Source organism: Trachypithecus francoisi, unplaced genomic scaffold (assembly GCF_009764315.1).
Source record: "Trachypithecus francoisi isolate TF-2019V2 unplaced genomic scaffold, Tfra_2.0 Lachesis_group6, whole genome shotgun sequence".
Taxonomy (NCBI): Eukaryota; Metazoa; Chordata; class Mammalia; order Primates; family Cercopithecidae; genus Trachypithecus; species Trachypithecus francoisi.
Genome location: NW_022681471.1, coordinates 114,240,920 through 114,529,277, shown reverse-complemented (window position 1 = coordinate 114,529,277; position 288,358 = coordinate 114,240,920).

The window sequence follows — 288,358 nt, the reverse complement described above, 5'->3', positions numbered from 1 at the left end:
GAAATATATGTGAGACTGAGCTTCTTCACAGTTTCAAGGTTCCAATGATAAGAGTGAAAGATGCACTAACCTCCAGAGAAATTTCCACCACATTCTTTTGGTCAAAGCAAGTCACAAGGCCATCCCAGCTTCAGGGGTGGGAAAATAGATGGTACCTCTTCATGAACGGAGATCAATGTCATATTACAAAGGAGCATGGACCCAGAGAGGTGTGATTCATTGGGAATCATTAGTATTACTCTCTATCACATTTATCTAAGTTGATTTTATTTTGATTATGAATGAGGTTACTTTTTGGCCATTTGCATTTTTTCTTTTTGTCTTTTGACTATTTTTCTATGATGTCTTAAGATTATCTTACCAATTTTTAATAACTCATTGTATATTATGGATATGAACTTTAGTCTATCATATTATTACAAATATTTTTCTCAGTCATTTTGTTGATTTACTTTATAAAAAGAATATAAATGTATTATTACCACTGAACTGTACCCTTAAAAATGATAAAGATGGTACATTTTATATGTATATTTTACCTAAACAAAAATTAAATTAAAAAATTGCTTTTAAACTTCAGAACCTTTCTTCAATCAAAAATCAGTTGCTTATAAATACAAGACTAGCTTTTATATGGCTTGACTATTTGTGTTTAATTTTTTAATCTATTAAAAACTTATTTTGGCATATAATATAGTGATAATTTAATGTGATTTTCTTCATAGATGTTCATTCCTATTCTACACTCCTTAAGAAAAAAATCCATCATTTCTCAACTGTCTTCTGTGCCTATTCAATCATTTGGTAAATATTTATGCATTCCAGAATTTGTTCCTGTATTATTTTTTCAATTTTACTGCTCTCTTTATAAGAATCTTTTATCAATGTCTCATTGTTTCAATTGAGGTTTATAAATAATTTTAATATCTGGCAGAACAAGCACTCTCATTTTTCTTCAGTGGTTTTCTTGGTTTGTTTTCTGCCTGTTTATTCTTTTAGATGAACTTCAGAGACATATTATTCAATTAAAATCAATCCCCATGAGATTATGATTGGGATTGTATTACTCCTTATTTGGGAAAAATGGATATATTTACAAGATTAAGTCTGCCCAACCAGGAGCATGGTATTCAAATCCTCTTTTAATTCTCTTAATACAGAAATCTGTATCTATACTATGTGTATATATATATATATTTTCACACACACACACACATATATACACACACACACATATTTATGTATGTATCCCAAACATTTCTTATTATAAGCTATTTCTAGGCTATATTTTTAAGGTGTGCTATTGTATCTTCATTATATTTCTAGCTGCTTATTACCTAAACTATCAATTTCTTGATAATTACACTGCACTCACCAACTTTTTTGAATGTGTTTATTAATTCTAATAGTTTTCTTATTGATTTTCTTTCCTTAACTGTGTGCATCTTAATGTCTGCAAGTAATACAAATTATTTCCTTTGCCTGCCAATAGTCATACTTCTTGTTTTGGTTTAATGTCTTATTTATTGGCCAGAAATTCCAGAACAATGTTAAAAAGAACTTGTCTGTTTTTTAAGCAAGAGCAAAGAAATTTTGTAACCAGAAACTCATCCCAATGTTTCAAATTTCATGCTGGAATATGTAATATGTTCTGTTTTGCCTATCTCAATGCCTATCCTGTTGCTTATGTCAGTTTACTAAAGTTTTATTATTCCTCTGAGTATATGGCAAATAATATTAATAAATTCTCTGTGAAAAAGCCCTACAGTTGCATGAGAAGAATAATTAAATATTTCCATAATTTCCCCTTCTTTCTTTTTCCTTTTGCTTTTCCTGTTAATCAAAGCCTCTCATATTTGTGATTTTCCTCGAGTCATTTCCAAATTTTCCATGTATCTGTTTAACTATGGAATATGGAAATAGGCTAATCACTTGGGAAGAGGTTGAATCCTGTGACTAATTGGAAGGATTAGTCCACAGTTCTTACTAGTTACTTACGTGTTTTGTCTGATTTTTAGTGTGCCTTTTGTTATGGAAATTAGGTCCCTATTAGATATAAAATCACATCTCCTGATTCAACTGAGATTTACTTCCCAGTGGTGACCAGGCACATTACCAAAAGCCCTCCCTGGAGCTACCGTCTCCCTTCTACCCCACTTATCTGTTACTCCTCACGGCAAAACTTCCTGAAAGGTTAGTTTATACTCATTGTCTCTGTGTCCTCAGTTCATATTATCTCTTTAACCCATTCCACCATGCCACTGAAACTACTCTTATGGATCCCATAGCCTACATTGCTGAACCCAGTTGTCAGTTCTCAGCTCTCATCTTACCCAGGGTTTCAGCAGCATTTGCAAGTGTGGTCATTTTTACCTTCTCAATTGTTTCAAGGGTCCACACACTCTTGTGAGTTTTGTCCTGTCTCTTGGGCTGCTCCCTCTTAGTCTCATTTGTGGGTTCTCTTCAATTTCTTGACTTTTAAAAAAGTCATGGTAAATAAACATAACACAAAATTTGCCATTTTAACAATTTTTCCCTTTTTATTTTATTTTGTCATTTATATTTTTCCATAAGTTATTGGGGGTACAGGTGCTATTTGGTTACGTGAGTAAGTTCTTTAGTGGTGATTTGTGAGATTTTGGTGCACCCATCACCAGAGCAGTACACAGTGCAGCATTTTTGTAGTCTTTTATCCCTCTCTCCCCTCCCACTCTTCCCCCAAGTCCCCAGAGACCATTGTATCCTTCTTATGCATTTAAGTCCTCATAGCTTAGCCCCCGCATATTAGTGAGAACATATGATGTTTGGTTTTCCATTCCTGAGCTATTTCACTTAGAATGATAGTCTCCAATCTCATCCAGGTCACTGCAGATGTTGTTAATTCATTCTTATGGCTGTGTAGTATTCCAGTGTGTGTGTGTGTGTGTGTGTGTGTGTGTATGTGTGTGTGTGTTATATCACAGTTTCTTTATCCACTTGTTGATTGATGGGCATTTGGGTTGGTTCCATGATTTTGCAATTGTGAATTGTGCTGCTATAAATGTGTGTGTGCAAGTACCTTTTTTGAATAATGACTTCTTTTCCTCTGGGTAGATACCCAGTAATGTGATTGCTGGATCAAATAGTAGTTCTACTGTTAGTTCTTTAAGGAATCTCTGCACTGTTTTCCATAGCAGCTGTACTAGTTTACATTTCCACCAGAGTGTAGAAGTATTCCCTGTTTGTCGCATCCACGCCAACATCTATTTTTTTTTTGTTGTTTTTGTTTTTTTTTGATTTTTTGATTATGGCCATTCTCGAAGGAGTAAGGTGGTATCATATTGTGGTTTTGATTTGCATTTCCCTGATCATTAGTGATGTTGAACATTTTTTCAAATGTTTATTGGCCATTTGTATATCTTCTTTTGAGAATTGTCTATTCATGTCCTTATTCCACTTTTTGATGGGATTATTTGCTTTTTGCTTACTGATTTGTTTGAGTTCATTGTAGATTCTGAATATTAGTCCTTTGTCAGATATATAGATTGTGAAGATTTTCTCCCACTCTGAGGGCTGTCTGTTTTTGCTGACTCTTCCTATTGCCATGCAAAAGCTCTTTAGTTTAATTAGGTCCCAGCTATTTATTTTGCTTTTATTGCATTTGCTTTTGGGTTCTTGGTCATGAAATCCTTGCCTAAGCCAGTGTCTAGAAGGGTTTTTCCAATGTTATCTTCTAGAGTTTTTATAGTTTCAGGTCTTAGGTTTAAGTCCTTAATCCATGTTGAGTTAATTTTTGTATAATGTGAGAGATGAGGATCCAGTTTCATTCTCCTACATGTCGCTAGCCAATTATCCCAGTACCATTTGTTGAAAAGGGTGTCTTTCCCCACTTTATGTTTTTGTTTGTTTTGTCAAAGATCAGTTGGCTGTAAGTGTTTGGGTTTATCTCTGGGTTCTCTATTCTGTTCCAATGGTCTATGTACCTATTTTTATACCAATGCCATGCTGTTTTGGTGACTATGGCCTTATAGTATAGTTTGAAATCAGGTAGTATGATGCATCCAGATTTCTTTTTGTTTAGTCTTGCTTTGGCTATGCGGGTTCTTTTTTGGTTCCCTGTTAATTTTAGAATTGTTTTTTTCTTTTTCTAATTCTGTGAAGAATGATGGTGGTATTTTGATGTTGATTGCATTGAATTTGTAGATTGCTTTTGGCAGTATGGTCATTTTCACAATATTGATTCCACCCATCCATGAGCATGGGATGTGTTTCCATTTGTTTGTGTTATCTATGATTTCTTCAGCAGTGTTTTGTGGTTTTCCTTGTAGAGGTCTTTCACATCCTTGTTTAGGTATATTCCTAAGTATTTTGTGTTTCTTTTTTGCAGCTATTGTAAATGTGGTTGAGTCATTGATTTGATTCTCCACTTGGTTGCTGTTGGTGTATAGAAGAGCTACTGATTTTTATACATTAATATTATATCCAGAAACTTTGCTGAATTCTTTTTATCAATTCTAGGAGCTTTCTGGAGGAGTCATTAGGGTTTTCAAGGTAAATGATCATATTGTCAGCAAAGAGTGACAGTTTGACTTCCTCATTACCGATTTGGATGCTCTTTATTTCTATCTCTTGTCTGATTACTCTGGCTAGGACTTCCAGTACTATGTTGAAGAGGAGTGGTGAGGGTGGACATACTTGTCTTTTTCCATTTCTGAGAGTGAATGTTTTCAACTTTTCCTCATTCAGTATTGTGTTGGCTGTGGTTTGTCATAGATGACTTTTATTACATTAAGGTATGTGCCTTGTATGCCGATTTTGCTGAGAGTTTTAATCATAACCGATGCTGAGTTTTGTCGAATGCTTTTTCTGCACCTATTGAGATGATCATGTGATTTTTGTTTTTAATTCTGTTTACGTGGTGTGTCACATTAATTGACTTGTGTATGTTAAACCATCCCTGCATCCCTGGTATGAAACCCACTTGATTATGGTGGTTTATCTTTTTGATATGTTGTTGGATTTGGTTAGCTAGTATTTTGTTAAGGATTTTAGCGTGTATGTTCATAAAAAATATTGGTCTGTAGTTTTCTTTTTTGGTAGTGTCCTTTGCTGGTTTTGGTATTAGGGTGATGCTGACTTCATAGAATGAATTAGGGAGGGTTCCTTCTTTATCTTGTGGAATAGTGTCAAAAGGACCAAAAGGGTCAAAATTGGTACCAATTCTTCTTTGAATGTCTGGTAGAATTCTGCTTTGAGTATGTCTGGTCCTGGACTTTTTTGTTGTTGTTGTTGTTGGTAATCTTTTAATTACCATTGCAATCTTGCTGGTTGTTATTGGTCTGTTCATGGTATCTAATTCTTCTGATTTAACTAAGAGGGTTGTATTTTTCCAAGAATTTATCCATCTTTTCTAGGTTTTCTAGTTTATGCGCATAAAGGTGTCATAGTAGCCTTGAATGATCTTTCGTATTTCAGTGGTGTCAGTTGTAATATCTCCTGTTTCATTTCTTAGTGAGGTTTTTTGGATTTTCTCTCTTCTTTTCTTGGTTAATCTTGCTAATGGTTTATCAGTTTTATTTATCTTTTCAAACAACCAGCTTTTTGTTTCATTTATCTTTCGTATTTTTTTCAATTTCCTTTAGTTCTGCTCTGATCTTGGTTATTCCTTTCTTCTGTTGGGTTTGGGTTTTGTTTGTTCTTGTTTGTCTAGTTTCTTGAGGTGTGACCTTAGAATGTCAGTTTGTGCTCTTTCAATCTTTTCAATGTAGGCAATTAGTTAGGGCTATGGACTTTCCTCTTAGCACTGCCTTTGCTGTATCCCACAGGTTAGGCAGGTTGTGTCATTATTGTCATTCAGTTTGAAGATGGAATTTTTAAATTTCCATCTTGATTTCGTTTTTGGCCCAATGCTCATTTAGGAGCAGGTTATTTAATTTCCATGTATTTGCATGGTTTTGAAAGTTCCTTTTGGAGTTGATTTCCAGTTTTATTTCACTGTAGTTTGAGAGAATGCTTGATATAATTTCAATTTTATTAAATTTATTGAGGCTTGTTTTATGGCCTGTCATATGATCTATCTTGGAGAAAGTTCCATGCACTGTTGAAAAGAATGTGTATTCCACGGCTGTTGGATGAAATGTTCTGTATATATCTGTTAAGTCCGTTTGTTCCATGATATGGTTAAATCCATTGTTTCTTTGTTGACTATCTGTCTTGACGATCTGTCTAGTGCTGTCAGTGGAATATTGAAATTCCACTATTATTGTGTTGCTGTCTATCTTATGTCTTAGGTACAGTGTTAGGTGCATACATGTTTAGGATTGTGCTATTTTCCTGTTGGACAAGGCCTTTTACCATTATATATGTCCTTCTTTGTCTCTTTTAACTACTGTTGCTTTATAGTTTATTTTTGCTGATATATAATAGCTACCCTTGCTCACTTTTGGTGTCCATTTGCATGAAATGCCTTTTTCTACCCACTTTTCTTTAAGTTTATGTGAGTCCTTATGTGTTAGGTGAGTCTCCTGAAGGCAGCAGATAGTTGGTGGGTGAGTTCTTATCCATTCTGCTGTTCTGTATCTTTTAAGTCCAGCATTTAGGCCATTTACATTCAATGTTAGTATTGAAATGTGAGGTACCATTGCATTCATCGTGCTCTTTGTTGCTTGTGTACTTTGGTTGTTTTTTGTTTTTGCTTTTTAACTCGCATTTTTGTTTTATAGGTCCTGTGTGATTTATGCTTTAAACAGGTTCTTTCTTGATGTGTTTCCAGGATTTGTTTCAAGATTTAGAGCTCCTTTTGGCAGTTCTTGTAGTGGTGGCTTGGTAATGGCGAATTCTCTCAGCATTTGTTTGTCTGAAAAAGACCATATCTTTCCTTCATATATGATGCTTAGTTTCACTGGATACAAAATTCTTGGCTGATAATTGTTTTGTTTGAGGAGGCTGAAGATAGGGCCTCAATCCCTTCTAGCTTGTAGATTTACTGCTGAGAAATCTGCTGTTAATCTGATAGGTTTTCCTTATAGGTTACCTGGTGCTTCTGTCTCACAGCTCTTAAGATTCTTTCCTTCATCTTAGCTTTGGATAACCTGATGACAATATGCCTAGGTGCAGATATTTTTGTGATGCATTTCCTAGGTGTCCTTTGTGCTTCTTTTATCTGGATGTGTAGGTCTCTAGTAAGGCTGGGGAAGTTTTCCTTGATTACTCCCACAAATATGTTTTCCAAGGTTTTAGAATTCTATTCTTCCTCAGGAACACTATTATTCTTAGGTTTGGCCATTTAAGACTTCTTGGAGGCTTTGTTCATATTTTCTTAGTTTTTTCTTTGTCTTTGTTGGATTGGGTTAATTCAAAGACCTTGCCTTCGAGCTCTGAATTTCTTTCTTCTACTTGTTCAGTTCCATTGCTGACACTTTCCAGAGCATTTCACATTTCTAAAAGTGTGTCCACAATTTCCTGAATTTTTTATTACTTTCTTTTTTTCTCTAAGCTATCTATTTCCTTGAATATTTCTCCCTTCACTTCTTGTATCATTTTTTGGATTTCCTTGCACTGGGCTTCACCTTTCTCTGGTCCCTCCCTGATTAGTTTAATAACTAATTTCCTGAATTATTTTTCAAGTAGATCAGGGATTTCTTCTTGGTTTGGATTGATTGCTGATGAACTAGTATGAGTTTTGGGGGGTGTTGAAGGACCTTGTTTTGTTATATTACCAGGGTTGATTTTCTTGTTCCTTTTCATTTGTGTAGCCTCTGTCAGAGGGAAGGTCTGGGGCTGAAGGCTGTTGTTCAGATTCTTTTGTCCCACAGTGTGTTCCCTTGATGTAGTACTCTCCCACTTTTCCTCTGGATGTGGCTTCCTGTAAGCCGAACTGCAGTGATTTTTGTCTCTCTTCTGGTTCTAGCCACCTAGCAAGTCTACTCAGATCTGGGCTGGTACTAGGGGTTGTCTGCACAGAGTCCTGTGATGGAACCATCTATGCGTCTCTCAGCAACTGTTCCAGAGGAGGTGGCGGGAGGGGGTGGGCCATGGACTCTGTGAGGGTTCTTAGCTTTGGTGGTTTAATGCTCTATTTTCGTGTTGGTTGCCTCCTGCCAGGAGGCGGCGCTTTTCAGAAAGCATCAGTTGTAGTAGTATGGAGAGGGACTGGCAGTGAGTGGGGCCCTAGAACTCCCAAGATTATGTGCCTTTTGTCTTCAGCTACCAGGGTGGGTAGGGAAAGACCATCAGGTGGGGGCACGGCTAGGCATGTCTGAGCTCAGACTCTCCTTAGGCAGGTCTTGCTGCGGCTGCTGTGGGGGATGAGGTTGAGATTCCCAGGTCACTGGAGTTGTGTACCTAGGAGGATTATGGCTGCCTCTGCTGAGTTACGCAGGTTGTCAGGGAAGTGGGGTAAAGCGGGCAGTCACAGGCTTCATCCAGCTCCCACACGAACCGAAGGGCTGGTCTCACTCCCTCTGTGGCTGCCCCCCCACCCCCCCAACTCCAATAGCCCTGAGTCTGTTTCCAGATGGAGGGCGAGATGGGTTTGAAAACTTGCCCCAGGCTACCCGTCTCCCAGCTGCGAAAGAAAAGGGCTTGGTTCTTCCCTCACCATACTGTATTTCCACCCTCCCCTAAGTTCTGGCCGAGAGGCTTCTCACCCTGTTCAAATTGTTACAAAGTTCAGCTAGAGATTTCCTTCTCCCTGTGGAGTTTAACCACCTGCTCCTCTGGCTGCCCTCCTGATGGATCCCTGTGGTATCAGGCAGGAATGGTTTGCTAGGGGACCCAGCGAGCTCCCAGGGCCTTTCTGCTTTCTCTACCCCTGTATTTCATTGATCCCTCTAAACTGACGCAGCCCCAGGTGAAGTCGGAAACTTTTCCCACAAACAGACCTTCAGTTTCTCCAGTGGGCACATGTGTTTGGGAGAGAAGTCTCCCTTTCCCACTTCTGGAGTTGGGGCACTCACAGTATTTGGGGTGTCTCCCAGGTCCTGCAGGAGCCATCTGCTTCCTTCAGAGGGTCTATGCGTCCTCTTAGGATTGCTGGTTTGTTCTTGCAATTGATCTGGAGCTAAAATTCACAATGTGAGCCTCCGCCCACTGCTCTGTCTGGAGCTGCAGTTTAGTCATGCCTCCCATCCACCATGATGATCCAATTAAAGATTTTTCATTTCTTGGCTTCAGTGGTGTACTGAGTCTTAGCTATGAATTGTCCAATACCAGCAGGTCACAGAGCGATGGAGGCTGAGGCTGTGGCAGAATCACCAAGGCCTCCTGAAGCAGAGGTCCTGGTGCAGTGAAACCCTAACCCTGACCTCTGACTGGAGAAAGAGACTAAGACTGTGCCAGATCCTGGAAGCTACCCTTCCTCATTTTTAACCGTTTTTAAGCATACAATTTAATGGCATTAAGTATGTTCACAATATTGTGCAGCCATCACTATTATCCATTTCTAGAACAATTTCATCATCCCAAGCTGAAACTCTGTACCCATTAAACACTGATTTCCCATTTCCACCTTCTTCTAGACCCTGGTAACCACCCTTGTACCTTCTGTCCCTGTGAATTTGCCTATTCTATGTACCTCAGATAAACAAAATCATACAATATTTTCTTTTTGTGTCTAGCTTAATTCATTTAGCATAATGTTTCGAAGGTGTATCTATGTGTGGCATGCATCAGAATTTCTTTTTATGGTTGAATAATATTCCATTTATAAATGTATATGTATATATATCAACATCAGTGTATATGTATATATATCACATTTTGTTTATCCATTCATCTGTTGTTGGACATTTGGTTTGCACCTGCCTTTTGGCTATTGTGAATAATGCTGCCATGAATGTTGGCATATGAGTATCTGTTTGAGTCCTTTCTTTCACTTTGTTTGGGTGTATTCCTAGGGGTTGAATTGCTGGATAGTAGAGTAACCTTATGTTTAACTTTTTGAGGAACCACCAAACTGTTTTTCAAAATGGCTGCACTATTTTACCACCAGCAATGCACGAGGGTTCCAATTTCTCCATATCCTCACCAACATTTGTTATTTTCCTTTTTTAATATAGCCATTCTAATGACTATAAAAAGGTAGTCATTGTAGTTTTAATTTGTATTTCCCTACTGACTAATGATATTGAGCATCTTTTCATTGCCATTAGCCATTTGTATAGCTTCCTTAAAGAAATGTCTAAGTCCTTTGCCCGTTTTTGAATTGGGTTGTTTGTCTTTTGATGGTTGAGTTGTCATTTGGTTGCTGAATCCCTTACATGATTTGAAAACATTTTCTTCCATTTTGTAGGTTATCTTTTCACTCTCATGACAGTGTGCTTTGATGTAGAAAAGTTTTTATTTTTATGAAGCTCGGTTTATCTGTTTTTTTTTTTTTTTCTTTTGGTTGTGGTTGTTGTTGGTGCTTCTGGTATTATATCCAAGAAATCATTGTCAAATCCAACATTACGAGTATTTTCTCCTATGTTTTCTTCTAAGAATTTTGTGATTTTATCTTTTAAATTTAGTTCTTTGATCCATTTTAATTTAATTTTTGTATATGGTGTAACTAGTGGTCCAACTTTGTTCTTTTACACATGAATATCCAGTTTTCCCAGTATTTTTCTGACTTTTGAATATATTGGAGTATGTCTCAGCACATTCTTTCGTCCACTTCTCTATACCTAGATGACCTCTCTTGGTGATCTTATCCAGCCTCATGGCTCTAAAAACATCTATATGCTGGTAATTCCTGGATGATATCTCCAGCTGCAATATCTCCCCTTAAACTCAAGATTCATACATTCAATTCTATATCAATTCTCCCCTAGAACTTTAGACTCAAAAACTGAATTTTACACTACCAGTTTGGGTATTAAAATTCTTTACATTTCCAAAAATTAACTTAGGACCCTCTTCCTCATGCCAAACCTACACCTCCCCCAGTCTTTCTTATATAAAATGGTACCACCAGTCCCCTAGTTGCTTATGCCAAAAACTAACGTGCCACTCTACTCCCCTCTTTCTCTCACACCCCACATGTAATTCATCAGCAACTTCTCTGAGCTCTACTTTCCAAATATACTCTAAATTCAACTACTTCTCACTCCTCTGCTGCTATCTTTCTTGTTCAAGCCCCCATCCTCAATTTCCAGGATTCTGCAGGAGTCTCATACTGGTTTCTACCTTCACTCCTATAATCCTATAGTTTCTTTTCTATACATCAGCCAGAATAACTCTTTAAAACTGAAAATCACATCACATTATTATCTTGCTCAAAACTCTCCAATGGCTTGCCATAATAGTCAGAATAGAAAACAAATTCTTAGTGTGGCCCAAGAGTGTCAGTTCCAGTTACTATTACTGTGTAATAAATCACTCCAAAACTTAGTGGCTTAAACAACAGTTTTTAGAAACTCAGGCAGATATTGGCTAGTTAGTTCTCCTGTTCATGATGGAGTCAGTTGAGGTTACTCAGGGGGACTCAGCTGGCTGATCTGGAATGGAGGGTCTAAGATAATTTTTTTTTTTTTGAGATGGAGTCTCGCTTTGTCGCCCAGGCTGGAGGGTAATGGTGCGATCTTGGCTCACTCCAACCTCTGCCTGCCGAGTTCAAGCAATTCTCCTACCTCAGCCTCCTGAGTAGCTGGGACTACAGGCACATGCCACCATGCCTGGCTAATTTCTATATTTTTTAGTAGAGAAAGGATTTCACCATGTTGACCCGGTTGGTCTCGATCTCCTGACCTCAAGTGATCCCCACCTTGGCCTCCCAAAGTGCTGGGATTGCAGGCATGAGCCACCACGCCTGGCCAGGTCCAAGATAATTCTATTCACATCTGGCTCCTTGGCAGGGTGGCTGGAAGATTGGGTTCAGCTGAGACACTTGACTGGAGCACCTACATGTGACCTCTTCAACATGACAGTCTTAAGATAGTTAAACTTATATGGTATCTGGCTTCCCTCAGAGTGAACACCCAGGAAATCAGGAGGAAACTTCATGGGCTTTTTATGACCTTGCCTCAGAAGGCATCTAGTGTCACTTCCACAGTACTTTATTTATCGAGGCAGTCAAAAGCCTGCCAGATCTAAGGGGAGGGAACTTAGTCCTCACTTCTCAATGGCAGGAGTGTCAAAGAATTTGTGGCTATTAAAAAAAAAAAAAAAAAAAAAAAAACAAACCTGCCATAGCCCTGCATGCTATAACTCCTATGATGTCCCTGCCCTTCTCTCCAGTTTCTCTCCACCTTGTTCATTCTACTGGACTCACACTGGAACACTCCAAGCTCTCTCATGCCTCAGAGCCTTTGCTCTTGCTGCTCTCTGTGCTGGGAATGATTTTCCTTCAGATCTGTGCGTACTATGCCTTTTTCACTTCTTTCAGGTCTCTGCTCCAATATTCCTTTCTTACAGAGCCTTCCTGGACTACCCTGCCTGAAATAGCACCCTCCTCTCAATGACTTTATCTCCTTACCCTCCATCATTTTCTTTACAGACATATGCAGCCCTGTATCATATTTACTTATTTTTTTAGTTGTCTATTAGTGTCTCATTCACCAGCATGTGGACTCTATGAGGACAAAGACTTGGACTGATGTGCTCACTTGTACACCTTGAACAGAGACTGACATACATAGTTACTCCATCATATTTGCTAAATGAATGATTGAATTCTTGTGCATGTTTTCCATTCTATCTTATAATCCTTTTTTTTTCATTTCACTCTGAGGAAAAAATGCATTTTCCATTCCTTTCTCTCTGGGGGATGTTTTCTGCCACTTGTGGCTCTTTATTAGCTGTTTGTTGGGGATTTGATTTTGAAAAACATTTGATGCACCCATTTAACTTTTGGACAAATACTAGATTTGAGCAGCAGACTTTATTTCTATGGTCTTTTAAATTAGTTTTTTAGCTTGTGCTTCTTTATTAAGCCCAGGCTAGATAATAGCTTCATGTTTTCTATGTGTCAAACTAAAAATCAGGAGGTGATTAAAAATTTTTCATTAGACATATATTTACAAAAATAAAACCTTACAAGAATTGATTACATAAGACTGTGTTACTTAAGTGGCCTGGTGTAGCATGTGCTTTCTGTTACCTGAAGAATCTTAGGAAAGAATGTGTATATTTATATCCTACTTCTTTTCAGAAGAGGACTTAAGGCAGAGTGTATATACAATAGAAGAAAATTAGTAAATTGTGACAAGGCAAAAATAAGTTTTTAAGAAGTGAAGATTTCCTCCCATAGAAATATGCCAGCTTTTACATTAAAATGTGAAAAATGGCAAGCTTCCAATAGGATTTTTTTTTTCAATTGCAAAAGTGCCATTTGAGTGTTTTAATCACAGGAAAAGGACAATGGTGAAAATGAATTTATCTGTGCTCTTCCATATTAGGCCATGATTAGAGTAGACTAACTAAAAAAATATGTGAGAAATACTGGGCCTTTCAATAGAATTTTGGGTATTTTTATTTGCTTATTCTTGGTGGATCAATTGATAACATTTTTATTAGCCTTTTGAGAATTAGCATTCTGAATATTTTGAGTGCTATCTCTGGATCCAATATTATTTTATTGTCCTGCACTAGCATTTGCATTTCTGTTGTATGAGTCTTTATTGTTTCCTTTGTGCATCATTTTTTTTTGCTATTGCTCTATTTGTGGATTGAGGTATCATAGAAGTCAAAAGAAAATTCAACAAACAAACCATAGCATCAAGAGTGTTTGCAATGCATTCAGTTCAACCACCATTTGTTGGATACTTACTGTATGAGTTTTGAACTCAAGTATATCTACAGACCAAGCAGATAAATTAGTGAAGCAGGGCAGGCATACAGAAAATCAACTGCCAGAAAAGCAGTCAAGCTTTCTTTGTTTCTATTGAAATATGGTGTAAACAGGTAACATAATAAACACAGTTATGTGAATGGGGATTATATTTTACCATGTACATGAGGAAATGTAAATTGAAAATAGACATAGTTAATAAATTATTAATCATTTTCTTTCATGTTTCTTTTTAATTTGGAATTAGAAAATGGGTGCCTTAACTTCTGCAAAGACATTAAGTGTCAGTTTTTATATTTCGCATTGTGAGGTACAGGGTACCTTAATTCAGCGTTAAATCCTCTAATTGGTTTTCACATTTAATTTAATTTGTTTTGATTTCAGGTTCATAACAGAATGAAGCTCTTCAAACTTGATACTTCCCTTTGAAGAGATTGTTGCACAGTGTTTTTATAAATAGATGATGTTATTTCACTTTTAGTATTATAATGCACTCCAGTTCAATAACTTCTATTGGATCTCTCAATTCACAGTATCATAGTATTTGAGGAAGATTAACTGAAAAAGTCTGGCTTATTTTCATAAAATTTCAGATTAAGAAAACATATTGGAATTTGGGATTCAATTTCACACTTTCGGGAATATAACTCCAGCTATGACTTCCATTTCTTTTTTTTTTTTTTTCTTTTTTTCTTTTATTTATTTATTTATTATACTTTAAGTTCTAGGGTACATGTGCATAACGTTTATATCATGTATAACTCCCCAATGCAATCCCTCCCTCCTCCCCCCTCCCCATGATAGGCCCCAGTGTGTGATGTTCCCCTTCCCGAGTCCAAGTGATCTCATTGTTCAGTTCCCACCTATGAGTGAGAACATGCGGTGTTTGGTTTCTCTTCTTGTGATAGTTTGCTAAGAATGATGGTTTCCAGCTGCATCCATGTCCCTACAAAGGACGCAAACTCATCCTTTTTCATGGCTGCATAGTATTCCATGGTGTATATGTGCCACATTTTCTTAATCCAGTCTGTCACAGATGGACATTTGGGTTGATTCCAAGTCTTTGCTATTGTGAATAGTGCTGCAATAAACATACGTGTGCATGTGTCTTTGTAGTAGAGTAATTTATAATCCTTTGGGTATATACCCAGTAGTGGGATGGCTGGGTCATATGGTACATCTAGTTCTAGATCCTTGAGGAATTGCCATACTGATTTCCATAATGGTTGAACTAGTTTACAATCCCACCAACAGTGTAAAAGTGTTCCTATTTCTCCACATCCTCTCCACACCTGTTGTTTCCTGACTTCTTAATGATTGCCATTCTAACTGGTGTGAGATGGTATCTCATTGTGGTTTTGATTTGCATTTCTCTGATGGCGAGTGATGATGAGCATTTTTTCATGTGTCTGTTGGCTGTATGGATGTCTTCTTTTGACAAATGTCTGTTCATATCCTTTCCCCACTTTTTGATGGTGTTGTTTGTTTTTTTCTTGTATATTTGTTTGAGTTCTTTGTAGATTCTGGATATTAGCCCTTTGTCAGATGAGTAGGTTGCAAAAATTTTCTCCCATTCTGTAGGTTGCCTGTTCACTCTGATGGTAGTTTCTTTTGCTGTGCAAAAGCTCTTTAGTTTAATGAGATCCCATTTGTCAATTTTTGCTTTTGCTGCCGTTGCTTTTGGTGTTTTAGACATGAAGTCCTTGCCCATGCCTATGTCCTGAATGGTACTACCTAGATTTTCTTCTAGGGTTTTTATGGTATTAGGTCTAACATTTAAGTCTCTAATCCATCTTGAATTAATTTTCGTATAAGGGGTAAGGAAAGGATCCAGTTTCAGCTTTCTACTTATGGCTAGCCAATTTTCCCAGCACCATTTATTAAATAGGGAATCCTTTCCCCATTTCTTGTTGCTCTCAGGTTTGTCAAAGATCAGATGGCTGTAGATGTGTGGTATTATTTCTGAGGATTCTGTTCTGTTCCATTGGTCTATATCTCTGTTTTGGTACCAGTACCATGCTGTTTTGGTTACTGTAGCCTTGTAGTATAGTTTGAAGTCAGGTAGCGTGACGCCTCCAGCTTTGTCCTTTTGACTTAGGATTGTCTTGGCAATGCGGGCTCTTTTTTGGTTCCATATGAACTTTAAAGCAGTTTTTTCCAATTCTGTGAAGAAAGTCATTGGTAGCTTGATGGGGATGGCATTGAATCTATAAATCACCTTGGCAGTATGGCCATTTTCACGATATTGATTCTTCCTATCCATGAGCATGGTATGTTCTTCCATTTGTTTGTGTCCTCTTTGATTTCACTGAGCAGTGGTTTGTAGTTCTCCTTGAAGAGGTCCTTTACATCCCTTGTAAGCTGGATTCCTAGGTATTTGATTCTCTTTGAAGCAATTGTGAATGGAAGTTCATTCATGATTTGGCTCTCTGTCTGTTCCTGGTGTATAAGAATGCTTGTGATTTTTGCACATTAATTTTGTATCCTGAGACTTTGCTGAAGTTGCTTATCAGCTTAAGGAGATTTTGGGCTGAGACGATGGGGTTTTCTAAATATACATCATGTCATCTGCAAACAGGGACAATTTGACTTCTTCTTTTCCTAACTGGATACCCTTGATTTCTTTCTCTTGCCTGATTGCCCTAGCCAGAACTGCCAACACTATGTTGAATAGGAGTGGTGAGAGAGGGCATCCCTGTCTTGTGCCAGTTTTCAAAGGGAATTTTTCCAGTTTTTGCCCATTCAGTATGATATTAGCTGTGGGTTTGTCATAAATAGCTCTTATTATTTTGAGGTACGTTCCATCAATACCGAATTTATTGAGCGTTTTTAGCATAAAGGGCTGTTGAATTTTGTCAAAAGCCTTTTCTGCATCTATTGAGATAATCATGTGGTTCTTGTCTTTGGTTCTGTTTATATGCTGGATTACGTTTATTGATTTGCGAATGTTGAACCAGCCTTGCATCCCAGGGATGAAGCCACTTGATCATGGTGGATAAGCTTTTTGATGTGCTGCTGAATCCGGTTTGCCAGTATTTTATTGAGAATTTTTGCATCGATGTTCATCAGGGATATTGGTCTAAAATTCTCTTTTTTTGTTGTGTCTCTGCCAGGCTTTGGTATCAGGATGATGTTGGCCTCATAAAATGAGTTAGGGAGGATTCCTCTTTTTCTATTGATTGGAATAGTTTCAGAAGGACTGGTACCAGCTCCTCCTTGTACCTCTGGTAGAATTCAGCTGTGAATCCATCTGGTCCTGGACTTTTTTTGGTGGGTAGGCTATTAATTGTTGCCTCAATTCAGAGCCTGCTATTGGTCTATTCAGGGATTCAACTTCTTCCTGGTTTAGTCTTGGAAGAGTGTAAGTGTCCAGGAAATTATCCATTTCTTCTAGATTTTCTAGTTGACTTGCGTAGAGGCATTTATAGTATTCTCTGATGGTTGTTTGTATTTCTGTGGGGTCGGTGGTGATATCCCCTTTATCATTTTTTATTGCGTCTATTTGATTCCTCTCTCTTTTCTTCTTTATTAGTCTAGCTAGCGGTCTGTCAATTTTGTTGATCTTTTCAAAAAACCAACTCCTGGATTCATTGATTTTTTGGAGGGTTTTTTGTGTCTCTATCTCCTTCAGTTCTGCTCTGATCTTAGTTATTTCTTGCCTTCTGCTCGCTTTTGAATGTGTTTGCTCTTGCCTCTCTAGTTCTTTTAATTGTGATGTTAGAGTGTCAATTCTAGATCTTTCCTGCTTTCTCTTGTGACCATTTAGTGCTATAAATTTCCCTCTACACACTGCTTCAAATGTGTCCCAGAGATTCTGGTATGTTGTATCTTTGTTCTCATTGGTTTCAAAGAACATCTTAATTTCTGCCTTCATTTCGTTATGTACCCAGTAGTCATTCAGGAGCAGGTTGTTCAGTTTCCATGTAGTTGAGCGGTTTTGATTGAGTTTCTTAGTCCTGAGTTCTAGTTTGATTGCACTGTGGTCTGAGAGAGAGTTTGTTATAATTTCTGTTCTTGTACATTTGTTGAGGAGTGCTTTACTTCCAATTATGTAGTCAATTTTGGAATAAGTGCGATGTGCTGAGAAGAATGTATATTCTGTTGATTTGGGGTGGAGAGTTCTATAGATGTCTATTAGGTCCGCTTGGTGCAGAGCTGAGTTCAATTCCTGGATATCCTTGTTAACTTTCTGTCTTGTTGATCTGTCTAATGTTGACAGTGGAGTGTTGAAGTCTCCCATTATTATTGTATGGGAGTCTAGGTCTCTTTGTAGGTCTCTAAGGACTTGCTTTATGAATCTGGGTGCTCCTGTATTGGTGCATATATATTTAGGAGAGTTAGCTCTTCCTGTTGAATTGATCCCTTTACCATTATGTAATGGCCTTCTTTGTCTCTTTTGATCTTTGATGGTTTAAAGTCTGTTTTATCAGAGACTAGGATTGCAACCCCTGCTTTTTTTGTTCTCCATTTGCTTGGTAGATCTTCCTCCATCCCTTTATTTTGAGCCTCTGTATGTCTCTGCATGTGAGATGGGTCTCCTGAATACAGCAGACTGATGGGTCTTGACTCTTTATCCAGTTTGCCAGTCTGTGTCTTTTAATTGGAGCATTTAGTCCATTTACATTTAAGGTTAATATTGTTATGTGTGAACTTGATCCTGTCATTATGATATTAACTGGTTATTTTGCTCGTTAGTTGATACAGTTTCTTCCTAGCCTCGATGGTCTTTACATTTTGGCATGTTTTTGCAATGGCTGGTACCGGTTGTTCCTTTCCATGTTTAGGGCTTCCTTCAGGTCTCTTGTAAGGCAGGCCTGGTGGTGACAAAATCTCTAAGCATTTGCTTATCTGTAAAGTATTTTATTTCTCCTTCACTGATGAAACTTAGTTTGGCTGGATATGAAATTCTGGGTTGAAAATTCTTTTCTTTAAGAACGTTGAATATTGGCCCCCACTCTCTTCTGGCTTGTAGAGTTTCTGCCGAGAGATCTGCTGTTAGTCTGATGGGCTTCCCTTTGTGGGTAACCCGACCTTTCTCTCTGGCTGCCCTTAAGATTTTTTCCTTCATTTCACTTTGGTGAATCTGGCAATTATGTGTCTTGGAGTTGCTCTTCTGGAGGAGTATCTTTGTGGCATTCTCTGTATTTCCTGAATTTGAATGTTGGCCTGCCCTACTAGGTTGGGGAAGTTCTCCTGGATGATATCCTGAAGAGTGTTTTCCAACTTGGTTCCATTTTCCCCCTCACTTTCAGGCACCCCAATCAGACGTAGATTTGGTCTTTTTACATAATCCCATACTTCTTGCAGGCTTTGTTCATTTCTTTTTCTTCTTTTTTCTTTTGGTTTCTCTTCTCGCTTCATTTCATTCATTTGATCCTCAATCGCTGATACTCTTTCTTCCAGTTGATCGAGTCGGTTACTGAAGCTTGTGCATTTGTCACGTATTTCTTGTGTCATGGTTTTCATCTCTGTCATTTCGTTTATGATCTTCTCTGCATTAATTAGTCTAGCTGTCAATTCTTCCACTCTTTTTTCAAGATTTTTAGTTTCTTTGCGCTGGGTACGTAATTCCTCCTTTAGCTCTGAGAGGTTTGATGGACTGAAGCCTTCTTCTCTCATCTGGTCAAAGTCATTCTCTGACCAGCTTTGATCCATTGCTGGCGATGGGCTGCGCTCCTTTGCAGGGGGAGATGCGCTCTTATTTTTTGAATTTCCAGCTTTTCTGCCCTGCTTCTTCCCCATCTTTGTGGTTTTATCTGCCTCTGGTCTTTGATGATGGTGACATACTGATGGGGTTTTGGTATAGGTGTCCTTCCTGTTTGATAGTTTTCCGTCTGACAGTCAGAAGGACTGTCTGTTGGTCTGTTGGAGATTCCTTGAGGTCCACTCCAGACCCTGTTTGCCTGGGTATCAGCAGCAGAGGTTGCCAAAGATAGAATATTGCTGAACAGTGAGTGTACCTGTCTGATTCTTCCTTTGGAAGTTTCCTCTCAGGGGTGACTCCACCCTGTGAGGTGTGGGGTGTCAGACTGCCCCTAGTGGGGGATGTCTCCCAACTAGGCTACTCAGGGGTCAGGACCCACCTGAGCAGGCAGTCTGTCCGTTCTCAGATCTCAACCTCCGCGTTAGGAGATCCACGGCTCTCCCCAAAGCTGTCAGACAGAGTCCTTCGCGTCTGCACCGGCCCCCGCTGCTTTCCCTATTGGACTGCAGCTGTGCGCTGTCCGCAGAGGTAGAGTCTACAGAGACAGGCAGGCTTCCTTGAGCTGCTGTGAGCTCCACCCAGTTCGAGCTTCCCAGCGGCTTTGTTTACCTACTTAAGCCTCAGCAATGGCGGGCGCCCCTCCCCCAGCCTCGCTGCTGCCTTGCAGATCGATCGCGGCAGACTGCTGTGTTAGCAGTGAGGGAGGCTCCGTGGGCGTGGGACCCTCCCGGCCAGGTGTGGGATATATTCTCCTGGTGTGCCTGTTTCCTTAAAGCGCAGTATTGGGGTGGGAGTTACCCGATTTTCCAGGTGTTGTGTGTCTCAGTTCCCCTGGCTAGGAAAACGGATTTCCTTCCCCCTTGCGCTTCCAGGTGAGGCGATGCCTCACCCTGCTTCAGCTCACGCTGGTCAGGCTGCAGCAGCTGACCAGCACCGATTGTCCGGCACTCCCTAGAGAGATGACCCCAGTACCTCAGTTGAAAATGCAGAAATCACCGGTCTTCTGTGTCGCTCACGCTGGGAGTTGGAGACTGGAGCTGTTCCTATTCGGCCATCTTGCTCCGCCCCCCTCCATTTCTTTTAATAAAGGAAAGTAGATGAGATTATTCTCTGACAAATGAAATTCCCAGAGATTCATTTTTGTGTAATTAATGAATAAAACTAATTCCTCTGTTTGCTAATGCCCTTGATGAGAGATATTCAAAATATTTAGAAGGTAATAATATCAAGTGTTCCATCCAATTTTTGCTGCTAAATGGAGATGGGCATTTTTCCATGGGTAACATGAATTAGCATCTATCATGAATTAAAAAGAATTCAATATCCATTTGTCATTTTAAAAAAACAGACTTTCAGTAAACCAGGAAACTGTACTGTAGCAATACAGATCTCCTTGTCCCTGCAGTTCCTTAACATCATTTACACAATGCTGGTAACATTGTTACATACTAACACTGCATCATCCATCCTGCTGCTCTGGCTCTTTATGATGTTGTAATTGTGCTTTGTTCATGATGATCAGAAATGCAAGTCCTACTTAGAGTATGTGGGAAAATCTGAATAAGCCATTTTCTGATCATGTTAAATTTACTACCCATAATTTTATAGTGCAAAGGTAGAACAGCACATCAAACAACTATGTCTTTTCTTGAACTCTTTAGGCCATCATTGCTGCATCCCTAGAATGTGATATCTTTCAATGTTGACTAAGCCCATGCTGTGCACACTCTGATACCAGCAGGGAGGAGAGTGAAAGGTAGATGAAGGGCTCATGGGCTGAGCCAGAAGAGCAGTCCAATTTACACAAGGAATGACTGCCTCTCATTCCACATAACTTTAGATTGACCTGGAAGAGCACAGTGTCACCACATGAATCAAAGGCAAGAGCGGACCTGGATGGTGTTGTGGAGTAATGGTTTCAAAAGCCCTCAAGGACACAGGCAAGGCTTCTCTTTGAGTACCATTGACACATAGGTCTTTGGAGGCTTCGACAGGGGATCACACTGGATACCAGCAGAGTGACACACAGAGTAACAAATACCTGCTGCCAGTCCTGCCACCCTGAGGTGCTGTAGACTGGAAGTGGCACAGTCCAGTGGTGGACCATTGGTAGCTCAGAGCTACTTGTCCTGTGTCTGATATGAGTGAGAGCCACCCTAAACCGGCAAGTTAGCACCAATCTTGTGCAATGTAATGAGAGAAATACCATGAAGGCTCTTGGGAGAAAAATGCTTGCCAGACCGTCTTCCTAGAACTGGGACCTTAAGACCAGTCTATAGATATGATTCCTGGAGCTCTTCAGGGCATCTGGGTGCCCCTGTGCAAGGGGTGCATAGGTGAGGTAGCAGCTTAAAGAGCACCTGGAAGGGAGAAATGGCAACTGGTGACCAGGTCACACATACAAGTTCCAGCCTGGGCAAAGTAAGTGCACAAAGTAAGTGAGTACTGATGCCTGAGGGGAAATTAGAAAATTTCCAGGAAGGTAGCCCTGAGGACAGGTCCTCTTATATTGAATACATATGCTTTATAAAGTTCGTAAATGTAAGGCCAGGAGTGGTGGCTCATGCCTGTAATCCTAGCATTTTGGGAGGGCGAGGCAGGTGCATCATCTGAGGTCAGAAGTTCAAGACCAGCCTGGCCAACATGGTGAAACCCTGTCTCTACTACAAATATAAAAATTAGCCAGGCGTGGTGGCTGGCGCCTGTAATCCCAGCTACTTGGGAGGCTAAGGCAGGAGAATCACTTGAACCAGGGAGGTGGAGGTTGCAGGGAACCGAGATCACGGCACTGCACTCTAGCCTGGGCAACAGAGCAACACTTCATCTCAAATAAATAAATAAATAAATAAATAGTTCCTAAATGCAAATGGTTGGTGTCAGGCAATTAAATTAATATGTAGCTGTATTTCATAGCAGCATTGTTGATTTTATTCATATTCAAAATAAATTCTATTGCAATTGCACTCCTTTTCCAGTTCTCTAAATATTTTCTCACACAGCAAGTTGGTCAAGAGCATAAGTCCTAAAAGTAGAAGGCTGGGAACCAAATCTCAGCTCTCCTACTTATTGGTTCTGTGACTTTGGGCAAGTTACTTAACCTCTCTGTGTTCCAGCTTCTTCATCTATACAAAAGGGAAAATAATAGTACCTACCTCACAGAATGGTACTGAGGATTAAATGTGTGAATACATGTAAGTACCTAGAACCCTGTCAGCTGCATGATAAGGACTCTTTAAGTGTGTGCTGTTATTATTGTATGCCAGCAGTTCTCAACAGAAGTAAGTTTGTCCTTCAGGGACATTTGGCAACATCTGGAGATAGTTTGGTTGTTCCAACATGTGGTGGAGGAGGGTATGGGGAATGCTACTGGCATCTAGTGGGTAGAGGCTGGAATGCTGCTAAACATTATATAATACACAGGAAAGCCTCCACAACAAAAACATTATTCGGCCGTGAATGTCAGCAGTGCCAAGGTTGAGAAATCCTTATTATATACTATTGACAGTTCTTATTGTGGTCTGTTTCACGATGGTGTCTTCAGGTGTATACTTTTGACATAGGTATACTTTCTTTGCAAAATAAGCAAGTTACAGTTTCTACAGGAAATATACACTTTCCCATTTACTTTGAAGTAGATTATTATAGATGTAGGGGGTACAAGAAATATTTCCTGATCCTCTTTACTCTATTACAAGTGCAACTGTAATAATTGAGAGCCAACAATTGGCTTCAGTGACAGGGAGAAAAGAGAGAGTAATGGGGTGATAGGGAGGTAGCAAACTGGCTTTAGGTCCTTGAAACCATCAAATCTAGAAAGAGACTGCTTACTTTCTTTCCTGTCCCCTCTTTCTTATGTGTCAGAGGGCACAGCATCAGTTATTGTTTGAATGGGGGAAGTAGCAGAGGAAAGGGTAAACTAGTAGACAAAAATCCTGGCAGTTGTTATTTCAAATATAGTAACTATTTCATGCAATTGTAAAAAAAAATCATGAGAATGAATTGCAACAGCCACCAAAAATTGTATGTGAATCAAAAGTTACGCAAATTTCTGGTGGGAACCGTGCTCTTGAATGAAGCTTCCTTATAGGGTTGTGGGTTCTCTATGTCTTCAATACTCAAAATGGGGTCCACAGACCAGTAACATCACCCAGAGTTTGTTAGAAAGGTGGAATCTCAGGCCCCAACCTCTTCCTGATGAATCAGAATCTGCATTTTCACAAAATTTCTAGGTGGTTTACATGCACGTTAAAATTTGAGAAACAATAGAATGCGCTCTCTGTCCCTAGCACTCATGGTGTGCAGCTTAGCTTTTAATTCAGAAATAGGCCTATTAATAGGCTGAAGGTGACAGGCGAAAACATTTTTAATCAATGAGAAAGCTATTTCTCCCTTCCATTAAGTAATTTACATGCCATTGAATTTATTTATAGATTCTCAATGATCTGATTTTATAAGATATGATCTTTTCATTATACAGATGTTATGGTTAATGATTTGTTTTATATATACAATTTAAAAGTTAAGAACGAAGAGTATCAAAGCTTTGAAAGGTGTGTTCTGCTATCTTTGTAATTTGCAAACGGAAGAACCACACTTGCTATCCAGCAATGGCATTCTATATTTTTGATCTCTATAGTGTATATTTATTTGCATAAGTCTAAATATGGTAACTGTCATCTCCCACACACTTAGCTGACTGTCACAGGCTGAGACCAAAAAGGCAATTACAGTAAAATTGAGTGGTGTTAGAAGTAAAGGACACATTACTTCAATTAAGTGCACCTCCATATTAAATACATTGGACTGGTAGGCCAGGACACTGAAAACTGTGTTTCTAGCAGAAACCCAAGTGGGAACAGAGAAAGATGTGTGAGGGAGGCATCACCCACACAGTGTCTCAGGGGCATTTGAGCAATCCTGGGGTGCCTGTGTCTGGCCTCACCCTCAATTTTTATCCTATCTGCATCCCAGAGAAAGAAGTATCTTATTCTCTGTTAAAGGAGCCAAAGGGTGGGTGAACAACTGATGTAGAGCTTTACCAGCTGCATATTCACAATTCTTGCTTTCTCCTGTAAAGTTCCTGTGAACCCTCCTGAGTCTTTTCTCATGCTACCTACTAAAACTCCAGTTGATCCCAGAGAGCTTGATACAATTGGAAAACTTAAGGCAGACATAGAACTGTGGCTTTCTCTGGAAAACAAAAACATTCCCATGCCCTTCCATATTGGGTGATTTCCAAGTACTATAATCTGTATGCCTTCGAAATGGTCGAGTGTTTTGGGCCGCAAGCCACCAGTAGGAATACATTTCAATTTTATCTGCTGCTGGTGAAGGATAATGAGCATTTTCTTATGAAATTTTGGGCCTTCTTTCTCCCCAGCAGCTTATGCACTTCTATTGTGCCAGATTCCATATACTGTCATTATCATTATTAGACACAACAACATCGAAAACATCATCAAAATAAATCTTATCTCAAATTGCCTTCCTTAAGTGAGCTGAGGAGATTCTGGCACCTATAAACACAGAAATGTACACTGCAATGGGCTGTATGTTGTATCAGACCAAAAATGAAATGAGGGACATATCAAGCTTCAAGGTTTATCAGAAGCTTCTTGATAATTCTGCCACTGTTTCAATTTAAGTAGTTTCTTATGAAACATTGGGTCTCATTAGGCTTTCAGCTCTTGAACCCCAAGATGCATTGTATTTAGTTAACTCTTCCTGGCATAAAACTTCTAAGAAGCTCTAAGCACTAGTGATCAAATAAAATACTCTCAAAGGCAATCTCATAAATCCCTTGATATACATATATAAAAATACAATATATATACATATATTATATATACATATATGTATACAAATATTTAAATGTCATTTACTTTTCAATATGCAAGCTCAGGTGTAGTTGCAGAGATAGAGACGTCTATAGATATCCGACTTACAGCCAATATGAAATCTGGCGTAGACAGAAATTAATCTTATTGTTGTTCAGTGGTTGTAAGCAAGATGCATGCTCACTCTTAGACTGGATTGATGGCATCAGTAAAACTTGTGGAAACACTTCTGAAATGACAGAAATTTGGGCTGAATATGCTGAAGTTGGGGTATGTCAATATTCATGGAAATTTCATCATCTCTTTGTAATGAGTTCTTTTCTGGTTTGTCCATTTGACATTGTCACAGACTGAACTGTTATTTGAATATGAGGTTTTTAGCAAAAATGAGCAATACTGAGCAATAATAAGCAATATAATAAAAATAAAAACAATAGTGGTTATTTCTATTGGCTTTTGAACCTATTTCACAGGACACAAGAGATGAGAAAACTCCCTTTTCAATCAGAGTATCTAAAGTAGAAACTTCAGAGGAGAGTGTGAAAAGTTCCCCTCCCCAAAACAATTCTTATGTCTGAACATATTAATCAATAGGAGATTAAAGGGAACAGAGTGAAGGAAAAGCAGGGGGGATGATGGTGACCTTTGGTGGGGGTAGTGACAGGAAAGAGCAAGACAGCAGCTTTTGAGATACTAGCAATGTTTTCTTTCTTGATCTGTGTGCTGGTAATGTGGGCATGTTCAGTTTACGAAAATTTATTATCCTGTGCACTTATTATCACTACACATTTCTCCATGTATGTTTCAACAAAAAGCTAAAACAAAAAAATGAACAAACAAAAAAAAACCCAAACATGTAGTTTGTGAAAGTGGTCCAGGTAGAATCAGGTATCCAGAAGACATGGTGAGGGTCAGAGTGGGGTGATGTTACTTGAAACAGAGACAGGACACATTAAAAGGACCTGGCCCAACCAGTAGCCAGAGCGTCTGGAGGAAAGTTCAAGAGGGCTGGATGGAAGATGGTGATGGCAGCTAACGGTAAGAAGAAGGATAGTGACTCAGGATGTTAGAATCCAAAGGGAATTGAAACAGAAAGCTGACACAGGAGCTAAGTGTGTATAGATCACAGAATATTGCTAAAAGGAGTTCAGCAGGAATTAGCATAGATCTGGGCAGCAGAGGAAGTGGGGGTGGACTCTCCTCCCCAGTGCATAAAGTGGCAGAGATCCTAGACAGGTTCTTGGATGAAACCCAATACTCATTTAGAAAGTGGAATTATCAATTACACAGAAAACATTGGTTCCCTAGAGAGTACATCCTCTGAGGTTCAGTCTTCCAAATGAGGAAGAGTCCCTTTTGAGTACTGTTTGATTCACCATCCCAGTCAAGGATTAGATTTTGTGGCCATACATAGCAAGCCAGATGGTTGAATGGATCTATGAATTGTTCATTCAACACATAGTTGTTGAGCACCTACTATGTGCCAGAAGCTGTTCTAGGTGTTGGAGAGGCAATGAATAAGCAGAGAAAATCCCTGCCCCTTGAAGCTTGCACCATATTGCTTATGTTTAATATACCAGACCTGAAGGCCTTATGCAGAGTTTTATAAGCAAAGAAAAAAATCTGTTGAGAATCATCAAAAATCATAATGGTTAAAATATACATAAGTGTGTCCAATAGGTAACCTAGGCACATAGACACATAAAAAAGATATTACACATAGGCATGTTCTTTATTAACTCCAAGCCCGAGGAAGGTACATTTAATGGGGTGAAAACACCCTGGGGTTAAGGTTTAAGACTTCTCCCTCTTTCTTGCCAGGTGAATGTGAGCAATTTGCTTTACTTTCTCAAGGTCCCAATTTTCTCATTTATGAAATGAGAATAATTTGAGTACTTATATGCTAAGGTTGTGATAAGGATTAGCATGTTTATCTTAGTTTCTAACTTACAATAATTCTCTCTCTAATTATTAATAAAAAACAATGCGTTCTGAATGCCTAAATATTTCCAAGTCTTCTAGCTTTCTTGAGTCCCTCTTTTATTTGTAAGCCATGTGAACTTTATGAAGCCCTCATATCTATATTGTAGGATGGCCAGGGTCTGTCACAATATTTATAAGGATTGATGAGGTGGGGAGACTTCGTTTCCTGGGAATCTCTTTTTCTGAATTCCTACTCCATCTAAATTCTCGATCCCCACTCACGAGGCCATGATCTGGCCTCCTGCCACTTGGCCCCTGCACGGGTACTTCCATTTCACCTTCCTTCTCTCCATGTGTAACTAACACAGGGCTGGCTGTTCGGTGTAATACACTTTGATGGAAGGTTTGGAGACAACCAAGGGAGCCCATGGCATTGCCCAGAACAGGAGCACCCTCTTCATGGAGATTTACTTACTGACCATCTTTCCTTCCCCAAGATTCGACTTCATCCCTCATTTCTCTTTCTCTTCATATACAATTTTTTCAGGAAATCCTGTTGGCTCTACTTTCAAAATATGCAAAGGAGAAACCTTTAAAAAAACTTATTTTTCAAGTGCCTATGACAATGTCTGGCATAGAGTAGGTGCTCATGCATTATGTGTTGAGTGAATGAATGAAAATATGCTTACAGCAGTGCCTGGCATGTAGAAATATTATGAACATTTAAACTTATTAATATGATTGTTTATGATCTGTAGTCTAGCCTTTCAAGTGCTTATTGTGAGAAGTAAGTTTTCTCTGTAGAAAACTGACTGTCATCAACCTCACATTTCAAGTCAATTAATTAACACTGGGTATAGTAGCCATATCTTGCTTCCCAAGGATTGATTTTTCTTGAGTATTTGATAAAGTCAGTTTCCTAGGTTTGTAAAGCTGCACAGGAGACAGTGAGCCCTTAATGACCACCATACGGGCAGGTATGTTGTGAGGATCAGCTTGAAACCAGATGAACAGCCTCTCTGTCTTAACCACAAGTGTCATATCCCTATATTTAAATAGCATCGGGTTGATTGAGGAAAGGGAACCATCTGAACTGTTAGGTGTTTGCAATGAAAAATAAAATTGCAACAGCCAAGAAACCATTACCACAAGTTCTGCACGTGTTAGACATTTCAGGCTTTACTAAGTATTAATACATTGCAAGAGGTATCAAGAATATCAGAAATGTACACATTTGAATTTTAGTTCAGTGAGATGCTTTTCTTATTGCTGCCTCAATAAAAGCACAGTTTTTAGACACATATTAATATATCTGTTCTGCTCAAAATCTTTTTTATGATTCTTCATAAAATACATGAAACACACTCCGTTAGTCTAACATTCCAGGAACCCCATATCCATTATAGGGATGGAAAATACTGGGCCAAAAGACTCCAGCTGTGTTTTCATTTCTTCCATGCCCACAGTGAGTAGGTGGTGGCCTTCTTTCCTGTTGAGTCTGAATTTGGTCTCAGCATTCTTCTCCACACAGCATTCTAAGTAGTTGTTACTGATTAATCTTCTGCCTTCCTACAGTCTACTCTCAATATGGTAGGCAGAAGGAGCCATTAATGTGTAAGGCAAATCACTGTCCTCCTTGGTTCAATGTCCCCACCCCAATCCTTTACCTCAAATGACCTGGTTTTCCCACTTTCTGATTTTATTTATCTCTTAGTACTCTGATTCACTATGTCAGCTGTGCTGGCGTTCATGTTCCTTGAACACACTGGGAATCCTTTGGCCTTACAGCCTTTGCACTGGCTATCTTTTACCAGAACATTCTCCGTAAATATAGCTTTATAGGTAACTCCCTTATCTTAAGATTTTGCTCAAATCTTACCTTAATGAGGCTTACCATGACCGCCAATTGCAACCCTCCTGTGATAGCAGAATAATGTCCCCCCAGGGGATTATCCCCCTGGATTATACCCCACAGGGGAAATTACACTGGATTATCTGGGTAGGTCGGGTGTAATCACAAGTGTTCTTATAAGAGGAGGACAGGAAGGACAGAGCCAGAGAAGATGTGACATGGAAACAGATCAAAGAGCAGAGAGATTGGAGGATGCTACCTTGCTGCTAGTGTTGAATAAAGAGGAAAAGGTCATGAGCCAAGGAGTGTAGGTGTCCTCTAGAAACTGAAAGAGGCAAGGAAATGAATCTGCCCTAAAGCTTCCAGAAGAAATGCCTGTCCTGTACAAATCTTTATTTCAGCACTTCTGACTTCCTAACTATAGGACAGTTTGTGTTGTTTTAAGCCACTATTTGTAGTAGTTTGTTATAGTAGAAAGAAGAACTACATCCTCCCTCCTAGATTTTTCTTTTTTCATTTCACTTACCAGCCTCTATTGTACCAGTTAACATGTTTATCATGTCGATTTTTTATTGTTTCTCTGCTGCCTTGCCCTCTGCCCACCACTATAATGTAAGCCCCATGAGGACAAACATTTTCATATATTTTGTTCATTGCTGAAAACCTGCACTTAGAATCAGTGCTCAATAGACATTTGTTGAATTAACTAACTGGTTAGTCAATTCTGAATCTATTTTGACACTCTAAAATTACTTTCCACCATGTTAAAAATCAATCTTTTTATTTGGCACCTGGTTCTTTTTCTCTCTCCCTCTGTCACTGTCTGTGTCTCCATCTCCTTCTCTCTCTCTGTTTCTATCTGTCTGTCTCTCTGTCTGTCTCATATACACACACTCTCTTTCCCTGTCAGGGTGGGTCCAGCTCAGGTTATAGGTCGTCCATGAAGCCCTCTCTTGACTCAATAGTCCACATTTAAATTTTCCCTTTCTGAACTCCTAGAACGTCTCTTTCTATTATCCTCCAGTTTTGCACTTATATTCTCTTACTTTTTGTATCAGCTAGGTTTCTGTCAGGAAACAGAAACCATATAGTAATTAGAACAGAGAGAGTTTAGTATAAAGAATCATTAACTAATAACAAGGGATTAGCTACTATGAGGTCAAGGATAATTCTAAAGAATACAGAGATAGCAGATATAGGGAGCAGCCACTACCTCTAGGGTTGAAGTGGAGTACCTAGGGAGGAACACATTTGGAAGAGCTTCCCTCAGCCCCCACCAAGGCTGAGATTCAGAACTCAGCTGAGGCTGTGTGGCTGTGACCCACTGATTAGCAGTGAACTTCACTGAGGTGCTGCAGACAGGGACTGGCAAGCAAAACACTGCTGGCGGAGGTGCCTACTAAACTCACCAGGGAGCTATCCATGGAGATGCTGATGAGACTCACCAAGAAGTTGCCCAGGAATGCTACTAAGACTCTGGGAAGCAGTCCTCAAGGTTGGTAGTGGAACTTGCTGGGAAGCTGCCTGTGAGAATGCTGCTGAAAGCGGCTGAGAAGCTACCTGTAGGGGTGCTGCTGAAACTCACTGAGGGGTGAGTACCTCTGAATGATCTGCATGGCCCTGGCCACCTGTGCTGCAGAGGCAGGCAGAAAACCAGAAAAGCACATTAGGAATAGAAGTCTCTTTGCCCTGCCATACACTTCCAGTGCCTAGCACTGAACCAGCTTGCAAAGGAGAAATATTTACAGGGTCCAGCTCTAGTATCACAAAGCAGGGTAAAGAAGGGTGGATTTGCCACCAAGAAGCAATACATTGATAATTGGCACACCTTTGTATTTGTAATTTGCCTTGAGTGTTTGCAGTTTTGTAAGCCCCTTGAGGGCAAGGACAATGTCACGCTTCTTCCTCTCCTCCGCCTCCCCCTCCCCACCTTCACCATGGTTTATATAGCATTTTTAACATGAAGTTGACCACATGTAGTGAGTACTTGGTCAACTGTAAATAAGATTTCCCTGAGGTCTTATTTGCTCAATAACCTGGGAAGCCAATGACACCATCCTCTCCCTTTGTGTTACCTACTCTGAAATCTAATGACAGAGAAGTTCAACCATGAGTGAACAACAGCTGCCACCAACCTAGCAATTTCCAAGTGCAAACAAGACTGTGATTTTCTCCTCAGTGATTATGCCATCTTGGATGTCATTCTCAAAAAAACTGAAGCCAAGCTGGGACCAATTGTGATTTTGTTTATTAAACTCTCACTTGGTGTGAAACAGCCCTGTCAGCTGCTGGTTCTCTTAAAGTTAGCTGTCATTCAGGCTTCTAAGGCCAACCAATCAAGAAAGTACATTCCAATGTGTCCCACCTTCTCTTTTTCTCATAAAGACTTAGAAGCTTCACAGATCAGTCCTTTCACAATCAGAATGACTCAAGCTGCACACACCTGCTTTGTGGCCAAAAGGAAAAGAGTATAGTCTAAAAGTTGTATTCATTTTAATATATATATTTCTTGGCTTCCGTATTAGTCAGTTTTGTGTTGCTATAAAAGAATACCTGAGACTAGGTAATTTATAAAGAAAAGAGGTTTACTTGGCTCACAGTTCGGCAGGCTGTACACAAAGCATAGTGCTGGATGATGAGGGCCTCCGGAAGCTTAGAGTCACAGCAGAAGGTGAAGGGGAGACAGCATGTCACATGGTGAGAGAGAGAGAGCAAGAGAGATGCTAGGCTCTTTTAAACAACCAGCTCTTGCATGAACTCATAGGGTGAGAACTCACTCATTATCTCAAGGACAGCACCATGACGTCCATGAGGGATCTGCTCCCATGACCCTAACACCTCCCACTAAGCCCTCCTCCAACACTGGGGATCACCTTTCAACATGAGATTTGGAGGGGACAAAACACCCAAACCGTATTAGCTTCTAAAGGCCTTCAAAAATCTTATTTTTTGTGAATCTAAGAATCTCTCACTCCAGGGCCTCTGTTAAGAAGCCCAGCCTAAAGATAAGGTTGCCTAGCTCTAATGTTAACACTAACTCTACCCTTCTTTACTCCTCCCTGGCCTGTAGTTCATATGTGATGGTACTCTTTCCTCACACTGAATATAATGAGTTTGCCTCAAATTTTAGCCCAACATCAGTAATTGTGGCCCATATAGTTTCTTGAGAGCGAAAACAGTTGAGTCCTTGAGTTAGATAAATTTGTACAAACTCAGGGTCTGTTATTTGTTATTTGTGTGACCTTGGATATGTTACTTATCCTCTTTAAATTTGGATTCCTCCTTGGTAAATCAGGGCTAGATGATGAAAATAAGTAAGTTATCTTCTTTTAAAAATCATTTTTTTCTCCTTAGTAAATAAATAGGGGCTAATGATGGTACTTATGTCACAGAGTGGTTATGAGGATAATGTTTGTATGACCCATAGGGAAGTGAGTGTTCATTGAGTGTCAAATGTGATTATATCACAAACCTGAAAATGTCAATCTTTCTAGTCCAAGCCACAATTATCTCTTCCCTGAACTGTTGCAGTGGCTTCCTAACTGGTGTTCCTGCTTACAGTCTTGCCTAGAGTCTATTCACCCCACAGAAGCCTGAAGAATCTTTCTAAAATCAGGTCTTGTCACTCCTTAACTCAAAGTCCTATATTGGCTTCCCATCATACTTTGAACCAAATCCCAAGTCCTTACCAGGATCTAAAAGACCCTATGTGATTTGGCTTCAGCTAATGTCTCTGATCTCCTCTCTTATTGCTATCTTCCATCCCTCACTTTCATCTGGTTACAATTTTCTTGCTGTTTTTTGACCACGTAGGAATGTTCCAGCTGAGAGACTTTTTATATGCTGATTTATCTCATCTGAATGCTCCTTAACCCAGAAATTCACATTGCACATGGCTTATTCCTGCATTTTATTCAGGTCTCCTCTCAAATGTCTTCTCATCAGAGAGGCCTTCATTGGTCACTATGTGCAAATTGGGTCCTACCTCCTATCCGTTGGTCTCTAGTCTCTCACCTTCCCTTATTTTATTAATGACACTTATTGGTACCTAACATTGTCTTATATACTTACTTATTTATGAGCTTTGGTTTTCTTAAAATGTAAGTATCATGAAAGCAATACTATTGCTTTCTTCACCACGGTCCAGTGCTTGGTGTATGTTAGGTGCACAATAAATGCTTGTTGAATTAATGAGTATTGCTGCTATTATTATCCATGACTTTGACTCTTGTGAAACTTTGAATCTTTTGTGATGCTCTTGTTGGAGTGCTAATACCTCTAACAGTGGCTGACTCAGCTTTTTCTTGGTGATTAGTATAAATCTTAGCTGAGATTTTCAGAAATGAGATTCCTGGCTTGACTACAAGTCTCTGGGAAAACATAAAGTGAAGAAAGAGTAAGGAAGGGAAAGAGAAGCTCCTCAATAGGAGATATGGGAATATCTCAAAGAAAAATCTTCACCCAATTTATTATTTTGTCTAGAGCCATCTCTGGATACTTGTTCAAATCAGGATCTTTTATGAGAGAAAAACTCCTTTTCTCTACTTCTCTTTCCTAAATCTACTTGTATTCAGCATACACAACATAAATGTAATGTCAATTGCTAAATATAAGCCAATTCTACATTATTCAAGCTGTCTGAAGACAAAATGAAAGCATTCAGTTTCGTTGTTGCTTTAGCAATGAAAACCATGCTCTATGTTATCATCAAATAAGACAAAGTAAATACAAAGCCATAGTGAAAGTATACACCTGGACTTCTGCAAGCCCACTCCTAGGAATACTATAGCTGACGCTCAAAAGCACTTTGGCTTATAGGCCATTTTCCGAGTTAAGGAGTTTAGAGCTTCTATTTTAAAGTTCAAGTTGAATAGTGACTATTTGTTCTAAGTTGGCTCTACCATAATTTTAGGGAATGATTAACAATGACTATATGGGTGAAGGGCAAGCCGTGGGGCTACTAAGAACTACTGAACAAAATACAGTAAATATGATACCAAGACCTACAACTACTCAGATTTGATTAATGACAGGCACTCATTCTCCTCCCACCCTTGTTTTTCACCCAAAAGGAGGCTAAATTTATTATTCTCTCGAGAATGGGAGTGGGTGAAATGTGTTATGAAGGGAAAGGTGAGGACTGGTGGAGGAATGGCAGGCTGCCCTATCTAGGATAACTATGAGGTGCAGAGTGGCTGCGTTAATTTCTAATATTCTTCTGGCCCTATTTCTCCATGTTGGGCTGACACAATTTATGCCAATTAACAGGGGAATGCTTGGAAATACCACTGCTCTATGTATTCACAGGACCCAGAATTACTCCCATGAGCTATTAAGTAGACAATGAAATTAGAAGATGCCAAAACACAGCCTGAATCAGGGTAGAGATTCAGATCACACACCTGAACCCTTGGAAATTCTGGCAGGCTGGATGCATAGGCTCACTCCAAAGTTTTCATTAACCTTGTGATAATACAGCTTTTCATTTTGTACATTAGATGTCATTACCTTACTCATTTACTTGTTATTTGTTAAATGCCAGTTTCACCCCCCTTAAGAATGCGAGCTCTATCATGGTAAAGACTGTGTTCCTTATGTCTAATACATGCCCAGGACATGGTGGGTGCCCAATTTATATTGTTGAATGAATAAATGAATGAATATCCATGAATGAATATATTGAGGTATGAAGGTGAGTTAAACAGGCTTTTCTTGCACTGAGGGATACACTAGACTGGAAGTGGGGAACTATTGACTAATAAATAAACCTAAATGTTGAAATTCTGGAGCTAAAACCAGCTAGTGGGGCTAAAGAGAAGCTGTCCTCTTTATATGGGGGCTGAATTGTCAGATTTGCCATATCCTGCTTTACACATTATGTACCTGCCTGGAGTTTGAGGACATTTGAGTTTGTGTGACTGCTGCTCTTGTTACACAAGATCTTAGATGGCCTGCAAAACACATAAATAGCAGAATTAATCTGATGCCCCCAAGCAGTGCACCATGGATGTCTCTGAGGATCCCATGAAAACCAAATTGTCAATCCCTTTCTCCCTGAATCTTTTGGCATGCTGGAAAAGCCTTCAAAACTTTGACATAACCTAGGAGAAAGGGAAAGGACACCAAATTACTTAAGATTAAGGTTTGGTGGAAGAGTGAGGGGCTCAAGGTCGAAATTAAGTCAAATTATAGAATGAAGGTCCATTTCATGCATGCCTGAGTTTGTGGTCTGATCGTCTCAAACTTACTACATTTATATGATGTATGCACTACAGGACTGAGGAACAAGAATTATATTTTAAGATATATCCCCATTGCAATTGACCATGATTCAACTTACACTGAAGGTAAAGAGAAATACCACTGACAAAGAATGATAGTTGATATTTTGGTTGATATTAACTTTTCTGCTACATCCATTAATATTTTATTTTTGGGAATCTTCCTGTTATGTATCACCTCTTTTTCATCTTAACAAAGTCATTTTATTCCTGAATTCTTTAGAAAACTGTATGAAGTCTGAGAGGCAGACAAATCATTTACTCTCTTTGGATCTTAGTAACTTCATGTGTCAAATAAGGAAGTCAACTAGACCAGTACATCTCAAACTTTAATGTATGTCACCTGGGGGATCTTGTTAAAATGAATATTGATTAGCAGGTCTGAGGTTGGCCTGCCATTCTGCATTTATAACAAGCTTCCACCCAGGTGATGTCAGTGCTACTGGCCCAGGGGATACACTTTGGGTAGCAAGGGCCTAGGTGACCTACAACATTCTTTTTCTTTGCGTTTCTAGGTTATTTATGGGACATAATTTAATTGGCACAGAAAAACTCAGTATAAACACACACAGACACACACTCACAGTGAGTTTTTCTGTGCCAAAAATTAAGCCAACAGGGAGGCACTACTTTAGTTTTTGTAGCCCATGAACTTAATCATATAATGCATTATGGGGATAGCTTATCTCTCTTAGTAAAATTTGAGGTCATTAAAAATATATTGGAGTCTTACATTTTCATATTGTTTAACATCCTGTGCAAAAGGATTAATTGGGTAGTAGGGTGAATAGTTGCAACTTAGCCACTAAGTGAGCAACATGAGATTGACATAAAGCATGATGTGGATATTATTATTGTGTCTATCTCAGTTTGATGCCACAGGGAAAATAAGGATGATCTGTGTCACATTAGCCATTGTCAAATGGGAGTCATGTTGAGGGAAAGCATGTTTTAATGCTTTCTGAGCAAGACATGAAACCCTGTATCAGCCAGTTTAAACAGCCATATCTGCATATATAATATATATTTTATAGTCTACAGATGAAATTAATATCACCTTTATAGTTCCCAGACTTTCTTTGGTTCTTCCCAGTGCTACTAAGATTTATCCTAAAGGTTTCTGGGAGCCCTAAGAGAGTGTCTTAGGTTTATACTGAGAAGGACACCTCTAGAGGTATCTATTATTTCCTTCTATCACAATTGCTATGAAGAGAATAAAATACCTAGGAATACAGCTAACAAGGAAATGAAGGACCTCTTTAAGCAGAACTATAAACCACTGCTCAAGGAAATCAGAGAGGACACAAACAAATGGAAAAATATTCCATGCTCATGGATAGGGAGAATTAATATTGTGAAAATGGCCATACTGCCCAAAGAAATTTATAGATTCAATGCTATTTCCATTAAACTACCATTGACATTCTTCACAGAATTAGAAAAAACTATTTTAAAATTCATTTGGAACTAATAAAGGGCTTGTATAACCAAGACAATACTAAGCAAAGAGAGCAAAGCTGGAGAAATTACACTAATGAACTTCAAACTATACCATAAAGCTACAATAACCAAAGCATCATGGTACTGGTATAGAAACAGACAGATAGACCAATGGAACATAATAGAGAAATCAGAAATAATATTGCACATCTACAATCATCTGATCTTTGACAAACCTGACAAAAACAAGCAATGGGGAAGGGATTCCCTATTTAATAAATGGTGCTGGGAGAACTGGCTCTCCATATGCAGAAAATTGAAACTGGACCCCTTCCCCACACCTTATGCAAAAATGAACTCAAGATGGATTAAAGACTTAAATGCAAAACCCAAAACTATAAAAACCCTAGAAGAAAATCTGGGCAATACTATTCAGGACATAGGCAAGGGCAAAGATTTCATGGTGAAATCCCAAAAAGCAATTGCAACAAAAGCCAAACTTGATAAATGGGATCTAATTAAACTAAGGAGCTTCTGCACAGCTAAAGAAACTATCTTCAGAGTGAACAGGCAACCAACAGAGTGGGAGAAAACTTTTACAATCTATCTATCTGTCAAAGGTCTAATATCCAGAATCTACAAGGAACTCAAACAAATGTACAAGAATAAAACAACCCCATTAAAAGGTGGGCAAAGGACATGAACAGACACTTCTCAAAAGAAGATATTCATGCAGCCAACAAACATGAAAAAAAGCCCAACGTACTGATAATTAGAGAAATGCAAATCGAAACCACAATGAGATACCATCTCATGCCAGTCAGAATGATGATTATTAAAAACTCAAAAAACAACAGATGCTGGCGAGATTGCAGAGAAATAAAAATGCTTTTACACTGTTGGTGGGAACGTAAATTAGTTCAACCATTGTGGAAGATGGTGTGGTGATTTCTCAAAGACCTATAGGCAGAAATATCATTTGACCCAACCATCCCATTACTGGGCATATACCCAAAGGAATATAAATTGTTCTGTTAGAAAGATACATGCACGCATATGTTCATTGCAGCACTATTCACGATGGCAAAGACATGGAATCAACCCAAATGCCCATCAACGATAGACTGGATAAAGACAAGGTGGTACATATACATCATCGAATACTATGCAGCCATAAAAGGGAAGAAGATGGCCGGGCGCGGTGGCTCAAGCCTGTAATCCCAGCACTTTGGGAGGCCGAGACGAGCGGATCACGAGGTCAGGAGATCGAGACCATCCTGGCTAACACGGTGAAACCCCATCTCTACTAAAAACTACAAAAAAAAAAAACTAGCCGGGCGAGGTGGCGGCGCCTGTAGTCCCAGCTACTCCGGAGGCTGAGGCAGGAGAATGGCGTGAACCCGGGAGGCGGAGCTTGCAGTGAGCTGAGATCTGGCCACTGCACTCCAGCCTGGGCGGCAGAAGCGAGACTCCGTCTCAAAAAATAAATAAAAAATAAAAAATAAAAAAAATAAAATGATCATTGGTAACACTACTCTAGACCTCACTCTCTTCACATTTAAACCAAGAGTAGGATTGGATGATCTCTCAAAGACCTTTTCTACCTCTGTATATATTTTACTTAAGCATTAATCAAAATTACTTGATGCTTTTGTAAAGATACTTTCAGGTTCGCAGTGTTCAAAAACATAGAGTATATTCATTGTTTAATCAGAATGTGTGTCCGTTGCTGGGAAATTCAAAGAGTTCTGTCACCCTTGAGAAGTAAATCATAGTCATCAGAAGCTTCTGTAATTAAGTTTATTACAGAGAGTATAATATAATTTACATCTGCAAACTCTGAGCTAACTAAAGTAATGGGATGTCAATGTTCATAAAGTGCCAGTGAAGGCACTTTTGTTGAAACAACAATAATACAAATGAGGGCTTGTAAGGTCTGCATGTCAGACTAGAAGAGTTGTAGAGCAGCTCTTGACAGTGTAGATCTAGATAATTGGGGATGGAAAGCTAGCCAGTCAAGTAAGTATTCTTTATTCTTCTTTAAAAGAAAATTTTATTTTTTAAAATTTTAATAATTTTGGGGGTACAGGTGGTTTTTGGTTACATAGATAGTTCTTTAGTGGTGATTTCTGAGATTTTGGTGCACCCATCACCTGAGCAGTGTATGCTGCACCTAATATGTAGTCCTTTATCCCTCAACCCTTCTACCCTTCCCCTGCCAAGTCTCCAAAGTCCATTGTATCATTTTTATGCCTTTGCATCCTCATAGCTTAGCTCCCACTTATAAGTGAGAACATATGATATTTGATTTTCCATTCTTGAGTTACTTCACTTAGAATAATGACCTCCAGCTCCATCCAAAGTTGCTGCAAAGGCTTTTATTTCATTCTGTTTTATGGCTGAGTGGTACTCCATGGTGTATATATACCACATTAAATAAGTATTCTTAATTCAAGAAATGATTCAGAAATATCCTTCTTGAAATGGGCCAAGCATATTTCTGGGTAATAGTTTATTCTCATTCTACTCCTACACCTGCCAGCCCCCAGCCCACCACCATAGTGCAGTAAATTCAAATATCCCTCCATATTTTCTGATTGCATTCTGGGGGTAGTATAAAGTTAAAACCAAAAATATTTCTGGAAATTATTTTCATTGTACCAACTAAGAAAGCAAATAATATATCTTTATATTTCATTTTTTTCCCTGTTACTTTCTATATTGGTTAGAAGTGCTTTTAGCTGCAAGTAATGGAACATTTGTCTAATAATATCTACTACCAATAAGACTTAGTTGTTTACAGAAGCCCAGAACTAGGTAGTTCAGGGTTAGTTATGCAACCCTGTGATGGTGTCAGGGACTCTGGTCTTCCTTGGGTTCATCTGCTCTGTCATCTTCAGTGTATTCAGTGATGTCTCCTCCCATGGGCATGGCTGCCTCAGTTTTGTATGATACCATCTTAAGCAAAACATATGGAGAGTGGTAGAAAAAGAGGCTTTCTCTTCATTATCTGTCTTTCAGAGGAAACAATTATTCTTCGAAGGCCCTAGCAAAATTTCTTTATGTTTTATTGATCAGAATTGTCCATATCCCCACCCCTAGAACAATTACTGACAAAGGGATATAGGAATGCCACAAATGTCTGAGATTAATCAGAATTAATTCTCTGGAGCTGGATACTGTCAAACCATAAATTTTAAATGGTTAAAAATGTGACTCTTATACAAGCATAGGATGAGCACATGTCAAAGATAACTCCTTAATGAGGGAGCCATCAAAATAGTAAAGCTAGTTCAGAGGTAGTTAGGAGAAAGTGACAGATAGTGTCAAGGAAAAAAAGAATACTGAAATGCAATTGCCAAAATAGATACAAAACTGATTATTACCCTACAGGACTATAAAATTGTAACCTTAGGGATTATTATTATTATTTTTTTACCAGACAGGAATTCCTTGCAACTTATTAATGTTCTACAAGTTAATATCTATCTTTAATGAATCAATAGTAAATTGGAAGTCAAACAAAAGTACATTTCCTTAGATAATTAGATAAATACTCTTTGGCTGGGCCTGTTAGACATTGAAGGACAGACAGTCATTATTTTGCCTTATTTCCACATTTGGAATAGTATTTCTTAACAGCATCTAGCTAAAGGACTCTGACTGAGGTTTTCTTAGCAAAGATGAAGGAGAAAATGTTTTCTGGGTAAGCAATCAATACTATCTGCCACAAACCTCTCATTTCAAATGAGTAAAATTCATCAGGTGTTTAAATATTTTTTTCTAGATAATCATCTTAAACATGGATAACAATGCTAAGCATTTTCAAACTGTTAACATTATATCTTCTATTTCTGATATTATTAAAACATTTTATTTTGAGCAGTATTTCAGTGTCACCAGGATAATTTTTATTGACATTTTAATCTAGGTTCCATGTTAGATGAATATGTGGATTTCTTCAGTCAACTTCTCTGAAAGTAAAGCATTGTCACTGGTGAAATGATTATGTCAATAGGTGGCATTTTCTTGATTTTCTCCAGAGGGTGTTTTCTATTTGTGATTTATTTTCGTTGAAGTTGGTCCGTATAATTTATCTTGAAGAAGATATTACTTCTTTCTTTTCACGAGCTTATCTGTGGGTAACTAAATCCCAATGGCACTGTAGTAGACTTGTTTTTATTTAGTTGTTATTATTTTTTCTATTGACTCACTAAAGCCAAATCTAGAGCTCTATGTCAAGAATACCTGTGAATTCCACAGTAAACATTTTGATCTTAGGGAAAAGCAAAGTTTGCCTCCAATTCCAAATGGCCCAAGCAGTACTGGGATACTAGCTATAAGAAGCCAATACTGTAATATATTCCGTTTGGAATAAGAGTCATTGTTAAGGCATTTGTCTTATGGTGAAGCTTGGAAATAGCAGTTATAATTAAACAGGTGATGCTCTCTGAAGCAGTTTCACTTGCAAGTGAGTCATGCTACAAGAGATCTATGGAAGTACATCAGAAGCAAGTCTTGTGCTCAGCATTCCCTCTGTGGCATCTCTTGGGTCTGTCATTCTTTTTGGTGGCTTACAAAGAAGATTCCAACAAGTGAGAATTTCAATTCTGTAATCCCAGCACTTTGGGAGGCCGAGACGGGTGGATCACGAGGTCAGGAGATCGAGACCATCCTGGCTAACACGGTGAAACCCCGTCTCTACTAAAAATACAAAAACTAGCTGGGCGAGGTGGCGGGCGCCTGTAGTCCCAGCTACTCGGGAGGCTGAGGCAGGAGAATGGCATAAACCCGGGAGGCGGAGCTTGCAGTGAGCTGAGATCCGGCCACTGCACTCCAGTCCGGGAGACAGAGCGAGACTCCGCCTCAAAAAAAAAAAAAAAAAAAATTATCTTTCAAATGCCAAAAACAAGTTAGACAGCATTTTGGGAGGAAACAGGAACAGTGACTGATATGGTTTGGCTGTATCCCCACCCAAATCTCATCTTGAATTCTCACGTATTGTGGGAGGTACCTGGTGGGAGATAATTGAATCATGGGGGCAGCTTCTCCCATACTGTTCTCATGATAGTGAGTAAGTCTCATGACATCTGATGGTTTTAAGAATCGGAGTTTCCCTGCACAATCCCTCTTCTTCTCTTGTCTGCCACCATGTGAGACGTGCCTTTCACCTTCTGCCATGATTGTGAGGCTTCTCCAGCCACGTGGAACTGTAAGTGCATTGAACCTCTTTCTTTTGTAAATTGTCCAGTCTCAGCTACGTCTTTATCAGCAGTGTGAAAATGGACTAATACAGTGACTATATCCTAAAATCATATGTTTATATTACAAGCTAGGGTGTTTTTTCTCCATTGATTAAATTAAATTTCTGCCTTTAATTAACTTTTTCCTGAGATGTTTGCTGTGTTATTTATAGTTGGGACTTCCTTAGTAGGTCAGGAGACTATAGTGTAGAACAGAAATGCTGAGAACAAAATAGTGAATGATTTAGGTTTATCTCAGCAGGGCCAAGAAAGTAAGGAGAGAGTTGACCTGGAGAAATAGTTTCTCAATTGGCCATATGAAGAGAAATGAATGTTTAATTTGCTAGTATCTGATTTCTTTTTATTAATTATAACTATGTTAAAACCAGTATTATGAACTTAAAGCTTTCCTTTACTTCAACAGTTCTATTTTGGTTTTCTAATGTTTTACCTTAAGAAATGTATTACTTAAAGGGAAGTATTAATTGATGTGATGGGTATGGGAAAAGGATAAATTTTAATACATTCTTTTATAAACAACATCATAAAATAACAATGTTGCTCCTGCCTTTTTATTCTAACATTTATCAAAACACTGGTTTTACTGTTTTTCCAGGTCTCTTTATAGTTCAGTATGGGTGCTTTATTTTAGTATGCACGTCAAAGAAGATAACAGTTTTTAATTTGCTTTCTCCCTTTAATATTGTATCATAACTGTTGCATTTATTTTAATAAGCAGCCTCACTATCTATTAAGTTGCATAATAGCTTATTTGACTGTGTTTTGGACATTTATTATCTTAATTCTTTTTAATGCTGCAATAAAAACCATTGGATATAAAGTTTTTTTTTTTTCTATTTAAAATTATTTGTTACTTGGCAGGTATATTAGCCAGGATGGGCTAGCTTATGTTTCAATAACAAATTGATCCCCAAGTACCAGTGGCTTAATGCAATAATGACTTGTTTCTTGGTCATGCTACACATTCATCGTGAGTCACTGGAGGGAGGAGCACCCAGGCTGATGGAGGTTTCACAATATGATAGCTGTTGTCTGGAACGTGAGTCTAGGCAAAAGAGAAAAGACTGGAAAATTATGCACAGACCTTTCACTGCTTCTACCTGGGAATGACACATGTCCCCCTGTTAACAGCCATCAATCAGAACCAGTCTGGAAGGGGCTGGGAAATAGAGTGGAACAAATGGAGTATTCAAAGAACATTACAAATTCTTCAACAGCAGTGATGTTGGAGCGGGAAGAAAGATTATTTTCTTAGAATAAATCCATGATTTGTTGGGCTCAAACAAAGGAGACATATGTGTACTTTTTGAAACTTTTTTTTTTGCAGAGAGCTTTACAAAAGGATGGGCCTTCTTCATGGTTTCTAGTGGTATAGAGTAGTGACAAAGAGCACGGGCTTGGGTCAGAGGCATATTTGTGTTTGTATCCTGACACTTAGTAGTTACATGTCCTTGAACAAATTACTTACTCTTTCTAAACCTCATTTTCCTGATTTACAATATGGGTGTGAGTGTATCCACTACACTTGGATAGGATTAAATGAATGATTATATGTAAAATATTGGCCCAGTGTTTCTGGTTCATAGTAACTACTCAATAAGTGGTAAATATTATTGTTTACCACTTTTCATATATTTCCATTATGAACATGTCTTTCTAATTTTATATGTATCAAGTATTAAAATTTTAAATTTGGAATAATTAGTAGGGTCAACAATTAATGGGTTTTAACAATATGGAGGTTCCTTTAAAAATTAAAAATAAATCCACTGCATGATCCAGCAATCCCACTACTGGGTATAAATCCAAAGGAAATGAAATCTATGTCTTAAAGAGATACCTGCATTCTCATGTTCATTGCCACACTATTCACAATAGCCAAGATATGGAATCAACCTAACTGTCCACTGACAGATGAATGGATAAATAAATTATGACACACACACACACACACACACACACACACACAAATATTATTCAGCTTTGAAAAGAAGGAAATCCTGCTATTTGCAACAACATGGATGAACCTGGAGGACATTATGCTAAGTGAAATAAGCCAGGCACAGAAGGACAAATACTGTATAATCCTACTTATATGTGTAATCTAAAAAAGTTGAATTCATAGAAGTAGAGAGTAGAACAATGGTTTCCAGGAGTTGGGGAGAGGGTATAATGTGGAGATGTCAGTCAAGGGTACAGTTTCAGTCATAAGATGAATATGTTCTGGGGACTTAATGTATAGCGTGGTGACTATAGTTAATAATACCACATGGTATATTTGAAATCTACTAAGAAAGTAGATCCCAAGGGTTTTCACCACACACACACCCACCCACCCACACACACACACCCCTTAAGTATATATAATTTTTATTTGTCAATTAAACTTCCATAAAGTTGGAGAAAAATTAATGTTTACATGTGGTAATTATTATATTTCCTTTTAACAAAATGAAGTGAATGATCACACTTATTCCCTAGTAAGAGAAGATCTGACTAGGAGGCTCTCTTTGGTTTCTCATCACCAAACTCAGCATTGTCTCTATTATCTTTTCTTTAATCCTAACTGGAGATGTAGTGATGGTGGGGACCTAGAAAACCAAGGAAGTTGTGCTGTGTTATCAAGATTCTGGTTCTTGTTTATAGGCTAAGCCATTATGTGTGTATGTATGCAGGTTTTGAGTATCCCATTCATGAGATTTGGAGGAAAAACAGTATGTCATGATGGAGACAGGAAGAGATGTATATAATATTTTACAGGTTGTAGTATTAAACACATATGAGATCATTTGCTTTTTTCACAAAAGATAATAATTCCTTATTTAAATATTTCTTTGTGATTTTATCAAATAGGTTTTATTCATATGATACACCATCTGGATGTCTGTTATTGAATAAATGTTAGTGTTCTTTCTATTTTCGTGGCACTAATAAACATATTGACAAAACAGTTTTGAGAGATTTTTATGCAGTTTCACTGTGCCAGGTGCTACAGTATAAAAAAATTATGGTTCTGAGCTAAAAGAAATACATCTTACAGCTGTGTAGATGAATATGTACGTACATAGACATCAATTGTATGTACATACAATATGTATGTACATAGTCAAAAGTGTGATAGGGTAAGAGCCAAAGGAAAGCAGAAAGTAGGCTCTGGGAACATAAGAATGGGCCAATTTTACCTCGGTGTTTTGGAGAATCTTCAGGGAGGAGAGGCGTTTGAGTTGGGCCTTGAAACCTGTGGAAACTTCAGTTGGAAGCAGAAAGAAGTATACTCTAGGAAAAAGGAACAAAATTAGCAAAGGCACAGAGAGGAAAGAATAGGGCCTGTTGTTTATGTGCTCTTGCATAGGCACTAGGAAGCCAAGACAAGTTTTTTAGCAGGAGGTTGACATAATTTGATGTGTCCCAGCCTTATGGAGGCTGGATGAGATGGGAGAGCCTGGGCAACAGAACCCAGTTAGGAGGCAATTGTAATGATCCTGGAGAGAAGAGCAAGATAAGGATAGGTCTGCTGGCACTGCTGAAAGAGCCAACCTTGGCAAGGTAGAAGACCTGGCTCTGTCTATGATTTAGCATAACGAGTGGAAGATGAATGAAGATGAAGGGAGATGAGTTGATAAGGCAGAGCTTGTTGGGTGAGCCCCATGTTTTTAGACAGGTAAAAGGCTATTCGCTGAGAGGAAGAGAGTTGGTTGGAGACCTGAGGAAATTTACAAGTTGGAATTGCAATTTCAGTGAATAGGTTAGTGATGTGTTTAGGGATGAGTAAAATATTAGTCAAGAAGCAGTTGGGAGGAAGTTGGTAGTACTGTGATCAGGGAAATTGGCATCTCAGACACTGTTGGTGAGAGTGTAAAGTGCTAACATATCTTTGGAGGCCAATTTGGCATTATCTTTTGAAATTTAACCAGTGCTTTCACTTTGATGCAGAAGTTCCTCTTCTGTGAATTTGCCATGTAGAAATAATTTCACATATGTACAGAAGTGAGTATGTGAGGTTGTTCACTGAAGAATTGTTTAAAAAACATCAAATTGGAAATAACATAAATTCCTAGTCAATAGACAATTGATTGAAAAAAAAAATACAGTATAACCCCACAATGTGATCCTATTTAGATGGAAGTCTGTGTTAGGTGATGGCACAGATAGGTGTTGGTGTGGAGAGATAGCAATATTAATTTAAAGTGAAAAGAATGATATTTATGGCATGCCATTTTTCTTTTGGAAAAATATCACCTAACAAAACTGTGTGCTTATATAGGCATATCTATAATTTTAAAGATTTGTATATGTATAGGATATATCTTAAAGGATACATATTGGATGTTACTAATGATTTTCTTCCAGCACAGAGTATCTTTGCTTTTTCATAAAAATCAAATCAAAAGTAAATCTCTGTATGTGAATACATGTGTATATGTTCGTGTGTATATTTGCACCTGCATCCACATATGCATGCGTCTGTAAAAAAAAAGTCTAGAAAGAGCAACTAATCTTCACATTTAATTTTACCTTTTCATTTCTGTTGACTTTTTTATTTTAAAGAAGGAAATATTAATTTTTCAATTTAAAATAATAATTACAACGTAAAATATTTTTAGACAATGAGGTCCTCATAAGATACTGTGAAGTCTAGATTTTTAGTACAGTCTATCATTACAATGAAACACTTCTTACCTCTAGCTGTGCTTGGCAGCCTACGATCTGGGGTGGAGAAACAATTGGAGGGATTTATCTATGTAAGCTGAGGTTACATAAAGTAGATGCAACAGGATGTCAAGGGCATTGATTACTCTAGAGAAGTGATAAGGGAAAAGTTGAGGTTGTTGCCTATAACATTCAAGTTGGGTAGCCTGCAATCCCATTAAGCTGTCACACAAGAGAAAAATCCTACACCACATACTTTAGTTTTCCACTTCACTTCATCCTGTCCTCTTTTTTGGCTACCACCCTGACTTTTCATCTTTTCTTTTAATTCTTATTACGTTTTAAGAATACATTGGATGCAAGCAACAGAAAATTCTCACTCAAGTGGCTAAAGAAAAAGAAATTTATTATGTCCAATAAAATAAAATGTGTTTTCATGTAAGAACAAATGTATTATCTCACATAACTGGAAGTCCTAAGGTAAGGAGTCTCCAGGGCTGGTTGATTTAGCAACTTTGTTGTTGTCATTAATCCAAGTTCTTAGCATCTCCAGTTCTGAGTCCACAGTGTTGGCATTATCCTCAGACCGGTAGCACCATAGTGAGAAAAATGAGACGAAAGAGACTATGTCTTCTTGTGGTTCTCTCCTAAGAATGTGTAGAGGTCCCCTTTTCAGAGGTGCCCAAAGAGAACACTCCTCAAGATCATTGGCCAAAGTTAGGTCACATGCTCCTTTCTGAACCAATTCTTATCAAGGGAATTGAAGTATCCCAAGATCACTTAGGTCTTCTTCTGGAGTGGGGCAGTGGGGCTCACTTCTCCTGAAGGGCATGTCTGCACGGAGGCAAGCTAGATCCTCAAACAAAGTGCAAGTTCTACTATGAAAGAAGAACGAAAGGCAGAGGCAGAAGGATCACTTTAGGCCAAGAGTTCAAGACCAGCCTGGGCAACATAGTGAGACCCTATCTCTACAGAAATTTAAAAAAAAAAAAAAAGAAAGACAGAAGAGAGAAGTGGAGCTTGTGTAGGACAGCAGTGCATATTACTCTTCCATCTTTAAATCTGACACTTTGCATATTTTCCCTGAGGACAAAATAAAAGCAGCCTCTGCCTTTGTGAGCTGGTACCATCAACTGGTCTTTGGCATTACTTGGAGCTGACCTGGCACTAACAGCTTAGCCTTTGTTTTCTTGTTGAAATAAACTATTTCCTAGAACACCAACATCAGGTGAGGCTGCCCGATGGCCATAATGGATCAAAACAAAAACAAGACCATTTCATAACCACGTTTAAACACAGACAAAACAAACATTGTCCAAGCCACATAAATGATAAAATATGTATCTCTCCAAGTTAATATAAATGACTGATGCTTCTTTACCAATCACAGATTTAGCCTCATTTTAGCCCCTTCTAGATAAGATTATTAAGACATTCAATCATAGAATTACCCATGTTTCCTTTCCATTTCAGAGCAAAGCACTGCTTTCTTAAACCCTCCCCAAAGCACCTAGCAGCCCAACCCTAAGACAAGTCTTTTATAACATCCTCTTACTGAGATGCCCCATGGTTCCCCAGGGTGTACATTTTCTCTCACCGCAATGAGTAATAAATCCAGCTTGTTCAAAATCAGGAGTGTTCCTTGTGGTCTTTGACTGGAATGAAGGTCCAGCTTTATTCTGGTCTTGGTCCTTTTTGGCCACAATTCCCTGTGGACTTCAGCTGTGCTACCCTAGGTTGCCTTGAGGAAACACCATTCTGAATTACATATCTTAGGTTTAACCTGTCACTCTGCTTGCCATAGACCCAGAAATGGACTAACTAGTCAAACAGAGAGAAAGTAAAGTTGGAATACATTTGACAGAATGGAAGCATGGGGAGGATCAGGGGTGCGGGATTCTTGAATTAATCCACATAATGACGTGGAACAGTGTCTGTCACATAACAAATCCTCTATAAACCTTATACTTTCTTATTATAGTTATCATTACCTCTGTGATGATAATGGCAAAATGCTGATTTGCTCCTCTGGGGAGGGGGGTGGGGCAAGGTCATTACACTTGTCTCCAAGAGCCTGCTAGGCCTGGATGAATTATTTCTCTGAGGGCGGCCTGGTCCAGACAAGGAATCTGCAACCTTCTGCACTGCACATTAATTACTTCATTGATTTATTCAATTCCATTCAACATTTAGAGAATGCTGGCTATGTGCCACATCGAATTAGGGACTACCATTTTATCAACAACAAATGCACAATTTGCCGTAAGGAAAGCAAGTGCTAACATACAGAAAAAAAAGTCGACATTGTGTCACCACAAAATTCTTTTTTGGGGAATAGATTCATGGCAGGCTTCCCTTAAAATTTTAAACAAAATTGTGTGTTTAATATGATTTTATTTACCAAAAATGTGCTTTGGTGACTTTTTTGTACCTATCTTTTGTGAAGAGACACCTTCACATGACATAGGCTCCAACATTGGCTTTCTTTCCTCCACAATCCTGTAAGGGGCATATATTAAAACAAACATGGTGAAGGAGCTTCACATGGCAATTGAGAGCACAGACAAGAGCCAGGATGAGTCTGAATCTGGCATCACTATCCGCCAACTATTTGCCTTGGGCAGGTTAATTTGCCTCTCTATGCTTCAGTGTCTTCATCTGTAAAATGGAGATAATAACATTGCCTACATCACAGAATTGTGAGGATTAAATTAATTCTTGCAAAATGCTCAGAGCATTAAGTGTTAAATATGTGTTAAAAATGGAGCATATAGGAAATTTGCAAGCAATAGCAGAAATTATGGGCCTCCTGTCCCAATCCACTGTTACTTAAATGAAGAAAGAAGTTTTGACATTCATTTATTTGTCAATCATTTGTCAGACTGCTGTGTTGCAAATAGTGAGTCAAATAGTGGACAATATAACAGGCAGAGGCACAGAATCTGACCATGGTGAGGAGGGAGATGAAGGGATGGTGGGAGGTGGCAATGGCCATTCTTTTCTTTTTACAATACAGAGTCTCCCCCATCCTCCACTCCCAGTGCTGTTTGAGAGCAAGAGCAGGCATTATTCTTTGTGGAGGCTGAATAACAAGATTCTAATTTCAGGGGTGATGTGAGGATAGCAGACAGATCTGAGTGTGTTCAGTGGGAGCATTCCCTGAGGCCTGCCGTGTCTCCATTCACTGACACTGATGTACAGTGACTGCCCTCTCTCTCCTCCTTAACCAGTGGTAACTTTCTTGGCTGAGTGTTTGGGGAGCTGTGAAGGCCTTTATGTCAGCACATCTCCACAATGAATATCGAAAGAAAAAGCAACTTAACAATAGAGACACATAACCTAATTTAGAAATGGGCAAAGCATTTGAAGAGACATTTCTCCAAAGAAGATATACAAATGGTCAATAAGTATATGCCAGATGTTTTCAACTCATTAGCCATCATGGAAATGCAAATCAAAACCAAAAGATAACACTGGATAACCACTAGGAGGCTGTTATCCAAAAGGACAGAGACATAGCATAGCTATATGGTGAGGATGGGAGGAATTGGAACCCTTATACACTGCTGGTGGGGATGTAAAATGGCACAGCCAATTTGGAAAACAGTTTGACATTTCCTCAAAATGTAAACATAGATTCCATATAACCCAGCAACCCCATTCTTATTATATTTACAAGAGAAATAAAATGTGTCCATACAAAAACTTGTGCACAAGTGCTCATAGCAGCATTATTTATAATAGCCAAAAAGTGGAAATAGTCCAAATATCCATCAATGGATAATTGTATAAGGAGATTGTGGTATATATATGTAAATAGAACATTAGTCAGCAATAAAAAGAAAGGCAGTCCTGATACATGCTACAATGTGGATAAACCTGGAAAACATTATACTTAGTGAAGAAACCAGACATAAAAGACCACATACTGTGTAATTCCTTATATAAACTCTCCAGAATAGGCAAATCCACAGAGACAGAGAGTAGATTGATGGCTGCCTGGTGGAGGGGAGGGCTGAGAAGAAATGGGGAGTGAATGCTAATTGGTACAAAGTTTCTTTATGAGGTGATAAAAATGTTCTAAAATTGATTGTGGTGATGGTTGTACAGCTCTGTAAATATACTAAAAACCACTGAACTGTACACTTTAAAAGGATGAATTTTGTAGTATGTAAATTATGTCATTATATCTAAAAAGATAAACTCTTAATAATAAAACAAGAGGAAACATTACATCTGATGACAGCCATGTCAGACTGTCATCCATAAAGTTTAGAAATCAAAGCTCTCACCATTTTCCTTCCTTGTTCTTATCTAGGGGAGTATTAGAGAGTGGAAGAAATCTAGAAGTGTCCTTCACTCTATTCTCCTGCTCCAAGGCAGAGAGGTTAACAGTCAGGGCTATGGATTTTAAAATGCAGCCCTCCTAATTTTAATATTCCCACATGATTATATTATGAAATTTCCCCAAAGCAGTGGAATATAAGAACAGGGTAATAAGAGTATGGGGCACACTTAAGGTAGGAATTCCTCAGGAGATACTTCATAGGTTTCTGCTACTGGGGAATTGCACTGCGGAAAAGTTATCCAGTTGCTAGGCAACACTGCCGCTTGGATTGAATTCATGGTGATCAGAATGCCTCACGTAAAGTCACAATTCATATTCCTATCTCCAGTAACAAGAGTGCAGGTGGAAAACATTCTTTAAATTAAAAAAGGATATTATCACAGCATTGAGAAAAATTTAAAAAATACAGGACTCACTCATATACCCCTCATTTAAACAGAGCGATTACAATTTCTGTATATTTTATTAGATTCTAATTGTTCACAAGCATACATTTTTACAGGATTATAATTGTAATGAGCACATCACCTAACAATCTTCTTTTTCCTTTAGTGTATTATAAGATCTCCCTATATTCCTAAAGTTTTGTTAATTATTATTTTAAATGACCACATAGCATTCCTTTTGGTTGATGTCCATTGTTTGCTAAACCTTTGCTAAATGTTACTGGACATTTACACTCTTTTTCATTTTCCTGTTTTTATTGAGAAATCCAGAGCACATGGCTTCTTTGAGAAGAATGTATAACACAGGAACTTGACGAGTTAAGTACTGCTCTCAATGACTATAATAAGCCTCCTTTTTTTTTGTATATAGCCATTTGGAAATCACTTCGGAAGCCCATTTAATCCATCCAATCAGTCATTTCTCCAGAGTGGGACACTGTCTAAATGCTTGGTTGAATCTTAAGGCTGCCTGTGTGCCTGGCAAAGATCTCTCTGATGGAAGCTTTGCATTTTTGAGATTGCCAATTGCATGGGATGTAGCTGGGGGAATTAGAAAAATTATTTGAAAAATATTCCACAGGAAAGAAAAGGAATTCTCTCTACTGTAAAAAATGGGGCTCCCTCATCACACTAAATTAATGTGCAAGAAACTGGTCAAATGTAGGGATAAAAAAGGATTTAAAAAGTAAAAGGAAATTTATTGTCTTCAGCTTCAAGATTGTTATAGTGGCTAATCAGAGGACTCACAAGGTTTAAGATTGCGGCTTCCCTTATACATATTTGAATATCTAATGGCTTTATTTCCTTGCTGAATTGAAAAAGGTACAGATTAGAAATCTAGTGAAAATGTTGTTTTATTTAAGAATGTCTGATGGTTGGGGGTTTTAAATTCATAGCTTCAATAATTGCCATTATCAAGACTTTCAAAAATAAGTATTTGAAAGCCATGTAGAAAAAATGAAATAGATTTCCCAAGTTAACACACACAAAAAAATGGAAATCCTCATTCAGATAATGTGTGTTATTTTAAAAAAATATACTTCAGATCAGAAAGGTAATGTAGTTCTGTTATCTAAAAACCTAGCTCTTATCCCTTTGGCCTTTACCTTTCAAAACTGAAATGTTGCAAATTGATTTTGAGATAGGAAGCCCTGCTAATGTCAGTTAATGCCTACCCTGGAAAATTTTGCCATTTCAAATAGAAAAGTCTCTATAGGCTTCTGATTCAGCAGCAACCTGCTTAGCATTAAGGAAGGGCAAGCCAGACTCCAGAGCTGGGTAATTATGGCTGAGCTCTTGGATATTCTCTTCGGGAGATAACAAGGTCCGTTCTGCCCATATTACAAGATGCCAAGAGGAGCTTGTGTCTGGCTGCATCCTGCATTTTGAAAGTGGTTCAGCTTGGAACGCTTTTGAAGCATCAAGTTAAGGTACAACCTTTGCCAAACAGAGATTGCTTTAAAAAGAAGCTGACCGAGAATATGGCTCTCAGCAAAGAATCTGCAAAGATCTTTGAGCAGGAGGCCATATTAATCATTCATGATCACGAAGATGCTGTCTAACTCAGAGCAAGCATTTGTTCCAAAGGAACTAAAGCATCTTGTGTATCAGGGTGCAATGGTTCCTTAAAATAATCAAATCAGAATTTTATAACTAGTTAGAATTAAATGTTTGGCACCCTCTTCTACTTTTTTAAAAAAAATTCTGGTTTATTGAGGTATAATTCACATTGTTATGTATACAATTCTGAATACTCTGACAAAGACATATAGTCATGTAACCACCACCACAATTTAGCTATAGTATATTTCCATCAGTCCTAAAGTTATTTTACTCTCCTTTGTACTCAACCCTTTCTCCTACTTCCAGTCCTTGGCAACGACTAATCTGTTTCTGTCATGATAGTTTTGCTTTTCTCAGAATGTCATATCAATGGAATCATACAGGACTATGGCCTTAGAGTTTGCCTTTTTTCACTTAGCATAATGCATTTAAGATTAATCTATGTTGTTGCATGTATTAGTAGTTTGTTCTTTTAAATTGCTTAACAGTATCTCATTGTAGATTTGTACCACAGTTTTATTTTAATCCACTCACCAGCTGATGAACGTTTGAGAGGTTGCCCCATTTTACTTTTATTATTATTTTCCTTTTACATGATGGTGTACAATTTACAAGGCACTTTATATTTGCTTATGTCATGTTATGGAAATATTGCAATTCTAATTTTTTGATGATAATTCATCAGAGTCACAAGGAGCTTAAATGGCTTTCAAGATTTAGCAGCTGAGGTCACAGCTTCGAATTTCACTCTCCCAGGCTAACCCTCTTTCCAGTATACAATACTACATCTCTGTTGTGAAATGGGTATTATTGATTGAAAATCTTTATGCATTGGGACATAATAATGTACTGTATATTAACAGTCTTGAAAAAGTAGGGACTCTAATTTTTTTAAAGAAATAAGAATCCTAATTATGTCAATGCAGTGTGGGAGGATGAAAATCAAATTTGGAATCAGACAGTTTTAGATACAAATCCTAGCTATGCCAGTGATTAACTCTGTGACTTGGGGAAAATTGCTTAGCTTCCCTGAGCCTCAGTTTCCTCAGTTGCTTTATAAGAACAATGCTTTCCACCACACTAGCCTCTAAGTGATAATAAAGTCTTGTGATGATAAAGCGAAGTTATGTGTAGATGATGCATCTCACAGAGCAGCTGGAACATACTAGGCATTTCCTATGTTACTTTACTTCTCTCTCTGCCACACGCGCACACACACACACACACACACCCCTATCCACTGGTGTGAAAACAAAGTGCTGGCAGAATGGTGCAGTGAGGGAAAAGAATTGGAAAGGAACTAAGCCTATGATTGGAGAGAGGAAGGAATGAAATCAGGGTACCAGTCTGTCTTAGAGTTGCAGTACTGATTGATGTGAAGGCCTCCTCCAACAGAGATGGCCTCAGTCTGTTCTAGTGACCAATCCACCTTGGAGAAAACCCTCATGGCTGCTCTCTCTGACTCCTTCCCATCTTCTCTTACCCACAGTCTTTGTTTTCTGCAGAATGAGGATCCGGCTGATCTTGGATGAAATTGCATGAAAGGCTCGGTTTGCTGTGGCTCTGCTTTCATGCTTACAGTGCCTTCTCCTCCCAGGTCCAAGGAGGAATTTAGGATTCCCTGACTCACTAGAGCATTTCTCTTCCTTTAATCTTATTCCTGGGAAGCCCCTGGTGCTGTCCTCAGACCTTCTTTTTCTACCATTAAAACTGCTCAGTTCTATCATTAGAAAAAACCTGATAGTGCAATTTACCAGAAGCTCTTGACTTCCTGAACATACCTTTCTGTAATAACTAATGCTAGGTTAAGTTATATCCTTCTCAGGAATACTTGCATTTTATCAGTAGACACTTCTAAAAAACAGAAATACTAATGTAGAATTTCAGGCAGCATGTCACAGTAGGAAGAGCACTAGATTAGCTATCAGGAGATCTGAGCTCTTCTCTTTGTGTTTTGACCAAGTTACTTTAGGACCTGAGACAAGTATCACTTCCTGTCTGAAATGGTCATATAATATGTGTTCTACCCTTTTCCTGGTTCTTTCCAAAACATTTCACATCATCCCATATGTCAGCCACTATGCAGCCATTCCCAGACCAACTCTAATTATTCAAATACCTAAATGCTCCTGGGCTGTGCCATTTTAATTCATGATTACCCCTTTCTGAGCACTAAATTCTGCTTCTTTGCTCTGTGTGGGTAGCTCTGTGTAACCTAAGGGCTGCATTTACTATGGTGTTTGGCTTCTCTTCTATGCAGAAGTTATGGTGCCATGCTACAATGCCATTGGCCACTGCAGGGAAACATTGGTCCACCTGCTGTTATTCATTAGCTGTGACCAAGTGTCCCAAGTCTCATCTGACAGAGCCTGGGGCATTTCTACCCCCATCCTACCAAAGGAGCAAGGGTTTTGTACCACAAAGAATAGTGAATGATTGAAAAATAAAAATAAAAATAAAAGTTGACATACCAGGGGAACTTTGATTTTTAAAAAATGAAGGATTAGTGGAATAAATTTTTTCATAAATCTGTGATAATAGTCTTAAAATTCATGTTAGAAAAATAGAGACTTTGTGAAGAAAGATCAGTGTGCTCTTAGTACATTTTTCTGTACAATAAATCCTGTCCTTTTGAATGGAATGTAATCTAATACATTAAAAAAAGTTCTGAGGCTTTTATTTTAAAGGCAGTGATATTGCTACAGGCAAAGTAATTATAACCATTAACTCCTCAAAATGTCAGTGGAGGTTTTGGCATCAAAATCCCAGAGGAATCCCAAATTGCCTAACCAGTTTTAAAATTTTGAGAATTGTATTCTTGGAGGAAAAAAGTACTCAGAGAGGGAACTCAGAAGTCTAATTATGCAAGAAAGTCACAATAATTTAAACTTATTTTTCAAAATTAATTCTTATGTTGCTTTGGGCTTTATCTTTATGGTATGTTTTATATAGTTTGAAAAGAATTCACATAGTCCCTGAACTTCAGGAGCAAACCAGTATTTGAACTGTATGATTGAGAATACCACTTATTTTTCCATAAAGTGGGGGAAGTATTTATTACTATTATTGTTATTATTATTATTATTATTTTAAATGTCTTTAATAGCTTTAGGGGTGCAGGTGGTTTTTGGTTACATGGATGAATTGTATAGGCATGAAGTTTCAGATTTTAGTATTCATATCACCCGAGTAGTGTACATTGTACCCAATGGGTAGTTTTTCATCCCTCACCTCACTCCTACCCTTCCCCCTTCTGAGTATCCAAAGCCCATTGTACCACTCTGTATGCCTTTGCATACCCACAACTAAGCTCCTACTCATAAGCGAGAACATGTGATATTTGGTTTTCCATTCTTGATTTACTTCACTTAGCATTGTGGCCTCCAGTTCCATCCAAGTTGCTGCAAAAGACATTATTTCATCTTTTGTGTGACTGAGCAGTATTCAATGATATCTATCTATCTATTTCTATATCTGTATCACATTTTCTTTATCCACTCATCAGTTGATGGGCACTTAGGTTTATTCCATATATTTGCAATTGTGAATTGTGCTGTGGTGAACATACGCATGAAGCTGTCTTTTTGATATAGTACTTCTTTTTCTTTGGGTAGATATCCAGTAGTGGGATTACTGGATTGAATGGTAGATCCACTTTTAGTTCTTTGAGACATTGCCATACTGTTTCCAATAGAGGTTGTACTAATTTACATTCCCAACAGCAGTGTATAAGTGGAGAATACAACTTTCTTATTAACAATCTTTCATCACAAATATTAGTAAAATAAGGAAAATATATTATGCACAAAACTGAAATTTTAAAATAAGAAATGACTATAACTCAATTATTACTGTCATTAATTACACTTCTTTATGATTTGTTGCCCCATTTAAGTAATGATGAACTGAAATAAAATCAGTGATTAAAATTGAGGTGGGGAAGAAAAATTCATCTATTAACTTTATTAGGCATTTAACTAAATATGAAGGTTGATGTAAAGCAGGGTGAACCACACATGTGACTTACTAGGGACTTCCCTGGTCTTAGTACTGAAAGCCCCGTCCGTATACGGGAACTTCCTCTGTCTGAGGCAAACCGAGAGCGTTGATTACTCTAAATAAAGTAAAAATGCCTTGTATAATCCTAATCTCAAGAATCTAGTCTACTAAGGGAGATGAGATAGATATGTGCAATGAAAAGTTTAATAACAAAACAAGAATTGATAATAGTACAGTTTTTGCTTCATGTTGTTGATATGTCTTGGAAACTTCGACTTTAAGTGAAACAATATAGTATAACGAACCAATTTTAATTGACATAAACAAGAGTAAGTTCCTGCAACATATTTTGGTCACAAAAACATCACTAAACTTCTAAATAAAGACCCAAAACAGTTCTAATATTAAACATTGAAATAAATGTGAGCTATACATACATTTAAGAAGATTAATAAAAACAAGTAAGATAATTTTTATTTGCATAAATTTAAGGGATACAAGTGCTGTTTTGTTACATGGATATATTGCGTAGTGGTGAAGTCTTGGCTTTTAGTGTATCCATCGCCAGAATAATGTAAACTGTACCCATGAAGTAATTTCTCATCACCCATCTCCCCTGCTGCTCCCTACCCTTTGGAGTATCCAGGGTCTATCATTCTACACTCTATGTCCACGTATACACATTATTTAGCTTCCACTTATCTGTGAGAACATGTGGTATTTCATTTTATGTTTCTGAGTTGTTTCATTTAAGATAATGATCTCCAGTTCCATCCATGTTGTTGCAAAAGACATAATTTCATTCTTTATTTTTGGCTGAGTAGCATTCAATTATGTATATATACCACATTTGCTTTTTTTAACTTTTATTTTAGGTTTGGGGTGAAGGTTTGTTATACAGGTAAAGCTCTGTCATAGGGGTTTGTGTACAGATTATTTCATCACTCAGGTACTAAGCCTAGTACCCAATACTTATTTTTTCTGCTCCTCTCCCTCGTCCCAGCCTCCACCCTCAAATAGACCCCAGTGTCTCTTGTTCCTTTCTTTGTGTTCATAAGTTCTCATCATTTGGCTCCCACTTATAAGTGAGAACATGTGGCACTTGGTTTGGTGTTCCTGAGTTACTTTGCTAAGAATAATAGCCTCCAGCTCCATCCATGTTCCCACGAAAGACATGATCTTGTTCTTTTTATGGCTGCACAGTATTCCATGCTGTATATGTACCACATTTTCTTTATCCAGGCATCCACTGATGGAAATTTAAGTTGACTCCATATCTTTGCTATTGTGACTAGTACTGCAATAAACATATGAGTGCAGGTATCTTGTTGATATAATGATTTCTTTTCCTTTTGGTAGATACCAAGTTATGGGATTGCTGGATCTAATGGTAGTTCTATTTTTAGTTATTTGAGAAATATCCATACTGTTTTCCATAGAGATTGTACTAATTTACGTTCCTACTAACAGTGTATAAGCATTCCCTTTTCTCTGCGGCCTCACCAACATCTGTTATTTTTTGACTTTTTAATAATAATTATTCTGACTGGTGTAAGATGATATATCACTGGGGCTTTAATTTGCATTTCTCTGGTGATTAGTATGTTAAACACTTTTTTTCATATGCTTGTTGGCCATTTGTATGTCTTCCATTAAAAAATATATTTTCATGCCCTTTGCCCACTTTTTATTGGATTTTTAATTTTGTTGTTGCTGAGTTGTTTGAGATTTTTGTAAATTCTGAATTTTAGTCCCCTGTTGGATGCACAGTTTGCAAATATTTTCTCCCATTCTGCAGGTTGTCTGTTCACTCTGTTGATTATTTCTTTTGCTGTGCAGAAGCAAAATCCCATTTGTCTATTTTGTTTTGTTGCCCATGCTTTTGAGTCTTAGTCATGAATTCTTTGCCTATACCAATGTATAGGAGAGTTTTCCCTAGGTTTTCTTCTGGTATTTTTAGTTTGGGGCCTTAAACTTAAGTCTTTAATCCATCTTGAGTTAATTTTTGCATATGATGAGAGACAGTGGTCCAGTATCATTCCACATATGGCAATCAAATTTTCCCAGAACCATTTATTGAAAAGGGTATTCTTTCCTTAGTGTATGTTTTTGTTGACCTTGTCAAAGGTCAGTCAGCTGTACATATGTGGCTTTATTTCTGGGTTCTCTAGTCTGTTCCATTGGTCTATGTGTCTATTAAATAGTGCTGTGCTGTTTTGGTTACTATAGCCATGTAGTATAATTTGAAGTAAGGTAAATTCCTCCAGCTTTTTTCTTTTTGCTTAGGAGTTTTTTGGCTATTTGAACCTTTTTGGGGGATCTGTATAAGTTTTAGGATTTTTGTTTTCTAATTCTGTGAAAAATGACATTGGTATTTTGATAGGGATTGAACTGAATCTGTAGATTACTTTGGGCAATATGGACAATATTTTATTTTAACTTTAAAAATATTAATTCTTCCAATCCATGAGCTTGAGACATTTTTCTGTTTGTTTGTGTCATCTACAATCACTTTCATCATTGTTTTATAGTTTTCCTTGTAGAGAATTTTCACCTCCTCAGTTAAATATATTCCTAAGTATTTTATTTTATGTGTAGCTATTGTAAGTGGATTGTCTTCTTGGTTTGGGTTTCAACTTGATCATTATTGGTGTATAGAAATGCTACTAATTTTGTACATTGATTTTGTATCCTGAAACTTTACTGAATTCATTTATCAAATCTAAGAGGTTTTTTTTTTTGTGGAGTCTTTAGAGTTTTCTGTATATGAGATCATATCATCAGTGAACAGAGATAATTTCATTTTCTATTTTCCAATTTGGATGCCTTTTATTTCTTTCTCTAGCCTTTTATTTCTTCTTGTGCCACAAGAATTCTATCGTTGTCTGATGAATGAACCAAGCTATAACTTTATACTGTTCTTACTGGGGTTTATTGATTCAACATACCTGTGGCAATGTCTATAGTGCTCATCAAATAGTTCATGTTCTCCTTTATTTTCCAGTCTCCCTGGTGGTTAAATTGAAGTTGTGCAACTATTTCTGGCCAGTGGGCTGTGAGTGAAATGATGTGTGCAATCTCCATTCTGAAGCATTTAAAAGTCAGTGTGACACTGTCAAACTCATTCTTCCCTCATCTCAGGGCCCATGGGGGCTATATGTTGAAATGTTGGAGTCACAAGATGTAAGAAGCCTTGATTTCTGAGTCATTGCATGAAGGAAATATCTTGAAACATCTTTTTATCTGAATCAGTCTCTGTGGGAGTGATAAATAAACCTTTGCCACTGAAATTTGGGGGGTTATTTTTTACTACAGCACAGTTTATCTCATTCTGACTAAGCTAGGTACTTTGCTAGGTACTGGGGACAGAGAGATTAATAAAATATAATCCATGCCTGTAAAGAATTCAGTCTGTTATAGGAGATAAGTACATACTCTTATCATTATAATACAATGAAATAAGTGCTATGATAGAGATAGACAGGGTTCAGTGGGTTTACTCAGATGCAGCACCTATCCCTGACTGGAGTGGGGACTGGAAAGTCCTCCAAGCAAGGTGACACCTAAGCTAGGTAAAAAATTAAGGGAAGGATGTCTAGGCGAGAATGAGCTGTATGTGCAACGAGAGAGCAAGGCACATTTGAAGAGCTGTGAGTGATTCTGTGCAACTACAGCATGAAGTTACTGGGTGTGGGGTGTGGAGTGATGAAAGATGAGGCTGGAGAGATAAATGAGGATGGATGATAAATACTGTTGGACTCTATTCTAAGGGGGGTTAGAATTTATCCTAATGAAAGATTAAAGCATTAGCCAAGAAGGGATATAATCAGATCTATGATTTCTAAAGATCACTCCAGCAATAGAGAAGAGAAGAGAGCCATGGACCAACAAGGTCTCAGGAATCCTAAGGGAATATCAATATTTAAACCACCAGCAGAAGAAATATGTGACAGAGATTACAAAAGAGGAGTCAGAAGGCTAAGACAAAAAGCAAAACAGAACGTGAATGCAGTATCCAAGGGAGTTGAGATTTCAAGAGGAAAGTTGCTCTCCAAAGAATTAAAGTACTCTAATAGTGTAAGAGAAATTACAGTGAAGTGGAGAGGCATGGCTGAAGTCAAATTTAGTAAGTGGAGGAGTGAACAGGAGTAGAGAAAGTAAAGTCAGTAAAAAAGGTTCTTCTACTAAAAGTCCCGAGTGAAGAGAAGGAAAGCCCTGAGGCTATTACTTGAGAAAGACAAAGTATAGAAGGAGTTTATTTCTATGTCTGAATGTCCTTTAACCAATCTTTCACAAGGGGAATTGTTCACTCTGTAAAACACACACACACACACACACACACATACACACACACCCAATAAAGAAAAGAAAAACTTGTTATAAACCTGAACCTCTCAACTAATTTCTTCTTTAGCTTTGTTGTTGCAGAAAACCACAAATCTAGAGGATTCTAATTCTTCTTTTGGATATTCCTGTATTTAGGTACCTGGATATTGATTAGGAATGTCACAGAAACTTTGGGCTTATACCATTAAAGATTTATGGTCTCTAACTCAGCTGGGCTAGATTAGCCATTCAACCATTTCTTTCTTCTCCCATGGTCAAAGTCATTGGTGATGGCTGGCTAAAGACCTTGTAGGAACAGAAAGATCTAATGTTCACTTTGAGGAGTTTGTGCTGCTACAGAGGGAAACCTCCTTTTGTTTCCCAAGATCTTCAGAAATATCTACTAAATATACAAATTGCTCTATGGGAGTGGGGTTTTTTGAAGGTATGAAAGAAGGAATTGAGTTTCATGTCTGGATTAATGTGGTACAGAAAACATGTAGTATCTGTCAGATGGGAAAATAAGTCTACAAACTAAGTTGAGTTAGCACAAGCAAGAAGGAGCTCAGAGATGGAGACGGCCATGAGAATGCAAGTTGTGCATTTGGAAGTCACAGAGGTCCACAAAGTCCTGTGGAAGGACTTTGAGAATGCACAGCCCATGAATAAACAGTCCAAGTTTATTTTAATAGGCCCTAAAGACACAGGGAGATCTCAACTGATACCTGTAAACACTCCCCAACTCCCACCCCCATGTCCCACACACAGAAGTGTTTGTGTGTGTGTTTCTTTTCCAAATGTGCATAGATGGAGTTACAAGGGCAATTTCTTCCAGTTAGTGAGAGCAGGGCCAAGGACTAGTACTCTTTATGCTAAACATTTCTGTATTATTTTGTGATTTATTTATTAATTGTTAAACAATTATGGAATATGCAAATGTTTATTTAATATTAATAAATTACTTATGATTTATTATGAGCATATATTTCTTTTGTAATTAAAAAAGAACAAAAGTTTGGAGTAGAAGGCAGCAAATGGCTAGCTCAGTGAGTGTCCCAATTGGATTTAAGAGAGAAGGGACAGTTCTCTTCTATGCAGAGAGATCAGAATGGCTTTGCAGAATAGCTGGGATTCAGGTTGTGCCCTAAAGCATGGGCAGGATTTGAATAAGCAGAGTACTTGAGAGAGACTTTTCCAGTGGGGCAAACAATGTTGGCAATGGCAAGGAGTGTGAAAGTAAGGGGAGAAAATGAGGTAAGGGGTGAGAGTGGAAGGGGAAGCCTGCTTTAGCTGTCTTTCTGCTTTCATCTTATGATTTGGGAAATATCTTGCTGTAATTACTCTTTCCTATTGTTTTCTCTTTTCTCTTTTTTCTTTCTCCTTCCCTCCCAACAAACTTTCATCTTTTCTTCCTAAAGTTTATTTTGTATTAATACCACCATGCTTCCTCACTTATCCTCCAGTCTCGACTCAATCCCCTTCCTTCCTTCGTTCGTTGTTCGTTTGTTCGTTCGTTCGTTCCTTCCTTCCTTCCCTCCCTCCTTCCATGCTTCCTTCCTTCTCCCCCTCTCTCCCTCTTTCCTTCCCTCCTTCTTTCTTTTTTTTTTTATTTTATTGTTAGAAGTAGTACTTCTGTATTAATACAAAATAAGTTTCCCTGCTCTGGTCTGATACATTTACAAAAATGAATTTCCCTGAAAAAATGAAAAGTAGATTGATTTGGTCTGTTTGGAGGAATGCCAGAATGGAAGAAACAAATTGTTATTACAACACACTGTTTTCCAGTTTTCTGTAGATTATGTTTCTTCTTCAACCTCTGAGAAACATCATGTTTGAGGAAATCAAGTTGGTCATCTGGAAATGTCCTTGAGTCAGGATGTGGACCAGGGTAGGGAATGAGAAGTGAATAACACACATCTGTCCTTATATCTGGGAGAAGAACCCACAGGGTTTGATCCTCTTAGAATTTCATGACCAGCATCTTGGCATAAAGACATCCTTGTGATATTATTGGTCGAAGATATTTTAGTCTAAACAACTGCCAAGAGGGGCAGAGATTCTGGGTGTATCCAGGGAACAGACAGAGAATTAGACTAGGGAATGGAGCCCTATGGTTCATTCTCTGTTCTGTCTCAAGTGTGCTTTGGGCAAATAAATAAAAAAGTGATGGGAAGGTCCAGTTTTGACCATGTGCTGGGCCTTGTGCCATCACATATGAAACCCTCAACCACTCTGTGATGGAGATGTTAGTGACTCCAGCAAAGGAGACACCACAGATCAAGGAGTTGAGGAAGCCCTGGAGCGTTTCCAAGGTGGTCACTGATGACCTGAGATTAGCACTCATGTTACTCTGATGCTAAAACTTATGTTTTCTTTATACCATGCTTCCTCACTTATCCCTCCAGTCACAATTTTCTGATCTGAAAATAAGAAACATGGGAAACCCTAAGACCCCTTCCATCTCCAATATTCAGTGGTTTCATAAGTTAGCAAATTCTCTGCCCTTTGCTGAAGGAGTCAATCACTTGCTCTACTTACTGAATGGAAAGCTTTAAATGAACCCTTATTTTGGGGTCGCATCTCTTTAGATGCTTTCTGCTCCATTTGTTCTTTTATTTTCATCTTTAGACAAAATTAATGAAGTTTGTCAACAGGACTTTACCCCTTTAAAATTTGCCTGGAGATTCATTGCATTAGGCTATGATTTAATACAATAATTTTAAATTTGGTTGCTTGAAATCCCAGAAAAGTGCCAGATACAGAATCCATTTCCATAATTCCTTGGAACAGAAACTGTGCTGCTGCTCTTGTGTTAACAAGCCTATCTCTCCTGCAGGAGAAATGCAACTATGAAAGCTGAAAGAATCTGAAAGTGTGAGCTCCAGTGTGCTTAGGCATTGAGCATGACTCTTGGCAGAAAAATATTTTGCAGATAGGGAATTAAGACCAATTAACAAACTCACTGAGTGAACCACTGCTTGAATACTGTTGGAAAGGTGACATAAAGGCATTGAGATGGTTTTGATCAGAGATATGATCTTTGAGACCTCTGGGAGGCTCATTACTTTCATTATTTGCATTTGTCTGTAGCCAGTAGGCATCAGCTCAGATGGTCTTCATATATCTTTTTGATATAAGTGGATGTTAGGAAAGAATCGGTAGGCATAAAAGAGGCCACACTGGGTTAGTTTCTGAGCATATCTCAGTTGGGTCCACAGGGCTGCTGCTTCTGGGGGTAAAGTACATATCAGAGGGAGCCCTGGGTTTCTTATTTCACATTGATTTTCATGTGGTACTTGCTCTTTATGATAGCAAATGCTAAAAATCCAGCCTGAAAACTATGACATCATCGAAAAGAATGTAACAATCTGATGATGAAACCAAATTATCTCAAGCTAGTAGTTCACATGGTATCTGATAGATGCCACAATGTTTCACAAGAAAATTAAAAATATCCCATGGTGCCTCTATCAATTTGCTGTGGCACCTGGGATACATTGGCACATAGTTTGTCCCCACCAAAACTCATGTTGAAATTTGATTCCCTGGCTGGGCGCGGTGGCTCACACCTGTAATCCCAGCACTTTGGGAGGCTGAGGCGGGCAGATCACCTGAGGTCGGGAGTTCGAGACCAGCCTAGCCAACATGGAGAAACCCCATCTCTATTAAAAATACAAAATTAGCCAGGCGTCGTGCTACATGCCTGTAATCCCAGCTACTCAGGAGACTGAGGCAGGAGAATTGCTTGAACTCAGGAGGCGGTGGTTGGGGTGAGCAGAGATTGCGCCATTGCACTCCAGCTTGGGCAACAAGAGCAAAACTCTGTGAAAAAAAAGAAAGAAAGAAAGAAGGAAAGAAACAAAGAAAGAAAGAAAGAAAGAAAGAAAGAAAGAAAGAAAGGAAGAAAGGAAGAAAGAAAGGAAGAAAAGGAATTTGATTCCCACTGTGGGAGGGAGGTGGGGCCTAGTTGGTGATGTTTGAGTCATGGGGGCAAATCTCTCATGAACAGATCAATGACCTCACACAGAAGTGAGTTCTTGCTTTCCTGGGGATGGATTAGTTCCCATGAAAGCAGGCTGTTAAAAAGTCTAGCTTCCTTGGTTTCTCTTTCTTGCTTCCTCCCTCACAATGTTTTCTGTCTTCTGCCTCAGTGACTGTCCCTTTGTCTCCAATCAGCAAATACACAGCATTGGGTGATTCCAAGAGACTACGTTGTGTGTCAATGCAATTCATCAGTGCCTGGCTGATAGCAAGTTCTCAAAAAATACTAATTGTTATTATTATTATTATTTTGACATAGCTCAAGCTATTTTTGAACTCCTGGGCTCAGCCCAGCAAGTAGCCAAGATTACAGGTGTGAGCCATTGTAAATAGCCTGGCTGTCATTATCATCACCACTCTTTTTTTTTTTGATATTTTGATTTTTAATTGTTGTGGGTACAAAGTAGGTGTGTATGTTTATGGGGTCCATAAGATATTTTGGTACAGGTATGCAGTGTATAATAATCACATCATGCAAAATTGGATATCCATCCATTCAGGCATTTCTCCTTTGTATTACAAACAATCCAATTATATACTCTTTTAGTTATTTTTAAATCTAAACTTAAATTATTATGGACTATAGTCTCCCTGTTGTGCTGTGAAATACTAGGTCTCATTCATTCATTCTATTTTTTTTGACACCTTAACCATCACCTGTCCTTCCCACCACCACCAATTTCCCTCCCAGCCTCTGGTAATCATCCTTCTATTCTCTATCTCCATGAATTCCTGTTTTGATTTTTAGATCCCACAAATAGTGACAGCATGTGATTTTTGTCTTTCAGTCCCTACCTTATGTCACTTAACATAATGACCTCCAGTTCCATCCATGTTGTTGCAAATGACAAGATCACATTCTTTTTTATTACTGAATATTACTCCATTGTGTAAAAGTACCATATTTTCTTTATCCATTCATCTGTTGATGGACACTTAGGTTACTTCCAAATCTTGGCTATTTTGAACAGTGCTGCAATAAACATGGGAATGCAGATATCTCTTCAATATACTGATTTCCCTTCTTTTGGATATAAACCCAGCAGTGGGATTACTCAATCATACAGTAGCTCAATTTTTAGTTTTTGGAGGAACTTCTAAATTATTCTGCATAATGGTTGTACTAATTTTCATTCTCACAAACAGTGTACAAGGGTTCCCTTTTCTCCACATCCTTGCCAGCATTTGCTATTGCCTGTCTTTTGGAATAAGACATTTTAACTGGGGTGAGATGCTATCTCATTGTAGTTTTCATTTGCATTTCTCTGATGATCAGTGATGCTGAACACCTTTTTATATAACTGTTTGCCATTTCTGTGTCTTCTTTTGAGAAGTGACTATTCATATATTTTCCCCATTTAAAATCGTACTATTAGACTTTTTTCTTACAGAGTTGTTTGAGCTCCATATATAATCTGGTTATTAGTCACTTGTCAGATGGGTAGTTCGCAAATATTTTCTTCCATTTTGTGGGTTGACTTTTCACCTTGTTGAATGTTTCATTTGCTGTGCAAAAGCTTTTTAACTTCATATGATCCCATTTGTCCATTTTTGCTTTGGTTGCTTGTGCCTGTGGGGTATGATTCAAGAAGATTTTGCCCAGACCAATATCCTGCAGAGTTACCCCGGTATTTTCTTTTAGTAGTTTCATAGTTTGAGGTCTTAAGTCTTTAATCCACTTTGATTTGATTTTTTATATGACAAGAGATAGGGGTCTAATTTCATTCTTCTGTGTATGGATATCTAGTTTTCCCAGCCCATTTATTGAAGAGACTATCTTTTCCCTGATGTAGGTTCTTGACACCTTTGTCAAAAATGAATTCAGTGTAGGTGTGTGGATTTGTTTCTGGGTTCTTTATTCTGTTCCATTGGTCAGTGTGTCTGTTTTTATGCCAGTACCATGCTGTTTTTGGTTACTATAGCTCTGTAGTATAATTTGAAGTCAGGTAATGTGATTCTTCCAGTTTTGTTCTTTTTGCTTAGGATAGCTTTCTTTTCTCTTGCTGCTTTTAGGATCCTTTCTTTATCCTTGACATTTGGGAGTTTGATTATTAAATGCCTTGAGGTAGCCTTCTTTGGGTTAAATCTGTTTGGTGTTCTCTAACCTTCTTGTACTTGGATATTAATGTCTTTCTCTAGGTTTGGGATGTTCTATGATATTATCCCTTTGAATACACTTTCTGCCCCTATCTCTTTCTGTAGCTCATCTTTAAGGCCAATAACTCTTAAATTTGTCCTTTTGAGCCTATTTTCTAGATATTGTAGGCATGGTTCATTGCTTTTTATTCTCTTTTCTTTGGTCTCTTCTGACTGTGTATTTTCAAATAGCCTGTCTTCAAGCTCACTAATTCTTCTGCTTGAACAATTCCACTATTAAGAGACTCGGATGCATTCTTAAGCAAGTGAATTGCATTTTTCAACTCTAGAATTTCTGCTTGATTCCTTTTAATTATTTTAATCTGATTGTTAAATTTATCTGATAGAATTCTGAATTCCTTCTCTGTGTTATCTTGAATTCTTTGAGTTTCCTCAAAACACTTATTTTGAATTCTCTGTCTGAAAGGTCATATATCTCTGCTTCTCCATGACTGGGTCCCTGGTGCCTTACTTAGTTAATTTCTTGAGTTCATGTTTTCCTGGATGGTGTTGATGCTTGTAGGTGTATGTCAGTGTTTGGGCATTGAAGAGTTAGGTATTTATTGTAGACTTCACAGTCTGGGCTTTTTGTGCCTGTCGTTCTTGGGAAGGCTTTCCTGGTATTCAAAGAGACTTAGGCCCCAAGCCCAATAATACTGTGGCTTTTGCAGACTTCCAGAGGTACCACCTTGGTGGTCTTTGATAAAATCTGAAAGAATTCTCTGGATTGCTAGGCAGAGGGTCTTGTTATTTTCCCTTACTTTCTCCCTAACAAATGGAGTCTCTCTGTGCTGAGCTACCTTGAACTGGGGGTGTGGTGATGCAGGCACCCCTATTGTCACCACCACTGGGACTGTGCTGGGTCAGACCTGAAGCCACCACAGCTCTGGGTCTTGCCCAAGGCTCTTCCCTTCAGGGCAGCGAGTTTCCCCCAGGCTCTGGGCATGTCCAGAGATGCTGTCTGGGAGCCAGGGATTACAATAAAAAACCTTAGTAATTTACCTGATGTTCTAGTCTACTGTGGCTAAGCTGGCCCTCAGATCACAATAACGTCTTTCCCTTTCTTCCCTCCCTTTCCATAGGCAGAAGAGCCTCTCGCTGTGGCCACCACCACCACTGGTTTAAGGGGGCTTCCGGCAGGCGTCTGCCAGTATTCACTTAAAGTCAAAAGGCTCTTTTGTCAGCTTGTGCTGAATGCTACCAGGCCTGGGACTCCCCTTCAGGGAAGTGAGCCCCTCTTTTTCCCAGGGCAGGTCCAGAAATGCTGTCCAAGAATCTAGGCCTGGACTTGAAGACCCAAGAGCCTACTTGTTGCTCTACTCCACTGTGGATGAGCTGGTACCTAGGGTACAAGAAAAAGCCCCCTTTACTTTTTCCTCTGCTGTTCTCAAATGGAAGGAGACTTTCACTGTAGCCACCAAAGCTGGGAATGTGATGGGTCACCCCTGAAGCCAGCATGTTTCAGAGTCCAAGACCACAGCATACTCCCTGGGAATCACTGCTGGTTATTCAGGGCCCAAGGGCTCTTCAGTCAGTGGGTAATGAATCCTATCATCACCACTCTTTGACAATACAAGAACAAATGAACACAAACTTCTAACACCCTGATCATATATTTCCTTATCACGCACAGGGGCACTTTTGGTTTCTTCCCCAATGAATGAGAAAAATGATTCACTGGGAATTTGGAAAAGCAGAGAATCTGACTGAGATGGATTGTCTGAAGGTGAGAACATGGTCAGATTAACCTCCACTTGGTGATGCACATTTGAGCAGACATTACCTGCCCCTTTTCATTATCCCTCTCTTCTGATGTTTTAGCTCTGCCAGGAGCAGTTACACAGATTGGGAGTCATGTAAAGATCTACGGAGAAGAATGGCATGAAGAAGACAAGGTGGGACCTGGGTGAAACAGTGGCCAAAAAGGACACAATACCAAATAGAACACAGAGGTAGTTGGCATACCAAGAGATAGATGGCTTTGGGCATAAAGATTTTTGGGGGTAAACATAAATAGATGTTTTGATATATCCTCCTACTAGACAATAATTTATATGAATCACTAATAATTATATGATGATATAACATTTAAGTATGTGATTATTTATATGAGGATATAATTGATATGTTGTCTGTAATTTTCTGCCTAGAACCACTATACTATACTGTAGGACTAGGAAAGGGGCAATTTATAATTCTAATAAATAACAATGATGATTTGTTGGATCCCACCCTGGGAATGTATTAAACACCTCGGGGTGACATTATCTCCTGTGGGTCACCAATAAGCACAAAGAGGCAGTCTGTTACTAATTGGTAGCCTAGTGGTTCAAGGAAGTTAATGCACCTTCTAAAGTGATTTGCTCCTATAGAGTAATTGATTTATTGGCATTCCATGTCTTAATGTTTGTGAAGCCCTTGTTGCTAATCAGAATAAACATGCTGAACTAATCTTTACTAAACTGCCAACAACATTTTACATGCCCCACTTTTAAAGGCAAGGCTTCCAAACTATACCCAGTGGGCTGGGAATTGGGAAACTTTCTTTTCTGAACTCTGTTGATAATTAGTTATATGGCCTTAAACAAAATACTGACTTTTTAAGAATATAATTTCCTTCTCCATAAAGTAATAACAAATTTGTAGAGAATTTCTGGAATTTAAACTGGATCCTAAATATATAATTACTTAATTTAAGGAATCTTGTCATTCATTCATTTATTTTCTTGTTTTTCAAAAAATATTGATGGAATTATTTCTATGTCATCAAATTTATAGTTGATTGCAGGGAAGAAATGGTGAATATAATGGCGAGGTAAAAGAGAGGTCCTTGTCTTGGAGCAGACTAGGGTGAGGGCATTCTCATATTTTTCTTTCAGGAAGTTGTCTTAGTCTTTGGAGAAGAGATTGGGCATGATAGATGAGAAATGTTAGCAACATATGGCAAGGTGGTGAATGATCCTCAAAAAATGGCACCCAGACTACCCTCCTGGGGACTGATGCACTTCTGAGGGTGAAAACCTATTGTCTAAAGCGTGATTTTTGGTATTTATTAGATCTGTGTATCTTTAGATGGCACTCATTTGTAATGGAATTCAGTGTGGGGATGGTAAAATTCATTCAAAAGATAGTAGCCAGCAAGGCAGTGTTAGTTGCTCACCAAAATCCATGTCCTCTTTTCCTTCCCAAGCATACAAGTAGGCTACATTTTCCAGCATACTTTGCAGATAGGAGTAGTTATGTGACTTCTAGTCAATGAAATATGAGCAGGGTAGCCTGTGAACAATTCCTATATACATTCCTCCATGCTCTTTCTCTTTCTGTCACAGGGTAGACAACCATAGAAATCTTGAGAGTCACATACTGAAGATGACAGAGCCACAGGATAGAAGGAGCCTTGGTTCCTGAATCATGTCTTGGAAGATCTATTATATTAGTTATGTTCTTCAGAGAACAGAACCAATAGGATATGTGTGTGTATACATGTATGTGTGTGCGTGTATATACATATAGATGTATATATACACAAATATATACATATGTCTCTCTATATATTTATATATGCACACACATATGTATGTATTTGGAAGAGATCTATTTATTCATTTATTTATTGATTGATTTTAAGAAATTGGCTCATACATTTGTGGAGACTGACAGTCCAAAACTTGCTGAGGTAGGCCAGCAGGCTGGAGACCCAGGAAAGAGTTGATGTTGCAGCTCAAGTACAAGGGCAGTCTGCAGTAGAATTCCCTCTTTCTTGGGGGAAGTCAGTTTTTTTCTCTTAAGGCTTTCAACTAATTGAGTGAGGCCCACTTATGTTATGGAGCATAATATGCTTTATTCAAAGTCTCCTGATTTAAATATTAATCTCATCTTACAAATGCCTTTACAGCAGCGTCTAGACTAGTATTTGACCAACATCTGGGCACTTTGGTTTAGCCAAGTTGACACAAAATTAACCATCACAGAAGACAACCACCTGTTGATTAGGGGCAGCTCTTTTAGAACACAGATTTTTGAAAAATGACTTCCATAGCATCTAAGCCATTTTACTTATTCTTGTTATCAGCAGCTAGCATTACCTTAACTAATAAACTACAAAAATACCATCAATTACTTTTTGTAATTTCAATTTACTTATTTGCAAACACTTTAGTTTTGCACTGGCTCCCTGATGTGTAGGACTAGGAAAGGGGCAATTTTATAATTCTAATAAATAACAATGATGATGATTTGTTGGATCCCACCCTGGGAATGTATTAAACACCTCAGGGGTGACATTATCTCCTGTGGGTCACCAATAAGCACAAAGAGGCAGTCTGTTACTAATTGGTAGCCTAGTGGTTCAAGGAAGTTAATGTACCTTCTGATTTGCTCCTATAGAGTAATTGATTTATTGGCATTCCATGTCTTAATGTTTGTGAAGCCCTTGTTGCTAATCAGAATAAACATGCTGAACTAATCTTTACTAAACTGCCAACAACATTTTACATGCCCCACTTTTAAAGGCAAGGCTTCCAAATTCAGTAATTTACAATATGTTTTACTGAAGATGAAAGCATTTGTTTTTCTGATGTGAACTGTTGTGAAGGGTAATATTTTTCACAGGAAGGTGACGATATATATAACAAAAAAATCAGTGACCAAAATGCCGAATTATTTAAAGACAAATGTGGAGGCTTAAACAGGAAGATGGTGGATAGGGGGCAGGACTAGCTTGTAGCTCTCACTCAGACGGACAGGGCAGCATGTGGAGATTCACAGTGTGAACTTTTGCTCCAAGAACTATTGTAGGAGTATACCAGGAAAGCCTGGAAAATCCACAGATCCCTTGAAGGAACTGGATCACCACTGCAGGCTCCCTGAGACACTAAAAAACTGTGAGTCAGCTTGCTTTCTCAACAGGGAGGCTCGTAATCTGGTGCAGGTTCTCAGCCTTGGTCACCAGCTGCCTGGAAATAGACTCAGTGCTGTTGGGGAGGGCACGGCCAGTAGGCCGTGGGCTGCAAGGGAGCCAGTAGGACTGTGGGCTGCAAGGGAGCAGGGTGAGGCTTGTGGACTCCAGGCTTTCCCCCACTTCCCTGGTGACCTGTATGACCCAGTAGAGGCAACCATAATGCCCTTGAGAGTATAATTCCACTGGACTGGGAACCATACCCCCATGCCCCACAGCAGTTGCAGCAAGCCCCGCCCAAAGAGAGGCTGAGCTCAGACATGCCTATTCCGGGCCCCCATCTGGTGATCCTTCTCTACCTACCCTGGTAGGTGAAGACAAACGTCATAAACTCTTGGGAGCTCTATGGCCCTGCCCACCACCTGAGAAACCTGAATACTTAACCAGGTGTCCCTAGGGCATCCTCCCTATAGGACCACAGCTGATGCACTCTTGAAAGTGCCACCTCCTGGCTGGAGGCCAATCAACACAAAACCAGCACACTAAACAAAAACACAACAAAGGACCCTCACAGATTCCACCTCACTCCCCTGCCAGCTCCACAGGAGCAGGTGCTGATATCTATAGCCGCAAGACCTGAAGACAGATCACATCACAGGACTCTGCAGACACTCCCCAGTACCAGCATGGAGCCCGGTAGCTCCACTGGGTGGCTAGACCCAGAAGAGCAAAAACAATCACTACAGCTCACCTCTCAAGAAGCCCCATTCCTAGGGGAAGTGGGAGAACACCACATCAAGGGAACACCCCATGGGACAAAAGAATCTGAACAGCAGCCCTTGAATCCCAGATCTTCCCTCTGACATAGTCTACCCAAATCAGAAGGAATCAGAGAAAATAATTATGGTAATATGATGAAACAAGGTTATTTAACACCCCCAAAAGATCATACCAGTTCACCAGCAATGGATCCAAACCAAGATGAAATCTCTGAATTGCCAGAAAAAGAATTCAGAAAGCTGATTATTAAGCTAATCAAGGAGGCATCAGGGAAAGGTGAAGTCCAACTTAAATAAATCAAAAACATGATACAGGATGTGAAAGCAAAGTTCTTCAGTAAAATAGATAGCATAAATAAAAAGCAATCACAACTTCTGGAAATCAAGGACACACTTAGAGAAATGTGAAATGAATTGGAAAGCCTCAGCAATAGAATTGAACAAGCAGAAGAAATAATCTCAGAGCTTGAAGACAAGGCTTTTGAATTAATCCAATCTGTCAAAGACAAAGAAAAAAAGAATAAAAAGAAATGAACAAAGCCTCCAAGAAGTTTGGGACTATGTTAAACATCCAAACCTAGGAATAATTGGAGTTCCCAAGGAAGAAGAGAAATCTAAAAGTTTGGAAAATGTATTTGAGGGAATAATTGAAGAAAACTTCCCTGGCCTTGCTAGAGATCTAGACATTCAAATACAAGAAGCTCAAAGAACACCTGGGAAATTCATCACAAAATGATCATTGCCCAGGCACATAGTCATCAGGTTATCTAAAATCAAGACCAAGGAAAGTATCTTAAGAGCTGTGAGGCAAAAGCATCAGGTAACCTATAAAGGAAAACCTATCAGATTAACAGCAGATTTCTCAGCAGAAACTCTACAAGCTAGAAGCAATTGGGGTCCTACTTTTAGCCTCCTTAAATAAAACAATTATTAACCAAGAATTTTGTATCCAATGAAACTAAGCTTCATAAATGAAGGAGAGATACAGTCTTTTCCAGACAAACAAATCCTGAGAGAATTTGCCACTACCAAGCCAGCACTACAAGAACTGCTGAAATGAGCTCTAAATCTTGAAACAAATCCTTGAAATACACCAAAATAGAACCTCCTTAAAGCATAAATCTCATTGACCTATATAACAATAACACTATACTGTATTATACTATACTATACTATACTATACTATACTATACTATAAAAAACAAAAAATACAAGGTATTTAGGCAAAAAATAGCACAGTGAATAGAATAGCACCTCACATCTCATAGTAACAGTGAATGTAATGGCCTAAATGCTCCACTTAAAAGATATGAAATAGCAGAATGGATAAGAATTCACCAACCAAGTTTCTGCTGTCTTCAGGAGACACATCTAACACATAAGGACTCACATAAACTTAAGGTAAAGGGGTAGAAAGGGTTTTCCATGCAAATGGACACTAAAAGCGAGCAGGAGTAGCTATTATTTTTTTGTTTTGTTTTGTTTTGAGATAGAGTCTTGCTCTGTCACCCAGGCTGGAGTGCAGTGGTGCAATCTCAGCTCACTGCAAGCTCCGCCTCCCATGTTCACACCATTCTCCTGCCTCAGCCTCCCAAGTAGCTGGGACTACAGGCACCTGCCACCACACCCGGCTTTTTTTTTTTGTATTTTTAGTAGAGATGGGGTTTCACCGTGTTAGCCAGGATGGTCTCGATCTCCTGACCTCGTGATCCGCCTATCTTGGCCTCCCAAAGTGCTGGGATTACAGGTGTGAGCCACTGCGCCCAGCCGGGAGTAGCTATTCTTACATTGGAAAAAAAAAAAGAAAGAAACTTTAAAGCAACAGAAGTTAAAAAAGACAAAGAAGGACATTATATAATGATAAAAGGACTAGTCCAACAGGAAGATATCACAATCCTAAACATAAATGCACCTAACACTGGAGCTCCCCAATTTGTAAAACAATTACTACTAGATGTAAGAAATGAGATAGATGTCAACACAATAATAGTGGGGGACTTTAATACTCCACTGACAGCACTAGAGAGGTCATCAGGACAGAAAGTCAACAAAGAAACAATGGACTGTACCCTACAACAAATGGAACTAGCAGATATTTATAAAACATTCTACCCAATAACTGCAGAACATACATTCTATTCATCAGCACATGGAACATTCTCCAGGATAGACTATATGATAGGCCACAAAACAAGTCTCAGTAAATTTAAGAAAATTGAAATTATATCAAGTACTCTCTCAGACCACAGTGGAATAAAATTGGAAATCAATTCCAAAAAGAACCCTCAGAACCAGGCAAATACATGGAAGTTAAATAGCGTGCTCCTGAATGATTGTTGGGTCAACAGTGAAATCAAGAGGAAATTTAAAAATTATTTGTACTGAATGATATTAGTGGCACAACCTATCAAAACCTCTGGGATACAGCAAAAGTGGTACAAAGAGAAAATTTCCTAGCAATAAACACCTACATCAAAAAATCTGAAAGCACACAAATAGACAATCTAAGGTCACACCTCACAGAACTGGAGAAACAAGGACAATCCAAACCCAAACCCAGCAGAACAAAAGAGATAGCAAAGATCAGAGAAGAACTAAATGAAATTGAAACAAACAAACAAAAAATACGAAAGGTAAATGAAACAAAAGCTGGTTCTTTGAAAGATAAGTAAAATTGATAGACCGTTAGCAAGATTAACCAAGAAAAGAAGAGAGAACGTCCAAATAAGCTCAATTAGAAAAGACATGAGAGATATTACAACTGATACCACAGAAATACAAAAGATTATTCAAGGCTACTATGAGCACCTTTACATGCATAAACTAGAAAACCTAGAGGAGATGAATAAATTTCTGGAAATTTACAACCCTCCTAGATTAAATTAGGAAGGTATAGAATCTCTGAACAGACCAGTAACAAGCAGTGAGATAGAAATGGTAATTTAAAAAATGCCAACAACAACAAGAAAGTCAAGGACCAGGTGGATTCACCACTGAATTCTATCAGACATTCAAAGAATAATTGGTACCAATCCTATTGACACTATTCCAAAACAGAGAAAGAGGGAATCCTCCCTAAATCACTCCATGAAGCTAGCATCACCCTAATACCAAAACCAGGCAAGGACATAACAAAAAAAGAAAACTACAGACCAATATCCCTGATGAACATAGATGCAAAAATCCTCAACAAAATACTAGTGAACCAAATCCAACAGCATATCAAAAAGATTAGCCACCATGATCAAGTGGGTTTCATACCAGGGATGCAGGGATGGCTTAAAATACATAAGTCAATAAATGTGATACGCCACATAAATAGAATTAAAAACAAAAATCACATGATCATCTCAATAGATGCAGAAAAAGCATTTGACAAAATCCAGCACCCTTTATGATTAAAACCTTCAGCAAAATCAGCATAGAAGGGACATAGCCTAAGGTAATAAAAGCCTCTATGAAAAACCACAGCCAACATTATACTCAATGGGGAAAAGTTGTAAGCATTCCCCCTGAGAACTGGAACAAGACAAGGATGCCCACTCTAACCACTTCTTTTTTTTTTTTTTTTTTTTGAGACGGAGTCTCACTCTGTCGCCCGGGCTGGAGTGCAGTGGCCGGATCTCAGCTCACTGCAAGCTCCGCCTCCCACGTTCACGCCATTCCCCTGCCTCAGCCTCCTGAGTAGCTGGGACTACAGGCGCCTGCCACCTCGCCCGGCTAGTTTTTTGTATTTTTTAGTAGAGACGGGGTTTCACCGTGTTAGCCAGGATGGTCTCGATCTCCTGACCTCGTGATCCGCCCGTCTCGGCCTCCCAAAGTGCTGGGATTACAGGCTTGAGCCACCGCGCCCGGCCTACTCCAACCACTTCTGTTCAACATAGTATTGGAATTTCTAGCCAGAACAATCAGACAAGAGAAAGAAATAAAAGGCACCTAGTGGTAAAAAGGAAGTCAAACTGTCGCTGTTTGCTGATAATATGATCATATACCTAGATGACTTATCCAAAAAGCTCCTACAATGGGTAAGTGAATTCAGCAAAGTTTCAGGATACAAAATTAATGTACAGAAGTCAGTAGCTCTGCTATACACCAACAGTGACCAGGCTGAGAATCACATCAAGAACTCAACCCCTTTCACAATAACTGCAAAAGAAAAATAAAATAAAATACTTATGAATATACCTAACCAAGGAGGTGAAAGACCTCTACAAGGAAAACTACAAAACACTGCTGAAAGAAATCATAGATGACACAAACAAATGAAAACACATCCCATGCTCATGGATGGGTAGAATCAATATTGCAAAAATGATCACACTGCCAAAAGCAATCTACAAATTCAATGCAATTCTCAGCAAAATATCACCATCATTCTTCAGAGAATTAGAAAAAACAATTCTAAAATTCAAATGGAACCAAAAAAGAGCCCGCATAGCCAAAGCAAGACTAAGCAAAAAGAAAAAATCTGGAGGCATCACATTACTCAACTTCAAGCTGTCCTATAAGGCCATAGTCACCAAAACAGCATGATACTGCTATAAAAATTGGCACATAGACCAATGGAAGAGAATAGAGAATCCAGAAATAAACCCAAATAATTACAGCTAACTGATCTTCAACAGAGCAAACAAAAACATAACATCAGGGGAAGGACACCCTATTCAACAAATGGTGCAGGGATAATTGGCAAGACACATGTAGAAGAATAGAACTGGAACCTCATCTCTCACCTTATACAAAAATCAACTCAAGATGGATCAGAGACTTAAATCTAAGGCCTGAAACCATAGGATTCTAGAAGACGACATCAGAAAAACCCATCTAGACATTGACTTAGGCAAATAATTCATGACCAAGAACCCAAAAGCAAATGTAACAAAAAGATAAATAGATGGGACTTAATTAAACTTAAAAGCTTCTGCACAGCAAAAGAAATAATCAGCAGAGTAAACAGACAACCCATAGAGTGGGAGAAAATCTTCACAACCTATACATCTGACAAAGGACTAATATCCAGAATCTACAAGGTACACAAACAAATTAACAAGAAAAAAACAAATGATCCCATCAAAAAGTGGGCTAAGGACGTGAATAGACAATTCTCAAAAGAAGATATACAAGTGGCCATCAAACATATGAAAAAATGCTCAATATCATTAATGATCAGGGAAATGCAAATCAAAACCAAAATGCTATACCACCTTACTCCTGTAAGAATGGCCATAATCAAAAAAATAAAAAACTAATAGATGTTGGCATGGATGTAGTGAAAAGGGAACACTTCTACACGGCTGATGGGAATGTAAACTGGTACAACCACTATGGAAAACAGTGTGGAGCATCCTCAAAGAACTAAAAACAGATCTGCCATTTGATCCACCAATCTCACTACTAGGTATCTATCCAGAAGAAAATAAGTCATTATACGAAAAAGATACTTGCACATGCATGTTTATAGCAGCATAATTTGCAATTGTAAAAATATGGAACCAGCCCAAATGCCCATCAATCAATGAGTAGATAAAGAAAATATGATATATATGGTATATGAAAATATTATATATACATATACATATACACATTATATATACACACACACATACATACACATACATACACACACACACACACACACACACCATGGAATACTACTCAGCCATAAAAAGGAATGAAATAATAGCATTCACAGCAAACTGGATGGAATTGGAGACTATTATTCTAAGTGAAGTAACTCGGGAATGAAAAACCAAACATTGTATGTTCTCATTCAATATGGGAGCTAAGCTATGAGGACAAAAAGGCATAAGAATGATACATTGGACTTTGGGGACTCAGGGAAAGGATGGGGGGTGGCGAGGGATGAAAGACTATACATTGGGTACAGTGTACACTGCTCGGGTGATGGGTGCACCAAAATCTCAGAAATCACCACTAAAGAAATTATTCATGTAACCAAACACCACCTGTTCCCCCAAAATCAATTGAAATAAAAATTGAAAAAAATAAAGAGAAATGTGTGGACATAAGAGAAGGGATAAGGGCTTAAGACAGATATCATATTTGTAAAATTGTGATGTTTTCTATCGTCTGCTTTCTGCAGGGCTGCGATGATAACACTGCGGTTTTATATCATTTAAATTAAGTTTTCAACTCAACTCCTTAAACAGAAGCTTCCTCCAAACCATTCAGTGTGCTGTTAAGATTGCACAGGGATTTCCATAGTGACATGGTAACTATTACTTGCCAGTCACTGAATATGTGTGAACACATGTTAATCCTGAGATAATTTCTTTCTTTTCTTTTTCTCGGTCTGTTGGGTAAGGTCTCACTTGTGGGCCTGAGGTTACATAGGTCTCATAAGCAGAAATGCAGAAATTGAAGGCAGTTGGACATAGAGTTCTCTTTCCTGGTGGGAGAAGTCACTTAAATAATAGGTTGATTCAAAGATTTTCTTTTCTCTGGTGTGCTGTGGAGGCAGAAATAGAAAAACCAACTCCACATTCCTCTTCTAGCCCAAAAAGACAATAACCAAAGCACTGTGGTCAAAACTAGTGATACATTAAAAATAATTATTTTTCCAAGTTGGTGACCTCACAGATAGAGGTTATATATAGTATAGTGTGTAGTTCTCAAAGTTGGTTCTTGGACCAGCACCATCGCCATCACTTGGGAACTCATTAGAAATGCAGGTTCTTGGGCACCATCCTGGATGTACTGAATCAGAAACTCCAGGAGTGGGGTTCAGCAATCTGTGTTTTAGCAAACTGACAAGGGACTCTGATGCCTGCCTAAATTTGAGAACCAGACTTTTTACTTTAATGAATCTGGGTTGGAATGCAGCTCCATCACTTAATACATGTATAATGGTTTTGAACAAGTTACTCCCTCTCCTCACCCCCTTTTTATTTTTCATATGGTATTTTAAAACTGCACATAGTAAAATTCGAAACCCCTCTCTACTAAAAATACAAAAAAAAAAAAAAAAAAAACTAGCTGGGCGAGGTGGCGGGCGCCTGTAGTCCCAGCTACTCCGGAGGCTGAGGCAGGAGAATGGCGTAAACCCGGGAGGCGAGCTTGCAGTGAGCTGAGATCCGGCCACTGCACTCCAGTCCGGGAGACAGAGCGAGACTCCGCCTCAAAAAAAAAAAAAAAAAAAAAGAAAAAGAAAAATTACCTTTCCCCCTGCTACAATTCCCAGCCCTTCTCCCCAGAGGTAACACTTTGAACGGATTCCTTTGTAAAAGTATTTTTCTGGTGTTAAATAGTATTATTTTAAATAATAAGCATGTAATTGCATTCCTTGACTTATTAGACTGATATATAGCCTGTTACTGTCCCACTCTGAAAGGTGAGGAATTTGGCTCATACCAGCTGATATCACCTGATTTTGTTAATTCTTGTTTTTACATAATCTAGATTTATGCAATTTTATTTTGTAACTAAAATTGTCTTTGGCTTTGCTTTTAGATTAATTTTAAGATATTAAAACAAAATAGCACTTCCAGTATTAGGTTTATGTGACTATTTTTCCTACAGGGAGTTCTTCCTATAGAAATGTCCATGCTACCAAACTTGAGAGGATTTTACAAGCATCAAATTTCAGTGCTTCTTCAGGTTACAGTCAATTGCCATTGCTTCTTCTATCTCAAGTTTTCATGTATAATATTCTTTTTTTTTTTTTGCTAGAATACTTTTGTAAAGCAGTTTTCATACAGATGTATGCAAATTATCTGCATTTTTGCGTGTCTGAAAATGTATTTTGTTCTTACACTTGTAGTATGGCTAAGCATAATTTCATTCCTATCACTTTCCCTCAGAATTTTAAATGCTTAATTCCTGTTTCTTAAAGTTATTTTAATTTCTTTTTTAGTCTTGGAATTCTGAAATTATGATAATTCATTTCCCTCACTACTGTTTCTGCCACCCAATTCCTGTCCCAGAGGTAACTGCTACCCCTCTCATATGTATTCTTCCAGAGTTATTTTATACACTACTAAACATACATGTAGTAGCAAAAATTCTTCTATACTCTTCCCCCTTTTTAATTTTTTTTCAAATGGCAGTGTGCTTTCTTTTACTTAGCATTATGTTTTGATGATTTTTTCAGATCACCACCTAAACGACTTCCACATTATTTTTATAGCTGTATAGTATTGCTTTGTATGGATGTACCTTAATTTATTTAACCCATGCCTCTTTGAATGTTTTGAGTGTTTCCAATCATTTGTAATCACAAAAAATGCCACAATAAATAAGGGAGTATAAATGTCCATACGGTAAATTCCCCAAAGTCGTGCTGTTGGCTCAGTAGGAATGCAAATTTGTAATTTTGATTAATATTTCCAGGCTACCTCCATGAAAGTTTACCAGTTCACACCCTCAGCAGCAACATCATGAGAGAACGACTTTCTTCTCATCACTCAGTAGACCATGTTATCAAACTTCTCAGTATCGCCAATCTGATAGAAGAACTAGTATTATTAGTATAATTTTGCTACACTTTTCTTTCATTATGAGTGAGGCTGAGTCTTTAAAATATGTTTAAAAGCCACTTCTATTTCTTTTCGGTGAACTGTATGTTGATATTCCTTCTTATTTTTCTATTGGTTTCTTTTTTTTTTGGTCTTGTTTTGTAGGAAATTTTTACATTTTAAAGAAATTAGCATTTTACAGTATGAATTGCAGATAACTTCCCAAGTTGATATTTGTCTTTTGGCTTTGCTTGTGGTGGTTTCTGCTAAGCAGACTTCAAACAAAAAATTAGGTTATAGATTTTCCCAGTATTTTCTCTTACAGCTTCAGGATTTTTAATATTTAGAAAGACCACCCTCTCCCTAAAATTATGAAGGTATTCCATTAATTTTCAGTTTTATTTAATTTTAAAATGAAAATTTTTTTTCAAGTTGGAATTTATTTTGGTATAAGATGTGATGTGTGGGTCCAATTTTATTGTTTAGATGGCTACCTAACTGCCTAACTAAAATTAAGAACAGTCCCCCTCTTCCCTGTGGTTATAAACTATCACCATTATCTAAAAGAATGTTCATATGTAGTTGGTCTACTTCTATTGTGCCCCACTGATCATTTAAATGGTTTTTATCTCTATAACATCTTTTAATGTCCAGTAATGCTATCTCCTTCTTATTTGTGTCTATTTTCTGAGTTTTTATAAATAATTTTGCCTTATTCTTTTCCAGATAAACTTTAGACTCTGCTTGTGAGTTGAGAACAAAATTTCTGTTGTTATTCTTACAAGATCACATTACTTAGGGACACTTGACATTTTTATGATAACCAACCTACTAATCATAGAATATGGTTTGTCTTTCCATTTTTCAAACTTTCTTTTGCACTTTCTACTGGCATTTGAAAGTTTTCTATTACAACTTTGTTATGTTTATTTCTAGGTATTTTGCATGTATGTAAGACTACCTTAAATTGTGGTATTTTTTCATTTATTCTAATTGGTTATGGTTTGTAAATGGGGTGATTATTTGTGTACATTAATTTCAGACCTAGTCACATGTTTGCATTCTACTATTAATTATGAATGTTTTGCAGTTAATTCTTTCATATTTCAGAACTATATCCTGAAACCAGCTCCAAATGATGGTAATAAAAACATTTTGCAATTTTATAGTTTTAATTTAACTTTCTCCTCTGTTTTTGTGCTGTCAGTGCTCCAGAGCAATGGTAAATAATTGTAGGAATAGTAGACACTCTGGCTTTGTTTCAGACTTTAATGACAATGTTTCTAGTTCTCCATTATGGTGGGATAGATATATTTGACATTGACTTTTAAAAATTCTTGATGAAAGTTCTGGAGATGGATGGCGGTGATGGCTGCACAACACGTGAATGTGCTTATGTCACTGAAGTGTACACTTAAAAATGGTTAAAATGGTAAATCTTATATCATGTATATTTTATCACAATAAAAAAATAGCCAAGAAAAAATAATTCTTGATGGAGGTTGACTTTCACCAAATGTCTTTTCAGCACCTATACAGATGACAATATACATTTTCCTTATTATTTTTTAACAAGAGGCAATATAGCATGTGGAGAAGTGCACAGGCTCTGAGCTGCCTTGCCTATGTTCAAATCCTAGCTCTGCTACTCTTTAGCTCTGTCACCTTGAGGAGGTCACTAAGGTTCTTATGCCTCTGTTTCCTTTTCCATAACTCATAATATAATAGTGCCTATCTTATAGGTCTTCACTGAGGATTAAGTGAATTTATATATATATATATATGCATATATATTGTACATATTATATATATAGAGAGAGAGAGAGCACTTAGAACAAAAGCTAGCACAGAGGAAGTATTACATGAGTTAATATGGTAGATTATAAAACCTTCATTGGCAATGGAGAATTGTCCTGCTGAACATCATATATCTATATTTCATTTAGAATTTTTCATTACTAAATCAGATGTGATATTAGTATCTAGTTTTCTTTCTTGCGTAATCTTTGTTGGGCTTTGATATCAACATTGGCTTAGTTTATAAAAGAATATGGGAAGTTTTCTTGCTTTTTTATGCAGTGAGGTGTTTAAATCGTGTTTAAGTCATCTGTTCTTTAGATGTGTTATTCCTCTGTAAAGTCATCTAAGCCTAGTGCTTAGTTGACAACTTTCTCAATTTTTTCTACTTAGATTTTGTGTAACTCCTGGTGTCAGTTTGGAGTAAATTATATTTTCGTTGAATATCATTGCTGACATCCAGTATTCACATGTAGTTTTGGGCCTTGGTCAGGTGGCCTTGTCTGTGGGGAGCCCTCCCTTTGCCAAATGAGGGGAGATTTACTGGGTAGTGGAGTAATTTAGTTATTTTCCTGCTGGGAGGCAATGCCTTGGTTGGGTTTATTTTCTCCACATCTGTTTTGGGAATCTGGATTTCTCTCATACTCTATTTTGCATTTCTCTTAGACCTCTATACCCAAATCAGGGGCTCAGGACAGACAGGATGTTCCTTTATTCAGACTTCAGTTCTTAGTGTTGGCTGGTGATATGGTTTGGCTCTGTGTCCCTACCCAAATATCATCTTGAATTGTAACTCCCACAATTCCCATGTACCATGGGAGGGACCCAGTGGGAGGTAATTGAATCATGGAGGCAGTTCTTTCTCATGCTGTTCTCGCAATAGTGAATAAGTCTCATGAGATATGTTGGTTTTAAAAAGAGGAGTTCCCCTGCACAAACTCTCTTTTTGCCTGCTGCCATCCATGTAAGATGTGACTTACTCCTCCTTGGCTTCCACCATGATTGTGAGGCCTCCCAAGCCACATGGAACTGTAAGTCAATTAAACCTCTTTCTTTTGTAAATTGCCCAGTCTTGGGTATGTCTTTGTCAGCAGTGTGAAAACTTGACTAATACAGTTGGCTAGGTGTCAGAAATCTCGGAGATCTCTTCCCTGTGTTGTCCACATTCTGGAGGGCACCCAGCCTGGCCTGGCTGTTCTGAATGCAGCACCATCATTGACCAGCTCTATTCTTACTTCTTGGCCCACACCTGCTCTTTGTGGGTGCCCCCTCTGGGTCTGAGTTTCTCTGACTCTCTCTTGTAAAGAGCTACTTCTACCCCTAGTGTTTTGGGCTATGGCTATCCCTGCTTAGTTTTCTCCCTTTGTTTCTAAATGATTTAAATTTTCTAGCATTTCCTCAGAGTTTCTGGGCTACTTTTTGTTTCTTCTCTTGTTTATATCACAGGTATGCCCTCCTCCTTGAAATACATTCCTTTTCCTGTTATCTTTAGGATAACAGGCCATAATAATTTTAGGTAACACTTACAATATGCTGCTTATGCTTCTAAGCCTTAGCAGTCTTAGCCTTCCAAGTGGTTGGATAGGTATTAACTAATTTAATCCTCACAAAACCCTATGAGGGAGAAATTATTGTTATCCCTATTTTATAGATGAATAAACTGAGGTAGGGAAAGAGTAAGCAAATAGCTGGGAAATTGTACTATGAACTTGGGCATTGGAGCACCTAAGTCCCTACTTTTAGCCACCATGTGTACTGTGTCTTACTATCAAAAAGTTACAAGTTTTTGTCCCTTTACTTATACTCATGGGATGTCAGTTTACCTATCTGCAAAATTGGATTAGTAATATCTACCTCCTAGGTCTGTTGCAGGAATCAAATGTTTGGCATAGCGTGATATACTCCATAAAATTAGCCCTTTTTCTTTGATTTGGCTTCGACTCAGAGTCACTGTAGACTTAGAATTCCTAGGCTCTTTTATCCCCCATGGTAGACCTTTCTCGCTGAAATGTGAATATTCAATCATTTGAACAGCATTTTCATTAATATCATGTGATCACATGTATCATCCCTCAATTTCACGATCCTCGCTGATATCAATGGTATATTTAGCTTCAACCTTCTCACTCTGCCATAATGTGTTTACATATTTCCTTATTTAGTTTTAGCGCTTTACATTTCTATGTGTTTTCATTACATTTTATCTTCAATGATTTTTTCCTTCCAAAATCAATGAGGTAATTTCTTCAAGATATAGCAGCGCTCTTTATTAGACTTTCAATATGCAATGAGAAGAGCACTGAGATCCCTTCTGGTGTTTGAAAACATGTCCATTTCACTGACAGACCCCTTCCTTGTTGGAGAAAATCACACATGCTGTGTGTCTGTCTCTTTAATTTACACCTAGGGTACTCAAGGAGCTGGGAAGAAGGTCATCTGGATAAACTAAACTGATCAGAGAGATTTCAAGTCTTCTGGCTGCTTGCCTATGAAAAAGGTGAGTACCACCCTGCACTTAGACTCTGCAGGACTGTTGAGGAATAAAAAAGTGAGTGCTTACTCCTCTTTTCCAGTCCAGGGCCATTTTGAGACCAGTGTCCCACTCAGTGTTTCTCAATCCTAGTTGCACAACAGTATCCCCAGGAGTTTTAAAAAATCCTGATATTCAGGAATATCAACATTGAATTCCTGAAATGAATCTCACTTGGTGGTATATTATTCCTACAATATATATCTGAAATATTTTTCTACTAATTACAAATTTTAACATTGAAAACAAATCCTGATATTCAAAGCCAGGTCAATTAAATCAGAATCTGTGAGGTTGGGCTACAGGCATTAGTATTTTATTTTTTGTAGCTCTCAGGTGATTCAACTGTGCAGTGAAGGTTGAGAATCACTACTCTAACTCCTTGGTTCTGTCGAATTTAGTATGACATTAAGATGCTACAGGAAAGTGTTAGCACTGATTGTTGGGGTCTGCGTGTTTCCTAAACAAAGGAATGAACACACAAGACAACACAAGACAAGACAAACATGGCGGCCGCCCAGAATGGCATGCTCTGCTTTATTTTATACAGTCGTTTGTGGAATGTTGCCAGGTCACAAGACACATTGTTGTTTTTCTGACCTTTCCCTAACTTTCTGGATTTTCAAGATGTTTACACATAAACAAGCCCCCAGGGTCTGCCATTTGCAGCTGGCTCCTTTGTCCTCCCTGCAAACAGGAAGGAACACCCTGCTTCGTTTACAAGAGCAGGACTTATCGGGAATGCCCTGCTTCGTTTGCAAGAGCAGGACTTATAGGAACGTCTCGTTTGCGAGCACGTAGTTCTCTACAACTGATGACTAATAGGTGCGGGAAAAATCAATTTGCAAATCTGAATATTTCTCAGTACCCACCTGCTAAGGACAGACGGATAGGAAATTATGTCTCTTCATCTTGCCTTCTAGTTGGAGGGCAATCTGGCAGTTTTAAAAATCTTTGTTTTAAATAAGGTCATTCAGAGTGCAAATGCATTAGCAGTAATTTTGGGAAAAATAATCTTTATTTCAACATGTTATTTTCTGAACTTTTCAACACTTGCTCACTTTATGTTATTTCAGCTGCCTTGACCTTATTTCTTGTTTGGGGTGGCGTTTTCCAGGTGCCTTTTCTTTCATCAGGGAGTGGAGGCCTGCTCACAAATCTGGCCCGAGATGTCTCTTATCTCCAATACCTGCCTTGGGCTGTGCTTCTAGGTTCATCTGTGAATACAAGTCTAGCAGACTTCCCAAGTTTTGAGAAAATTCTGTGTATGCCATGTATCATTCAATATGACAGCTCAGGTGCACCCAGGACCAATGTTTGTGTTCTATTTTGAACAGTAATGCCTCTATATCACATATTTTGAGGTAAACCATACTGCTTTTCAGCTGTATGATTTGCTTTCTAAATATTTCTCAAATCCATCTCTTCCTCCTTATCTCTCAATCAGGCCCACATGATCTCAAACCTAGATTATTATAAGTCTCCTGAATGATCTTTCTTAAATTGGAGTCATCTAAGATGTTGGCAGGGTGGTTGGTCTCAAATGGAAATCTGTGTCTATTGTTCCTCACGTGCCTAAAATTAACCTTCTAACAGATCACCTCCAAAGATATCCAAGTGTCTTAACATGTCACTCAAGGCCCTGTGTTATCTCCCTTTGTCTACATCTCCACCTTCATTTCTTCTCACTTCTCACCTTGTACTTCATGCTTGGATCTCAGGGCAATTTACCCCACCTAACCTTACCTTTGTCCTTTCTGTCTGCAGTGACTTTGCCTAACAAACCTCTGCCTTTACAGATTCACTCAAGTGTTACTACCTCTCTCTGGCACCCTCACAAGAGTAATTACTTCTCTGTGTTCCTAAAACATACTGGACATATTTTGACAACGACATTTACCAGATTGTTTTATACTGATTTCTTTGTGAATCTGACTTTCCTCTCCTAGTGAGTTATCTCCTTGAAGCAAGGAATTATGCCTTACTCATTTTATTTCCATAGTGCCTGAAGGTAGGTACTCAAAAAAATTTGTTGACTTAATCACTAAAAGCATAGATATAAATTTTACGTTTTATGTATACAATTAAAATGCTGTGTCTCCTGTTTGAGGCCCCGGGGAAGTCATTTTTCTCAGGTCTTAATAGGAAGAAAAGCTGAGCTACTCCTGTGAGATAAATTTGTCTTTATCTTATGCATAATAACATCATATAGTTGATCATAACCTTCATCAGACTTCAGAGTCTTTTCTCTGCCTAGGTGTAAGCTCCTTGAAGGCAGGAACCATATCCCTCCTGATCACTACCATATTTCCACCCCTAGTTCAGTGCCTGTTACAGAGAGGATATTTGATAAGTATATAGAAATAATAAATTTCATCTCAAATTACAAACCATAGTATACAATAGGGGAGGCCAAAAAAGTGACCATCTTAGGTTGGGTTCCCAAGAAGCAGAGCCCGAGGCAAGGCTTCCTGTAAAAGTGATTTAGTAGAAACTGTTTCTAGGAACAACCACCAAAGAAGCAGGACAAGGAAGGGAAGGAGGTCAAGCAAGTGTATGCTATCAAGTAATATACCACAGGCAAGGTTCTGGAAACAGTGTAGATACACTTCAGAGTTTTCTATGGAGTATATTTGTTCTCTCCACTAGTCAGACATGAGTTAGAGGGCTGTGGATGAGGGATGTAAATTCTCAGGCATTTCTGGGTTTCCATGCACACAGGCAGAGCAGGTTATGACAGCCGGAGGGCTGCTGGGCAACAAAAGACACACAGGTGCTGGCTGTTGAGAGGAAAAGCACGCCCACCAGGAGCAGGTGTGCATGAAAATGGTATGAGCACAGCACTGTGAACACATGCTGTAGTGATTATTATCTAAATCTAGACATGGAAATTTCCTCCAGGACTCTGGATTTCTCACACCATGCAGGGATCATTCATAGACCACTCCTGAAAAATCAAATGGCCTTGACTCTCCCTGAAGCACGAAAAGTAGAAGGGAAGGGGCCAAAGTTCAGCGAAAGCATTTTGAATATGGGAAAGTTGTCACATTTCCCTCAGTTATGAAAATCAGGCCCTTCAGTTGGGGGTCATGGAATCACAAGAGTTCCCAAGATAGCTAAGCTCATGTTTTAAAGCAAAGGATTCACCTGCTCTCCCATAGAGTAAAAACCCCTGGCTTAGAGCACGGATACCATGTGGTATAAATAATCTGTTAGCAAGCCATTGAGTATGTGAAAATCTAATAACTTTACTTGTTGCTGTCAGTTTTACTTCCTAGGGCATATGAATCACTTGGTCATTATGTTAAAATGCAGATTCTGATTTAGCAGGTCCTGGGTGGAACCTGAGATTTTATATTTCTACATGCTTCCAGGTGATACTGATATTGCTGGTCCAAGGATCACACTTGGAGTAGCAAGGTTCTGAGGCACAGTTAAAAATGAAAATACGGCCAGGCGCGGTGGCTCAAGCCTGTAATCCCAGCACTTTGGGAGGCCGAGACGGGCGGATCACGAGGTCAGGAGATCGAGACCATCCTGGCTAATACGGTGAAACCCCGTCTCTACAAAAAAAAATACAAAAAAACTAGCCGGGCGCTGTGGCGGGCGCCTGTAGTCCCAGCTACTCCGGAGGCTGAGGCAGGAGAATGGCGGGAACCCGGGAGGCGGAGCTTGCAGTGAGCTGAGATCCGGCCACTGCACTCCAGCCTGGGCGACAGAGCGAGACTCCGCCTCAAAAAAAAAAAAAAAAAAAAAAAAAAATGAAAATACAACACAACAAAACCCACCACTAAATATGTGACTTAATATTTAAAAAGAAAGAAAACTGAAGGAGGCTGCCACCACCTCTTTTTTAGTTTTATTCAGTTTTGCAGATAGAGCTGCTATTCTTGTTTCCCAGAAGAACTTTAAAAAAGAAGTTCTCAGGGGACCAGTAATATATGGAGTTAAAATCCACTTAGTGCACCATTTGCTAATCTGTCCCCTTCCCAAATGGACAGAGAGTTAGTAAGGTTATAATTTTAGCAAATTGTGTTTTATAGTCTCCACGTTACCCATCTGCAAGGCCTCAGAGATAGTAATGATGCAAAAGAAGCCTTGAGGTTTTCCTTCTTCAATGTGGGTAAAGGCTCATGTGGATGAAGCTTATGTGGATTGGACTTCAGGCTATTTTCATAGGAGCTACTTTGCTTTCTGACTCGGATACCAGAGAATAAATTCTGCATCATGGTGGCGACAATTGTAGGGTGTGCCTGGATTGATAGGTGCTCATTATAATGGATAATTAAGTCTAAAGGCAGGAAAGCCGACCATATGCCACATATTATTCCTAGTTCCTCTAAAGTCTGCCACTCCTAAGCCCACTTGCAGGCTTTTGTCTCTTTTCCATAAACATTGATCACAGTGGGTTGAGCCTCTCTCTATTGTACATGGAGAGGATAGATATGCCTATTTTTCCCAGAGGTTCTTCTCAGAAACAGGCTTATGTGGAGAACAGAAGGGCATTGAAGCCACCTGAAGTGGGGAGAGATAAAAAGATCAGACCATGACTCATAGATTTGGACAGATAAGCCTAACTGGTTGGGGAGTTTGCTGGATTTTCTGTGTCAACTTGTCCCAGCACTATTGCCATCTAAGGCTGGGAACTATATTTCCCAGAAAATTCTTTCCTGTGCAATTCTGGATTGAATTTTGCTGATGACAGGTATTTTTGTAAAATTTGGAAGGTGGAAATACAAGATATAATTGTAGAGCTAACATACAGCAGCTTTGTGAAATGCAGTGGGTTTTGCTGATTCAGCAGCTTCAAAGATCTCTCTTCAAGCTCCTAGTTTGGTGGCCAGAATAGTGGCTTCTTGGGTTTCCTCACTTTCTGCTTCTTGGCCCACTTCAATGTTTCTGGTGAAGTCCTTAAACCTTCCATCCTCTGGCTATGGCCCCTTCTGTACCTTCACTCCTCCAACTTCTCCCATGTTCATATGAGTCCTCATTTTTATGTTAAACTTCTTACTTGTAATAATGTGGTGCTGCTGTTTTCCTGACTAAACCCATATGGGCACAGGAGTTCTTAAATTTATTGGGTTTCTAGTGGATTAGCAAGCTGTTTAAATGTTTTGGTGAACTTGTGACAAATGGGGGGAAGAGCATTCATTCACAAGTTTATCAAAACATTTAAATAGCTTTCTAGTCTTCCAGAAATCCAATCAATTTGACAACTCTTGTGCCTATAGAGGTTTAGGGCCAGAAGTGTCACAGATTGCATTCCTGGAGAAGCAGACCCTGAGATGGAGTTTAGTAGGCAGGTTGTTAAAGAGTGCCTGTGGGATCAACACTTGTGGAAGGGAGGGAAAGGAAGCAGATGTGAGTAAAAGAGAAGTTAACTGCAATGCTGGAAGCTGTGGCAAACTCCATGAGGAGGTCTGGAGGATATAGGGTTTGTCATGGTTGTCCCAGTTACGGCCAGGCTTCAATAGTCCAGCACTAATCAGTCATTGCATATAGGCCACTGCAGGAAGGAGCATGAACTTGGGCAAGGGGGCTCTCTTCTTGTGAAGCAGGACCTGAAGGGGCTGCCAGCCAAAGGCTAGTATGACAGTGCTCCCAGGAGCTGAGGCAATGAATGCTTCTTTGAAGGAGAATCTGAGTGACATGTCTTAGGTTCACCCCAAGAAGTAAGTTACGCTGAGTTTTAAATCAGTGTTGGAGCTGGAGTTGGGAGTGAGGAAAGGAGAATGACAGTTGTGGTAGAGGGAGCAACATGCTTAAAGGCTTGACATTTCAAAAAACAAAGAGTCCCATCTGACTAAAGCATGAGGTGAAAGAGATTTAGGCACATTCCAGAAAGACAAAACATGATTCTTGGAAAATCAGGATCTGGATCCAGATGTTGAGCACATCTGTGGTCTGCTTGTTTCTGGGTCTCTGGAGTAAAAGTTAAGTCTTTCTGGAGGCCAACCCAGACCATCAGTCCCACCTTTGTCAACTCCAAGCTTGCTACATCATGTCACATTTCCAAGTTCTCTCAACCATGGAGTGTAGTAGACACAGGGCCACTATCCTTGGTGAATTCCTCCAAATTCAGTGTGTTTCTTCATCTTCCCAATTAGCTGCCTGTCTCTGACCCTGTGCTTCCTAACGAGGACCACCCCAGAATGTGGCTCTTGTGTCGCAGTTCCTCAGTGTTTTCTGGACTTCCTTGTTTCATCATAAGCAGGTTCCTTTTCTGTCTCTTATACTTTCCTTCCGCTTTTGCTGACAACCACACTTTCTTTTAATTAAGGATATTTTCCCTTGATGCAGTGCAAGAGTTCTCACTCCCTTGCTTGGTCTAAGCCTCTCCTAGTCTCATTTTATCTCACTCATTTCCTTAGACACAAAGATGTATCATGTAGTGGAAAGAACATGGACTTTGGATTCAGATGGACCTGGACCAGAATTCCAGGGGACTCACTTTCTACTGATGTGATCTTGGGCAATTTCTTTAACTTCTCTGAGTCTCAGTTTACTTATTTGTAAAATAGGGAGGGATATTACAAATATGACATAATACATGATGAGTTAATGTCCCTTTCCCTTTATAACCTGGAGTTTTAGACACTGACCCTGAACTTGGGCTAGATGAGGATGGGCTCTCCTTTTCTTGAGAGCTATTGGCCCTGTTGCTTTTGTCTGGCTAGTTTTCCTTCTCTCAATGGCCATCAACAAAGCACAGCTCACTTTCTCTGTTGAAGTTCATATTACCAGCTTTCTGACATTAATCCTAGCTGCATCACTCAGTTGGCTTTATTCTCCAGTCCAGTTCTGCTAACAGAATTACTTTAGGCATTTCCTAATCTTCATGTGTAATCAGTAACTCTAGACATAAGCAACACTAACTCTCCAAATGAGACATGCACTACCCAAGTAGCACTTCAAGTCTTGTGAAGGAGAGAGAACATGTTTGTATTCTATGACCAGATAGGCCATGATGGTTCTTATTGGCCCTCCTGAATGTTCTTGCCAGCTAATGTTCTTCAGAGTACTGCGAAATTACAGTCGAATTGAATTTCCCCTCTGATCTGTTTACAGATTTTTATAAATGCAGTCTGGACAGATCAATGTTAATAGCTGCTGGTGCTTTGAAGCTAGACAAGTGGGAAAAACAAACTGAGCTTTACTTTTCATGGGTATTGTTTAGATTTCCTTGGCACCTTTCAGAGGATGCTGAAGTTGCAATTGAATCTTACTTCTTGCTGCTTTTATTAGTCATGGATTTCCAGAGAAACAGAACCAAGAGGTGATTGATTGATTGATTGATTGACTATAGGGAATTGAATCATGTGATTATGGAGACTGAGAAGTCCCAAGATCTGTAGGCAGCAAGCTGGAGACCCAGGAGAGCCTACAGTGTAAGTTCTAGTTCAAAAGCTAGCAGGCTCAAGACTCAAGAGGAGTTGATTTTTCAGTTTAAGTCCAAAGGCAGGAAAAGACCAATGTCCCAGCTGAAGTTGCTGGGAAGTTTCCTCTTACTCTGACTTTTCGTTCTATTCAGGTCTTCAACTGCTTGAATAAGGTCCACTCACGTTGGAAAGAGCAATCTGCCTTTCTCAGCCTACTGATTAAGACAATCTTATCCAAAAGCACCCTCACAGGCATATCCAGAATAATGTTTGACAAAATGTCTGGGTACCCTATGGCCCAGTCAAGTTGACACAAAATTAATTATCACACTGCTTCACTCCCACCCCAGTAGTGGCAATTGCTTAAGGAAACTTTTCTCCCATGAGAGAAAGCCTTTTCTTTAAGTTGTGGGTGAATTAAAAGTAAGCCTATCTTTAAAATGTTCTTTGCTAATTAGAATTGAACCAGCAACATCATTTGCACAATCACTTCTGTTAGCATGGATGACTAATGCTTACCAATAGACAGGCAGCTTTGACTCCCCACCAGTTGTTTTTTTCCTATTTGTATGTCTACTGTGAAGACTGCATATTGGGAGTGATTAGAAGTCAATTGACTAATTCTCATCAGAAATATAACCATCAATGCATCCTTTGAGATAATCTCGGTTAGGGTACTTTTAGTTGAAATTGGAAGATGTGGTAGATTACATTAATGGCTCCATTCTTCACCTCTTTCTGTATCCATGTCCTTTACTCATACCTTTGCTGTTCCTCCTATTAAAGAGACAGAGTCTCTTTCCCTACTCTTTGAAGCTCGGCTCAGTCACGTGACTTGCGTTAGTCAATAGAATGAGATAGGAATTATGGTGTGCTAGTTCTGAGCTTGAGCCTCCCAGAGGCTTTCTGTGTTTTTACTAGCTCTTTTGTACTTCTGTCATCAATGTGAGAAAAATACACTCAGGACATCTCATTGGTCCCAAGAGGTAGATGAGAGATACATGAAACAGAGCTCTCCCCTAAGGTTCCTAGCCTAGTGCATTCTAGAATAGAGTCTCCAGATGACCTGCAGACATATGAGCAGACCAGTCAACTTGCAGATGCATGAGCAAGTCCAGGCAAGATCAGATGACTCATGACTTAGCCTTTATTATGTAAGTTGTAATAATAAAGTGAATGTTCTTTCAAGTCACTCAGTTTTGGAGTGGTATGTTATGCAGCAATAGCTAACTGATACAAGAGTGCTATTTTATACTCTGTGCTTCAGGAGTGGGGATTTCAAGTCAGTGTGCAATGCTTAATTTTTGTTTTATATTGCTTTCCTGGATTAGACACACATTTATCATCTGCATGTTTTTGGTCAATTGTGACACTGCTGCTTGATCAACAGCTTTTTTCTCTCTCTCCCTGTGGCTGCCTCTTTCTCTTCCTCCTTCCTCTATTTTTATATTTTGAGCACAAATACTAATTTCAGATCCTCGCTTGCAGTCATGTGTTGCCATGTGATGATTTAAAGCCATGGAATATATGTCTCTGTACCAGGCCTGTATTAGTCTGTTCTCATGCTGCTATGAAGAAATACCCGAGACTGGGTAATTTATAAAGGAAAGAGGTTTAATTGACTCACAGTTCTGCATGACTGAGGAGGACTCAGGAAACTTACAATCATGGTGGAAGGCACCTCTTCACAGGGCTGCAGGAGAGAGAATGAGTGCCAAGCAAGGGGGGAAGCCCCTTATGAAACCATCAGATCTCATGATAACTCACTATCACGAGAACAGCATGAAGGAAACCACCCCTATTATTCAAGTATCCCCACCTCGGCCAGCCCTTGACATATGGGGATTATTACATTTCAAGGCGAGATTTGGGTGGGGATACAGAGCCAAATTATATCAAGGTCTGATCATCAAAACCTCCTCTCTCTCTCTCTCTCTCTTTCTTTTCGCATCCCCACCCCTTGTCTACTGGCTAGATGTTGATATTCAAGGACCTTAAAAGCCATATGTAAATCTGTCAGGGTCTATATCATCCTGGTTCCTGAATGACTGCAGGAGTAGTGCCCCCTTCTGCCTAGGAGGAACAATCATATTGGGCTGCTGTGTCAACGAGAACTAAATTTTAGGATGTTATACCATTGAAATGTTAAGATTCATTTGTTAGAGAGCTACCTTTACTAATACGCCAGTTAAATAGGTATGCTCAGGAAAACTTGAACTTTTGCTTTTATCTCCCTCTTCTCCACTCCCTTGTTAGTATGTTATATATGAATTTTAGATCTTATTCAATATATTGATGTCCAATATGCTGATGGAAAAGGATGGGCATGAAATACTTAGTTCTGAAATCTTGAATCATACCCAGATACTACCCCACTTATGTGCTGGGTATGTACTGAGTCCTAAATATTGTAATATATCAAGAGCTTGTGAACAGAAGGTAAGTAGAGACCTCAAAGAACAAGCATTTCTGAATTAGGAGGTGGTCAGTAAGCTGACCCTAATAATTATATTGTTCTGGGATTGGCAAAAGGGTGAGGCCAAGGCATTTTGAAACATGACAGTATGAAAACATAGAGTTTTGTTCAAGATGTATTCCTTGTGAGTGAGGTTGCTAAAACTCCTGATTTTGATCCCATGGTAAGTACAATAAGCCAATATCAATGCACTTTCCTAAGTTATTGAACCAGCCTGGATTTTCTTTTCTCTCTACCTCTGCAAGATCTCAGTGTGCTTCTCAAAGGGGATTCTGTTTCCAGTTAAATACAGCCGACTTGACATTCACTGCATTGTCACAAACAGGTGCATTTGGAAGATAAGCCCAGTAGTATTTCATTTTTTTCTCTCCTGTTTGGATGCTGCCCTTCAATGAAAATGGAAAACTTCCTCTGTTAACAAAAGGCCTGTTTTCTTTGCCTTCCCCTCTGCATTAGAAAACACCAGATGTGTGTGAGGCAGCGGGAGGTCCAGTGCAGTTCTAGGATGGCTAGTCATTAGAAAACAGTGAAAAGGAGTCTGAAAACCCAGCTTCCCAAATAATCCCAAACAAAACCTTTGTTTTCTTAACTACAAAGCTAATTTCTTACCAAATATAGTAGCAGCTATTTCCAATTAGAACTACAAACTAGAATCTTCAAAACCAAGTTTTGTGTGTATATGTTGGAGATAGTATAGTGGGTATCTTGTCCATTTTCTGTTGCTATAACAGAATACCACAGACCGAGTAATCTATGAAGAAAAGAAGCTTATTTGGCTCGCAGTTCTGGAAGCTCCCCTTTATAACAAAGCCACTCCCTCAATAAATCATCCACTCCCTCAATAAAGACATTAATCCATTCACGAGGGTGGAGCCCCCATGACCTAATTACCTCTTAAAGGCCCCACCCTCTCATCACTGCTGCTTTGGGTATTAAGTTTCCAACACTTTGAAACTTTGAACTTAGGGAGATATATTCAAACCGTAACAAGAGGTCACCATGATTTTTTAATTATAGTAACTGTACTCCACTGGAAATGAAAGGATGCATTTTGCTGTGTGAATTAGGGATAATGTAAATAATCTTTTCATAACACAGAAAAAATTCATACTCTTCTACTAGAAATGTATATGTGTCTATCTCTTCATACAGTGTTCTTTTTATAATAATAACACAAGTCATATTGGATTAGGGGCCTGTCCTACTTTAGTATGACTCATCTTAACTAATTATATCTGCAACAACCCTACTTCCAAATCAGGTCACATTCCGAGGTGCTGGGTTTTAAGACTTCAACATACGCATTTTTGGGGAAAGGGGTTTCGCAGTTCAACCTATAGTAGATAGTATCTATCTCAGTAGGCTACTGTGAAGATTAAATAAAATGATGTCTAAAAAATGTTTTCATGGGACTTCCATGGAGTAGTGCCACGGTTCAGAAATGTTCACTCTTATTACTATTATTGTTGAGAGTTTGCATTTTGTTGACCGGAAATGGCAGAAAATACCAAAGTTTAGTCATTTTAAGAAAAGTAAGCTGGTTGGCATCTGTCTCCTCAATCTTAACTGTCCATTCTTTCTGCTGCTCCAAGTCAGTGAGAATAGTCAGAGATGGTTGGGGACAGTCCCGTCTAGGGCATCGCAGTGGGAAGCTCCAGACATTCAAAAGGCTGCACTTCCATTGATTATTTATTTGAAGGAGATATACATGACATGACCATTTGAGATGAAATCCACTTCAGACTTGGTGAATTGATTTCCATTTGGCTCCCGTTGTACGTGACTTTGAGCAAATTAACCAACCACTAAAAGTCCTTCTAGGAAATCATAATGCTGGAAAGGAACTTAAACAATAAATTTTATTTTAACAAGTTTATTCAGGTTCACAGTCACAGCCACTCCAGACACATGAGAATCAATTTCATTTCAAGGGAAGTCTAGAGAAGGAGATTTTGTAACCTCTCTCATTGTCAGCAAATGTTAATTTTAATCTAAATCACTCAAGCTTTGGTTTAAACACAAATTTTGTTTGTTTGTTCCCAGTTTACAAACAGAATAACTGGTCATTGTAAATTGTATTAGTCCTCTAGGTACATGAGTTGTGTCTTCTGTTTTGGGGGTCTCCTCTCTTTATACTACTGGCCATCTATTCACTCAGTTGGTATATGTGTGTGTATATATATACACACACATATATATTCTTTCTTTCTTTCTTTCTTTCTTCCTTTCTTTCTTTTCTTTCTTTTCTTCTCTTTCTCTCTTTCCCTCTCTTTTCCTTCCCTTCCTTCCTTCCTTCCTTCCTTCCTTCCTTCCTCTCTCATTCTTTTATTAGAGATGGGGTCTTTCTCTGTTGCCCAGGCTGGAGTGCAGTGGCACAATCATGGCTCACAGCAACCTCGAACTCCTGGGCTCAAGCAATCCTCCTGTCTCTGCCTCCTGAGTAGTGGGATTACAGGCATGTACCACCATGCCTGACTTTTGCTTTTAGTATTATTTTCCTCTCCTGACCATAGGCCATTTTTATTTGAACATTCTACCAACATGTTAATCTAAAAACTGAGCTTGGATGACTCATATGCAGTTTTTCTCCCTTCTCAGATTCGTAAGACTAGAGTAATGGCTTTTTCTCTTTTCCTTTGTGCTTATATTGATATCCAGGTACTAAAGATTCTATTTTCCCCTTTTTCCATTTCCTTACCAACTCTGTAGTTAGTGCTGAAGTCCGGAGGTTGCTTGCACTCAGGAGATAGCCCCTGGCTGTCTCCAAGCTTCCCATTTCCCTACCACATTTCCCAAAGCAGGAGAAAAAGTATACCTTCTTCTGTAATCCTGGCTCCTATTATTATGAACCTGCTATATTTCTGAATTGCCACACACAAGTAAGACTTAAAAAGGCAAGATTACTCAACTTCTCTGCACCAACAAAACAAACTGGCTCAATCTTTGAGTTCAGTAATTAACCAAATATTTATTGATCATCTCTGTTGTTCTAGGCTTTGTTCTAAGTGCTGAGGAGCAGCTTGATGATGAAGAGCTACTGTCCTATTTCCCATGTACTCATTTGTTGCACCATTAGAGCCTATGCAAATACCATTGCCTACACCAGAAATGACCTTCTTCCTTCCTCCTCCTCTTCCCTGAAAGATTATGTTACTCATTCCCTAAATTAATTTTCTTCCTGAAGTTTCTCATGAACTGGCTGTGTGGCTTAGATTATTCCAGCCACAGCTGGCCCCATTCTTTTTTTTTTTTTTTTTTGAGATGGACTCTCACTCTGTCTCCCAGGCTGGAGTGCAGTGGCGCGATCTCGGCTCACTGCAACCTCTGCCTCCAGGGTTCAAGCGATTCTCCTACCTCAGCATCCTGAGTAGCTGGGATTACAGGTGCGCATGCCACCACACCCAGCTAATTTTTGTATTTTTATTAGAGACAGGGTTTCACCATGTTGGCCAGGCTGGTCTCAAACTCGTGACCTCAGGTAATCCGCTCACCTCGGCTCCCAAAGTGCTGGGATTACAGGTGTGAGCCACTGCACCCAGCCAAGCTGGCCCCTATTCTTAAAATGTTTGCGTAGCCATTCTTAGTAATATGTATGTGTTGTGAATCCACATGGCTTCAGTTATGGTTAGCCCTCTGTATCCATGGGTTCTACATCTGTGGATTCAACAAAATTCTGGTCAAAAATACTTGAAATCAAACCAATGAAAAATAATAATAAAGAAAATGTGGTACATATATTCCATGGCATACTACACAGCCATAAAAACGAACAAACTCATATCCTTTGCAACAACATGAATGCAGCTGGAAGCCATTATCTGAAGTGAATTAATGCAAGAAAAGGAAACAAAATACTGCATCTTCTCACTTGTATGTGGAAACTAAATACTGGGTATTCATGGATATAAAGATGGCAACAGTAGACATTGGAGGCTGATAGAATGGGGAGGGAGGGAGGTTAAGGGCTGAAAACCTACCTTTTGGATACTATTCTCAGTACTGGGGTGATAGGATCATTCATATCCCAAACCTCAGCATCATGCAATATACCCACATTCCAAAGCTGCACATGTGCCCCCCTGAATCTAACATAAAAGTTGAAAAAAGAAAGAAAAATAATAATACAACAATAAAAAATAATACAAATGAAAAACAATACAGTATAACAACTACTTACCTGGCATTTACAATGTATTCGATATTACAAGTAATCTAGAGGTGATTTAGAGTATACAGGGGGATGTCAGTAGGCTATATGCAAATATGACACCATTTTAGATAATGGACTTGAGCATCTGAGGATTTTGGTATCTGCAGGGGTCCTGGAAACCATCCCCCATGGATAGCAAAGGACAACTGTATTTGTCTGGTCTCCTCGATTACGAGCTCAGCTGTTAGGAGGGAGGACAGTTGCCTAATATGTCGTAATAATAATGTACCCTTCACCTTTTTGAGACTCAATTGTCTGACTGTATCTGTCAGGTCTAGTTGGGAGGCAGAAATCACATTAGCTGTTTTAACAGAGACAACTTGGTATAATAAATTGTTAGCCTGGTATTGGAGATCCAGAAAGGCAAAATGGGGACACTGAGATATTTCGGAGGTTGTAACTGCTGCAAGTTGCTCTACCCCTAGGACTGGGGAACACAGGAAAGAGCTTGAAATGGTTAAAAGTTAATAACTTGGAAGAGGAGGTGCTGCTCAGCTAGTGTTGATATCTCTGAGGGAGCAAATGTCACTGCCAGGGTGAAAAATCCTTGCTGGGGTGACACTGACAGAAACAGTAAGCAAATGTGGATGAGCAAGTCCCTTCTCCTTCTTCTATTCTCACAGCCTTCCTAGTGTGCTCTTGTTGGCAAAGTATAACAGGGAGCATCTGACCAAGCAGAAATGTACCAAGTACTAGCTCTTGATACCTTTGAGAGCAGAACTGAGCAGGGCAGCTTTGGAGGCAAGAGAGAAGAGTTTAATAATCAAAAGGCTTACTTGGGCAATGGGTCACAGAAATCTAAAATTTTCAGACACTTAAACTGAATCCCACACCTACCTCTGACCTTAGTGCATTTTCTGTGTATTTTACTTGTCCAAAGAAAGCCATTATGCTTGCGGTTTTTAGAGAATGAGTAATGTTTAAAATCAGCGCCCAGTAGGAAACTTTTAGAATTTGTTAATGGAGTTTTCATGTATTCTCCTAAGCAGAGGTAGTTGGGGGTGACCCACAAAGCTTAACCTTACCTGCTACACTGCACTACACGAAAACCGTGTCCTGGGTGAGCCTGGGAGAGTCTGGTATCACCTCGCTTCAGTGAGCCTGGGATCAGGCATCTTAAGCTGAGCAACAAAGAGAAAATATGTGCTTTTCTGCTGAGTCAAAGTGGCTGTTGGAGAATTTCACTGAGACTTCATTTGTTGGAAGTCCTTTTCATTTTTATGTTGTGTGTTAAGGGAAGGTGATGATTGTTTATTCTTTGTAATTTCTTCCATTTCTGGTTATGCTCTATTCAGAAGACTGCAGTTTTCAATTACATAGGTAGGAGGTCTTTAGAATACTTTTAAAAAGACTTTTCTTAGTACAAAAGGGATACATGCTCATTGTAGGTAATTTATTAACCAGTCAAGCAAAAAGAAAAGCATAAAAATCACCTGTAGTTCTGCTTCCCAGAAATAATCACCATTAATATTACAAATGTTGTGTTACTCATTATTACGTATGTATATTATATATGTATGTGTGTTTTATATACATAATTTAAAATATATACTTAAGAGTAGCATATATGTTACTAAATGGGGACAATTCTTTGCTGACTGTCTTAGTCTGTTTTCTGTTGCTTACAATAGAATACCTGAAAACAGGTAATTTATAAAGAAAAGAAATTTATTTCTTACAGTTTTGAAGGCTGAGAAATCCAAGGTCAAAGGGCCACATCTGATGAGAGCCTTCTTGCTGGTAGGGACTCTCTTCAGAGGCTGGAAGCGCTGTGGGACATCACATGGTGAGGTGGGGAGTGTGCTGGCTTAAATCTTCCCTCTTATAAAAAAATATCAGTCCAAATTCCATGATAACCCATTAATCACATTAACAAATTAAGAGCCTTTATGACCCAGTCACCTCTTAAAGATCCCACCTCTAAATGCTGCCACATTGGGAATTAAATTTCAACATGAGTTTTGGAGAGGATGAATATTCAAATGATAGCATTACCTATTTTGTAATCTTTCATTTAACAATCAAGTTGCTCCTGCACTAAAATTTCTAAATTGTTGTCTGTAGTAAGCGTTCCCATTCAGTCCTCTCAGTTACATCCTGCTGGCTACAACATGAGAATAATCACACACACTCATCTTATGTATCCCTTAGTTACTTAAAAAGATTTGCTTCAATAATTGTCTACATATCTCAACCATGATCTGGTATCCTGGAGAATCAAGAAATATGTAGATGGCTGGGAATTTTCAAAAGCATTAAGGCATCACAACTTAAATTGGTCTTACGTCCTCTCTTACTGGTTAAGATTTTACTCACTTCAGGCCGGGCACGGTGGCTCAAGCCTGTAATCCCAGCACTTTGGGAGGCCGAGATGGGCGGATCACGAGGTCAGGAGATCGAGACCATCCCGGCTAACACGGTGAAATCCCGTCTCTACTAAAAAATACAAAAAACTAGCTGGGCAAGGTGGCGGGCGCCTGTAGTCCCAGCTACTCGGGAGGCTGAGGCAGGAGAATGGCATAAACCCAGGAGGCGAAGCTTGCCGTGAGCCGAGATCCGGCCACTGCACTCCAGCCTGGGCGACAGAGCGAGACTCCGTCTCAAAAAAAAAAAAAAAAAGATTTTACTACACTAAGCATAAGCAAACAGTGAATCAGCAGGTACAAACAAGTTTTGATAACCTATCTTCGTGATAAAAGGCCTGCTCTACTGTTTCTGTTCATTGCAGTTTTTTATACACAGAATTTTGCTCCTAGTGTCTCCCTTAGCTACATCGATCAAACACTGAAATTAATCATTATAAAGAGGAAAAGAAAACAGGTCAAATTAATTTATTTATTTATTATTATTATTATTATTATTATTTTTTTTGAGACGGAGTCTCGCTCTGCCGCCCAGGCTGGAGTGCAGTGGCCGGATCTCAGCTCACTGCAAGCTCCGCCTCCTGGGTTTACGCCATTCTCCTGCCTCAGCCTCCCAAGCAGCTGGGACTACAGGCGCCCGCCATGTCGCCCGGCTAGTTTTTTGTATTTTTTAGTAGAGACGGGGTTTCACCGTATTAGCCAGGATGGTCTCGATCTCCTGACCTCGTGATCCGCCCGTCTCGGCCTCCCAAAGTGCTGGGATTACAGGCTTGAGCCACCGCGCCCGGCCCAGGTCAAATTAATTTAAATAGCATAATTTATTTAACCAATATATCCAAATATTATCATTTCAAAATGTCATAAAAATGAAACACATATTATTGAAATATTTACATTTTTTTAGTATTGAGTCTTTGAAAACTTTTTTAAAAAAACTTACAGCATATCTCTTTTTGTGTACTACATTTTCACTGAGAACACTTGATCTGAATCTAAATTTCATATAATTTTCAGTTGAAAAAGTTGGTTCACGTACCCAAGGGTTTTCTTTCTTTCTTTTTTTTTTTTTGAGGTGGAGTCTCACTCTGTTTCCAATAAACTAAATCAAGTACTGAAAATCATATTCCTTTAATATTTGCATCCACATTGACAAAATGATTTATTGTTTTGAGGAGAATTGTTTTGACTTTGAATAAAAAGAGTATCAGTGTATATTCCCGAAGTCTTGTTTCACCTCAGTATGATTAAGAAGTTTAAAGGGGTATTGCATACATTGAAAAACAGCTCTTATCAAATAGAATTCTTCAAATTTTTCCAGTCGTTCTGTTTTGCAACCAACTTACCAATTACAATTTAAATCCTCTGCATATTGTTTCCATGTTAGAAAAGTGTGAAAAATCATTATCAGTGATTTCTATTATGAAAAGATTCAATTTCAACCTAAATTCTTATACCTGTTTGGCTTACAAATAAGCTTTTCTTTTTCTTGGAACTTCAAGTTGAGCTCATTCCTCAACATCATTAGCCATCAGGGAAATGCAAATCAAAACTACAATGTGATACCACTTCACACCCACTAGGATGGCTATGTTAAAAAAGACAGATAGTAACAGTGTTGGCAAGGAAGTGGAGAAATTGGAACTCTCATACACTGCTGGCAAGAATGTAAAATGGTGTAGCCACTTTGGAAAAGAGTTTTACAATACCTCACAAAGTTAAACATAGAGTTACCATATGACCCAGCAATTCCACTCCGAAAATCTAGAAGAGAAATGAAAACATGTCTACACAAGAACTTGTACATGAATGTTCATAGCAGCATTATTTATAACAGACCCAAAGTGGAAGCAACCCAAATGTCATCAACTGATGAATTCATAAATAAAATGTGGTGTATCCATATAATACAATATTATTCAGCAATAAAAAGAAAGGAAATACTGATATATGCTACAACATGATGAACCTTGAAAGCATTAAAATAACTGAAAGAAAGCTGTAACAAAGGACCACATATTGTATGATTCCATTTATATGGAATGTCCAGAATAGGCAAATCTATAGGGATAGAACATAACTTGGTGACTGCCAAGAACTGGGTGGAGTGGAAAGCTGGGAAGAAATAGGGAGTGACTGCTAATGGGTGTGGAATAGTAAGTGTTCTAAAATTAGATTATGGGGGATGGCTATACAACTCTGTGAATATGCTAAAAACCCATTGAAGTATACCCTTTAAATGGGTGAATTGTATGGTATGTGAATTATATCTCAATAAAGCTGATGTGAAAAGTTTAGTTTATTCATGTGCAGTGTGATATCAGTGAAAAGCTGTCAATCCCCCTGCCATTTTTGTCTTTGATTATTGAATATTTGGCAAGTATTCCTTTCCTCTAAGAATTTCTTAAACTTGATTTAAAAGTACTTTACAATAAATCTTTGCAAAGCCCGTTCACAACTTAGCCAATAAGCATTGGCAAAGAACAGAAGATCATTGTCTTCTACTTCTGTCAACAGTTCCATAAACTGCCAATGATTCATAGCATTTGCATGTGTACAGAACGATTTTAATGACTGTATCCATGACACTTTTCCTAGGTTTGCTTCAGAAAACTCAGCACAAATATTTTAAATATGTATATACAGTGGAACAAAGCAATGAGGGAAACATCAGTCTTTAGTTAAAAAATTTAATAAATCCATATTTTTGAAACTAACATAGCTGGAGCATCATCTATTATGATGGAAACTAATGCTTTTCATATCTCACTGAATTCTTCTTTGACAGGTGTAACATATTCAAAAATATTCTACATCATAAATTTGATTTTTAAGCTACTAATCAACATCATTTTTTTTTTTTTTGGTAAATTTGTGAGTCTTTTGAGACAAAATGTACCCAAAACATTACTTAGGCAGTATCATTTACATCACCTGACTAATCTAAACCTATGGAAAGTACATAAAGTTTTTCAAATTTTGAATCAATTGACCCTTAAAATTGTTAGAAAGGCCTTGGTACTCCGTGGACAATTGTTTGGTGGCATAACTGGCAAGCTTCTACACTTTATAAAATATCATTTTTAGTCTTATTCTTCTAATTTTCTAACACAATTTCCACAACTGAAATATTAGATATCTTATTAGTTTTCTACTTAAAAATGGTTTTCTTTTGGTGCAAGGATCCAAACCATTATATATCTGGCCAAAGTTATAAGTCAATTAAAAATTGTTGTTGGTCATTTCTTTCTGATTTCAGGTGACCAATTTCATTGATTCTTTTTTGACTATTGATACAAATTTTTAATCAAATTCCCTATGTATTTGCTGAAGATGTGTTTTAGTATTGTCCACTTTATTACCTTTTCAATTGTTTACACAATTATTTCATTTTACTCTGTTGCAGCATGTTGCAATTCCCATTAATTTGTGACATACCTTCTTTCAATTTGTTTCTTTCCTGTTCCTATCATAGTATCAATTTCTGCATCTTCTCTCAATATTGTATCAGTTGTATGCCTTCATTTTAAACTCAAAAATTTGTCTATACTTTTTTGGAGACTAGAAAAGTAATTAAATTGTATTATAATTAAGAGAAACATTTCAATTTTAATATAAATTATGATTTACATAGATATTACTGTAACTCATGCTGTCTATATAAAATATTTAAGTAAGCATCACAATGACACATTGGCACATTCAAACTGAATCAATCCATTGACACTGATTACATTGGTGAGGTAATAATGTGTAATACTCGCTAGAAATGAGACACACGCCCACCATGTGCACTAAAAGACAATTATAATAGCTTATGTGATGCAGTGGTTAATGTGAAATGTAGTCCTTTGCTTTTTCTACTTCATTGCTGACACTATCATTATTATTATCTTTACTTAGAAAATTATTGCTTCATTAGTTAGCCCTTAGCCTTAGTGTGACTTCTTCAAGGAAGATTTCTCTGCTTCTTCCACTAGGCTGCACCAGTTATACTGTTTAAATATTACAAGAGTAGCAAGGTCCCAGCTTGCGTTTCAGAAGCTTGAAGAGATATCTGATTATTACTTCCTAGCTTGTGTGGAGGTCCTCTTGTGACCCAGATAACTTGAAGGAAGAAGAAAATAGGCCCAATAAGTGTAGCTCAATAAGTAATAGCTTAGGTATTCCAAGGACATGGGCATTTTGAGTATAGCATGGTGTTTGCCATTCAGATTTGTCCCTTGCATGAGTATGAGTCCCATAGAGAGCAGAGTATTTGGATGGCAACTAAAACTGGAATCCTTAAGTATCCATAAAACATTGAAGAAGCCAAGATCTTACCTAACAGAATATTATCCACAAGGGATATACTACTGAGCAGCTCCCACAAAAATTCCAGTACATTGGTCCAGGGCACAGTGGTTCTTAGTAAGAGTGCGTATCTTCCTGAGTAAGTGTGAGATAACCATGGGGACTTCGAGAGAGCTCCAAGACATATTTTAAAGGAGTCCGAGGTTTTCAATGAGTATGTAGGAGTAAGATCCAGTGGAATCTGCACCACTGTAAATATGCCTCCCTTTAAACCTCAGCTTCATTCTTTAATAACAGATTTTCAATGTGTGTGTCTGATCAGATGTGTGGATCCTAAGCTCTATCTATTTATGTCTATTTTCCCTTCTTGACTCTTTAACTCCTGAAGAATAGGGATTTTTAAAAATTAATCTTGGTATCCTTAGTGTCTGTCAAACAATGTGTCAGGATCACAGGAGATGAACAATAAATAGTTGTTAACTGAATGAATGAATGAGCACATGTTTTAATTGGAGCCATTTGAAGCAATGTCCAGTCTTATTGTTTGATCCAGAGAAGCTACTATAATATTGGACATTTCAAGCTATGCAGGAAGGCAGATTATCGATATGACAGACCAAGAGAGGGATATATTTTTCCATAGGATTGATTTGTCTAGATCTGTAAGTTTTCTACCTACACAAAAAAGCTATCCCTGATTATTAATGATAGAAGGGAAGAAAGACCTTGTGTATATTGCCTGCACTAAGGCTTTGCTATCTGCACCAAATATACTTTGTTTGAGAAAAAGAGGACTCTATCTGCATTTCATTTTTGTAAAACCCCTTTCTATTAGTATACAATGGCTTTATAAAAGACCAAAACAATATAAATGAAAGTCTTATTTTTTATTTCATAAGTGCCACAACAAAGGACAGCCATAATGCCTGTGCACTTTCTTACCCTACCTATGGGTGTCTTTGAATCACAACTGTAAGGTTGCCTCAGCAATGATCTCAATTCCAAACAGACTCCGTCTCTGTGCTTTGCACTGAGGTTGGAAGAAAGCCTCATTCACAGGGATGAGTTTGATGATAGGATTGAAAAAGGTATTTGCCACATGATACCAGCCTGGTTCTACCAATTTGAATTCCCAGGTCTTGACAGGTGCCAGGTAGTAACAGCTGTAGTTTCCTCTTGACAATAAAAATGGAGGATTTCTGCAAAACTGCTGTGGATTATGAAGCAGCCTCATTTTCCACTGCTTCAGTAATTGAGGGCTTCCAAATTCTCTGTGGGTGTTAGAGCTTCTGTTTTCTAATGGTAGAGAAGGGAATGTTTTGTTTTGTCAGAATTAGCTTTTGTGGGGGCTTTCAAATCCTTAGCTCTGAATAGGTTAGGAAGACAAAACTCATTTTGCTGGGATTAGGTTAACGGTTCCTTGGTAATTCCTAGTTGGCCTATTTCTTTTAGATGACTTTGTTCTGCCAGAACATCACCTGTCTTAACTAAGCATAGTTAACATTTTAAAAATTATTTTATATCTCATTCATTAATTCATCCACTAGCTAGTTATTAATACTACCCTGTGCAAAGTATTGCAGGATCTCAAGGTGTGTTAGAAACTGTCCCTACTCTGTAGTACTTTGAAATTCACTGAGCCATAAGAACATATGCACAATAAGTATTCCAGAAAAATGAATGAGAAATACCTGTAAGGAAGTGTTATAAAAATGCCAGGAGGGAGGAATTATTCCTAGCTAGGAAAGCAGGGAAACTTTGTGTAAAATATGGTATTTAAAAGGTGAAGGGGCCAGGCATGGAGCCGCTTGTTCATAATCCCAGCACTTTGAGAGGCCGAGGTGGGAGGATTGCTTAAGCCCAGGAGTTCAAGGCTGCAGTGAGCTGTGATTGCACCACTAAATTCCAGCCTGGGCAACAGAGCTAGACCCTGTCTCTAAAAAATAAAAATAAAATAAAAGATCAAGGAATTTCACTTGGGTAGAATGGCATGAGAAGTGAGACTGGCAGGAACCATACAGGGAGTAATATGTAATGACTGGTTTGACTGATGTATAGATTCAATGCTATGCTGGAGTTAGCTGGTACTGGGTGTGAGAGCCATGGTGTGCATCTCTTCTCAACTTTGTGTTCAGTGATATCATGTTGATAGCTTAAAATCAACCACGGTGGTGGGAATTTTTACACCACGGAAATTAGCAAATGCCACAAATCAGGGTTTTGCTCTTGTTTTTTGAAATCTGGTTTAACAGCACAACACTGGATATATTGCATTATTATTCACATAAACTCTCCCTGAATCTCGAACCCTTGCCTTGAGAGTTTAATGTTTCTGCCACTAGAGGCAGAAGATATTTCATTGCCCCATGATTTTGGGTTTGGCCAGGTGATAGTTGCTTTGACCAAAGGGATGTCAGAAGATGTGATGTCAGCAAATGCTTGAAATGTACTTGCTTAGTTAGGCTTGTCCTTTGGCGCTCTTGCCTTTCACCATGAGAAGGATATTTTATGGGCAACTTTCTATTTCCAGATGAATGAGAGATGCATGAAGCGGAGGTGAACTGAACTGATAGCAGAACGCAAAGCCCAGCAGAACCCATCCAAGATCAGCAGAGCCCAGAACACATGTAGATATGTGAACCAGAAGTAAATGCCTATGTTTGCATGCAACTGAGATGTTGCCGTTGTTTTTTATATAACAATAGCTAATGAATTGGATTAGGCTCCTATTACTGCTATAATGAATTACCACAAACTTAGTGGCTTAAAACAATACAAGTTTATTCTCTTATAGTTCTGGAGATCAGAAGTTTTAGATGAATATTATAGAAGTAAAATAAAGATGTTAGTAGGTCTGATTCCTTCTGGAGGCTCCAGGGAATAATCTCTTCTTTGTCTCTCCCAGTTTCTAGAGGCTGCTGGAATTCCTTGATTCATGGCTGCCTCACTTCAAATTCTGCTTCTGCCCTCACATCCTCTTCTCTTGTCTCTGACATTCTGCCTAGGACTCTTATGATTACATTGGACTCACCTGACTAATCCATGTTACTCTCTCCATCTCAAGATTCTTAACTTAATCACACCTACAAACTCCATTTTACTATGTAAGGTAACATACTCACAGGTTCTGGGGGTTAAGACATAGACATTTTTGGGTACCATTCTTTAGTCCACTACACTGATACAGATGGAGAACAAAGCATATTTTCACCATTTCAAATGGTGAAAATTCATCATTGCACCATTTGGAATGGTGAAAATATGCTGTAAAGATATTGGGGTCAACTGGTAGGTGCTCAGGTCACTAATGATGAATGGCTAGCTTTCCTCTGCCACTAATCAATTTTTTTGGTCCTTTTTCAGTTGTCATTCTTACTGACACTTATCCACAACACTTAACATTACTGATGTTGATATTGCTCCTTGTCATCTAGGATGCTACACTGTCCTGATTTCTTCATTTTGTTGAGTCAACAGCACCACTAATCAGAATAGGGAACCATGGGGCCTCTCATTTTAAAGAAGGGGAAAACACTAATGGTAGTTAGAAATAAAATAAGGTGGTACATTTAGTGGGGAATGTGTTTTGGTAAGTAAATCATTGAAGACAAACAAACCAAATACAGAAAAACAGAGTTAAGGTCCCAGTGGAAGCTGAAACTGTATATGCTCAACCCCAGATGCCCTGTTACTCACCACTTTTCAGTAATGCCATCACGTTAATTTAAAAAAAAAAATACAAATAACAAAAACAGTTAGAAGTAAAACCATCATTGGTCTGGAAGGAGTGGGATATACATTTAGTGGAATCTATGATGATTTTGATGTGGAGATTGATAAATTTAGCATTGTGCTTGAGGAAAATTAATTTGGTAGCCTTGGGTAGGATGAATTGAACTGGGGAGAAACTAGAAGCAAGGAGGCTAGAAAGAACACTAGTCCAGTAGAAAATTAACGAGGATCTGAACCAAGGGTATAGCAGTGGAAAAGGAAGAATAGGGATGGTTGTTTGAGGAACTGAGTAATAAATCTATAGCTTCAAGCTTGGGTGAGTGTTGGTTGCCTGTAATAGATATAGAAAACTCAAGAAGAGGGGCTTGGCTGGGTAGGTGTTGGGGGTGATGAAGATTACAATACATGATTTTTTGGTCCTTAGTGTTGAATTTAAGGTGCTTTTAGGATATACATTTTCCTCTAGATCATAAATTACTTGAGTCTGGTTATTAGTCTCATTAATTTTTGTACTCTCAGTGTCTAACAGAGTAATTGGCATTTGTTAGGCTCTCAATAAATAATTATTGAAGGATGGAAGGAAGGTGGGAGAGGAGGAGAAAAGAGCTGACTGCCTGTTTTTCTCCCACTCTCCACTCTGGCTGACCCAACCTAGATGGGTGGCTTACAGGACAGGGAGTGCAGTCTGAAGACAGGTCCTCCAGTTGCTCTGATCCCAGACTGGGAAAATGCTCTTCTATCTTTTTTTCCAGATAAAGATTCCTTATAGGCAGCTAGGCCAATGAGCAGAACAGATAAATATGCAACCAGATGATACTTTATCAACTCTGACTTTATCAGTACAAAGGGAGAAAAAGCAGGTATGTGTTATTCCCAGAAGATATTACAAGTGTGCAGGCCCAAGGTGTTCCTTATACACTTCACTCATCTCTCACGATCTCATCCTTTGCCTGAAGCACAAACTCTTTCTAAACTTCTTCCAGACCACTGATTGCTTTGCTTCTAATTATTTTGTTTGTGTTTTGAAAAATCAATGTGAAGGCATTGCTGAAGGGGGTGACGGGAAATCTGGTGTTGAGCATATACAGTTTCAGCTTCCACTGGGACCTTAATTAACTCTGTTTTTCTGTCTTCGGTTTGTTTGTCTTCGATGACTCACTCACCATAACACATTCCCCTCTACATGTACTGTCTTATTTTATTTCTAATTACCATTGGTGTTTTCCCCTTCTTTAAAGTGAGAGACCCCCATGGCTCCCTACTCTGATTAGTAGTGCTGTTGACTCAATAAAATGAAGAAATCAGGATAGTGTAGCTTCCTTGATGACAAGGAACAATATCAACATCAGTAATGTTAAGTGTTGTGGATAAATGTCAGTAAGAATGACAATTGAAAAAGGACCAAAAGGTTTGATTAGTTTGAAGAGAAGTCTAGCCATTCATTAGTGACCTTTAAGAGTGCAGTTTCAATGGAGGTAGGGGTTAAAAATTGACTGAAATGAAGTGGAAGCCAAGGGAGGGACGGTACTCGTCTGAGATGTTTGATGTTCAAAAATGAATGAGACAGGATGGTAGTTTACAGTTGTAGCTAAGATATTTTTTGGAAGATTTGAGATCATGTTTTATAAATATTAGCTAATTAGTTAATTCATAACTGAAATTTCTAATTTATTTCACAACCAGTGAGTAAGGGGAACTGATTGTGAGGGGAACTGATTGAAATCTTGACAGAACTCAAGATGAAGTAATTTGTGTCACCAATAATTTGTATGTTGTTTCTTATAAAATAGAAATATCACAACATTTTAAACCAGATGCAATTATTATTTATTTCCTATATTAAAGAAGTTTTAAATTAATACATTTTCATCTATAAATCTTTACGGAGCTCCAGGTCTATTTCTCAGCAATGAAGAACTGAGGTGACACAGATATTTATTTGAACACACATGATGAATGTAATTCCTCTTCAAAAGCTTTAAACAAAATAAAGTACAAATTAATCTTGCCATTTCTTTGGTTAGCTTTGTACTTAAAAATAAATAAACACCTTGTTTATTATTTTCTACTGCTTCAGGGAAAGTTGGTTTCTCTGATTTAAGTTTGAGGGACGGTTAAATGAGAATGCAACCTAAGACTGAATTTGTGAAGTTTTCATCAAATTAGCTCTATTCCACACAGAAAAGTCTTTCTCAGTACAATATAATTGTCAAATAAGTTATAGTTGGTTTCATGTTGAAAGAGATGAACATTGATTGAATATTGATGTTAGAAGAAATTGAACACTTATTAAAAGATGAACATTTTCCTTCTGGAAAATACTAATTTAAAAAACCATTATTTCTTCTCACTCTATGAGGCTTGTTAGACACTCCATGAGGCTTGAAGCACAACAAAGTTTTAGAATTATTAAATGTGGTAGAATGAGTGGAGCCTGGGTATCTGGAAGCAGAGATCTTATTCTGACTCTGCCATACAATTTTGGGCAATGATTTCTGAGCTTTACTCTCTAAGTTTTCAAAATAAGAGGATAGGACTAACTTATCTCCAGATTTAATCCCAAGACTAAATATCTTTGACTTTAAATTATTCATCTGTTACCTGGTAGAGACAAATTGTTATGAAGCATCACTCTCTGTTTTTCCCCTTTTGAACTCTTGGTAAAAATAATGAACTGTCAGCCTTACCCAAAGCAGCTGAATATGAAAATAGAGCCATTATAGAAATGTCAATAGTAATTAAGATTTCTGCTCATACTTGCACTCTTATGTCTGCGTTAAATGAGACTGAAGATTATAATTTTGGAAGGGATAACAAATTACACATTATTTCCATTTTGATTAAAATCAATAACATAAGAGCAAGTTGAGTTTGCTTGAGAAATGTTTTAAGCAGAGTTTATTTGATCAGCCTCAGACATAAGTAAATTAGCAACCATAAGAAAAAAGAGGTATGCTTGCTAAGAGAACATATGATCTGACTTCACTTATCCACAAGAAAAATCAGTGCACTTTGTACAATTTCCTTAAAGGAATGCTTTTTCCTCCGATTTGGTTGTTTCAGTTGGGACAACATCAGATGGCATCTGACAGTGGTTCAGAAAAGGGAATATGATTAATTTGGAAGGGAAACTACTTTGGGGTTATTTCTTATTTTTTACTTTTATTTAAAAAGAAAGACTTCCTCAAATATTAATGGTAACAATTTTGAAAACCACTAACATACCCTTAACACACAACCCAGCTGGATTTCTTTACCTATGCCATTTCTTCTATTTGGAAGACCTATTTCTTTCACAAGGCAGGTTCCTTCCTTCTCTTCTAAATCATTTTCTAAATACATTTCCTCTCTAAAAGCACATTGCCATCCTTGCTCCTGCTCCTGACACTTGATTAGTTCTAGGCCTTCCAGATATACCTGTATTCATTAATTATGCATATGGGTTTAGAAAGCAAGAATTGGGGGGCGGAGCAAGATGGCCGAATAGGAACAGCTCCAGTCTCCAACTCCCAGCGCGAGCGACACAGAAGACCGGTGATTTCTGCATTTTCAACTGAGGTACTGGGGTCATCTCTCTAGGGAGTGCCGGACAATCGGTGCTGGTCAGCTGTTGCAGCCCGACCAGCGAGAGCTGAAGCAGGGCGAGGCATCGCCTCACCTGGGAAGCGCAAGGGGGAAGGGAATCCCTTTTCCTAGCCAGGGGAACTGAGACACACAACACCTGGAAAATCGGGTAACTCCCACCCCAATACTGCGCTTTAAGCAAACGGGCACACCAGGAGATATATCCCACACCTGGCCGGGAGGGTCCCACGCCCACGGAGCCTCCCTCATTGCTAACACAGCAGTCTGAGGCGATCTAACCACAAGGCAGCAGCGAGGCTGGGGGAGGGGCGCCCGCCATTGCTGAGGCTTAAGTAGGTAAACAAAGCCGCTGGGAAGCTCGAACTGGGTGGAGCTCACAGCAGCTCAAGGAAACCTGCCTGTCTCTGTAGACCACCTCTGGGGACAGGGCACAGCTAAAAAACAACAAGGGAAGCAGCAGAGGCCTGTGCAGACGCAAACGACTCTGTCTGACAGCTTTGAAGAGAGCAGTGGATCCCCAACACGGAGGTTGAGATCTGAGAACGGACAGACTGCCTGCTCAGGTGGGTCCCTGACCCTGAGTAGCCTACTGGGAGACATCCCCCACTAGGGGCAGTCTGACACCCCACACCTCACAGGGTGGAGTCACCCCTGAGAGGAAGCTTCCAAAGAAAGAATCAGACAGGTACACTCGCTGTTCAGCAATATTCTATCTTCTGCAACCTCTGCTGCTGATACCCAGGCAAACAGGGTCTGGAGTGGACCTCAAGCAATCTCCAACAGACCTACAGCTGAGGGTCCTGACTGTCAGAAGGAAAACTATCAAACAGAAGGACACCTATACCAAAACCCCATCAGTACGTCACCATCATCAAAGACCAGAGACAGATAAAACCACAAAGATGGGGAAAAAGCAGGGCAGAAAAGCTGGAAATTCAAAAATAAGAGCGCATCTCCCCCTGCAAAGGAGCGCAGCCCATCGCCAGCAACGGATCAAAGCTGGTCAGAGAATGACTTTGACGAGATGAGAGAAGAAGGCTTCAGTCCATCAAACTTCTCAGAGCTAAAGGAGGAATTACGTACCCAGCGCAAAGAAACTAAAAATCTTGAAAAAGAGTGGAAGAATTGACAGCTAGACTAATTAATGCAGAGAAGGTCATAAACGAAATGACAGAGATGAAAACCATGACACGAGAAATACGTGACAAATGCACAAGCTTCAGTAACCGACTCGATCAACTGGAAGAAAGAGTATCAGCGATTGAGGATCAAATGAATGAAATGAAGCGAGAAGAGAAACCAAAAGAAAAAAGAAGAAAAAGAAATGAACAAAGCCTGCAAGAAGTATGGGATTATGTAAAAAGACCAAATCTACGTCTGATTGGGGTGCCTGAAAGTGAGGGGGAAAATGGAACCAAGTTGGAAAACACTCTTCAGGATATCATCCAGGAGAACTTCCCCAACCTAGTAGGGCAGGCCAACATTCAAATTCAGGAATACAGAGAGAACACCACAAAGATACTCCTCCAGAAGAGCAACTCCAAGACACATAATTGCCAGATTCACCAAAGTTGAAATGAAGGAAAAAATCTTAAGGGCAGCCAGAGAGAAAGGTCGGGTTACCCACAAAGGAAGCCCATCAGACTAACAGCAGATCTCTCGGCAGAAACTCTACAAGCCAGAAGAGAGTGGGGGCCAATATTCAACGTTCTTAAAGAAAAGAATTTTCAACCCAGAATTTCATATCCAGCCAAACTAAGTTTCATCAGTGAAGGAGAAATAAAATCCTTTACAGATAAGCAAATGCTTAGAGATTTTGTCACCACCAGGCCTGCCTTACAAGAGACCCTGAAGGAAGCCCTAAACATGGAAAGGAACAACCGGTACCAGCCATTGCAAAAACATGCCAAAATGTAAAGACCATCGAGGCTAGGAAGAAACTGCATCAACTAACGAGCAAAATAACCAGTAATATCATAATGCAGGATCAAGTTCACACATAACAATATTAACCTTAAATGTAATGGACTAAATGCTCCAATTAAAAGACACAGACTGGCAAACTGGATAAAGAGTCAAGACCCATCAGTCTGCTGTATTCAGGAGACCCATCTCACATGCAGAGACATACATAGGCTCAAAATAAAGGGATGGAGGAAGATCTACCAAGCAAATGGAGAACAAAAAAAGCAGGGGTTGCAATCCTAGTCTCTGATAAAACAGACTTTAAACCATCAAAGATCAAAAGAGACAAAGAGGCCATTACATAATGGTAAGGGATCAATTCAACAGGAAGAGCTAACTATCCTAAATATATATGCACCCAATACAGGAGCACCCAGATTCATAAAGCAAGTCCTTAGAGACTTACAAAGAGACTTAGACTCCCATATAATAATAATGGGAGACTTCAACACTCCACTGTCAACATTAGACAGATCAACGAGACAGAAAGTTAACAAGGATATCCAGGAATTGAACTCATCTCTGCACCAAGCGGACCTAATAGACATCTATAGAACTCTCCACCCCAAATCAACAGAATATACATTCTTCTCAGCACCACATCGCACTTATTCCAAAATTGACCACATAATTGGAAGTAAAGCACTCCTCAGCAAATGTACAAGAACAGAAATTATAACAAACTGTCTCTCAGACCACAGTGCAGGACTAAGAAACTCAATCAAAACCGCTCAACTACATGGAAACTGAACAACCTGCTCCTGAATGACTACTGGGTACATAACGAAATGAAGCAGAAATAAAGATGTTCTTTGAAACCAATGAGAACAAAGATACACATACCAGAATCTCTGGGACACATTTAAAGCAGTGTGTAGAGGGAAATTTATAGCACTAAATGCCCACAAGAAAGCAGGAAAGATCTAAAATTGACACTCTAACATCACAATTAAAAGAACTAGAGAGCAAGAGCAAACACATTCAAAAGCTAGCAGAAGGCAAGAATAACTAAGATCAGAGCAGAACTGAAGGAGATAGAGACACAAAAAACCCTCCAAAAAATCAATGAATCCAGGAGTTGGTTTTTTGAAAAGATCAACAAAATTGACAGACCGCTAGCAAGACTAATAAAGAAGAAAAGAGAGAGGAATCAAATAGACGCAATAAAAAATGATAAAGGGGATATCACCACGACCCCACAGAAATAAAAACTACCATCAGAGAATACTATAAACACCTCTACGCAAATCAACTAGAAAATCTAGAAGAAATGGATAATTTCCTGGACACTTACACTCTCCCAAGACTAAACCAGGAAGAAGTTGAATCCCTGAATAGACCAATAGCAGGCTCTGAAATTGAGGCAACAATTAATAGCCTACTCACCAAAAAAGTCCAGGACCAGATGGATTCACAGCTGAATTCTACCAGAGGTACAAGGAGGAGCTGGTACCATTCCTTCTGAAACTATTCCAATCAATAGAAAAAGAGGGAATCCTCCCTAACTCATTTTATGAGGCCAACATCATCCTGATACCAAAGCCTGGCAGAGACAAACAAAAAAAGAGAATTTTAGACCAATATCCCTGATGAACATCGATGCAAAAATCCTCAATAAAATACTGGCAAACGGATTCAGCAGCACATCAAAAAGCTTATCCACCATGATCAAGTGGGCTTCATCTGGGATGCAAGGCTGGTTCACCATTCGCAAATCAATAAACGTAATCCAGCATATAAACAGAACCAAAGACAAGAACCACATGATTATCTCAATAGATGCAGAAAAGGCTTTTGACAAAATTCAACAGCCCTTCATGCTAAAAACGCTCAATAAATTCGGTATTGATGAAACGTACCTCAAAATAAGAGAGCTATTTATGACAAACCCACAGCCAATATCATACTGAATGGGCAAAAACTGGAAAAATTCCCTTTGAAAACTGGCACAAGACAGGGATGCCCTCTCTCACCACTCCTATTCAACATAGTGTTGGAAGTTCTGGCTAGGGCAATCAGGCAAGAGAAAGAAATCAAGGGTATCCAGTTAGGAAAAGAAGAAGTCAAATTGTCCCTGTTTGCAGATGACATGATTGTATATTTAGAAAACCCCATTGTCTCAGCCCAAAATCTCCTTAAGCTGATAAGCAACTTCAGCAAAGTCTCAGGATACAAAATTAATGTGCAAAAATCACAAGCATTCTTATACACCAGTAACAGACAACAGAGAGCCAAATCATGAATGAACTTCCATTCACAATTGCTTCAAAGAGAATAAAATACCTAGGAATCCAACTTACAAGGGATGTAAAGGACCTCTTCAAGGAGAACTACAAACCACTGCTCAGTGAAATAAAAGAGGACACAAACAAATGGAAGAACATACCATGCTCATGGATAGGAAGAATCAATATCGTGAAAATGGCCATACTGCCCAAGGTGATTTATAGATTCAATGCCATCCCCATCAAGCTACCAATGAGTTTCTTCACAGAATTGAAAAAAACTGCTTTAAAGTTCATATGGAACCAAAAAAGAGCCCGCATTGCCAAGACAATCCTAAGTCAAAAGGACAAAGCTGGAGGTGTCATGCTACCTGACTTCAAACTATACTACAAGGCTACAGTAACCAAAACAGCATGGTACTGGTACCAAAACAGAGATAGACCAATGGAACAGAACAGAGTCCTCAGAAATAATACCACACATCTACAGCCATCTGATCTTTGACAAACCTGAGAGAAACAAGAAATGGGGAAAGGATTCCCTATTTATAAATGGTGCTGGGAAAATGGCTAGCCATAAGTAGAAAGCTGAAACTGGATCCTTTCCTTACTCCTTATACAAAAATTAATTCAAGATGGATTAGAGACTTAAATGTTAGACCTAATACCATAAAACCCTAGAAGAAAACTAGGTAATACCATTCAGGACATGGGCATGGGCAAGGACTTCATGTCTAAAACACCAAAAGCAATGGCAGCAAAAGCCAAAATTGACAAATGGGATCTAATTAAACTAAAGAGCTTCTGCACAGCAAAAGAAACTACCATCAGAGTGAACAGGCAACCTACAGAATGGGAGAAAATTTTTGCAATCTATCATCTGACAAAGGGCTAATATCCAGAATCTACAAAGAACTCAAACAAATATACAAGAAAAAAAAAAACAACCCCATCAAAAAGTGGGCAAAGGATATGAACAGACATTTCTCAAAAGAAGACATTCATACAGCCAACAGACACATGAAAAAATGCTCATCATCACTGGCCATCAGAGAAATGCAAATCAAAACCACAATGAGATACCATCTCACACCAGTTAGAATGGCAATCATTAAAAATCAGGAAACAACAGGTGTTGGAGAGGATGTGGAGAAATAGGAACACTTTTACACTGTTGGTGGGATTGTAAACTAGTTCAACCATTATGGAAAACAGTATGGCATTCCTCAAGGATCTAGAACTAGATGTACCATATGACCCAGCCATCCCACTACTGGGTATATACCAAAGGATCATAAATTATTTACTACAAAGACACATGCACACGTATGTTTATTGCGGCACTATTCACAATAGCAAAGACTTGGAATCAACCCAAATGTCCATCTGTGACAGACTGGATTAAGAAAATGTGGCACATATACACCATGGAATACTATGCAGCCATAAAAAGGATGAGTTTGCGTCCTTTGTAGGGACATGGATGCAGCTGGAAACCATCATTCTTAGCAAACTATCACAAGAAGAGAAAACCAAACACCGCATGTTCTCACTCATAGGTGGAACTGAACAATGAGATCACTTGGACTCGGGAAGGGGACATCACACACTGGGGCCTATCATGGGGAGGGGGGAGGGGGAGGGATTGCATTGGGAGTTATACCTGATATAAATGATGATTGATGGGTGCTGACGAGTTGATGGGTGCAGCACACCAACATGGCACAAGTATACATATGTACTGTAACAAACCGCACGTTATGCACATGTACCCTAGAACTTGAAGTATAAAAAAATAATAAATAAAGAAAGAAAGAAATAAAGAAGCAAGAAAGCAAGAATTGGCTTGTATTCACAAGCCATGGTGGAGAATGCTGGGGCTGTGAAAAGTAACCACCGATGCTGGGATAGCAGGTTTCTTAGAACCCTTTAAATTCCTTGTGGGCAGTCAAATGGCCCTGGCCAGCCATTTTGTTTGATCATTTCTTTCATTTTTAATTCTTTGGTCATTTCTTTCTCACTTCTACCCTTGTTAAGCGTTTTCCAGGTTGCTCCTGTGTCATCCTCTACTCTGAAATCCAATCAAACTACAAATTGTGTTGATTTTACTATTTTTCACCACTAGGCTCCATTTGCTTCTTTCCATTTCTATTATTTTCACCCTCATCCAAACCACCATAATTTCTCACCTGGATTGTTGTTATAATGTCCTTATTTGTCTCCCTGCATTCATGATTGCTGCCTTCTTGTCTATTCTCCATATTATAGCTAGAGTGTTATTAAAAATAATAATCATAACAAAACACAATTATATGTTCCTTTCCTCTTCATTTAAAATCATTCAAGCGTAATTCTTACTGTTTTTAGGCTAGAAAATGAAATTTTTCCAAGGCCAATATTAAGATCACCATCTGTCCCAGTTCACCCAGTTTAATACCTGTTTATGCCTTTTGTCCTGGCTTAAGTATCAGCACTGCTTTCATTTTCAAAAGTGTCCTGGTTGCCCTATAAGTCATGTGATCCCTGCCAGCCACCCCTAGCTCTTTGCATGCCACTCTCTCCCTCCTTCATTGGCTCCAGCCCCACCGGCTCCTCTCAGTGTCTTCGATATTTTTTTCTTACCTCAGAGCCTTGGCACATGCCTTCCTGAAATGTGTTTTCTTCATCAAGATAACTGTTACTCATCCTTGAGATCTCATTTGATCTCATTTTAAATGTCAAGTCCTCCATTATATGCTCTTATAACTCTCAGTACTTTCCTTCAAAGCATTTGCCACCTTTGTAATCACATGTAAATGTGTGTCATTATTCAAGTAATGTCTGACACTCCTTCCCCCTGCCACAAGACAGCAAAGGAGGTATCTGTTTTACTCTCATTAAATTGCCAGTGTCTTCCACAGAACCTGGCACAGACTATGCAATCAATATCTGTTTGTGGAATGAATAAGTTGGTGAACATGCTCAGGGCACTCTGTATATAACACCTCCTACAAGGTCTAGATTATGATTGAAATTAAATCATTGCAAATATGATTAATGTCTTATATAAGGTCTTCTTAGCTCACAAGAATATAAACTCCAAGACAATAGGGCAATAGGGGCTATGACTGGGAGGCAGTGGATGGTTGGGTTCAAATCCTATGCCTACCACTGGCCAGTTGCATGGCCTTGGGCAAGTCACTTAACCTCTGTGCCCCATGTCCAAAAAGGGGATGACAATGATACCAATCTCATAGGCATGTGTGAGAATCTTATAAACAAGAACAGTGCCTGGCACATTGTAAGTACCATGTGAGTGTACTTTTCATCACTGAACACTATATCTTTTGTACATAGCATAGTATTGTGCTGTTACATGTGTATGCTAAATAAATGTTTATTAAATTATTTGGGAGACTAAATCCTCTGCTATTTGATGTGTCTAAACCACTCCTGCATTTACCCAGTCATTGAGTGCAAGTGAGAGCAAATGCTGTGGCTGTATTTTTATTCTGTCTTAAGATAGATCTTCACTGTTCTCTGAGGGTTTTAGAATCATGTTAGAGAATTAACTCTCTTGTCTTATTTACTCTTACTTATAATGTCCTTTTCATGGGAAAAGGTCTCCAATGAGTTTTTCATGGTCTGGTCTCCGATGACGGATCCAATCTAGAAGTTGTTGCGAGGTTTATTCTTCTATGAGAAACCCAATCTCTCTTTCCATTCAGCTATGAACACTGTTCTTGGGCCAAGGATACACCTCAACTCTCTCTCATCAGAATGAGATTGTTATTCTGAAAAACCCTCACTCTGAGGGCTTAAGGGATTGTTCTAAGGGCTCTGATACCTTTATAGCAGGGGTGGAAACTGTTCGTTAGGCTCTACTTTCCAAGCATTGTCCTGCCATAAAGGTCTTTCAGGCCCTCAAGGAAAGACCTGCAAGTGGCTCCCTCCACTGGCGCTCTAGGCATTAACACAATTACCTACTTAATAGCGATTATATGCCATAGGCCTATGATATTCATTATTTATTACAAATAAATATATTATAGATCTTAGGCCTATAATATAAATTATGATATTTATCTTCTGTAGAGTAGTGATAGTGTTATTTCTGTAATTGCTCCTATGTATAATATGATAAATACCACACAGTGGTTGGCAGGTAGCATGTTGCTCCAAACTGTGTGGGTAGAATATAATCTTACATAAAAAATGAATTTTTATTACCTCTTACAGCCTGAGACTCTGCCTTGAGTATATCATCATGTCTAGAGATCCTTTTGTTTGAATTAAATTTCCTCAATTGTTTACCCTGTGCCGACTGATCTCATTAGATAGAAAGAGGACTTTTTTCATAGAAAGGGGTGCAGCTTGAGAAGGAGCTGTAGTTACCAGTTATCCTTTCTCTGTTATCAGGGATATTCTTGCCCCTACTGTAGTTAGCAGACATAATACACCACAACTCTATTTTTGATACTGGTCATGTGTGAAAGTGAGTAGAAGATTGTCTTAGTTGGGTTCCGACAGAGGCAGACTGTAAGACAAGAATTGAATGTATGTAGTCTATTAAGGAGGTACAGGAACACTGGCTGGGAGTGGGGAGGTAATATAGGGAAGGAAAGATAGCCAATAAGAGATGCCTTTTAAAAAACAGTTATCATGGTTGTCAACTAAAATTTACTCCCACTGGGAAGCTTTGGAAATGGAGTAAAACACACATCTCAGCATAACCCACCCAAAAACCTAGGTATCTGAGGTATTTATACCTCTATACCCATCAGCCATCAGTTTAAGGCTGCCCTGAAGGAATGTTGGTTCTCAGACACTGTTGTGTGAGTGTGTGTGGAGGTGGGCACAAAGCTGTTTCTGGCAGCCCCAGATCAACCCTCTGGCAAAGATGTACATACCAGCCATTGGAAGTCAGGCTGGTATGCACTGACATGGTAAGATGATCAGAGAGGATGTGGGAGGAACTTTGACAGCATCTGTTATATAACCAAAAATCTTTTCAATGGGCTGTGCTTTTGATGAACACATGGCAGGGTAGATATAATGTGACTGTGGCAGAAAGACCCCTCTCCTACCCTCAACACTACTGTGTTTCTAGCTCTTCTTGTATATGCTGTGCCACTTTCCTCACTGCCACTTCTCTTTTATCTCTTTATCCCAGTCTTGGACTCCATGTGGCCTCTTGTTTTCCACCCCCTACTGGCATACTTGGCCTGCTTACATCTCTTTTCTCCTCTTGATTTTTCCCAAATCAAACTCCTAAGCCTTCTGAGTCTTCTCTCAGAACAAACAGTATTATAATGGATGGTAACATGATTATTATTGCAGTGATGATAGCATTTGTTGACTGAATGCTCCACTGGTCACTGCTCCTGGCTGTCACAAAGACAGCTGAGGAACCACTAAGTCAGGATAATGAGTGATCAAAACTGAAGGGCTCTTTTCAGCCTGGCTTCCTTTGCCCATCCGACTGTTGCCCTCACATGGCTCTGCTCTGGATCTGTGCCATTCTGCCTCATTTATCTGGCACTGCCTGGAGGAAGACTGCATCTTGTGTCAGATGAAATTGATGATGATTCTTGGCTAGGAAAGTAAGATTCCTGAATGATTAGGACACTGAGGCTCAAGTTCATATCTGAAACTCCTTTATCCAGGCCTTCTAATCTTCATTCTACTTTTAGGTCTGTGACTTCTGTTAAAATGCCCTTGGGTTTGATTTTCATCCTTTAAGCATGCTGTCATATCTGTTTGCTCAAGAATACTGACCCTGTTTAGAAATTACAGTTGCAATGTTACCTGATGCACATACAAATAGTACACTACTCAGCTCACTACAAATATATAGTGCTCACTTGTTTCTTAATGCCTAAAGTTTCTTAACAAGAAATAATTCCTTTCAAGCTACAATTAGAGAAAGGAAGCAGAAGCTAGAGAGAGAGAGAAAGAGAGAGAGAATCCAAATTGTAGAATACTTCTGAGAGGGGTAATTTGTTGACTTGCGTGTATTTTTATTTTAACTTTTACCAAACTAATAGATTAATTTAAGTTTAAAAACACAATTAGCATTACAAACCTTAGCTACTACTCTACCACTCTCTATCTTCAGGAACCACTCCTTGGAGAAAACCACTTTGTCAAGTCTTTTAGTTATTTTTTCTATTTACCTACATAATTATATACAAAATGTTTATAGTGTGATTTCTTTATCGGTTTTATACATTATAGATTGACTTCCTAGAATGGAAGATCAGAATTTAGTATTCTTACACACACCCACACACCCATGTGGTCCCTCTCCTTAGTGTCCCAGTATAGTCACATCATAACTTTTCATTAAATTAATATTCTTTGATAAACATTATGACTACTTTAGTTCATTTGTGTTGCTAAAAAGGAATATCTGAGACATGCAATTTATTTAAAAAAGAGGTTTATTTGACGTATGGTTCTGCAGGCTGTGCAAGAAGCATGGCATGGTGCCAGCATTTGCATCTGGTGAGGTGCTCTGACTGATTCCACTCATGGCTGAAAGCAAATGGGAACCAGCATGTGCAGAGATCATGGGGTGAGAGATGAGGAAGTGCCAGGCCTTTTTCAAAAATTGATTCTCCAGGGAACTAAGTGAGATCCCACTCATTCCTGAATGAGAATGGCCCCAAGCCACTCATGAGGGATCCATCTCCAGGATTCAAACACCTCCCACCAGGCCCCACCTCCAACGTTAGGGATCAAATTTCAACGTGAGACTTGGCAGGGCAAAACAAACCATATCCCACCATAGCAATGACTATGTAAAATTGTTCACAGCTGAGACAAATATTATGCAATAATTCCATTTCCTTCATTATATATTTTTTCTCTACGTAATGGTTACGCTATCTTTCTGTTTACTTAGTTTTATATGAACCAATCACTAATTCTTTCCAAACTCTGAGATCATGTCCTTTGCAGCAACATGGATGGAGCTGAAGGCCATTATCCTAAGTAAACCAATGCAGGAACAGAAACCAAACACCACATGTTTTCACTTATAAGTGGGAGCTAGACACTGAGTACACATGAACACAAAGAAGGGAGAAATAGATACTGGGGCCTATTTGAGGATAGAGGGTGAGAAACAAAAAATGACCTATCAGGTACTATACTTATTACCCAGGTGATGAAATAATCTGTACACAAACCCCTGTGACATGTCATGTCATGCCATTTATCTATAGAACAAACTTGCACATGTACCCCTGAAACTAAGTTTTAAAAAATACTCTCCCACAAAGCTATAAGTGCTTCTCTATCAAAAATATCAAGCAATCTATCAGTTCCGTCTCCCCTCCACTCACTCACAAGTCATCTGTCCTAGAGTCTCCTTTTATCCTGACTCAATCTGCACTAGTTGTTCTGTAGAACAGCTAGGTGGCTGTTTTCCTATCACAATTTCCTCTGTTCATAAGGAAATTCTGCTTTCTCTCTTCTGTGTTGAATACCCTGTTTCCTGGATCCCAGGCCCTCCACTTTCCCTTGTGTTAGTTAAGCATGTCCTGGACTAGCTTTCTGCAAACACATTTCAGAATTTTTTCATGACTGAAAAAACACTTCTTTCGACTCTTGAATGTTAGTTTGGTTGAAACTGAAATTCCAGAATGGAAATAATCTTCCATCAAAATGTTGTGGGCATTGCTCCAGTTTCCAGTGTTGTTGCAGAGAAGTTAGATTGTAAACTGATTCCTGATAGTGTGCAACCTTTTATTTTTTTCTGGGATTTTCTAGTGTTCTTCTGTTTATCGCTGTTAGTCTAGCTTTTAAAATGATGTGCCTTGTTGATATTTAGCTTTTGTGTTCTATACTGTACTTGGCATTTGGTGAACTCTTGTACTCTGGAAACTTTTTTTTTTTTATTTGAGGGAAATGTTCCAGTATTACCTCCTTTATAATTTCTTTACCTCCTTTTCACATATTTTTATTTTGAAATTCTTAAGAATCAGTTGTTGAATGTTCCAAGCTGATCATCTAACTTTCTTATCTTCCCCTTCCTACTTTCTAGGTCTTTCTGTTTTGCTTTATGAGAGACTTTCTCATGTTTATCTTTTAATCCATCTATTAAATATTTTCTATTCTGGCTATCATAATTTTAACTTCCAAAAGCTCTGAAGTGTTTTCTCACATTTTTTGTAACCTTATATTATTGATTAATGGATGCAAGGTTTTCTTTTACCCTCTCCTATTATTTTTTCATTATTATTGCTCTTATTTTAAAATTTCTTTTTCTCCATTAAAAGATGGTATATTTGTTTTGATCTCTGACAGTTATGTTAGAAGTTATTCAAAACATCTATTATCTTAACATGTTTTTTCATATTTAAGAATAAAATGCTGAAAAGCTCTGTGTGATTAGAGAGGGCCCAGCCATTTTGTTGGGGAACCCTCAAATATGAGCATCTATAGATCTTTTCTGTTGGGATTGTTTCTTTAGAAAAGAATCTTCTAATTTCCTGCCTGGAAGGTTAGAAACCTGTCTGAGAGTGTTCTAGAAGACAAGAAAGGGAACTTTTAATATTTCAGTCCTGCTACTTTTCCATACCCTCTATTGTGCCAGGCTCTGGAGCCTCTCAGTCTTGGCTGTTCCAGAGACAAAACCTCCTGGCTTCTGTTGAGTTGTGGAGTGGAGATGGCTGGCTGGGCAGGGTTATAGAGAGGATCCGAGGGGTCTACTTTTCCCTCATATACATTTTCAATCAGTTTTCCTGTATTTCACCCTACCTTCTGAGGTAATTATGCCTCTGATTTCTCAGCCATTCTAAGATTCTACAGGGAAAATTAACTTGTTCTTGTTGGCATTTTGCTTTGTAGACACTTTGTTTCAGCTTTCTGCTCTAGATGTTGCCTTTATAGAGACGGTCAAAGCTGTTTTCCCAGCACCACATATGCATTTCCGCACAAAGCAAAGGAACAAGGGAGGTAGGTAAGGCAGACAATTTCCTTTTAAAGAGGGGATATGGAGGTATATACATCCTCTTGTTCACATTCTATTGGGATAATTCAGTATCATGGCCACACTTACCTGCAAGGCAAGATAGGAAATGTAGTCTCTAGCTAGACAGCTATATTGCCTGATAAATCTCTATATGTGGTGGGAGGTTATTAAAAGGAAGAATGGGAGAATGGATACTGGAAAATGATAAGCAATTTTTGACACAGATAGACATAGTGTCATTTTCTTCAGCATTACAGTGGTCCCACCACCCACAAGGCAGAGGTCTTCTAAAAACAGACATGTAGTCAGCAGTATGTGTGCTTCTATCCCTCCAGTGCCCAGGGTTTATAAGTGGGCAATACTGACAGTCTTTACTCATGATTCCTCCCACTTCTAGCTTCCTTGTAAGCCATTCATTTTGCCTTTGTTTTTTTTATTTTTGAGATGGAGTTTCACTCTGTCATCCCGGCTGAAGTATAGTAGCAAGATCTCGGCTCACTGCAGCCTCTGCCTCCCAGGTTCAAGCAATTCTCCTGCCTCAGCCTCCTGAGTAGCTAGGACTACAGGCCCATACCACCACGCTCTGCTAATTTTTGTATTTTTAGTAGAGATAGGGTTTTGCCATGTTGGCCAAGCTGGTCTCGAACTCCTGACCTCAAGTGATCTGCCCGCCTCAGCATACCAAAGTGCTGGGGTTACAGGTGTGAACCACTGTGCCTGGCCTCATTTTGTCCTTTTGACAGAACACAAATAAAGAGATAAAGCTTCTGGCCACATAAGGAATTTTATTAGGCTGTATCTACTCATAACCTGGTTAGGTGCAGGAGCTTCTCTTCTCTGTGGTTAGAGAGGGTTAGAGCACAGCCTCCAAACTGGTACCTATTTTTCATGCTACAAGAAAGAATGTGCTATGTTTAATACAAAATGGGAAACATGCTTTGTCTACTGCTTAGAGCAGTCAAGTATTTTCTGTATACTCTACAGCAGTGCTTCTCAAACATGAATATATATATATATAACACATACACATCATACATCATCTGGGGACCTGCAAGTCTAATTCAGTAGGTGTGGGCAGGACCCAAGAGACTGCATTTCCAACAATCTCCCAGGCAATGTCAACTTTGCTATCCAAGGATTATACTTTGGTTAGCCCAGGCACTATGTCCTTCCTCTGTTAATATTCAGCAACTATTCTCTGCTTGGGGTTAGACAGCTCAACTTGGACACAAAATCCATATATGTCTAAAGGAAGCAACAACAAATGCATTTCTCCTGATAAGCATAAACAAAGAAATTTCATAGATTTTTCTGTTTTTTGCTGTACCTAGGAATTTTGAGCAAACAGCAAAACTGAATGATAAACAATGATGGGTGGGTTACAATCCTACAGGGAACTGCTTTGCTGTGTGAGTGAAAAAAAAAATCATAATTGCCTAAAGCATTCAAAAAGAAAAGCTTTAGCTGGCTACTCTCTTGTCTTAGGATTTAAGTTGCTTAATTGATGAATATGAAGATGTATGGAAAGAGCAACACATTTCAAACTGTTTTAACCAGCTGGTCTCTGGTTTTAGTGTATATACACTTACTGGTAGTTCTAATGACTGTGGTGGCTGCTGGGTTTTGGAGGCTGTAGTTCAATATTGGGAACATTACTTACCAGTGGAGGCAGGCCAAGGTCAATTATTTTTTTTCTTAGCAAACTGAATTATAAAACAAAACAAAATGAAACCCTTTTAACACCCGTGTTGTTTGCTGCTTTGCTTTATGCTGACTGCAGGTCTTGCTGGGTGACTCATTCTCCAAGCCTGCCCCCTTCAGATTACCTTGTCAGAGGTACTCACTTCTACCTAAAGACACTGTTGAGTGCAAGTCTCACATTTTTCTTTTCAATCTTTACTTTCTATTCTCATATGGAGCAACAGGAAGGAAGGGACGTATGCATTTGATTGTGGTAGAAGCAATTTGTTAAGTCCTTACTGTTGGAAAAACTGGTTTTATCTGTTTCCCACAAAGCAATCTTTGAGTGGATGCTGAAGAGAAGGGTCAATGAAAGAAAGCAACACTCTTAGCAGCCTTGCAAAAAGTTTTGGATTTTGGTGGGGAAACAGAGTGAGGGGTTAATTTCTTTTGAATTTTTAAATTGAATTATAATATAGAAAACTGCAAAAATAAATAATTATGCAACTTGATGAATTTTCACAAATTGAACACTAAGGTAACCAACATCCATATAAATAGAACATTACCAGAACCTTGCTCATGTCCCCTTCCAGTCACTTATACTGCCCTCCCAACACAAACAAGGAAAACCATTAATCTGACCTTAAGTATCACAGAGTACTTTTGCTTGTTTGTGAACTTTATATAAATGAAATTGTCCTCTATACGCTCTTTTGGGTTTTACTTCTTTGGTTCAATATTATGTTTATGTGACTTTTGCATGTATTTGCTATGTGTTTTTGCACATAGCTGTAATTTGTTCATTTTCATTGCTGTGTATTATTTTTGTATGACTACAACATAATTTACTTATATATTTTGATGGTCCTTTGTTTTGTCCCTCTGCCCCCATTTTGTAGCCGCTACCACAATTAACGCTGCTATGAATATTATAATACATTTATTTTGGTGAATATAGGTATTCATTTCTGTTAGGTATACATCTAACAGAAATGGAGTGGCTGGATTATGGGATAGATGTATGTTCGACTTTAGTAGATACTGCCAAACAGTTTTTCAACTAGGTAGGCATCTACCTCTTTGAGCAGCATTTCAAGTAGAAAGCTTTTCTGGAGGAGGCTTAGACACTACTATGGAGTAATCAAGAGGTAAGGTGATTTCTAAATAGAACATAGGAGACAGGTGAGGTGCTGGAAATAAGGAATTATTTCTGTCTATGGTTTGTGTTTAGATGCTAACAATTTACAAAACAGAATGGAGCTCAAGCAGCTGAAACACAGAGCAAAGGGGAAGTGCTCTATCTCTTGAGTGGCTTAACAAATAGCAGGTAACAAAGTATTGTGACAATCTGAATGGATTTATGATAAAATGTACTTATATTCACTGTTAATCTTGTTAGAATGTGATACCAGACAACAGAATGCTTAAACACTTGACCCTTATAATCACATTACCTGGATTTAAATTCCAGGTCATCACTCATTTGTTATGTGATTTCTTTTTAGTTTTAAATTCAATTTAATTTTAATTGATGATTTTATAACTGTCACAAAAGAAGTTGAGATTATATTCCAAAGAATCTAAAATATTTGACAAAAAAGTAGACTAAAATTAGGATGGCACACATTAATTTGTAACATAGGTACATAGTACTTAGTAAATCTCTTTTAAGGCTAATATTTGTTTCTTTTCTTTTTTCTAATTTTTAATTTTTAAGTTTTGTGGGTACACAGTAGGTGTATATATTTCTCAGTTACATGAGATATTGATACAGACATGCAGTATATTACCACATCAGGGTAAATGGGGTATTTATCACCTCAAGCATTTATCCTTTGTGTTAGAAAAAATCCAATTACACACTTTCAGTTATTTAAGAATGTACAGTTAAATTACTTTTTACTATAGCTGCCTGTTGTACTATCAATACTAGGTCTTATTCATTCTTTCTAACTATTGTTTTGTACCCCTTAAGCATCCTCACTGCCCCCCACCCCACCCTTCCCAGTCTCTGGTGAGCATCTTTCTACTCTGCATCTCATGAGTTCAATTGTTTTAATTTTTAGCTTCCACAAATAAGTGAGAACATGTGAAGTTTGTCTTTCTGTGCCTCACTTATTTTACTTAATATAATGACCTCTGGTTCTGTCCATGTTGTTGCAAATACAAGATCTCATTCTTTTTTATGGCTGAATAGTACTGCATTGTGTGTATGTACTGCATTTTCTTTTTCCATTCATCTGTTGATGGACACTTAATTTGCTTCCAAATCTTGGCTATTGTGAATAGTGCTGCAAAACCATGAGCATTCAGATATCTCTTCAGTATACTGATTTCTTTTGGGTATATACCTAGGAGTGGGATTGCTGGATTGTATGGTAGCTTTATTTTCAGTTTTTTGAGGAACCTCCAAACTATTCTCCATAGTGTTTGTACTAATTTACATTCCCACCAACAGTGTACAAGGGTTCCCTTTTCTCTACATTCTCACCAGCATTCATTATTGCCTGACTTTTTGGATAAAAGTCATTTTAACTGGGGTGAGATGATATCTCATTGTAGTTTTTGATTTGCATTTCTCTGATGATCAGTGGTGTTGAGCATCTTTTCATATGCCTATTTGCCATTTGCATGTCTTCTTTTGAGAAATGTCTATTCAGATCTTTTTCCCATTTTAAATCGGATTATTAGACTTTTTCCTATAGAGTTGTTTGAGCTCCTTATATATTCTGGTTATAATCCCTTGTCAGATGGGTAGTTTGCAAATATTTTCTCCCATTCTGTGGGTTGTCTTTTCACTTTGCTGATTGTTTCGTTTGCTGTGCAGAAGCTTTTAAACTTGATGTGATCCCATTTGTCCATTTTTGCTTTGGTTGCTTGTGCCTGTGAGGTATTATTCAAGAAGTCTTCGCCCAGACAAATGTCCTGGAAAGTTTCCCCAGTGTTTTCTTTCAGCAGTTTTATAGTTTGAGGTCTTAAGTCTTTAATCCATTTTGATTGAATTTTTGTATATGGCAAGAGATAGAGGTCTCGTTTCATTCTTCTGCATGCAGATATTAAGTTTTCCCAGCACTGTTTATTGAAGAGACTGTCCTTTTCCTAATATATGTTCTTTGTTCAAACTTTGTTGAAAATGAGTTTACTATAGATGTATGGATTTGTTTCTGGGTTCTCTATTCTGTTTCACAGGCCTATGTCTCTATTTTTATGCTGGTAACATGCTGTTTTGGTTACTATAGCTCTGGGGTATAATTTGAAGTTAGGTAATGTGATTCTTCCAGTTTTGTTCTTTTTGCTTAGGATAGCTTTGGCCATTCTGGGTCTTCTGTGATTCCATATAAATTTTAGGATAGTCTTTTCTATTTCTGTGAAGAATGTCTTTGATATTTTCATAGGGATTACATTAAATCTGTGAATTGCTTTGGGTAGTATGGACGTTTAACAATATTGATTCCTCCAAACCATGAACATGGAATATCTATCCATTTTATTGCATCTTCTTTAATTTCTTGCATCAGTAGTTATAGTTTTCATTGTACAGATCTTTCACTTCTTTGGTTAATTCCTAGGTGTTTAATTTTATTTGTAGCTATTATAGATGAGATTACTTTTTAGATTTCTTTTTCAGAGTGTTCAATTTGGCATATAAAAATGCTACTGATTTTTTATGTTGATTTTATATCCTGCAACTTTACTGAATTGGTTTATCAGTTCTAATAGTTTTTTTTTTTTTTTTTGGTGGAATCTTTAGGTTTTTCCAAATATAAGATCATATCATCTGGATATAATGATAATTTGACTTTCCCCTTTCAAATTTGGATGCTTTTTATTTATTTCTCTTGTCTAATTGTTCTAGCTAGGACTTCCAGTACTATGTTGAACAACAGTGGTGAAGGTAGACATCCTTGTCCTGTTCTCGATCTTAGAGGAAAAGCTTTCAGTTTTTCCCCATTCAATATGATACTAGCTATAGATCTATCATACATGGCTTTTATTATGTTGAGGTATGTTCCTTCTACACCCAGTTTTTTGAGGGTTTTCATCATGAAGAGATGCTGGACTTTGTCAAATGCCTTTTCTACATCAATTGAAATGATCATATGGCTTTTGTCCTTCATTCTGTTGATATGCTGTATCACATTAATTTATTTTCACATGTTGAATCATCCTTGTATCCCTGGAATAAATCCCACTTGGCCATGATGAATGATCTTTTCAGTGTTTTGTTAAGTTTGCTAGTATTTTGTGGAGGATTTTCTTATCAATATTCATCAGTGATATTGGCCTAGAGTGTTTGATGTATCTTTTTGTTGTTTTGGTATCAGGATAATACTGGCCTTGTAGAATTAGTTTGGAACTATTTCCTCCTCTGTTTTTCAGATAGTTTGAATAGGATTGGTATTAGTTATTTTTTAAGAACTAATATTTGCTAGAATTCAGCAGTGAAGCCATTGACTCCTGGGCTTTCATTTTTGGGAGACTTTGTATTATGACTTTGATCTTGTTACTTGCTATTGTTCTTTTCAGGTTTTGGACTTTATGGTTCAATCTGGTAGGTTGTATGTGTCTAGGAATTTATCCATTTCTTCTAGATTTTCCAATTTATTGCCATATAGTTGCTCATAGTAACCACTAATGATCCTTTCAGTTTCTGTAGTATCATTTCTGTAGATGAAAATGATAATTTTCATCTCTGATTTTATCTATTTGTATTTTCTCTCTTTTTTTGTCAATTTTATCTTTTCAAAAACCAATTTTTTGTTTCATTGATTTTTTGTATTGTTTTATTCATTTCAAATGTATCTATTTATGCACTCATCTTTATTATGTATTTTCTACTAATTTTCAGCTTGGTTTGCTCTTAATTTTCTTGTTCTTTAAGTTGTACTCTTAGGTTGTTTCTTTGAAGTTTTTCATCTTTTTTGATGTAGGCAACTATAGCTGTAAAGTTCCCTCTTAGTACTGCTTTCACTGTATCCCATAGGTTTTGGTATATTGTGTTTCCATTATCAATTGTTTCCAGAAATTTTTCAATTTCCTTCTTAATTTCTTATTGACCCACAGGTCATTCCGGAGCATATTGTTTAATTTCCACGTGTTTGCATAGTTTTGAAAATTCCTCCTGTTATTGATTCCTAGTTTCATTCCATTGTGGTCAAAGAAGATACTTGACGTTATTTCAAGTTTCTGAATGTTTTAACACTTGTGTTGTGATCTAACATAGGGTCTTTCCTTGACAATAATACATGTGCTGAGGAGAAGAATGTGTATTCTGTAACCATTGAATGAAATCTTCTGTGCATAAATATTAGGTTCATTCATTCTATGGTGCAGATTAAGCCTGATGATTCATTGTTGATTTTCTGTCTGGGAGATCTGTCTAGTGCTGGAAGTTGGGTGTTGAACTCTCCAGCTATCATTGTATTGGGGTCTATCTCTCTCTGTCGCTCCACTAATATTTGCTTTATATATCTGGGTTCTCCAGTGTTGGATGCATATATATTTAACATGTTATATCCTCTGGCTGAATTGACATCTTTAGCCTTATACAGTGACCTTCTTTGTCTCTTTTTATAATTTTTGTCTAGAAATCTATTTTGTGCCATATAAGTATAGCTAACCCTGTTGTTTTTCGGTTTTCATTGGCATGGAATATCTATTTCCATCCCTTTATTTTCAGTCTATGTGTATCTTTATAGACCAAGTGTGTTTCTTGTAGGCAACTAATTTTTGGTTCTTATTTTTTAATCCATTCAGTCACTTTATGTCTTTTGATTGGAGAGCTTAGTGCATTCACATTAAATCTTATTATTAATAAGAACATACTCCTGCCATTTTGTTTTTTGTTTTCTAGTCTTATCTTCCTTCTTTCTTCCTGTCTTCCTTTCAGTGAAGGTTATTTTCTCTGGTAGTATGATTTAATTTTTTGCTTTTTATTTTTTGTGTATTCATTATGTTTTCTGATTTGAGGTTACCATGAGGCTTTCAAATATTATCTTATAACCCAGTATTTTTAGCTGATTGCAACATCACACTGTTTGCATAAACAAAGAAACAAACAAACATGCTAAAAGAAAATGAATAAAATCTCTATACCTTAACTTAATCCCCTGGGCTTTATAACTTTCTGTTGTTTCTATTTATATCCTATTGTACTGTCTATGTTTGAACAGTTGTTATAGATACTATTTTTGATTGGTTCATTTTTCAGTCTTTCTACTTATGATAAAAGTAGTTTACATACCACAGTTACATTGTTATAATATTCTGCGTTTTTCTGTATACTTACCATTACCAGTGAATTTTGTACCATCAGATGATTTCTCATTGCTCATTAACCTCCTTTTCTCTCTGATTGAAATACTTCCTTTAGCATATATTGTAGGACAGGTGATAAAATCCCTCAGCTTTTGTCTGGGATATTCCTTTTTTTGTTTGTTTTTGAGACAGGGTCTTGCCCTGTCACCCAGGCTGGAGTACAGTGGCATGATCTCAGCTCACTGCAACCTCTGCCTCCTGGGTTCAAGTGATGCTCATGTCTCAGCCTCCTGAGTAGCTGGGATTACAGACATATACCACCATGCCCAGCTAATTTTTATATTTTTAGTAGAGACAGGGTTTCCCCATGTTGACCAGACTGGTCTTGAACTCCTGGCCTCAAATGATCTGCCTGTCTCAGCCTCCCAAAGTGCTGGGATTACAGGTGTGAGCCACCATGCCTGGCCCAGATATTCTTTATTATTATCTTTCATGTTTGAAGGATATTTTCACTGGATATACTATTGTGAGATAAAAAATTTTCTCCTTCAGCACTTTAAATATACCATGCCACTCTCTCCTTGCCTGTAAGGTTTCCACTGAAGAGTCTGCTGCCAGATGTATTGGAGCTCTATTGTATGTTATTTGTTTATTTTCTCTTGCTGGTTTTAGGATCCTTTCTTTGTCCTTGATCTTCAGGAGTTTCATTATTACATGCCTTGAGGTAGTTTTCTTTGAGTTAAATCTGCTTGATGTTCTATAACCTTCTTTTACTTGTGAAGTGATCTCATTGTCTGGGGTGATACCCAAGGTTCTAGGTCTCACGGCCATAAAGATCAAGGATGTGTACACACAAAGGGTGAGGTTTAGAGCAGATATTTAATAGGCAAAAGAATGAAAATAGCTCTCTGATACAGAGAGGGGTCCTACAAAAATGGGTTGCCAATGTGCAGTGAAATGCAGGGGTTTTTATAGACGAGCTACTGGGGAGGTGGTACCTGATCTACATAGGGCACGAAAAACCAGTTAGAACCAGGTGTGCCATCTGCATAGGGCGTAAATCTCTGGCAGTCCCCACCCCAATCTTTTATTATGCAGGCAGGTAGTCACTCCATATTGCTTATTTCTTTCCTACTGTGCATGTGCTTAAAGAGAGAGAAGGTGGAGCTTCCATGATGGATATGCCCGGCCCCAGGCGGCCCTTTCTATCTGGGTAGCTGCAGGTATCTCTCTTTGCAAGCTTCCAGCTTCCTTATCTACGTTTGCAGCCTGATCTTTCAGGCTGTTCTTTAGAAAAGAAGTGATTTCTTGGGCTGCTTTTTGTTAGAAGGGAAGCTCTGCTGAGGACTCTTTTGCCCTCACTATCTGCCTAAATTTTTTTGTATCTCCTGTATCACTTGGTCTCTACAATCAGCAGGGTTTGAAGCCAGCCAGGCTTTTTCCCTTCTCTTCATAGTGACAAATTCCCTGAAGCCCTAGATAGATATACAAGTGTCATCTGTGAGCCAGGGACTGGCATCAAAAAACTAAAAAGTCTACCTGGTGTTCTATTTTACTGCAGCTGAGCTGGCAAGCACACCTTGAGAAACAGCCATTCCCATGCTTCCCTTCCCTTTCCACAGGCAAAGGAATTTTATCCTGTGGCCACCACCATCACAGGCCCATGGTGAATACTGCCAGGCTACTGCTGACATTCACTTAAGGCCTAGGTGTTCTTCAGTCAGATTGTGGTGAATGCTGCCAGGCCCAGGACTCACTCTTCAGGGCAGTGGGCTCCCCTCTGGCCCAGGGAAGCCCCAGAAATGCTGTCCAAAGCCAAGGCCTGGAATCAGGGATCCCACGAGCCCACTTCATGCTCTACCCCTCTGTGGCTGAGCTGGTACCTAAGGTGCAAGACAAAGTCCCTGTTATTTTTCTCTCTGTTTTTCTCAAGCCAAAGCTGTCCCTCCCCATAGCCACCACAGCTGGTAATGTGCTGAGTCTCACATGAAACCAGGAAGTTTCAGAGTCTCACCCAAGGCCCATGGCATACTACCTGGATATTGCTGCAGGTTATTCAGGGCTCAAGGGCTCTTTATTCAGGAGGTAGTGGGTCCTGCCTGGACTGGGTCCTTCCTTTCAAGGCAGCATGTTCCCTTCTGGACCAGGGTGTGTCTAGAAACGTCATCTGGGAGCTAGGGCCCAGAAAGAGGTCTCATGATTCCACTGGTGCCCTATCCTACTGTGGCTGATCCGGTGTCCAAAATGCAAAGCAAAGTTCCCTTTACTCTTCCCTCTTCTCTCTTCAAGCAAAAGGAAGGGGTCTCTTTTGGAGCCACAAGCTTTGTAGCCTGGGGTTGGGGGAGGGGTAGTGCAAGCGCTCTCTTAGCCACCTCAGCTGGTGTCTCAGTAGGTTATGTGCCCCCAAAGTCCACCAGCTCTGAGTTCAGTTCAGCACTTAGGACTTCCCTAGGAGCTGCAGTCCCTGTGGCCCAGATTGCCTTTTAAGTTTATTTAGCACCCAAAAGCCCTTTAGTGTGTGGCGGTGAGGCTTGCCAGAACTCAAGTACTGACTGCTGGGATTGGCAATTTCCTTCTGGCTAGGGCTGGTTTAAATACTCCCTCTGTGGGTGGGTGTTAACTGAGTTCAGCCTGGTTTTACTTTCTGCTGTGGCAGGGCAGCACTGAGTTCAATGCAATGTTTCATAATCACTGTGCTCTCCCTCTCCCAAGTGCACAGATTCTCTCTGTGCCACGGGACTGCTGCTGGAGGATGGGGAAAGGGTGGTGTTGGAGATTCAAAACTGTCTTTCCTACCCTTTTCAGTGCAGTTTTCAGTGATATGAAGTTAAAACCAAGTACTATGAGTGATCACCTGGTTTTTGGTTCTTATAAAGGAACTTTTTTGTGTGTGTAGTTCTTAAATTTGGGGATCCTGCAGAAGAGGCAATCAGTGGAGCCTTCTAATTGGCCAGCTTGCTCTGGCTCCTGCTGTGTGATTTTTGAGCAAATCATTTAACCTGTCTTAGTCACAGTTTGCTCATCCACAAAATATATATGTTGAATACCCACATTTCAGAGTCACTGGGAGTATTAAATAAGATGACAAAAGTAAAACTCTTAGCAAGTCTCTGGCAATAACCTTAATAATATATAGATTATAGTAATATACAACATTTATTGGGCATTTACTATCTGCTGAGATCTTTATATCCATATGTCATTTGAACACCAAAACAACACAGTGAGGTAGGTTTCTTTCTTATTCTTATTCCTATTTTTCAGATGCAGAAGCAGATTCAGAGTAAAAAACTGAAGAGGCCAATGTCAAACCTTACTATGGACTAGTTTGCTGTGAATTGCTGTCTTCAAGCAAATAAAATGGATGTTACGAAGTATTCACATAATTGAAACTCTCATACATTGTTGGTGAAAATGTAAAACAGTACAACCACTTTGAAAAATGATTTGTCAGTTTCTTGTAAAGTTAAGCATATACCTATACAATCCAGCCATTCTACTTCTAGATATTTACCTAAGAGAAATGAAAACACATATCCACAAGATGACTTGTATGCAAATGTTCATGGCAGCTTTAATTATAAAGAGAAAAAAACCTGGAAACAATGCAAATGTCCATCAACAGGTAAACAGATGAACTGTAGTATACCTACATAATGGAGTAAAACTTAGCAATGAAAAGTAATGAACTACTGATACATACAACAATGTGATGAAACTCAAATACATTATGGGGAGTAAAATAAGCTATACGGAATAAGAATTATATTGTATAATTACATATATATAAAATTCTAGAAAGCGAACTAATATAGAAATGCAAATTGATCTATAGTGATAGAAAGCAGATCAATGAGTGCCTGGGACTGGGGATGGAAGGAGAAATGGACTGCAAAGGGGTATAAGGAATCTTTGGGTGGGGAGGTGGAAATATTCTATATCTTCATTATTGTGGTGGCTTCCCATATATATATTTGTATATATATGTAATAAAAATGTATGGAAATATATGCTTTAAATAAATGCAGTTTGTTGTATATAAATAATAACTCAATAAAACTTTTTTATATAAAAAAAGTTTCTAGGAGCCCAGCATTTACTTTGAATCTCAATCCATGATAATGGTAAAATTGTGGCAGGGCGATTGGTGCTGTAATGCAGGATGAAATAGACAATTTTACTGGGGTTAAGGAGGAAAGTATTTTGCAGTATGTAATTTATTTTCAGATATCTGCTGCAAAGAAGTCCCCAGCTTCTTATGAGAGAAAAAGGCTTATCTATTGAAGGAAATAAGAAAAACAAAAGAAGTATTCTCTGTGATGTAACCCATAGTCCTGTCAAGTAGTGTCCAGTGTTTGAATTTTATACATTTTGATGTGCATGTGGGAAGATTAGAACTGATTACAAGTGTCTTCCAGCCTATATGTGTCCTTTACCCTCTGATAATATTTATGCACATGCAACACATTTTTATTTTCCAAGGGTAAGCAAAATGCTAGAATTCTTTCTCATATGAAATTCAAATTAGCTCATAAATATTGCATTCTGGATTAGGTACTTACCTCTAAATAACTTGTGCCTTTTTATGGCTTATTTTGAAGAAAGAGATGAACTGTGATGCTGAATTCCATACAAGATAGGCATAAGGTACTTGTGCTTCAGATGCTGTAAAAAGGCGGTTGGAATAATGCTTTCTTTCCCTTCAAATCCTGTCTAGAACAACTACCATATGGCAGTCATTGCAGTTTTGTCTTGAACATTTTGAGAAGGCTTAGATCCACAAAAGATGAAAAAAGTGACAAGTATAGAGGAGCTATTAAGTACCAAGCATTACATCATTTGCTTTACAAAAGTTATTTTATTAAACAGTCCCAATAACACTGTAAGGTCCTCATTCTATGGATAAAGAAACTGTGGCTTGGAAAGGTTAAGGGACTTATCAAGAGCCCCTGAGACATTTACTGATTTGGCAGAGGTTGAGAGATTGAGACACTGCACAGAGGATTTAGAAATCTAATGGATTGAGGGGACAAGAGCTAAAGTTCAGGGCCCTCTAAGGAGGAGGAGCCCCCTTATAATTATACATGAGTTTTAGTTGGAACCCTGTTTAAAAATAACTTTAACTTTTATTTTAGATTCAGGGGGTACATGTACAGGTTTGTTATATTGTGTGATACTGAGGTTTGGGTACGATTGATCCCATTACCCAGGTAGTGAGCATAGTACCCAATAGCTAGTTTTTCAACACTTGCCCTCCTACCTCCCTCCATCTTGTAATAGTTCCCAGTGTCTGTTGTTGCCATCTTTATGTCTATGAGTACTCAATGTTTAGCTCCCACTTAAAAGTGAGAACATGTGATATTGGGTTTTCTGTTCCTACATGAATTCACTTAGGAAAATGGTCTTCAGCTGCATCCATGTTGCTGCGAAAGACATGATCTCATTCCTTTTTATGGCTGCGTAGTATTATGTGGTGTATATGTACCACATTTTATTCATCCAATCCACCACTGATGGACACCTAAGTTGATTCTATGTCTTTGCTAATGTGAATAGTGTTACAATGAATATATGAGTGCATGTGTCTTTTAGAATGCTTGAAGGACTACACCTTAGGTTAAAGAGTGAACTCATAATAGACCAGTCTCATAACGATTGAAGATAAGTTTCAAATCAGCTCAATCCCAGACAAAAGTAAAACAATGTTCCCCTACCCTAACTTCTTGCCAGAAGCAAAGGTAGATCACTCTGGAGGAAGATAATGCCATTCAAAGACTCAACTTCTAACATCTTTCAAGCACAATGTCTAATATTCAGTTAATAAAACTGAAACCAAACATGCAAAAGGACAATAATTTATTTAAAAAGAAAAAAAAAACCAGGAGTTAGTAATAGATCTTCTGGAGATCCAGATATTGAGTTATTAATCATATACTTTAAAATAACTTTAATTAATATGTTTAATAAATTATATGACAAGAGGAGGAATTTCAGTAGAAATCTGGAAGCTATGAGAATCAATTGGAAATTCTAACGTTGAAAAACATATACACTGAAGTTAATAACTCAAGAGATAGGATTTACATTACTGCTTTAGACTTTGTTAAATTTTATATATTTCTTCCAGCTCTCAAATGGTAATGCCTGGAGAGGTTAAAATAATTTTATTGTTTTAGTTCATCCAAAATAATCCAATTGTATAGTGAAGCTTCTGAATGTTAATTTTTCATATTTTGAGCATTGGAGCTAATTGCATTAATGCAACTATACTTGAGTGGGAAAATAAAGTGTGTAATCATAAACACATTTAAAAATAACTATTTTCTTTATCAAGGCTTCAGAGGTTTGTCTTCTCTGTCTGGTATTTTGCTGCTGGTTTCAGCACAGAATGTGAATTACTTCACACAATGTGAATTACTTCACAACATAGGGAGACTCCATCTCTATAAAAAAGAGTTAAGCAAGAAATTAAGGCCATAATAAATAGACGGAAGGAATAAAATGAGAAAGATAAGAAATAAATCTACAAAATAAAACACAGGCAAATAATAGAAAAATTAACAAAAGCAAAATTTGATTACTTCAATACATAATAAAATCACAACATTCTAGGAGGATGATCAAGAAAAAAGAGGAAAAACAAATTGTTAATATCACAAATAAAAAAGGACTTCACTAAAAATAATATGGACATTAAGGGGATACTAAGGTAATACAGGTGAGTACCCCTTATATGAAATGCTTGGGACCACAAGTGTTTGGCATTTTGGAATTTTTCAGATTTTGTAATATTTGCATAAACATCATGAGATATTTTAGGAGTGAGACCCAAGTCTAAACAAAATTCATTTATGTTTTATGCACACCTTATACACATAGCCTGAAGATAGTTTTATACAATATTTCATTTTTTTGCACAAAACAATGTTTTATACATGAGGTTAGGTGTAAAATTTTCCACTTGTGGCATCATGATGGTGCTCAAAAAGATTCAAATTTTGGAGCATTTGGATTTCAGATTTTGGAGTAGGGATGTTTAACCTGTATTATACACAAATTATTTCAATTGAGTTTACATTTTTGATAAAATGAAAAATTGTATTAATTTTTTTTGAAAAATTCAAATTACTAAATTTACAAGAGAAGAAATAGAAAATCTGAATTGTACCATATCTAAAGCACAGGAAACTGAAGAAAAGTTGCCCAATTGGATCACATTAAACTAAAAACCTTCTCCATAACAAAGTAAACAATCAACAAAGTGAAGAGACAGCCTACAGAATGTGAGAAAACATTTGCAAAAAGCTGAATAAGCTGATAAGGGATTAATAACCAGACTATAAAGGAATTCAAGCAATAGCAAAAAATCCAATTATAAATCATTTTGTTATAAAGACAACATGCACATATATGTTTATTGCAGCACTATTCACAATAGCAAAGATGTGTAATCAACCTAAATGCCCATCAGTAATAGACTGGATAAAGAAAATGTGGTACATATACACCATGGAATACTATGAAGCCATAAAAAGAATGAGATGATGTCCTTTGCAGAGACATGAATGGAGCTGGAGGTCATTATCCTTAGCAGACTAGCACAGGAACAGAAAACCAAATACTGCATGTTCTCACTTATAAGTGGGGGCTAAAGGATGAGAACACATGAACACGTAGAGGGGAACAAGAAACAATGGGGCCTACTGGAGAGTGGAGGATGGGAGGAAGGAGAGGATCAAGAAAAATAACTAGCCTTTCCTAGCCAAGGGAAGCCGTGACAGATGGTACCTGAAAACTCAGGACACTCCCGCCCTAATACTACGCTTTTCCAATGGTCTTAGCAAACAGCACACCAGGAGATTATATCCCGCATCTGGCTCGTTGGGTCCCACGCCCAGGGAGCCTTGCTCACTGCTAGCAAAGCAGTCCGAGATTGAACCGTGAGGTGGCAGTGAGGCTGGGGGAGGGGTGTCCACATTGCTGAGGCTTGATGAGGTAAACAAAGTGGCCAGGAAGCTCTATCTGGGTGGAGCCCACCGCAGCTCAAGGAGGCTTGCCTGCCTCTGTAGACTCCACCTCTGGGGCCAGGGTATAGCTGAGCAAAAGGCAGCAGAAACTTCTGCAGACTTAAACGTCCCTGTCTGACAGCTTGAAGAAAGCAGTGATTCTCCCAGCATGGAGGTTGAGATCTGAGAATGGACAGACTGCCTCGTCAAGTGGGTCCCTGACCCCCAAGTAACCTAACTGGGAGACACCTCCCAGTAGGGGATGACTGACACCTCATACAGCCAGGTGCCCCTCTGAGACCAAGCTTCCAGAGGAAGGATCAGGCAGCAACAATTGCTGTTCTGCAATATTTGCTGTTCTGCAGCCTCTGCTGGTGATACCCAGGCAAACAGGGTCTGGAGTGGACCTCCAGCAAACTCCAACGGACCTGCAGCTGAGGGTCCCATTAAAAGGAAAACTAACAAACAGAAAGGAATAGCATCACCACCAACAAAAAGGACATGCACACAAAAACACCATCTGTAGGTCAACATCATCAAAGACCAAAAGTAGATAAAACCACAAAGATGGGGGGAAACCAGAGCAGAAAAGCTGAAAATTCTAAAAATCCGAGTGTCTCTTCTCCTCCAAAGGATCGCAGCTCCTTGCCAGCAATGGAACAAAGCTGGACAGAGAATGACTTTGACGAGTTGACAGAAGTAGGCTTCAGAAGATTGGTAATAACAAACTTCTCTGAGCTAAAGGAGGATGTTCAAACCCATCACAAAGAAGCTAAAAACCTTGAAAAAAGATTAGATGAATGGCTAACTAGATTAAACAACATAGAAAAGACCTTAAATGACCTGATGGAGCTGAAAACCATGGCATGAGAACTACGTGATGCACGCACAAGCTTCAGTAGCCACTTTGATCAAGTGAAGAAAGGGTATCAGTGATTGAAGATCAAATGAATAAATGAATCAAGAAGAGAAGTTGAGAGAAAAAAGAGTAAAAAGAAATGAACAAAGCCTCCAAGAAATATGGGACTATGTGAAAAGACCAAATCTACGTTTGATTGCTGTACCTGAAAGTGACGGGGAGAATGGAATCAAGTTAGAAAACACTCTGCAGGATATTATATAGGAGAACTTCCCCAACCTAGCAAGGCAGGCCAACATTCAAATTCAGGAAATACAGAGAACGCCCAAAGATAATCCTCGAGAAGAGCAACTCCAAGACACATAATTGTCAGATTCACCAAAGTTGAAATGAAGGAAAAAATGTTAAGGGCAGCCAGAGAGAAAGGTCGGGTTACCCACAAAGGGGAGCCCACCAGACTAACAGCAGATCTCTCAGCAGAAACTCTCCAGCAGAAGAGAGTGGGGGCCAATATTCAACATTCTTCAGGAAAGAATTTTCAACCCAGAATTTCATATCCAGCCAAACTAAGTTCATAAGGGAAGGAGAAATAAAATCTTTACAGACAAGCAAATGCTGAGAGATTTTGTCACCACCAGGCCTGCCTTACAAGAACTCCTGAAGGAAGCACTAAACGTGGAAAGGAACAACTGGTACTAGCCACTGCAAAAATATGCCAAATTGTAGAGACCATCAACGCTAGGAGGAAACTGCATCAACTAATGAGCAAAATAACCCACTAACATCATAATGACAGGATCAAATTCACACATAACAATATTAACCTTAAATGTAAATGGGCTAAATGCCCCAATTAAAAGACACAGACTGGCAAATTGGATAAAGAGTCAAGACCCATCAGTGTGCTGTATTCAGGAAACCCATCTCACTTGCAGAGACACACATAGGCTCAAAATAAAGGGATGGAGGAAGATCTACCAAGGATATGGAAAACAAAAAAAAGCAGGGGTTGCAATCCTAGTCTCTGATAAAACAGACTTTAAACCAACAAAGATCAAAAGAGACAAAGAAGGCCATTACATAATGGTAAAGGGATCAATTCATCAGGAAGAGCTAACTATCCTAAATATATATGCACCCAATACAGGAGCACCCAGATTCATAAAGCAAGTCCTTAGAGACCTACGAAGAGACTTAGACCCCCACACAATAATAACGGGAGACCTTAACATCCCACTGTCAACATTAGACAGATCAACGAGACAGAAAGTTAACAAGGATATCCAGGAATTGAACTCAGCTCTACACCAAGCGGACCTAATAGACATCTACAGAACTCTCCACCCCAAATCAACAGAATATACATTCTTCTCAGCACCACATCACACTTATTCCAAAATTGGCCACATAGTCAGAAGTGAAGCATTCCTCAGCAAATGTAAAAGAACAGAAATTATAACAAACTGTCTCTCAGACCACAGTGCAATCAAATTACAACTCAGGATTAAGAAACTCACTCAAAACCGCACAACTACATGGAAACTGAACAACCTGCTCCTGAAGGACTACTGGGTAAATAACGAAATGAAGGCAGAAATAAAGATGTTTTTTGAAACCAATGAGAAGAAGGACACAACATACCAGAATCTCTGGGACACATTTAAAGCAGTGTGTAGAGGGAAATTTATAGCACTAAGTGCCCACAAGGGAAAGCAGGAAAGATCTAAAATTGGCACACTAACATCACAATTAAAAGAACTAGAGAGGCAAGAGCAAACACATTCAAAAGCTAGCAGAAGGCAAGAAGTAACTAAGATCAGAGCAGAACTGAAGGAGATAGAGGACAAAAAAACCCTTCAAAAAACCAATGAATCCAGGAGCTGGTGTTTTGAAAAGATCAACAAAATTCATAGACAGCTAGCAAGACTAATTAAGAAGAAAAGAGAGAAGAATCAAATAGACGCAATAAAAAATGATAAAGGGGATATCACCACTGATCCCAGGGAAATACAAACTACCATCAGAGAATACTATAAACACCTCTATGCAAATAAACTAGAAAATCTAGAAGAAATGGATAAATTCTTTTGAGAAATGTCTGTTCATATCCTTTCCCCACTTTTTGGTGGTATTTTGATGCTACGTCTTTATATAGATATCTATTGATCTATATATCAATCTATATAAAGAAAGAAATTTTGACACTGCAAAGAAAACTGCTGTAAGCAGCCTTGTACATTATTCCCTTACAATCTGTATTTTGATTTACTTGGAATAATTTCCAACAAGTAAAATCTCTGTTTCAAATATGAAGAATTTGTGTGACAGTATTTTGGCAGATACGGTAAAATATTTCAGTCCACAAACAATAACTCCTTTTTGGTAATAAATGTTTCTCTTCTGCAAAAAAAAAAAAAAAAAAAAAGAAATGGATAATTCCTAGACACATACACCCTCCCAAGACTAAACCAGGAAGATATTGAATCCCTGAATAGGCCAATAACAGGCTCTGAAATTGAGGCAATAATTATAGCTTACTAAACAAGAAAAGTCCAGGACCAGATGGATTCATAGCCGAATTCTACCAGAGGTACAAAGAGGAGCTGGTATCATTTCTTCTGAAAATATTCCAATCAACAGAATAAAAGGGAATCCTCCCTAACTCCTTTTGTGAAGGCAACATCATCCTGATACCAAAGCCTGGCAGAGACACAACAAAAAAAGGGAATTTTAGACCAATATCCCTGATGAACATCAATGCAAAAATCCTCAATAAAATACTGGTAAACAGAATCCAGCAGCACATCAAAAAGCTTATCCACCACGATCAAGTTGGCTTCATCCTTGGGATGCAAGGCTGGTTCAACATACGCAAATCAGTAAACGTAATCCATCACATAAACAGAACCATCGACAAAAACCACGTGATTATCTCAATGGAAGCAGAAAAGCTCTCTGACAAAATTCACAGCCCTTCATGCTAAAAACTCTCAATAAACTAGGTATTGATGGAATGTATCTCAAAATAATAAGAGCTATTTATGACAAACCCACAGCCAATATCATACGAATGTGCAAAAAACTGGAAGCATTCCTTTGAAAAGTGGCACAAGACAGGCATGCCCTCTCTCACCACTCGTATTCACATAGTGTTGGAAGTTCTGGCCAGGGCAATCAGGCAGGAGAAAGAAATAAAGGGTATTCAGTTAGGAAAAGAGGAAGTCAAATTGTCCCTGTTTGCAGATGACATGATCGTTTATTTAGAAAAACCCATCATCTCAGCCTAAAATCTCCTTAAGCTGATAAGCAACTTCAGCAAAGTCTCAGGATACAAAATCAATGCAAAATCACAAGATTCCTATACACCAATAACAGACAAACAGAGAGCCAAATCATGAGTGAACTCCCATTCACAATTGCTTCAAAAAGAATAAAATACCTAGGAATCCAACTTACAAGGAATGTGAAGGACCTCTTCAAGGAGAACTACAAACCACTGCTCAATGAAATAAAAGAGCACACAAACAAATGGAAGAACATTTCATGCTCATGGATAGGAAGAATGTGAAAATGGCCATACTGCCCAAGGTAATTTATAGATTTAGTGCCATCCCCATCAAGCTCTCAATGACTTTCTTCACAGACTTGGAAAAAACTACTTTAAAGTTCATATGGAACCAAAAAAGATCCCGCATTGCCAAGACAATCCTAAGTAAAAAGAACAAAGCTGGAGGCATCACGCTACCTGACTTCAAACTATACTACAAGGCCACAGTAACCAAAACAGCATAGTACTGGTACCAAAACAGAGATATAGACCAATGGAACAGAACAGAACCCTCAGAAATAATACCACACATCTATAGCCATCTGATCTTTGACAAACCTGACAAAAACAAGAAATGGGGAAAGGATTCCCTGTTTAATAAATGGTGCTGGGAAAACTGGCTAGCCATATGTTGAAAGTTGAAACTGGATCCCTTCCTTACACCTTATATAAAAATTAATTCAAGATGGAGTAAAGACTTAAATGTTAGACCTAAAAACCATAAAAACCTTAGAAGAAAACTTGGGCAATACCATTCCGGACATAGGCATGGACAAGTTCTTCATGACTACAACACCAAAAGCAATGGCAGCAAAAGCCAAAATTGACAAATGGGATCTAATTAAACTAAAGAGCTTCTGCACAGCAAAAGAAACTCCCAACAGAGCGAACAGGCAACCTGCAGAATGGGAGAAAATTTTTGCAATCTACCCATCTGACAAAGGGCTAATATCCAGAATCTACAAACAACTTAAACAAATTTACAAGAAAAAAATCAAACAACCCCATCAAAAAGTGGACAAAGGGTATGAATAGACACTTCTCAGAAGAAGACACTTATGCAGCCAACAGACACATGAAAAAATGCTCATCATCACTGGCCATCAGAGAAGTACAAATCAAAACCACAATGAGATGCCATCTCACACCAGTTAGAATGGCAATAATTAAAAAGTCAGGAAACAACAGGTGCTGGAAAGGATGTGGAGAAATAGGAACACTAGTTGACTGTAAACTAGTTCAACCATTGTGGAAGACAGTGTGGCGATTCCTCAAGGATCTAGAACGAGAAATACCATTTGACCAAGCCATCCCATTACTAGGTATATACCCGAAGGATTATAAATCATGCTGCTATAAAGACACATGCACACGTATGTTTAGTGCGGCACTATTCACAATAGCAAAGACTTGGAACCAACCCGAATGTCAATCAATGATAGACTGGATTAAGAAAATGTGGCACATATACAACATGGAATACTACGCAACCATGAAAAATGATGAGTTCATGTCCTTTGTAGGGACATGGATGAAGCTGGAAACCATCATTCTGAGCAAACTATTGCAAGGGTAGAAAACCAAACACCACATGTTCTCACTCATATGTGGGAATTGAACAATGAGAACACTTGGACACAGGGTGGGGAACATCACACACCAGGCCCTGTTGTGCGGTGGGGGGAGTGGGGAGGAATAGCATTAGGAGGAATACCTAAAGTAAATGATGAGTTAATGGGTGCAGCACACCAACAAGGCACATGTGTACATATGTAACAAACCTGCATGTTGTACACATGTACCCTAAAATTTAAAGTATAATAAACAAAAAAGAAAAATAACTAATGGGTAGTAGGCTTAATATCTGGGTGATGAAATAATCCATACAACAAACCCCCACGACACAGGTTTACCTATGTAACAAACCTGCACATGTACTCCTAAACTTAAAATAAATTAAAAAAATATCACACACTGGGGCTATCATGGCGGGGGGGGAGGGATTGTATTGGGAGTTATACCTGATATAAATGACGAATTGATGGGTGCTGACGAGTGATGGGTGCAGCACACCAACATGGCACAAATATACATATGCAACAAACCTGCACGTTATGCACATGTACCCTAGAACTTAAAATATAATAATAATAATAATAACAATAAATAAAATTTAAAAATAACAAAAAATGGGCAAAAGATCTGAATAGACAGTTCTCAAAAGTAAACACACTAATGGCCAACAGCTATATTAAAAAAAAGTTCAACATCACTAATCATCAGGGAAGTGCAGATCAAAACCACAATGAAACACCATCTCACCCCAGTTAAAATGGCTATTTATAAAAAAGACATAAAATAACAAATGCTGGTGGGGATGCAGAGAAAGAGGAACATTCATACACTGTTGGTGGGAATGCAAATTAGTACAGGCACTATGAAAACAGTATGTGGGTTTCAGAAGAAAGGCCTTGAAATGTTCCCAATGCATAGAATTGATAAATACTCCAGATGATGGATGTCCAAATACCCTGACTTGATCATTACACAGTCTATGCATAAAACAAAATGTCACATGTACACCAGAAATATGTACAAATATTATATATCAATAAAAAAACAAAAATTGAACTACTGCATGATCCAGCAATTCCACTGCTGGGAATATATCCAAAAGAAAGGAAATCAATTTATTGAGGAGATATCTGAACTCCTATTTTTAATGTGCACTATTTATGATGGCTAAGCTATGGAATCAACTGAAGCTTCCATCAGTGGATGACTGGGTAAAGAAAATGTGATATATATACACAATGGAATATTATTCCACCACAAAAAAAGAATGAAACCCTGCTATTTGTAAAAACATGACTAGATCTGGAGGACATTATGTCAAGTGAAATAAACCAGGCACAGAAAGACAAGTATCACATGTTCTCACTCATATGTGGGAGCTAAAAAAGTGGATCTCATGGAAGCAGTGAATAGAATGGTTGTCACCAGAGGTGAAGGAAAAAGAGGGTTTAGTTGATGGGTACAAACAACAGTTAGATAGGAAAAGTATGATCAAGTGTTTGGTAGCACAATAGGGTGACTATAGTTAACAATAATGTATTGTATATTTCAAAATAACTAGAAGACTAGATTTAGAATATTCCCAACATAAGGAAATAAATGTTTACGGTAAATTGATGGATATCCCAGTTATCAAGATTTGATCATTACACACTATATGTTTGTTTTTTAAATATTTTAAAATTATTAAAAAATATTTGTGGATACAGAGTAGGTGTATAGCATGTACCCCATAAATATGTACCATAAATATGTATCCATGAATTATTTAATTTAAAAATGAAATTCCTAATAAAAATTATGCACACAAAAACTTCAGACCCCTGTGGCTTACCTGTGGATTCCATCAAACATTTAATGATGAAATAATGCCAATCCTTTGTAAACTGTTTCAGAAAATAGAAGGGGAAAGAATACCTCTCAATTTAAAACCAAGGTCAGCAACAAAACTAATAACAAAATTTCACAATATATTTGAAGAAAAGAAACTTACAGACTTATATGTCTTATGAACTTAGATGCAAAAGTCCTTAACTAACCAATAGTGAATTGAACTTAACAATATACAGCAGTATATAAAAAGGACAATATATCGTGATTAAGTGGGATTTATCTCAAGAATATAAGATTGATTTAATTTATAAAAATCAGTCAACGTAATTAACCATTAGCAGAATAAGACAAAAAAGATAATATTATTGATGAAAAAAAAGTTTGACCAAAATTGTACATCTATTTATCAAAAACCTAGAGCTAAAAGGGAACTTCGTCAATTAGGATATCTGCAAAAAAACTACAGTTAACATCATAGCTAATGGTAAAATATTGAGCATGTTCCCTTAAGTTTGGGAGCAAACTAAGATATTTTCACCATTTCTACTAACCAATGTATTTGATGGAAGTCCTGCCCAGTGTGATAAGGCAAGAAAAAAAACGGCATACAAATTGGAAGGGAGAAGTAAAAGTATTATATTTGTAGACAACATGATTTTCACATTCAAAATGTTGTCATTTAAAAACAACTGCTAGGACTAATTCGTGAATATATCAAAGGCACAGGATACAGGGTCAATATTAAAATCCAATTTTATTTTTAGATACTTGCAGCAAGTCATTGAACAATAAAATTTAGGGATTCCATTTGTAATAGTATCAAAAAACATAAATGCTTATTAGTACATTTCACAAATACTAGCTAAACCACTACACTGAAAACAAAATATTGCTGGAAAAAATTATAAAAGGGCTAAATAAATGGAACAATATACCATGTTAAATGGATTGTAAAACTTGAAATTGTTAAGATGTCATTTTTGTCCAATTTGATCTATAAATCTGATGCTGCTCCAATCTGAATACTAGCAGGCTTTTAAAAATAGAATTTGAAAAACTGATTCTAAAATTTATATGGAATGCAGAGGACTATGAATAGTTAAACAATCCAAAAAAAGACACAAAGGCTGGGCCCTTGCACCTCCTAACTTCAAGGCTTGCTATAAAGCAATATTAGTCAAAGTGGTGTCATACTGGCGAAAAAGTAGACAATGAATGGAAGAAAATAAAGAATGCAGAAATAGAACTACACTTATAAGTCCATTGATTTTTAATATATACACTAAAGCAACTCAATAGGAAAATTAACCTCAGGTATGATTCTTGACAAACTGGATATCCATATAGAAAATAATGAACATTGGCCCCATACACAAACACCAACTCAAGTTGCACTATAGACATGAATGCAAAAGGTAAAATTATAAAGCTTCTAGAAGAAAGTTGCTAGAGAATATTCTTGCTATCTGGGAGAATGAAAAGATTTCTTAGGGCATAGAAATCAACAAATGTAAAAGAAAACAATTGATAATTTAGACTTCATCAAAATTTAAAACTTCTGCTTATTAAAGTAGACAAGTTAAGAAAGTGTGAAGGCAAGCCATAGTCTGGTAGAAAATTTTCACAATACAGAGATCTGACAAAGGACTTACAGTAAAGATAAATAAAGAATGTTTTGAATGCATATATAAAGCATTTATAAAGGCAGTCAATCCAATATAATGGTGAAAATACCAGAACAGACACTTAAAATGGAAGATACGCAAATGCCCAATAACACATAGAAAAATGTTCAAATTTATTAATTATCAAGGAAATGGAAGTTAAAACCACACTGAGCTTTTAAAAGCATTATTCAACCACAAGAATGGTTAAGTTAAAATGACTGACAGCACCAAACTTTGTTACTGATATGGGGCAACTCATATATTACTGGTGGGAATGAAAAATTATAAAGTCACCTTGGAAAACTGCTTAACAATTTTTTATACAGTCAACTATACATTTACTATGGGAGCCAGTAATCCTACTCCTATATATTTATTTGAGAGAAATGAAAGCATAGTTCCAAAAAACCATTTGTACAAGAAACTTCCCAGCTACTTTATTCATCATAGCCTCAAACTGGAAACAACCCAAATTGGTGGTTATCATCACACAGTGAAATATTCCTCAGTAACAAACAAATAGTGAGCTAGGGATACATGAAGCACCATGAATGATCTCAAAATCATTATGTTGAGTGAAAAAAGAGAGTGTATACTTCATGTCAAGAACAGACAAGCATAATCAATAATAAAAATTAGAACAGTGATTGTCTATGAGAACGTGGGAATTGATTCAAGGGGGCATCAGGAAATTTTCTAAAGTGATGGAAATGTTCTGTATTTTGACTGAGATATTGGTTGCATGAGTGTACACATTTGTCAAAACTAATAAAATTATACCTTATACAATTAATATTTCACTGTATCTAAGTTTTACCCCAATTAAGAAAATCTTTAGGGAAAGGTTATTTTTTGGCTATTGGTTCATTAGTGATGAACCCTGCAAGCCAGGTTAATGAGTTTGGACTTTATCCTGTATGTAACAGGTCTTCACTAGAGATTTTTAATCAGGCACTGAATATATTTATTTTTTAAGGAACACATTTCTGAGAAAAGTGTAAAAGACAGATTGGAGAGGGGAGTATCTGGAGGCTATTGCAAGTCCAGGCAAGAAGTGGTGTAGCATGAAACTAGGGCAGTGGAAGTGGGTGTGAGGGAGCTGACAGATGGGAGAAACATCACAGAGTTAATATCAATGGAAATATATAGTGAGGTTGGTGAGAGATAAAGAGGAGTTGAGGATGCCTTACCATTTGCCAAAGCAAATATCATAGTTGGGTTTTTATTAGTGAAAGGGCATGAAGAGTTGAGGGGGCAGGAAATACGTTGTCATAGATGAGGTCAGACTGCCTGCAGGACACCATGTGGAGTTTTCCAACCAGCACTGGCAAGTACGGATATGGAACTTAAGAGAGTGACCATTACTGCATTCAGGGGTAGAGATAAAAGTTAAGTGGCTGGAGAAAATAAGCAGCGCAGGAGACGAGAAGAGGATTAAAGGCAGTACTACATAAGGGATCTCAGACTAGGTAGCTTGTACTAAGCTTGAGAGTTCAGATAAAATTGTGCAAATCTTCTAAACAGTAAAAATATGACCTTCTCACATTCACAAAACCCTAAATGCCCTCACGTTTAAATCCTACGGACTGCTGTCATTTTACCTCCTCTCTACCACTGATAACACCTACGAAGAAGGACAAAGGAGGGTCGATTTGATGATAACTAATTGGTGTCAATGCTCAAAACCCTGTCAGGAGCCACTGTTGGCTTGAAGGAATGTAGCAGAGGTCATAATACAGGGCAATGCAAGTGGCACATTTAACTCACTTTGGGAACTTGGAGCTGAGAGTTGCAGAATGTTAAGTGGCAGGTAGCATTTTGCGACTTTTTCTATTTTAGTGACATCTTATTAGTCATTTAAATATCAGATGAAAACCCACGTAAAAACCTTTTTGCTTTTCTTTCTGCTGAGGATTGTGGCAGCAGCTGGTAGTGGTTGTGGCGAGTGCTTCAAGTGGCATTCATAGTGAAAATGGTTGAATGGGTCCCTGAGTTCCATGAGTCCTTTTGGTAGTCCCCTTCCCCACAGCTTCAGATTGAAGGAGCAGCCAACAGAACTTATAGAACAGCTAATTTTAAGGTAAAACCAGAGAATTGGCCTCAGTGAAGTTTAGAGAAAAAGAGATGGGAAAAATGAGGAAGGAAGAGCAAACGCTAGGAAAAAGCATCAACGCAGAGTAGGCTCAACAATACTGAATACTGCCCAGAGGTCAGTAGGATAAATACTTGGCATTGATAATTACATTTGGAAATTAGGGTGCTGTAGAAGAGAATTAAGGACAGTTTCCTTATGAAAGATAGATTGCAAAGAACCGATGAGTGGAGAATAAGTGTAGGCATCAAGTGCACCTCTTATTTTGAAAAGGTCACAGGAAAGAAGAATGTGTGTGGGTGGGGGCGGGGAGGGGGCGTGGTAAGTACAGTGTCTTGCAGAAGAACCATCCCTGGGAAGGAATTATTTAGGAAATTAAAATTGAAGTATGCTTAATGGATAAGGTGAAAGATCAAGTGGAAAATCAGACTGAAACTGAAGAAAGGAGAAAGAAATAGAAATGCAGGGAACAGGAGAAAAATAAGAGAGCTGACATATGGCTGTCCCTCAAATTCCAGATACACCATGGATCAGGACAGGAGGAAACTCTCTTCATTGACAAGGTTCTCAACTTCCCTACCTCCTTCTTTCACTCTAGGCTACATTGACAACTATCTGCTATTCAATTACTCCTGAGTGGTCCAGGCACCCCTCAAACTCAACATACTTGTAAATCAACAATCATTATTTCCAAAATGTATTCTCTCTCCTGCTTTTCATATTTCAACTAATCACACCCTCCTCCTTGCATTGATAAATAAAGTCCTACATCTGTATGTGGCACACCAGAAGTATTCAAACTTCGTAAGACTTGAGTTAGGTAATAAACATTCTATAGCTCTAGGGACCAGGTTCTCTGATTCAACCACCTGGCCTCTAACCACTCTCAAAGAACCTGTTTTCAATAGCCTGGGGCCTATATCCTCACCCATCGCCCATCGAGCTTCACAACCAATGCAGACCTCAACTTACTCCTACAGAAGCTGGAAACTTCCCTTTTGACTTGATCTGTCTTGAAAGTGCAGTCCATCTGTGTCTTGGCTAATGCCTGAAGGACCGCCTCATTTACCAGTGGAATGATTAACTTGGTTGAACTATGGACTGCTAAATCCACATACTTTTTTTTTTTTTAATTGAGACAGAATCAGTCTCACTCTGTTGCCCAGGCTGGAGTACAGTGGCATGATCTCAGCTCATTGCAACCTCTGCCTCCCGAGTTCAAACAATTCTCATGCCTCAGCCTCCCGAGTGGCTGGGATTACAGGCGCCTGCCACCATGCCCAGATAATGTTTGTATTTTTAGTAGAGATGGGGTTTCACCATGTTGGCCAGGCTGGTCTCCAATTCCTAACCTCAGGTGATCCGCCTGCCTCAGCCTCCCAAAGTGCTGGGACTACAGGGGTGAGCCGCTGCACCCAGCCTAAATCCACATACTTTTTTTTTTTTTGAACTTTTATTTTAGGTTCAGGGGTATATGTGCAGGTTTGTTATATAGGTAAGTTATGTGTCATGGGGGTTTGGTGTACAGATTATCTCATCACCCAGGTAATAAGCATAGTACCCAATAGGTAGTTTTTCAATTTTCTCCCTTCTCCCAACCTCCACCCTTAAGTAGGCCCCAGTGTTTGTTGTTCCCTTCTTTGCATCCATGTATTCTCAATGTTTAGCTCTCACTTATAAGTGAGAATATGTGGTATTTTGTTTTCTGTTCCTGTGTTAGTTCACTTACAGTGATGGCCTCCAGCTCCATCCATATTGCTGCAAAGGGCATGATCTCATTCTTTTTTTATGACTGTGTAGTATTCCATGGTATATACATGCCACATTTTCTTTATCCAGTCTACCACTGATGGGCATTTAAGTTCATTCCATGTCTTTGCTATTGTGAACAGTGCTACAATGAAAATACGCATGCAGGTGCCTTTATGGTAGAATGATTTGTAATACTTTAGGTCTATACCCAGTAATGGCATTGCTGGGTCAAATGGTAATACTGTTTTAAGTTCTTTGAGAAATTGCCAAACTGCTTTCTACAATGACTGAACTAATTTGCATTCAGCATTCTCTTTTCTCCCCAACCTCTCCGTCATCTGTTATTTTTTATTTTTTTTTTTATTATACTTTAAGTTCTGGAATACATGTGAACACGCAGATTTGTTACACAGGTATACATGTGCTATGATGGTTTGCTGCACCCATCAACCGTCATCCGCATTAGGTATTTCTCCTAATGGTATCCCTTCCCTAGCCCCACAACCCCAACAGACCCTGGTATGTGATGTTCCCCTCCCTGTGTCCATGTGTTCTCATTGTTCTACTCCCACTTATGAGTGAGAACATGTGATGTTTGGTTTTGTATTCCTATGTTAGTTTGCTGAGAATGATGGTTTCCACCTTCATCCATGTCCCTGCAAAGGACGTGAACTCATCCCTTTCTATGGCTGCATGGTATTCTATGGTGTATATGTGCCACCTTTGCTTTATCCAGTCTAGCATTGATGGGCTTTACTCAGTCTATCATTGATGGTTGGTTCCAAGTCTTTGCTATTGTGAACAGTGCTTCAATAAACATACAGGTGCATGTGTCTTTATAATATAATGATTTATAATCCTTTGGGTATATAGCCAGTAATGGGATGGCTGGGTCAAATGGTATTTCTGGTTCTAGATCCTTGAGGAATCGCCATATTGTCTTCCACAATGGTTGAACTAATTTACACTCCCACCAACAATGTAAAAGCATTCCTATTTCTCCGAAAACTTCCTATTAAGACACATGTACTCTAAAACTTTACTAGAAAAAAGCACAAAAACATCTTCCAAAATGTTCATTGCTAGTTTCTTTAGATATGCACAAGTGACAAAGTATAGAAGACAGTATATTTATGCTCTTGGATGAAGAATTTAACAATATGAAACATAAATCTGAATAACTCAAAGTGCTGAGTATAATTTTACTAAGCAACAAATCTAGAAGTATAAATTCATGCTCATTAAAGGACTAGAGAGTTTTAACTTTTCATACAAAGATTGAGAAGAAACTATTATACATTAATTTCTAGCTACAATGCTTAAAGTACCCACCAAATTATTTTTCTTTTTAAGTCATTTTAAAAAAATATTTTTCAGTTACATTATTCAACATATACATTTCCTTGATATGCTTCCCTTTAATAAAGATTTATTGTGCCTAGATGCAAATGTTAACCTGCCTTATTTTAAATATTTTTTTAAAAATTATGTCTCAGAGTACATCTGTTCTCCATAATTCAACAGTTTTAACATTTTAGTTTTATTATTCCCAAATAAGCAAAATCCCTTAAAACTGGGATCATTTCGATCTATTTTAGTTTTAAAAATACATTCTTACTACCCTTGGTCACCTCTAAATATATGAAACACGAGTCTTTTGCCACACTCACATCTCCAAAATATTCTTTGCCCTCTAACTCCCATTCCAAACTCCTAGAAAAACAAACTTTCCCATGAACCTTCAATAACTCTCTTTTATGGGTACAACTTTCCCACATTCAAATCCTCTTCTTGGAGATTTCCTCCATCTCCTTGTTGATACTGACAACCAGGGCTTTCCCCAAAGACTCAGCTTCACCTAAAATCCTCTCAAGTGGGAGCAACTCTTATTTTCACACCTCTTCAGTTCCCATGCTGCTTTTAAGATATTGTTCTTTCATATTTTGGAGAAACACTTCCCATTGATGTTCATGCCATTGGCTTATTATGGAAGAATGAAACTCCATTCTGTTTTTAGTTATTCTGTATGGTCACTTATTTTATGTGGAAAATAACTTTTCTATAAGAAGCCTTTACACTTGTTCCTAGTTGTCAGAGGACCTACATTGTCTTTTACAGTGGTTAAGCAATTAAGACTGGATCAGCACAGTTATAATGAGAGTTAATTATTCCAAGGATGATGAATAAATTCAACCTCCAGTGGTTAATCAATGTTAAATATAGAATCCAGAATTCACAATAATTCACCATGAGCCATTCACAATTTTAAGTGAAAAAATTTGGCTTTCTACCCAAACATCTTAACAAATGTAGTTTCTGAAACCAACAATGATAGTCTAAAGGTTATGAGTCAATAGTTCTTAGAACTAGTTTAAAAAATCTCTCAATGTTATATGGAGCCTTCCTGCCAGTTTTAGTAATTGTAACTAGATAGAAATTTGACTTCATGATGAGAATATATTGCATAAATACATATTTAACTCAAATTTTATGCTAGTTGGTTTATAGTTATTCCCTAACCTTGATTCTTCTCTGTCTAAATAAAAGCTAATGGCTAACCTAGTGCATTGTCTGTGCAAACTACTTGTGTTAACGGCTTCTTTAATGTTTCCCATTAAGAGCTGCTAAGGACTTGGAGCCCATGAATAATTTTAATACGGCTGAACAGTTAATGTGCATATACGATAAATTATGAGATATATATTATTAAACATATAATATATATTTATATATATTCATTTTAATTGCCACACAATAAACCATTCTTTCCCCCTTCATTGTTGTCATCTACGAAATCACTTCCCTTCCCCCCAATCCATTGAAGATATTAATGTAAGCGTTACTGACTTCCTCTGTACCCAAACACCTGCCATTACCCTGGACACTATGTAAGCCACAAACATGCAGTGTTATGCACTGAACTGTATCCACTCAAAGTTTACATGTTTGAAGTCCTAACCCCCAGTACCTCAAAATGTGACTGTATTTGGAGATAGGGTCTTTAAAGCAGTAATTAAGGTTAAATGAGGCAATTAGGATGGGCCTTAATCCAATATAACTGGTAACCTTACAAGAAGAGGATATTAGGACACAGACACATGCAGAGGGAATTCCATATGAAGACACAGGAAGAAGATAGTCATGTAAAAGCTAAGGGGAGAACCCTCAGAAGTAACTGGCCCTGCTGACACTTTGAGTTCAGACTTCTAGTCTCCTGATTTTGAGAAAATAAATTTCTGTTGTTTAAGCTACCCAGTCTGTGATATTTTGTTATGACAGCCTTAGCAAACTAATACATGCAGTATCTAGTATGTGCCAGACATGTTCTAAGTGATTTACTTCTATTAACTCATTTAATCCTTACAAGACCTATATGAAGTGGGCAGATGAGGAAAATGAGGCACAGAGAAATGAAATAGCTTCCTAAACCAACATAGCTAGTGAATGGCAGAGTTAGAAGCCAGGTTGTCTGATTTCAGTAAAGAAGTTAGCGATCATGGTGCTTGAAGCCTGCATGCACTGGATATGCTGTTAGTTTTTATTTAGCTGGGAAGGCATAAAAGTTACAGGCTATTTACAAAAGTTATCCCCTGCACTTTGCTCTGTTGGGTGACTTCAGTATCTATGTGGAGGTTTAGCCCTTGAGTTCCATGACCTCAGGTTCACCTGTGACTACAGTCCTATTACTCTTCTTCCATTTAGGGCCAAGGGGCGTTAACAGTTATTCTTACTAGAATGTGTCCATTTACTTCAATATTACTCTTTAACCCATTGCAACATGGTTGCTTTGCCTGCCATGCCCCTGAAACAGCCATTACTAAGGTTACTTGCAATTTCCTTTCTGCTAAGTACAATAAAACACTTCATATTTTATTTTGCATTTTTGAACAGGTAGTAGATACATATATAAAACAATATTTTAAAAGTATAAGAGTAGAAGTGAAAAGAAAGTTTTTCCTCCCATTAGTGTTTTCCAGCTTAGTTCCCATCTCAAGATGCAATGACTATCACCCGTTTTTTGTGTCTCTTTCTAGAGCTATTTTATGTAAAGGTGAATATAAGTGGTTTTTAATTTTTACAAAATCATAAGATGAGCATACTAAAACACGATTCCATTGTTTATTGTTTTCACATAATGACAGAGGTCTTTCCATATCAGTACATATAGAGCTCACTCATTCCTTTGAACAACTGCATATAATTCTATTAATTTATTAAATAGATATATTATGATTTATTAACTCATCTTCTATAACACTTAGATTGTTTTAATATTTACAATCAATATTGTAATACATTTCCTCAAACACATGTGTCAAGAATAGGTTGGGTAATACTTAGAGGTAGAATTGCTAGGTCAAAGCATTTTTGATAGATGCTGCTACATTGGACTCTATAGCAATTGTACCAATTTACACTCCCACAAGAAATATTTCAGAGAATGTTTCCCAATGCCCTCTCCAACATAGTGTATTGATAGTGTCTTCTTGAAGTTTTAATTTGCATTTAAAAAATTTTAAGTAAGGTTGAGCATCTGTTTGTATATTGAGACATATAAGTTTCCTTTCAACTGGCAGTTCCTAGCAATAAACAGTTTGAGAATTACCTTACGTGATTCCTGTTCAGAGTTGAATGACAATTATCACTGTGTCTTTTTTTCCCCCAGATGTGCCCTCTTTTCTTGGCCTTCATAACACTGCTGTTGCATTTTTTCTTCACATTACTGACTACTTGTTTTCAGTGTCCCCTATGGGGCTCTCTTCCTTTGCATATCTCTTAAATGTTGTTTTTTTTCTGGGCCCTGTCTTGTACAGAGCAGGGACTAGAGTGAGGCAAGCAAGACTCCTAGGGCACCAAGTAAGAAGGTTCTCACTGTCAGGGTCTTCAAATGCAAGTCCAGCACTTGTACAACCCAGACAGTGAATTCAGGGAAGGACAGGTAAGCATAAGAGTAAGTATCCCCTGGCAGTTACTTGCAATTTTCCCCCTTCATTTGCTGTTACTTGAATATTTCTTTAAAACTGTTTTTTTTTTTTTTTTTTTAGCTTTAAGCGATAAGCACTTCTGATATTAAAGAGAAAATGAGAGATTTGGATTCCTAGTAACTGTGTGTTATGTAACTCTAGGTGAGTCATTGTTCTGTAATAAAAGAGGATAGTCTCAAAGCTTATTACAGGCTGTCGAGGGTGGCAGTAGATGAAAATGATAACATAATTCCTTTTCCCTTTTCCATTGTGAGAAAAGGAACATATTATGGTATTATACGGCACACAAATTTGAAATAATTCAATTCTTGAGCATGGGTTTGGTAAAGACCTCAGAGTGTACGTTTACTAATTAGATTATGTCATGTAGTTTCATAATGTTATAGATTAATGGTATGTTTCAAATAATAGTTTTCTTACTTTGTTTCTGAACACTACAGGTTCTTTTAAATACAAATAATTAGAATGATTCTGGAATTTGTTTTTATGTCATAGGTTTGGACTCTATGGGTTAATATTTATACTGCAGCTATATTTCCTTAGACACCAAAATGACAAAAATTTGGAGAATTAGTCATGAGAAGTGATACACAGTATGATGGTTAATTTTGTGTCAACTCAGCTGGTTCATGTATGTTCAGAGTTGAATAGACACTATTTCTGGGTGTATCTGGGAGGGTGTTTCTGGACAAGATTAGCATTTGAATTGGTGGAGTGAGTAAAGCAGATGACCCTCCCCAATGTGAATGATAATCATCCAATTCATTGAGGGTCTGAATAGAACAAAAAAACAGAGGGATGTTGAATTAACTCTGCTGGCTGCATGAGCTGGACCATCAGTCATCTCCATCCCCGAGTATTCCATGTTCTCAGGCCTTCAGACCCACACTGGAATCTAAACCATTGGCTCTCTGGCTCTCAGGCTTTTGAACTATACCACTGTCTTTTTTGGGTCTGCAGCTTGCAAATGGCAGATCAGGGGACCTCTCAGCCCCCATAATTGCATGTGAGCAAATATCTTATAATAAATATTTTCCTAGATAGGTAGATAATTGCAATATGTTCATGATTATATACATATATATACATATGTATGTGTACATATAGATCTATCTATATCTATCACATATATATCCTATTGGTTCTGTTTCTCTGGAGAACTCTGCTAGGATAGTAAAATTCAAAGGATCAGGTTCTTGTGACCTTTTTAACTAGACTGTCAGATTAGATCATATATTACATATATTAGTGCTTTTCAAAAATACAGTTTCTAAAATCAAACAGCAAGTGGTTAATATCTAATAATTAATTATTATAATAAAGGATTGATTTAGCATAAGTTTATATCTGATCACCTTTGATATTTTTATTAATATTTAGTCACTAAAATCTATTGCTTAACTTTATCTTGATTCTCCCTCCAGAACTAAATAAACATTGTGAATATCTTCTTTGAGCCAGATGGCTTCCAGACCATATGACTCTCCTTTCTTATGATTTCCAAGAAGTTTGATTTGAAAAATTCTTGCAAGTGGTTTTACTTCCTTTTAAATTCTTCTCATTCTGCAAGTTGATCTTTTGTAATTTAAGTACTTTTAAATTTTTCTATTTTTTGCTTATTTAATGGGTGCAATATCTTTTCCTATTTCCTAAGAATATTATGACAGCTTATTGAACTTTTACTCTATTTGCATAGTGTATGCTTTTTTTCAGGTTTATTTTCTCTTTGTTGGCTTTGATCACTCACTCTTTTATATTCAATTGTTTCCAGAATTGGGTAAACTTTTATTGTCTTTCTGTTTTCAGATGGGCGACTAAAAGCCAATTGGGAGGAGTTCTTTTTCTAAAAATGTTGACTAGCTTGTGTGAAAACAACATCCTGAAGAAAAGAACTAGCAAAACTGGATAAAACATGAGAAACATCTTTTTAAAGGCATCAGAGTCACCAAGACAGAGAGGACATGCAGAGCCAATATTTCAGAGAGAGAAAAAAAAAAAAAGCCCAGAGAGGAAAGATAAGCAGATTTTCTGACAATTTGAATGACAACAAAATAGAGCCTAGAACATACTATGAAGGGATAGCCCAAGTAAACACTCTTGGCCTTCATTTCTGACCCCAAAAGGCTCCCTAAGAGTGAAGGTAAACCAGGAGTATACCAGCTCTCACAAAGCTAGAAGTTTAACTTTGAATCAGCTGAGTCTTTGATTGGATCACAGTGGTCTTTTAGACCAGCTGACTGCCAGAAGAAAGAATAAATTCTCTGTGGAGGAATAGAACATCCAGAGCATCAAATTACCTCTAAAAATCTCATATACATCACCTAGCATTCAGTGAAAGATAATCATGCACACAGCAACATAAATTGACCAAAAACTAATGTAAAAATAAACAGACAGGAAAACTGGAAAATGTAGTTACCAGGCATGGACTTTAAAATAGCTGTGATTAGTATTTTCAATAATTTAAATGACAAGATGAATATCAGCAAGGAACTGGAAAGTATAAAGTGTTACCAAATGGAAATTTAAGGAGTGAAATATGAAATATCTGAACTTAAGAACTCAATAGATGGATTTAATAGCACATTAGGCACAGCTCAAAGGAATAATAAAATGGAAGGTAGATCAGAAGAAAATATCTAGACTTAAAATGGAGAACAGAAGGATGGACAATACAGACAAGAGCATAAGAGACACCTGAAACACAATGATAAAGTCTAACCCACGTATGATTGAAGTTACAAAAGGAGAGACAGGGCCGGGCGCGGTGGCTCAAGCCTGTAATCCCAGCACTTTGGGAGGCCGAGACGGGCAGATCATGAGGTCAGGAGATCGAGACCCTCCTGCTAATACAGTGAAACCCGTCTCTACTAAAAAATACAAAAACTAGCCGGGCGAGGTGGCGGGCGCCTGTAGTCCCAGCTACTCGGGAGGCTGAGGCAGGAGAATGGCGTAACCCGGGAGCGGAGCTTGCAGTGAGCTGAGATCCGGCCACTGCACTCCAGCCTGGGCGACAGAGCGAGACTCTGCCTCAAAAAAAAAAAAAAAAAAAAAAAAAAAAAAAAAAAAAAAAAAAGGAGAGACAGAATAGAGCTGAAGTAATGTTTGAAGAGACAATTTTTGAAAACTGATAAAAGACTTTATGTTATAGATTCAAGAAATGATGCAAGTCCAAAGCAGGAAGAAAACAACAACAAAAAAACATACTGAGGCATTTAGTACTAAAACTGCTGAAAACCGAAGTCCACAAAAGTATAATTTTTCATATAATTTAAAATATAATTAGAATTAAACTATGTAACAATAACACAAAATTGGAAAAGAAGTAGATGGAACAAATGACTTCCATGGTGTTTTTATTTGCTGGGAAGTGTTACCACTTTTCATTTGACTTTTGTAAGTGAAGGATATATGTTGTAATTTTAAGGGTAAACCCTGATGAGTAGGAGAAAACACTTTGCTAAAAAGCAATTGAAGAAGGAAAATAATAAAAATGCTCAATTCAAAAGAAGGCCAGAAGGAGATAAAAAACAAAAGAGATAAAACACAGGAAACAAATAATAAGGATTAGACACTTAGGCTCATGTTACCATCTTTTCTGGAAGCAGAGCCTGCTTTTCATGAAAATCTCCAATGTAATTCAAAAATCTTGCTATCTCCCAGAATATTCGTGTACTTACATAATTATTAGTGTATAATTATTTGATGTTTATCAGTACTTTTGTCCTGAATGCCCATCACATGCAGTTTTAAAGGGAAGTATTGAAAAACAATCTTTACCTTTCAATTTTATTTTTTGTGAGAACTGATTTACTATAAAGGATTCTTTAGGACCCAATTGTTACCTGAATCTATAAATATGCTTTTTGAGGCTTCCCTGTAGGCCAAGCATTAATAAATTGATCCCTCATATAGTCTGGATCAGGCTTTTCTTATATCTTATATTCTGACATTTCCTTACTCTTATTTTGTAAGCTCCAATAGAGCTTACAGAAACAGCATCTTTACTGAATTTGTACATTTATTGGTAACTCTGTAAGAGATGTGTTTAAAACAGCTCTTTCATATTTGAAAAAAAAATCCCCTATCATTGCAATTATTCTAAGGAAAGTAAATACACTCAAAAGTGACTTTCTAGGTTATAGAGCTGTTTCATTGTAACTATACTATAAGAACTGGTTTGTACAGTATGGAATACTTTGTTCTACAATTGTTTTTCTAACATATCTACAAAACAATGAAAATTGATATTTGTAATAATGACTCCAAGGTCATTGTAAAGAGGTCATCGTGAAGAGAAAATTCAAAATATGTTATTTTTTGTTTTAGTACTCAGTTTATTTTGTTGCAGCATAATTCTTTTAAAATTGACAACCCAGGAATTGACTATTATGCCAAAGCACTTAATTCTCAGACCACACTCTACACTAGGGATTGTACTACACTATTATTTGCAGTTATTCTTGAGGTGTTGGTGATAAAGATTTTTATAATCCTTGGGAATCTCCCATTTATTCCACTATCATAAAAATCATTTCAGTACCTAAGTATAGGACTAATGTTCAATCACTACATATTGGTAGGACTGTGTTGATTGTTAAAATGGTGAAATATTACCCTACTGTTTAATAAATGACCTCAATCCAGAGACCAGCTATTGTTCCCTCCACAAATGCCCTGGTCCCACCACTCTTGACATCTTTCAGGACCCTACTCCAGGGCTTATGCTGTTGCAACTAGTAAATGTTTTGAGTAATATCCCACATAAGGATACTAGCATTGCTCAAGATGGATTATAAACCACCCTTAATCACTTAGGTAAACATATATAGCGACAAGAGGCACCTAGAGACTTCTTGCAGGGTTCTACATCCTCTCTTAGGAGTATAGATGCACATTTCAAATGTGGCTTTTGGTTATGCAGTTTATCTGTGACTCTAGAAGTTGTAATTTTGGTTTAGCCAGACATCTAAACTTGTGTTCCTCCATAAGGACAAGGATTCTGGCACAAATAGTTTATTAGGGAGGTGATCCCAGAAGATCCCAATGGAGAAGTGGGGAGGTAAGACAGGGAAGGAAAGGCAGTCAGTAAAGTGTGTTTTTTAAAAATTTTTTTTTAATTTTCATTTTACTTTAAGTTCTGGGATACATGTGCAGAACGTACAGGTTTCTTATATAGGTATACACGTGCCATGGCTGTTTGCTGCATCTATCATCCTGTCATCTAGGTTTTAAGCCCCACACACATTAGGTATTTGTCCTAATGCTCTCCCTCCCCTGGCACCCCACCCCCTGACAGGCCCTGGTATGTGATGCTCCCCTCCCTGTGTTCATGTATCTTGCTTGATAAAACACACTTAATTCTCAGCAAGCTAACACAGGAATAAAGTGTGTCTTATCAAGTAGATACCACTGTGAGAAACTAGTACTTCATCTCATTGGAGAAGTCTGGAAGCCAGTATAGAATGCACATCTTAAAGTTGTTTCACCTGCTATGGTTTGGATATGGTTTGTACTCATCAAAACTCACAATTTTATTCCCAATGTAGTGGTGTTGGGTGGTGGGGCCTAGTGGAAGGTGTTTGGGTTATGAGGGTGGACATCTCATAAATGGCTTGGTGCTATTCTCTTGGTAGCAAATGAGTTCTCGCTCTAGCAAGACTGGATTGGTTTTCATGGGAATGGATTAGTTCTAATGAGAGTACATTTTTATAATTCCAGGAAGTCCCTGAGGATTTTCCCTTTTTGCATGTATCCACTTTCCCTTTGAGCTTCTTTGCCGTATCGTGACACAACATGAAAACCCTTGCCAGAAACCAGGGCCATGCCCTTGAACTTCCGAAGTTACAGGACTGTGAGCTAAAAAACCTCTTTTCCTTATAAATTATCCAGTCTCATGTATTCTTTTATAGCAACATAAGATAGACTAAGACATCACCTGAGGGGTTAGAGATCTAAGGAATAAATACTCATAGTTCTGTTTGTCATGAATTGAGGTCTTCAGGGGCATTAATTCTATAGTACTTGCTGTGAAGTAGGCAGAGCTGGCCCATGTTACTAGAGAAATCTCTCTGTCAAAAAGACGTACATATTGGTAATTGGAAATCACTGGACAAGATTGAACTATAAGAGTTAGGTCCAACAAGACTTGCTAATCTAAGCTTTAGCCAAGAGATGCTCACAGCACACTCCTGTTGGTGCCATCACTACCTTACTTGGTGCCTCACCTTACTCCCAAGGTGAAGAAGAAGTGTGTTAGGATTAATCAGCTTCAAGAGGCACATTTTCTCATGTTGACACATTACTGAGGGAAGGAAGCCTTAGTAGAAGGGAAATAAGTTAGCTTGCATTGGAGTAATATATCCCTCATATTTCTGAATAATCTTCTTCCAGGTATTTTTAGCAAAAGTGAATTGAGTCTGCATTTCCCTCCTTTAAGAGAAATCTCAACCATTATTTTCTCTTCGCAGCTTCACTTCAGCTCTTCAAAAGTGTTTTCTTTCTTAAAACAATGGTGGCCATGGGAAACTATGGCTGTTGCCATTTGGGGAAAGATCCAGCTATCTCTTTTTCTCTTTGAATCATTTTAATCCTTCCATTCTCTTTGATGTGGAAGGGTAGATGGTGAGAAGCATACATCTCTTTGCTAGAGAGCTTAGAAGCAACTCCATCCTGGAAAGACCTAAAGTAAACTCTCTATGTAAGCTCTCTTTTGATATTGGGGCACTCTCTGCTTCTGGATTTCACACTCTTGGCTTTGCTACTTCTTTATATTGGTCATCTGATTATGCAAGTTTGTGATTTGGGTATGGTTTTTGTGGAAAATAAAAACATAAAAAAAAAACCATTTGACCTGCTTCGATTCTTCTCTGTGGACCAGTGGTATGTGTTTTATTTTTTATTCAATCCTTACAACACTCTCTGAGGTTGGTACTATTCTTATACTCATTTCATAGATGTGTGCTTCATTGGGTCCATCAAATTTCTCTAATAAAGGTGAAAACCTTTCCCTTTGCAATTACTAAGTAACCCAAGAGTGATATGTTGATAGCACCTGAGCATCCTGTTTCCAATAACCCTTCACTTAGTGGCTTTAACATTCCTATATCAAATAATTATTGCATTATAGTTGCAAAAAGGTTGTTTTTTGTTTCTCTCAGTCCTTCCATATTTATTAACTGGCATCCTTCTGAAGAAAAGAGCATACCTGTTCCCCCTCTCTTGCCCTTTTCCCTGAGCATCACTTGGACCCATAGAGTTTTATTTACTCAACCTTATAATAATTTATGGTCTTTTTTGATGCTCAAATTGTCTCAGACTTGTCCAAGAGGAATTCCTTCAAGCTGGCCTCTATGTCTTTCTAAAACTCTTTGAGTGCTTTTTAACTTTCTGGTTCAGTGAAATATTCCATACTCTCTATGCCCCATGTTTGTAATTAGCCAGTTATCAAAAGAACCCTGTTTTCTCTAAGAGAGAAATGGTACGTAGACACAAATCAGAGCATTAGGTATGTTCACTGCCACTGAGTGTCACTGCCTTCAGACCCCTTCAATGGACAGAGCCAGAAAATTTTTCCAAAAATGATGAGTTCATTTTGAGAATTTTACTTTCATTATACCAATGGATAACCCAAAACAAAGCTGGATTTGCAGCTCTCCATGCTTTCTGTGCTGTGCCCATTATGAGGTCTCTTCTCTATGTCTCTATTGGCCATTGGAAAATATTGCTATCTGCAGTTTTACCTCTGTCTTTTCTAGACACCGTTTCTGACATCTTTGGTTTCAGAAAAAATTTCCATGACTATTTTCCAAGCTGGCTTTTTCTGCTGCTCTTATTTGCCCCCATTTCATATCTAGGCAAGGGGTAGACACCAAAAAACACTGAGTACCATCTCAGAACTGCACTATGTACCTGGTTGCTAAGAGCACATCATATTTCAAAGACATAGTTTGGCTATTTGGAAGATGTGAAATTGTCAATAGCTTCCAGCCAGAATTATTTTCTGTTCAAAAGCAAGTGATATGATTTGGCTGTGTCCCCACCCAAATCTCATCTTGAATTGTGGTTTCCATAATCCCCACGTGTCATGGGAGGGACCTAGTGGGAGGTAATTGAATCATGGGGGCAATTACCTCCATGCTGTTCTCATGATAGTGAGTTCTCACAAGATCTGATGGTTTTATAAGGGGCTTCCCCCCCCCACTTTGCTCTACACTTCTCTCTCCTTCTGCTTTGTGAGGAAGGATGTGTTTGCTTCCCTTTTTGACATGATTGTAAGTTTCCTGAGGTGTCCTCAGCCAGCTGAACTGTGATTCAATTAAACTTCTTTCCTTTGTAAATTACCCAGTCTCAAGTATGTCTTCATTAGCAGTGTGAGAATGGACTAATACAGTAAATTGGTACTGGGGAGTGGGGTGCTGCTGTAAAGGTACCTAAAAGTGTGAAGCAACTTTGGAACTGGGTAACAGGCAGAGGTTGGAACTGTTTGGAGGGCTCAGAAGAAGATCAGAAAATGTGGGAAAGTTTGGAACTTCCTAGAGACTTGGAGGGTTCAGAAGAAAGGAAGATGTGGGGAAGTTTGGAACTTCCTGGAGACTTAAATGGCTTTGATAAAAAAGCTGATAGTGATATGGACAATGAAGTCCAGGCTGAGGTGATCTCAGATGGAGATAATGGGGAAATGTCTCCAGGGCATGTCAGAGGAAGCCCCTCCCGTCATGTCATAAGACAGGAGGCCTAGGGGGAAAAAGTGGTTTCACGGGCTGGGCCCAGGGCCTTGCTGCTTTGTGCAGTCTTGCTGCCCTGTGTCTCAGCTGTGGCTAAAAGGCGCCAACGTACAGCTCAGGCCATTGCTTCAGAGGGTGTAAACCCCAAACCTTGGTGGCTTACACATTGTGTTGGGCCTGCAGGTGTACAGAAGTCAAGAATTGAGGTTTGGAAACCTCTGCCTAGATTTCAGAGGATGTAAAAAAATACCTGGATGTCCAGGTAGAAATTTGCTGCAGGGGCAGGGCCCTCATGAAGAACCTCTGCTAGGGCAGTGTGGAAGGGAAATGTGGGTAGGAGCCCCCACACAGAGTCCCCACTGGGGCATGGCCTAGTGGAGCCGTGAGAAAAAGGCCACCATCCTCCAGACTCCAGAATGGTAGATTCACTGAAAGCTTGCACTGTGTGCCTGGAAAAGGCACTCAACGCCAGCCCATGACAGCAACCAGAGGGGGACTGTACCCTGTAAAACCTCAGAGATGGAGCTTCCCAAGACCATGGGAGCTCACCACTTACATCAGCACGACCTGGATGTGAGACATGGAGTCAAAGGAGATCATTCTGGAGCTTTAAGATTTGACTGCCCTGCTGGATTTTGGACTTGCATGGGGTCTGTAGCCCCTTTCATTTTGGCCAATTTCTTCCATTTGATTGTAGTTCCCATAATCCACATGTGCCATGGGAGGACCCAGTGGAAGGTAATTGAATCATGGGGTAGTTACCTCCATGCTGTTCTCATGATAGTGAGTGAGTTCTCGTGAGATCTGATGGTTTTATAAGGCTTCCCCCCTCTTCACTTTGCACTTGCACTTCTCTCTCCTGATACTTTGTGAAGAAGGATGTGTTTGCTTCCCCTTCTGCAGTGATTGTAAGTTTCCTGAGGCCTCCCCAGCCATATCTTAAACCTCTTTCCTTTACAAATTACCCAGTCTTGGGTATGTCTTTATTAGCAGCATGAGAATGGACTAATACAGCAAGATACCACCTTATCATCCTCAAGGGTTCTGCTTATAAAAAGACATCTTTGCTAGCTTTATCTCATCTTGCTTTTGATTTTTGTGGACATCTCATTTGAATTTTCAAATTAATATAAAAAACGAGTGTAAAATAATATTGTTAACTGTCCTCATATTTATGGTGCCATGTTATTTAAATGCAATTTATTATTTTTGCAGTAGCAATAATGATATTTGGACCAGCATTAGCTCATATATAGTACTTATTTAGATTCCATTGGCCTGGTGGCTTTTCTTTCTAACTTATCCTTCCCTATGGTGGCAGGAAAAGGGGTTAGATAATTATGAGTTCTCTTTTTCTACTCTTGGGTTTTGTTGTTGTTGCTGTTCTCTTTAGTTTGTTCAAAGGATGTGAATGTTCAGGTCTAATTCACTGTTTAAAGGCCTGTTTTCATCTTCCCTAAAGCGTTTCTCACATTAATTTCTTTTGTGAACATTTTATCTTGATTCCCATTAACTATTCCCTCTTTCTATCTTTAGCATGGTAGTAAGATCTTGGTTTCTGGAGATAGTCTAAGTTTGTAGTCTGGGACAGGCTACTTAATCTTTCTGTGTCTTTGGTTCCTTATCTGGAAAAAGTGATAATAATAGTACCCACCTCATAATGTTGTTGTAAGGATTAATTGAATAATCCATGAAAATTACATAAAATGGTACCTCATATAGAGAAAGCCTCGATAAATGTGAGCATCTATTATTATTTACTATGCATACAGCCTACATGTAATCATGAAAAAGACATCTGTTTTCTTCCAAGAGCAGATGCCTGTTCCTCATCCCTCCACAGATAAATTCAACAGGATCTTAACACCTCCACTCTTCACATAGAGGGCAAAGTTGTTTCACCTGAGTAAATGACAAGTGGGAGATACAAGTAAAAAGGAAGAAGGGGGTGGGCAAGTGGACCACTGTTTCCTTCTAGACACATTGACTTTGTTGTCTCTCTGTCATATATTTCTGGAGGTAGGGTTGGAACTTAGCCTCCTATATTCTTATGACCCTATCTAAAGGTCCTGTGACCAGGGACCAGTAGGACATTCTCTGTCTGAGGATCCCAAGATTCAGTACAAACAGGAGCCGTATTAGATGCTGTCAGTGTGCTGCTGTCTCCCTCGTTCCCTTGGCCCTGACTCACCAACATGCTCCAGCTCACCTCCAGCTGCCAGTGTCTGCATCTCTGGGCCTGAGGGCTTTTTCTGAAACTGGAAATGTGGATAGGAAATGCTAGTGAAATAATCACTGTCCCTCCACCTCAGTAGTCCTCAACCATTGACGACCAGAAATTGGGGTATAAATGCCTCAGCTCCTTTGCCTCTTGGGTGGGATGATTCTGAAGCATTTATTTTACACCATTTCCTAGAGCTTTCTCTCAGGATTAAACTCCAGTTGTCACTGTGGCGATTGGTCTTATAATGACCCTTTCCTTGAACATGTTGCCCTCCCCTTCCGACATTCCTTTCTCACTACCCTATCAGTGGTCTCTGTGCCTCCCAAATACATAGCTGGCAATAGAGTCCTCATGTCAGGGCCTGACTCTTGGACACCCAAATAAAATATAAGCTCTTAGTTTCTTGTTTGTTTCCATAAACTTTCTGACGATGCTTGTATTGTGTTAACCCATTTAGTCAATGCCACCACTTGAGTGGAGTAAATATTAAAAATATTCTTTCTAATTGCTATATTGTTTCATAAAGGTGTTTCACTTTTCATGCCTGGCTTGCATTTCAGTAATTGTCTGGTCTGCTTTTTTGACAATGAATAATTTGTTTCTTTCTCCAGGATGCCAAGAGGTTGGCTTGGAATTGGATATTAGGACCAGCTCTGGCACAACAAATGAAAGGCCTTCAGTTGCTGCTTGTGAGGAACTCTAACAAAGGTAAGATAATATGCAGCAAAATTACTTGCCTCTTTGAGCTGGCAAAGAATATAATTAAAATAAAGAACTGACATCTTATGTGACAGAGTCTGAGTAGGAAGCATAGCATTTATCACCTCCTGTTCACTAGCTTTTCTTTGGGGGAAAAAAAAGTCAGCAAGATTTTATCTTGGATGACGCCTACTCACCTGGCTTGGCTTAAGCTTAAAAAAAACATAAAAATGGTGGGGTATGAAATAACATGTCAGATATACAATTTGGCCATGTTATGACTTAAATACTAAAACCAGATTTTATTTTCCCAGAAAAGGATTGATTAGTAAATCTGTAGTACATATTGAAAACTAATAAAAGTGCAAACACCATTAAAGAAAATGGGGCATGGATTGTTGTCAGTGCCTAAGTGTGTGGAGAGATAACAATGTCTGTTCTTCAGGGTTACATCAGGAAAGTCCTGAGGGATAAAACTCAATTTGTATACAGATTCTTAGGACCAAACCTATTGCATGAAGCATCATATATGTGAATAATAAAGTAGGTTATACAGGGATTTTACTGTGTTTACCTTAGAGTGAATATTTTTATCTCCTATAATTATTCCTGAAGGGAAACCTTCTGAAAACATTGACCTGACTCTCCGCAGAGCAGTAAGAATTAAATCTGCTGAACTCCAGAGTCTTGCTGAAGAATTCATCCAGGAACTCAAGATCCCTCAAATCTAGGCCTCAGCTGAGACCACAGCATCCTTTCTTTCCTAAATACAGTCTCTGAGTGGGAGGTTCTCAATGTAGTACTGACGTAGGTGTGAACATTCAGTGTTTAAAGTCATGGGAAGCAACTTAAATTAAATTGCCTTGAATTTTTTTAAGCTTTGAAATTTCTATTTTGGACTTTTAGAAAAAGAGGGGTGGGGAGAGAGAAAGAGAAACAGCTTGTTCACTGGGTAGCTTTTTGTCCACTTGCTTCCCCTACCCCCAACTCTCTGGGAATCAACAATCATTTTATTGGCACTAACACAAGTCTGTCAATACTGGAGAAAATGTAGTTTTTGGTGTGTGCTTTTTGTATTGGTGACTATAGTGAAGAAACCTCTTATCAGTAAGGTCTTCTTTTATATCAAGTAGAATCACAGTCATTATCAAGAGAAACTATATTTACAAGGCCATGTTCCCTTGCAAGCTTGCTTGTACAATCTGCTCCTGAATGTCCCATCTGGCATGGATTGAAGAAATTCAAGACATGGGCTGACTTAAAGCAATGCATTTTTTTTCAATCAGAGATTCACATCCAGAGGAATGAAAGATTTTACTTTTATTTTGAATAAGCTTTCAGAATTCCTTTATTTAAGTTATTGATCTGAATTGATTTTGATGTCCAGAAAAGCAGCAACAACGATGTATAATCTAAAGAAGAATGGTTCTGAGCTGAAACCATCAACCCATCTGCAAATAATGTTTTTCAAAATTGTTTGCCAATCTCAAGCTTATATGGATTTACTTTATGTCTTGATTCTCCTAGTTGTTTTAGTTTACATTGATCAGTGGATGAGATTGGGTCTGTCTCCTCGAGTATATCTGTAACGTTCATTTGAAAAGTGAGCAGCAGCAGTACTTGTGTCTGGCAAGTAGTGGGTGCTAAGTGAATATTTGTTGAATGAAAGAACACTTTAGAACATCTTAGTAGCATTACGTAGTTTTTCAAGTGCTGCAACAATCGTTTTATTTAATTCTCACAACTAGATAGGAAAGAAACTGAAGCATTGATTCTGTATCTCTGACTAAAGTCTCCCAGCTTGTAAGTGGCAGAGTTAGGATTTAAACTCAGAGTATATGCATGGAAGAACATACCTTGACTCTACCAGTCATGGAGGCATGGAATACAAGGCATTTTGGGGGAAAAATAACTAGTTCAGTTTGATGGCAACTTAGAATGTGTTATATAGGAGAATAATAGGTGACTATTCTGGGATAGTAATTTTTGGCCATCTTGAAGAGGGCCTTGAATGGCAGACTAATGTATTTGGATTCTACTGCAAAGTCAGTGAGAACCATTTAAGCTTTTTGAGCAAGGGATTAGTGTTGTCCTTTAGGCAGATTCTCTTTTGCTATAATGGACTGGAGGACAGTAAGAATGGCAGCTAGAAGAGTTCTTTTTTTCTCAGAAACAGGAAAAAAGAGAAGTTGAGATATAAAGAGGGTTTGAAGTAGAGAGAAGGGAAATTGGGATGCTGCATTTGAAGGGATTGACCTTCATAGTTTCAAGGTACAATTGAAACTTGAAGTGAGGGGAAACAGGGTAGGGACTGAAGATTTGTGAGGGCGCTTTAGAACCTCTCATTTGAGCAGAAAATAAAAGGGCTTCTATAGAGCAGGTAAGGCTTCCCTAACACTAGATAGCATAAATTGTGGTGAATTCAACTGACAAAGCATTGAGCCCTTTGGTAGTACAGTTTTCCCACACTGGGAAAGTGGGAAGACCAGAAAACACAGAGATCAAAGGGATAAAGCATTATACATATGGGGATTTTGCACCTAAGATATGCTGAATTAATGTTGTTAACTAAAAATCTGGGGGCTGGGCACAGTGGCTCATGCCCGTAATCCCAGCACTTTGAGAGGCCAAGGAGGGCGGATCAAGAGGTCTGGAGATCGAGACCATCCTGGCTAACACCGTGAAACCCCATCACTACTAAAATACAAAAAAAAAAAAAAAAAAAAAAAATTAGCCAGGTGTAGTGACACATGCCTGTAGTCCCAGATACTTGGAGGTTGAGGCAGGAGAATCACTGGAACCCGGGAGATGGAAGTTGCATTGAGCCAAGATTGTGCCACTGCACTCCTGCGTGGGCAACAGAGCGAGACTCTGTCTCAAAACAAACAAACAAACAAACAAACAAAAAAATTCAGGTGACAAGGCAGAAGAATTGAAAAGGATGAGAGGCTTGAAAGTAGTCATGAAGAGAGTAAAGCAGCTCAGGCTGATTATGTGTGAGAATGTAGGAAAGGGAATTGTAGAGCCAGAGGAGGGAATTTGAGAGTTTGGGTTCTTAGAGACTTTGAGAAGTGAAAATTTCAGAAATATAGTGAATGATTAAAATGCAATGGAGATGGAGGTCATTGGGGTTTAGGGAATCAGTATAATAGAGACCAGGATAATAGAAGAGTCATCAACAATGGTGACCTCACTGAGGAGAGTATAAAGCAAAGGGCCAGAGAAGAAATATAATGAAGCTCAATTTAGATAAAAAGCCTTTACTGAGACAAAAGACAAAATCAAATTGAATGTCCTCATTTGTGACTATTCATCTATCTCCCTGCTCTACCCCACCCTGCCCTCACCTTTCATTGTCAGATTACAGATCCTTTATGAACAAAAATTTACTCTTCAGCAAGGTCTTTAAAATAATAAGAAAGCCTGTTTGCCGTTTATAGGACAGAAGAAAAGAAAACTCCTCTTTTCACAAATGAATTTTTTGAAAGATTGAACAGAACAAGGTTTAAACAGTGCATTAATGAAATTCTTGACAAGAAGGAAATTGAGAGGTATGGCCTGCAGGTGTGTAGCTAGAGTAAGCACACGGATAGGTAAGACAGCAAACTGGACTGGAATTGACTCAGGAAGATTTTGCCGAGAAAATGCCAATGGTTGTTTCTTATAGTAAATGTAAACTTGCTTAAAATTCATTAGAAAGAAAATAATAGAATTGTAGGAAAATCATAGATAATACACCCAGCATGACTAGATAAAGTTCCAAAGCCTAGACACTGATTCTACTACAGATTAAAGCAGGTGTGATCCTCTGCTTTCCAGCAGGCCTTTTACGGATATTGATGCCAATTTCCATAGTGCCAAGTCTTTTCTCCTTAAGTCCTGAATTCCTCATCCCCTGCTTTCCCTGTCTCCCTAACACATCCATTCTTATCTGGCTTTGCTGCCACATAAAAGAAATCATATGACATTAGCTTCTTTAGCTTTCCTCCACTTCACCTTACATTTTCTCTGCATCCTCACTCACCTTCAAGTTTTTTCCTCCCTTCCACCTCAGAGAAGTTTCCTTCTCACTAACCGAGCTAAGGCTCACTCCTCCTATGTGCCTTTGTTACGTCTCCTCAAGGCTCCTCTAAACTCATCATCAAGATCCTCATTCCAGAACAATCCATCTCTCCCTCTGCCATATCACTCCTTTCATCCCATTGAAGTACGTCTCAAGTATTCTATTTCCAATAATCCTATTTTCTGTCCACCCATTTACCTCCCAACTCGTTGTTACCTAAAACCTTGAACGCATTGCTACAATCACTTTCTAGGATGTTACGTCTAAACAGCTCTTTTTTTTTTTTTTTTTTTTTTTGAGAGTCTTGCTGTGTCACCCAGGCTGGAGTGCAGTGGTGTGTTCTCGGCTCACTTCAACCTCTGCCTTCCCAGGTTCAAGCGATTCTCATGCCTCAGCCTCCCAAGCAAGCTGGGACTACAGGTGTGCACCACCAAGCCTGGCTAATATATTTTTATTTTTAGTAGAGACAGGATTTCTCCGTGTTGGCCAGACTGGTCTCCAACTCCTGGCCTCAAGTGATCCCCCTGCCTCTGCCTCCCAAAGTACTGGGTTTACAGGCATGAGCCACCACACCTGGCCTAAACATCTCTTAATTAGGAAGCACAGTTTCTCTGCATTTTCCTTCCCCTTGACTCATTCTCAAAATTTTCTTTCTTTAGCTTACAAGACTCTATCCTCTCCTGATTTTCCTCCTCTTATTCAGGCAATCTATTTGCTATACCTCTTTTTCTACTTCTTCCTAAATACAGATATTCTGAAAAAATATGGTGTTTGCCTTCTTTTATCTATATCTTTCTTCCCATCTTATTTAATACCTCACCTTTGCTCTTGCCTCAATTGAGATTTTCAAATGTATAGCTTCAGCCTTGGCCTCTTTTATGAGTTTTATTTCCATATTTCCAACTGTCTCCTGGACACATCCATCTGAATGTCTCCCCTGTATCCCAAATCAATACTCTGAGTCCAAAACTGAACCAAGCCTTCCACTCTTTGGGAAGCTCTACTGATGCCTCAACCAACCCCCCAGATGATCAGTCTTGAAACTTCTGAGTTTTCCCTGGCATCTTTTTCTCCCGTACTCCAACATGTTAGTTCTGCTTTCTAAGTTTTTGTTGCACTCCTTCCCTTATTTTTATTCTCATCATCACTATCCAAGCCCACATTCTACTTATTGCTAACCCAGGCTAAGGAAAAGCCACCTCTGTTATCTCTCTGGCCTCTGGAATCTCTCTGCTCCCATCATTAATGCACTTCAGTTTGACCAATATTCTGGAAACACAACTATCAACACTGGATAATTAAAAAAAAAAAAAAACCTTCAGTCTTTCATATACAAAGTTCAAGCTTCTTAGTCTGATATCCAAGATCTTTTAAAAATTTGACTCCATCTTACATTTCAAATGTAATGCCACTTCTTTAGATATATCCTATTCTCCAGACAAATAGCATCATTTGCCATACACATTCTAGTCTTCCTGACTTCTGGTCTTTTGCTCTTGCAGAGCCTCATCCTTTGCCAATATTTCTACACATCCAAATCCTACCTGTTCTTCAAAACTCATCTCAAATGTTGTTTACTTAATGATACTTTCCTGATCACCCAGCTGATAATAATGTCTCTCTTTTCTGAACATTCATAAAATTGTAATTGTAGCATACACCACCTTTTATATTTTAGTATATTTATTTGAGTGCATGTCTTATCTGAATCATGTTTGAATTGCCCACAGTTTTACTCACAACAAATTCTAATTAATTATGTGGTAAGTATATTAATGTAAAATACACACTAATCGATGAGTAAATAGATCAGCATCAAAGGAATTTGGGAATGAAGAGATGGCAGGCATGGGAGGGTAGACATAATATATCCTAAAAATTTGAGTTTGCATCCCTAATGCAACTTTTTAAATAGAAATAGCTTTATTGAAATATAATATACAATAGAATTCAGTGGATTTTAGTATATACACAGGGTTCTGGAACATCACTATAGTTTTAGAACATTTTCTTCCCATAGAAGAAACCCCATACCAATTAGAAGTCAATTCCCATTCTCTTCCTGCCCCTCACTTTGGCCCTGAGCAGCCACCAATTTACTTTCTATTTTATAAATCTGCCTGTTGTACACATTTCATAGGCGTGGAATCATACATTATGTGGTCTTCATGTGATTGGCTACTTTCACTTAGCATTGTGTTTTCGAAGCTCATCTATGTTACAGCATGCATCAGTACTTCATTTCTTTTTAAGGAATACAGCTGAATAATATTCCACTGTATGGATATACCACATGTTATTTATCCATTAATCAGTTGATGCATATTCAGGTTGTTTCCCCTTTTGAGTTATTATGAATATTCATGTACAAGTTTTTGTGTGAATATATATTTTCATTTCTCTTGAGTATATACCTAGAAGTGAAATGGCTAGGTCATGTGGCAACTTTGTTTAACATTTTGAGAACAAGACCATTTTCCAAAGCAGCTTCACTGTCTTACATTTCCACCAACAATGTATGGGGTTTCCAATTTTTCCACATTCTCACCAACGCTTTTTTCTATCTTTTTTATTGTAGATACCTTACTGGTATGAAGTCATTGTGGTTTTGATTTGTATTTCCCTGATGACTAGTTGTGTTGGGCATCTCTTCATGTGCTTATTGGCCACTTGTATATCTTCTTTAAAGAAATGTCTGTCCAAATAATTTTCCCTTTTTAAGTTGGATTATATGTGGTTTTGTTATTGAATTGTGAGGATTCTTTACATTTTCTGAATACAAGTCTATTATCAGACAATAATTTGTAAATGTGATACAACTTTGATAATACAGCTGAATCTGTGATAGATGACTTTTTTGTGTGACGATATTAAAGATAAAATGAAGAGATTTATGAAAAGGAAAATAATGAAATCACTGAGATATATCAAGGCAGAAATAGAAGAAAAGATTCAAGGATCTAAATCAGAGCATACAATCAGGAGGAGGAGGAGGAGGAGGTGGAGAAAAAGAAGAAGAAGGAGGAGAGGAGGAGGAGGAAGAAGAAGAGAAAGAAGAGGAGGAAGAATTATTCCAAATCACCACAAACTATTTATAAGAATCTGAAATACTATTGTTGAAGAATAATTTTCAGAGTGATTATATTTAGGAGAATAAAACTAAGTAAAGTTTGTATAAATAGAAATATCAAGTGAAATTATAGAATTATTACATAGTAGTATAAATTCCTTTACACACACACACATAAATTGGAGCAAAATTCTGGGTGAGTTCATGGTTCCATCCCGACTTGCAATGGAAACCAAAATGAATATTAACTGAGACTTGAAGGTTGTATTATACCGTGTTTAAAACTAGAGACTAACTCTGCTCAAAATAAGTTGATGTTTGGCTGCTTAAAACTGCAGCGAACATCTTATACTTTTAAAAAACAGTTAAGAATTTTCACATAAATTTCATGATTTAGCTCTGTTTAGTAGGAGTCCAGATGAAAATCATGTCTTGCTTAGTTTGAATTTCACTTCAGTTTTGGCATCTGATTCAATCTGAAGAATGTTAGCCTGAAGTCAGAAAAGTCTTAATTGCTTTTGTAAAAATTGAGACAATTTTGACAGAATAAGCCCTTATCTCTTTGGCAACTGATAATTGGAAACCAGAAGTGTTTTTCACATTGTGGTGAGGACTGTTTCCAAAATTCTATTTCCAGAGACTAGAGATAAGACAAATTGGGGGAAGGGTCGTTAGGTGGTGTGTTTTGTTTTTATTTGTATTTGGAGTCAGACCAACTGATTTCTCACACTTACATATCGAAAATATTGGAGCATTTTTTTTATTGATAAGAGGTAAGCTTCCTTGCCACTGAAGTTAGAATGACAAGATAGTGGCAAACATATTTTGGTCTAGTAGACGTGAAAATCAGTAAAAAAGGAAATATAGCATTTAAGAAGCAGATGGCAGTGCTTTCAAAACTTTTTGAGCTTTTTCTTTGCTTTTTTTCAAACTCTTATAATATAACCAATTAAAATTACTAAAATCAGATGGTATAATGATGGTGAGCACCGTAGCACCTAGCAGAGTGTTTGGATCAATGTGTAGGGTGATGTTAATGGTATAACCCATTAGTTAAGACTGGATAAATGGGTATTACAGATGATGACAACATTTAAATCACATTATCCTGATTAATCCTATTTTGACCACTCTATCATGTGTCTCTACTCACTTATCTCTGAAAGGTATCTATGAACAAACATGCCATCAGATTTTTGAAAACATTTTATTTGGAACTAATTTTAGATTTACATGCAAGTTACAAAAATAGTATAGAGTGTTCCCATATACCCTTTACCCAGCTTTCTCTAATTAACATCTTATAAGACCATGATACAATTATCAAAACCAAGAAGCTAACACTGGTATAATACAATTAACTAAACTGCAAATCACACTAAAGTTTCATTAGTTTTTTCACTAATTTTTTTTTCTAGTCTAAGATTTAAACTGGGATTCCACATATCATTAAAATTGGTATGTCTCCTTAGTCACTTTCAATCTGTGACTATTCGTCAATCTTTCTTTGTTTTTTATGACTTTGACACCTTTGAAGAGTACTGGTCAGTTATTTTGTAGAACGTCAAATAATGTGTGTCAGATGCTTTCTCATAATTAGATTGAGGTTAGCATGTTTGACAAGAACGCCACAGAAGTGATGTTGTGTCCTTCTCAATGTTTCTTATCAAAAGGTTCATGATATCAATTTGTCCCATTACTGGTAATGTTAACCTTGATCACTTGGTTAAGGTGGTTTCTCTACTATAAAGTTGCCATCATTCTATTTGTTCTTAATAAATATCTTGAAAGACCATGATTTCAAAGGGCATAGTGGGGCAAGATTGCTCATATGTTTTCAAATGACTTGGCAACCCTGAAGGGTAGGAGGACTAGTAATATGACTTAGACTACAGATAAATTTGTTTGGGAGAAAGAAGGACTTCTTCTGCAGGAAAATTTTCTTTATTCCATCTTCTCTCCCCATTTTCCACTACCCTTTACTGCTAATTCAATTATTCCAGAAAATAGAGAACTTCTACCTATATTCAACCCCTTTTTGGGGAAATGGCAGTCTTCTGCTTATTCTGGTTCTACTGATATACATTTCACATATGGCGTCAGATAAAAGCTCTTAGGAGTCCTTCGGGTTAGATATTTTCATTGTTTCTATTTCTTATTCATCATTTTCTGAGTAGCATCATTTATTTTCCTATGTGTGTAGAAGCTTTACAGGAAGTAATCAATTTTTTATTTTTAGATTATATCTAAATCTGATCTTAATTAATTATAACAGTATTAGTCATATTGACCAAATTTTAAAGTTCTCTTGCAATAAAAACAGTGGAGTGGCATAATTTATCCAAGTTCTACTTTCTAAGTTGATTTTCAGTGTTATTGATATCCTGTTACTTATCCTCCTCGACTAATTTGTTTATTCCTTTGTTTGCACTTACTCTATTGGTTAAGTACATACTAAGTAAAAAGCACTGCACTGAATAATTCAGAATGTACAGAGAGGGTAAGAGACTGTGTCCTCTAGAAATTTTCTATTTGCCATTCTAATAGCATAAAAAACTATAGTATGCTGTTATATTATGGTTATTGAGGATTCTCTGTTCTAATGTAAGTGTACAACTTCAAAAGAGAAAACACTGTGGGTTCCACCCTTCCATCTAATCTTCAAATTCCTTGGAAATAAAAGTGATGAGATATTCTTTCATGTAAATTAATCTTTGAGACTAAAAGCAAAGAGCTGTATAAGAAGACGGAATAGATTGTTAAGAGATCTCTTCCATTTCCATTTTCCCAAAGTAGTCAGGCTCTCAATGGACACATTGATATGCCATTAGAATATTCAGAGAGACCCTGTCTGGGAAAGCTCAGTATTTCCTCACAAAGTCTCCAAGCGTCACACAAGGACCAGCTTGGAAAAGACACTGGGTTACTCCCTTGTTAGTGAAGTACTTAGAGAGAGTCTGGGGTTGAATGGATCTAGTATGACAGCACAAAATGAGAGGCACTAAGCAAGATGGACAGATACATGGATCAATAACCAACCATTTGTTCACAGGCATGTCTTTCCTGCTAGACCATGAGTTCCTTGAAGGAGGGAACATGTCTTCAGCAGCACTATAGCCCTAGTACTTGGCACCAGGCCAGGCCTGAAGACATGGTTCAGGGAAGGTTTGTCCTATGAATGGGCAACTTCAAATCTTTGTTAACCTCTGGGGGACTCACATATACTCACTGTGGACCCAGTGCTTATCCACATTATTTGCATTGGAGTCATATGCTTTCCAAAGTCCCATGCTATGCATGGATGTGAGTGAGTTGCTCTGGGCTTTCCAAAACAATGCATTTCATCTCCTAGGACTCAAACCAAGTAAAGTATAACTGAACCCTCAAGTCATATAACTTGATCCCTTTGGACCAAGGACAGACATTTCTGACCCACTGAAGACAGAGACATAACCTGCTATACACCAATATCATCCTGTGTTTTCTCATTTATAGAATTAATCGTTTTTGCAATTCTTTCCTTAATGTCTATGTTTCCTTAGAGAATGTGAGCTTTCTGAGAACCAAGATCTATAGGGCTTCTTATTTACTGCCATTCCTAGCACATATAACCTAGCACAGAAGAGACATTTAATAACCATTGTATATATGGGTGAACAAAAGGAACACAACACAGAACAAGAGAGTATGGGGAAATGGAGAAGGGTGAGGTTATATTGAGTCAGGGGGAGTGCATTAAATCTGAGTCCAGAAGGGTGAAGAGGATTTAGAGCTCTGAAGATGGGTGTGTGGAAAAGGAAAGGTGGTGGTAGGACAAGGAGAGACTTTGGATGAAAGGAGCAATAGCAGCAAAAGCACATGATGGGAACAGGTGGGATTTGGTTATATGGGTAGGAAAGTAGACGTTACGAAAGTAAGCAGACAGAAATAGGGTCAGAAAGGAAGTATAATCAATAGATAAATGAGTGAAATATTGAGAATTTAAATAATAAAACTATAATAATTAAAATAGGAATGATTGTTATCATAGCTCAAGTGTAGTATGATACTCTCTTATTACTTTTTATTATTGTTTGTTGTCATATTTTGAAAGCTTCAGTGTGTGTGGTTTCATTCAGAAAGGTACAAGTTTCTTCTAGAGAGGAGTGAAATTGAGGCATGATACATTTTATTATATTAAAACCATTTTTAATAATAATCAGAACTTAAGTATAAATGAAAATCCAGGGAAGTATGGCTAATGGTGAATACAAGATTGTTACACTTGTTTGAAATAACTGTTTCTGATTTTACCTCATGAAATCACCTCTTTGCTCTAAAGTCTCAAAGGTTAAAAAAATCTTAAATGCTTTCAAGCCCATCTTTGTGACTAGGTTCTCAAATTTGCATGGGCATCATCTTCCCTTTTTTAGACTCTCTAGAGAAAAGATACTATTTGACAAATCTTAACAAGTTACTGGGTTTTTAAATGTTACCTAAATACCTCTTTCTACACTTTAAATTAAATTTGTTTCCTTCACTCTTTTGGGAACTGTCAATAGTGTTGTTTTCCATGTACATGTTGCCCCTGTGTTTGTTACCCAACATACCATCAAACCACCTCCCAGTTTTAAATAGCCTCTTAATTCAAGAGACTCACAGAGAGAATCAATATGACTTTCTGTTTTCATCTCTACTTGCTTCTTCTAAAAATGTACAGAGAAGTATAAACTTTGTATAGATTCCCGTCACAGCATGTGGAGTTTAATACCCACCCACCACCCTACCCAAAAAGGTGAATAGCCATACAAGGAAATGGAATAAGCCACTCAGCACCACTCTATGAGCAGTTTAAAATGACAGCTTTGCAGAGCATATGTGAGCTCAGAATAAGGACCCTTGGTAAATTCATGCAATATGTTTTGTACACTAATAAAATTCATCATGGTCTCTTGGAATGCAACAATTATTCATGCTCTTCTCATTTTATTTTTTTGGGGAGCAGGCAAATGGAAATAGTTTTACAGAGCAGCATGTTGAGATAAAGGTAAGTGGGATGTGATTTTTCTCAGGTGTGCAGTTCAGAGAAAGATAGCAGCCTGAATATGAAGGTAGGCAACAGTATTGCTTTTTTCTGTCAAAGCACTGGAATTAAGTGAAATGGATTTGAAATAGAAGAACATATTGTACTGTACTTCTTATGGAAGAAAACATATCCCTATAACACTTTGTACAAGCTAACATTAGACATGGTAATTAAATTCAGTGGTTGTTCCAAAATTAATAGATGCTTTACTTCAAGTACTTTGCTAGCAGAAGAAAATCAGAAGAAAGCAAAATGAAAGAAAAATGAATCTCATCTTTTCCATTTCACTGCTCTGTAGGAAAGTATTTTGCAGCTAACGCTTCACAAAGATCCAATACACAGTCTCATGAGGTGGTCCCCTTTCCTTCTGATGTATGCACTTCCCAAGTAAAGCAATATCCTTTGGCCACCAGCTAAGTTCTGTCTAGGATTTTGAGGGGATATAGCACCAAGCACATTACTTTTCAACACAATTTACATCTGAATTCGAAACTCTCAGCTCATGTCAATAAAGGTGATGTTCAATAGCTTATGTTGATTAGGGACTGATTTTCTTTTCAAAGAAAAATACTGTGTTTAGGTCAAATCAACTCACATTTTTGCTTACTTATGAAAAAGCACCAAAATTGAACAGTATGTTTTATTGGTTTGGGTAAGTTTGCTTTTCCTAGATTATTATTATTTTTGGGGGGGTGAGGATATTCTCTCTAACTAATAATGGGATAATACAATATCACGCACCTCTTGATGAGATGTGCTGAGAAGGGCACACCATGACTTTTGTGGTATTCCTGCCAAAAATGCATAATCTGAATATAACTATTAGAAAACATCAGACAAGCCCAAATGAGGATCATTCAATTATTCTTCAAAAATATCTGTTGTCATAAAAAGAGAAAGGTTGCAGGGCTTTTTAAGATTAAAGGAGACTAAAGGAACATGACAACTAAATGTACTATGTGGCCCTGGACAAGATCCTGGACCTTAAAAGCATTGCTACGAAGGACATTATTCAATTGGCAAAAATGAAATATGGATTATAGATTATAGTATTCCATCAAGGTTAAATTTCCTGATTTTGATACTGTAGTTATGTAAGAGAATAATCTTGTTCTTAGAAAATACACCTTGATATATGTAGGGATATAGGGGCATGATTTCTGTGAGTTAAAAAGTATCATTATCTATCTATCTATCTATCTATCTATCTATCTATCTATCTATCTATCCATCCATCCATCTAAAGAAATAATAATAAAACAAATAGGAATAACAACTGGTGAATCTAGATAAAGAGCACAAGGAATGCTTTATACTATGTACATAACTCTTATATAACATTAAAACTATTTCCAATAAAAACTTTAAAAACACTTTAAAAAAAATTCGTTATACTTGGCATTCAGCTTCGTTTGTCTCAAAAGTCTTGTCTTGCCTGGCTTTCGTCTTGTGTGCACTAAAATTATTAGCAATGACACAAAAAATCCATAGCATTGCCAAAGAATTGTAAAAAGAAAACTACAATCTGTTTTAAATGATGCCAAATTCACCTAAAATCTTGAATTTGAAACAGAATGAACTAGTGTCAACTTTAGATCTGTGGTTTGAATGTGAATTTCACACAGAAATCAACTTTACATACTTATTCAGTGGATATTGCAAATACTCTTTACCACTGTTGTGTGAGTGTTTTCTCTTGGTTCTTCAGCAAATTCAATGTGTCCCATTTTGAGGAATATAAAAATAGAAATATTTCATCTAAGTATTATGTTTTTAAATGACCGTCAGTTTTGTTTTTAAATGAAGTCATTTGAAATAATAGCTATTCTAAAGGAAACTTTTGGAAGTATGGTCTCAATATTTGTTGGGGGCACTATTGACATTTAGTGGGAGGAGGTCAGGATTGATAGACAGTGTGTGGGATAAACCTCCTCTATGAAAAGTTGTCTTACTTCCTGCATTACTTTGAAATATCTTGCTGGACATTCCTGATGGTAAAAACCTATAAAGAATGACCGTAATCAAAAAATAAAAAATAATAGATGTAGGCGTGGATGCAGTGAAAAGGGAACACTTCTACACTGCTGGCAGGAATGTAAACTAGTACAGCCACTATGAAAAACAGTGTGGAGATTCCCTGAAGAACTAAAAGTAGAACTACCATTTGATCCAGCAATTCCACTACTGGGTAGCTACCCAGAGGAAAATAAGTCATTATATGCAAAAGATACTTGCACATGCATGTTTATAGCAGCAGAATTCGCAAATGCAAAAATGTGGAACCAATCCAAATGCCCATCAATCAAGTGAATAAAGAAACTGTGAGATATATATGCATGTATGTGTGTATGTATGTATGTATGATAAAATACTACTGAACCCTAAAAAGGAATGAATTAACGGCATTCGCAGCAACTTGGATGACATTGGAAACTATTATTTTAAGTGAAGTAACTCAGGAATGAAAAATCAAACATCATATCCTCTCATTCATAAGTGGGAGCTAAGCTATGAGGATGCAAAGGCATAAGAGTGACACAATGGACTTTGGGGACTAATGGGGAAAGGGTGGGAAGCGGGTGAGGGAGAAAAGACTACAAATTGAGTACAGTGTATACCGCTCAGGTGATGGGTGCACCAAAATCTCAAAAATCACCACTAAAGAACTTAGTCATGTAACCAAATACCACTTGTTGCCCAATAACCTATGGAAATAAAAATTTTTTTAAAAGAATATTGCCTAGCACACAGTAGGTACTCAGAAAAAAACTATTAATAATTATCTAAGTGCATGCGAGGCTGGTTCACCATATGCAAATCAGTAAATGTGATTCATCACAAAAACAGAACTAAAAACAAAAACCACATAATTGTCTCAATAGACACAGAAAATATTTTCGATAAAATTCAACATTTCTTAAAGTTAAAAATCCTCAACAAACTAGTCATCAAAGGTACATACCTTAAAATAATAAGAGCCATATATGACAAACCCACAGCCAACATCATACTGAATGGACAAAAGCTGGAAGCATTCCCCTTGAGAACGGGAAACAGACAATACTTCTATTCAACATAGTACTGTAAGTCCTAGCCACAGCAATCAGACAAGAGAAGAAATAAAAAGAATCCAAACAGGAAGAGAGAAAATGAAACTATTTCTCTTCACGGTTGGTTCTATACCTAGAAAACCCCATACTCTGCCCAAAGACTCCTAGATCTGATAAACAACTTCAGCAAAGTTTCAGGATACAAAATCAATGTACAAAAATCAGCAGCATTTCTATACACTAATAACGTCCAAACTGACAGCCAAATTGAGAATGTAATCCCATTTACAATAGCCTCAAAAATAATGAAATACCTAGGAATATAGCTAACCAAGGAAGTGAAAGAACTCATCAGTTGGAGTGTATAACTATTCTCTTTTCTCTACAACCTTGCTAGCATCTGTTATTTCTTGACTTTTTATAATAATAGCCATTCTGACTGGTGTGAGATGATATCTCATTGTGGTTTTGATTTGCATTTCTCTAATGATAAGTGATGTTGAGTTTTTTCATATGCTTGTTGGCCACATGTATGCCTTCTTTTGAGAAGTGTATGTTCATGCCCTTTTGACCACTTTTTAATTGTGTTGTTTGTTTTTTTCTTGTAAATTTGTTTAAGTTCCTTATAGATTCCAGATATTAGACCTTTGTCAGATGCATAGTTTGCAAAAATGTTCTCCCATTCTGTAGGTTGTCTGTTTACTCTGTTGATAGTTTTTTTTTTTCCTGTGTAGAGGTCTTCAGTTTAATTATATCCCATTTGTCAATTTTTTCTTTTGTTGTAATTGCTTTTGGCATCTTCATCATGAAATCTTTGCCCATGCCTATGTTCTGAACGTATTGCCTAGGTTGTCTTCCAGGGTTGTTATAGTTTTGGGTTTTACATTTAAATCTTTAATCTGTCTTGAGTTAGTTTTTGTATATGGTGTAAGGAAGGGGTCCAGTTGCAATTTTCTGCATATGGCTAGCCAGTTATCCCAGCACCATTTAATGAATAGGGAACCTTTTCCTCAGTGCTTGTTTTTGTCAGGTTTGTCGAAGACTAGATAGTTGTAGGTGTGTGGTCTTATTTCTAGGTTCTTTATTCTGTTCCACTGGTCTATGTGTCTATTCTTGTACCAGTACTGTGCTGTTTTGGTTACTGTATCCCTGTAGGAATCAACCCAAATGCCCATCAATCATAGACTGAATAAAGAAAATGTGGTACATATATGCCATGGAATACTATGCAGCCATGAAAAGGAACAAGATGTCCTTTGCAGGTACATGGATGGAGCTGGAGGTCATTATTCTTAGCAAACTAATGCAGGAACAGAACACCAAATACCACACATTTTCACTTATAAGTGGGAGCTAAATGATGAGAATACATGGACACAGAGAGGGAACAATACACATTGGGGCCTATCAGAGGGTGGAGGCTGGGAGGAGGGAGAGGATCAGGAAAAATAACTCATGGATACTAGGCTTAATACCTGGGTGATGAAATAACCTGTACAACAAACTCCCACGACACATATTTACTTATGTAACAAACCTGCACATCCCATACATGTACCCACCCCTAAGCTTAAAATAAAAGTTAAGAAAAAACACACACACAAAAATAAAAAATAAAACAAACAAAAAAAAACCCACAGTGAGATTCCATTTCACACCAGTCAGAATAGCTGTTACTAAAAAGTCAAAAAATAACAGGTGCTGGCAAGATTGTGGGGAAAGGTAAAAACTTACACACTGCAACTGGTAATGTAAATTAGTTTAGCCACTGTGGAAAGAAGTGAGAAGATTTCTCAAAGAAGTTAAAACAGAACTACCGTCTGGCACAGCAATCCAATTACTGGATTTTGGGTATATATCCAAAGGAATATAAATTGTTTTACCATAAAGACATATACACATGTATGTTAGTTGCAGCACTATTCACAATAGCAAAGGCATGGAATCAGCCTAGCTGCCCACCAATGGTGGACTGGATAAAGAAAATGTGTTACACGGCCCGGCGCGGTGGCTCAAGCCTGTAATCCCAGCACTTTGGGAGGCCGAGACGGGCGGATCACGAGGTCAGGAGATCGAGACCATCCTGGCTAACACAGTGAAACCCCGTGTCTAGTAAAAAATACAAAAAACTAGCCGGGCAAGGTGGCGGGCACCTGTAGTCCCAGCTACTCGGGAGGCTGAGGCAGGAGAATGGCGTAAATCCCGGAGGCGGAGCTTGCAGTGAGCTGAGATCCAGCCACTGCACTCCAGCTGGGGCGACAGAGGGAGACTCCGTCTCAAAAAAAAAAAAAAAAAAAGAAAGAAAATGTGTTACATATACACCACAGAATACTACATAGCCTTAAAAAAGAATGAGATAATGTTCCTTACAGTGAAATGGATGGAGCCGGAGAATATTATCCTAAGTGAATTAATGCAGGAACAGAAAACCAAATACTGCATGTTCACACTTTTAAGTATGAGCTAAGCATTGTGTACATACGGACACAAAAAAGGGAACAATAGACACCAGGGCCTACTTGAGGGTGGAGGGTGGAAGGAGAGTGAGAATTGAAAAACTACCTATCAATTATTATGCTGATTTCCTGAATGACCAAATTATCTGTACACCAAACCGCCATGACAGGCAATTGACCCATGTAACAAACCTGCACATGTACCCCCTGAACCTAAAATAAAAGTTGGAAAGAAAAAAAAGAGTAAAAAGAAACTCCAAGAGAAAGAAAAAAAAATTATCAAGTGCAGAACATAATTCCATTTTTTTATTTACAAGTTTTTTGCACTATTTTAATAATCACTATGTTTTCCAGGAATTTCGATGCTTCCGCCATATACAATGAGAAAAAATTGAACTTATTTTGCTTGCTGTTTTACTAGGAATTGCTTATCAATCTGGAAAATCATGCCACTAATGGTAATGTCATTCACATTTGTGTGGCCAACACAACACACCTGAATTAGTCTGCATATGTACCTGTCTCTATTATGAAGCTCCCAGGAATATAGATGAATATAACTATTTAACCTTGATTTCAAAATGTCAAAAAATTAAAAATATTTCAATGATATTCAACTGAATATTGCCTTATTTTTTCATTGAAAATTACCTGGATTTTGCTCTTGACTTTTAAAATTATGATGACTAATATCTACTTCATTTTTAAAGCAGCTTTAGGTTCACCACAAAGTTGAGCAGAAAGTAAAGACAGTTCTCATATATCTCCTCCCCTACATAGTCTTTTCCATCTTCAATATCCCCCAGCAGAGTGGTATATTTGTAATAACTGATGAACCTACACTGACACCATTATTATCCCCCAAATGTCATAGTTTATATTAGGGTTCATGATGTTGTCCACATGACTGGACAAATTTATAATGACATGCATCTACCATTATATTATCATATGGAATAGTTTCACTGCTCTAAAAAATCCCCTGTGTTCTGCCTATTCATCTCTTCCTCCTCCTACTGACTTTTTTTTTTTTTTACCGTCTCCATAGTTTTGCCTTTTCCAGAATGTCATATATTGTAGTTGGAATTGGAATCCTAATACATACAGTATGTAGCCTTTTCAGACAGTCTTCTTTCATTTAGCAATATTCATTTAAAATTTCTTATTTCCTTTACATTCTAATTTATTTATTATGAGTAAAAGTAAGCTGACTTTCTAGTGTGGTCATGCCCATTTACATTTAAAATATATTTTATATTATGAATTGTGTTCCTTTTATTTCTCCTTTAGGTCATAGGATATACATAGATTTTAAAACTTACCTGTGAAGAGAGATATTAGCCATGAGTTTCATTTCAGTGTAGCAAAGGAGACAATATAAAATATTTCTTAAAAACAGGGTAGGAGTTCCAGCAAACATTAAAAGTAGAATTACCATATAATCTAGCAATTCTACTTCTGGGTATATACCCAAAGTACTAAAAGCAGGATCTTGAAGAGATGTTTGTATCTCCCTACTCACAGCATCATTATTCACAATAGTCAAAGGGTGGAGGCAATCCAAATGTTCACCCACAGATGAATGGATAAACAAAATGTGGCATCCACATACAGTGGTATATCATTCAGCCTTAAAAAGAAGGGCATTCTTTTACATGCTACAACATGAATGAACATTGAGGACATTATACCAAGTAAGATAGCCAGTCACAAAAGGACAAATACTCTATGATCCCACTTATATGAGGTACCCAGAGTAGTCAAAATCATAGAGACAGAAAGTAGAATGGGAGTTTCCAGAGTCTGGCGGCGGGGGGGCGGGGAACTAGGGAGTTGTTTAATCAGTATAAAGTGTCAATTTTGCAAGATGAAAACAGTTCTGGGAACTGGTTACACTACAGTGTGAGTGTTTGAAACTACTGAACTGAATACTTAAAAATGGTTAAAATAGGAAATTTAGTATTATGTATAGTTTACCACAATTTTAACAAACAGGGTGGAGGGCACTGGGTATGATACAGTTGAGATCTACTGCTCTGTAGGCTTGAGGGAGAGGCATGGTCTATGGTCTGCCTGACTATACTTTCCTCTTTCCAGAAGGTTATACCTCCTCAGGTATTGAGACAAGGAATAGTGAGGAGGAAAAGTTTTCTCCTTATATGACCACCAATGACAAGTTGGTTGATCCCATTATTTAATTCTCTAATGAGCAATCATCATATTGTTTAAAGACTCAGTCTGTGCAGTTCATGATCCCAACAGCCCCCGCCCCCCCCCACCCCGCCCCCGCGGGATGAAGCAATCATCTCCAAGCAACTCCTCTGGGAGATTCAGCACATCTAGTCGACTCTTAGCTGGAGCCTCCCACTGCATCCACCTCCACTTTCCTCTGAGCTACTTTGTTCCAAGTGATCAGTATCTTAGCAATTCTGCAGTCCTGCCTCTAGGACCTGTTGGTACAGAAGGGACCCATCTTCCCATACCTTGCAGAAAGTGAAACCGGGAGCTTGAGTGGGCAGGCATTTTTTTTTTCTTTGGTAAGAGATTTTGTCTCTTACGCTTCATACCTCTCCTCAGTACCTTCAGAAATACAACAATATGCACAATGATAAAGACGTCTTCTCCCCCTTGTAGACCTGCCCAAATATTGACTGGTTTTCTCAATACTGCGGGAGTAATGAATAGAGCGACCCCCTCCTCTTTCTCTCAGAAAGGTGAGGTAAAGGGATTTCTTTTAGAATACAGAAAGAACACAGAAATAAAGACAGTGATACAGGAACGGTGCTCAAGGTTTGTAGTCACATGTCCATTATCTGATGGACTCTAGGCATGCCCTCAAGAAGCCAGCTCTCCTCTCTGCCAGTACCCCTAGTTTATCTCTTTATGAAAAATGCCAGGGGGGCATGGAATCTTTGAGCCAATAGCAGTCTTATTTAAATTCAGTCTGAGAGAATTTATCTGTTCTAAATAAAGCTTGATCTCAGCCATAATCTCTACTGTATTCTACAATCTCTATGGTATTCTACAATCTTTAGAGACAAGAAGAGATCTCAAACAGTCCTTCATACTACTTTGTCACACAAACCCTATCAACAGTGCTTTGCTTACAGACAACCACCCGTGCCCTTCATCCTGCTCATGCCTGAATTTTTCTCCATACCATAGTCCCCACCTCTGACCACATATATTAGCTTTCACAGTTTCCCGCTCTAATTCTACTAGTCTGATCTTGCTTTAGACTTTGTTTTTTGGGTTACTTTTACGTTGGATCATTTATTTATTTACTGACACAAGTATATTAAATACTTTCTGTGTGCCATGCCTTCCCAATTCTGGTAATTGCAATGCCTGTGTCGATCCCTATGATCTCAGGAGACAAACTCTATTTCAACCCTGGACCTAATAAACCTATATAATCAAGTTAGTGCCACTTCTGGAACATCCTTCTCCACTCCCTACCCCCAGATATGATTTCCTTGCTAGGCAAAAATGCCTGCTTAGGGCTTTTGAGCTTTCCTACATAAAGGGCTACTCTAGCTATTTAAGATCCTCAGCCGCTTCCTGACATCTTTCTGTGAATGGATAAATAACTCCAAATTATGAGAAGCCACTCTTTGTATATCAAGTTTCTGTTGCTACATAACAAAATACCCCAAAATTCAGTGGTTTAAAACACCAATCATTACCTATTATACCACATGCATCTGTGTGTTGGTTGGGGCTTTGTTTTAGGTTGGGCAGTTTGGGGCACCTTAGCTGAGGCAGCTGTGCTCCGCATGTCTCTCATCCTTCCCCTGGGAGTAGCAGGCTAGGTTAGGCATGCCCTTCTCATGGGAAAGGTATAAGCACACAAATGAGTGAGCCAAATTGTGTGAGCATTTTTCAAGATTCTGTGTCACATTTACTACGTTTCGTTGGACAAACATGTCACATAGCTAAGTCCAGAGGTGAGGAATTATGCTCCCTCCATGTTGGAAAGGACTGCAAGGTTACATGGTAAAGGGTATAAATACAGGGAGAAGTGAAGAATTTGAGTCATTGATATAGTCTGTTGAACTTCTCATCCCCCCTCTTAATTTCTGCTGCAATTTTAGACTGCATCTGTATATTTTCCCAAACCACACCTTAGTTTCGTCACGACTTTTGGACATTGTGATAGGTGCCTTTCTCTGGGTGAATTTTTCCTAAGTTATATTTAGGCTTCTCAAATTCAGTTTGCTCACTTCACAGTCATATTCACATCTTTGCTCTATGTTGTGAAATCCCAAAGCATATTCTTAATAAACACACAATTGTTTTGTACAAGAAAGAAGCTTGCAGAAATAAGATTATTAGAGAACAAGGGGTATTCTAGATTTGAATTTTAAAAATCAGCTAATGTACTACTTGATAAGTAGATGGCCTTCTGGCCAAATCTATGTCTTTGAGTCAGCTTGAAAAATGTGAACACTCCCAGGACATGTGAGGAAACGTACAAGTTTGAATGACAGGATTTTAGTGGACACATGGCTCCTCATGCATTCATTCATTGGGTGGTGATGAAAGAACTGGTAATTCTGAGATGGTGTAAGCAGTTGTCATGAACTTGAAGTCTTATCTCTTGAAGAGTGATTCAAAGAAGTTAATAGAGCATCTCCGAACTAATACTCTTGGTAAGTTGGCAATGAGATGTTTTCGTGTTGCACAGATAACAGTAGAATCAAGTGTGACCTCAGACTTATTATTACTAACTCATATTAGCTAGAGTTATCCACTTATTGTTTCCCAGTGCATTTGGTTGGTGATATGGTGGAGATCTTTCCATGCTATTATGGAAAGATCACTAAATTGGCAGCTCAGAACCCTGAATTCTAGACCTTAATGAGCCACCACTTTAACTAGGTGTGCTTGGATAAGTCTCTTAATCTCTCTGAATCTTAGCTTTCTCACTTGCAAAATATAGGCTGCTACTAGATATTTTTAAAACTGTACTAGGATAGAAGATGATAGGATCAAGGAAGCATGATATATCTAACAAGTAGAATCCCTTTTCAATTGATTCTAAGCATATCATAGTTGCTAGAAGAAAATGCAGGGATTTTCCAATGCCCTAGATAAAAGCAATGATATTGCCCCACTATTTATTAATCACGTATGGTGAAAAGATAAACTGTACCATAAATATATTACATCCTTAGTCCTGTTGTGCCTTGAAGCTAGGCAAGAACATATGGTTTTCTTAATACAAACTCATATTAACTACTAGAGAAGCAGCTCAAAATGTATGCCTTAGTGATCATGAGTTAGCATTATCATGTTTATATGTAAAGACTCCTTTTTTTTCCCATTTAACACATGCCTGCTCTAAATGATATAATAAAGGCCTTACTAATGAATGGTGACTGGGGTGTCTTTCACCACCTCAAGAACTGAGTTTTAAGAAATCAGTGATGGCTTATTTTTCCAATTCACAGTGTTGTTATTTTACTTACAAACAGAAAGGAATTGCAAAGATACTGTAATTGATTTGCTGGCAAGTTTACAGCCTCTGTAAGTAATTTATCAGGTTGATATGGCTCCCTGTGAATCTCAGCAGACAGAGTTATCCACTTATTGTCTCCCAGTGCATTAGGTTGGTAGCATGATAGGCTGTCTTCAGATGTAGGTTATGTCTTCTATCTACTTCTTACTACCATTAGTGAGTTAGAAGTTTTTAGACTATAATTACTTTTGGAATCCATACATTCACTCAATTGTTCAATGGAGCTCCATTACTAGAAGCCAAGCATTTGGACACCTGGGAAAAAAGTCATTATGAAAAAAATAAGTTTGACCTACATTATTCTGTAAATAAACGAGATAATCTCAGAGCAATTTGTGATTTTTTAAAAGCATGTCATAATTCTTTTTTATTTTTCATTTTCTGTTGTTCAGAATGGTAAAGGTAACACAATATTTATCAGTCCAGGAATAAATACCAACTACTTCAGTTTTCACCACCAGTCTGATGTCCCTAAATTCCATCTTTAATTAAAACACTGTAGTTGTGATATTCATTCTTTGGGTCACAACACTCCTTTCCTTCCTATTTGGTCTTTTTGTATGTTTGTGTCTCTCTAAATAAATAAAAGCCTCATAATGCAAAATTGTCACCATTCCCTGATTGAAACCTTTTTTTTCTTTTTTGGTCCTTTAATTAAAATCTCACTCTATTCAAATCCATTAAGTCCATTTTTGTTATCTCTTGAATTTTAAATGACCAAGAGTTACACCTGTGGAATGTTCTTTGAATCGAGTTCTCTTATAAGTGTGGACACTGGCATGACCCCTATAGTCTTACATTCAGGCCTAGAAAATGTGTAATGTTTTGTTCTTTCTTAAAATAAATTTCTCTATTTGTTAAAATCCTTCTTCTTTTTTTTTTTTTTCCTCTAAGAGTCTGCTCTAAAATCACTTTTGGTTTTTATTTTTAAGGAGACATTGTATCAGAGAAATATGCTATGGGTATATGGGTACCCAGCCAGTTTTTATTTTTTCTATCAAGCAAATCTCTGTTAAGAAAAACCCACTGTTTTGTTGTTGTTGTTTTGTTTTGTTTTGGTTTTGGTTTTTTGAGACAGGATCTTGCTCTGTCACCCAAGCTGGAGTGCAGTGGCATGATCACAGCTCACTGCAGCTTTGACCTCATGGCTCACTGCAACCTTGACCTCCTGGGCTCAAGCGATCCTTCCACCTCAGCCTCCCAAGTAGCTGAGACTACAGGCATGCACCACTACACTTGGCTATTTTTTTTTTCTTGTAGAGACAGGGTCTCACTTTGTTGCCCAGGCTGGTCTCCAATGCTTGAGCCCAAGCGATCTTCCCGCCTCAGCCTACTAAAGTGCTGGGATTACAGGAGTAAGCCACTGCACCTGACCCCAAACCCACTTCTACATCAGACACGCTCAATAGTTCTATTACAACATGAGCTAAATTGGCATTCTAATTTATGCCAATTACCTTAGACAACGGTTTATATTTTGGACAGATAATGCTTTGTTGTAGGGGGACTGTCCTGTGCATTGCACGGTCTTTAACAGCATCCCTGACCTCGACCTACTGGATGGCAGTAGCATTTTCACCAAATATTGATAACCTAAAATGTATTCAAATGTTTCTGGGGGACAATCAGGTGATTTCTCAGCTCAGTTTTTATATTTTTAAAGGTGAAAGCTTTGACTTGCTCAATTTAACCTGCTATATGTGATCGTTTTCTGTTACTAAGACTACAGGAGCTATGCTATGCTTAGAGCAAACTGTTCACCTGCAGTAAGGCCACCTCCTTACACAGATTTACTGTATATTATTTATGTTATTAAGTGCTACTTATACATTATCTCATTTAGTTCTCTGTTTCACATAAGAATAATTGAGGCAACAAACATAATTTCCTGGGAAGTTTTAATCCAGATTCCAGATAATGGGAATGTTCTAGGCCTTTAAAACCTATACACTATTTCTACATTCTTTGTTATGCTCACTTTATCATCTTCAGGAACTTATTAAACTTCCATGTGCCTTAATTTTGTCAATAGTGTTAATTATTATTACTATTACCTATTACCTGTATAAACTATAGTTTGAGAAAAAAATTTCTTTTGAGACACTTTCCCTTTTGTTGCCCAGGCTGGAATGCAATGGCGTGCTCTTGGCTCACTGCAACCTCCGCCTCCCGGGTTCAAGTGATTCTCCTACCTCAGCCTCCCGAGTACCTGGGACTACAGGCATGCACCACCATGCCCAGCTAATTTTTGTATTTTTAGTAGAGACGGGGTTTCACCATGTTGGCCAGGATGGTCTCAATCTCTTGACCTCGTGATCTGCCCGCCTCGGCCTCCCAAAATGCTGGGATTACAGGTGTGAGTCACCATGCCTGGCAGAGAAAAAAATATTTTTTGGCTTAGAACTCTACTTGAAATCCCCTTCAAAAGAACTTGGGTTTCCATGTAGTTTGTTGACCTGCTGTTTTATAATCCTGGAGTTGTTCCTTTTGCTTTCCTCTCCTTGAGGCTTTGGACATACTGGACACATAGACACTCAATAAAGCCTTGCCAGTTGACTGCATAAAAAGCCACAAATTGCTTATCTATAGAAATTCAATGTGTTTTTCCCAAGGATACTAACAATCCCTGTTATACCAGCAGTTGATGATTCACTGTAAATATTTGTGTGTTTTGACATATTCTAGTAGTTTATCTAAATCGAACGGTTCTTATCAACATTTCTTTTCAAAGTTTTATGCTATCAGCAGTAACTCTTCCTTACTTAGACTTTGATATATATTACCTTTAAAATATGAGACAATTTGCAGACAAGGGGAAAAGAGAGATAACGCAATCATCACTCAGTTATGTGGGATTAGCCTTATAAAATTGTACTACATCTTGAATGCTTCTGTTGCCACTTCCTCAGACTGCTGTGTGTGGTCTGTTGCCTCAGAATGACTAATCACCTTCTGAAGGCAAATGAGACATCACCATGTCACTAGCATGGTGAATGGCTGGTCACAGGAAGTCAAACAATGGCCAGCAGTACTGGTTACTATTTAATAATTGACAAATGGGACTATTTTATTTTCTCTGAAAGATGAATGAGAGGTTACTTCAAGACAATGGCAGGAAGGGTAAACATCAAGAAGAAAGGGATGGAAATTTAGGACTGACTTAGGCAGGAAATGAGTTTAGCTGCAGTGACATCCAGATTTGACAGTGCCTGCACAGTATGTGCCTGGCGCAGAGCCTGGAGAGAAAAAACATTTTGACTATATTTCTTTGAAGGAAAATGAGGAGCATTAGATTGTATTCACAAAGGCAGATCTACAATCTATCTTCTCAGAGGGACTAATATGCGTATGCTTTCAGTTTGGACTGCATCTGGGTCTCAGCTGCCTGGTTCTATATTGATTATTAAGTGGGTTTTTTTTTTTTGTTTTTTGTTTTTGTCTAAATGAAGCTACTTTTTAGAACTACATTGTTAAATCAGTATTTCAAGATTGGAGCAATATTCATTAAGAAGAGCTATGAGCTTTTTGTCTTCAAATAAATTAATGTTGTCCCTTAACACCACCAAGAATAAATCATGTGACGCTAATTAAGATAGTGTTCACTCTTCTTGCACAGACAAGTGGAAGCCTTTAGGGTCAAGAAAATGAATATTATTATCTCTTAAAATGGCTATTATAGAAAAGAGATACACCAAATCTTATTTCCAGTAGTTCTTCCTTGAATGGGTTAAAAACAGGAAATATGAACCCAAGCACCTATCTGATAAAGAATGACCAACCTTTCTGGTAAGAAGATGTTCACAGACATATATTCATATTAAAAGTAGTTGTTTAACCAGGTGCAGTGGCTTACACCTGTACTCCCAGCACTTTGGGAGGCTGAGGCAGGTGTATCACTTGAGTCCAGGAATTTGAGACCAGCCTGGGCATCTATACAAAAAATACAAAAAATTAACTGGGCATGGTGACATGCACCTGTAATCCTAGATACTTGGGAGGCTGAGGTGGGAGGATCATCTGAGCCCATGAGGTCAAGGTTGCAGTGAGCCATGATCGTACTACTGCACTTCAGCCTGGGTGACAGAGTGAGACCTTGTCTCTAAAAAGGAAATAAATAAAATAATAAAAGCAGTTGTTTATTAAGACACCTTTTCCAATTCCCATAAATGGACATTTAAAATCCTTGCAAAAAACACCATATGCTGATCTCCTCAAGCAACCTAAGGGGCCAGCTCTTGAAAAATAAAGCCAGCATTGTTTAAGCCAAGAAGCATTGCTGTTAAATACAAAGGCCAAAAATTGATTTATAGGACAATCAAAAGCTGAAGATTGTAGTATAATGGTCATGTGAAATTTTCTTATATGCAAAATGAGAAAATTGAAAAAGATAAATGTTGAACTCTGAACACATGGAATAAAAATTTGTGTGCAATTACCTCAGAATAATTTTTTTCACTGAAATTGAAATACATTTTATGTATAGTTAACTTTTGATATTTCTGGACTATAAATATTTGCTATAGAATTTTATAGTTAATTGGTATTTGTCTTTCCTATTTGATAGTTTTAATTAAGAAACTTTGGCTTTTTTTAGTAACTAATGGATGCATAATGTCTACATTGATTCAACTTTCAGTAAGAGATTTGGGAGTTAGTCTATATGACTGTAAGACAGAAATGCTTTAAGGTAAATTTCCAAAGTAGTGGTTTCCAATGCACTGAGATTCTCAAATGTAAGTTAATGAAGATCATGAGATGTGTTGGATTAAAACAATGTGTCTGTATAGATTAAAGCAATGGAAAAAATATTGTTCAAGAAGATAAACACAATGACCAAGTGCTTTGGGATTATTATGAGAAGTGGGGATTTGGTGAGTGCATGTAGTGTGACTTTGGGTCTGTAGGTTTTAAGATTAGAAGATAATACTGACATACATTATCTCTTGTTGATTTCCATCCCCCCAATGTTAGTATTTGGAAGAAATTTCCTAAACGAAATTAAAAATGATGAAGTTTGTAGTCAGTCTCTCTAGACTCTCATTTTCTTTTTCATGAGTTTTTTCTTCAACATACAGATGTATGCAGTTGGCTTTTCTTATCTAATTTCTCCCTTCTTACCCTAGCCCTCCCCTCCCACCTCCATTCCAAAAAAAAAAGACCTGAAAGAAAAGTATTTGTAATTCAAAAAGCAGGCTCATGTGAACATTACTCAGGCACCCCCACTAGGTTGCCTGGACAATAAGGTGATTTCAATCCGGGAGAATCTTTTCCCAGCAGGAGGGACAGGGCCCAAGCTAAGCTTGCAATGGCACTGGTGGCTTCCTGTCCAACTTCTTCCTCCTTCCACCTTCAGACACACAAGGAGAACTGTAACTTCTCAAGGGCTCCACAGGCACCAGGTACTGGATTAGATAGCATCCTAAATCCAGATTCCTGTTTCCAAGCAGCCTATTTATTTCATTCAGTAGCAAAGACACAATTTCACACTTGTGTCATAAGAAGAGAGACCCAAGAGCAAAAGGTTGTTATCTTCGTTGGAGTCAAACTCCAACCAGGTCCTGAAAACGTTCCCCCACAGGAAGATGGTCAAATTGGGGAACCACAACCACTTCTGGAGGCTGACTCTGGCCTTGTGATTTTTCTCTTTTCTCACTGATACTTATTCCTTAAACCAATACGGTGTGGCTTGTGAAGTTTGTTCTAACCCATTATATGGCAGATGGCAACCCTGAGGAGAACCACCTGGTTCAACAGCTTTCTTATTTATTCCTCATTCACCTATAATTATGGCACCACAATATTGCATTTGAAGCCTCATTTCTAAGTGTGGAAGGAACGTTTTTTTTTTTTTCATTTAAATGATAATTTTAGTACCAAGTAATATACGGGAGGGCAAGTATTTCAAACTTTTATTAGGAAAAACTTTCTTGGTATTTTAAACTCAAACTACATAAGTGGCCATTCTCGTGTGAGGCTGTCTTGATTACCATAGTTTTATAAAACGTCTTCAATCAGATCGTATGAGTTCTCCAAATATATAGTTTTTAAATGGTACACTGTATATGTATGTTAATGTTAACAACCACCTAAAACACGATACAGAACTATTCCGTCACCACAAAGATCTTCCTTTTGGTGCCTCTTTATAGTCACACACACCTTTTTACCACCCCCCACCATCCCTAATTCCTGGTGACTACTAATCTGTTTTCTATCTCTATAATTTTGATATTTCAAGAATGTTATATAAATGGAATCATATAATATCTTTTGATATTGGCTTCTTTTTCATTCAGCACAATGCTCTTGAGCTCTATTCAACTCTTGTTTGAATCAATAGTTTGTTTCTTTATGTTGCTGAAAGATATTCCATTATATATATGACATATATATATATTAATACACACAAACACACACACAAACACACACACACAGACACATCACAGCTTGTTTAACCATTCACCTAGTGAGGAACATTTTGGTTGTTTCCAGTTTTTGACCATTAAAAATAAAGCTGCTATGAACAATTGTGCACAAGTGTTGTGTGGATATAAACTTCATTTCTCTAGAATAAGTGCCTAAGAGTTCAACTGCTGGGTCATACGGTAGGTGTATGTTTCTCTGAATCCTTGCAAACAGTTGGTGTTGTCACTGTTTGCTATTAATATTTTAGCCACTCTAATGAGTATATAGTGATATCTCATCATGATATTAATTTGCATTTCCTTAATAGCTACTGATGTTGAACATTTTTCATACGATTATTTGCCATCCTTTCATCCTCTTTGGGGAAATGTCTCTTTATGTCTTTTGCCCATTTTCTAATTACGTTGCTTTTTTTTTGTTTGGACTGTTCAGTTTTGAGAGTTCTTTTTATATCATACATATGAGTCCTTTGTCAGGTATGTAGTTTGCAAATATTTTCTTCCAGTCTGAAGTTCATCTTGTCATCCTTTTAGTAAGGTCTTTCACCAAAAAATGTTTTAAATTTTGATGAAGTCCAATTTTAGTATCTTTCTTTTATGAATTACACTTTTGGTGTCATGTCTAAGAACTCTTTGCTGTCTTAGGTCTCAAACATTTTCTTCCATATTACATTCTAAAAGTTTTATAGTTTTAGGCTGTATATTTACATTTGTGACTCATTTGGAGTTACTTTTAATGTAAAGTATGAGGTTTAGGTTGAAGTTCACTTTCTGCCTATGGATATTCAATTCAGCATCATTTGTTGACAAGAATGTCCTTCCTCCATTAAACTGTTTCACTGCCAAAAATCAGTTGGCTATATAGGGCTGTGTGGGATTATTTCTAGGTTTTCCATTCTGTTCCAATGACCTATGTGTCTACCTCTTCATCAATATCAACACAGTTGTGATATCTGTAGCGATTCTACAGATATCTGTAGTAATTCTTGAAATAGGGTAGGTTGATTCCTTCTACTTTACTCTTCTTTAAAAAGTTTTTCTTTTTGCTATTCTATGTTATGTGGTCTTTCCATATGAATTTTAGGATAGACTTGTCTATATCAACAAACAAGTCATGCTGAGATTTTGATATTTATTGTATTAAACCTGTATATCAAACTATGAAGAATGACTTTGTTTTTCTATTTTGAATTTGACCAGTCATGAATATGGTACATCTCTTTAATTTATTTATTTAGAACTTTATTTAGAATTTTAATTTCTTTAATTAATTTATTTATTTTATTTAGAACTTTAATTTCTTTAATCAGCATTGTATAATTTGCAGCTTACAAATGCTGTAGTTGTTTTGTTAGATTTACACCTAAGTATTTCATTTTCTTAAGAACAATTGTAAATCGTATTATATTTGTTATTTTGGTTTTCACAGTTTATTGTTAACATAGAGAAATACAAATAATTTTGTATGTCAATTTTATATCCTGTGACTAGAAATTTTGTTGTAGATTCCTTGGGATTTTCTATGCAGACTATCATGTCATCTACAAACAGGGACAGTTTTATTTATTCCTTCCATGTATGTGTGCCTTTTTGCTTTTCTTGTCTTATTGTGCTGGCTAGAATTTCTAGTATCAAATGAAGAGCAGTGATGACAGCAGACATATTTGCCTTTTTCATCCTAGAGTGAAATTATTCCATCTTTCAAATTGTGTTGTTAGCTGTAGGTTTATTTGATGAGTTTTCATAGATGTTCTTTGTTAAGTTAAGAAAGTTTTCTTCTATTACTAACTTCCCGAGAGTTTTAATACTGCATGAGTGTTGAACTGCGTCAATTTGCTCTTTCTGCATCAGTTGATATAATCATGTGACATTTTTTCTTCTTTAGCCTATTGGTACGATTAACTTTAACTGAATTTTGACTACTGAATCAGCCTTACTTCCCTGGAATAAACTTTATTTTGTCATGAACATACGAGTGCATGTGTCTTTTTGTTAGATTGATTTATTTTCCTTTGGATATATACCCAGTAATGGGATTGCTGGGTCAAATAGTAGTTCTACTTTAAGTTCTTTGAGAAATCTCCAAACTGCTTTCCGTAACAGCTGAACTAATTTAAACTCCCATGAACAGAATATAAGCATTCCCTTTTCTCCACAGCCTCACCAGCATCTGTTTCTTTTGACTTTTTAATGATGGTCATTCTATTAACAACTAGTTTAGATGATGTCTCATTGTAGTTTTGATTTGCATTTCTCTGATGATTAGTGATGCTGAGCATTTTTCATGTTTGTTGGCTACTTGTATGTCTTCTTTTGAGAAGCGTCTGTTCATGTACTTGCCCACTTTTTAATGCAGTTATTTTTTCTTGTTTATTTGCTTAATTGCCTTATATATTTTGGACATTAGGCCTTTGTTAGATGCATAGAAAATATTTTCTCCCATTCTGTGGGCTGGCTGTTTATTCTGTTGATAATTTCTTTTGCTGTACAAAAGTTCTTCAATTTAACTAGGTCCCACTTGCCAATTTTGTGTTTGTTGCAATTGCTTTTGAGGACTTAGCCATAAATTCTTTGCCAAGGCTAATGTCCAGAAGGGTATTTCCTAGGTTTTTACATTTCTAGGTCTTACCTTAAAGTATTTAATCTATTTTGAGTTAATTTACATATTTTGAAAGTAGGGGCCTAGTTTCATTCTTCTGCATGTGGCTAGCCAGTTGTCCCAGCACCATTTATTGAGTAGGGAGTACTTCATTGCTTGTTTTTGTCGACTTTGTTGACTATCAGATGATTGTAGTTGTATAGCTTTATTTCTGCATTCTCTATTCTGTTCCATTGGTCTATATGTCTGTTTTTGCATGAGCACCATGTTGTTTTGCTTACTGTAACATTATAGTATAGTTGGGTAATGTGATGCCTTGTTCATTTTGTTTAGGATTGCTACGGCTATTTGGGCTCTCTTTTGGTTCCAAATTAATTTTAGAATAGTTTTTCTTAATTCTGTGAAAAATAACACTGATAGTTTAATTGCTAGGAATAGCATTTAATCTGCAGATTACTTAGGGCAATATGGTCATTTTAACAATATTGATTATTACTATCCATGAACATGGAAAGTTGTTCCATTTGTTTGTATCATCTCTGATTTCTTTGAGAAGTAGTTTGCAATTCTTGTTTTAGAGATATTTCATCTCTCTGGTTATCTATGTTCTTAGATATTTTGTTTTTTGTGGCTATTAGAAATGGGATTACATTCTTGATCCTCAGCTTGAATATTATTTTCGTATAGAGATACTACTGACTTCTATACACTGACTTTATATTCTGAAAATTTAATGAAGTTGTTTATCAGCTCTAGGAACCTTTTGGCAGAGTCTTTAGAGTTTTCTAAGTATAGAATCATACTGTCAGAGAAGAGAGATAGTTTGACTGCTTTTTCAATTTGGATACCTTTTATTTGTTCCTCTTGCCTGATTGCTCTGGCTAAGACTTCTAGTACTATGTTGAATAGGAATGGTGAGAGTGAGCTTCCTTGTCTTGTTCCAGTTCTCAAAGGGAATGGTTCCAGCATGCCCATTCAATACGATGTTGGTTTTGTTGGTTTTGCATTTGTCATATTTTGAGGTATGCTCTTTCAGTGCCAGTTTGTTGAGGGTTTCTATCATAAAAGGATGTTGAATTTTATTGAAAGCTTTTCTGCATTTACTGAGATGATCATATGTTTTTGTTATTAATTCTGTTCGTGTAGTGAATAACAATTATCAATTTGTGTGTGAGGAAGCAACCTTGTATCCCAGGAATTAAGCCTATTGATTGTAGTAAATTAACTTTTTGATATGCTGTTGTATTCACTTTGCTAGTATTTTGTTGAAGATTTTTGCATCTATGTTCACCAGGCATATTGGTCTGTAGTTATCTTTTTTACTGTGTCTTTGCCAGATGTTTGTATCAGGATGATGTTGGGTTTGTATAATGATTTAGGGAGGAATCTTTTCTCTTTGATTTATTGGAATAGTTTCAGTAGGATTGGTACCAGCTGTTTTTTGTACGTCTGGTAGAATTCACTTGTAAATGCATTTGGTCCAGGACTTTTTTTGGTTGACATGTTTGTTTATTATATTTTAATACTGATTCCATTTCAGAACTTTCATTATTGGTCTATTCAGATCTTAAAGTTCTTCCTGATTCATTCTTGGGAGGTTGTGTCTTTCCAGGAATTTATCCATTTCCTCTAGATTTTCTAGTTTCTGTGCATAGGGGTTTTCATAATAGTCTGTGAGGGTCCTTTCTAATTCTATGGGATTGATTGTAATGTCACCTTTGTCATTTCTGATTGTGCATTTCTCTTTTTTTCTTCGTTAATCTAACTAGCAGTACTTCAATCTTATTTATACTTTCAAAGGAACCACTTTTGGCTTTGTCGATCTTTTGTATGGATTTGGAGGTTTCTATTTCATTTTGTTCTGCTTAGATTTTAGTTATTTCCTTTCTTCCACTGGCGTTGGGGTTAGTTTGTTCTTGTTTTTCTAGGTCCTCTAGGTGCAATGTTAGATTATTGCCAGAGTTTTTGCACTGATTCCTTCTTATCTGAGGGGGCTGATGTTTCTCTAGCTTTTTAAATTGCTGTCATTCGGATGGGACTTTTTGTTTCTGTTTGTTCTTTTTTTTACCTTGAGGGTTTAATTGTGGTGTATGTTATGTCATTTGGCCTTATTTCTGGATGTTTTCAGAGGACGAAGGCCCTGTGTGGGCTCTCAGTTGTGGCCAAATTCCTGCATTAGGTTTCACAGGCTATGTGTGCTGAAGGCATTTATTTTTGTTTGGTGGTGTAACTCAGGCTGCAATACAGTAGATGACACTTAACAGCAAGAGCTGGTAGATAGGCTCTTACTCAGCTGTACATCTCTTTTGTATTTAAGTGTGTTTTAAGCAGTGATCTGAAGAGGGGTAGATGGCAGTGGGGGGGTGGGTGAGAGACAACCCTTTCACCAAGTCCATTCCCAGGCCTTGCTGGAACCCCCTGCCAATGTCTGGTGCTATGCCTGCATTTCCTTAGCCCCAAGAGTGGCCCTGGTGGGTTGTGCTCCCTCCCAAAGGTTAGGTCACCAAGAGACCCACAACTGGCCATGGGCCTGCTGGTCCTCTGAGCTTGGACAAGTCACAGCAGGCTGTGGGGTATGTCTGCACGTGGTCTGATGATGCAGTGGGCCAAGGGTGGAGAATCCCTAGGCAGAGATGGTCATGCCATGGGTGTACAGCTGGTGTGGTGTTCACAGTCTGAGGTTTTTTGCCCAGCAGATGACTGTGGAGACCTCCCAGCTCGCACTCTCTTGACCGGGTCTCCCTCCAGTGTATGTCCCAGGAATAGGGCCGATTAGCTGGTTTTGTCCCAAGTCCTGTGTACCAAGATCCCCGGGCTGTTCCAGGCCATGGCGCTCTCTTGGGTAGAAGCTGCAGCTGACCAACAGGCTACACCCTTCCTGGACCAGTCTTGCAGAAGAAAGGATGCCCAGCCCCCATGCCAGCACACAAACCTGTGCCTCAGTCTTTTCAGTATTCTTGGGTTGGGGGCTCCTCCCTTGATCAAGCTCGGGCCACAGACTTTAGCTCAATATCCCTTGGCAGTATGCTTGAACCCTGGGGGTTTGAGACTGGGTCTGTGGCTTCATCTTCTGGCCCTTCAGGGTTGAGCACTGGCGGTGTTGAGGGGCTAAACTATTCCCAGGCTACTGACAAAACAGTCAGGTGGGGCAGCAGAGGCTGTGCTGTGTGCAACCTCTTGTGGGAATGGCCAGGCAGTAGCCTTTGCAGGGGTTGGTGAACAAGGGCACGCAGATCTGATGTACCCTGGTCCCATGGGAAAGGCAGCCCTGCTCTCTCCTTGGTAGCAGTCAACAGGGACTAGAGATACTCAGAGCAAGATGGAGAACCTTGGGGATGAGCACCTATCGTCGTGTTTTGCTGCAGCTTCCCCATGCACAAAACCTTTTGGGTTCCATGTAGTTTGAGCTCTGCATCTGCCTTTTTTCTAGGTAGTGCCCCTTGCCAACTCAAACGTCTATGGGGATCATGATATCTCTTCTAGCTAAAATCTTAGAGGTTCATGGCAGGAGTGTGGTGCTCTGGAGTTCCTTCACTCACCCCTTCCTTAGGAACTGTTGAGGTCCGGTAGTCAGTCCTGGTACTTGATGACTCCATGCAGGCTTCCCAGCTTTCTTCTTCTTCAACCCTGAAGGGCCAGAGGATGAAGCCACGGACCCAGTCTCAAACCCCCAGGGTTTGAGCATATTGCCCAGGGATATTAAGCTGAGGTCTGTGCTTTTCTATCAACTTTCAGTGTTTTCTCTTAAAAGATCTGTTCAAGGTGTGATAGTATACTTGATATTTTGGTTTCTGTCAGTAGGAGAGGTGTTTCCTGGATGTGTCTAGTCAGCCACCTTGTCCTATCTCCACAAAGTTTCTCTGCTGAGTTCCTGGTCTCAGGACACAAAATGGGAAATTCCCTGGTGGGTCTTCCAAAGGTTGGGTCTGATCACATATGGCCTCTGTACCTGCAGGCTTCAGATATGGTGAGTCATTTCCAAACTTCAAAGTGAATTGTGCCAAGGCTCTGGAGGTTCGCTGCAGAGACCTCCTTTCTTTTTAGGGAATTACACTTAGGCATTCTTTTAGGGTTGTTATACTAGTGACAAATTATCTTAGTTTTCTTCATCTTGACTTCACTTTCACCTTTATTCCTGAGGATATTTTCACAGAATGTAGGATTCTAAGTTGACAATTCTTATCTGTCAGAACATGGAAAATGTGCCACTTTTTTCCTGGCCTCCATAGTTTCTGATAAGCTCTTCTGTTGATGAAATTGTTTGACCCTATAGAAAATGCATTGTTTTTCTCTGGCTGTTTTCAGGACTTTTCTTTGTCTTTACTTTTCAGATGTTTGATTACGCTGTATCTTGGTGTGGATTTCTTTAAGATTTCTGTTTGAGCTTCACTCAGCTTCTTGAATCTGTAGGTCATTTTGCTTTTGTCAAGTTTGAAAAAATTTCAGCCATTATGTCTTTGAATACTTTATTAACATAACTCTCTTTCTCCTCTCTTTCTAAGACTCTGATAACATAAATGTTAGGTTTTTTGTTATAGCCCTACAAGTCCCTGAGGATCTGTTCATTTTTTTAAAGTCTCTAGCTCCTTGTCATTCAGATTGGGTAATTTCTATTCTTCTATTTTCAAATTTACTGATTATTTCCACCTTCTTCTTCATTTTTTTTTGTTTTAAACCCCAACATACTTTGTTAAAATTTTTGCTTTAAATCATCAGTTATCTTCCAAAGAAAGCAAAATAATGAGAAAAGCATTTTGTTTTCCCACATAATTACTATTTCCAGTGCTTTTCATCTCTTTGTATAGATACAGATTTCCATCTGATATAATTTTCCTTCTGTTTAAAATACTTCCTTTAACATCTCTCATAGTTCAATTCTGCTGTTGATGGATGATTTCAGGTTTTGTACATCAAAAAGGTAATTATTTCACCTTCACTTTTGAAACATATTTTTGCTGCTTACAAGAGTCCAGGCTGACAGGGTTCTTTTTTTCTTCATTTGGTACCTGAGATATGTTGTTCCACTGTCTTCTGTCTTGCATTATTTCTAATGAGAAGTATATTGTAGTTCTCATCTGTTACCCTCTATATAATGTATTTTTTTTCTCAAGGGCTGCTTTTAAGAATTTTAAAAATCAATTATTTTCAATGATTTGATTATAGTGTACTTTGATATTTCTTGGTGTTCATGTTTCTCGTGCACGGATTCATTCAGTTTCTTGGAACTGTTTATTTTTTTAGGCAGGCTAGTAAATCCAGTCCCTGATAGTCCACCTTGTTCAATAGCAGAAGTCCTGCATTACTAATTTTTAGAGGTCTCCAGCCATTTCTTACATGCAGTTAGGGTTGAGAACCACATGGTGATAGACAGAAGTGAACAAATGTCGAAAACAATTATAAAGTAAAATGGCCAGACTTGATCATTGAGGGAGGTGGATAGGAGGTAAAATGTGGTTAAAGAAAATGAAGAGACAAATAGACTTCTTGCCTCAGTAACAGTGCATTGAGAAGGATGTTGAAATACAGAACTCTATCACCAATATAGTTTTAAGAAATGGAAAAAACTAAATTTGATATACCTGAAGTCTGTCCAAGCACAGTCATTTTTTTAGAAATTAGTCTAAAAATCAGAAGACAAATATAAAGTGAAGGAATATATGTAAGTAGAATTCATATGCATGTAGATGGTAGGAAAATTTATAGGGTGAACAATATTGGCAAAGAAGAGTGTTCAAAGTGACACCCTCTTAATCTTCAAGCTTGTATTCCTTTTGAGGAACCAGGAATTTGATGACTCAATGCCCAAGTAGATATTTAAACATTGAAATTGAGAAATGTATTATTTCTTTTACCTTTATTATCTGTTTAAACTGTTTATCCATTTCAAAAGTTTGACTGAATGTAAAAAATACTTAAATGTATTACATTAAAAAAGTAGGGATTTATGAGATGCCAAATAACCCTGGACCAACTTTTCTTTTCAAAGTAGGAAGACCTACCTTCATATAACTCATGAGGATATATAGATATTTAATTTTAAAATATGAAGTCATCTACTTTTTCTAAGCCTATGATGAATCTAGTTGGCGACATGTAAGAAAGTTAATTCATTCTTGAAATTTTTGTAGCAGAATGGACCATAATGTGGAACTTTATATTTTTTGTGAGAAAACTAGTATGTTGGAATTTCTAGCAGTTTTGAGTGTAGACTTCAAGTCTCTTAATTGCGGATCTTTTTTAGCCTTGCTTTTGTTATACCTGTGCAAGGAAAATAGCCCTAATGAAGTAAGACGTCTCCCTGTAATGTGACTCTATGATAAGTTCTCTTTTTCTCTCTATTATAATTATCTTTCAACATCCTGAAGTCTTCAGAAGAGTTTGGAGTTAGACTTGTGTTTGTGATGCTTAGGAGACTGGAGAAAGGAGTTCTTCCCAGTTTTTGGGGTGAGAAACTCATAAAAATTGGGATAAATGTCATCAAAATGTCTAGACATGATTGGCGACTAAGTTGCTGCTGCAACAACCAGCATTGTTGCTTTTGGAAGAGTCCTCAGAAACAATGGGGAGAGAAAAAGATTCCACACAGTAATCATATTTGGAAAATCAAGAAAGGGAAAATCCCAGGAGGCTGAAAAACTTAGAGCACTGAGCTTACTTTTCAAAATCTTCTCAAAATGATGACTGTACAGTTCATCTTTGATGATCTGACCATATAATTAATCAGTGTATCTTTTTGTAAACAAGCTGAGAAAAATAGTAAATAAATAATAAATAATAAATAAATGAAACAATAAGCTGCTCATACTTCCTTACCTGTTATTGTCCATAGTGCCCATGTTGTTGATTATAGTGCATTTTGTTCAGGAGGGCTTATTGGCCTTTAGAACTGTTCATTCTTTGGGGATGTAAATACACACGTTTTTGGATTTTTTAATTATCTGCATTAGCTTTTAATCACTAGTGATTTTCCTCTTGGATCTCTGGAGGGGCAAAATTTGAATCTTCCCCAGCCTGCTATTATGGTAAGGGCACAGGCACCAGAGGCAGACGAACCTAAATTCAAATTTCAGCTTAATGATCTTGGGCAAATCCATTTGACTTGACATTGACTTCATCTTCCAGCTTTTCTCATTTTAAGCATCTTTCTCAAGCTACTCTATAATATATCAGTCTGATACTTAAGGCAAATTAGAGATGTCTTTTCAAAGCACAGTTTTAATGTTTATCACAAAAGTAAGGTGCTAGATTATGGTGATAGTAACGTAAGTGTATACATTGGTTCACAGTCAACAAATTTTATACATTAATTATATGCAGTTTTTGACACATCAATTATACCTCAATAAAGTTTGGAAGGAAAGACTAAGATGCTGGAGAAAGACTTTGGAATAGGAGGATGTCCTGAAGCTCATTCTATGAACCTAGCAATCACTTTTTAAAAAAGTCTTACAGGAGGCTATCATCTTTAGTAAACTAACACAGGAACAGAAAGCCAAATACCTCATGTTGTCACTTATAAATGGGAACTAAATGATAAGAACTTATGAACACAAAGAAGGAAACAACAGACAGTGGGGTCTACTTGATGGGGAAGGGTGGGAGGAAGGAGAGGAGCAGAAAAGTTAATTGAGCTTAATGCCTGGGTGATGTAATAATATGTACAACAAATCTCCATGACATGTTTATCTATGTAACAAACCTCCACATGTACCTCCAAACCTAAAATAAAAATTTTTTAAAAAGCCTTACAGGAAAAACAATTATCTGGTAATAAAATACAAACACTGTCTCTAAAGACTTCCTTTAAAAGTATTTAAGGAAGTTTTTTTAAAAAAGATATTTATCTATGCTTAAAAAAAATATGAGCCTTAATTGAAAAACTGACAGTTCTCTGACCTTAGTAAAATGTAACATCCTCCAAACAGCTGGCATGGGAAAGTAAATTTTTTTTTTTTGTATCAGTGGATGTTTTAGCTTAGTAACAATATGGCTAAACAATTTCTGTAAAGCTTGAAGTGCCTGTTTTGAAATGTTTGAGATATTATTTGTTTGGTGGTGGATTGGGGGTAGGGTATATGGAAATCAGCTCTAAGGATGACATGACATTGTTAGTAATGAAGGTATTTAAAATAGGACTCAGGCAAGGCTATTTGCAGAGCTGCCTGACTGGTGTGAATCTGCACAGACTTATTTCTGGACTTCTGTTTGCAATTCATGTAATTTACAGAGTAAATGGCTCAGGAAGTGCAAAAGGGAACAACAGCCTATACAGATTTCAGGGGACTAAATGGAAATCTTCCTCTTTGACACAGGAAAATTGGCATATGATGAATAGCTGATGGCTAGATTTTTATGCTCTTGCATAAAATTCAATTTAATTTTCTTTAGGCTTTAAATCAAGTCATTGATAATGTGTTAAAATGAAGAAAAGGAAGCACTTAGCCTTTGGGAATGTATTTACCCTTCAGTAGACGCTATTTAATAGACAAGATTTAACTTACTTGAAATATGAAATTACTTTCTATGACTACCATATTCACCACTACTGTAGAAATGAACACTAAAATGTTTGAATATGCACACAGGATATCAAACAGGTGCATTTATTGAGTACCTGGTATGCCTCAGGCATTGTGATAAACAATTTATATGCATTATTTCATTTCATCTGTATTCCAGTTCTACTTACACTTAACAACCATTTCACCCTTAAGCGAATCATTTAAAGTCTCTGAATTTTTTTTTTTTGTTTTCTCATTCCTATAGTAGGAACTTTAATAAGTGTCCTGCTTTCTGGCTCACTCGTTTATGCATTCAATAAATATTTACGGTGTACTTATTATATACCAGTAGTTGTACTAGATGCTGGGGATACAACAGTGAATAAGGCATTTTCCTGCCCAGAGTTTATTTGGTTTTTTAAACATGATATACGCAGAAATGTAAGTGTGTATTTTTTCCAACACTTATTAAAAAATAATAACCTTTTAAGGTGGCACATCTAACAAGGTTGTTACTGAGATCAACTGAGGCAATGTCCAAGAAAAGTACCTGATAAGTGATAAAAGGATATAAACCTACTTTGATGAATATTGGAAAATGGGCTTAATATTAAATCAACAAATTCCTTATGGATAAAAAATACTTTCAGGCTAAATTTTTATATTAATCCCTGAAAAAGTGTAGTTATGATTTCATTAACTTGAACTGCAAATTGTTGCTGGGATAATTGAAATGAGTCTAATATTCATCAAAATCTGCTGCTCAGTAAGAGTATAACGTGGGATGATGTTAACATGATGGTCTCCCTTTACAAACAGACTTGTCATGCTAGTTGATGATACCATCAAAGTGAAGAAGTTAATGTATAATTTGGCTGAAAACATTTTTCATTCAAGGAGAGCTAATAACGCTGAATGTCAAACTCACAAGTTTGTGAAAAGGAACTTCAGAGTTGGAAGATGTACTACCAAATATATAGATTAATTCATTCATTACTTCATTCATTCAATAATAAACTTCTTCAATCCAAAAATAATTTGGAGCCCAAGAACTGACCTCTTTAAATTCTTTAATCACCCCCTTTCAGGTAAAGGAAGGTCATGAAGGCTGGGGGTAGTTAGAAGATACAGAAAAATGAGCTTATCTTTTATTGTTTCTTAATAAAAACTAGATTTTTGGTTTTCCTTTGTTTTGGACTTTCTCCCATTTCAGTTTTCTTAATTGTCACAGAAAGATTGTTTTTTGTTGTTTGGGTTTTAACAGTTGGTGTTCCTGACTTTTGCCCTTGACACACAATACTGGGGAATATGAGTAACCAGTGCAATTTTCTCCAAAGCTGAAAAATTTTTGCAAAATTTTCCCTTTCATATACTGAATTCTACTTGAGATAAGCCTGATTAATCCATCGTAAAATAGCTATAAGTTAAAGCAGGGAATATCAAACTACAGCTCACAGGCCAAATCCAGCGAATAGCCTGTTTCTTTAAAGTTTATTAGAACATGGCCAGGCCCATTCATTTAAATATTATCTATGGCTGCTTTCATATTACAACAGCAGAGTCAACAAGTTGCAACTAAGTTTGTATGGCCTTCTAAGTTGAAAATTTTTACTTTATAAACCTTTACAGAAAAAGTTTGCCAATAGCTGAGCTAAAGCATTAACTAACTTTAAATATACATATATGATCATTTTACAGATACATATTGACTTATAACACTTGTTTGACCATGGTAATTAATTATATCTTAAATTTTTAAATAAAGTTATTTGCAGGGATTTAAAATATTCTAAGTGGGCTTTTCCTTCACAGGCAGAATTCTATCAAGTCTTCCCTCCCCCAACTTTTCACACCATCTCTAAAGCAGCAGGGAGTGTTGGTTATTTAAACATCTTAATTATAGTACTAAAGAAAGAAGTCATGATCATTTATCTCCCAGTTGTTCAGCAAAATCATTGCCTTTTCAACAAAAATACTAATCTCTACAGAGTGATATAAAATAGCTGGTGCATGATATCATCAAATTAAATTACATATTCATAATTTTAGCATAACTCAACTTAAAGTTTGATATGGAGACTATGCCTTAAATTTGAAAACCCTAAATCTTATAAGCAAAAGGATAATTCTAATTAATAGAATGTAATTATGAAATTTTCAACAATAATCACAAACTATTCTGGGTAAAAACATATAGTGCTATTCAGTGCTTTCAAAAGGAGAAATGTCAGATCCTGCTGTTCAGACTATATAGCTACTCCGCAGATACTAATTTAATATGGCAAAGGTAGAAGTTATTTTTTTTTAAATGAGGATAATATATTTATCAAGTGATTCAATGAGTCATAGCACCACTTAGTTTAGGTAATTTGCAAAGTGACTATGCCATTTGTTTGCAGGGATAGGAAGACTACCTTTGTTCTGAGATATTTTCTTATGTATCTGTGAACCTTACTGTAGGTACACATAGAGTAGATGCTGTCCTGAACAAAGTGACACATCTTGCTGACTTTGGTCAAATATGTTTGCTTAGTTGTCCTCCTACATCAATAACTTGTTCTTCTTTGCCTCCTTCAACTGCTTCTTTTCCTTCTCTCTACTCCTAAAGGGAGGCATTCTCCAAAGTGCTTTATTAGCTCTTCTTCATTGTCTAAAAACTTTTTATTTTGATATAAATTTAAACCTAAACAGAAAAGTTGCAAAAATCATATAAGGAATTTCCATATACCCTAAGTCAAGATTCACCAATTATTTGCATTTTGCTCCATTTGTTTTATCACTGTCTCTCTCTCCGTGTCTTTGTCTTTCACTCTCTCTGTCTCTCCCTGCATATGTGTGTGTGCATAGTATTATTTTTTGAACCATTTAATAGTAAGTTAAAGACAATGTGCCCTTTTACCCCTATATACTTCAGTGTGTATGTTCTAAGAACTAATTCCTTCTCTTATATAACTATACCATAGTTATCAAAATTAGGACATTCAACATTAATGTAATAATATTTTCTATCCAAATCTCATATCCAAATTTTATCAGTTGTTCCAATGATGTTCTTTATAACTATGTTTTTCCAGTGTAGGATCTCAATCTAGATCATGTGTTATATTAACCATTATGCCTCTAATTTATTTTAACTTGTATAGTTTTTCTGTCTTACTTTGTATTTTTGACCCAGGCATTTTGGAAGAGTATAGGAGAGCTATTTTACAGACTGTCCCTCAAGTTGGGTTCGTCTAGTGTTTTCTCAGCAGCCATTATTTTATTCCTTTCTAAGCAACTTTTCCAGATCTCACCCAATTTCCTAGCTTCAACTTCTTATCTATATCACCAGTTTTCTTGTCTTCCCTTGTCTTAACCAAGGTATATCATTGTTTCTACTTCTGACAATGCAACAAAGCAGCTAACTTGAAAAAAAAATTAATGAAAGCTACCTAAAATAAAACATCTTGACATGTTAGGAGAAAGCATTATTTTAAATGCATAGTTGAGTCCACTAGAAAGTAACAAAAACCTTATAGGACAAAAACTCAGTGACAACCAGAAACTAGACGGGGAAACTGATGCTGAAGCTAAAGCTCTGGCTACCTGAGAGGCCTTTTGGGACCTGAAATGATAATCTTCAATAATTCTTTTTAAAAGTACATGATAAAGGAAAGGGTGAAATGGAGAAAAACAATCTACCAGCAAAAGAAGATGACAAAGAAATTTGTTTACAGTGAAACTGGCTTGGGCTATGGATTAAAAAAAAAAAAGTCAAAAAACCCTCTTTCCTGAGAATTTGAGAGCATAGATTTGTTTCTTTCAGAATTGGAGTTCAAATTTATACAAGTTACATATTTTAGGAAGTCCCAAATAAATCTAAGAAATTAAAGTGATTCTTAGTTTGCCTGGCAGAAAAAAATTTAAACTTTTTCAGAAGGGTCATGCTTCAGTCCTCACAGAATTCTCTTAGATAAAATCCAATAAAATAGAAGCTCACAATCCAAAGTTAGAAAATGCCTACGGAAAAAATCTACTATGAGTAGATTTTAGAACTTCCAAAAAATCAGATAGAATTAGTAGCCATATACCACAAAATAAGTACATTTGAAGTGATTAAAGAATGACAAAATAGAAGTGATAACATGGCCTAGTATAAAATATTCCCACACAGATTAACAACACCTAAATGTTACCTGTAGGAATAAAAAATATAATTGCTGAAATAAACAAAACTCAGTGGATGGTTTAAATGGTAGAACAGATTCAGCTGAAGAGAGACAAGGAAGAATTATCAAGGTGTAGCACAGAGGTGTAGACATGGCAAATATAAAAGAGATTGAGAAATAGAGAATAGAGTAAGACCTTACATATTTTCAACAATAACAATGGATTAAGATTTGTATGCTGAGAAAAAATAACTGTCAATCTGGAATTGTAACATATGATACATGATTTTTCAAGAAAAAAAAGGTGAACTAAATATTTTTTCAGACAAACCTGAGAGCTTACCAACAAAAAACCTTTATTAAAAGAACTTCTAAGGCACATGCTTTAAGAAAGACAATCATCTCAAAGAAAGGACTGAATGCAAAAAGAATAGTGAGCAAAGGAATTGGAAGACTTATGGGTATGCCTAAAAAAATCATTGAATAATGATAGCCTTAACTTGAGTACATCCTGACTTGTCCAAGTTGAACACACTCATTTACTTCTACAGCCTCCTTAAAGCTCCACTAAAACAAATATAAAGAAATTTTTAAATGCTTGAGTTCATAAGGACAATGCAAACAAAGAATAGAGATAGCAATTAAGGAAGATGGAAAGAAAGCAGAGGAATAAGTATTAACTTATTTAGTAGACCTGGGAGAGTTGAATCTTGAGCCTTGATAAATCTGATTTTTATCACAGAACCCTGAATTGGAGGGGTGAGTTACCTGTGGAAGTACAGGGGCACGTAGAGTCCATAATTAGAACTACTTTGGGAATTAAAACAAAATAAAACTAAAATACTTTGGAAAATAACATGTAAGAAGATAGGAGTTGAATGGAATTAAAATGTTCTTCTACAAAATGAGATACTAAATTTAGTCTTTGTAAACAATGTGTGTTAAAACATTAAGGAATGGAGATAAAAAGGCATAACTTCTAAGTCAGTGGAAAAGGAAAACTAAATTTACAAAATGCACATATATATTTAAAACAGATATAGGTATAGATATCAATGAAATAGATGTAGATATAATAGGTATACATATAGATAAGCTCTGCTATCACAAAGTCATGGGTTGTCCTACAAGATCTGATATTCAAATCATACTCAAACTTCTTATTAACCAGTAAGTTTTCTTTTTCACTTGGGATAAGGGTGGATTGAGTGGATTATTGCCGTCATTTTTATAATGATAATAATAGCAACTAGTTGTAACAATAGCAACTAGCTGTAATAGTCTAAATTGCTTCAAAGGAAGAATAATTGGAAGAATTGTATAATATGAATAATAGTAAAAATACTGCTGAATTAAGCCACAAGCTCAGTCTAGACCCTATTAAGATTAGATTACATTTGGATTAAAAAATAGACATCAAACGAACCATGCCCTATATGTTCATACTCTTCTTGAAATCAAAGATGTTTGTTGTTGTTTTGTCATTAGATGTTATGGTACAACAAAATCCTATCAAGTGGTGAAGTTATTTCTAGGATAACCCATTAAATCATTCATTGTAGTTTTAAGTCAGATTTCAGAATTGTGAAGAAAAGCATTGGAAGGGGATGTTCTATGTATTTTTAATACTGAATCCATAGAAACCAGAATATTTTATGATAAAACCTACTAGCAAGATAGGAAGTTGCTTGGGAACTTTTCTTTCCTTTTATTTCTTTTGTTTTAATGGATTAAATGCTGAAAACAGAAGCTGAAACAGTAAGTTTAGGAGTACCAAACAAAGATGTATATATTCCTAGGATAATGTGAACATAAAAGAATCGCATCATTTTCCATTTGAAAATAGCCTAAAATATAAAACCAAATTGTGCAATAATTTGTCAGAAGGGGAACAGGTTGCACTTTATGGTATTGGTCTCTTTTTCATGAAGATTCTGACTACATGTCACTCTATATGGTTTCCATATGTGGCACAGATCTTATCATATAGCTACCATTCATACAGTTTTACTTAGAGGAGTGATTCTCTACCCTGGTTGCACATTGGAATTACTTGGGATGCTTAAGAAAATACTGATGCCTAGGATCCACTCCCACAGATTCTGATGTAATTGGTCTAGAGAGCAATGTGAGCATTGGTCTTTTGAATTTCCAAGTGTTTCTAATATGTAGCCAAGCCTGAGAACTACTGAGGTAGAGGATCCAACTTAGGCTTCTGATAGTTTTCGAACCCCTGGGTTTCTAAGGGCTTCCTAAAATCAAAGGCCATTTCTCTGGTTAAAATTAATAATGTTGAACAAAGGATCTCCTTTTTAAAATTTCTTTTAAAGTTAGTGAAGCCTGTAACTCATCTCTCTCTTAGCCTCTTCTTGTTTCCCACCCACTCTACTTTCCCGATCATTTAAATATTTGCTGTGATCCCAGGCAGCACAAAGGGTGGACACCCAGCCCCACTTCCCTCACCATGACTCATCCTAAAAGCTGTTTGCCGAATGAGGCTCTGGTTTTTGTTTCAGACTTCATGCAGGGGCATCCACAACCCTACACAACAATGCCTGTTCTTGCTCAACTCCCCCTCAGTCCCCGCCCAACCTCCTACTCTCTATTCAAAACCCAGCCAGAAGAAAAACAAGGCATTTGTCTCCAGCAGTTTGCAAAACAGTCATGCTTTTCCAACATACACAGGGTTACCATTCAACAACCCAGGATTCTTGAAACTAGTTCCCTAGACATTCATCAAATACACTTGTAGCCCTCCAAAGACATTTGGAATTTTCAGCCTCTGTGATACGTAGACTGTGGATGGGATTGGCCTTTCACAATGCTTATGAAGGAAGGACTTCCAAACCTCCCAAATCTACAGGACAGCAGATAGAGGCCCCTTTTAGAAATATTCATAGGCATTTGCCCTAAACTTTTCCATGGATGTTCAATTTGGCTGTGTTTTGGGCACAGTTGTGTGTTTACTGGTCAGCTACAGGGGAAAGTAGCATGGTAAGGGTTTGGGACAGGGAAGTAGAGCTAAATCTGTCCAATGGACTGTGGCGAGGACTACAGAAGGAAGTACACTGACAGGTGAGCTCCAGAACTAGAGGGTAACTAAGAGACAGTAGGTGGTAGTCCCTGCCTGACATGAGAACCATGGAGGAAGAAGAGGGGCTGACAGATTTCTGAGGCACAGTAAAGAGGAATCCAGCATTAACAATCTTCTGAAATCCAAGTGATATGGTTTGGCTCTGTGTCCCCATCCAAATCTTATCTCAAATTGTAATTCCCAGGTGTTGAGGGAGGGACCTGGTGGGAGGTGATTGGATCATGGGGGCAGTTTCCCCCATGCTGCTGTCATGATAGTGGGGGAGTTCTCATGAGATCTGATGGTTTAAAAACTGGCAGTTTCCCCTCCACTCTCTTTCTCTCGAGCCACCATGTCAGATGTGTTTTGCTTCCTTTTTGTCTTCTGCCATGCTTGTGAGTTTCCTGAGGCCTCCCCAGCTATGTGGATCTGTGAGTCAATTAAACTTCTTTTGTTTATAAATTGCACAGTCTCAGGTAGCATCTTTATAGCAGTGTGAAAATGGACTAACACAGAGAACTGGTACTGGGAGTGGGGTACTGCTATAAAGATAACTTGAAAATGTGGAAGTGACTTTGGAACTGGGTAACAGGCAGAGGTTGGAACAGTTTTGAGGGCTCAGAAGAAGGAGGAAGATGGGGGGAAGTTTGGAACTTTCTAGAGACTTGTTGAATGGTTTTGACCAAAATGCTGATAGTGATACGGACAATGAAGTCCAGGCAGAGGTGGTCTCAGATGGAGATGAGGAACTTACTAGGAATTAGAGTAAAAGTCACTCATGCTATGCTTTAGCAAAGAGACTGGCAGCATTTGCTCCTGCCCTAGTGATCTGTGGAGTTTTGAACTTGAGAGAGATGATTTAAGGTATCCGGCAGAAGAAATTTCCAGGCTGCAAAGTGTTCAGATGTGACCTGGATGATTCTGAAAGCATTCAGTCATATGCATTCACAAAGAGATTCTCTGAAACTGGAACTTTTATTTAAAAGGGAAGAAGAACATAAAAGTTTGGAAAATTTGCAGCCTGACCATAAAGTGGAAAAGAAAAACACATTTACTGGGAAGGAATTCAAGCCAGCTACAGAAATCTGCATAAGTAACAAGGAGCTGAATGTTATAGTAATAACCAAAACAATTGGGAAAATCTCTCCAGGGCATGTATGTCAGAGACCTTGGCAGCAGTCCCTCTCATCGCAGGCCTGGAGGCCTAGGAGGGAAAGATGGTTTCATGGGCAGGGTCACTGCCCTATGCAGCCTTGGGACATGGCACCCTTCATCCCAGCAGCACCAGCTCCTGCTGTGGCTAAAAGGGGCAAGGTACACCTTGGGTCATGGCTTTAAAGGGGGCAAGCCCCAAGCCTTGGCAGCTTCCACATGGTGTTGGGCCTGCAGGAGCATGGAAGATAAGAGTTGAGCTTTGGGAGTCTCTGCCTAGATTTCAGAGGATGTATGGAATTGCTTCGATGTCCAGGCAGAAGTCTGCTGCAGGAGCAGAGCCCTTATGGAAAACTTCTACTAGGGCCATGCAGAGGAGAAATGTGGAATAAAAGTCCCCCACAGAGTCCCCACTGCCTACTGGAGCTGTAAGAAGAGACCCACCATCCTCCAGACCCCAAAATGGAAGATCCACCGACAGCTTACAACACAGGGACACAATGCCATGGGGACTGTACCCTGCAGAACCAGAGGGGTGGAGCTGCCCAAGGCCATGGGACCCCACCCCTTGCATTAGCATGGCCCAGATGTGAGACATAGAGTCAAAGGAGATTATTTTGGAGCTTTAAGATTTAATAAATGTCCTACTGGGTTTTGGACTTGCACGGGGTCTGTGGCCCCTTTGTTTTGGCCAATTTCTCCCATTTGGAACAGGAACATTTACCTCATGCCTGTTCCTCCATTGTATCTTGGAAGAAACTAACTTATTTTTGATTTTACAGGCTCACGGGTAGAAGGGACTTGCCTTGTCTCAGATGACACCTTGGACTTGGACTTTTGGGTTAATGCTGGAATGAGTTAAGTCTCTGGGGAACTGTTGGGAAGGCATGATTTGTTTTGAAATGTAAAAAGGACAAGAGATTGGGAGGGATCGGGGCAGAATGATATGGCTTGGCTTTGTGTCCCTTGGAATCTCATCTTGAATTGTAATTCCCGGGTGTCAAGGGAGGGACCTGGTGAGAGGTGATTAGCTCATGGGGCTGGTTTCCCCCATGCTGTTCTCATGATATTGAGAGAGTTATCACGAGATCTGATTGTTTAAAAGTGGAAGTTTCCACTGTGCTCTCTTTCTCTCTCTCCTGCCACCATGTAAGATGTGCCTTGCTTCCCCTTTGCCTTCTGCCATGACTGTAAGTTTTCTGAGGCCACCCCAGAAATGCGGAACTGTGAGTCAATTAAACCTCTTTTGTTTATAAATTATGCAGTCTCAGGTAGTGTCTTTATAGCAGTGTGGAAATGGATGAATACACTAAGTAGGACAGTAGTTACCACTGGCTCAATCTCTAGGCAGAGAACAAGACCTTCATTCTGCTCTTTGAGAATGAGATGGGGTATGAGATGGTGCAGTAGAGTAGGAGAAGAGTATGGTAGGGCCCTAAGCCTCAAGAGAATTGGTCAGAGATCCCTTACATACAATTATTTGCATGTCTTTCATCTCAATTCAAGATTTAGCTGTGAATATTTGAGAAATTACTTAACATTTGGAGTCTCAGCTTTCTCATCTTTAAAATGGGTAAAGTAATACTTGTGCTATGGACTGAATGCTTATGCCCCCTCAAGAACTCATATGTCAAACTGTAATTCTCAGTGTAATGACATCTGGAGGTTGAGCCTTCGGGAGGCAATTAGGTCATGAGGGTAGAACCCTCATGAATGGGATTAGTGACCTTATAAGAGGAGGCCAGAGCTAACTTGCTCTCTTTTCACCATGTGAGACACAGGAAGAAGTCAGCTGTCTGCCACCCAGAAGAGGTGCCATTCTGGCACCCTGGTCTTGGACTTCTTACCTCCAGAATTGTGAGAAATAAATTTCTTTTTCTAATTCTTTTTTTAGACGAAGCTGCATTCTGTCACCAGGCTGGAGTACAGTGGTGCAATCTTGGCTCACTGCAACCTCCATCTCCCAGGTTCAAGGGATTCTCCTGTCTCAGCCTCCTGAATAGCTGGGACTACAGGCATGCACCACCACGCCTAGCTAATTTTTGTATTTTTAGTAAAGGTGGGGTTTCACCATGTTAGCCAGGATGGTCTGGATCTCTTGACCTTGTGATCTACCCACCTCAGCCTCCCAAAGTGCTGGGATTACAGGCATGAGCCACTGCACCTGGCCGAGAAATAAATTTCTGTTGTTTATGTTACCCAGTCTATGATATTCTGTTACAGTAGCCTGAACTTAGACAACTTGCCTCTCAAGAGTGCATAAAGATTAAGTGACATCAATGTAAAGCAATTAAATGACATCTTGGTAGAGTTTATGCATACATGACTTCAATTCTCCCTTTCTTTATATCTATGCCTCATTGCAATGTGACTTTGTAGTTCTTATATCAAAAGGTGAAGTCTCTCTCTTTACCCTTTGAGCCTGGACTTGTCTTTTTACTTGCTTTGGACAATGGAATGCAACAGAAGTGTTCTGCATGTAGGCTTTAAGAGGCCCTGCACATCTCCTTTTGCTCTCTTAGAACACTGCTGCTGCCATGTAAACAAGCTCAGGCTAGCCTGCTGGAAGATAACAAGCATATGGCTCTGTTGCCCCACACATCTGATAGGACAGCCAGCCAATCCCCCAGAGCATAACCAATTAGCTGACTGAAAGTTGATTGTAGAGCCAGCTAAGACTAGAAATGTCCGGTTAAGCCCAGTGTCTGTTGCCAACTCAAATTTTGAGATAAATTAAAAATTGTTGTTTTATGCCATTGGGGTAATTTTTATGCTGAAAAAGCTGATACAGTCCCTGGCACAGAGTCAGCACCCAATGATGATAGCTGCTGTAATTAATAATAGTATTAACTGAGTGCCAGGTGAAATACCTAGAGCCAAATGAGCCTCACAGTTGTATACTGCCTGGTATAAACAGTAGCGCCTGTACAATGTTTGTAAGTTTTTAAAATCAATTATACTATTTTAAAATTGGGAGAGTTTACATAAAATCAGCGAACCCAGCTTTCCTTCTCCAGACAACAATTGCAGGATCTGAGTAGTTGCTGCCCTTGAAATGGGGAAATTTCTCCCTATTCAGTTTTCCCCACTTTCTGTGGTTTCTGAAACACAATATTCACTCAAACGTATTGATTCTGTTTCTCATATGTAGCAGGCATTGTTCTAGGGTCTGAAGATACAGTGACAAAAAAAGAAAACAAACTTTCTACTTTCCTATGGAGTTTGCAAGTGTATGACAGCTGTGGACTGAGGGGAGTTGCACAGAGGCTGGGAAACAGCCCATATCGTTGCACAGATTTTTTATTTTGCTATAGGAAGCCAGCAATAATATCATTTTTATATTATTTATAAAAACAGGACACTTAAGGAAGAAAGAGGAAGAAAAAATTTGCTGAACCATAGATGAGTTGTTGAAAAGGATATTATGGCCTCATCCAAGCTTAGAGCAGGGTTTCTCAGCTAAGACTATTGGTATTCAGACTAGATAATTATTTGTTATGGGGGCTGTCCTGTGCATTGTAGAATATTTAGCATCATCCTTGACCTCCACCTACTAGATGCCAGTAGCCCCTCTCAGTTGTGACAACCAAAACTGTCTAGACATTGCCAACCTTCCCCTATGGGACAAAATAATCCCTGTTTGAGAACTAATGACATAGGGTGAAGGAGCAATACAATGGGCAAAAGCTGAGAAGTAAAGGTTTTTGTTTGTCGACTGCACTGGTTGGGATAAAGCTAGCTTCTGTAACAAAGGAACCCTCAGCCCTTAATATGGAAATTATTTCTTGCTCATGGAGTAGTCCAATATGGTGCTCCTGGCTAGCCAGTAATATACACTGCTTCTGAAGTTCCTATATTCATTTACATCAAGCCAGGAGATGAGAAAAGAACATGGAGGGTAGCACAACGGGGTTTTTTAAATGGGCAATGCAGGAGGTTGTGTATGTGAATTCTGCTCATACTACACTGGCTAAAACTCAGTCATGTGGTCTTATTAGGGGTTAAGAAAAGTTAGTTCTGGTTAAGTGTTCAGGGAGAAGAGAAAAGAGGTTTGGTGAACAGCTTTCAATTTTCCACATCATTCTTACAGTAAACTATATTGGTTACCACAGAGGACATTTCTATAGGAATTATGAATATAGATCAATAAACCTTGATCACCACAAAGGACATTTCTATAGGAATTTTAAATATAAATCAATAAACCTTGAGCCTTTCATTGCATTCTTCATTTTAAAGGGATTTACTGACCTTCATACTAACAGCTCAGTGCTAATAGAAGTTGTTACAAGTCAGACAAGGCCAATTTAAAAGCCAAAATCAAACAATGTATTTATATATACAAATATCACAAGCAGGCATAAAGACTTTGTTTCTGAAAGTAGCCATAGAGAACTAGAGAAACCCCTTATGGGCCATGGAAAGGCCATTTACTTATTTATGGGGGGAACAAAATAATGTTATTTTTGGCCCAAAAAACAGTGGGATTCCCATCCACTACCTTTGAGTAAAACGCCTATACAATGGTCCCATGAGTGCACATTTATGCTATGACATTTCCACATACGATAATATTTTTTCTTTTATGTAAGTATCACTAGGAAAAATTACTGTCGTGTGAGTAAATTAAATTCAGAGAAGTTTTTAGTATACTTTTTATCTCTTCCCTGTATCTCACAGGTGTAAGGCATATAGAAAAATTGAGGAGCACTGCTGTGCTATCTAGAACCTTTTAGTACTGTGCAGAAACAGTACTGTATCAAACAAATATGCAGTGTGAGATGTGAGTACCTGTCCTTTGCTGTGTTTGGTATGGAATCTGTCCCTTTTTTCTAGCATCTCGTTCTCATTATTGTTATTTATATTAAGTATAGAAATGATTTTTCATATGATGTTTCTCTTCTGCTCTTCATTCTGAGTAGTGGGGGATGGGAGTAATAAGGAATATGCTAACTCATTTTAGAATCTCTTTCATTTTGTAATTCACCACCCCCATCAAGTCAGAACTAGTGTGAAATAATTTTAATATCCACAAACTGAGGCTCAGTGCCTCAAAAAAATCAACTTCTTAAAAATCCCCTTTTCCTGGTTGAGTTGAAGATCTCTACTTCATGTTGTTTTAATGTCGATGTGCAATCATCTCCTCTAGTTTTGTCACACAGTGTGCTCCACAGGAAGCCCCCATTGCAGGAGATTTGTGGACTCCTGGCGAGGGATTCAATCAGAAATTGAGGAATGTAAATGAGCAGTGGGATTGGAATTCTCTACCTTGACTTGTTATTAGAGTTTGCTTGAAAAATCTCTTACTTAAACTTCCATGTTAAACAAGAAAAAACAGAATCTATGATTTCTTGGCCTTCATTATTAAAAATAATTTGTAGTGCACTAAACTTTCTTCTTTGAAATAATCCCTTCCCAATCCTAAAGTAGTTTTATAAGTGCAGATGCCCAGGATAACAAATTAACAGAGATTTTGTTCTTGTTATATCACAGGAGTATCTTCTCTCTGCTTTATGCACCTCTAAAGAATGGCTCATGTAGAGTCTAAAATGAAGAACTCTGATGCAATATTTTAACAATAAAACTGTTAAGGATAATGCTATCTATCTTCACTACATTCCTACTACAGTATACATTTTACTAGTAATATTACATCTAGTGTAATACTTACAACAACTTTCTGAGTTTGTCGCTACTGTGCATATTTTACAGAGGAGGAAACTAAGGCTCAGAGAAATTAAGAAGCTTGGCCAGAATCACACAGTGGTTATTTAGTGGCATAATATTTGAATCTAAGTTGATATCCTGCTATGATCTATTTATTTTTCAGTTGTCCACTAATGTTGGAGCTCCTTTCCTTCTACAGGTGAGATTATTTGGAAGTAGGTCATTGAGAAAAAATTATAATGTCAATGGGTAGTGCTGAAATCCACCAGCAGACTTTTCCTTAGGCTAGAGTTACTTTAAAGGCAGTCGATGTTCCTTTGGAGTTCCATAACTCTGTCACTCCAAAATAGCCACCTCCTTGTTTGGATATCTCTCTGTCGGAAAAAGTAGAGATCAATTCCCATGCTAGGTTGAAATTTTGGAGAATGCCCTGAGGAGCTCCTTTACTCAATGCTTTTGCCTTAGCTTGCTACTCTTTTTGTTTAAAACAGCTCTCAATACTACTCACCATTCTCATCTCTCTCCAGCAGTATTAAATTTAATTACAGTTGGCCTTCCCTATTGGAGGGTTCTACATCCATTGATTCAACCAATTGAGGATCAAAAATACTTGAAAAAAGTTTTGTCTGTACTGAATACGTACAGACTGTTTTGCCATTATTCTATAACAATATGATGTAACAACCATTTACATAGCATTTACAGTGTATTAAGTATTATAAGTGATCTAGAGATGATTTAAAGTATACTGGAAGATGTGTATAGGTTATATACAGATATTATGCCATTTTATGTAAGGGACTTAAACATCTACAAATTTTGGTGTCCACAGGAGGTCTTGGAACTAATTTGCCTTAGCTAGCAAGGGATGACTGTATTTAAAGTTATTTGTTAGATGTTTGAAACTTCTATTTTATTTATTGATTATTAATTAAATAAATGAAAATTAATACTTGCTAATGTACATTCAAAAATAAAGCTTTGATTTATTTTATTTTACTAGCATGTTTAATTTTATACTGCCAGAAATATCTCACATTGACACTGCTCTCAATATAATATATTTTTTCTTTTAAATAATTTTAATTTTTTCTAATTTCCAACTTTTATTTTAAGTTCAGGGGTGCATGTGCAGAATGTGCAGGTTTGTTACATAGGTAAATGTGTGCCACTGTGGTTTACTGCACAGATCATCCCATCACCCAGGTATTAAGTCCAGCATCCATTAGCTATTCTTTCTGATCCTTTCCCTCCGCCCACCCCCTGCTTTCTAACAGGCCCCAGTGTGTGTTGTTCTTCCCTACCCCCATGTGTGATGGCTAATATTGAGTGTCAACATGATTGGACTGAAGAATACCAAGTATTGTTCCTGGGTGTGTCTGTGAGGATATTGCCAATGGAGATGAACATTTGAGTCAGTGGACTGGGAGAGTCAGACCCACCCTCAATCTGCGTGGGCACCATCTAATCAGCTGCCAATGTAGCTAGAATAAAAGCAGGTAGAGGAACATGGAAGGACTAGACTGGCTAAGTCTTCCCGCCTTCATGTTTCTCCCTTTGCTGAATGCTTTCTGTCCTCAAACATAGGACTCCAAGTTCTTCAGCTTTTGGACTCTTGGACTTACACAAGTTGTTTGCTAGGGGCTCCTGGGCCTTCAGCCACAGACTGAAGGCTGCATTTTCGGCTTCCCTACTTTTGAGGTTTGGGGACTCAGATTGGCTTCCTTGATCCTCAGCTTGCAGAGGGCCTACTGTGGGACTTCATCTTGTGATAGTGTGAGTCAATTCTCCTAATAAACTCCCCTTCATATATTCATCAATCCTATTAGTTATTTCCTTTTAGAGAACCCTGACTAATACAGATTTTCATACTGGGAGTGCTTCTAGAAGAACAGACTTTTAAGGATGGAGTTCTTTCATTGGTTTTGGGGTTTCTGGAGTTGGCTGCTTAACCTGATTAGACCCCAAATACTTAGGACTGTACTTCTAATAGTATGAAAAACACTAACAGTCCTTGGCATGAACTGTTTAGAGAGCTATGCAAAATAAATGCATTTGATACTCCTGATTCACCACTCATGAGAGGCAAGGAGTTTAGTGACTCTATACTTAATATCTCTGACCTTATGTGGAGAACCAAGAAATATAATGAAGTTGGTTGGTTGCTTTTAAGTTCACTGGACAAAGTAATGAAAGAAAACAGTGAACTCAGGGATTCTAACTCTCGGCTCCAGAAGCACATACTGAGCCTCAAATCTTCTAAGATTGCCCTGAGTGAGAGTCTTACTTATTTCCTGTAAAGAAAGAGCTGAAATTGTGAAAAATCAGACACATGCTCTTATCATGCGATTGACTGACCTTCAACGAAAGGGGCACACACAGCTTTGCAAGGTGTCTACTGTTAAAGTGAAGGCATTCATTGGAAATGAATGAGACCCTGGAACCTGGAATGGGGATGCGTGGGAGGCCTTGATGAAGCTGGGAACACTGAGCTTGTAAACTCTGATGAGTCGTTTTTGCCAGAGGAAAGAGCTTCCCCATCCCCAGTGGTGGCAACATCCCCTCCCAGACCCACACTGCCATCAGCCTTCCCACTTCTGTCTGAGGATATTAACCCTGCACTGCCTGAGGCAACAGTGATGGCCTCCCCTGAGGCAGTTGCCAAGCAAGACAATGTTGATTCTTCCCAGGACCCACTCCCGACACCCCTGTTTGCTTCTAGACCTATAGCTAGACTAAAGCCCTAGCAGGTCCCTAGAAGTGAGGTTCAGAGTGTGACCCATGAGGAGGTGTGCTACACTCCAAAATAATGGCTTGAGTTTTCTAATTTATATAAGCAGAAATCTGGAGAACAGACATGGGAATTGATATTAAGGGTTTGGGATAATGATGGAAGGAGCATAAAGTTGGATCAGACTGAATTTATTTATTTGGGTCCACGAGGCAGGGATTCTGCATTTAATTTTGTAGCTTGGGGAGTTACAAAAGGTTCTGATAGTTTATTTGCTTGGTTAGCTGAAACATGGATCAAAAGATGGCCTTCTGTGACTGAACTGGAAATGCCTGATCTCCCTTGGTTTAATGTAGAGGAAGGGATCCAAAGGCTTAGGGGGATGGGAATGCTAGAGTGGATTAGTCACTTTAGACCTACTCATCCCAGCAGTGGGGGAGGGTCCAGAAGACATACCCTTCACCAATACTTTGTGAAATAGACTTGTGAGGGCAGTACATGCGTCCTTGAAGAGCTCTGTGATTGCTCCTTTCTGTATGTCAGCTCTTACAGTGGTAATTGCAGTCACACAATTACAAAATGTAAATGCAATGGGAATAATTGGATCCCAGGGTGGGAGGGGCCAAGTGGTGGCACTCAACCGTTAAAAGGAAAGTGGGCATAGTTATCGTAATGGACAGCAGAGGCAAAGCAGCAATCAGAATAGTCTGACTCGAATAGAGCTCTGGCATTGGCTAATTAATCATAGCGTTCCTAGAAGTGAAATTGATAGGAAGCCTACTGCATTCTTATTTAATTTGTATAAACAGAAAACTTCCAGGTCAAGTGGACAAAAGACTAATTTGAATTATAAAAACAGACAATCATGGCCCTTCAATCAATTTTCAGACTTGAGCCAGTTTACAGACCCAGAACCCCTTGAATGAAGGGGAGGCTGGGTCCCCTTAAGGAAGGACCCCTCTACACTACCAATTTATGCTGTTAATCTTTCTCCCGTTCTTCCCCAAGGAGACCTCCGGCCTTTTACCAAGGTAACTCTACCTTGGGGGGAAAGGGGAAAGATCAGACCTTTCAAAAACAGCTGGCAGAATCCCCACATTGGCTCCCTGACTGGTAGGGTGAGAGGTATTATGGTGGGAAAGGCCCAGTAGAACCCATTAGAGCTGCCTCTAGCTAGAAAAACAGTAAATCAAAAACAATATTGCATCTCTGGAGAGACTGCAGAGATTAGTGCCAAAATCAAGGACTTGAAAGATGCAGGGGTGGTGATTCCCACCACATTCCCATTTAACTCTTTTATTTGACCTCTGCAGAAGACAGTTGGATCTTGGAGAATGACAGTGGAATATTGTAAGCTTAACCAAGTGGTGACTCCAATTGCAGCTGCTGTACCAGATGTGGTTTCATTGCCTGAACAAAGTAACACATCTCCTGGTACCCGGTATGCAGTCAATAACTTGACAAATGCCTTTTTCTCCATTCCTGTCCATTAACCCCACCAGAAGCAATTAGTTTTCAGCTGGCAAAGCCAGCAATGTACCTTCACTGTCCTACCTCAGGGGTGTATCAACTCTCTGGCTTTGTGCCATGATGTTGTTCACAGAGATCTTGGTCACTTTTTCCTTCCCAAGATATCACACTGGTCCATTACACTGATGACATTATGCTGATTGGATCTAGTGAGTGAGAGTAGCAAACACACCGGACTTATTGGTGAGACATTTGCGTGCCAGAAGATGGGAAATAAATTCGGCCAAAATTCAGGGACCTTCTATCTCAGTAAAATTTCTATGGGTTCAGTGATGTGAGACCTGTTGATACATTTCTTCTAAGGCAAAGGATAAGTTGCTGCATTTGGCCCCTCCTATAACCAAGAAGAAGACACAACACCTAGTGGGCCTATTTGGATTTTGGAGGCAACACATTCCTCATTTGGGTGTGTTACTCTGGCCCATTTATCAAGTGATCCAAAAGGCTGCCAGTTTTGAGAAGGCAGAAGAAGGCTCTGCAACAGGTGCAGGCTGCTGTGCAAGCTGCTTTGCCACTTGGGCCATATTACCCAGCAGATCCAATGGTGCTTGAGGTGTCAGTGGCAGATAGGGATGCTGTTTGGAGCCTTGGGCAGGACCCCATAGGTGAATCACAGCAGAGGCCTTTGGGATTTTGGACCAAGGCCCTGCCATCTTCTGCAGATAACTGCTCTCCTTTTGAGAGACAGCTCTTGACCTCTTACTGGGGTTTGGTAGAAACTAAATGTTTGACTGTGGGTCATCAAGTAACCATGTGACCTGAACTGCCTATCATGAACTGGGTGCTTTGTGATCCATCTAGCCATAAAGTGGGGTGTGCACAGCAGCATTCCATCATTGAATGATAGTGGTCTATACATGATTGGGCTCGAGCAGGTACTGAGGACACAAGTAAGTTACACGAGAAAGTGGCTTAAATGCTCATGTTCCCCACTCCTGCCACCCTGCCTTCTCTCCCCCAGCCTGCACTGATGGCCTCATGGGGAGTTCCCTATGATAAATTGACAGAGGAAGAGAAGACAAGGGCCTGGTTTACAGATGGCTCTGCATGGTATGTAGGCACCACCTGAAAGTGGACAGCTGCAGCACTACAGCCCTGTATAGTCTGTTCTCATGCTGTTAATAAAGACATACCTGAGGCTGGGTAATTTACAACGAAAAAGAGGTTTAATAAACTCACAGTTCTACATGGCTGGCAAGGTCCCACAATCATGGTGGAAGGCAAAGGAGAAGCAAAGACTCATCTTACATGGCGGAAGGCAAGAGAGCTTGTGCAGAGGAACTCCCATTTATAAAACCAACAGATCTCAAGAGACTTATTCACTACCAGGATAACAGTATGAGCCCTCACTAGACACCGAATCTGCTGTCTCCTTGGTCTCGGACCTCCTGGCCCCCAGAAATATGAGAAATAATTTTTTAAAAAATATAAACCACCCAGGCTATGGTATTCTGTTATAGAAGCCTAACAGGACAAAGACAGATGTATACTGGGGAATGGACTAGCCTCACCCACACTGATACCAGTAGAAAAGCATCTAAAGAAAAAACAAATCTTTTGATGTAAGATGATGTGAAGTGGATTTAAATAAGCAGATTTTATTATTTGATTTTAACATTATATTTCATCGGCATATATTTTGTTTTTCTTTTGGTTATGGTTTTACTGGTATGAAGAATGAGCTAACAGAATATTTTTTCAACTTACATGATTCCAGAAAAAAGGTTATCCCCAACAGTAACACTCAATAATGATGTCTCTGTCTTTAGGGGAATTCTAGCATCAGAGTGACTTAGATTTGGTTAGCTTTGGGCATACAAACTGAGATCTCCTGCAAGATTCCCAATCAGAACAGAGATGGCATATATAAAACATATTACAGATTTTAACATTCATATGGTTATATGTTTGTATTTCAAAGGGCAAAAGCAGTCTATTCAATTAAATACTTTGTATGACAGCAAAAATAATATATTATTGTAAAACTATGGATACTACGATAATCTTAAATAAGACAAAAATCAATGATACCAAAACTCAGAGATAATCACTTTTAATATTCTTACATGTAGATAGAAGCATATTTTACATAAAATTATGTGCCTATTTTTGATTAATATTGCCATAATATTTTTTCCTCTGTTACTCCTCATGATCAACATTTATGTCTGCCTTAAAATGGTGCTGAGAAAGAATTCATTACAACTTGCTTAACAATTCCTACATTATAGGATATTTGAATAGTTTCTACTTTTTTATTACTGTAAATGTTATAAATACAGTTTTGTGGATAAATACTTTCCATAACTTCTTGATGATAGACTTCCTTAAATAAATAAAAATTAGTAGAAATATTCTGAGATCCCTTATTAAATATGAAAAAACATGTTTTAAAATTTACCTTGATCTTTATAATTTCTGGTGCTCTTTTTAAATATAGATTCAACTTTTCATCTGTTATCTAAAAAACTTACTTTAATATTTCTTATAGTACAGGTCTGTTACCAGTGAATTATCTCAGCTTTTATTGTCCAAAAAAGTTTTAATTTTAATTTTATGTCTTAAAAAATTTTTTCATTGGGAATAGAGTTTTGAATTGATGATGTTTTTCATCTTTTAGTATTTTAAAGTCATCCCATTATCTTCTGCCTTTCTTAATTTTAGATGAATTATATTGTATAATCCACTTTTTTTTTTTTTTTTGAGACAGAGTCTCGCTGTGTCACTCAGGCTGGAGTGCAGTGGCACAATCTCGGCTCACTGCAGGCTCTGCCTCCTGGGTTCACACCATTCTCCTGCCTCAGCCTCCCGAGTAGCTGGGACTACAGGCACCTGCCATCATGCCTGGCTAATTTTTTGTATTTTTAGTAGAGACAGGGTTTCACCGTGTTAGCCAGGATGGTTTCAATCTCTTAACCTCATGATCTGCCCGCCTCGGCCTCCCAAAATGCTGGGATTACAGGTGTGAGCCACTGCACCTGGCTGTATAATCCTTCTGTTTGTTCATCTGTTTATACTATATGTTTTTTTCCCTGGCTTCTTTCAAAATTTTCTTTAGGGGGAGGGGCCAAGATGGCTGAGTCAAAACAGCTCTGTTCTGCAGCTCCCATTGAGATGAATGCAAAAGGCGAGTGATTTCTGCATTTCCAACTGAGGTACCCAGTTTATCTCATTGGGACTGACTAGGCGGTTCGTGTGACCCATACATAGCAAGGAAAGGCAGGGTGGAATAACAGTTCACCTGGGAGTTTCATGGGGCAAAGGGACCTCCCTCCCCCAGCCAAGGGAGGTGGTGAGGGAATGTGCTACCCATCTTGGGTATTAGGCTTTTCCTATGGATTTTTGCAATCCACAGATCAGGAGATTCCCTTGTGAGTCTACACCACCAGTGCTTTGGGTCTCAAGCCCAAAACTGGGCAGACCCATGGCAGCTGCTCCAGTCAGCAGCTGTTCAGGCAAGCGTTGAGCAGCAGGAGTTTTTACATACTTCGGTTGCTCTCGGAACTCTTGTGAAGCAGGAGAACCTTCCACTCTTTTTGAAAGGGGGCTGAAACCAGGGAGCCAAACAACCTTGCTCAGTGGGTCCCACTCCCATGGAACCCCACAAGCTAAGACCCACTGGCTTGGAATCCCTGCTGGCCAGTCACAGCAGCCTGGAGTCTGCCTAAGATGATGGAGTTATTTGGGGGAGGGGAGGGGCAACCACCATCACCGTGGCTCTAATCATCAGTTTTCCCTTGCCAGTGCTAGGAAGGCTGGGCACTTTGGACTGGGCGGTACTCCCCACAGTGCAGCACAGTGGCTGTGGCAGATCGTAGGCAGACTGATTCTTTAGGTGGGACTTGGATCCATTCCTTGTCACTGGGCAGAACCTCCCTGCAGGAATTCCAGCACTCTAGTGAGGGGCTTATAGAGAGAACTCTCATCTCCCTAGGACAGCACCCCTGGGGGAGTGGTGCCTGCAGTCTCAGGTTCAGTGGACTTACTCTTTCCTGCCTGCTAGCTTTGAAGAATTCAGGTGATCTGGACAAGGGAAATTCACCTAGCACAGTGTACCAGCTATGCTAAGGGATAGCCAGCCTGCTTCCTTAAGCAGGTCCCTGATCTCAGGCCTGCTGACTGGGTGAGACCTCCCAACAGGGGTCACCAGGCACCTTATACAAGAGAGTTCTGGCTGGCATCAGGTTGGTGCCCCTCTGTGACGAAGCTTCTGGAGGAAGGAGCAGGCAGCAAACTTCACTGTTCTGCAGCCTTCACTGGTGATACCCAGGCAAACAGGGTTTGGAGTGGACCCCCAGCAAAATGCAGTAGACCTGCAGAAGAGGGGCCTGACAGAAGAAAAGCAAACAGAAGGCAGCAACAGCAACATCAACAAAAAAGACTCCACAAAAACCCTATCCATAGGTCAACAACCTCAAAGATAAAAGGTAGATAAATCCACAAAGCTGATGAAAAACCAATGCAAAAATGATGAAAATTCCAAAAGCCAGAATGCTGCTTCTCCTCCAAATGATCACAGTACTTCTCGAGCAAGGGGACAGAACAGGGCTGAAGATGAGATGGATGAACTGACAGAAGTAGGCTTCAGAAAGTGGGTAATAACAAACTTCACTGAGCTAAAGGATTATGTTCTAACCCAATGCGAAGTAGCTAAGAAACATGGTAAAGGATTACAGGAGCTGTTAACTAAAATAACCAGTTTAGAGAGGAACATAAATGACCTGATGGAGTGGAAAAACACAGCACAGGAACTTCATGATACAAACACAAACTGAATTGACTGAACGAAAGAGAAAATATCAAAGATCGAAGACTATCTTGCTGAAATAAGGCAGGCAGCAAGATTAGAGAAAAAAGAGTGAAAAGGAATGAGCAAAACCTCCTAGAACTATGGGATTATGTAAAATGACCAAACCTACAACTGATTAGAGTACCTGAAAGAGACAGGGAGAATGGAATCCAGTTGGAAAACACACTTCAGGATATCATCCAGGAGAACTTCCCCAACCTAGCTAGACAGGCCAACATTGAAATTCAGGAAATCCAGAGAACCCTAATAAGGTACTCCACAAGAAAATCTACCCCAAGACATATAATCATCAGATTCACCATGGTCCAAACGACAGAAAAAAATGTTAAGGGCAGGCAGAGAGAAAGGCCAGATCACCTATAAAGGTAATCCCATCAGATTAAAAGCACACCCCTCAGTGGAAACCCCACAAGGCAGAAAAGATCGGGGGCCAATATTCAACATTCTTAAAGAAAAGAATTTCCAACCCAGAATTTTGTATCTGGCCAAACTAAGCTTCATAAGTGAAGGAGAAATAAAGTCCTTTGCACACAAGCAAATGCTGAGGGACTTCGCCACCAGGTTTGCCTTACAAGAGCTTCTGAAGTAAGCACTAAACATGGAAAGGAAGAACAATTACCAGTCACTAAAAACACACTGAAGTACACAGACCAACAACACTATGAAGCAACTACATTAACAAGTTCGAAAAATTAACCAGCCAGCATCATGATGACAGGATCAAATTCACACATAACAATATTAATCTTAAATGTAAATGGGCTAAATGCCTCCAATTAAAAGACATAGAATGGCAAGCTGGATAAAAACACAAGATCCATCAGTATGCTTTATTCAAGAGACTCATCTCATGTGCAAAGATCTACATAGGCTCAAAGGAAAGAGATGGGGGACAATTTACCAAGAAATGGAAAGCTGAAAAATGCAGCAGCTACAATCCCAGTTTGTGAAAAAACACACTTTAAAACAACAAAAGTCAAAAAAGACAAAGAAGGGCATTACATAACAGTAAAAGGTTCAACTCAACAAGAAGAGTTAACTATCCTAAATATATATGTACTCAATTCAGGAGCACCCAGATTCGTAAAACAAGTTCTTTTTCTTTTTTTTGAGACGGAGTCTCACTCTGTCGCCGGGGCTGGACTGCAGTGGCCGGATCTCAGCTCACTGCAAGCTCCGCCTCCCGGGTTCACGCCATTCTCCTGCCTCAGCCTCCCGAGTAGCTGGGACTACAGGCGCCCGCCACCTCGCCCGGCTAACTTTTTGTATTTTTTAGTAGAGACTGGGTTTCACAGTGTTAGCCAGGATGGTCTCGATCTCCTGACCTCGTGATCCGCCCGTCTCGGCCTCCCAAAGTGCTGGGATTACAGGTTTGAGCCACCGCGCCCGGCCCAACAAGTTCTTAAAGACCTGCAAAGAGACTTAGTGCCCCACACAATAATAGTGGGAGACATTAATACCCCACTGCCAGTGTTAGACAGATCATCAAGACAGAAAATTAACAAAGATATTCAGGACTTGAAGTCAGCTCTGGACCAAATACACCTGATAGATATCTACAAAACTCTCCACCCCAAAACAACAGAATATACACTTTTCTCAGTGTCACATGGCACCTACTCTAAGATTAACCACATAATTGGACAAAAACACCCCTGAGCAAATGCGGAAGAACTGAAATCATAACAAACCGTCTCTCAGACCACACTGCAATCAAGTTAGAACTCAAGATTAAGAAACCCACTCAAAGCTACACGACTACCTGCAAATTGAACAACCTGCTCCTGTATGACTTCTGGGTAAATAATGCAATGAAGGCAGAAATCAAGTTCTTTGAAACCAATGAGAACACGAGACAATGTACCAGAATCCCTAAGATGCAGCTAAAGCAGTGGTAAAAGGGAAATTTATATCACTAAATGCCCATATCAAAAAGCTAGAAAGATCACAATTGACACCCTAACATCACAACTAAAAGAACTAAATAACCAAGAACAAACAAATCCCAGAGCTAGCAGAAGACAAGAAATAACCAAGCTCAGAGTGGAACTGAAGGAGATAGAGACAAAAAACCCTTCAAAAAATCAATTAATACAGGAGTTTTTTTTTTTTTTGAAAAAAATTAACAAAATAGATTACTAGCTAGACTAAACAAGGAAGAGAAAAGATTGAAAAAAACAAGAAATGGGGAAAGGATTCCCTGTTTAATAAATGGTGCTGGGAAAACCGGCTAGCCATAAGTAGAAAGCTGAAACTCGATCCCTTCCTTACTCCTTATACAAAAATTAATTCAAGATGGATTACAGACTTAAATGTTAGACCTAAAACCATAAAAACCCTAGAAGAAAACCTAGACAATACCATTCCGGACATAGGCATGGGCAAGGACTTCATGTCTAAAACACCAAAAGCAATGGCAACAAAAGCCAAAATTGACAAATAGGATCTAATTAAACTAAAGAGCTTCTGCACAGCAAGAGAAACTACCATCAGAGAGAACAGGCAATCTACAGAATGGGAGAAAATTTTTGCAATCTACTCATCTGACAAAGGGCTAATATCCAGAACCTACAAAGAACTCAAACAAATTTACAGGAAAAAAACAAACAACCCCATCAAAAAGTGGTCAAAGGATATGAACAGACAGTTCTCAAAAGAAGACATTCATACAGCCAACAGACACATGAAAAAATGCTCATCATCACTGGCCAGCAAAGAAATGCAAATCAAAACCACAATGAGATACCATCTCACACCAGTTAGAATGGCAATCATTAAAAAGTCAGGAAACAACAGGTGCTGGAGAGGATGTGGAGAAACAGGAAAACTTTTACACTGTTGGTGGGACTGTAAACTAGTTCAACCATTGTGGAAGACAGTGTGGCGATTCCTCAAGGATCTAGAACTAGAAATACCATTTGACCCAGCCATCCCAGTACTGGATGTATACCCAAAGGATTATAAATCATGCTGCTATAAAGACACATGTACACGTATGTTCATTGCGGCACTATTTACAATAGCAAAGATTTGGAACCAACCCAAATGTCCATCACTGACAGACTGGATTAAGAAAATGTAGCACATATACAACATGGAATACTATGCAGCCATTAAAAAAGATGAATTCGTGTCCTTTGTAGGGACATGGATGCAGCTGGAAACCATCATTCTCAGCAAACTGTCACAAGAACAGAAAACCAAACACCACATGTTCTCACTCATAGGTGGGACTTGAACAATGGGATCACTTGGACACAGGAAGGGGGACATTACACACTGGGGCCTGTTGTGGGGTGGGGGCATGGGGGAGGGATAGCATTAGGAGATATACCTAATGTAAATGACGAGTTAATGGGTGCAGCACACCAACATGGCACATGTATACATATGTAACAAACCTGCACATTGTGCACACATACCCTAGAACATAAAGTATAATAAAAAATAAAAATAAAAAAAGAATAAAAAGATTCAAATAAACACAATCAGAAATGATAAAGGGAATACCACCACTGACCCTATAGATATGCAAACAGCTATCAGAGAATACTATAAACAACTCTATGCAAATAAACTGGAAAATCTAGAAGAAATGAATAAATTCGTGAACACATACACCCTCTCAAGACTGAACCAGGAAGAAGCTGAATCCCTGAATAGACCAATAACTGAGGCAGTAATAAATAGCCTACCAACCAAAAAAAACAACAAAAAAGCCCAGGTCCAGATGGATTTACAGGTGAATTCTATCAGAGGCACAAAGAAGAGCTGATACCATTTCTTCTGAAACTATTTCAGGCAATTGTAAAGGAAGAAGTCCTCCCTAACTCATTTTATGAGGCCAACATCAACCTGATACCAAAACCTTGCAGAGATACCTCAAGGAAAGACAACTTCAGGCCAATATTCCTGATGAAGATTGATGCGAAAATTCTCAATAAAATATTGGCGAACTGAATTCAGCAGCACATCAAAAACTTTTCCACCATGATCAGGTTGGTTCATCCCTGGGATGCAAGGCTGGTTCAATATACACAAATCAATAAAGATAATTCATCATATAAACAGAACTAAAGGCAAAAACCACATGATTATCTCAATAGATGCAGAAAAGGCCTCCAATAAAATTCAACATACCTTCATGTTAAAAACTTTCAATAAACTAGGTATTCATGGAACATATCTAAAATAATAAGAGCCATTTATGACAAGCCCACAGCCAATATCGCACTGAATGGGCAAAAGGTGGAAGCATTCCCCTTGAAAACCAGCACAAGACAAGGATGCCCTCTTTCACCACTCTTATTCAACATAGTATTGCAAGTTCTAGCCAAAGCAAGCAGGCAAGGGAAAAAAAATAAATGGTATTCAAATAGGAAGCGAGGAAGTCAAATTGTCTTTGTTTGCAGATAACATGATTCTGTATCTGGAAAATGCCATGAACTCAGCCTCACATCTTCTTAAGATGATAAGCAACTTCAGCTAAGTCTCAGGATAAAAAACCAATGTGCAGAAATCACAGGCATTCCTATACACCAACAACAGACAGAGAGTCAAACCATGAATGAACTGTCATTCACAATGGCCACAAAGAGAATAAAATACCTAGGAATATAACTAACAAGGGAAGTGAAGGACTTCTTCAAGGAGAACTACAAACCAGTGCTCAAGGAAATCAGAGAGGGCACAAGCAGATGGAAAAACATTCCATGCTCATGGATAGGAAGAATCAATAATGTGATAATGGCCATACTTCCCAAAGCAATTTATAGATTCAATACTATTCATATTAACCTACCATTGACATTCTTCACAGAATTAGAAAAAAACTATTTTAAAATTCATATGAAACAACAACAAAAAAAGAATTTTATAGCTAGGACGATCCTAAGCAAAAAGAACAAAGCTGGAGCCATCACACTATCTGACTTCAAAATACACTACAAGGCTACAGTAACCAAAAAGGCATGGTACTGATACAAAAACAGGCACATAGACCAACTGAACAAAATAGAGAAGTCAGAAATAAAACTGCACATCTACAAACTGACAAAAGCAAGCAATGGGGAAAGGATTCCCTATTTAACAAATGGTTCTGGGAGAACTGGGTAACCATATGCAGAAAAGTAAAACTGGACCCCTTCCTTACACCTTATACAAAAGGTAATGCAAGATAGATTAAAGACATAAAAGTGAAACCCCAAACTATGAACACCCTAGAAGAAAACCTAGGCAATACCATTCAGAACATAGGCATGGGCAAAGATTGTATGATGAAATCACCAAAAGCAATGGCAACAAAAGCAAAAATTGACAAATGGGATCTAATTAAACTAAAGAGCTGCTACACAGCAAAAGAAACTATCATTACAGCAGACAACCTACAGAATGGGAGAAAAATTTTGCAAAATATCCATCCAAGAAAGATCTAATATTCAGAATCTACAAGGAACTTAAGCAAATTTCCAAGAAAAGAGCAAACAAATCCATTAAAAAGTGGGCAAAAGACATGAACAAACACTTCTCGAAAAAAGACATGTATGTGGCCAACAAACAAATGAAAAAAAGCTCAAAAAAGCTCAAACATAATCAAAACAGCATGGCACTGGCATAAAAACAGGCACATAGACTGATGTGACAGGATAGAGAACCCAGAAAGAAATGTGTACATACACAGTGCACTCATTTCCAAAAAGGTGCCAAGAACATGTATTAGGAAAAGGACAGTCTCCTCCATAAATGGTGCTGGATGTCCATATGCAGAAGAATAAAACTAGACCCAGGTGTCTTGTCATACACAAAAATCAAAACAAAATGGACTAAAGATTTAAATTTAAGGCTACAAACTATGAAACTACTGAAGGAAAACATTGGGGAAACACTCCAGGATATTGGTCTGGGCAATAATTTCCTGAGTAGTATCCCAAAAGAACAGGCAACCAAAGCCAAAATGGGCCAATCAGGTCACATTAAGTTAAAATCTTCTTACCGATCAAGGAAACAATCAACGAAGTGATGAGACAACCCACAGAATGGGGGAAAAATATTGCAAACTACCATCGCAAGGGATTAATAACCAGAATATATAAGGAGCTGAACAATATAGGAAAAAAATCTGATTTTAAAATGAGCAAAAATCTGAATAGACATTTCACAAAAGAAGACATAAAATGGCAAACAAGTATATGAAAAGGTGCTCAACATCATGATCATCAAAGAAATGCAAATCAAAACTACAATGAGATGTCATCTCACCCCAGTTAGAATGACTATCCAAAAAAGAGGCAATAATGAATGCTGGTAAGTATGCAGACAAAACAGAACCCTCATACACTGTTGGAGGGGATGTAAATTAATACAGCCACTATGGAGAAAAGTGTAGAAGTTCCTCAGAATACTAAAAATAGAACAATCATATGATCCAGCACTCCCACTGCTAGGTGTATATCCATACGGAAGGAAATCAGTATGCAGAAGAGATAACTACACTCTCGTGTATATTGCAACACTATTCACAATAGCCAAGATTTGGAAACAATGTATGTGTCCATCAACAGATGAATAGATAAATAAAACGTGATACATATATACAATGGAGTACTATTTAGCCATGAAAAGAATCAGATCCACAGTGGGCAGAGCAAGATGGCTGAATAGGAACAGCTCCAGTCTCCAACTCCCAGCGCGAGCGACACAGAAGACCGGTGATTTCTGCATTTTCAACTGAGGTACTGGGGTCATCACTAGGGAGTGCCGGACAATCGGTGCTGGTCAGCTGCTGCAGCCTGACCAGCGAGAGCTGAAGCAGGGCGAGGCATCGCCTCACCTGGAAGCGCAAGGGGGAAGGAAATCCCTTTTCCTAGCCAGGGGAACTGAGACACACAACACCTGGAAAATCGGGTAACTCCCACCCCAATACTGCCTTTAAGGAACAGCACACCAGGAGAATATATCCCACACCTGGCCGGGAGGGTCCCACGCCCACGGAGCCTCCCTCATGCTACACAGCACTGCGGCGATCTATCCGCAAGGCAGCAGCGAGGGGGGGAGGGGCGCCCGCCATTGCTGAGGCTTAAGTAGGTAAACAAAGCCGCTGGGAAGCTCGAACTGGGTGGAGCTCACAGCAGCTCAAGGAAGCCTGCCTGTCTCTGTAGACTCACCTCTGGGGACAGCGCACAGGCAAACAATAGGGGAAGCAGCGGGGGCCAGTGCAGACGCGAACGACTCTGTCTGACAGCTTTGGGGAGAGCAGTGGATCTCCCAACACGGAGGTTGAGATCTGAGAACGGACAGACTGCCTGCTCAAGTGGGTCCCTGACCCCTGAGTAGCCTAACTGGGAGACATCCCCACTAGGGGCAGTCTGACACCCCACACCTCACAGGGTGGAGTCACCCCTGAGAGGAAGCTTCCAAAGGAAGAATCAGACAGGTACACTCGCTGTTCAGCATATTCTATCTTCTGCAACCTCTGCTGCTGATACCCAGGCAAACAGGTCTGGAGTGGACCTCAAGCAATCTCCAACAGACCAACTGAGGGTCCCTGACTGTCAGAAGGAAAACTATCAAACAGGAAGGACACCTATACCAAAACCCCATCAGTACGTCACCATCATCACCAGAGACAGATAAAACCACAAAGATGGGGAAGAAGCAGGGCAGAAAAGCTGGAAATTCAAAAAATAAGAGCGCATCTCCCCTGCAAAGGAGCGCAGCCATCGCCAGCAACGGATCAAAGCTGGTCAGAGAATGACTTTGACGAGATGAGAGAAGAAGGCTTCAGTCCATCAAACTTCTCAGAGCTAAAGGAGGAATTACGTACCCAGCGCAAAGAAACTAAAAATCTTGAAAAAAGAGTGGAAGAATTGACAGCTACTAATTAATGCAGAGAAGATCATAAACGAAATGACAGAGATGAAAACCATGACACGAGAAATACGTGACAAATGCACAAGCTTCAGTAACCGACTCGATCAACTGGAAGAAAGAGTATCAGCGATTGAGGATCAAATGAATGAAATGAAGCGAGAAGAGAAACCAAAAGAAAAAAGAAAAAGAAATGAACAAAGCCTGCAAGAAGTATGGGATTATGTAAAAAGACCAAATCTACGTCTGATTGGGGTGCCTGAAAGTGAGGGGGAAAATGGAACCAAGTTGGAAAACACTCTTCAGGATATCTCCAGGAGAACTTCCCCAACCTAGTAGGGCAGGCCAACATTCAAATTCAGGAAATACAGAGAACGCCACAAAGATACTCCTCCAGAAGAGCAACTCCAAGACACATAATTGCCAGATTCACCAAAGTTGAAATGAAGGAAAAAATCTTAAGGGCAGCCAGAGAGAAAGGTCGGGTTACCCACAAGGGAAGCCCATCAGACTAACAGCAGATCTCTCGGCAGAAACTCTACAAGCCAGAAGAGAGTGGGGGCCAATATTCAACGTTCTTAAAGAAAAGAATTTTCAACCCAGAATTTCATATCCAGCCAAACTAAGTTTCATCAGTGAAGGAGAAATAAAATCCTTTACAGATAAGCAAATGCTTAGAGATTTTGTCCACCAGGCCTGCCTTACAAGAGACCCTGAAGGAAGCCCTAAACATGGAAAGGAACAACCGGTACCAGCCATTGCAAAAACATGCCAAAATGTAAAGACCATCGAGGCTAGGAAGAAACTGCATCAACTAACGAGCAAAATAACCAGTTAATATCATAATGACAGGATCAAGTTCACACATAACAATATTAACCTTAAATGTTAATGGACTAAATGCTCCAATTAAAAGACACAGACTGGCAAACTGGATAAAGAGTCAAGACCCATCAGTCTGCTGTATTCAGGAGACCCATCTCACATGCAGAGACACATACATAGGCTCAAAATAAAGGGATGGAGGAAGATCTACCAAGCAAATGGAGAACAAAAAAAAGCAGGGGTTGCAATCCTAGTCTCTGATAAAACAGACTTTAAACCATCAAAGATCAAAAGAGACAAAGAAGGCCATTACATAATGGTAAAGGGATCAATTCAACAGGAAGAGCTAACTATCCTAAATATATATGCACCCAATACAGGAGCACCCAGATTCATAAAGCAAGTCCTTAGAGACTTACAAAGAGACTTAGACTCCCATACAATAATAATGGGAGACTTCAACACTCCACTGTCAACATTAGACAGATCAACGAGACAGAAAGTTAACAAGGATATCCAGGAATTGAACTCATCTCTGCACCAAGCGGACCTAATAGACATCTATAGAACTCTCCACCCCAAATCAACAGAATATACATTCTTCTCAGCACCACATCGCACTTATTCCAAAATTGACCACATAATTGGAAGTAAAGCACTCCTCAGCAAATGTAAAAGAACAGAAATTATAACAAACTGTCTCTCAGACCACAGTGCAATCAAACTAGAACTCAGGACTAAGAAAATCAAAACCGCTCAACTACATGGAAACTGAACAACCTGCTCCTGAATGACTACTGGGTACATAACGAAATGAAGGCAGAAATAAAGATGTTCTTTGAAACCAATGAGAACAAAGATACAACATACCAGAATCTCTGGGACACATTTAAAGCAGTGTGTAGAGGGAAATTTATAGCACTAAATGCCCACAAGAGAAAGCAGGAAAGATCTAAAATTGACACTCTAACATCACAATTAAAAGAACTAGAGAAGCAAGAGCAAACACATTCAAAAGCTAGCAGAAGGCAAGAAATAACTAAGATCAGAGCAGAACTGAAGGAGATAGAGACACAAAAAACCCTCCAAAAAATCAATGAATCCAGGAGTTGGTTTTTTGAAAAGATCAACAAAATTGACAGACGCTAGCAAGACTAATAAAGAAGAAAAGAGAGAAGAATCAAATAGACGCAATAAAAAATGATAAAGGGGATATCACCACGACCCCACAGAAATACAAAACCATCAGAGAATACTATAAACACCTCTACGCAAATCAACTAGAAAATCTAGAAGAAATGGATAATTTCCTGGACACTTACACTCTTCCAAGACTAAACCAGGAAGAAGTTGAATCCCTGAATAGACCAATAGCAGGCTCTGAAATTGAGGCAATAATTAATAGCCTACCAACCAAAAAAAGTCCAGGACCAGATGGATTCACAGCTGAATTCTACCAGAGGTACAAGGAGGAGCTGGTACCATTCCTTCTGAAACTATTCCAATCAATAGAAAAAGAGGGAATCCTCCCTAACTCATTTTATGAGGCCAACATCATCCTGATACCAAAGCCTGGCAGAGACACAACAAAAAAAGAAATTTTAGACCAATATCCTGATGAACATCGATGCAAAAATCCTCAATAAAATACTGGCAAACCGGATTCAGCAGCACATCAAAAAGCTTATCCACCATGATCAAGTGGGCTTCATCCCTGGGATGCAAGGCTGGTTCAACATTCGCAAATCAATAAACGTAATCCAGCATATAACAGAACCAAAGACAAGAACCACATGATTATCTCAATAGATGCAGAAAAGGCTTTTGACAAAATTCAACAGCCCTTCATGCTAAAAACGCTCAATAAATTCGGTATTGATGGAACGTACCTCAAAATAATAAGAGCTATTTATGACAAACCCACAGCCAATATCATACTGAATGGGCAAAAACTGGAAAAATTCCCTTTGAAAACTGGCACAAGACAGGGATGCCCTCTCTCACCACTCCTATTCAACATAGTGTTGGAAGTTCTGGCTAGGGCAATCAGGCAAGAGAAAGAAATCAAGGGTATTCAGTTAGGAAAAGAAGAAGTCAAATTGTCCCTGTTTGCAGATGACATGATTGTATATTAGAAAACCCCATTGTCTCAGCCCCAAATCTCCTTAAGCTGATAAGCAACTTCAGCAAAGTCTCAGGATACAAAATTAATGTGCAAAAATCACAAGCATTCTTATACACCAGTAACAGACAAACAGAGAGCCAAATCATGAATGAACTTCCATTCACAATTGCTTCAAAGAGAATAAAATACCTAGGAATCCAACTTACAAGGGATGTAAAGGACCTCTTCAAGGAGAACTACAAACCACTGCTCAGTGAAATAAAAGAGGACACAAACAAATGGAAGAACATACCATGCTCATGGATAGGAAGAATCAATATCGTGAAAATGGCCATACTGCCCAAGGTTATTTATAGATTCAATGCCATCCCCATCAAGCTACCAATGAGTCTTCACAGAATTGGAAAAAACTGCTTTAAAGTTCATATGGAACCAAAAAAGAGCCCGCATTGCCAAGACAATCCTAAGTCAAAAGAACAAAGCTGGAGGCATCACGCTACCTGACTTCAAACTATACTACAAGGCTACAGTAACCAAAACAGCATGGTACTGGTACCAAAACAGAGATATAGACCAATGGAACAGAACAGAGTCCTCAGAAATAATACCACACATCTACAGCCATCTGATCTTTGACAAACTGAGAGAAACAAGAAATGGGGAAAGGATTCCCTATTTAATAAATGGTGCTGGGAAAATTGGCTAGCCATAAGTAGAAAGCTGAAACTGGATCCTTTCCTACCTTATACGAAAATTAATTCAAGATGGATTAGAGACTTAAATGTTAGACCTAATACCATAAAAACCCTAGAAGAAAACCTAGGTAGTACCATTCAGGACATAGGCATGGGCAAGGACTTCATGTCTAAAACACCAAAAGCAATGGCAGCACAAAGCCAAAATTGACAAATGGGATCTAATTAAACTAAAGAGCTTCTGCACAGCAAAAGAAACTACCATCAGAGTGAACAGGCAACCTACAGAATGGGAGAAAATTTTTGCAATCTACTCATCTGACAAAGGGCTAATATCCAGAATCTACAAAGAACTCAAACAAATTTACAAGAAAAAAACAAACAACCCCATCAAAAAGTGGGCAAAGGATATGAACAGACATTTCTCAAAAGAAGACATTCATACAGCCAACAGACACATGAAAAAATGCTCATCATCACTGGCCATCAGAGAAATGCAAATCAAAACCACAATGAGATACCATCTCACCAGTTAGAATGGCAATCATTAAAAGTCAGGAAACAACAGGTGCTGGAGAGGATGTGGAGAAATAGGAACACTTTTACACTGTTGGTGGGATTGTAAACTAGTTCAACCATTATGGAAAACAGTATGGCGATTCCTCAAGGATCTAGAACTAGATGTACCATATGACCCAGCCATCCCACTGGGTATATACCCAAAGGATTATAAATCATGCTGCTATAAAGACACATGCACACGTATGTTTATTGCGGCACTATTCACAATAGCAAAGACTTGGAATCAACCCAAATGTCCATCTGTGACAGACTGGATTAAGAAAATGTGGCACATATACACCATGGAATACTATGCAGCCATAAAAAAGGATGAGTTTGTGTCCTTTGTAGGGACATGGATGCAGCTGGAAACCATCATTTAGCAAACTATCACAAGAACAGAAAACCAAACACCGCATGTTCTCACTCATAGTGGGAACTGAACAATGAGATCACTTGGACTCGGGAAGGGGAACATCACACATCGGGGCTATCATGGGGAGGGGGGAGGGGGGAGGGATTGCATTGGGAGTTATACCTGATATAAATGACGAATTGATGGGTGCTGACGAGTTGATGGGTGCAGCACACCAACATGGCACAAGTATACATATGTAACAAACCTGCACGTTATGCACATGTACCCTAGAACTTAAAGTAATAATAAAAAAAAAAAAAAAAAAGAAAGTTTATACCGGGATCCACAATCATACATGTCTTTTCCACTCTTTGTGGTTGTGCATTCAGAAAATAATTATAGTCAGCGGAAGGTAGTGAGACACTTTTCATCATTCTTCAGCAAGAAACAGACTTCATGTCATACAAGAGATTTTGGAATGTTATTTTATATCGAGATGCAAGCTATTTTAGAACTGCCTTACCATGTGTTTTACAAGATGTCCAGGCATGATGGAAGAAGCACTGCTACACACTTAAAAAGGCAGCTTAAATACAAGAAAGTTTTTATACCATATTTTGTAGATAATAATAGCATTGTAGAACTTAATAACAATTGATGATTGCATGTAGAGAAAGTCTTAAAGTTGCTGAATTGTGAAAAAAATAACATTGTGCCTGGAGAATGAAAGTGTTTCTTACATGATAGCTGATGGAAATACACTTCTATCATTCCTTTCCAGTCAAAATGTTAAGAGTGTTATCCAGGCGATGAAAGCTAAAATACAGATGGAAATTCAGGGAAGATTTTATCTTGAAAGCCAATAACTTAGTTCCAAAGCTAATTATTTCTCCCTATTCCAGACTCAAGATTTAGAAATAACATTTTTTTCAAGTTCTTGTTTTAAGTAGCAAATGCATGAAAAGTATTAGAAATAAACAATATAATGGGAAATAAATTGTATTTTGCTTCTGAAAATGTTCAGAAAACTTCTTCTTTGAGCAGTGTATAACATTTCCATTTGTGGAATTGCTATAATGCATTTGCATTATCACCATCAGCCAACCATCAAGACTAGGAGTTAAAAAGGAGGTAAGTCTTTACCTTAGCAATTCACTATTAGAGAGGAAGGAAAGCATAATAATTTGGTGACAACATCACCATCAGTATCTTCCATTGACAAAGCTATCCAAAAATTTTTCTGTTTCTCTATGAACTTCAGTAAAAAGTGGGAGACTATTTAGTATGATGGGAACAAACCAGTGCTAAGCAAATTATTGTTCTTGCACTATATTAGCATATAAATATTGATATCATTATTATTGATTAATAATTATATTAATTAGCATATTATCATTATCATTGCACTATATTGAACATTTAAAATCTAACCACTCAATTTTTAATGATAAAATTATAAATTTCCCCAAAAGGTAATATGATGATAGTGAGATACTCAGCTTTAGATAAATGTTGATTTTAAAAGTTGACCATTTGATATTTTGCAAGATGTGTATTTGGGACATCTCTAGCAAAAAGCTAATCATGAAGATATGATGGGACATGGAGCAGAGAACTTAGTTACTCAGGCAGAGAATCATAAGTCAGGAATCCAAAAAACACTGAATATAAGGGTGCAAACCAGAGTAAGATAGCAGCAAGGTCACTATATATATGTACTACATGATGTCGAGTACCTGAACCATACCAATAATTTCTCTAATCAACAGTCCTGTGGGCCTGAGTGGTTTCAGAGCCTGAATAGAATCCAAAAAGTATTTCAGAGACAGTATCAGTTATCTATTGTTGCACAATAAACCATCCCAAAACGTAGTGACTTAAAGCAACAATTACTTAATAGGTGAAACTCAAGATTCTGTGGGCTAGCAATTTAGCCTAGGTCAGCTGGGCATCTCTGCTTTTGAAGGTCAGTTGGCTGGCTATTGTTCGGGCATGTCAGCTCTCCCCTCTGTGTGGTCTCTCATCCTCCAGTAGTCTAGCTTGTGCTTGTTCACATATTAGCTAATAGGAGTCCAAGAAAGAGTGGAAATATACAAAATCTCAAAACTGGCTCACTCTCATTTTCACCAAGTTCTACCAGCCCAAGAAAGTTCCAAAGCCAGTCCAGAGCAAAGGGTGGAGAATTAGATTTCTCCCCTCATGATAGGAGCTACAAAGTCACATTAAAAAGAACCTAGACACAGGGAAGGGTAAAGCATTGTAGTCATTGTTTGTATTTAATCTACCACAAGTTCATTGGCTCCAAATGTGGCGACTAGAGGGATTTGGGATCACAGATGTCCAGGTAGTTCTGTGTAAGATAGCAATATTTAAATAGATTTCTTCACAAGTAGTTGGAATTCATTTTGGGCCAAAAAATACTTTCAAATCATTATTTAGTTGATCCCTTCAAGTATGAAATCATCTTACTCATGCTTTTGAAACTCCTCTCTGGTAATTAGTTTATTTCAACATCAAAAGTGCTATACTGAGCATGTGTTGTTATACTTATTTTCCCTTTGAGGAAACAGAAACCAGAGCAGTGGTCCTTAAAGTTTGCATTAGAATCACTTTGAGGTCTGATATTACAGGTGGCTCATGCCTAGCTCTTTGGGAGGCCAAGGCAGGCGGATCACCTAAAGTCAGGAGTTTGAGACCAGCCTGGCCAACATGGGAAACCTCGTCTCTACTAAAAATACAAAAATTAGCCAGGCGTAGTCGTGGGCACCTGTAATCCCAGCTACTCCAGAGGCTAAGACAGAATTGCTTGAACCCGGGAAGCGAAGGTTGAAGTGAGCAAAGATCGTGCCACTGCACTTCAGCCTGGGTGACAGAGCTAGACTCTGTCTCAAAAAAAAAGCAAAAAAATCACTTTGAGAGGCTGTTAAAAATAGCAGTAACTGGGTTATACCCCAGAGCAGTTGTATTAAGATTTTGAATTGCGAGCAATAGAAATTGACCTTTGATAATTTAGCAAATAGCAAGAGTATTGGCAAGTCAATAGTCATTAACAGAATCACCAGGAAGACAAGAATGGGGCACAGAAATGAGCATTGGTGAGGGAGGGTAAGAAGTGTCTGGTGAGGACTTTACTATGGCCACCGCCAAACGCTGTACTCAGTAGCCAACACCACTGCTGCTAGAAATTTCAAACACTGGGCAGTACCACTGACTCCGCCCTATTGCCACAGCTGTTCTGGAGACTGACTGCTATTGCCATTGCCAGACAATGCCAAAAAGTTTAGTTTTCCATTACATTGACTTCTTTGTGTCACTTGCTGCAGATTCAACCTCTTGAGCAGGAGCATCTGATTGGTAGAGTCCTAACTGCAAAGGAAACTTGGATGAGCATATTCCCTTTTCAGCTTGCATGCTAGAAGTAAGCTCTTCTAGCATTTAAGAGGGTCTGCTCTGCTCTTTTCTAAAACTTGTGTGCTAGGGAATTGCTCAAACATAGGAGGATGGTTCAGATCCTGGACAGTAAAAAAAAATCACAAGTGACTAGTGTCCACTCTACTCTTAGTAAAAATCTTGATTGGAAAATGTAGTACACCTTATGTGTGCTTGCTCTTATTACCTCAGCTCTCACCTTCACACATCATCAAAGACTATTTTACTGCAAAAACCATGGTTCTACCTAAAACTTTGTTCTGACAAAACTGTTTGTTTGGTCATGGAAGTGCTTGGCCTGCCCATCAGCAAGCCAGAAGTGCTATAGAGTTTATGGGCTCGTAAGCAGCCCTTCACCTGAGAATGGATGAGTTGGTAGTTCAGTACTGCAACTTCCTCGCATCTCAGCTGAGGTATGTTGTGAGGCATAATTCTGAGGCATGTCTTATACTAGCCACTGGAGTCCCCGAGGGAGATTGAGATCCAGTTTCCACAGTGGTAACTGCCCTGAATAAACTCCATAATGGCTTTCTTCCTTCTCTGTCTCTGACATGCACACTCCTCTACCAATGTTTCCTGACATCCCAAATATAACACTGGCACTTGAAATTTTGTCTTTGGTTCAGTTTCTGGGGAAATCCAATTTATATGGTGGATACTTTGGTATTCAAATTATTTCAAAATGATGTATGTGATCCCAAATGTGTTTACTACCAAAAGTTTGAGGATCAGTTGCAGTGACAAATGGAAAAGATTGCCCAAGATCTCATTAATGGTATGGGTTCTACACACAACCTTAAATCCATGTCTTTCCTTCTGGTTCTTGGGTCAGTTCTTTCCCCATTAAATTGCACTAATGGCAATAAAGGAAAGACTTCTACTTCCAGATGACTCTATGTGAGGGGAGATTTGTGAAATAGCCAATATAATCATGCCCAGATTTCAAGGAATACAAAATGTCACTAGTGACTTATTCTTTTTAAAAATATAACATTAGTCTTTCTTTTGTCTCCTTCTGTCAACGTTTCTGCCTTTGCAAATCCTTTGCCTATAATTCACTTCCAATATTGTTGTTTTGAGTGACAACTTTATTTCCATTTTTGAAAAGTTAAAAGAGACAAATGCAAAATGGAATACCCATCAAAGCATGAGCATTTATTTTAAAAAACAGAACATTTGCATGATAATGTTCAAAAAAAGAAATGCACTTGTTATTGTTGTAACCTACTGCTAACAACTTGTCTTTGTAAATGGTATTATGCAACAATTTTTTTTTTTTTTTTTTGAGACGGAGTCTCGCTCTGTCAACCAGGCTGGAGTGCTGTGGCCGGATCTCAGCTCACTGAAAGCTCCGCCTCCCGGGTTCACGCCATTGTCCTGCCTCAGCCTCCCGGGTAGCTGGGACTACAGGCGCCGCCACGTCGCCCGGCTAGTTTTTTTTTTTTTGTAGTTTTTAGTAGAGACGGGGTTTCACCGTGTTAGCCAGGATGGTCTCCATCTCCTGACCTCGTGATCCGCCCGTCTCGGCCTCCCAAAGTGCTGGGATTACAGGCTTGAGCCACCGCGCCCGGCCTGCAACAATGTTTTTGAGGGGGGAAACAAAACCAAAATGAAATACATACTGATGGCCTACAATGATTTACAGTGTACTATAATAATAATAAACCTTTAATAAATAAAACTGAAATGAAGTAGAGGTAAATATTAGAAATCAAATATGATAAAAAAATAACTAACTTAGGATGTATCCTGAAAGTATCAAGAGAATATGTTTAGAGTTGTTCTTGTTGCACATCAGCTAAATAGGGAAAGTGAACTAAAATCTTCAACAGGGATGGATACTCAACCATTTGGCTTAGTTATTTCTATTCGACTATTTTTTTTCTTCAGATATTTTAACCAACTTCCCAGGGATTTTCACTTATTTGAACCATGTCCTCAATTGTTTGTCTAAGGGTTTTTTGTGGGTTTTTTTTGCAAATGTTTTATGGCACTAGGATATACATTTCCCATCTTTTGTGGGTTTGCAACCAGTGCCAGGACTTACCAATAATTTGATCTTTGGCCATAATCATATAATTTCTCAGACCTTTGGGTTTTGTCTTTAAAATGACCACATACGTGATAGTTTTCATTTCACAATGAAAATGTGCAAACCAATGAGATAATATCTGTGCAAACCTTCATAATGTACCTATACATATATGCATTATTGTTTGATTATGGATTAGCATTTTTCCCTGGCTGAAGTATCAAATGCATAGTTAGATTTTAGACCACGGGGTTTGATAGTCCTGGGGAAAATATTGATTCTTCTAGCTAACAGCTGTGTGATCTTAGGAAAATTCTTTAACATCCCTTAGCCTCACTGTCCTCATCTGGAAAGTGGAGGTGATAATGCTATTCTGAGAACACAGTAAGTGTTGAAACAGCAGAGGATATTAGTGATGATTATGATGATGCTGATCTGCCACAATTGGGACATATTCTGCCTTTAATTTGTGACTTTTTTCTCCATAAGGGACTTTTTCTACCTTTTTCTACCTTCAGTCTTTACTATTTCTCAGATCATTTTTCTTAGATAATTATATTCAAAATCCTATAACAACATTCAGGGACAAGAGTATCCACCTAAAGACCTTCTATAGACCATTAGCTTAATATATTAGCACTGGCCATCACTTTGAACTTCTGCAAGGATATAAAAAATAGTGATGCCCCCTATTCTCAAAGTTCTCTGTTAGTTCATTATTATCAGATGCATCAGTCAGATTGGCTACAACACTTTTGAGTTTTCAGGTGGCTTATATAAAAAGCTACCCTAAAACTTAGAAATCTACATTCCACTGATGTGGCTCTGCTCCAATTGTCTTTTATCCTCTCTGTACCAGTGGGTTAATTTGGGGCACATAATTCTTACAGCAATGATAAAGTGCAGGAATCAAGTGGAAATATGTATGATATCTTAAGGTCTAAGCTCAGATCCATCATGGCTGCCCCCATTACATTGGCCAAAGCAAGTCACATAGTTAAGACCAAAGTTAAGTGGGAAAAGGAAGCGTAGTCTATTCCTTTAGTAGGAGTTATATTAAAATCACGTGGAAAAGAAATTGGATACAGTGAAGGGTGAAGAATCAGGGTCAGTAATGGAAATCAACCATAGTAATAAAAGACAAAACTAAAATCCTCGAGAAAAGAGTTCAAGCCTTGCACACCAAGGTATCAGTGTCCCTAAACCAAAGCCTCATGCAATGATTCATTGGTCCATTCAAAAACATTGCAATAGAGCTAAGAATATGAAGTCTTGATGAAAGACACCTCCCTCCACATAAACAAAATCAGTGAAGAGTTATAGGGATTATAATCATAGCCTATATAGGTTATAGTAAGGCTAAAAAAGAGGAAGTGGTAGGCACATGTAATACATACCAAATAAGTATTGAATGAATGAATGAAGAAATGCCTATTCATGCTGTTAAGTTTTAGGAAAACAGTTGTGAAGATATTAGGCAAGCAGGAATACCCAGGCAATGGAGGAAAGGGTAGTAATAACTATTCATCATCTTCTTCCCATTTCATAAGGGACCTGAAATTCCTTTTCACATATGGAAAATCCCTACACATGAAGCCTACCACTGAGTTTTCCTAACACTATAGGAGCAAATACCAGGTATTCCCTTTCCCAGCCTCTTTTGCTGCTGGAGTGTGGTCACATCCTTTCCAATCAGTTGCACCCTCTCTGGACTCTGCAATTAATAAACAAAGAAGTAAGGCCTATAGGAAATTTATCCATGTGCAGAGAATATTATATTTTCCAGGAGTAGCAATGGCCATAACTTCAAGCTATAATATAGTGGCCAGCATTGGTGGTGTTGGCTGTGCAATTCATTGTGTCTGTGTGTAGTGACAGCAATAACTATATCTTCAAGAGGGCAGTTATGAAATGTTATTTTGGGCATTAATCATTACTTCAAACTTGGTTCTTTGGCTCTCCTGGAAAATTCTAGTATTGTTTAATAAGTTCTTTTTCTGCCTCAATTAGTCAGAATTTGTTTTTATTCTTGCAGCTAAAACTGACTTATCAGAGGGCTTGACCAGAAATTGAGGGAAAAGTCAAAGCCGGTAATCAGGCAAAGTAAGATAATAAATGAATTAAGCTCAGCTATTAAAATTTCTGGCAAGTGATGAGTGAGCTGGAAGAATCCTAACAACCAATGGCAGAAGTACTTGTCAATCCTCAGCTTCTATCACAACCAATAACTTATATCAGTGTTTGGCAGCTTTGCCTGCACTTTGCCAAACACTGAGGACTTTTTAAAAATCCCAAAGACCAGGTTATACCCCATAACACTTATATTAGACTCTTACATAAAAGTATTTTTAAAAGCTCTCCAGGTGGGTAAATATTCAGCCAAAATGTAGCCAAGGCTGCCATAGGATTTGAGGAAGCTAGAACCTTAGATAGAAAATGAAACAGGTACACCTGACTGGATTAAGGAATTAAAAAGAGAAATCAGGAGAGGGGCGTGCCCAAGATGGCCGAATAGGAACAGCTCCAGCCTCCAGCTCACAGCATGAGCGACACAGAAGACAGGTGATTTCTGCATTTTCAACTGAGGTACCAGGTTCATCTCACTGGGGCGTGTCAGACAGTTGGCACTGGTCCGTGGGTGTAGCCCGACCAGCGAGAGCTGAAGCAGGGCGAGACACCACCTCACCTGGGAAGCACAAGGGTGAAGGAAATTCCTTTTCCTAGCCAAAGGAAATTGAGACACACAGCACCTGGAAAATCGGGTAACTCCCACCCTAATACTGCGCTTTACCGAGGGTCTAAGCAAACGGCACACCAGGAGATTATATCCCACACCTGGCCTGGAGGTTCCCACACCCACGGAGCCTCCCTCATTGCTAGCACAGCAGTCTGAGATCTAACTGCAAGGTGGCAGCGAGACTGGGGGAGGGGCGCCCACCATTGCTGAGGCTTAAGTAGGTAAACAAAGCCACCTGGAAGCTTGAAGTGGGTGGAGCCCAACACAGCTCAAGAAGGCCGGTCTGCCTCTGTAGACTCCACCTCTGGGGACAGGGCATAGCTAAACAAAAAGCAGCAGAAACCTTGGCAGAGGTAAATGTCCCTGTCTGACAGCTTTGAAGAGAGCAGTGGATCTCCCAGCACAGAGGTTGAGATCTGAGAATGGACAGAATATCTGCTCAAGTGGGTCCCTGACTCCTGAGTAGCTTAACTGGGACACATCCCCCACTAGGTGCAGACCAACACCTCACACCTTACACAGCTGGGTACACCCCTGAGACGAAGGTTCCAGAGCAAGAATCAGATGGCAACTTTCGCTGTTCAGCAATATTCTATCTTCTGCAGCCTCCGCTGCTGATACCCAGGCAAACAGGGTCTGGAGTGGACCTCAAGTAAACTCCAACAGACCTGCAGCTCAGGGTCCTGACTGTTAGAAGGAAAACTAACAAACAGAAAGGACACCCATACCAAAACCCTATCAGTATGTCACCATCATCAAAGACCAAAGGCAGATAAAACCACAAAGATGGGAAAAAGCAGGGCAGAAAAACTGGAAATTCAAAAAAATCAGAGTGCATCTCTCCCTCCAAAGGAATGCAGCTCATCACCAGCAACAGAACAAAGCTGGATGGAGAATGACTGACGAGCTGAGAGAAGAAAGCTTCGGTCCATCAAACTTCTCAGAGCTAAAGGAGGAATTATGTACCCAGCGCAAAGAAACTAAAAGTCTTGAAAAAGGAAAGGAAGAATGGATAACTAGAATAATCAATGCAGAGAAGGCCATAAACGAACTGACAGAGATAAAAACCATGACACAAGAAATACATGACAAATGCACAAGCTTCAGTAACCGACTTGATCAACTGGAAGAAAGAGTATCAGCGATTGAGGATCAAATGAATGAAATGAAGCGAGAAGAGAAGTCTAAAGAAAAAAGAGGACAAAGAAATGAACAAAGCCTTCAAGAAGTATGGGATTATGTGAAAAGACCAAATCTACGTCTGATTGGGGTGCCTGAAAGTGAGGGGGAAAATGGAACCAAGTTGGAAAACACTTTCAGGATATCATCCAGGAGAACTTCCCCAAGCTAGTAAGGCAGGCCAACATTCATATTCAGGAAATACAGAGAATGCCACAAAGATACTCCTTGAGAAGAGCAACTCCAAGACACATAATTGTCAGATTCAGCAAAGTTGAAATGAAGGAAAAACTGTTAAGGGCAGCCAGAGAGAAAGGTCGGGTTACCCACAAAGGGAAGCCAATCAGACTAACAGCAGATCTCTCAGCAGAAACTCTATAAGCCAGAAGAGAGTGGGGGCTGATATTCAACATTCTTCAAGAAAAGAATTTTCAACCCAGAATTTCATATCCAGCCAAACTAAATTTCATAAGTGAAGGAGAAATAAAATCCTTTACAGATAAGCAAATGCTTAGAGATTTTGTCACCACCAGACCTGCCCTGAAGGAAGCCCTAAACATGGAAAGGAACAACCGGTACCAGCCATTGCAAAAACATGCCAAAATGTAAAGTCCATCAATGCTAGGAAGAAACTGCATCAACTAACGAGCAAAATAACCAGTTAATATCATAATGACAGGATCAAGTTCACACATAACAATATTAACCTTAAATGTAAATGGACTAAATGGTCCAATTAAAAGACACAGACTGGCAAATTGGATAAAGAGTCAAGACCCATCAGTATGCTGTATTAAGGAGACCCATCTCACATGCAGAGACACACACAGGCTCAAAATAAAGGGATGGAGGAAGATCTACCAAGCAAATGGAAAACAAAAAAAGCAGGGGTTGCAATCCTAGTGTCTGATAAAACAGACTTTAAACCATCAAAGATCAGAAGAGACAAAGAAGACCATTACATAATGGTAAAGGGATCAATTCATCAGGAAGACTTAACTATCCTAAATATATATGCACCCAACACAGAAGCACCCAGATTCATAAAGCAAGTCCTTAGAGACTTACAAAGAGACTTAGATTCCCATACAATAATAATGGGAGACTTCAACACCCCACTGTCAACATTAGATAGATCAACGGGACAAAAAGTTAACAAGGATATCCAGGAATTGAACTCAACTCTGCACCAAGGGGACCTAATAGACATCTACAGAACACTCCACTCCAATCAACAGAATATACATTCTTCTCAGCACCACATCACACTTATTCGAAAATTGACCACATAGTTGGAAGTAAAGCACTCCTCAGCAAATGTAAAAGAATAGAAATTATAACAAACTGTCTCTCAGACCACAGTGCAATCAAACTAGAACACAGGACTAAGAAAGTCAATCAAAACCGCTCAACTACATGGAAACTGAACAACCTGCTCCTGAATGACTACTGGGTACATAACAAAATGAGGCAGAAATAAGATGTTCTTTGAAACCAATGAGAACAAAGATAAACATACCAGAATCTCTGGGACACATTAAAGCAGTGTGTAGAGGGAAATTTATAGCACTAAATGCCCACAAAAGAAAGCAGGAAAGATCTAAAATTGACACTCTAACATCACAATTAAAAGAAGTAGAGAAGCAAGAGCAAACACATTCAAAAGCTAGCAGAAGGCAAGAATAACTAAGATCAGAGCAGAACTGAAGGAGATAGAGACACAAAAAACCCTCCAAAAAATCAATGAATCCAGAGTTGGTTTTTTAAAAGATCAACAAAATTGATAGACTGCTAGCAAAAAAATAAAGAATGAAAGAGAGAGGAATCAAATAGATGCAATAGAAAATGATAAAGGGGATATCACCACCAACCCCACAGAAATACAAACTACCATCAGAGAATACTATAAACACCGCTACGCAAACAACTAGAAAATCTAGAAGAAATGGATAATTTCCTGTACACTTACACTCTCCCAAGACTAAACCAGGAAGAAGTTGAATCCCTGAATAGACCAATAGCAGGTTCTGAAATTGAGACAATAATTAATAGCTTACCAACCAAAAAAAGTCCAGGACCAGATGGATTCACAGCCGAATTCTACCAGAAGTACAAGGAGGAGTTGGTACCATTCCTTCTGAAACTATTCTAATCAACAGAAAAAGAGGGAATCCTCCCTAACTCATTTTATGAGGCCAACACCATTCTGATACCAAAGCCTGACAGAGATACAGAAACAAAGAGAATTTTAGACCAATATCCCTGATGAACATCGATGCAAAAATCCTCAATAAAATACTGGCAAAACCGGATTCAGCAGCACATCAAAAAGCTTATCCACCATGATCAAGTTGACTTCATCCCTGGGATGGAAGGCTGGTTCAACATTCGCAAATCAATAAATGTAATCCAGCATATAAACAGAACCAAAGACAAAAACCACATGATTATCTCAATAGATGCAGAAAAGGCCTTTGACAAAATTCAACAGCCCTTCATGCTAAAAACTCTCAATAAATTCGGTACTGATGGAACGTGTCTCAAAATAATAAGAGCTATTTATGACAAACTCACAGCCAATATCATACTGAATGGGCAAAAACTGGAAGCATTCCCTTTGAAGACTGGCACAATACAGGGATGCCCTCTCTCACCACTCCTATTCAACATAGTGTTGGAAGTTCTGGCCAGGGCAATCAGGCAAGAGAAAGAAATCAAGGGTATTCAGTTAGGAAAAGAAGAAGTCAAATTGTCCCTCTTTGCAGATGACATGATTGTATATTCAGAAAGCCCCATTGTCTCAGCCCAAAATCTCCTTAAGCTGATAAGCAACCTCAGCAAAGTCTCCGGATACAATATCAATGTGCAAAAATCACAAGCATTCCTATACACCAGTATCAGACAAACAGAGAGCCAAATCATGAATGAACTCCTATTCACAATAGCTTCAAAGAGAATAAAGTACCTAGGAATCCAACTTACAAGGGATGTAAAGGACCTCTTCAAGGAGAACTACAAACCACTGCTCAGTGAAATAAAAGAGGACACAAACAAAGAAAAAACATACCATGCTCATGGATAGGAAGAATCAATATTGTGAAAATGGCCATGCTGCCCAAGGTAATTTATAGATTCAATGCCACCCCCATTAAGCTACCAATGAGTTTCTTCACAGAATTGGAAAAAGCTGCTTTAAAGTTCATATGGAACCAAAAAAGACCCCGCATTGCCAAGACAATCCTAAGTCAAAAGAACAAAGCTGGAGGCATCACGCTACCTGACTTCAAACTATACTACAAGGCTACAGTAACCAAAACAGCATGGTACTGGTACCAAAACAGAGATATAGACCAATGGAACAGAACAGAGCCCTCAGAAATAATATCACATATCTACAGCCATCTGATCTTTGACAAACCTGAGAAAAACAAGAAATGGGGAAAGGATTCCCTATTTAATAAATGGTGCTGGGAAAATTGGCTAGCCATAAGTAGAAAGCTGAAACTGGATCCTTTCCTTACTCCTTATATGAAAATTAATTCAAGATGTACAGAGACTTAAATGTTAGACCTAAAACCATGAAAACCCTAGGAGGAAACCTAGGTAATACCATTCAGGACATAGGCATGGGCAAGGACTTCATGTCTAAAACACCAAAAGCAACGGCAACAAAAGTCAAAATTGACAAATGGGATCTAATTAAACTAAAGAGCTTCTGCACAGCAAAAGAAACTACCATCAGAGTGAACAGGCAACCTACAGAATGGGAGAAAATTTTTGCAATCTACTCATCTGACAAAGGGCTAATATCCAGAACCTATAAAGAACTCAATCAAATTTACAAGAAAAAACAACAACCCCATCAAAAAGTGGGGAAAGGATATGAACAGACACTTCTCAAAAGAAGACATTCATACAGCCAACAGACACATGAAAAAATGCTCATCATCACTCGCCATCAGAGAAATGCAAATCAAAACCACAATGACATACCATCCCCACCAGTTAGAATGGCAATCATTAAAAAATCAGGAAACAACAGGTGCTGGAGAGGATGTGGAGAAATAGGAACACTTTTACACTGTTGGTGGGACTGTAAACTAGTTCAACCATTGTGGAAAACAGTGTGGCGATTCCTCAAGGATCTAGAACTAGAAATACCATTTGACCCAGCCATTCCATTACTGGGTATATACCCAAAGGATTATCAGTCATGCTGCTATAAAGACACCTGCACACATATGTTAATTGCGGCACTATTCACAATAGCAAAGACTTGGAATCAACCCAAATGTCCATCAGGGACAGACTGGATTAAGAAAATGTGGCACATATACACCATGGAATACTATGCAGCCATAAAAAAGGATGAGTTCATGTCCTTTGTAGGGACATGGATGCAGCTGGAAACCATCATTCTCAGCAAACTATCTCAAGAACAGAAAACCAAATACTGCATGTTCTCATCATAGGTGGGAATTAAACAATGAGATCACTTGGACACAGGTAGGGGAACATCACACACCGGGTCCTCTTGTGGGGAGGGGGTAGGGGGGAGGGATAGCATTAGGAGATCTACCTAATGTAAATGACGAGTTAATGGGTGCAGCACATCAACATGGCACATGTATACATATGTAACAAACCTGCACGTTGTCCACATGTACCCTAGAACTTAAAGTATAATAAAATTTAAAAAAGAGAAATCAGAACTGAAAAATTATATAGAATAAAAATACTGATTTGTATGCACTGGTTTACATATATGTGTATTGAATTTAATACAAATTGCTGACCTTACCACATCTCATCACTTAATTCTACAACGTTTGTCCAAACTACTTTTCTCTCTGAATCCATCTCCTACCTTGGCTCAGACCCTCATCAAATTTTTCATGGCCTATTTCTACCACCTCCTTGTTGGCTTTCCTGCCTCAATTCATTCTTACCTCCAACTCATCTAACACAAAACTACCAGAATAGAACAATCTTTCTGAAAGGCAAATCTGATTACATTACTTGCATAACTCAATGGATCCCCAATACTATAATATAAAATCCCAACATTTGGCATGGTCTGAAAGCCTTCATGTTCTGTCCCATGCATGAAGGCTTTCAGACCATGCCAAAATGTTGGGATTTTATATTATTTATAAAATAATATAAAATTATGAGGCTTAATTTACCAGCCTCATCCTTGCCTCATTTTGAGTCTCCAGCCATTTTCTGAACACTCATCTGTTCTGAAAGGCATCATCACCTTCTACATCTTCATGCCTCTTTGCTGATGCAATTATTCTTTCTTTGAATCAGGTGTAAATGTTTGTAAGACTATGATTTGTATGTTAATAGTTTACTACTTTGATATTTTGATTCATGTAATAGTAGTCACTAAAAAGACTGAAGATTCTGGTATGCAGAGATCCCACTTTCTAATCTATAAAATATTTTCTGATGATTCTGACGTAGTCAATAATATGAATCTGATGGTGAATGAAAATGGTACCATAGATGTTGCATGTTTTAAAAAAACGGGTAAGGATGAAGAAAAATTGCCTATTTTTTCACACACCAGAGAAAGCATAAATGAGCCTTTCAGCAATAGGGAAAATGAGTTAACTTTTGAAGTTGTAATTATTGTACTATTCAGTTATTGCCATAAAATATAGAATGGATGATCTTTTATGTCTCCTGAGATAGGTTATTTCACCATTGTGGTTATCTCCCTTTTTAAAATTTTTAAATACTAAAATAATGCTGTAGCTCAAGTGTTTCATTATGTTAAATCTTAAAAAACCAAGTTTACATACTTCATCCAGTGAGTAAGAATTCATATGAGGAGACCATAATAATTATCTAATTTGGAGTGGTATTTTCCAGCTTAAAAGATCCACAGATGTGGCTGTTTTTCTTCATTTCAAATGTTTGTCTTTACCTATGCAATCTTCATTTTCACTTCAATTTGCCGTCAAAGGAAATTTTGAATGGCTATATATAGTAATATAAAATTATGTATTAGAATAATTAAAATAGCTTATGCATGTATGGAATAGAAATCTATCATTCTTCATTATTAAAAGTGTCTAATTTTTAAATATTTGAATGCCATCTTTGTAGGCAATTTACTTGCCTAGAGCTGTAAGTCCATTGCTGTGATTACCATGTAGATTAGAATGACATGCTGAAAAGAAGATGCCGTACCTCAACTGTCTCTGGTTTGCCAACTCTACTGTCTCTACCCTTGGGGTATTACTGTAATTCCGACCTCAGACATTTTTGTTTTGAAGAAAAGCCTTCTCATTTTATAGTGCTATTGTCAGGTGTTAGAAGACCAAGCCATAGGTTCAGTTAAAACTCAGCAAATCAAGCAATTACTAATGCCAGAGAAGATTGGGAGGGTGGAGTTTGGCAAGGAATTAGTTGTATGTGAAAGGAAATGTAGTCATCACACATTTCTTGGTTCAGGTGTGAATATTCTTTACAATATTATAATAATGTGAAAAATACAGAATATGAATTTAAAAATAGTGATATAACTATCATGTAAGCAGGAGAGGACACAATGCATAATGTGGAAGAAGTAAAACCCTCATGAATTTTACAAGGAAGTCATTAGCCATATGAGATCTCTGTTGCTGCCATAACAAATTTACCACAAACATAGTAGCATAAAACAACACAAATTTATTATCTTTCAGTTCTGAGGTCAGAAGTCCAGTATGGGTCTCACGAATTAAAATTTAGATATTGGATGGCTGCATTTCTTCCTGGAAGCTCTAGGGAAGAATCCATTTTTTATTTATTCTGGTCGTTGGCAGAATTCAGTTTCTTGTCGTTATAGAACCAAGGTCTCTATTTTCTTTTTTCTTTCTTTCTTTCTTTTTTTTTTTTTTTTGAGGTAGAGTCTCTCTCTGTTGCCCAGGCTGGAGCACAATGGCTCAATCAAAGCTCACTGCAGCCTTGAACTCCTAGGCTCAAGCAATCTCCCACGTCAGCCTTCCAAGTAGCTAGGACTACAGGTGCACATCACCATGCCTGGCCAATTTTTTATTTTTTGTAAAGATAAGGTCTCACTATGTTGCCCAGGCTGGCCTTGAAATCCTGGACTCAAGTGATCCTCCCACCTTTGCCTCTTAAAGTACTGAGATAACAGGTATGAACCACCATGTCTGGCCGGTTCCTGGTTTTCTTGCTAGCTGTAGCTGAGACCGGCTGCAAGCTCGTAGAGGTCATCATATTCCTTGACTCATGGCTCTCTTTTTCTATATTCAAAGACAACAATTGTTAGGGTTGCATGGTGGGAGGGAGTCCTTCTTATGTCCTATCTTTCTCATATCCTCTTCTGTCTTTTTTTTTTTTTTTTTTTTTTTTTCCAGGTAAACCTTTCTTTTTTTTTTTTTTTTTTTATTATACTTTAAGTTCTAGGGTACATGTGCATGACGTTTATATCATGTATAACTCCCCAATGCAATCCCTCCCTCCTCCCCCCTCCCCATGATAGGCCCCAGTGTGTGATGTTCCCCTTCCCGAGTCCAAGTGATCTCATTGTTCAGTTCCCACCTATGAGTGAGAACATGCGGTGTTTGGTTTCTCTTCTTGTGATAGTTTGCTAAGAATGATGGTTTCCAGCTGCATCCATGTCCCTACAAAGGACGCAAACTCATCCTTTTTGATGGCTGCATAGTATTCCATGGTGTATATGTGCCACATTTTCTTAATCCAGTCTGTCACAGATGGACATTTGGGTTGATTCCAAGTCTTTGCTATTGTGAATAGTGCCGCAATAAACATACGTGTGCATGTGTCTTTGTAGTAGAGTAATTTATAATCCTTTGGGTATATACCCAGTAGTGGGATGGCTGGGTCATATGGTACATCTAGTTCTAGATCCTTGAGGAATCGCCATACTGTTTTCCATAATGGTTGAACTAGTTTACAATCCCACCAACAGTGTAAAAGTGTTCCTATTTCTCCACATCCTCTCCAACACCTGTTGTTTCCTGACTTCTTAATGATTGCCATTCTAACTGGTGTGAGATGGTATCTCATTGTGGTTTTGATTTGCATTTCTCTGATGGCGAGTGATGATGAGCATTTTTTCATGTGTCTGTTGGCTGTATGGATGTCTTCTTTTGAGAAATGTCTGTTCATATCCTTTGCCCACTTTTTGATGGGGTTGTTTGTTTTTTTCTTGTATATTGTTTGAGTTCTTTGTAGATTCTGGATATTAGCCCTTTGTCAGATGAGTAGGTTGCAAAAATTTTTTCCCATTCTGTAGGTTGCCTGTTCACTCTGATGGTAGTTCTTTGGCTGTGCAAAAGCTCTTTAGTTTAATGAGATCCCATGTGTCAATTTTTGCTTTTGCTGCCGTTGCTTTTGGTGTTTTAGACATGAAGTCCTTGCCCATGCCTATGTCCTGAATGGTACTACCTAGATTTTCTTCTAGGGTTTTTATGGTATTAGGTCTAACATTTAAGTCTCTAATCCATCTTGAATTAATTTTCGTATAAGGGGTAAGGAAAGGATCCAGTTTCAGCTTTCTACTTATGGCTAGCCAATTTTCCCAGCACCATTTATTAAATAGGGAATCCTTTCCCCATTTCTTGTTTCTCTCAGGTTTGTCAAAGATCAGATGGCTGTAGATGTGTGGTATTATTTCTGAGGACTCTGTTCTGTTCCATTGGTCTATATCTCTGTTGTGGTACCAGTACCATGCTGTTTTGGTTACTGTAGCCTTGTAGTATAGTTTGAAGTCAGGTAGCGTGACGCCTCCAGCTTTGTCCTTTTGACTTAGGATTGTCTTGGCAATGCGGGCTCTTTTTTGGTTCCATATGAACTTTAAAGCCGTTTTTTCCAATTCTGTGAAGAAAGTCATTGGTAGCTTGATGGGGATGGCATTGAATCTATAAATCACCTTGGGCAGTATGGCCATTTTCACGATATTGATTCTTCCTATCCATGAGCATGGTATGTTCTTCCATTTGTTTGTGTCCTCTTTGATTTCACTGAGCAGTGGTTTGTAGTTCTCCTTGAAGAGGTCCTTTACATCCCTTGTAAGCTGGATTCCTAGGTATTTTATTCTCTTTGAAGCAATTGTGAATGGAAGTTCATTCCTGATTTGGCTCTCTGCTTGTCTGTTACTGGTGTATAAGAATGCTTGTGATTTTTGCACATTAATTTTGTATCCTGAGACTTTGCTGAAGTTGCTTATCAGCTTAAGGAGATTTTGGGCTGAGACGATGGGGTTTTCTAAATATACAATCATGTCATCTGCAAACAGGGACAATTTGACTTCTTCTTTTCCTAACTGGATACCCTTGATTTCTTTCTCTTGCCTGATTGCCCTAGCCAGAACTTCCAAACTATGTTGAATAGGAGTGGTGAGAGAGGGCATCCCTGTCTTGTGCCAGTTTTCAAAGGGAATTTTTCCAGTTTTTGCCCATTCAGTATGATATTAGCTGTGGGTTTGTCATAAATAGCTCTTATTATTTTGAGGTACGTTCCATCAATACCAATTTATTGAGCGTTTTTAGCATAAAGGGCTGTTGAATTTTGTCAAAAGCCTTTTCTGCATCTATTGAGATAATATGTGGTTCTTGTCTTTGGTTCTGTTTATATGCTGGATTACGTTTATTGATTTGCGAATGTTGAACCAGCCTTGCATCCCAGGGATGAAGCCCACTTGATCATGGTGGATAAGCTTTTTGATGTGCTGCTGAATCCGGTTTGCCAGTATTTTATTGAGGATTTTTGCATCGATGTTCATCAGGGATATTGGTCTAAAATTCTCTTTTTTTGTTGTGTCTCTGCCAGGCTTTGGTATCAGGATGATGTTGGCCTCATAAAAAGAGTTAGGGAGGATTCCCTCTTTTTCTATTGATTGAAATAGTTTCAGAAGGAATGGTACCAGCTCCTCCTTGTACCTCTGGTAGAATTCAGCTGTGAATCCATCTGGTCCTGGACTTTTTTTGGTGGGTAGGCTATTAATTGTTGCCTCAATTTCAGAGCCTGCTATTGGTCTATTCAGGGATTCAACTTCTTCCTGGTTTAGTCTTGGGAGAGTGTAAGTGTCCAGGAAATTATCCATTTCTTCTAGATTTTCTAGTTGATTTGCGTAGAGGCATTTATAGTATTCTCTGATGGTTGTTTGTATTTCTGTGGGGTCGGTGGTGATATCCCCTTTATCATTTTTTATTGCGTCTATTTGATTCTTCTCTCTTTTCTTCTTTATTAGTCTAGCTAGCGGTCTGTCAATTTTGTTGATCTTTTCAAAAAACCAACTCCTGGATTCATTGATTTTTTGGAGGGTTTTTTGTGTCTCTATCTCCTTCAGTTCTGCTCTGATCTTAGTTATTTCTTGCCTTCTGCTAGCTTTTGAATGTGTTTGCTCTTGCCTCTCTAGTTCTTTTAATTGTGATGTTAGAGTGTCAATTTTAGATCTCTCCTGCTTTCTCTTGTGGGCATTTAGTGCTATAAATTTCCCTCTACACACTGCTTTAAATGTGTCCCAGAGATTCTGGTATGTTGTATCTTTGTTCTCATTGGTTTCAAAGAACATCTTTATTTCTGCTTTCATTTCGTTATGTACCCAGTAGTCATTCAGGAGCAGGTTGTTCAGTTTCCATGTAGTTGAGCGGTTTTGATTGAGTTTCTTAGTCCTGAGTTCTAGTTTGATTGCACTGTGGTCTGAGAGACAGTTTGTTATAATTTCTGTTCTTGTACATTTGCTGAGGAGTGCTTTACTTCCAATTATGTGGTCAATTTTGGAATAAGTGCGATGTGGTGCTGAGAAGAATGTATATTCTGTTGATTTGGGGTGGAGAGTTCTATAGATGTCTATTAGGTCCGCTTGGTGCAGAGATGAGTTCAATTCCTGGATATCCTTGTTAACTTTCTGTCTCGTTGATCTGTCTAATGTTGACAGTGGAGTGTTGAAGTCTCCCATTATTATTGTATGGGAGTCTAAGTCTCTTTGTAGGTCTCTAAGGACTTGCTTTATGAATCTGGGTGCTCCTGTATTGGGTGCATATATATTTAGGAGAGTTAGCTCTTCCTGTTGAATTGATCCCTTTACCATGATGTAATGGCCTTCTTTGTCTCTTTTGATCTTTGATGGTTTAAAGTCTGTTTTATCAGAGACTAGGATTGCAACCCCTGCTTTTTTTTGTTCTCCATTTGCTTGGTAGATCTTCCTCCATCCCTTTATTTTGAGCCTATGTATGTCTCTGCATGTGAGATGGGTCTCCTGAATACAGCAGACTGATGGGTCTTGACTCTTGATCCAGTTTGCCAGTCTGTGTCTTTTAATTGGAGCATTTAGTCCATTGACATTTAAGGTTAATATTGTTATGTGTGAACTTGATCCTGTCATTATGATATTAACTGGTTATTTTGCTCGTTAGTTGATGCAGTTTCTTCCTAGCTCGATGGTCTTTACATTTTGGCATGTTTTTGCAATGGCTGGTACCGGTTGTTCCTTTCCATGTTTAGGGCTTCCTTCAGGGTCTCTTGTAAGGCAGGCCTGGTGGTGACAAAATCTCTAAGCATTTGCTTATCTGTAAAGGATTTTATTTCTCCTTCACTGATGAAGCTTAGTTTGGCTGGATATGAAATTCTGGGTTGAAAATTCTTTTCTTTAAGAACGTTGAATATTGGCCCCCACTCTCTTCTGGCTTGTAGAGTTTCTGCCGAGAGGTCTGCTGTTATTCTGATGGGCTTCCCTTTGTGGGTAACCCGACCTTTCTCTCTGGCTGCCCTTAAGATTTTTTCTTTCATTTCAACTTTGGTGAATCTGGCAATTATGTGTCTTGGAGTTGCTCTTCTGGAGGAGTATCTTTGTGGCGTTCTCTGTATTTCCTGAATTTGAATGTTGGCCTGCCCTACTAGGTTGGGGAAGTTCTCCTGGATGATATCCTGAAGAGTGTTTTCCAACTTGGTTCCATTTTCCCCCTCACTTTCAGGCACCCCAATCAGACGTAGATTTGGTCTTTTTACATAATCCCATACTTCTTGCAGGCTTTGTTCATTTCTTTTCTTCTTTTTTCTTTTGGTTTCTCTTCTCGCTTCATTTCATTCATTTGATCCTCAATCGCTGATACTCTTTCTTCCAGTTGATCGAGTCGGTTACCGAAGCTTGTGCATTTGTCACGTATTTCTCGTGTCATGGTTTTCATCTCTGTCATTTCGTTTATGATCTTCTCTGCATTAATTAGTCTAGCTGTCAATTCTTCCACTTTTTTTTCAAGATTTTTAGTTTCTTTGCGCTGGGTACGTAATTCCTCCTTTAGCTCTGAGAGGTTGATGGACTGAAGCCTTCTTCTCTCATCTCGTCAAAGTCATTCTCTGACCAGCTTTGATCCGTTGCTGGCGATGGGCTGCGCTCCTTTGCAGGGGGAGATGCGCTCTTATTTTTTGAATTTCCAGCTTTTCTGCCCTGCTTCTTCCCCATCTTTGTGGTTTTATCTGTCTCTGGACTTTGATGATGGTGACGTACTGATGGGGTTTTGGTATAGGTGTCCTTCCTGTTTGATAGTTTTCCGTCTGACAGTCAGAAGGACTGTCTGTTGGTCTGTTAGAGATTGCTTGAGGTCCACTCCAGACCCTGTTTGCCTGGGTATCAGCAGCAGAGGTTGCCGAAGATAGAATATTGCTGAACAGCGAGTGTACCTGTCTGATTCTTTCTTTGGAAGTTTCCTCTCAGGGGTGATGCCACCCTGTGAGGTGTGGGGTATCAGACTGCCCCTAGTGGGGGATGTCTCCCAGCTAGGCTACTCAGGGGTCAGGGACCCACCTGAGCAGGCAGTCTGTCCGTTCTCAGATCTCAACCTCCGCGTTAGGAGATCCACGGCTCTCCCCAAAGCTGTCAGACAGAGTCATTCGCGTCTGCAAGGCCCGCTCTTTCCCCTAATGGACTGCAGCTGTGCGCTGTCCGCAGAGGTAGAGTCTACAGAGACAGGCAGGCTTCCTTGAGCTGCTGTGAGCTCCACCCAGTTCGAGCTTCCCAGCGGCTTTGTTTACCTACTTAAGCCTCAGCAATGGCGGGCGCCCCTCCCCCAGCCTCGCTGCTGCCTTGCGTATAGATCGCTGCAGACGGCTGTGTTAGCAGTGAGGGAGGCTCCGTGGGCGTGGGACCCTCCCGGCCAGGTATGGGATATATTCTCCTGGTGTGCCTGTTTCCTTAAAGCGCAGTATTGGGGTGGGAGTTACCCGATTTTCCAGGTGTTGTGTGTCTCAGTTCCCCTGGCTAGGAAAAGGGATTTCCTTCCCCCTTGCACTTCCAGGTGAGGCGATGCCTCGCCCTGCTTCAGCTCACGCTGGTCAGGCTGCAGCAGCTGACCCGCACCGATTGTCCGGCACTCCCTAGAGAGATGACCCCAGTACCTCAGTTGAAAATGCAGAAATCACCGGTCTTCTGTGTCGCTCGCGCTGGGAGTTGGAGACTGGAGCTGTTCCTATTCGGCCATCTTGCTCCGCCCCCCCCCTCTTCTGTCTTTTATACTTTTAAGGATTCACAAAAATTAGATTAGGCCAATTCAGATAATTCAGAATAATCTTCCCCCATTTCAAGATCCTTAACCTTAATCTGCAAAGTCCTTTTTGCCATTAAAGGTAACAATCACAGGTCCCAGGGAATAGGGCATGAACATATTTCTAAGTCCATTACTTGCCTATCACAATATCTAATGACTAACAAAGATGCATTTTAAAAATTATATCCATATTATTTCCAAAACAGAAATAGCCAAAAAAGAGGTTGCTTCTAGAAAATGTCAGTGCCTGTGTGTGTTCATGGGTGGGGGGAGAAAAGTTCAAATAAGGTGGTATTCTTTTTTTTGTTAGAAGCCTCTAAATACTACTTGACATTTAAAACTATGTGCAAATACTACTTCAATAAAAATGAAATGTAATTATAACAGAAAGGGAAAGCTTTTCAATTATTGTTTTTGAAAAAAAAAGCAAATTGGGTTTGCAAAGAAGGATAATGTTTGGGAGGAAATAATGACTCAATTGTATATAATCGCCTAGCTGAAATTTAGAAAAGTACATGATTTTATTTATTTATTTATTTATTTATTTGCTACAGATTAGAGGAAAAAATCTATTTCCTAGCTGTCAGATTTTTTTATTGTTAGCATTTTTTAAACTTTTATTTATGTTCAGAGGCACATGTGCACGATTGTTATATAGATACATTACATGCCATGGGATTTTGGTGTACAGATTATTTCATTACCCAGGAAATAAGCATAGTACCTGATAGATGGTTTTTTGATCCTCACCCTCCTCCTACTCTCCACCCTCAACTAGGCCCCGGCATCTGTTGTTTCCTTCTTTGTGTTCATGTATAAGCAATGTTTAGATCCCACTTATAAGTGAGAACATGTGGTATTTGCTTTTCTGTTCTTGTGTTAATTTGCTTAGGATAATGGCCTCCATTCATGTTGCTGCAAAGGACAAAATCTCATTATTTTGTATGGCTCCATAGCATTCCGTGGTGCATACATATTACATTTTCTTTATTCACTCTAACACTGATGGACATCTAGATTGATTCCATCTCTTTGCTATTGTGAATTGTGCTACAATGAACATACACATGCATGTGTCTTTATGATAGAATAATTTATATTCCTTTGGGTATATGTCCAGTCATGGGATATACAAATGATAGTTCTGCTTTTAGCTGTTTGAGGAATTGCCACACTGTTTTCCACAATGGTTCAACTAATTTAGACTCCCAACAATGTATAAGCATTCCTTTTTCTCTGCAACCTCATCAGCATCTGTTATTTTTTGACTTTTTCATAATAACCATTCTGACTTGTGTGAGATGGTATCTCATTGTGGTTTTTGATTTGCATTTCTCTAATGATAAGTGATGTTGAGCTTTCTTTCATATGCTTGTAGACTGCATGTATGTCTTCTTTTGAAAAGTGTTTGTTCATATTCTTCGCCCACTTTTTAATGGGGCTGTTTGGTTTTTTTCTTGTAAACTTGTTTAAGAACTTTATAGACACTGGACATTAGACTTTTGCAGATGCATAGTTTGCAAAAATTTTCTCCCATTCTACAGATTGTGTTTACTCTGTTGGTAGTTTCTTTTGCTGTGCAGAAACTCTTTAATGTAATTAGATCCCGTTTGTCAATCTTTGCTTTGGTTGCAATTGTTTTTGGCATCTTTGTCATGAAATCTTTTCCTGTTCCTATGTCCAGAATGTATTGCCTAGGTTGTCTTCCAGGGTTTTTATAGTTCTGGTTTTACATTTAATGCATTTGGTATTTAATCCATTGTGAGTTAATTTTTGTATATGGTGTAAGGAAGGGGTCCAGTTTCAATCTTCTGCATACAACTAGCTGGTTTTCCCATCACCAATTATTGAATAGGGGGTCCTTTCCCCATTGCTTGTTATTGTCAGCTTTGTTAAAGATCGCATAGTTATAGGTGTGAGGCTTTATTTCTGAGTTCTCTCATCATCTCCATTAGTTTATATGTCTGCTTTTGTACCAGTACCATATTGTTTTAGTTACTGTAGCCTTGTAATATAGTTTGAAGTCAGATAACGTGATGCCTCCAGCTTTGCTCTTTTTGCATAGAATTGCATTGACTATTAGGGCTCTTTTTAGGTTCCAAATTAATTTTAGAATGCTTTAATTATGTGAAAAATGTCATGGATGGTTTGATAGAAATAGCATTGAATCTATAAATTACTTTGGGAAGTATGGCTATTTTAACAATATTGACTTTTCCTATCAATGATCATGGAATGTTTTCCATTCATTTGTGTCATCTCTGATTTCTTTCAGCAGTGTTTCATAATTCATTTTGTAGAGATATTTCCCCTCTCTGGTTAGCAGTATTGCTAGGTATTTTATTCTTTTTCTGGCTACTGTAAATGGAATTGTTTTCTTGACTTGGCCCTAAGCTTGGACAATGTTGGTGTATAAAAATGCCACTGATTTTTGTACAATGATTTTTTAAATTCTGAAACTGTGCTGAAGTTATCAGATTTAGGAGGTTTTGGCAAAGACTTTGGTGTTTTCTAGATATAGAATCATATCAACTGCAAACAGAGACAGTATAACTTCCTTTCTTCATATGTGGATATCTTTTTTTTTCCTCTTGCCTGATTGCTCTGGTTAGGACTTCCAGTACTGTGTTGAATAGGAGTCCTGTGAGTGGGCATCCTTATCTTGTTCCTGTTCTCAAGGGGAATGCTTCCAGTTTTTGCCCATTCATTATGATGTTAGTTGTGGGTTTGTCATAAGTGGCTCTTATTATTTTGAGGTATGTTCCTTCAATGTTTAGTTTGTTGAGGGTTTCTAACATGACGAGATGTTGAATTTTATAAAAGCCTTTTCTGGACCTATTGAGATAATCATGTGGTTTCCTTTTTAGTTCTATTTATGTGGTGAATCACATTTACTGATTTCTGTATGTTGAACCAACCTTGCTTCCCAGGGATGAAGCCTACTTGATTGTGGTAGATTAGCTTTTTGATGTTTTACTGGATTCTGGTTGCTAGTATTTTGTTGAGGATTTTTGCATCAATGTTCGTCAAGGATATTGGCCTGAAGTTTTCTTTCTTTTTGTGTCTCTGTCATGTTTTGGTATCAGGATGATGCTGGAATCATAGAATTAGTTGGTGAGGAGTTTCTCCTGCTCATTTTTTTTTTTTTTTTTGGAATAGCTTCAGGAGAAATGGTTCCAGCTCTTTATGCATCTGGTAGAATTCAGCTGTGAATACATGTAATCCTGGGATTTTTCTGGTTGTAGGCTTTTTATTACTGATGAAATTTCAGAATTTGTTATTGGTCTGTTCAGGGCTTTGATTTCTTCCTGATTCAATTTTAGGAAGTGGTATGTTTCCAAGAATTTAGGCATTTCTTCTCAGTTTTCTAACTTGTGTGCATAGAGGTGTTCATAGTAGTCTCCAGGGTTTTTCTCTATTTCTGCGGAGTCAGTGGTAATGTCCCCTTTGTCATTTCTGACTGTGATTGTTCCGATAATTCCTCTTTTTTCTTTATTATTCTAGATAGCAGTCTATAAATCTTATTTATTTTTTCACAAAACCCACTCCTATATTCGTTGATCTTTTGTATGGTTTTTCACTTCTCAGTTTCCTTCAGTTCGCTCTGATTTTGGTTGTCTCTTGTCTCCTACTTCCTCTAGGTGTAATATCAGTTTCTTAATTTGGGTTCTTTCTAACTTTTTAATGTGGGCGTTTAGCACTACAAACTTCCCTCTGTACACTGCTTTAGCTCTGTCCCAGAGATTCCATATATTTTGTTTTGGTTCTCATTAGTTTAAAAGAATTTATTGATTTCTGCCTTAATTTCATTATTTATTTTTAAAGTCATTTAAGAGCAGGTTGTTTAATTTCCATGGTTTGGGGTGATTTTCTTAGTATTGATTTCTATTTTTATTGCACTGTGATCTGAGAGTGTGGTTGATATGATTTTGGTTTTTTTGAATATACTGAGAGTTGATTTGTGGCCGATTGTGTAGTTGATTTTAGATTATGTGACGTGTGCAGATGAGAAGAATGTATACTCTGTTGTTTTGGGGTGAAGGGTTCTGTAGATGTCTGTTAGGTCCATTTGGTCAAGAATTGAGTTCAGGTCCTGAATATTATTGTTAGTTTTCTGCCCTGATGATGTGTCTTACACTGTGTTGAAGTTTCCCACTATTATTGTGTGGTTATAAGTCTCTTCATAGGTCTGTAATAACTTGCTTTATGAATCTGAGTGCTCCTGTGCTGGGTGCATATATACTTAGGATATTTAAGTCCTCGTATTGAATTAAATTCTTTACCATTATGTAATGACTTTCTTTGTGTTCTCAAAATCATTTTGGTTTAAAGTCTGTTTTGTCTGAAATTAGAATAGCACCCTCTGTTTTATTCTGCTTTTTTTGTTGTTGCTGTTGTTGTTTCTGTTGTTGTTGTTGTTGTTGTTTGCTTGTAGATTTTTCTCTATCCTTTTACTTTGTGGCTATGTGTGTCATTGCATGTGAGATGAGTCTCTTGAAGACAGCATGCATTTGGGTCTTGCTTCTTTATTCAACTTGCCACTCTATGCCTTTTAATAGGTACATTTAGTCTGTTTACATTAAAAGTTAATATTGATATGTGCATATTTGATCCTTTCATCATGTTGTTAGCTAGTTGTTATGCAGACCTGATTATGTTGTTGCTTTATAGTGTCAAGTGTCTATGTATTTGAGTTTGTTTTTGTGGTGGCCAGTAGTGGTCTCTTCTTTCCATACTTAGTAATCCCTTAAGGATCTCTTGTAAGGCAGGTCTGGTGGTAATGAATTCCCTTAGTGTTTACTTGTCTGAAAAGGATCTTATTTCTCCTTTGCTTATAAAGCTTAGTTTGACCGGATATGAAATTATTGGTTGAAATTTCTTTTCTTTGATAATGCTGAGTATAGGCCATCAATCTCTTATGGCTTGTAGAGTTTCTGCTGAAAAGTTTGCTGTTAGCCTGGTGGGGTTCCCTTTGTAGGTGACCTGCACTTTCTTTCCAGCTGTCTTTAATATATATTTTTTTCATTTCAACCTTGAAGAATCTGATGATTGTGTGTCTTGGGGATGGTTGTCTTGTGTAGTATCTTGCAGGGGTTCTCTGCATTTCCTGAATTTGAATGTTGGCTTATCTACTAAGGTTGGGGGAATTTTCATGGACTGTATACTCAAATATGTTTTCCAAGTTGCTTGCTTTCTCTTCCTCTCTTTCAGTGATGCCAGTGAGTCATAGATTTAATCTCTTTACATTATCCCATATTTCTTAGAGGTTTCGTTCATTCTTTATTTTTTTTTCATTAATTTTTTTCTGAGTGAGTTATTTTGGAGAACTAGTCTTTGTGCTCCGAGATTCTTTCCTCCTCTTGGTCAATTCTACTGTTAATACTTGTGATTGTATTATCAAATTATTGAAGTGAGTTTTTCAGCTCTAATAGATCAGTTTGGTTCTTAAAATGGCCATTCTATCTTTCAGCTCTGTATCATTTTTCTTATATTCCTTAGATTCCTTGGATTGGGTTTCAACTTTCTCCTGAGTCTCAATGATCTTTGTTCCTATCCATATTCTGAATTCTATTTCTGTCATTTCAACCATTTCAGTCTGGTTAAAAACCATTGCTGGGGAACTAGTGTGGTTGTTTGGAGGAAGGAAGATACTGGTTTTTGAGTTGCCAGAGGTCTTGTGCTAGTTCTTTCTCATTTGTGTGGGTTGATGTTCTCTCAGTCTTTGATGTTGCTGTCTTTTGCTTTTATCTTCTTTGATGTCCTTGGGGATTTGATTTTGGTATGAGGTGGGTTCCATCAACTGGCTTCATTTCTGGGAGATTTTAGGGGGCCACAGCTCAGCTTAGAACTCCTGGGCTGCATCAGCTAACTCTCAGGGGCTGGTATTGGGCCTCTTAAGGTTAGGAACCTGCTTTACTGTAGGGGCCGAGGTGTTTCTGTTCCACTGGCCACAATATTCCAGTGGGTAGTGCTGACCAAACTGCTTCACTGGGGCAGTGGCAATGGTATCTGTGCTTGCTTGCTCATGTCAGCCACTGTGGCAGTGTGACAAGGTGCATATGTGTCAGCTGGGGCAGAGTACCAGTGGGAGCAGGGCTGCAGTATTCTTGCTTGTGCCTGCAGTGGTGGGGGAGTCTGCTGGCATCTGTGCACACCATTGACACTAGCAGTAGTAGTAGGGAATAGTAAGGTTGCTGGCATCCCTGCATGTGATTGTGCCAGCAATGGCAACATGGCCGGGTGACTGCATATTAGTGGGGAAATGCAGTGGGGTGCTGTTGTGCCAGCAGCAGTGGCATGGTGGGATACACATGTACACGCAAGCTGGTGGGGGAAGGGGGGTGAAGTCCACCCATGCATGTGTATCAGTAAAGTGGTGGTGGGGTGGTCACAGGCAAGTATGTGCTGGCAAAACAGCATGGGGAGCCTGTAGTTGGGGGGTGGGTTGGTGCACATTGGCGGGGTCTAGTCTGCTGAAGCTCTCCAATGGCCAGCTGTGGTCTGCTGGCAAAGGAGCTATGATGAAGACCCCTGGGAAGCAATCTGTTTGGGCATCCAAGGCTGCATTTCAAGCAGGTGTGGCCAGGCTAGGGCCCTGGAAGATGCCAGAAGACAGGCAGGTGCTCAGACCTGGCTGGCTCTATTTCACAGGTAAGACCATACTGCTGTGTCCAGGTCTGACAGTTGTAAGGCTGAAGTCTTCTAGAGGAGCATGGTGAGCCTTGAGGGATGGGCATCCCTGGCTGTGCTCCACTGTAGATATTCACACACCAAATCCTCTGGGTTAAGCACAGCCTGTAGTACTGGTACTACCACCTCTCTAAACAGCTCTCCCTAACAGCTCAAATGTCTGTGGGGGGAATGCAGGGTCTGTTGCTGCCAAGATTCTGGAGATTCGTGGCAACAGAGGGCCACTCCTCACTGTTCAACTCACCCCTTCTCCAGGATTTGCTGGGGGCCAAGAACAAGTCCCAGTGCCTTGTAACCCAATGCAAGGTTCCCAGCTTCCTCCTCCTTCAGTGCAGCATCTGATTCTCCCTCCATCCACTCTCAATGCCATCTCTCTGATGATCTGCTGAGAGTGTGCCAGTCTTCCTGATGTACCAGTCTCTTGGGAGACGTTTCTCTTGACTGCATCTATTTGGCTATCTTGGCTCCATGATTCCACGTTTTTAAACTTATTTAGTCACACTTATAAGTAAAATTGGGTGCTTGTGCCGAGATGCCATAACCTAAGGTGGTTGGTTGCAAGGGGGTGCAATTCTTCACTCCCTTGGTGTCCTCACAGTGAGATTTTGCAGCTCTTTCTATTAATAGATGGAGTCTGTTTCCCCTCTCTCTGAGTCTGAGCTGCCCTTGGGACTTGCTTTAGTGACTATTATGTAGCAAAAATGATACTGTGTCAGTTCTGAGCCAGGGCTACGAATGTCCATACTTCTACCCTCCCTCTTGGACTTTAGCCTGTGTCATGAGAACAAGCCTTGGAAACCCTGCTGGAAGATGAGAGACCACACAGAACAGAGACAGGTCATAGCAGCTCAGGCCCTCCTAGACCAGACTTCCTCTGACTAACTAGGTAGCTGACCACAGACACTTGAGTAAGCCCAGCCAAGTCCAGAAGTATTGCTCAGCTGAGCCCAGCCCAAATTGCCAAATGTGAACTGAATAAATGGTTATTGCTCTAAGTCATTTTGTTTTAGGGTGTTTTTTATACAGCAAAAGCTAACCAATTTGCCAAAATACCACCATACTACAATTACAAGTCATGCATTTATGTGAAATAAAGAGATTTTAGTTTCAGAATTCAAATTTATGAAGCATAAGTCCCACTTTTCCTCTTGGAATGTTCTGCTTTTAATACTTTATTTGTGGTAGCATTCTATTCTTTTAAAAGTTTCTAAAAAAATTTTATATTATTTGACTTCCTACTTTGAACATTTATATTCAAGAAATAAAGATTAAGAAGACCTTGTCCTAGTGTATACCACAGTATTATAAGGGCAGTAGAAATTTAAGAAATGTTTGATTATTTCTGTAGCTACATAAAGTAGCATGTCCTAGTCCAAAGAGAAAAGACTCTCCCTTGTGATATGAGGAAGAGTTAAAAACAGAAAACAGAAGGGTTCTTCTGGGGATTTTAGTAGTACTTTTTGGACAATAAAATTACTACATGCCTAGAACATGATAGAGAACAACAAAACAGCCACTTATAATCCTGTTTCCCAGAGGTAGTTAACATGTTAGCACATTTCTTTCCATGTTTTAAATATAATTATGCATGGTTCTTAATCTTTTATAATGTGTTATATGCTGTTTTTCTTTTCCTTTAAAATGTATGTTAAACAGTTTCCCATTAAAATTTTTCTGTAAAATAATTTTTATTGCTATGCAATATTCTATTCTGTGCGTATATTACTATTGACTTTAGGTTATATTCCAATAAAATAATACGTAATTAAATTATCTCTCATAGGAAATTGATATAATAATATGGCAAACATTTCTGTGTATAAATCTAGGTATATGCCTATGTTTCTAGGTATTTTCTTAGGACATATGCCCAGGAGTGGAATTATCAGGTAAAAGGACATTAATTTGTAGTGGTATGATCTCGGCTCACTGCAACCTCCACCTCCCGGGTTCAAGTGATTATCCTGCCTCAGCCTCCCGAGTAGTTGGGACTACAGGCATGTGCCACTACACCTGGCTAATTTTTTTTTTTTTTTTTTTTTTAAGTAGAGACGGAGTTTCACTGTGTTAGCCAGAACGGTCTTGATCTCCTGACCTCACGATCCACCTGCCTCGGCCTCCCAAAGTGCTGGGATTACAGGCATGAGCCACTGCGCCCGGAGCATGGGCATTAATTTTTTTTAAGGCTCTTGAAATATATCAAATGTCCCTAAAAATGATGGCATCAATTTCCATTTCTGTCTTCAGTGAATCGGAGAGAGTCTTTCAATGCACCTTCACTAGGATTAAGTATATGCTAATTTAAAAATCTGGGCTATTTTGAAAGACATAAAATAAATCTTATTGCTTTATTTTACTTTTTTATTGACAGTAAAGTTGACTAATTTTTCAGGTATTTTACCAATTTTCATTTTTATATTGAAAGAATTTTCTGATCATGTCATTTCCTTCATTTATCAAAAGATTTAAATTCCTGTAAGCTCTTTATAGATTAAGAATTTTAATCTTTGTCTCACATTTATTGAATATAATACTCCCAACTTGTTTGATTTCTAATTTTGATAAACATAAGTCTTACTCTGCATTATATTATATTGAAGTTTCCACTTGATTATTTTTATTACTTTCCAGTTTAGAAAACGTTTCTTAATCCTTAGATCAGATAACTATTCAGCCATTTTATTCTGTGCTTTTATGTTTTAATTTTTTAATGCTTCTGAATATTTAATCAGAGGGTCAATCATAACTCCCAGTGCTTATTAATTTAGGAAGAATGAATTGCTCCAGGTGAACTGTGGTGGGAGAATCTTTTCTCTTTTCTTAAGGAATATACACTTAGGGATAAAGTTAAAAGATATTTATTTTAACTTTGACAGTTGAATTTTTTCTGTCATACTGTCGAACTTTTTCTTTCCAGTCCGCAGAGGTACAGCACTATCTCCAAGAGAGATGACCTAGATTCATTCTCTGTCTTACAAAAACCAGTTGAGAGGAGTGAGATCTGTTTCCACATCAGTGATTAGTCTGACCACTGTGATGAGAAACTTAGAACAGATGTACATTCAGGAGACTGAATGGACAATATGGCATGTTAGAGGTTGGCCTTGATGATTTTTCTAAAAAATATAATAACTCTAAAGATTGCATATTTTCTTCCTCTTAGTGTTTCCTGATGGCTTCCTAACATAACAAATGGTTTTTTTTTTTTAATATCAGCTAAACTCATCTCTTATTGCAATATGCTTGGATGTCACTACATGAAAATTTGAACTAGAGTAATATAACTTGTTAGTGGTATTGGAGGCTTTATAGAAATTATTTGTCATGTTTTCTCTACCCACTTCTAAACCTAGAGCAATTTACAAATCCTAGATACCATGAAGTCAACAAATCTATAATTACTAGAGTGTAAGTTCTAAGTAATGGGAGCAAAAGTTGGGATAGAGATGGGAAAGATGAGAGTGGAAGAATTAAAACATAAAACAGAGCTACGAGAGGCTTGGGTATAATGTATCAAATAAGTCTAAGCTTCCTGAAAGCCAAAGTAAAAAGGAACATAAGGGACACAACAAATTATCAGGAGAGACCATCTCCTAACCCAGATCTCTGAGAGAAACTGAACAATGGTTGGGAAATTTGAACAATGTAATGAACAGGATCTTCAATACAATTCTGTAACAACTACAGAGACCTTCTTTATATGCCCATTTTTATATTGGTCCTATATAAGTAATTAAGATATAATGTTAATGGTAGTTATGTGAAGGCATTTTTTGAGGAATCAGTTGAGAAGGCAATATTGATCAAAGGGAGGATTTGGAATGAGAATCTATAGCATAGAAGAAGCTGCAAGTTTCAGGGCTACTTAGCAGAATTCGAATTTGTGAAATCAGTCTTTTCAGTAGCACATTTGTACGTTATCTGAACATCATTGGAAAGAGAAACAAAGTTAAGTTGAGAAGGAAGGGTGGGGGAAACCGAAGAAGGTTTACTTTTTGGATCCAGTATCCACCATGCTCTTTCACGTGGTTCAAAAGTCTGTGTTCTTAATGACTACCTTTTCTACTCTTCACACCACAAAGAGGTAGATTCTTTTTTTCTAGGTAAGGATCAGGATACACTGTTGAATAGAACTGGGATGAAGAGAAGTGACTTATGAAAATGGTGATTTTTTTTTTCAAAGTTAGTATTTTTAATTTGAAACCCTATCATCTAATTTCCCTGGATGCCTACCTGAGCTCACTTTTCTCCAGTTTCTCCTTATATTTTGACAAGATAGTGTTATCAAAAATATAGAAAATGAGAGAAAATACATATGCATAATTATATGACTTAAATACAACTCTATGATAAACTGTTCTCATTTTATGTATGTGTATGTATATACATATGAATGTATATAAATTCTTTTTTTAACTTTTGATTATGGAAAATTTCAAACACATGGAAAAGTAGACAGAAAAGTATAACGAATCCAACAATTGTCTTCTTGCTGCACCAGTTATTGACATTTTTGCCAACTTCATCTCTCCCACCTGCCACTTTTTCTCAACATTTTGTTATAAAACTTTTCTAATATAAAGAAAAGTTGAAAGATTGTAAAGTAACATTCATGTGTCCAAGACTTAGACCCTATAATTGATCTTTTCCTGTATGTGTTTTATAACATATCTATCCCTCCATCTATCCATCCATCAATCTCACTTATATTTTGATGTATTTCTAAGTAACTTGCAGACATCAGCATGTTTACCCCAAATACTTCAGCTAGTGAATTTTTGAGTGCATTTATTTATACTTTCTTGTTTTGAGGTAAAAGTTACATACAGTGAAATTCACAAATCTTTAGTGCATTGTTTGATGAGTTTTGATATACGCATATTTGACCTATGTAGCCTAAACTATTAAACCATAAAATGTAGAAAATAACCATTACCTTAGAAAATCATGCCCCTTCCCAGTCAATTCATGCTTGAACCCCTATTCCAAGGGACAGTCACTTTTCTGGTGTTTCTTTTTTTTTACCTTTAGAAACTGATGTTTCTCTTTTTACCTTTAGACCAGTTTTGTGTATTTTAGAACTTCATATAAATGGATCTTGTAGCATATGTTCTTTTGTGTAAGGCTTCTTTCACTCAGATAAATCTCAAAAACATTGTTTTTTGGATATTTATCAATGTTTTTGAGATTATCTATACTGCATGTATAAGTAATTTGTTTCACTCTTCCACTTTAAAAATTATGAACTATTTGATAGCAAATGCACCACATCCTTTTGCCCCTCAATACTTTCATTTTGTTTGTATTCTAATTTATGCATACAGGTAATCTGCCTCTTGTTTCTCTCATCATAATTTTTTCTTTTCCTTTTTTTTTTAAGCCACAGATCACCCACTGGTTTTGACTGTCTGGATTCCTTATTACTAACACACTTATGTCACCAGACATTTTGTGATAACATCATGAATGAGGGAATATGTTTTTGCTATATTATTCTTTCAATGTTCTTTTTCTAGAGAATCTTTTTCTTCTATAGATGTTTCAATAAATTTCTGCCCACTTGATTTTCCCACCTCCATCTCTGCCTGCATCACATCCCAATCATAGCATTACTCCACTCATCACTCTATAACAGGAACTATTTTACATGAATGATCCTATCTTCATGGATCCTTTGTTCTGTCATCCATAAGTGGAGAACAATCACAGTAAATGAAGTAGGGAATAATGGTCATTAAGAGTGCAATGTTTGCTCTACATGAAAGCTCCTTCTTTTCCTGAATATTTTTTTTTTTTTTTTTTGAGATGGAGTCTCGCTCTGTCACCCAGGCTGGAGCGCAGTGGCCGGATCTCAGCTCACTGCAAGCTCTGCCTCCCGGGTTCAGGCCATTCTCCTGCCTCAGCCTCCCGAGTAGCTGGGACTACAGGTGCCCGCCACCTCGCCCGGCTAGTTTTTTGTATTTTTTAGTAGAGACGAGGTTCACCGTGTTAGCCAGGATGGTCTCGATCTCCTGACCTCGTGATCCACCTGTCTCGGCCTCCCAGAGTGCTGGGATTTCAGGCTTGAGCCACCGCACCCGGCCTTCCTGAATATTTTGATATAAATATTTTAAAAGTTGTTTTATACTTTTTGTCAATTTAAAATTATTTTACTCTCAAATTTCCAGAGAAAAGCTTTTGACCTAAACTACCAGCAGTTTAATTGTGGGACTGGGAATGAACAAGGTGAGCCTATGCTCCGCTTCACTACAGATGTCAGGTTACTTAGTAAAAAGCCTAGAAGGAGAAATTTGGGGATTTAATTTTTGTCACCCACTGGAGGAAAAAACACCAGCTACCAAGACAGTGTTCTCAGTATGTCTGCACCCTGTTATTTCTCCACTTAAAATTTAACATCCAGAATAAAATGCATCCTCTTGGGGGATCACATGTGGTGGCAAACACCTTTACTTCCTCTTTTGCGAGAAGAAGAGAAAGGCAAGTGACTTACTTATTTCTAACGTATACTGGCACTCAAAATTTAAGCAAAATATAAAAATTGAGATTTTATTTCAAAGTATTTCTCATATCATTATATAGTGTATTACATAGTACAAGTAATATATGCTTTAAGGAGAAAATAAGTAGTATATTCTTTGAAAACTACAATAGTTTGAATCAACTTACCATAAAATATGCTAAAATGTATAATAGGGAGACATTTAGAAAAACGAGCTTTCCAGGATTTGGTAGGGTTTTCCTTCTTCTATTTAAAAATGATCACAACAGGGTATGTAGCAGTGCAAAATAATTATGATAATGACATTTCACTTTGGCATAAAAAGAAATGTCTGCTACAATAAAATCTCTCCCCTCTTTTACCATGTGCCTGCCCTCTTTTCCCATTATATTTCTGTCATGTACCCTAACAAATGTTGAAACAATAATATAGAATACTTGCTGAAAAGGTAAGTATAGATACATAAGCACAAATTATGTGTATTTAATGAAAAATGGCAATTACCTGGGACTATCACTTAGGAGTTTATGGAATAGCTGTAGGTTCATAATCACTTTTAGTGTGTTTAATATTCATTCATAAATGAGGTTCAGTGATGTTCGGTGATTTGCTCAAGGTCACAGAGCTGGGAAAATCAGGACTGAAGCCTCGGTCATCTGAGTTTATATCTAGTTTTCTCCCTTTTATATCAGGCATTTCCATTAAGGACAGAAGACATTTATATACACACAAGTGATTATAACACAAGACCATAAACAATGAATGATGTATATGTTATATAAGATTCCACACATCACATCCGGATGGGAATATCGGATGCATCCTTAGATGACAGTGTACTGAACCTTTCTTCTTGACAGAGTAGAGATAGGCTAAATTTCTCTTCAGTTCCAAAATATGTATGGTTTCTGCATTTGGATTCAAATGAAATGTGCAAGTGCTCCAGGTTTGTGTGTCCTTTGTAAACACAACTTCCTACTGGATTTTAGTAAGATTCTGAAATGATTTAAATGACTTCCTGAGTATTAAATAGCTCTTGAAGAGTAAGATCTTGATGAATTATGTGTAATCAGAGACACAAATTCAAGACATGAATTTTAAACTTCTCCTCAAATACACATGCTTAAAAGCAACATAAGGGAAGAAAAGTTTGTAGCAAAAAAAGTTTTAGAGTGTTTTTTTTCTTAAATGGTCATAAATTCTATGAGAGGGCAGAGATCTAACAAATAATAATGTGCGTACACTTTGCCATCAAGCTCACTTTTGTACACTTTTAAAAATACTTTCAAGGCTCTGAGGCAAAAGTTAGCTAGACCAGCTTAGACAGTTTCTATCACCTCTACTCTTTTATTTTCTAGACCCTCAGTGGGGTCCCTCAGAACCATGGACAGTTCCCTTCCTGCTCACAGTCTTGGTTTAAAGCCCCCTGAACAAGCTTTTATTTTCTTCCCAATGCAAACCATTGCCTCAAGAACAATTCAGTATTCTTAAATCTCCAGATAAATTTGATAAGATGTGGGTCTGGCTCTTCAGCAGCCTCTGTGGACCTTTGTGAGGCTTCTGAGTGCTGGCAGGCATTATCCTCAAGCCCTTACTCCAACGCAGGTACAGCAAATATGAAAAAGATCAAATAGGAAAGGGAGAAATATGAACAGTTAAAATGATGTAGGAAAAGTAGTAAGATGAGGAGAAATATTTAAATTTGAGTGAGAAGAGAGGAGAGAAAACAGAGAATTATATTCTGAGTAGAAGTATGACATGGGAAAAAGCTCTTCTCAGTATGAGTTCTTCGGAGCCTTTGGGAGTGCTCAGGAAATACTTGTTGAAGTACATACCTCAACAGGAGAATTTTGGAATGCTTATTCCATTTATATTAGGACAAAAAGAGTCTTAAACACCAAGGACCTGGAGAGAAAGCCTTTATCAAAAGACGATTCTCATGGGTTTGAACTTCTGAGCTTTTTTGCTGACCATTTTATGTTCTATTATTATAAAAACAAAAAACAAAACAACAACAACAACAACAAAAAACTTCTTCAGTATTCTGGACTCGAAGCCCAGTGCTATGATTTGAATGTGTTCCTCAGAGTTCATATACTGGAACCTAATCTCAAATGCAACAGTTTTGAGAGGTGAGATCTTTAAGAGGTAATTAGATCATGAGGGCTCTGCATCATGAATTGATTAATACCATTATCATGAGGGATGGATTCATTATTGTGGGTGTGGTCCTTACAAAGGTTAAGTTTAGCCCCTCTATAACTCTCTCTTGCCCATGTGATGCTTGCTGTCATGATATTATGCAGCAAGAAGGCCTTCATCAGATGCTGGCTCCACCATCTGGGACTTCCTACCCTCAGAATTGTGAGAAATAAATGTCTTTTCTTTATAAACTACCTGGTATCTGGTATTCTGTTATGGCAGCACACAACAGACTAAGACACTCAGTCAGACAGAAAGAGTTTTTCTTTGACTAACGGAAACCGAAAACTCATGAATACATGTAGAAAAATCTCTTCCACAAAACATATTCAATATCATCTAGCTGGATGGAGAAATTTTGCAATTGATAGAGCCTTGTCTAGTAGAGTGCAGAAACTTATTTAGCTTTGGGCTAGTCTGGAATTCTAACCATGTTGTATGCAAAATCTATGGCAATCTCCAATACAGTGGAACTGAAAAGTTTATGGATCAAATGAGAGTAATCTGACTTGCTGGTTTCTTGATAGGACTTAGAATGGTAGTGGCTTAGTTAGTTCAGGCCACTATAACAAAGTACCATAGACTGGGTGGCTTAGAAACAGCATAAATGTATTCCTCACAGCTCTGGAGATTGAAAGTCCAAGATCAGAGTGCCAGCATCGTTAGGTTCCAATGAGGGTCCTCTTCTGGGTTGCATTTTGTCAATTTATTATTGTTTCTTCACACGACAGAAAGAACTAGTCAGCTCTTTGGCCTCTTATAAGAGCACTAATCCCATTCATGAAGTCTTCACCTTCATGGCCTAATAACCTTCCAAAGATCCCACTTTGAATACCGTTACATTGGGATTAGATTTCAATATACA